Below are 275,296 nucleotides of genomic sequence, written 5' to 3'. Positions count from 1 at the left end.
GTTGTGAGTTTACAGGGAGTACAGTGTTTGGTTGTGAGTTTACAGGGAGTACAGTGGTCGGTTGTGAGTTTACAGGGAGTACAGTGGTCGGTTGTGAGTTTACAGGGAGTACAGTGGTCGGTTGTGAGATTACAGGGAGTACAGTGGTTGGTTGAGGATGCAGCCTCGTGGGACACCAGTGTTGAGGGTTATCAAGGTGAAATGTTGCTGTCTATCCTTTCTGACAGTGGCATCTTTTCACAAAGTCAAGGGTCCAGTTGCAAAGAGAGGCATTGAGTCCCTGGTGGAGTTGAGTTTACTTGCAAATACAGTATTGAAATTGGATCTTTATGCAATAAACAATAGCCTGACAGGCACCTTTACTGTCCAGATGTTCAAGAGATGAATGCTCTGTTCTCATTGCTACCATCTTACTTACTTCCTGCCCATTATGTCACTGGTATGTAGGGCAGCAATGTGGGTCCTCCGTTTCTATCTGTGCATACTATCTCACACAGATTAAGAAGGGTTCTTCATTGCTGTTTCCATAACAATTCTTTTTGACCAGTTAGGGTTGTTAGCTTTGAGCTGAACCCCTGATCCTGGAGGACTGGTGGACCATTCTTAGTCTGGCCTCTATCCTTTGACCTGTTTGGCATGGGTGACCCTACCAAGAGCCAAAGCACAAAGCCCTGACTCCAGCCAGCATCGCTCTCCGGGTCTTTGGGGCACGCCAGCCTCCTAACCCTACAATGAGGTTGAGGTCCACTTGGAAGATTGCTACCATCAGGGAGGAGGTACAGGAGCTTGAAGGAACACACTCAACGACCCAGGAACAGCTTCTTCCCCTCTGCCATCTGATGTCTGAACACTATCTCACTACTTTTTAACATTTTTTACTTTTGCACTACGTATTTAATTTAACCGTTTAATATATATATACTTTCTGTAATTCACAGTTTTTTTCTCTATTATCATGTATTGCATTGTACTGTTGCAGCAAAGACAGGTTTCACAGCCTACGCTGGTGATATTATTAAGGTTATTAAGGGATTGGACACGCTGGAGGCAGGAAGCATGTTCCCGCTGATGGGTGAGTCCAGAACCAGAGGCCACAGTTTAAAAATAAGGAGTAGGCCATTTAGAACAGAGTTGGGGAAAAACTTTTTCACCCAGAGAGTGGTGGATATATGCAATGCTCTGCCCCAGAAGGCTGTGGAGACCAAATCTCTGGATGCTTTCAAGAAAGAGATGGATAGAGCTCTTAAAGATAGCGGAATCAAAGGCTATGGGGATAAGGAGGAACTGGATACTGATTGTGGATGATCAGCCATGATCACAGTGAATGGCGGTGCTGGCTCGAAGGGCCGAATGGCCTACTCCTGCACCTATTGTCTATTGATATTAAAGCAGATGCTTTCTTCTTTCTTTCTGCGGAAAGAAATCGGCTCGGTCGCGGTGTCATCGGCAAAGTCGCAGACGGAGTTACGGCTGAACATCTAAGAACAGAGGTTGAGAACTGTTCCGCTTGACCAACTGCTCTCTGACAGCTGAGAAGCCGTCAGTCCAGATAACCATCACGCAGATCGCGTCGAAGGTTCCCTCAACACTTTTCCTCATCAGGGCGGCCTGGCAAACGGGGTGCGGCAACCTCCGCCCAAGGGGTACGAGGAGATAGGACTTTGCAAACACCTCCGATAGTTTCAACACCACAGCCAAGCGCCAGCTCTGAATCCCCTCCCTGAACCTCTCCACCCCCCACCCCTCTAGAAGTGGGGCACGGCCCCCCCCACCCCTCTAGAAGTGGGGCACGGCCCCCCCCACCCCTCTAGAAGTGGGGCACGGCCCCCCCACCCCTCTAGAAGTGGGGCACGGCCTCCTATCCCTCTAGAAGTGGGGCACGGCCCCCCACCCCTCTAGAAGTGGGGCACGGCCTCCTATCCCTCTAGAGGTGGGGCACGGCCCCCCACCCCTCTAGAAGTGGGGCACGGCCCCCCACCCCTCTAGAGGTGGGGCACGGCCCCCCACCCCTCTAGAGGTGGGGCACGGCCCCCCACCTCTCTAGAAGTGGGGCACGGCCCCCCCACCCCTCTAGAAGTGGGGCACGGCCCCCCCCACCCCTCTAGAAGTGGGGCACGGCCTCCTATCCCTCTAGAGGTGGGGCACGGCCCCCCACCCCTCTAGAAGTGGGGCACGGCCTCCTATCCCTCTAGAGGTGGGGCACGGCCCCCCACCCCTCTAGAAGTGGGGCACGGCCCCCTATCCCTCTAGAGGTGGGGCACGGCCCCCCACCCCTCTAGAAGTGGGGCACGGCCCCCCACCCCTCTAGAGGTGGGGCACGGCCCCCCACCCCTCTAGAAGTGGGGTACGGCCCCCCACCCCTCTAGAAGTGGGGCACGGCCCCCCACCCCTCTGGAGGTGGGGCACGGCCCCCCACCCCTCTGGAGGTGGGGCACGGCCCCTCACCCCTCTAGAAGTGGGGTACGGCTTCGTTTGTGCCACAAGCCCGGCATGTAAGAACCCGCAGCACTTCCTGATGTCCGACTGTTACTGTTCCTGTGAATGCCGTTTATCTGCCGCTCTGAGCTGTGATGCTGCCGAGAGTTCGTGTTTTACTGCACCTGTGCGCACACGGACTTGTGCAATAGGACAATAAACTCGAGCTTGACTTTTGACTTTGAGATGCACTCAGGGAGCGTCATAAAGACAGAAGGCTTGGATTGCAACGGTTCAGAAAAGCGATGAAGCGAGTGATCATTGTAGAGGGTGGAATTTTGAGAGAAGTCCGGAGAGAGTGGGATGGGAGATTGGCAAGATTTCAGAACAGCCTCGACTCTGCGTCCAGTCCCTGGAGTGGGACTTGAACCCGAAACCTCTGGCTCAGAGCCACGAGCGTTACCAGCGGAGCCGAGCCTGAGAGCGAAGGGTAGAGGGAAATGGCTTGTCAAGGGGAGATTGCCTCTCTCTTCACGTTGCAGCTCCTGAATTCACTGGTACTTGGCATGCCCGTCTCGCACAACCGGCTGAATGAAAAGGCAGGCTTGCAGGAGACAACTGTTGAATGTGTATGTTGTTTGGAGAGGGGCTGGGGTTTCTTCAGGTCAGAGGAACAATGGTCAGGATTGTCAGTGCTAGAACAGTACTTGAATAAGCTGCTGATCTCCCTCCCTCTCCCGGCCCCGGCTGTCTAGGGCCGCCTCGCCATTGGTGGAGGAGATGCCAATCAGAAGGCAGCACAGATCACGTGCCGAGCGGGGGTGCCCGAACGGCAGAGTGAGGTGTGGAGTCCGGGCAGGGCGGAGGAACAGGTGGAGAAATGGGACTATACTCATCTCACCACCCCAAGATCGAGAACCTTCCGGAAATCATGCAAGAGACAGGCTGTGAGTGAGCGCAAAATTGTTTGGGGTTATTCCAGCTGTAACTGTGGGTGGAATCTTGTCTTGAGTGTTGTCCGTGTTTAAAAAGGGAATGTCCGCATTTCCAGCCCTTGGTAAAGCACAGAGTCAATAGAAGTTGAATTTGTTACAGAGCAAATAATTCTTGGCAAACTCCCGCTGCTTGCTAATGTCTCTCAATGCTTCTTCATAATCTGGGGCGTGTTCCTTTCCTGAGTAGAAATTGGTGTTTCAGAACGTTGGGTTTGGCTGGCATCGGGCTGAACGGTGCTGGAGCAGGGCGGGTGGGGATGTGGGGACGTCGGCAGCATCTTCCAAACTGGCCTCTTCTGCTTCACAACTATGAAAGCCCCTTTGTGATGTTGGTGCATGAGCAAATAAAATGTGTGGAGAGAGACCGTGGGGAAAGAGCTGTGACTGTGACCTGACAATCCTTTTTACAGTAACATTTGAGACATAAGTGTGTTCGGGGAATTAACTTGGGTATTCTTCAGAACAGCGTAGTGAAGTCCTTCCATTGTGGAAGATCAGACAGTGTCTGGGTTAAAGTTCAAGTTCAAATTCCACCATTCAGCCGTACACATGTATACCGCTAAACGAAACATCGTTCCTCTGGGACCAGGTTTCGTCATTCAACCATAAACATTTCCCACTATTCAGGATATTTACGGAGACAGGTGGGTATAAAAGGCCAGAAGGATCACTGGGGACCCGAGTCACCCCAACCACAAACTGTTCCAGCTGCTACCATCCAGGAAACGGTACCACAGCATTAAAGCCAGGACTAACAGGCTTTGGGACAGCTTCTTCCACCAGGCCATCAGGCTGCTTATGTATTTCTATATTATATTGACTGTCCTGTTCTACATACTATTTATTACAAATTACTACAAATTACACATTGCACCCTTAGATGGAGGCATAACATAAAGATTTTTACTCCTCATGTATGTGAAGGATGTAAGAAATAAAGTCAATTCAGTTCAATAACATGTATACAGCTAAACAAAACATCATTCCTCCAGGACCAGATCAGAATCAGGTTTAATATCACCGTCATATGTTGTGAAATTTGTTGTTTTGTGGCAACAGTACATTGCAATACATTGTATTAGAGAAAAAACTGAGAATTACTGTAAATATATATATATATTTAAATAAGCAGTGCAAAAATTGAGAGGCAGTGTTTATGTTCAATATCTATTCAGAAATCTGATGGCAGAGGGGAAGAAGCTGGTCCTGAATCATTGAGTGAGTGTCTTCAGGCTCCTGTACCTCCTCCCTGATGGTGGCAATGAGAAGAGGACATGTCCTGGGTGATGGGGATCCTTGAAGATAGACACTGCCTTTTTGAGGCATTGCTCCTTGTAGAGGTCCTGGATGCTACAGACGCTGGTGCCCCTGTGGAGGGCAACAAGTTTACAGCTTATTTCAATCCTGTGCTGTAGCCTCTCCCCCCGTACCAGAGGAGGAAAATACAGTACATACAGCACAGAAAATAATATTAACACAACAGAATAATGTAAAAAGTATTCTGTAGATGTACAAGTTTACATAAAGTGCATACACTCTGTGACATATAGTTAAATATACAACAGTACTATGCTGCTGGCACTGTCATAAATAACGTGCACTGGGTGCTAACAGGGTGTTCAGAGGTCCCACAGCCTGGGGGAAGAAGCTGTTCCCCAGCCTAACAATCCCTGTTCTTATGCGAGAGAGGCTCCAGTGGATTTAAATTAGATACGAGTGGGGAGGGGAACCACAGTGTACGAACAGATGTAGGGGAGAAGGAAGAAAAAGAAAATAGTAAAGTTGTTTGCACCATTAGTGATAAACAGAGAGTAAGAGGTGGAAAATCTCTTAAATGCATTTATTTAAATGCTAGGAGCATTATAAGAAAGGTGGATGATCTTAAAGCATGGATTGATACCTGGAAATATGATGTGGTAGCTATTAGTGAAACACGGTTGCAGGAGGGGTGTGATTGGCAACTAAATATTCCTGGATTTCGTTGCTTCAGGTGTGATAGAATCGGAGGGACAAGAGGGGGAGGTGTTGCATTGCTTGTCAGAGAAAATATTACAGCGGTGCTCTGGCAGGATAGATTAGAGGGCTCGTCTAAGGAGGCTATTTGGGTGGAATTGAAGAATGGGAAAGGTGTAGTAACACTTATAGGGGTGTATTATAAACCACCTAATGGGGAGCGAGAAGTGGAGGAGCAAATTTGTAAGGAGATAGATATTTGTAGTAAACACAAGGTTCTGATTGTGGGAGATTTTAATTTTCCACACATAGACTGGGAAGCCCATACTGTAAAAGGGCTGGATGGTTTGGAGTTTGTAAAATGTGTGCAAGGTGGTTTTTTGCAGCAATACATAGAGGTACCAACGAGAGAAGGGGCAGTGTTGGATCTCCTGTTAGGGAATGAGATGGGTCAGGTGACAGAGGTATATGTTGGGGAGCACTTCGGGTCCAGTGATCACAATGCCATTAGTTTCAATATAATTATGGAGAAGGATAGGTCAGAACCCAGGGTTGAGATTTTTGATTGGAGAACGGCTAACTTTGAGGAGATGCGAAAGGATTTAGAAGGAGTGGATTGGGACGAATTGTTTTAAGGGAAGGATGTAATAGAGAAACGGAAGTCATTTAAAGGTGAAATTTTGAGGGTACAGAATCTTAACGTTCCTGTTAGGTTGAAAGGAAAGGTTAAAAGTTTGAGAGAGCCATGGTTTTCAAGGGATATTGGAAACTTGTTTCAGAAAAAGAGAGATATCTACAATAAATATAGACAGCATGGAGTAAATGAGGTGCTCGAGGAATATAAAGAATGTAAAAAGAATCTTAAGAAAGAAATTAGAAAAGCTAAAAGAAGGTACGAGGTTGCTTTGGCAAGTAAGGTGAAAATAAATCCAAAAGGTTTTTACAGTTATATTAATAGCAAAAGGATAGTGAGGGATAAAATTGGTCCCTTAGAGAATCAGAGTGGACAGCTATGTGTGGAACCAAAAGAGATGGGGGAGATTCTGAACAATTTCTTTTCTTTGGTATTCACTAAGGAGAAGGATACTGAATTGTGTAAGGTAAGAAAAACAGGTAGGAAAGTTATGGAAACTATGATGATTAAAGAAGAGGAAGTACTGGCGCTTTTAAGAAATATAAAAGTGGATAAGTCTCTGGGTCCTGACAGGATATTCCCTAGGACCTTGAGGGAAGTTAGTGTAGAAATAGCAGGGGCTCTGACAGAAATATTTCAAATGTCATTAGAAATGGGGATGGTGCCGGAGGATTGGCGTATTGTTCATGTGGTTCCATTGTTTAAAAAAGGTTCTAAAAGTAAACCTAGCAATTGTCGGCCTGTGAGTTTGACGTCAGCGGTGGGTAAATTGATGGAAAGTATTCTTAGAGATAGTATATATAATTATCTGGATAGACAGGGTCTGATTAGGAACAGTCAACATGTATTTGTGTGTGGAAAGTCATGTTTGACAAATCTTATTGAATTTTTTGAAGAGGTTACTAGGAAAGTTGACGAGGGTAAAGTGGTGGATGTTGTCTATATGGACTTCAGTAAGGCCTTTGACAAGGTTCCACATGGAAGGTTAGTTAGGAAGGTTCAGTCGTTAGGTATTAATATTGAAGTAGTAAAATGGATTCAGCAGTGGCTGGATGGGAGATGCCAGAGAGTAGTGGTGGATAACTGTTTGTTAGATTGGAGGCCAGTGACTGGTGGTGTGCCTCAGGGATCTGTACTGGGTCCAATGTTGTTTTAATATATATTAATGATCTGGATGATGGGGTGGTAAATTGGATTAGTAAGTATGCAGATGATACGAAGATAGGTCGCGTTGTGGGTAATAAAGTAGGTTTTCACAGCTTACAGAGAGATTTAGGCCAGTTAGAAGAGTGGGCTGAAAGATGGCAGATGGAGTTTAATGCTGATAAATGTGAGGTGCTACATTTTGGTAGGACTAATCAAAATAGGACATACATGGTAAATGGTAGGGCATTGAAGAATGCTATAGAACAGAGGGATCTAGGAATTATGGTGCATAGTTCCCTGAAGGTGGAATCTCATGTGGATAGGGTGGTAAAGAGAGCTTTTGGTATGCTGGCCTTTATAAATCACAGCATTGAGTATAGGAGTTGGGATGTAATGTTAAAATTGTACAAGGCAGTGGTAAGGCCAAATTTGGAGTATTGTGTACAGTTCTGGTCACCGTATTATAGGAAAGATGTCAACAAAATAGAGTACAGAGAAGATTTACTAGAATGTTACCTGGGTTTCAGCACCTAAGTTACAGAGAAAGGTTGAACAAGTTGGGTCTTTATTCTTTGGAACGTAGAAGGTTGAGGGGGGACTTGAAAGAGGTATTTAAAATTATGAGGGGAATAGATAGAGTTGACGTGGATAGGCTTTTTCCATTGAGAGTAGGGGAGATTCAAACGAGGACATGAGTTGAGAGTTAGGGGGCAAAAGTTTAGGGGTAACATGAAGGGGAACTTCTTTACTCAGAGAGTGGTAGCTGTGTGGAACGAGCTTCCAGCAGAAGTGGTAGAGGCAGGTTTGATATTGTCATTTAGTGTAAAATTGGATAGCTATATGGACAGGAAAGGAATGGAGGGTTATGGGCTGAGTGCAGGTCAGTGGGGCTAAGTGAGAGTAAGAGTTCGGCACGGACTAGAAGGGCCGAGATGGCCTGTTTCCATGCTGTAATTGTTATATGGTTCTATGGTTATAACACAACAATAACAACAACAGCAAAATAACAACAGAGAAACAAGCCCCTTCCCTCCCTTTCTCCCACCCAGTGACCCACGTAGCCAACCACTCATTTACACTCATCCCATTTTGTCTTCCCCACACTCCTATTAACTCCCCACCCCCCCAACCCCCACTCTCAAGGCAAAATACAGCGGTCAATTATCCTTCCGGATTTGGGAGGAAACAGGAGCACTTGGCGGGAAACATGCACGTGCTCAGAGGGAAAACCGCGACAATTCCTCACCGAAGCGCCTGAACTCAGGATCAGTCCTGGGTATCTGGCACCATGAGACAGTGGCGCCACTGTGCACCGAGACACTCCTGCCAGAACCACTGCTCGTTGCCTCTTGTCTCTGAATTAGGGGAATTGCATGCAAACCTGAGGCTGGGATCTAGTCCAAGGTACAGTATAGTTAGAATCAGAATCAAATCCGGTTTAATATCAGTGTATTTGGTGTGAAATTTGTTGTTCTGCGGCAGCAGTAAAGAGAGAGATAGAGAGATAAATATATAGACAGAGAGAGATAGGGAGCGATAAAGAGAGAGGGAGAATGAGAGAGAGAATGAGACAGAATGAAAGAGAGAGAAAGGGAGCGATAGAGAGAGAATGAGAGCAAGAGAGAGTGATTAAGAGAGATAAAAAGGGAGCAGTAAAGAGAGTGAATGAGAGAAAGAGGCAGAGAGAGAGAGAGAAAGAGAGGAGATTGACAGAGTATGGGAAAGAAAGATAGAATGAGAGAGAAAGAGAGGAAGATAGAGAGAATGAGAGAGATAGAGAGATAGAAAAAGAAAAGGAGAGAGAGACATAGAGAAAGAGAGAGAGGGAGAGACAGAAAGAGAGAGAGAGAATCCAGTTTATAATCAGTGAGATACAATATGGTGTGACATGTGTTTGTTCTGTGGCAACAGTACCATGCAAGACACAAAAAACACTATAAATTCTAATCAAAAATAGACAGAAAACAATAAATGCATGTTGCAGGAAGTGAGGAAAAGTAGTGAAGTCGTGTACAGGGACCATTCAGAAATCTGTTGGTGGACAGGAAGAAGCTGTTCCTAAAACATTGAATGTCTGTCTTCAAGTTCTTGTACCTCCTCTCTGACGGTAGCAATAAGAAGAGGGCATGACCTGGGTACCAGGGCCCTTAATGACGGATGCTGCCTTCTAGAAGTATCACCTTTTCAAGTTTCCGGGATGCTGAGGGGGCTAGTGCCCATGGTGGAGCTGGCTGAGTTTGCAACCCCCTGGTACTACCTTTCAGGGATAAAAATAACCCCCTGACCAACAAGACCTGTGATTTAAAATAAGATTAGCTTCATATTATTGTCTTACGATGTGGCCTCCCACTGCGCACAAATCTGGTGAGTCTCCTGAGGTTCTGGGAAATCTCACTTGCCATCTAACCTGCTCCTCAAGAACACCTCTTTAGTCAAGAAAGCACAGCAGCGTCCACTTTCTGAGGAGAGTGAGACAAGTGATCTCTCCACAACCTCCTCCACCCCACAATCTAGCCAAGAGTGTCCTGACCAGCTGCATCACTGTCTGGTATGGGAATTGCAGGGAATCTGACAAGTTCCTACAAAGGATTGTGAGGATTGCTGAGAGGATCAGTGGGTCTCTCTTCCACCCATTGGAAGTATTTGTCAAGAACACTGCATTCAGGTTCCTTAGCTTTGCCAATGATCCCTCGCATCTGTCCAACAAGCTCTCTGACCCTACCATCTGGCAGAAGGTGCTGTTGCATTAGGACAAAGACTGTCAGGATTGGAAACAGCTTCTTCCCCTAGGCTGTGAGATACTGAACTCCCCGTCTCCACCCTGGTCTCATCACATATGAAGTGCCAGTAGCGTCATACAGTTTCCTTTTTTCTTGTGTGGTAAATGCACCTTATTTGTTAATTTATTTGTGATATTACTTTATGTGTTATGTGTGTGAATTACAGTACTGTGCAAAAGTCTTAGGCGCCCTAGATTTTTTATGTAGTGTCAATGGCATGGCCTCCACAGAGCCCTGATCTCCACATCATCAAGGCTGTCTGAGATTACCTGGAGAGACAGACGCAAGACAGCCAAAGTCTGCAGAAGAACTGTGCCAAGTTCTCCAAGATGCTTGGAACAACCTACCAGTCAATTTTCTTATAAAACTGCACCACAATGTACCGAGGAGAACTGGTGTGGTTTTTAAGGCAAAGAATAATCACACCAAATATTGATTTGATTTAATTTTTCACTATTTATGCTCATTATAATGATTCTTTTTGATATTTAGAAACTCTTCATTTCATTATTTTTGAAAGCATCTTCACTTTACAATTTTTTTTTACATGTTGCTAAGACTTTTGCGCAGTACTGTATATGCAGCTTTGTCCAGAGGAACATTGTTTGGTTTGGCGGTGTACATGTGTACAGCTGAATGACCATAAACTGACCTTGAACTTAAACTTGAAATATCAGAAGTGAGCTCCCAGGAGCTAAATAAGGACTGATTGGCACAGCAGAATGGAAAGAAGTGATGTTCAGTGGGAAGGGCAGAGACCTGTGGTGATCTGAAATGGACCGATGTAGGGTGGGAAGAGTGAGACCTGAGGAGATCCAGGAGGGAGTGATGAACCATGGGAAGAGGAGGGACCCGTGGAGATCCGGGAAGGAGTGATGTAGAGTGGGAAGGGCAGGGACCTGTGGAGCTCCAGTTGAATCTGAGAGTAAATGGCCTTTTGTGGATCAGCTGATTCACCAAAATTGTGCAGAAAGAGTGTAGATTCCCCACTATTGGTCCACTGGGGCCAGTGACATGATTAATGGAGGTGCCTTCTTCTTGGGCCCTTAACTTCCAGTGGAGCACAGGGAACTGATGATCTCCCATCTTCATCATCCAAAGTCAATGATATGGTTGGAGTTCGTCAATGTTTCTGCAATCCATTCCATCCACAGTACAGGGAACTGGCTTAGCTGGCCAGCCTTACCCATTTCCATCTCTCGTGATGGGGACATGGTGTTGGACTTTGGGAGGCAATGGAAGTGTGTCTGTGTATTAGGTTGGGATCTAAAGGGATCAGTGGTTTCTTTGCAAGGCTGTGAGTGGCCGGGATATCCCTGTTTAAGACCAGGTTGCTGTTTAGCAGACATGCACCGATTACCTGAGCAACACACACAAAATGTTGGGGGAACTGAGCAAGCCCGGCAGCATCTGTAGAGGGGAATATACTACGTTTCAGACCAAGATCCTAATGCGGGGTCTCAGCCTGAAACGTTGACTGTTTATTCCTCTCCGTAGATGCTGCCTGACCTGCTGAGCTCCACCAGCATCTTTTGTGTGTCTTGTTCGGGATTTCCAGCATCTGCCGAATCTTGTCTGTTTATGAACCTTCCTTCTCTGTTTAGTTTCCAAGTCCCACATCTGCCGTCTGTATGATCGTTTTGAAGCGTTGGACCAGAGCAACACAGGGAAGCTGAGGTAAGCAGACATGAAGCGTGGCTACTGAATACGCTGGTGGCATGCATCCCCCCACCCCCCCCAAAGAAACATTACTGTTTCGCCCAAATCTTAGGGAGCTTTTATTGAACCAACTGTGGCTCAATACTGGGCTAGCACCAAAGGACTGGACCAAAGACCCACAGGCAGGGGTTCAAATCTTATCAAATCAGCTGGCTCTTTAAATTCAAACAATGAAATAACACCTTGAAATAAAAATCCAGTGTCAATAATAAATGGTCATAATGGTGGACAAGTACCCTTTGGAAAATTAAATCCAGTGTTCTTTATACAGTCCAGTCGAAATGTTCTGTTTTGAAACTTCAAAACGTTAAAGTAATTCAAGGAAGACATGGGAGTCTGAAATGCTTCATCCTTACTTGAAGCGAGGCGCGCTCGTATCACATGGTATCACGTATGCCATTCACGTATTTTTACGGAAACCAGTGATGAATTATTTAAACAAACAAGAATACTTAATCAAACAACATATATACATGATTACTCAAATACTATCGAAGTATTAAATGTACAACACTCCTCCCTGCTTACCTAAAAACTCCAACTCAATACAGAATGCAGAGGGTACAGAGAAGATTCACTAGAATGATTCCAGGAATGAGAGGGTTAACATATGAGGAATGTTTGTCCGCTCTTGGACTGTATTCCTTGAAGTTTAGAAGAATGAGGGGGGACCTCATAGAAACATTTTGAATGTTGAAAGGCATGGACAGAGTGGATGTGGCAAAGTTGTTTCCCATGATGGGGGAGTCTAGTACGAGAGGGCATGACTTCAGGATTGAAGGGCGCCCTTTCAGAACAGAAATGCGAAAAAATTTTTTTAGTCAGAGGGTGGTGAATCTATGGAATTTGTTGCCACGGGCAGCAGTGGAGGCCAAGTCATTGGATGTATTTAAGGCAGAGATTGATAGGTATCTGAGTAGCCAGGGCATCAAAGGTTATGGTGAGAAGGCGGGGGAGTGGGACTAAATGGGAGAATGGATCAGCTCATGATAAAATGGCGGAGCAGACTCGATGGGCCGAATGGCTGACTTCTGCTCCTTTGTCTTGTGGTCTTGCATACACAGTGCACTATATAATACAACTACTATGCAGATGTCCACAGCACAGTGAATTTGAAATTGCCCCTTTCAGTCTTAAGGGTTTAATCGCAGTGGAGGATTTCTTACTCTTGTGGGATAATGTCTTTCCTGACGCGGGTGGGCGGTGGGGAAGGGAGGTCACTCTGCTGGGCAGGTGAGACTTGTGGCTGCGAAACAGTCTCAGGTTCTGCGTCTCCTTCATGGTGGTTGTAGGGGTTTGACTCTGCGACTGCGGGTTGTGGCTCTGACAGCAGTAGCCACCTACCCTATCCTTGTCGCCAACGTTATGTCTTGCAACTTCAAAACTTTAAAGTAAGTCGAGGAAGACACGGGAGTCTGAAATACGGGTCTGACTCCAGCTCATGATAAAATGGCAGAGCAGACTCGATGGGCCGAATGGCCGGCTTCTGCTCCTTTGTCTCGTCTTATGGTCTTTACTTGAAGTGAGGCGTGCAGATATCATGTGATAGTGTGATGACTTAAGTATTTAGTGTATCTATATACAAGAGCACTCAAATACTATTGGAATATTAAGTACACAACGCTATAGCTTAGCTTATACCCAGATCAGGATCCACCTTGTACTCCCTTCCAATCATCTTAAACTGATGTCCCTTTGTATGAGCCATTTCTGTCCAAGGTGAAAGTCTCTGGCTGTCGACATGATCTATGCCTCTTATCATCGGTCCATGCTCCCTCCATTTATGGAGTCATACAACATGAAAACAGCCCCTTTGGCCCAGCTTTCATAAGTTGTGAGGAAATATGGTCTGAAGAGGAACTCAGGAGGCAGGACATAGTCCTTCTGTACCTGGCACACTGCACCAAAATGACTTTGACATGAGATGCCACTAAATACCTGTGAAACCATAGCAACTGGCGGCAGAAGTCAATCAGTAACTGGGCTGCAAGAAGCTGATGATCATTTTACAACAGCTCAGGGAGCAGGAATGGGGAACTCTGAGCCCTGCAGCCTCCGGGGACAGGCCCCACTTGTTCACAAGGTAGGGACAGTGTTGCCGCCAATGCCAGCATTTATCATCCCTCCCTCCTTGCCCCTGAGCTAGGGAGGCAGTTAAAGGCCCACCAGGGGTGGGTAGGAGGTTACATTCAGCCTTGTCCAGGGCCATCCATGGAAGACGTCAGTAAAGCCAGTGGAAATCAGAGAAACTGCAGATTCTGGAAATCAGAGAGAAAAGAGCAAATACTGCAGGCACTCGCTGACTTGGGTAGTGTCCATGGAACGAGGAACAGGCAACACTTAAAGTCCAGGACACAGCCAGTTCTGATGAAGGATTCTGCACACCTAAATTGTAAACCGTGTCCTTACCACAGAAGCTGAAGATTTCCAGAACGTTCTTTTTTTGTTGATTTGATGGACACTTCCAGCAGTCTGCTATATTCAAAGTTCAAGCTACATTTATTACCAAAGTATGTATCTTGAGATTTGTCTCCTAACAGGCAGCCACAAAACAAAGAAACCCAATAGACTCCTTAAATCCCCAATGTGCAGAGAAAAAAAAGACAAATCGTGCAAACAGTAAAAGTAAGCGAATAGCAGGGGGCGGCCGCTCCATAATGATATCGTATGAGTTAACTAGGGGGCCGTGCGCAATCCTGATTTGATGGAGACGGACGTGAGAAGCACGGACACAGAGGAACATCTGGAGAAACTTCTGAAATGCCTGCTTCACTGCCGCTGCTGCTGTGCGATCGAGAATCTCCGAAGGGGAAGGCCCCAAACCCTCGGCTTTGCCTATTGCCTGTTGCTGGGGCCGGAATCGAAGCGCCCAGCAGAGATGGTGCTCGGTGTTGGAGGTCTGGTCGGAGGCTCGAAGTTTTCGGACGGACTCGAGAGTCGGCTGTGGTCGGGTGCTTCCAGGATGCTGCATCGGCAAGTTTGCGGCACTGGAAGCTCATGGCAGGAAGAGTTTTTTTTCTTCCTTCTACCGTCTGTGTGAGATGATGGGACTTTTGAGAGTCTTTGAGACTTTTTTTTACCGTGCCCATGGTCTATTCTTCATCAAATTACAGTATTGCTTTGCACTGTTGTAACTATATGTTATAGTTATGTGGTTTTTGTCAGGTTTTCAATTGGTTTGTCTTGTGTTTCTGTGTTATCATTCTGGAGAAACAGTGGATCATTTCTTAATGCATGCATTACTAAATGACAATAAAAGAGGACTGTGTGTCCTCATAATCTAATCTAATAGCATTCAGGACTGAAGTTCACAGTGAGTGGAAAGTGACACATGAAACCAGGCATCACAACAACCCGTTAGTCGCAGGCCACAGCCGGAGTTCAGTTCAGAGATGAGGAAACCTCACAGAGGAGTGAGCTGACTGACCCGTCCCTTAGCTCCGACCCTGACACAACCTTTTCAATCCGGCCCGATCACTGGGTTCTAAAAAATTCCAGATTTATTTAATTATTTGTACTTAAATTTTCCAGCTACCCTGTTGGCATTTGAATTCAGCCTGGTCCAATCCGGTAACTTGCCACCACACTCCCTTACCCATGCGGGAGTGCAGGGATTAAAACAGGCCAGAAATCATTCAACGATACAGAAATATTTCAGATATTTTTGGCAGTGGTAAACCATTGTTGATAAATTGTCTGCCCCACACTGATAACTAAATTTAAATCACTAAAATGAAAATTAGAGTCAAAAAATAAATACTGATCTTAGATATAGAAGGTATCTTATAAAATACTCAAATTGTGTAGAGTTTCAGTGAGGCCTCAGATTTAGCCTTGCTGATTATTTGCAGGGCAGACATTAGGGAACAGATGGGCCATATGGCCTGTTTGCCCAATTTAATTTCCAAGTGTTAGATAAGAGAAGATTGGATAGCTACATGGATGGGAGGGGTATAGAGAGCTATGGTCCCCATGCAGGTCCAAGTGAGTAGGCAGCTTAAATGGTTCAGCAGGGACTAGATGGGCTGAAGGGCCTGTTTCTCTGCTGTGCTTTTCTACGACTCTATAATAGTCACCTGGGCTAGGGCATTGTGAGTGAATGAGCCAAATGCTGCCCCTCCCCTGGGCTGGAGACGGCTCGACCCAGACTCACACTCCCCTTCAGGGCTGGACTGTCAGAAGATGGTTCACCTTGTTATGTGGTGACCATCTATTCAGTCTAAACCACTTTGCTTCCAGTGGAAGACATACCTGGGCTGAAGATGAAGGACATCTCAGTAAATTGAGAAATCGGAGTAGCTGGAATCCGCAGCAACAAAAATATCTGCTAGAGTAACTCAGCAGGCCAAGCAGCATCAGTGGGCGGGGTGGGGGTGGGGGTAATGGTCTGTCAATATTTCATCCTGAGGGCTTCACATTTCATCTGGGATAGTCCACGACAGTTTTTGGCTGTATGAAGCTGATAATTCATTGGTGCTGTGTTTGCTTTTTTTCAGATTATGAGGACACATAGTCCTCTTTTATTGTCATTTAGTAATGCATGCATTAAGAAATGATACAATATTCCTCCGGTGTGATATCACAGAAACACAGGACAGACCAAGACTGAAAAACTGACAAAAACCGCATAATTATAACATATAGTTACAACAGTGCAAAACAATACCGTAACTTGATGAAGAACAGGCCATGGGCACGGTAAAAAAAAGTTCAAAGTCTCTCGAAAGTCCCACATCTCATGCAGACGGGAGAAGGAAGAAAACTCTCCCTGCCATACCCAACCACAGTCCGACTCTGAGTCATCCAAAAACTTTGAGCCTCCGACCAGCCCTCCGACACGGAGCACCGAGCACCACCTCTGCCGAGCGCTTCGACCCCAGCCTCGGCCACCAACAGTAGGCGAAGCCGAAGATCTGAAGATCTGGGGCCTTCCCTCCGGAGATTCTCGATCGCACAATAGAACCGGGCATTTCAGGAGTTTCTCCAGATGTTCCTCCATGCTTCTCATGGCTGTCTCCATCAAATCAGAATTGTGCACAGTACCTTATTTAACAAATACGATATAATTTCACCGGAGAGACTGCGCGCGCTGCGTCGCGCCACCATCTTCTCCTCCTGCCAATTAATACTGATGAGACCTGAAGCCAGGAGATAGGACAAAACCAAAACTCAAAATATTTCTTTATTCAGTAAAAACACGCAACCAAAACTCAATGGATCTGGTGTTGAGAAGGTGAACAGTTTTAAGTTCCTCGGCATAAACAAAACCAAGTACCTCACTTGGTCTGTACACACCAGCTGAGTGGTGTGAAAAGCACAATAGCGCCTCTTTCACCTCAGACGGTTGAAGAAGTTCGACATGAGTCCCCAAGTCCTAAGAACTTTCTACGTGGGCACAATTGAGAGCGTCCTGACCGGCTGCATCACTGCCTGGTATGGGAACTGTACCTCACCCAATCGCAGGACTCTGCAGAGAGTGGTGCGGACAGCCCAGCACATCTGTACTTGTGAACTTCCCACTATTCAGGACATTTACAAAGACAGGTGTGTAAAAAGGGCCCGAAGGATCATTGGGGACCTGAGTCACCCCAACCACAAACTGTTCCAGCTCCTACCATCCGGGAAACGGTACCACAGCATTAAAGCCAGGACCAACAGACTCCGGGACAGCTTCTTCCACCAGGCCATCACACTGATTAATTCACACTGATACAATTGTATTTCTATGTTATATTGACTATCCTGTTGTACATACTATTTATTATAAATTACTATAAATTGCACATTTAGATGGAGATGTAGCGTAAAGATTTTTACTCCTCACAGATACGAAGGATGTAAGAAATGAAGTCAATTCGATTCAATACATCCGACAGCATGACTACTTAAATGGTTTACCCAAGGGGCCTTCAGGGCGTTGATTAGAGGAATGTCCATTTAGTAAAAGTCAGCTTGGGATTGGTTGTCAGCTGACCAATAGTCATGTGGGGGGGCATTAGTTTGCTTGTCAGTCAAAAGCCTCTTCTACCACGCCAGTCATCGATTGGCTGTTCGAAGGATGCCGCAGCTCTTTACCGCCATTCCCTCTGTGTCACAACACCGGTGTGCGGTCTCGGGCACCTCTCCTTTGTCTTCGGGCACTCGTCTGCACACTGAGGTTGCACCCGGAACCATTGGGAACGTATGCTGCAGATGTAGCAGGCCCCACGTGCGTACTTTGCTAAGTGTCTGTTTGTTGAATCTTTGGCTTGTAGCTGTGTAACTTGGGGGGACTTAGATGTTTGGTGAAATGTTTTACTATTTGTAAATAAATGATTAACACACTTATTCATAATCAATGTCTTCTGTCTCACTTGCCAAACCCGTGAACTTATTTCCTCGTAAGGCCAATAGGCATTGGTCGTTTCGGAACAATTGGGACAGAACACCCCCCACAGCTAAGTAGCTTTAGCCATACATACAAACTGCTGGAGGCACTCAACAAACCCAGCAGCATCTATGGAGAAACAGTCGATGTTTCGGGCCGAGACCCTACATCAGGACTCCTGATACGTGGCTCTGGATCGACCAGCATCTGTCGAATCTTCTGGTGTTTATAAGTAGCTGAATAGTGGGCCCAAGAACAATTTGCATTTGGGGTGGCACGGTTAGCGTAACACGATTACAGCGCGAGCTGCCAGATCAGTGTTCAATTCCCGTCACTGTCTGTGAGGAGTCTGTACGTTTTCCCCGTGACCACATGGACTTCCTCCAGGAGCCTCCGGTTTCCCCCCAGTTCCCAAAGATGAATGGTTAGGGTGCTGAGTTTCGGGCATGTTACGTTGGTGCTGGAAGCGTGACGACATTTGTGGGACGCCCCCTGCACAATGCTCAGATTGTGTCGGTTGTTGGTACAAAATGTCTCATTTCACTGTGAGTTTCGGTGAAGGTGCGACAAATAAAGCTAATCGTTGTATGAAAAAATATGAAGTGTTGGTGTTGTGATGTGTTTGTTTAGGGATACAGAGCATTAACAGGCTCTTCCAGTTCAACAACCCCGCGCCACCCAATTACACCCATGTGACCAATGAATCTACTTCTCATCGGACTTTGGACTGTGGGAGGAAACCAGAGCACCTGGAGGAAACCCTGGCATTCCACGGGGAGAACACACAAGCTCGTTATAGACAGTGGTAGGAATCGAACCCGGTTACTGTCACTGCAATAGCATTAACCACTGCGTGACCGTGCCATCACACACCCGTGAGGTGCTCAGACTGCAGATTTACCCCCTCCCTAAAACTTGGCTCCCCAGCTTGTGAGCTGGGTCGTCTCTTTTCCTCCAAAGTCCTACCCCTACAGCCACTCCCAGCCCAGCTTACTCAGAAGAAATTCAATAGATTGGACCTTGGAACCTAGTTCTCTATATTATTTATTTATATATAACTTGCACAATTTGTCCTCCACTGCACATTGCTTGTCTGTCAGTCTTTGTTATTTATAGTTTTTCACATAATCTATTGTATCTCTTGATTTCCCATTAATAACTGCAGGAAAGATAACCTCAGGGTTGAACATTGATAATAAATTTACTTGGAGCTTTGAACATTGTTTGCCACTGCAGTGACTGGTTTAACCACTAGAGGAGCTCCTGTGCTCCCTCCACCCTACACCCAAGATGTTGCAGGAGGGTCTGACGGCTTTGCGTTATTTAATAAAAAGATTTATGATCACGTTCCTATCTTCAATGCGCAACCTTTGTGCTCCACACAAGATAGATGTAGATAGCTTTGGCCGCGGAGGACAGAGTCCATTGTTACAACAAGAAGAACTGAACTCTGGTGGGAGGTGAGGATCCTGGCACCGGATGCATGAACTGCAAGGCAAGTCCAGAGGAAGGGTCTCGACTCGTTATTCCTCTCCGTAGATGCTGCCTGACCTGCTGAGTTCCTCTAACATTTCGTGTGCACGTTCCAACAATACTTTTATGGGTTATATCCTGCCAATTAATGTAGAAGATTAATCAGGATCAGAATCCTGTTTATTAACATTGAAATTTGTTGTTTTGTGGCAATATACAAAATACAGTATAAATTACAATAATAATTATTGTGGGCACATGGCCAAGTGGTTAAGGCATTGGACTAGCGACCTGAAGGTCGTGAGTTCTAGCCCCAGCCGAGGCAACGTGTTGTGTCCTTGAGCAAGGCACTTAATCACACATTGCTCTGCGATGACACTGGTGCCAAGTTGTGTGGGTCCTAATACCCTTCCCTTGGACAACATTGGTGTCGTGGAGAGGGGAGACTTGCAGCATGGGCAACTGCTGGTCTTCCATACAACCTTGCCCAGGCCTGTGCCCTGGAGAGTGAAGACTTTCCAGGGGCAGATCCATGGTCTCGCAAGACTAATGGTTGCCTTTATTATTTTATTATGTAAACATGAGAAGATCTGCAGATAGAAATCCAGAGGAACACAGACAAAATGCTGGAGGAACTCAGCAGGTCAGGCAGCATCTATGGAAATGAATAAACAATTGACATCTTGAGCCGAGACCTTTCCTCAGTATTGGAAAGGAAGCTGGAAGATGCCAAAATAAAAAGAAAAGCAGGGGAAGAGGGGAAGGGAAGGAGGGTAGTACAGTATAATTAAGTAAATAGTTCACAAAGAGAGCAAAAATAGTGAGGTAGTGTTCATGAGCTCTTTGTCAGTTCAGAAATCAGTTGCCGAGGGGAAGAAGCCATTCCTGAAATGGGATTGTGTCCCTTCAGGCTCCTGTACCTTCTCCCTGATGGTAGCAATGACAAAAGGGCACGTCTTGGGTGATGGGGGTCTGTGACAATGGAGGTCACCTTTTGAAGATGTCCTGGATGCTGGGGTGTCCCGTGCTCACGATGGAGCTGGCTGAGTTCACGAACTTCTGCAGTTTTTCCGATCCTGCACAGTGGCCCCTCCACCCCAGATGCTGATGACTGGTGAAAGAAGGCTTAAAGATTGTATTTCTTTGTGCCACCTTTCACAGATCTCTTGCTCTGGACGATGCCAGGGTCCCTCTGACACAGCTCTGAGTTGATGGTACCACAGGGTGCGAGAAAAAGCAATGCTGGGGGACCTCCTTCCCCATGGAGAGGGAGGGATGCCAAGTTACACGGCGCCAAACCAAGACATGAACTATATTCCAGACTAGAAACTCGACCTGAGACTCTAGGGGGCGATGTTGGGGGAGTGCTACACTGGCAGAATTATCAACGGTTCAGGCATTAAATCAGAATGATATCTACTTGTGTTAGACCAATAATAAAGATTCCGCCAGCATTTTGTGTGTATTGCTTCGATTTCCAGCATCTGCAGGTTTTCTCTTGTTTGTGATAAAGATTCCAAATCCCTATTTGTAATAGATTAAGGATCTTTCTGTGCCCTGAGCCACGTTTCAAGTCCAAACACTAGTTGACCACTGCGCTCTGTGACACCTTTGAGCGTGAACCAACCCCCATGGCCGAGGACGCAGCAAAGGTCTGCACTTGGGAGAAGTGAGTAGAGGGTCCGGTGCTTTGCGGATTCCTGCCGGCCGTGATAAGGCGCCACACAAATGCACATCCTGGTTGTTTCTGCTTTCCAGCCGGTCCGACTTCCAGCGCATCGGAGCGCTCGCGGTAAATCCTCTGGGAGAGCGAATCATCAACGCCTTCTTTCCTGATGGGTGAGTGGCTGAGGCTGGGGCTTGTGGAGAAGGGGGATATCGTTCCTACTCTGGTTGAGGGGGGGTGAAGAGAAGGTGAGCAGATGGGTGAAGGATCTGGGAAGTTACTCTAAAGCTTCATAAAACACTGAACTCATCCCAGTAGCGCGGTGTGGCCGACCCCTGGCATCACATATCCGAGAGCACAGGAGGGCTTACTAACACACCCAACCACATTTTCAACCTAGTCTGATATCACAGACCGCAGAGGTCCCAGTTCAGATCCCTGTGGAACAGCACTACTCAGAGAGCTCCAGTCAGAACAGCACCAGGGACCTCTATCTGCTGTCTTGTATGGACAAGCCGATTAGACCAGAAGAGCATGAGATACGGGAGCAGAATTAGGCCATTTGACCCACTGAGTCTGCTCCACCATTTCATCGTGGCTGATCCATTATCCCTCTCAGCCCCAATCTCCTGCCTTCTCCCTGTATCCCTTCATGCCCTGACTGTTCAAGAATCTATCAACTTCTGCCCTAAATATATACAAAGACTTGGCCTCCACAGCTGCCTGTGGCAATGAATTCCACAGATTCACCTCCCTCTGGCTAAAGAAATTCCTCCTCGGCTCTGTTCTAAAAAAAAGGGGCCCCCTATTCTGAGTCTGTGTCCTCTGGTCTTAGACTCTCCCACCATAGGAAACATCCCCTCCACATCCACTCAATCAAGGTCTTTCGCCGTTCAATAGATTTCTTTGAGGTCACCCCTTGTTCTTCTGAATTCCAATTCGAAATCACTGTGGATTTTAACCACCCCAGTGTGGGAAAAAGTGCTGCTTAATATTACAAGTGAGTAAGTCTAGGATCAGAGGACACAGACTGAGAATAGAGGGGCATCCTTTTAAACTGAGATGAGGAGGAATTTCTTTAGCCAGAGCGTGCTGAATCTGCGGAATTCTTTGCCACAGGCAACTGTTGAGGCCAGTTCTTTGGGTATATTTAAAGCAGAGGTTGATAGATTCTTGATTAGTCAGGATGTGAAGGTTGCAAGGAGGAGGCAGGAGATTGGGATTGAGAGGGAAATGATGAAATGGCAGAGCAGATTTGATGGGCTGAATGGCTTAATTCTGTTCCTATATCTGATTGTGTTATAGCCTAATATCTACTCCATCTGTGCCTCTCTAAAGAAATTTGGCACGATTGTCAACTCTTACCAATTTTTCTCCACATTGAAAGCATTCTATTTGATGAAGAACAGCTTATCATGACAAATCCTTTGTTTGTGACCCTTAAGGAATTTGTGGACACAGCTCAGCACATCACAGGATCCAGCCTCCCCTCCATGGACTCTGCCTACACTTCTCACTGCCTCAGTACAGCAGCCTGAATAACCAAAGACCCCACCCTCCCCAGACATTCTGCCTTCTCCCCTCTCCCACTGGGCAGAAGACACAAAAGCCTGAAAGCACGTCCCAAATCAGAATCAGGTTTAATATCACTGGTATGTGTGTTGAAGTGTGTTGCTTTGCTACAGCAGTACATTGCAATACATAATTAAAAATGATAAATGACAATAAGAAATACATATATGAAAAAAAATAGTACAAAAAAATGGTCAGCTAGTGTAGGTGGGTACCACCAGATTCAACCTCACTGATACCAGACTCCTGTATGATAAGATAGTCTCTTGGCTATCTACCTCGTTATGATCTTGTACCTTATTGTTAACGTACACTGCACTTTTTCAGGAGCTGATACACTCTATTCTGCATTCTGTTACTGTTTTACCTTGTTCTACCTCACTGTGTAATGATCTGATCTGTATGAACAGTATGCAAGACAAGCTTTCCACTGTAGTTCTGTACATGTGACAATCATAAACCGATTCTAATGCCCCTCATCCTCCGCTGCTCCAGGGAACACTGTCCCAACCTATCGAATCTCTCCCTGTAACGAAAGCCCTTCGACCCAGGGCAACCTCCTGGTGAATCTCCTCCGCACCCTCTGATTTCTGTCTGCGTTACAGCATCTGTATTTATGCACAATTTATTCCAATTACGTGTGTCAAGCACTAACCTTATTTTATATAATTCTTTACTCTTTATAAGTGTTGAATGTTGTTTTGGTTGCGTGTCCCACTGACTAACACATCACAGCAAATTCCTAATACATGTAAATCTATATGGCGAACAAAATTCAACTGAAGTTCATTGATTCCATTCAGAAATCAATGGAATAATTTTCAAAGAGGGTGACCTGATAGACTTTGGGGCTAAAGCACGTGAATGGGGTCTTGCTTTGTGTGGTTTGGTAATAACTTTTAGAGAGAAGTGCCGTTGCACCATCCCCTCAGCTGCTTTCCCTAACTCACCTTCCTCTATCTTCCCAGTAAGGATACGCTGGACTTCCGTTCATTTGTCTGCATCCTGGCGTGCTTCCGGCCCATCGGAAAGGTCAAGTCATCAGATCCTCAGGCCCCCGAACCAATTAATAGCCGAGACAACAAGCTGCAGTGTGAGTATAGCAAGTAGCACATCTCACCAAACCATCAGGGACAAGCCTGGAACTTCTACTGTGGTGGGACACCAGATTAAGTTCAGAACCTCAGTGGAGAGAACGAGGTTCAACTATCATGGGCTGTTTTTTCACTGTCCTTCCTTCAAACCACAGGACCATAGGAGCAGAATGACGCCACTCGGCCCATCGAGTCTGCTGCACCATTCCATCATGGCTGATTTATTATCTCTCTCAATCCTAATCTCCTGCCTTCTCCCCATAACCTTTGACATCCTGACTAATCAAGAACCTGTCAACCTCCTCTTTAAATATACCCAATAACTTGGCTTCCACTGCAATCAGCAACAATGAATTCCACAGATTTTTTTTTTCTCTGCAGAAGTGGTTTGTTTTTGCCTTCTTCTGGACAGTGTCTTTACCAGACGGGTGACCCCAGCCATTATCGATACTCGTCAGAGATTGCCTAGTGACAGTGGTCACATAACCAGGAGTTGTGATCTGCACCGGCTGCTCGTACGACCGTCCACCACCTGCCCCCATGGCTTCACGTGACCCTGATCAGGGGCTAAGCAGGTGCTACACCTTGTCCAAGGGTGACCTGCAGGCTAGCAGAGGGAAGGAGCACCTTACACCCCCTTTGGTAGAGACATATCTCCACCCCACCACCCAAGACCATAGCTGCTCGAGAGACTTAGTAGATCAAGCAGCAACTGCAGTGGAGAGGGAGGAAGGAATGAGTTGGCAATGTTTCAGGTCAAAACACGACATCGGAACAGAGAGTGGAATGAATAGTGTCGGAGAAAGGGGCATTGGTGAGGCAGGGGGGAGGTGCTATTGGTGGACTGCGGGAGGGTTATCGAAGGATGATCCAGGTAAGGAAGGGAAAGAGGTGCAGCGGTTTAAATCAAAGGTTTAGTGGCGCACAGCCGAGATGATTGACGGCTTTTCTCTTTCGTATTTCAGTTGCCTTTGAGCTGTATGACCAGGACAAGGATGGGAAAATCTCGAGAGACGAACTCTACCAGGTAAACTAGGTACTAGGTACTAGGTACAGAGGAGATGTCAGGGGTAAGTTTGTTACGCAGGGAGTGGTGAGTGTGTGGATGGGCTGACGACGATGGTGGTGGAGGCAGATATGATAGGGTCTTTGAAGAGACTCCTGGATGGCTACATGGAGCTCAGAAATATAGAGGGCTATGGGTAAAGCCTAGGTAGTAAGGTAAGGAAGGTAGGGACATGTTCGGCACAGCTTTGTGGGCCAGAGGGCCTGTACTGCAGACATCCCACCTCTCCTGGAAGATCCGGGAGTCTCCCGCATATTAATAGTGGCTCCCTGATGCCCGCAAATTATATACAATATCACGGAAATCAATTTTTTTGAGAGTGAACGAGCGAGAGCAAGCAAGCGAGACCACGAGAGAGAGAGAGCGAGAGCACGCCATGGCAGAGTGTTCCAGAAAAAAAAGAAAATATAAAACGTACGTCACCCCAGACTACACTAAAGTGTACCCCTGCCTAATAGGGGTCAAAAATAATGGCAGTGTTGCTCGCCGCACTGTTTGCAACAGTGACTTTTCTATTGCCCATGGTGGGTTAAGACTGTAAAAGACATGTTGAGGTGAGTTTAACAGGTGTCATTCGATCATCAGCATAGCTAACGTTATTTAAACTAGTCGGCTAGCTGCTAAGGAGCTACTCTATTGCAGACATCCCACCTCTCCCAGAAGTCTCCCGCAAATTGATGGTGCTAGCTCTCTGAAATCAGTTTTTGCAGGGTGGGATGTCTGTGTATTGTACTGTAGATTTTTTTAATGTTTCTATGTTTAAACATGGGATTGAGAAAATGTGACCTCCAACACTACAGAAAACACCCAGAGCATGGTATCTTAACAAAACATGTCTATTCCAACAATGTCTGTAAAGATTTCAGTGTGTGTGGGACAGAAAGAGAGAGAGAGAAAGAGATTGTCGTTGGTCATGTTGCTCTGTTGACATTGTGAACATGCGACTTTGGCAGTGGAATGTGTGGCAATACTTGCGGGCCGCCCCCAGCACGTCCTGAGGTTGTGTTGGTTGTTAACACACACGACGCATTTCTCTGTATGTTTCGATGTACACCTGATAAATAAAACTGAATCTAAACCAGAATGGGGTTCCTGGGCCAAGATGAAAACCAAGTGTCTGTCCTTCCCCCTCAGGTGCTGTTCATGATGATGGAGGCAGAGGTCACGGAGGACCAACTGGACAGTATCATTGACCGCACCATCCAGGAGGCTGATCTAGACGGTGACGGTGCCATCTCTTTCGAGGAGTTCAGGAAGGTACGCCCACCCTCACTACTCTCTCTCGGTCTCAGTGTGAGGTCAGGCCCACAGTCGGGATCTGGGTGGGTCTTTCCATCGGCACGGCGTGGGTGGGAGGGAGGAGCTCTACCTGCAGGTGTCAGTGGCGACTGAGGTGAGAGATGGTTCGAATCCATCTGCTAATCATGTTCCAGCAAATCCCACTGGATTCGGACTTCCCTATGACACCCTTCCACCCTTCTGGCAGTTCCACTAGTCTGCAGGAGCTCAGTGCGCGGCCTGGAAGAGAGATCACTATAGTGATGAAGAAAAATGGCTCACGTTGGGCCCCGGTAACCAACAGGACTCAATAGATTTGAACTGGCTAAGGCCAGGCTGCATTTGGATTGGCCGAAGTTGGGCTGGTTCAGGATTGGCATCAGCAAAGCCTGGTGTGTCAGGATTGGCTAGGTCTGGGCCAGGCTGGTTCAGGATTCGCCAAGGCTGAGCATGTCCAGGATAGGCCAAGGCCAGGCCAGGTGAGGTTCGGGATTGGCTGGACCTGGGTCGGGAGGGAGCTGGGTTCTAAAGATGAAGTTTTTTAAAGATTAGATTTGTCGCCTGTACATCAAAACATACAGTGAAATATGTTGTTCGCATTAATAACCAACACAGTTCGAGGATGTGCTGGGGAGAACCCACAAGTGTCACCATTCTCTGGTGCCAAATAGTGTGGCCACAGCTTACTGACCCTAATCTATACGTCTTTGAAGCGTGAGAGGAAACCCACGTAGTCACTGGGAGAAGGTATAAACTCCTGGCAGAAAACAGCACACATTCAGCTCTGATCTCCGGCACAGTAAAGTGTAACATGAATCACCACATACTCTACTGTGCCGTTCCTAACTTTACCCCTGAGCAGATCTCCTCCACCCTGAGCCAGTGGTTTGCCATTGCCATCTTCTGGACAGTGTCTTTACAAGACGGGTGACCCCAGCCATTATCAATGCTCTTCAGAGATTGTCTGCCTGGTGTCAGTGGTCACATAACCATAAAAACATAGAAAATAGGTGCAGGAGTAGGCCATTCAGCCCATCGAGCCTGCACTGCCATTCAGTATGATCATGGCTGATCATCCAACTCAGAACCTGTACCAGCCTTCCCTCCATACCCCCTGATCCCTTTAGCCACAAGGGCCATATCTAACTCCCTTTTAAATATAGCCAATGAACTGGCCTCTACTGTTCCCTGTGGCAGAGAATTCCACAGATTCATCACTCTCTGTGTGAAGAAGTTTTTCCTAATCTCGGTCCTAAAAGGCTTCCCCTTTATCCTCAAACTGTGACCCCTCGTTCTGGACTTCCCCAACATCGGGAACAATCTTCCTGCATCTAGCCTGTCCAATCCCTTTAGGATTTTATACGTTTCAATCAGATCCCCCCTCAATCTTCTAAATTCCAACGAGTATAAGCCTAGTTCATCCAGTCTTTCATCATATGAAAGTCCTGCCATCCCAGGAATCAATCTGGTGAACCTTCTTTGTACTCCCTCTATGGCAAGAATGTCTTTCCTCAGATTAGGGGACCAAAACTGCACACAATACTCCAGGTGTGGTCTCACCAAGGCCTTGTACAACTGCAGTAGTACCTCCCTGCTCCTGTACTCAAATCCTCTCGCTATAAATGCCAGCATACCATTCGTCTTTTTCACCGCCTGCTGTACCTGCATGCCCACTTTCAATGACTGGTGTATAATGACACCCAGGTCTCGTTGCACCTCCCCTTTTCCAAATGGGCCAGCATTCAGATAATAATCTGTTTTCCTGTTTTTGCCACCAAAGTGGATAACTTCACATTTATCCACATTAAATTGCATCTGCCATGAATTTGCCCACTCACCTAACCTATCCAAGTCACCCTGCATCCTCTTAACATTCTCCTCAGAGCTAACACTGCCGCCCAGCTTCATGTCATCCGCAAACTTGGAGATGCTGCATTTATTTCCCTCATTCAAGTCATTAATATATATTGTAAACAACTGGGGTCCCAGCACTGAGCCTTGCGGTACCCCACTAGTCACTGCCTGCCATTCTGAAAAGGTCCCGTTTATTCCCACTCTTTGCTTCCTGTCTGCTAACCAATTCTCCATCCACATCAATAACTTACCCCCAATACTGTGTGCTTTAAGTTTGCACACTAATCTCCTGTGTGGGACCTTGTCAAAAAGCCTTTTGAAAATCCAAATATACCACATCCCCACTGGTTCTCCCCTATCCACTCTACTAGTTACATCCTCAAAAAATTCTATGAGATTCGTCAGACATGATTTTCCTTTCACAAATCCATGCTGACTTTGTCCGATGATTTCACCGCTTTCCAAATGTGCTGTTATCACATCTTTGATAACTGACTCCAGCAGTTTCCCCACCACCGATGTTAGGCTAACCGGTCTATAATTCCCTGGTTTCTCTCTCCCTCCTTTTTTAAAAAGTGGGGTTACATTAGCCACCCTCCAATCCTCAGGAACTAGTCCAGAATCTAAAGAGTTTTGAAAAATTATCACTAATGCATCCACTATTTCTTGGGCTACTTCCTTAAGCACTCTAGGATGCAGACCATCTGGCCCTGGGGATTTATCTGCCTTCAATCCCTTCAATTTACCTAACACCACTTCCCTACTAACATGTATTTCCCTCAGTTCCTCCATCTCACTGGACCCTCTGTCCCCTACTATTTCCGGAAGATTATTTATGTCCTCCTTAGTGAAAACAGAATCAAAGTAGTTATTCAATTGGTCTGCCATGTCCTTGCTCCCCATAATCAATTCACGTGTTTCTGTCTGCAGGGGACCTACATTTGTCTGAACCAATCTTTTTCTTTTCACATATCTATAAAAGCTTTTACAGTCAGTTTTTATGTTCCCTGCCAGTTTTCTCTCATAATCTTTTTCCCCTTCCTAATTAAGCCCTTTGTCCTCCTCTGCTGAACTCTGAATTTCTCCCAGTCCTCAGGTGAGCCACTTTCTCTGGCTAATTTGTATGCTTCTTCTTTGGAATTGATACTATCCCTAATTTCTCTTGTCAGCCACGGGTGCACTACCTTCCTTGATTTATTCTTTTGCCAAACTGGGATGAACAACCAGGACTTGTGATCTGCACCGGCTGCTCATACGACCATCCACCACCTGCTCCCATGGCTTCATGTGACCCTGATCTGGGGGGGGGGTGGGGGGAAGCACTGGGGTGGGAGGGTGGATTGCCCAGGAGGTGCTACATCTTGCCCAAGGGTGACCTGCAGGCTAGCGGAGGGAAGAAGTGCCTTACACCTCCTTTGGTAGAGTCGTATCTCCACCCGGCCACCCAGGTATACGAGATGAATAAATGAATCTGTTCTGACCTGATCCTGACTTGGTGCTTCATGGTCTGATACATGAACTTCACCGTACTTGTGCAGATGATAATACATTTGGCTTGACTTCAGTTTCGTTCTGAGCAAACGCCATGACGTCTCTCTGTTTCTGCCTCACAGAGCCTTGAGAATGTTAACGTGGAGCACAAGATGAGCATTCGATTCCTTCGGTGAGATCCAGGGGACTGTGACAAGGAACCCCTGGGAGCTCCTCCTATGATCCACCCACTGGGTTTCGAGTCTGGTTACCGGATTGAAAACATAAACTGTCTGTTCTGCGTGTGATAGCCTTCCTCATCAAAATTTATATCTTAAGGCTCGAGCCATTTCTTCCCCTCACCCTCCACCCTTCCTTCCTTTCCAGGATTTCAAAGTTCAAAGTAAATTTATTATCAAAGTACATACATGTTACCATACACAACCCTGAGATTTGTTCTTCTTTTGCCTTTTCCGAATTAGCAGTTTGGATCTTTCTGTAAACTGAGAAGCCTTCTATTCTGATCACTAGCGTGCCGGCAGAAAGCCATGTCTCACTCTGACATAGAATACAACAATCTCTCATATCCCTCTCATACAGCAATCTCACCCTCAGGTCCTCAGTTTCATTCTCCAGCAACTGCACATTTCCTAACAAGATGCTGGGTGAGGGGGCTTCATTCCTCTGCATTTCAGCCTGGCATGAAGTCGTTCGCCACCATTCCCCCCTGCCTGCTTCCAGCCATGGCGATGAACCTGCATCCGCTTAAAGGGTCCATTGATTGTGAAATCCGTAATTAAGTAGATTTAAAAATACATTGCTTAGAGGGAAACTACATGCCACAGATTGAAGTGAGAGTAATTCAAAAGAGGTATATTTAAAAGTATTGTTTGTAGCGTAGTGAACATTGCCATAGTTCACGGGTGCCATCTTGACCTCAGGACCATTCAGGAGCTGGGAAATTTCTGCCCTGGGGTCGAGGAGGCAAACTTTCTGCTCCCTCTGTCCACTGGTGTTTGGGAGTCCCACATTTAACCACATACACTACCAAGGATCTGCTTCTGTGTGTCTACCAAGGACAGAATCTCACTTCAGCAAGGAGGAAGAATCCACTGGTGTTTGAAAACTCATTAAGTTGGGGCGCCACCAGAGGGTGTCAGAAGGGGAGGGTGATCTCCTGTAGGATCCTGCACCTAATGAACCCACCTCCCTACAATGAAGCCAGTGGAGCTGCAGATGGTTAATCAGTGGGTTACTGGCATCTATAATCCAGGGAGGCCATTCAGCCCATTGATTTTATGCCATCCTGACTAGTCCCACCCTGTAGAGTTCTCCTACCTTTTAAGTGCCTGGGTCTCTCCTAATCCCCCAACGTTTGCTGTGCTTTGAAAAGAAAATCCTCTAATTCTCTCCAACAGATCCACCAACGTTGAAATTGTATAAGATGTCAGGGAGGCCTAATTTGGAGTTTTGTGTGCAGTTTTGGTCACCTGTCTACAGGGTATACAAAATGATGAGAGGTATAGATAGGGTAAATGCAAGCAGGCTTTTTCCACTGAGGCTGGCTGAGACCAGAACTAAAAGTCACGGGTTAAGAGTGTGTAACTCCAATACGTAAATCTAATTGCAAGAAAAAGACGGGTGCCCTGGAGAATGAAACAATTTATTTTTTAACTTAAGATGATGTATGATGTGGTGATGTAATGACGAATGCCATTTACGTGCTTTTACATATAACCCGTAATGAACTATTTAAGCAATAAAGATCGCTTAATCAAACAACATATCTGCAATATTACTCCAATATTACCGAAATAATAAGTACTAAGCAGGGTGGAAAGGTGGAATGTTTAAGGGGAACATGAGGGGGAATTTCTTCACTCAGAGGGTGGTGAGAGTGTAGGACAAGCTGCCAGTGCAGATGGTGGATGCAGGGCCGATTTCAATATTTAAGAGAAATTTGGAGAGGTATGTTGATGGGAGGGGGATGAAGGGCTATGGTCTGGGCGCAGGTCGATGGGACTAGGAAGATTAGTGGTTCAGCACAGACTAGATGGGACATGCTGTAGTGATCTTTGACTCTATGTCTCTATGACTTTACATTGTGCTTGAAAATTTAGAATACTGCAGATTCTGAAATTTCAAGATAAACACTCAGCATGTCAGGCAGTATCTGTGGAGAGAGAGAAACAGAGCTAACTGTGGCTGCCAGTTACTTTCACATATTTCACTTGCTTTCTATCTACCTACTTAGCACTCTCTCTCTCTCTCTCTCTCTCTCTCCCTCCCTCCCCCTCTCCCCCTCCCTCCCCCTCGCTTTCTTTTCTCTCTCCCTTGCGCGCACTCTCTCTCTCCGTCTCCCTCTTTCACTCTCTCCTCCTCTCATTCCTTTCCCTTCTCTACTCAGCTTTACCTTTATCTCCCCCTCTCCCGAACCCCAGCAGGCGTCCCAGAGTTGGCTCCAGAATCCCAGCTGCCTGTTCAGTTTCGGAATCAGATTCAGACCACTGCATATGTCGTTCAAAACAAAATGGTGAGGTAGCGATCACGGGTTCAATGTCCATTCAGAAATCTGATAGTGGAGGGGAAGAAGCCATTCCTGAGTGTGTGCCTTCAGACTCCTGTACCTCCTTCCCGACGGTAGCAATGAGAAGAGGGCACGTCCTGGCTGGCGGGTGATGGGAAATGGATGCTTCCTGCCTCTCGACTTTCCCAGTGAATCTCCCCACCAACAAAGTCTCCAGTTGTCAGGATACCCCTGAATTCTCTGCTGCCTTGGAAGCAACTGGGCACTGAAACACTCCCAAACATCTCAGCACTGAGTCAAGTAAACTTAACGTTTCAGATATTTCTGACTACATTTGTTGTTCAATTCCACACAGCCTGATAGGTTTGTAATAAATGAAACAACTCTTCGGATGGACAGTGATAAATGTACAAACTTCTTACAGAAGATGCTGGAAATGAACTCTGTACTCTGAAGCCCCAAGCTATAATAGTGTTGCGCTAACCTCTACGTTACTGTGGCACCCAATCATGGAATCATAGAGCACAAATAGGCCCTTCGGTCCATCCAGTCTGTGCCAAACCTTTGCAACTGCTTAGTCCCATTGACATGCACCCGCTCCAAAGCCCTCCATACCCTTCCCATCCATGTCGCCTGGGCAAGTATCTGCTGAGAACTTTGTAGTCGGTACAAGCAGCAGAACTCCACCATAGATGGTCCAAGCCCTGGCTGGGAAAGGAGAAGGTTGGACAGGGGGCTAGCAGCCCCATCCTGTGAAAACCCAGGGCTACAGAAACACTAACAGAAGCTCCAACGACCTTATCTCCAGGAGGGGGAAGGAGCTTTGACAATGGGCTCTGCCTGGGGGATAAAGACTGGCGCAGGACAGAGGATTCTGGTGAGCTGCCATCAGAGGCCTATGCCCAGGGAGAAGATGACAGTGATGCAGCCTGTCAGAATGCTCTCCACAGTACATCTATAGAAGTTTTCGAGTGTATTTGTTGACATGCCAAATCTCTTCAAACTCCTAATCAAGTATAGCCTCTGTCTTGCCTTCTTTATAACTGCATCAATATGTTGGGACCAGGTTAGATCCTCAGAGATCTTGACACCCAGGAACTTGAAGCTGCTCACTCTCTCCACTTCTGATCACTCTATGAGGATTGGAATGTGTTCCTTCATCTTACCCTTCCTGAAGTCCACAATCAGCTCTTTCGTCTTACTGACGTTGAGTGCCAGGTTGTTGCTGTGACACCACTCCACTAGTTGGCATATCTCACTCCTGTACACCCTCTCGTCTCCATCTGAGATTCTACCAATAATGGATGTATCATCAGCAAATTTATAGATGGTATTTGAGCTATGCCTAGCCACACAGTCATGCATATATAGAGAGTAGAGCAGTGGGCTAAGCACACACCTCTGAGGTGTGCCAGTATTAATCGTCAGTGAGGAGGAGATGCTATCACCAATCCGCACAGACTGTGGTCTTCTGATTAGGGAGTCAAGGATCCAATTGCAGAGGGAGATACAGAGGCCCAGGTTAGGCAACTTCTCAATCAAGATTGCAGGATTGATGGTATTAAATCCTGAGCTATAGTCGATGAACAGCATCTGTCTGTTGCCAAGTTATCCTGGGTCCATGGCACTTGGAGAACGCGTGTGACTGCCGATGGTGGAACCTGGAGCAACAAACAATATTCTGGAGTAGGGATTTCCAACCTGGGTCCACGGCCCCCTTGCTGAATGGTATTGGACTTCCTGTCAGGTCACCAGCAGGTGGCAAGAGTGGGCTCCCTCACCTCTGCCCCTCTGCCCCTCAACACAGGTGCCCCTCAGGGCTGTGTCCTAAGCCCCCTCCTTTTCTTTCTGTATACCTATGACTGCCTCACCACCCACAACTCCCATCAGCTAATTAATTTTGCTGACAAATAATAACGAAACAGCCTACAGAGAGGAAGTCATCACCCTAACACAGTGGTGTCAAGAAAAGAACCTCTCCCTCAATGTCACAAAAATAAAGGAACTGGTTGTGGATTCAAGGAGGAATGGAGACAAGCTAATTCCTATTGACATCAATGGATCTGGGGTTGAGAGGGTGAACAGCTTTAAGTTCCTTGGCATACACATCACTGAGGATCTCACATGGTCTGTGCGTACTGGCCATGTGGTGAAAAGGACACAACAGCACCTCTTTCACCTCAGACGGTTGAAGAAGTTTGGTGTGGGCCCCCAAATCCTAAGAACTCTCTACAGGGGCACAATTGAGGGCATCCTGACTGGCTGCAGCACTGCCTGGTATGAGAACTGTACTTCCCTCAATCACAGGACTCTGCAGAGAGTGGTGCGGACAGCCCCGCGCATCTGTAGGTGTGAACTTCCCATGATTCAGGACATCTACAAGGACAGGTGTGTAACAAGGGCCCAAAGGATCACTGGGGACCAATGTTCCCTCTAATGTTTCGTAGTCAGTGTGCGCAAAAATCTTATGTTGTGCAAATTTTTTTCCAGTGACAGAAGTATGTGCGCACTGAATGCACACATGACACAATTTATGTAGGTTTACAAAATATTTGACATATAACTTCACAGAATAACATCAAAATAACATACATATTTAAGTCCCTCAGTTATTTTTTCGTTCTCCTGTCTTTGGCATTTACCCATTCTTTGCATTCCCTATCTAGACTAATAGAACTTCCATCCAATTGATAGCTTTTGATTCTCATTAACACATCCAAATGACATTCACCTAAACGGTTTCTCAGCTTGTTTTTGAGTTGATTCATTAGGCTAAAACCTCGCTCACAGTCCGCACTAGATGCAAGAAAGGTTCCCCCAGTGTCCATCAACTGTGCAAGGTTGCAAAGCTGTTCAGTTTGAAGTACAAATGCCACCATTTGAGCAAAGTTTGAAATCAATTTGGATTTAATTTCTTCTTGCACGGAAAATTTGAGATCATCAAACTGTCTAGCTATTACAGTATTTTCAGCTAGAAAATCATGATATTTTAGACATAAGGCATTAACTTGTTCATTGTCAAATGTGAAGTCACAATCTGCAATTGCGGAGAAATCACAAGCTGACTATTCTTGTATCTCATCTTCAGGAAACCTTTTTTCTAAATGAACACAAAGACTATTTATAAAAGTCAACAGTGAACTTGTATCTACTGTGACGTTTCCTTCACGTTGTTGGCTTAGCAAAACTTTAACTTTGTCACTCCACGAAACATTGTCTCCCAGATGCTGCTTTTTTATCTTGTTAATTTTGCCTCGTGCAAAATGAAGTGAATCAATCGGTGTCAGGCCACTGTTTTGCAGAATCTTGCACAATGCAGCCAGTTCATCAAAGACATCACTTAAAACCTGTAAAGCTACTTTGTATGTGATGTTTATCAATTTCTTGTGGCAGTATTTAGCCACAGAGTCATTTGACTGATCTTTTTCAATAAAAAACTTAGTAAGCTATCTACAGGATTTGAAACAGATCTTTGTAAACTTTACGATATGAACACTGTCCGCCAAAGATGGCTGCCGCCGTGATGCAGCTGTACAAACCGAAACAGGAAAGGTGAGGTGACGTAAATTAGTGACGTGCATTGTGGTATTTGACTAACTAGTTAACAGAAACATTTAACTAAAAGATTATTTTCAATAAGTATAATTATTAATTACTACCTTATTTTAGGTAACTAACCTTTTGTGTGCACATTAGTTTCCTTTGAGTGCTAGTTGAAAAATGTGTGCGCGCACACGCACACAGCTTATAGGGAACATAGCTGGGGACCCGAGTCACCCCAACCACAAACTGTTCCAGCTGCTACCGTCTGGGAAATGATACCACAGCATAAAAACCAGGACCAACAGGGTCCGGGACAGCTTTTTCCACCAGGCCGTCAGACTGATTAATTCATGCTAACACAACTGTATTTCTATGTTATATTGACTATCCTGTGGTACATACTATTTATTATAAATTACTACAAATTGCGCATTGCACATTTGGAGATGTAACATGAAGATTTTTACTCCCTATGTATATGAAGGATGAAAGAAATAAAGTCAATTCAGTTCAATTCCTGGGCAGCTGCAGGAATGGGAATGTCCTGCAGGTGGTGCTGCAGAGCAGATGGCAACAAATTCGCCTCAGCAATGCCACCTGCTGGTATATTCTATCACTGCAGCATTTGAGAAGGGATAGAAGTGAAATTAAAAGATGAATTGGTAAATCAGTTTACTATTGCCATACGTACTGTGGTATAGTGACTCTGTTTTGCTTTCTATACATACAGATCACTTCACTACAACATAGCGTTGTGGTAGTACAAGGGAAAGGCAATTGTAATATGCAGATTAAAGTGTCAGGAAAAGGGCAGTGTGAACAGACTGGTAGATCATGGTGTCACGAGTCCATCTTAATGTTCTAGTAAACAAACACCACCCCCCCCCCACACAAGAACCACCAAACCCTTCCTTTATTCCCAGCTTAGGCTTCTTACTTCTCCTCATCTGCTTGTTACTTCCCCCTGGGTCCCCTCCTCCTTCCCTTTCTCCTATAGTCCACTCTCCTCTCCTATCAGATTCTGGCCCTTGACCCTTCCCACCCACCTGGCTTCACCTATCACCTTTCACCTTCCAGCTAGCCTCCTTCCCCTCCACCCACCTTCTCATTCTAGCATCTTCCCACTTCCTTCTCAGTCCCGAAGAAGGGTCTCAGTCCTGAACCATCATTTCCATAGATGCTGCTTGAACTACTGAGCCTCCGGTGTTCTGGTGTCTGTTACTCTGGATTTCCAGCAGCTGCAGAACCTCTTGTCTTTATTAATTTCCATGGATGCTGCCTGGCCTGCTGAGTTCCTCCGGCATTTTGTGTGCATTGCTCTGGCTTTCCAGCGTCTGCAGGCTTCCTTGTGTTTGGGGTTCATTCAACAGACTTGAAACAGCTTCTTCCCCTCCGCCATCAGATTTCCGAATGGACAATGAACCAACCCACGAACAACACTGCCCCAGTATTTTTGCCACTGCTCTACTCTCTCTACACTCCAAATCCCCAGGGCCAGATGGTCTGCATCCCAGAGTGCTTAAGGAAGTAGCCCAAGAAATAGTGGATGCATTAGTGATAATTTTTCAAAACTCGTTAGATTCTGGACTAGTTCCTGAGGATTGGAGGGTGGCTAATGTAACCCCACTTTTTAAAAAAGGAGGGAGAGAGAAACCGGGGAATTATAGACCGGTTAGCCTAACGTCGGTGGTGGGGAAACTGCTAGAGTCAGTTATCAAGGATGTGATAACAGCACATTTGGAAAGCGGTGAAATGATCGGACAAAGTCAGCATGGATTTGTGAAAGGAAAATCATGTCCGACGAATCTCATAGAATTTTTTGAGGATGTAACTAGTAGAGTGGATAGGGGAGAACCAGTGGATGTGGTATATTTGGATTTTCAAAAGGCTTTTGACAAGGTCCCACACAGGAGATTAGTGTGCAAACTTAAAGCACACGGTATTGGGGGTAAGGTATTGGTGTGGGTGGAGAATTGGTTAGCAGACAGGAAGCAAAGAGTGGGAATAAACGGGACCTTTTCAGAATGGCAGGCGGTGACTAGTGGGGTACCGCAAGGCTCAGTGCTGGGACCCCAGTTGTTTACAAAATATATTAATGACTTGGATGAGGGAATTAAATGCAGCATCTCCAAGTTTGCGGATGACACGAAGCTGGGCGGCAGTGTTAGCAGTGAGGAGGATGCTAAGAGGATGCAGGGTGACTTGGATAGGTTGGGTGAGTGGGCAAACTCATGGCAGATGCAATTTAATGTGGATAAATGTGAAGTTATCCACTTTGGTGGCAAAAATAGGAAAACAGATTATTATCTGAATGGTGGCCGATTAGGAAAAGGGGAGGTGCAACGAGACCTGGGTGTCATTATACACCAGTCATTGAAAGTGGGCATGCAGGTACAGCAGGCGGTGAAAAAGACGAATCGTATGCTGGCATTTATAGCAAGAGGATTTGAGTACAGGAGCAGGGAGGTACTACTGCAGTTGTACAAGGCCTTGGTGAGACCATACCTGGAGTATTGTGTGCAGTTTTGGTCCCCTAATCTGAGGAAAGACATCCTTGCCATAGAGGGAGTACAAAGAAGGTTCACCAGATTGATTCCTGGGATGGCAGGACTTTCATATGATGAAAGACTGGATGAACTAGGCTTATACTCGTTGGAATTTAGAAGATTGAGGGGGGATCTGATTGAAACGTATAAGATCCTAAAGGGATTGGACAGGCTAGATGCAGGAAGATTGTTCCCGATGTTGGGGAAGTCCAGAACGAGGGGTCACAGTTTGAGGATAGAGAGGAAGCCTTTTAGGACCGAGATTAGGAAAAACTTCTTCACACAGAGAGTGGTGAATCTGTGGAATTCTCTGCCACAGGAAACTGTTGAAGCCAGTTCATTAGCTATGTTTAAGAGGGAGTTAGATATGGCCCTTGTGGCTGCGGGGATCAGGGGGTATGGAGGGAAGGCTGGGGCGGGGTTCTGAGTTGGATGATCAGCCATGATCATAATAAATGGCGGTGCAGGCTCGAAGGGCCGAATGGCCTACTCCTGCACCTATTTTCTATGTTTCTATGTTTCTATGACTGTGTGGCTAGGCACAGCTCAAACAGCATCTCTAACTTTGCCAACGACAGGATGACTATTGTTGGCAGAACTTCAGATGGTGATGAGAAGGCATACAGGAGCGAGATGGATCAGCTGGTTGCAAGAACAACCTCACACTCAATGAGGAATTGACTGTGCTCTTCAGGAAGGGGAGCCGAGGGAACACACCCCAGTCCTCACCGAGGGGTCGGCAGTGGAAAGGGTGAGCAGTTTCAGGTTCCCGGGTGTCAACATCTCCGATGATCAATCCTGGGCCCAACACATTAATGAAGACACACGCGCAACATTTCAGGAACAGCTTCTTCCATCAGATTTCTGAGTGAACATTGAACCCATAAACACTACCTCACTGTTTTTCCTTCTGTTTTTGCACTACATATTTCATTTAATAATATAAATTTTGTATTTCTATTACAAGACTACAGTATAATACAATATTTCTTATTCTAATTTATAGTTTTTATTATTAAATTGTACTGCTGCCACAACACAGCAAATTTCACAACATATGCCGATGATATTAAACGGATTCTGATTCTGTTTGCACTATTTGTTTAAGTTATATACTGAGTATATCTTGTTGTGCTCCACTGTAAGTGTCAACAGTGGGTGTGCCAGCTGCCTACGTGTAACGCAGGCCAGTACACAAGCCTGGGCAGTACGATTTGGGGAGTAAGCTGTTACACACGTGACAGGCTCCCCCTTGCCACCCCGTTGATGAACCCAAAGGAAGAGCAGAGACCAATACAGTTTGGCACCAGCGGTGTCGCAGGAGTTGCCAGTCAGCGTTGAACTCAACAGAGGAATACATTATGGACTCCAGCTCCAGATATTTCCCTCGAGGTTTACTCCCAAAGCCTTCCCCATGAGTGGGTATTGCCACACGACGGCACAGGTTTGAGATCCGAGTTTTCCTTCTCCTAGATGAGCTGCCAACCACAGCTGATGAGCCCCATCTGCCTGAAGCGACTGGTTTTAAGGCGCCAGTATCCCAACTTTGCCCCTTCTCCTGTCAGTAGGAACGGTTCTGCCGGGCTTAGTAGCTAAACCACACGTGCAGGCCGGGAGCTGGATTTGGTTGTCAGAGGCTATTTGAGACGCACGCCATCGGGAGCATTTAATAGGTAGTGAGAGCATATCCCCATTATCACCCCCAGCTTTAACAACCTGAAGGAGCTCCAGATGGAATATAATGTGGGAAAATATGAAACTGATGGAAGGAAGTAAAGGAGAAGCATAAATAAGGGAAAGAAAGGGAGAGGGTGAGGAGGAGGGGAAGTGGAGTACAAACCGGCAGCTGATAGGTGAGACCAGGTGAGGGGGGAGTTGGGTGGTAGGGGTGGTGGGGTCAGAGTACAGACCGGCAGGTGATAGGTGAGACCAGGTGAGGGGGGAGTTGGGTGGTAGGGGTGGTGGGGTCAGAGTACAGACCGGCAGCTGATAGGTGAGACCAGGTGAGGGGGGAGTTGGGTGGTAGGGGTGGTGGGGTCAGAGTACAGACCGGCAGGTGATAGGTGAGACCAGGTGAGGGGGGAGTTGGGTGGTAGGGGTGATGGGGTCAGAGTACAGACCGGCAGGTGATAGGTGAGACCAGGTGAGGGGGGAGTTGGGTGGTAGGGGTGGTGGGGTCAGAGTACAGACCGGCAGCTGATAGGTGAGACCAGGTGAGGGGGGAGTTGGGTGGTAGGGGTGATGGGGTCAGAGTACAGACCGGCAGGTGATAGGTGAGACCAGGTGAGGGGGGAGTTGGGTGGTAGGGGTGATGGGGTCAGAGTACAGACCGGCAGGTGATAGGTGAGACCAGGTGAGGGGGGAGTTGGGTGGTAGGGGTGGTGGGGTCAGAGTACAGACCGGCAGGTGATAGGTGAGACCAGGTGAGGGGGGAGTTGGGTGGTAGGGGTGGTGGGGTCAGAGTACAGACCGGCAGCTGATAGGTGAGACCAGGTGAGGGGGGAGTTGGGTGGTAGGGGTGGTGGGGTCAGAGTACAGACCGGCAGGTGATAGGTGAGACCAGGTGAGGGGGGAGTTGGGTGGTAGGGGTGGTGGGGTCAGAGTACAGACCGGCAGGTGATAGGTGAGACCAGGTGAGGGGGGAGTTGGGTGGTAGGGGTGGTGGGGTCAGAGTACAGACCGGCAGCTGATAGGTGAGACCAGGTGAGGGGGGAGTTGGGTGGTAGGGGTGGTGGGGTCAGAGTACAAACCGGCAGGTGATAGGTGAGACCAGGTGAGGGGGGAGTTGGGTGGGTGGTGAGAAGCTGGGAGCTGATAGGTGGAAGAAATAAAGGGCTGGAGAAGAAAAACTCTGACAGGAGAGGGGTATGGACCATGAGAGAATGACTTTATAAGGGATTAGTCAGACCACATGTGGATTGTTGTGAGCAATTCTGAGCTCCATATCTAAGAAAATTATGAGAGCTGTGTATAAAGTAGACAGTTTGTCTTACCCTTGGCGTCATACATTCAAGGTGAGAGGTGTCTCGGTGGCTTAGTGGTCAGCACAACGCTTTATAGTACGAGTGACCCGGGGTCAATTCCCACCGCTGACTGTAAAGAGTTTGTATGTTCTCCCCGTGACTGCGTGGGTTTCCTCCGGGTGCTCTGGTTTCCTCCCACAGTCCAAAAACGTACCGGTTGGCAGGTTAATTGTAAAAGACCCTATTCTGTGTTGTTTGGAGGGTATGTTTCAGGTGCAGTTGATGGGATTAGGCAGATTAATAGTTCAGCACAGACTAGATGGGCAGAAGGACCAGTTTCTGTACTGTAGCAGACATCCCACCTCTTCCGGAAGTTCCAGGAGTCTCCCACAAATTAATAGTGGCTCCCTGATGTCCACAAATTATATACAATATCCCGGAAATCAATTTTTTGAGAGCGAGCGAGAGAGCGCGAGAGAGAAAGCAAAAGAAAAAGCACGAGAGAGAGAGCGCATGAGAGAGTGCGAGAGTAACCATGAGAGAGAGAACGAGCGAACGAGAGCACGCCATGGGAGAGTGTTCCAAAAAAAGAAAATATAAAACGTACATCACCCCAGACTACACTAAAGTGTACCCCTGCCTAATAGGGGTCAAAAATAATGACAGTGTTGCTCGCCGCACTGTTTGCAACAGTGACTTTTCTATTGCCCATGGTGGGTTAAGACTGTAAAAGACATGTTGAGGTGAGTTTAACAGGTGTCATTCGATCATCAGCATAGCTAACATTATTTAAACTAGCTGGCCAGCTGCTAAGGAGCTACCCTATTGCAGACATCCCACCTCTCCCGGAAGTTCCGGGAGTCTCCCGCAAATTGATGGTGCTACCTCCCTGAAATGAGTTTTTGCAGGGTGGGATGTCTGGCTGTAGTGTTTTGTGACTCTGTGAATCTACGGGAACCTGTTTCATCCTGTGTTCCGGGAGCAATAACAAACTTATCTAGCTACAGCATTCTTCACACTCTTTTTCAGAACATCTCAGGAACTACATCACAGCTGCTGAAACTGCGATTGTTGAGAAACTGGAAATTTGGCAGTCAGGACTATACAACAACTGCTCCACGCTGTGAACGATAGTGATGCGATAAGAACCATTTCTGTAAGAAGAAAAAAGATTGAGCCAGGAAACAAATTTCAAGAGTTTCTTTAAGTTTGTGTTGGGCATGTGGCCAAGTGGTTAAGGCGTTCGTCTAGTGATCTGAAGGTCGCTAGTTCGAGCCTCAGCTGTGGCAGCGTGTTTATGTCCTTGAGCAAGGCACTTAACCACACATTGCTCTAGTGTCTGTGTGAGGAGTGGTGCCCCACACAGACTTCCAATCTGTACCTTGTAAGGCACGAAAATGCCCGACGCAGGCCTCTCATGGTCTGAGTCGATGTTCCCTCCCCTCCCCCTTTAAGTTCAGGTTCAAGGTTAATTATCATTCAGCCAAATGAAGTAACGTTCCTTCGGGGCCGAGGTGTAGAACACAGTACCAACAACGCACAGCACATATACAGTAGTTACAGAGCTGAAAAAACACACAGTCACAGAAACTACAGGCTCAGGAGCTTGAAGACTTGTATGGCCAGATTTGGGAACAGCTTCTTTCCAACTGTGATAAGACTGCTGAACGGATCCTGACCCGGATCTGGGCCGTACCCTCCAAATATCCAGACCTGCCTCTTGGTTTTTTTGCACTACCTTACTTTCCATTTTTCTATTTTGTATTCATGATCTATAATTTAATTTTTTATATTTACTAATTTTACTATTTTTAATATTTAATATTTGTAATCCAGGGAGCGGGAAGCACAGTATCAAATATCGCTGTGATGATTGTACATTCTAGTATCACTTGTTTGGCGACAATGAAGTATAAAGTACTAAATAATATAGCCAAGTCTCTGAGTGACATGGCCCATAGACTGATGATGCACAGGATATTGTCTTGGCCCAGTCTGTCCTCTGCTGAGCGAATACTGGAGAGCAGCACCAAGAAAGAGGCACACGGTAGAGATACAATCATGTGCTTAAAGTAAAAGCTGAAATGTCACACCTGTTTCTTTATTTGAAACTCATAACTCAAAATAGTCATGCAGGAATGACAACACACACAGTGCAGAAAGTCCATGGAGCAACAGATGGACTACACAAAGCAGATTATAGCAGGACCATGCTGAACTCAACAAATGGTCCGGTCAGTCAATGAGGATAAAAAACAATCGCACAAACACACACAATATTTAGGATAAGGTAGAATGCCAAGCAGTGTCTGTCACATCGGGATAAAAACTCACAACAACCTCATGGAGTTAAATGTAAGGAGTTCAGAATCTCGTACAGCAGCACCATTTGGTGAATACCTGAAGTTCACACTGGTCTGAGGGAGTTCACCCTGGTTCTGGTGGAGATGGCAGTGAACGAGCTTTGCAGCCTATAATGATACACTGAATCACCGACCCAACTGCTGGGATCGCCACACTTACAGCTGTCAGAGAGCTGAGTCGTCAATATCTTCTCGCTCCATCAGGACAGAGTGTCACAGTTAGATTCCTACCTACCTACCTACGTACCTATCACAGCGTTACAATATGGCCCAAGAGCGGAGAGAGAGAGGCACTGAAGCAGGTCGATAGTTCACAGACTTCTATGCTGACAGGATTTCAAGGGAGAGGAAAACAATAACCGCTGGGCCAAACAGGGCCGTTAGCTTCTACCCTCAAATGGAAAGCTAGAAGCCAACACCGCAGCTGAAAGGAATATCTAAGTATAAAAGGGATACCGCTAGTTCTCAGCGTCAGTTGACTCGACAGTCCGATGCAAGCAGGCAGCGTAACGTTGCTGTGCTTTGCTCAAGTCTCAACAAGCGGTACAACAAAAAGAAGGGAGTTAAATACCGCCATGATGAAATAATTAGCTGACACATGCATGTTCATGAGCGCAATTACAGAATCTGCAGTGCAGCTAAGTCCGTGGTTGTAACACTATCTGTTTATTTATTTATCTGTCTCTCTCTCTCTTTCTCTATCTATCTATTGGTCAATCACATATACATCAATCAGTGAAATGTATCATTTTCATTAACAACCAACACAGCCAAGAATGTGCTGGGGGAAGCCCACAAGTACTGTCACTAATTCTGGCCAACATATCACACACACCATTTTCAGCTCCCCAGTATCTGAGTTAGCCGCTCCTGGATCTGCCCTCCCCTGCTGGTCACTCTCCTGATTGGAGCTCTGGGGTGGCAGTCACTCTCCTGATTGGAGCACTGGGGTGGCAGTCACTCTCCTGATTGGAGCTCTGGGGTGGCAGTCACTCTCCTGATTGGAGCTCTGGGTGGCAGTCACTCTCCTGATTGGAGCTCTGGGGTGGCAGTCACTCTCCTACTAGCTGAGGCTTCAGGCAGTGGTCACTTTCCCTAACCGAGCCCTGTGTCAGTCTTTACTCTTTCGGCTGGAGACCGAGGCTGGGTGGTCACTCTTCTGAACCGAGCACATTAAATCCAAGTTTTTTTGTCATAGACAGCTGTGGGGAGGTCTCGGGGATTGTCTGCATTACAGTGGAGGAGGCGTTGGAGGTTGTAAAAGGTATGAGGGTAGACAGATCTCCAAGGATCTCCAGGAAAACTGTGGGAGGCTGGAGAAGAAATTCCAGGAGTCCGTGCTGAGATACCTGCACCACCGTGAATCACGGTTGAGGTCTTCATGGACTGGAGGGTGGCAAATATTGTGCTTTTATTTAAGAAGAGAAAACCTGGGAATTATAAGCATTGGAACTACAAAAAGACAGTAGATTCTGGTCAATTGGGCCATCGGTTAATAGGGGCAGTCATTTATTTGGACCAACAGGTAAAGAACAAAAACTAATCAAAAAAATAGCCAGGATTCCCTTTGTTTGCTTAGGACACTATGCCACTTAATTGGGGCTGGAGACTGCTGCCGCAGAGATTTACCTAGCATCAGTCACATGCACGTCGTGTGGCTGTTAGATGTGAACGCTTTTTAAATAGCATCAGTGTATCTGTTCAAAAAGCAGTGATTTTTGTCACTGATCGTTGGTGGGAAATAAGCAGCAAGACAATTCAGAACGGTTTCGTTCACCGTAGTTTCAAGCATTCACGCCTGATATGCAAGAAACAGTCGGGAGTGAAAATGAAACAACTTTACCACTTCAACAAATTAGGAACTATGAAGAATTTGAAGGAATCGACAACCATCTTGAATAATGAAGATTTGGGGGATGCAGTCATCGATAGCATTGTATGAAGGCAGTTGTCTATCCACCATCTGCACTGACTCTGTTCATTTACAGTCAATCATAAGAACACAACAGCATACACAGGGTGAATTCTACTGTTGATGACTGTTAGGAACTAATACACAGTTGTATAGTACTGTAGGAGTATTGATAATGTTCTAATTTTAAACAGTACTTTGTCTTTTTATATCTTTATAACTATTTTTATGAAAATTCATCTAATTGGGGCAGCTGCTTAATTAGGCCAAAATGTACTGGTCCCAGTGTCTCCCAATTAAACAGAATCCACTGTACTTAAGTCCAACACCTGTGGTTGGTCAGTGAGAAGGAAGTCTATATGGTCTTTGATAAGGTTCCAGATTATAGGCTGATCTGGAAGGTTAGATGGCATGGGATGCAGGAACAGTTGGCTGAATGGATGAGGACACACAATTGGCTTGATGGTAGAGAGCCACGGGTGATGGTGGGAGGTTGTGTCTCAGAATGGGAGTCCATGACTAGTGATGTACCTCAGGCACTGGTGCTGGGCCCATTGCTGCCTATCACCCAGATCAATGATTTGGATAGGAATGTACAAGAGCTGATTAGCAAGTTTGCAGTCGACACTAAAATCAGTAGTACCGTGAACAATCAGTAGAACAGGTTTCAGGTATTGCAAAGTATTCAAGTATTCGCCAAAGAATGGCAAATGGAGTTTAGTACAGATAAGTATGGGGTATTGCATTTTGAAAAGTCAAATCCAGGTCGCACTTTCACAGTGAATAGCAGGACTCTGAGACCCTGAAGTACAAACACTCAGTTCACCAAAAATGTAGTCACAGGATGTGAAGAATGGTAACTATCATCTTCATCATTATGTGCTGTGCTGTATGATACCATCATTATGTGTTGTGTCATATGACATCATCATTATATGCTGTGCTGTATGACACCATGTGCCGTGTCGTATGACATCATTATGTGATGTGCTATATGACAACTTCATTATGCGCCGTGTCGCATGACGCCACCATTATGTGGTGCTGTATGACACCATTATGTGTTGTGTCATATGACATCATCATTATGTGCTGTGCTATGACATCATTATGCGCCGTGTCGCATGACGCCACCATTATGTGATGTACTGTATGACACCATTATATGTTGTGTCATATGACATCATCATGATGTGCTGTGCTATGGGCGATCATGGTCTTCCCTCTGTCTGTAGGCCCCCTTCACACTGTTGTTCTTATTCTTTTGTCTTTCCATGACCATGATTGTGCTTGGCAAATTTTTCCACAGAAGTGGTTTGCCATTGTCTTCTTCTGGGCAGTGTCTTTACAAGACGGGTGACCCCAACCATTATCAATACCCTTCAAGATTGTCTGTCTGGCATCAGTGGTCACATAACCAGGACACCAGCATCACCAGCTGCTCATGACCATCCATCACCTGCTCTCCCGGTTTCACGTGACCCTGATCAGGGTGGGGAGAGGGTGTTAAGCAGGTGCTACACCTTGTCCAAGGGTGACCTACAAGCTAGCAGAGGGAAGGAGTGCCTTACACTTCCTTTGGTAGAGATGCATCTCCACCTGCCACCCAGACTCCACCTACCCAAACTGTAAATGCCATAAAAAGGAGCTTTATAGAGCAGAGGCACTGAATATTTCCATAATGATAAACATAAATTAACATAAATTATGCATCATACATCAAAGTTGAGACCCTTCGTCAGGACTAACTGAAGGAAGAGTGAGTAAGGGATTTGAAAGCTGGAGGGGGAGGGGGAGATCCAAAATGATAGGAGAAGACAGGAGGGGGAGGGATGGAGCGAAGAGCTGGACAGGTGATTGGCAAAAGGGGATACGAGAGGATCATGGGACAGGAGGTCCGGGAAGAAAGACAAGGGGGGGGTAACCCAGAGGATGGGCAAGAGGTATATTCAGAGGGACAGAGGGAGAAAAAGGAGACTGAGAGAAAGAATGTGTGCATAAAAATGAGTAACAGATGGGGTACGAGGGGGAGGTGGGGCCTAGCGGAAGTTAGAGAAGTCGATGTTCATGCCATCAGGTTGGAGGCTACCCTGACGGAATATAAGGTGTTGTTCCTCCAACCTGAGTGTGGCTTCATCTTTAGAGTAGAGGAGGCCGTGGATAGACATGTCAGAATGGGAATGGGATGTGGAATTAAAATGTGTGGCCACTGGGAGATCCTGCTTTCTCTGGCGGACAGAGCATAGATGTTCTGCAAAGCGGTCTCCCAGTCTGCGTCGGGTCTCGCCAATATATAAAAGGCCACATCGGGAGCACCAGACGCAGTATATCACTCCAGTCGACTCTTCAAGTTCATCTTTATTGTCACTTAACCACACAAAGTATACAGTGTAACGCTCCTGGCTCTTCATACGTGATGAGATCTGGGTGGAGACAGGAGTTCAGTATCTCACAGCCTGGGGGAGGAAGCTGTTTCCAATCCTGACAGTTCTTGTCCTGATGCTGTGGTACTTCCTGCTTGATTGTTGTTGTTGTTCATCTCCATGCCCTGTGGCTGCCTGGTCATTTTTTTCTGGTTATTATGAGGCCCAGTTGCTAGCTCAACACTCTGCCCGGCACGGATGACAGTGTGCAAGGAGCTGGCCAGATTCGAACCCGGGACCACTTGCCTCCAAGCCTGGTGCTAATGCCACTACACCACTGGCTGGCAGCCTGATGGTAGGGGTCAAAGAGATTGTTGGATGGACGGGAGGGATCATTGACAATGCCAAGGGCTCTGTGTACGCGGCGCTCCTGATAAATTTCTCGGATGGGTGGAAGAGAGACCCCGATGATTGTGCTCAGATGCCTTGAAATTCCTGTAAGTACAGGAACATATGACAATATACACTGTGCCAAAATAAATTTTAAATATGTGTACAACATTAGTGCACGTTGAAGGAGAGGGAAAAGGAATACAGACCGAGGTGTTGTTTGGGTTTTTCCAACAGCTTGAGAACCTACTGCTGGTGGGAAGAAACTGTGGGTGAACCTTGAGATGTGGGTTTTCGGGCCCCTGTACTTATGGAGGCATTGAGAAGAAGGCATGGCCCGGATGGTAGGGGTCCCTGTTGATGGATGTCACTGTCCTCAGTTCATCAGCTCTTGTAGATGTCCCTGACAGTGGGGGGAGCTGTACCCACGATGGAACTGGCTGCGTCTGCTGCCCTCCGCAGTCTCTGGCATTCCTGTCCACACCAGGCTGTGACGCAACCAGCAGAAGCTTGTGAAAGTCTTCAGCGACATGCACAGTCTCCTCAAGTGTCTGAGGAAGTTGGGACACAGGCGTACCTTTCTGATGGCAGTTGCAACACTTACTGAGCTACTGAACTGCATGCAGTTGAGAACTTCTTCCCTTGCGTTACGTAATTAATAACATCAGTTCCGTAAAATATGAGCAATTCCTTTTGGCTTTACATTGCCCATTGTTACTTTTTAAAATGTTATTTTGTTTAGAGATACAGCATGCTGACAGTCTGTCACGCTTGATGAGCCTGTGCCAACCAATTGCACCCATGCAAGGATGTAACGCTGAGGCTTTGTAAGATACATTATTGGTCAGATCACGCATGGTCTATAATGAACAGTTTCTGGGCCCCGTATCTAAGAAAGGGTTGTGCTGCCATCGGACAGGGTCCAGAAGAGGTTCACAGGAATGGTACTGGGAATGAACAAGTTAACATATGGAGCAGACACGAAATGCTGGAGGAACCACGCAGGCCAGGCAGCATCTACGGAAACAAGTATAGTCAATGCTTCAGGATGAGACCCTTCACTAGGGAGTCCTGATGAAAGGTCTCAGCCTGAAGTGTCGACTGTACTCTTTTCCATGGATGCTGCCCGGCCTGCTGAGTTCCTCCAGCATTCTGAGTGTGTTGCTTGGATTTCCAGCTTCTGCAGATGTTCTCATGCTTGAGGTTAACATTTGAGGAGTGTTTGATGGCTTAGGGCCTGTACTCACTAGGATTTAGAAGAATGAGGGGGGATCTCGTTGAAACCTATTGAAACTTGGAAGGCCTAGATCGAGTGGACATGGAGATGATGCTTCTTATAGCAGGGAAGTCTAGGACCAGATGCCCAGCCTCAGAATACAAGGACATCCCTTTAAAATAGAGATGGGGACCCTTTATCCAAAAGGTGGTGAATCTCTAGAATTCATTTCCACAGACAGCTATGGAGGCCAAGACATTGGGCATATTTAAAGCAGGAGTTGATAGGTTCTTGATTAGTAAGTGTATCAAAGGTTATGGGGAGAAGGCAGGAGAATGGTTAAAAGGGGTAATAAATCAATTATGATGGAAGGGTGGAGCAGACTTGATAGCCCGAATGGCCTAATTCTGTTCCTATGCACCGTTACACTAACGACTATGTCATTACACTAACCGCTATGCCATTACGCTAACCGCTATGTCGTCATGTTAACTGCTATGTCGTTACGCTAACCGCTATGCACAGTTATGCTAACCGCTATGTCGTTACGCTAACTGCTATGCACCATTACGCTAACCACTATGCCGTTACGCTAACCGCTATGTCGTTACGCTAACCGCTATGTCATCATGTTAACTGCTATGTCGTTACGCTAACTGCTATGCACCATTATGCTAACCACTATGTCGTTACGCTAACCGCTATGTCGTTACGCTAACCGCTATGTCATTACGCTAACCGCTATGTCATCATGTTAACTGCTATGTCGTTACGCTAACTGCTATGCACCATTACGCTAACCACTATGTCGTTACGCTAACCGCTATGCACTGTTACGCTAACCGCTACGCTGTTACACTAACTGCTATGTTGTTACGCTAACCACTATGCACCGTTACACTAACCGTTATGTCGTTACGCTAACCACTATGTTGTTACGCTAACCGCTATGCTACTGTGCTACCTCTCAGATTATCGTCAGTGTTTTTGCCTTCTGCAAGCCAGCTCTCTCCTCCTTCAATCTGAAAATCTGAAACAAATTCAGCAAACGCTGGAAGCACTCAGAATGTCAGGTAATATCCGAGGAGGGAGCAACAGCAAAGCACTTCAGATTGGAGATCCTTTGTCAGTTCCGTTGGTTAATCAATGATCAATTGTACTTCCAGCATCTTCAAAACGTAGTCCAGATGGAGGGTCTCGATCGTTTATTTCTCTCCATAGATAAGAGAAATTCTGCAGATGCTACAAATCCAGGGCAACACACTCGAATGTTGGAGGAGCTCAGCAGGCCAGGCAGCATCTGTGGAAATGAATTAACAGTTGACATTTCAGGCTGAGATCCTTCTTCAGGACTGATAAGGAAGGCGGGAAGACGCTACTACGTACCCCATAACTGGTTAAAAGAACCAGCAGAAATGGAACACACCTGGAGTCTGGTTTTGCTGTTAACTAATTCTATTTTATTTGTAACTACGTAATAAAGTAATATAAAACCAGATAAATCAAACAGGTTAGCAGAGCTTATGCATATATAGATGTGGAAATATAAAACCCAAACTTCTTCAAGCTTAGGTGGTAAGTGATACAGTCTTACGATGGAACGTAAACGAAGTCAGTTCAGTTCGTGATTTTGAGTTGAGTAGAGTTGAGGAGAGAGAGAGGTGGCTTGTTGCCCACGTAAGCCGATGCTGTCGATTCTTCCCGTTGTCCTCCGAAACTTCCAAGTTAGCCAAACTTGACCAACGTAAGAGTGCCGTCTTCAAGTGATAATCTACCAACCCACGCAAGGGTTAGACACACTGGTAGACCCCACAGTGTCGCTCTTTCATGCACTAATAATCACAGATCGATTCCTCTCAATCAATCCTCAGTCCCACACTCGTGGGCACCTGAGAGTGTAGTGGTAATTTCACCACACCTTAGTGCGTCTGCGTGTCCTCTGGTCCTGGGTGTCCTGTGAAACAAGCAACCATGCTGGTTTAAATACTGTTGTGCTGAACACCAGCTGTCCATCATGTAGCTCCTCCTCTCTCTCTCTGTAGGAACTCAGAAGCTGGCAGTGTCCTTGCAGAAATCCCAAACAGACTGTGAGCAGTCTTCGCCCCTCTCTCGCTCTGTAATAAGCTATTTGTGCTGTACAGCTTTCTCTCTCATTTCAAAAGCACAGTCCATAATGAATAACTCAGGCTATCGTCACCATGCCAAAATAAAACAGTGGGGTGGGGGTGGGGAATGAGGACTAGCTGGAAGGTGATAGGTGAAGCTGGCTGGGTGGGAAAGGTCAAGGGCAGGAGAGGAAGGAATCTGATAAGAGAGGAGAGTGAACCATAGGAGAAAGGGAAGGAGGAGGGGACCCAGGGGATAGGCAGGTGAGAAGAGGTAAGGGACCGGAGTGGGGGAATAGAAGAAGAGGGGAGGGGAGGGAAAACAATTAGCAGAAGGAGATATTAATATTCATGCCATCAGGTTGGAAGCTATCCAGACAGAATACAGGGTGTTTTTCCTCCACCCTGAGGGTGGCCCCATCGTGGAACAAGATGAGGCCGTGGACCGACATGTCAGAGCCAGAATGGGAATCAGAATTATAATATTTGGCCATCAGAAAGTTCTGCTCTTGGCAAGGTGGGGCAGAGGTGCTCGGCAAAGCAGCCGGATTGGGAGCACCAGACAGCTCCAGCAGATTCAGAAGTGAAATGTTGCCTCACAAAGAGTAAGAGTTCAGCACGGACTAGAAGGGCCGAGATGGCCTGTTTCCGTGCTGTAATGGTTATATGGTTATATGGTTATATGACTCTTTGTCCCCTGAACGGAGGTGAGGGAGGAAATGTATGGGTAGGTGCAGCACTTAAGGCTCCTGCAGGGATAACTGCAGGAGGGGGATTAGTGGGGACGGACGAATGGACAAGGGAATTGCGGAAGGAGTGGAGAAGGGTGTGTATAAATTGTTCCTCTATAGATGCTGCCTGACACACTGTGTTGCTGCAGCTTTTTGTGCCCAAGGGTAAGTGCAAAACACGTGAAGATCAGCAAAATAGTACGTGCCAGCTGGTCCTACCAGCGTACTTCAGAAGCCCATGGCTTTCTTAGTTGTTTGCCTCTGACCGTATCATTGACTGAAAGAAAGGAGATTTTAAACAGTCAGCTGTCAGGTTCCTGTTTAATATCTTCTAGTGGAGGTAGGGCATGTTCTCAGAATTTTAAACAGTGCCCTTTAGCACAATGGAACCGGTTTAATGCGTTAGAGGTCAGAGGCTGAAGGGTTCCAGGGGCCTCTGAGCTGAAACCTGGCTGATCTGCTCCCTGCTGTCAGAAGTTAGAAGACTTCAGTTAAGTAGCCTTTGTAACATAAGGAGACAGATTCACGTCTGTCAGCTTCTCAATGCCCAACAAAGTCCACATCACGAGGCACAACAGTAATGCAGTTAACGTAATGAGTTTAACACAACAGTCACATGTGGCAGTGTAGAACAGAATCATTGAGTCCTACAGCACAGGACAGGCTCCATAGCTGACTACACTTATCGAATTAATCATGGGCAGCCACGGTAGCGTTTCCCTCTTCCCATTATCAGTGCAAATATGAATATCCAAAATAAAACCAAAAATCGTTGTAATTCCCGGCAGGTCAGGCAGCATCCGCGGACAGAGAAACAGAGTCAACGTTGTGAGTTGACGACCCGTGCTCAGATCGTTTCAGTGTTCAACCTGAATCCTGGACCCTGCTTCCCAAACTACAATGGGGGCGCCACGGTAGCACAGAGGTTAGTGGGACGCTGTTACAACTCAGGGTGTCAGAATTCAGAGTTCAAGCCTGGTGTCCTCTGTAAGGAGTTTGTACTTTCACCCCGTGGGATGCTTGGGTTTCCTTCGGGTGCTCCGGTATCCTCCCAGAGTCCAAAGACGTACCAGATAGCAGGTTAATTGATCTTTGTAAATTGTCCCGTGATTAGGCTAGTGTTAAATAGAAGTTGCTGAGTGGCGTGTCTCAGTGGGCCAGAAGGAGCTATTCTGCACTGTATTTCTAAATAACTAAACAAACTCATACCGGCTGACCTGCTGAGCGCTTTCAGCATTCTCTGGAAATAGTGACGGCGTGGCGATTACTAAGGAAACACCCTCATCTCTGAGTCAGGAAGCGGCGGGGGTGGGGTCACTTCTGCTTCACAGAGAGATGAGTTTGTGATGCACGCAGACGCTCCAGAGCAGCGCAACGCTGAGGCGAAGCTCCTCTGCTGTTGGTGCCTCTTCCTGAAGAAAGAAGAGATCCTTTCTGGCAGAAAGAGTCAGCAGAGGGTAAATAATAACCCAGCCTCGCCAAGCTCCTACGCTCCAACCACCACATCTCTCAGTGGCCACCCATTTCAATTCTACTTCCCATTCCCACTCCGACGTGTCTGTCCACGGCCTCCTCTACTGCCGCGATGAGGCCACACTCAGGTTGGAGGAGCAACAGCTTCTATTCTGTCTGGGTAGTCTCCAAGCTGACGGCATGAACATTGATTTCTCGAACTTCTGGTAATTGTCCCCCACCCTTCCCCATTCCCTTTTCCCTCTCTCACCTTACCTCCTTACCTGCCTCTGGTACTCCTCCCCTTCCCTTTCTTTCTTCCATGGCCTTCTGTCCTCTCCTTTCAGATTCCCCCTCCTCTCGCCTTGTATCTCTTTCACCAATCAGCTTCCCAACTCTTTACTTCACCCCCTCCCTCTCTCCTGGTCACACCCGTCACCTACTCACTTGTACATCTTCCTCCCCTCCCCTCACCTTCCTACTCTCACTTCTCACCTCTGTTTTTTCCAGTCCTGATGAAGGGTCTTGGACCGAAATGTCGACTGCTTACTCTTTTCCATCGATGGTGCCTGGCCTTCTGAGTTCCTCCCAGCACTTTTTTGATTTCCAGCATCTGCAGATTTCCTCTCGTTTGTGAAGAACGGATTCCCCGGCTTCCATTTTACAGCTAGCTTGCACTTCGCTCAGTACCCTGGCTTACAACTGTTCCCACACCACCACTTAAAACGGTAACGCAGCGGTCAGCCTGTCCGAGGCGTGCCACCTCGTTGTAGCGGAGAAGCTTGTGAGCTCCTAAGATCCTAAGTACGATGCTGTTGGCTGTTTAGCGGCAAGGCCAATGGGGAGGCTTGAGACAAAGAGTGATCCTACAGAAAACAGTGGAGCTAACGGAAGATGTTGACACATCACATGGTAAATAGGACATACATGGTAAATGGTAGAGCATTGAAGAATGCTGTAGAACAGAGGGATCTAGAAGTAATGGTGCATAGTTCCCTGAAGGTGGAATCTCACGTGGATAGGGTGGTGAAGAAAGCTTTTGGTATGCTGGCCTTTATAAATCAGAGCATTGAGTATAGGAGTTGGGATGTAATGTTGAAATTGTATAGGGCATTGGTAAGGCCAAATTTGGAGTATTGTGTACAGTTCTGGTCACCAAATTGTAGGAAAACTGTCAACAAAATAGAGAGAGTACAGAGAAGATTTACTAGAATGTTGCCTGGGTTTCATCTCCTAAGTTACAGAGAAAGGTTGAACAAGTTGTGTGTTTATTCTTTGGAGTGTAGAAGGTTAAGGGGGGACTTGATAGAGGTATTTAAAATTATGAGGGGGATAGATAGAGTTGACGTGGATAGGCTTTTTCCATTGAGAGTGGGGAAGATTCAAACAAGAGGACATGAGTTGAGAGTTAAAGGGCAAAAGTTTAGGGGTAACATGAGGGGAAACTTCTTTACTCAGAGAGTGGTAGCTGTGTGGAACGAGCTTCCAGCAGGAGTGGTTGAGGCAGGTTCGATGTTGTCGTTTAAAGTTAAATTGGATAGATATATGGACAGGAAAGGAATGGAGGGTTATGGGCTGAGTGCAGGTCGGTGGGACTAAGTGAGAGTAAGAGTTTGGCACGGACTAGAAGGGCCAAGATGGCCTGTTTCCGTGCTGTAATTGTTATACGGTTCTATGGTTATCACGACAGCAGTGAAGACGGAGAAATGCAACAGCAGTTGTCTTGGATGCTGTGGCACTGGACCCCGACACCGGTCGAACAAGGACCACGTGGGGGCACCTTGTGCATCAGCCCCTCCACATTCAACAAACTCACATACAGGTGATTTCCTCTAAGGGAATAACCTCATACTCAACTCGAGTGATCTGTTACATACCCCGTAACTGGGTTGCCAAACCAGCAGAAATGGATCACTCAGTTGGAGTCTGGATTACTAGAACTAATAAAGTTTTATTAAAGAAACAAGCAACACAGTACTCTAATCAAAAGGATAATGAATGCAACAGTTCAGCAATGATAAACACACATGTACACAGAATTAAGCTAACAGGATCAATCAAGCTCTATCATTGTCGAGGGGTAAATGACCGGTTTCAAAGTGACGCAAAGTTCAGTTCAATTTAGTTCAGTTCAGTTCTCAGTAATCGCTGCCGTGGCGATGGACAGTGGCGGGGGGGGGGGGGGGAGGAAAGAGAGAGCAAAACGAATGAATATTCAAAACGGCTTCCACACACAGACCTTCGCAGTCAGCTTTCGGGCGAGTCCTTTGTGATGTCATCTGAGGTCACCGACCGTGACCCCTCCGTTTCCAGATACAAATCGTTTCTCTGCGGTGAACCCGGCACCCAGGCAAGGGTGGACACACACCAGGTTCCCGCCGATTGTGCCTTTCCACCCTGTGTGTCTATGGCCTGGTCTCGTAACCGGCCTTCCAAAACTTCCCACCGACTTGTGAGAGACGCACCGCTTCCAGGGTCTCGTTACCTCGGGTGTCGTGTGTGTTGCCTTAGCGAACCTATCCCTTTTTATCCCCCTGCTGGGGTATCGCCTGTCCATCACTTCAAACAGTTCAGGGTTCAAAGGGGGAGCCGATCTTGACAGCTCTCTCCTTCTGTTACTCTCTCTCCCGTCCCTTCATTACACATCTCCAAATGCTGCTCTGTTGTTCTCCTTATCTCTCTCTCTCCTGAAGACAGGTGGCAGACCAACTGCTGATCCCACTGGTGCCAGCACAGGACAGCTACATCTTAATCTATGTGTATTCTCGTCACAGATCGCACACACACTCACAGACCTCCAACCTCAGAACAAGCCACATAGTCATAGTCATACTTTATTGATCCCGGGGGAAACCGGTTTTCATTACAGTTGCACCATAAATAATAAATAGTCATAGAACCATAAATAGTTAAATAGTAATATGTAAATTATGCCAGGAAATAAGTCCAGGACCAGCCTATTGGCTCAGGGTGTCTGACCCTCCAAGGGAGGAGTTGTAAAGTTTGATGGCCACAGGCAGGAATGACTTCCTATGACGCTCTGTGCTGCATCTCGGTGGAATGAGTCTCTGGCTGAATGTACTCCTGTGCCCACCCAGTACATTATGTAGTGGATGGGAGACATTGTCCAAGATGGCATGCAACTTAGACAGCATCCTCTTTTCAGACACCACCGTCAGAGAGTCCAGTTCCATCCCCACTACATCACTGGCCTTACGAATGAGTTTGTTGATTCTGTTGGTGTCTGCTACCCTCAGCCTGCTGCCCCAGCACACAACAGCAAACATGATAACACTGGCCACCACAGACTCATAGAACATCCTCAGCATCATCCGGCAGATGTTAAAGGACCTCAGTCTCCTCAGGAAATAGAGACGGCTCTGACCCTTTTTGTAGACAGCCTCAGTGTTCTTTGACCAGTCCAGTTTATTGTCAATTTGTATCCCCAGGTATTTGTAATCCTCCACCATGTCCACATTGACCCCCTGGATGGAAACAGGGGTCACCGGTACCTTAGCTCTCCTCAGGTCTACCACCAGCTCCTTAGTCTTTTTCACATTAAGCTGCAGATAATTCTGCTCACACCATGTGACAAAGTTTCCCACCGTAGCCCTGTACTCAGCCTCATCTCCTTTGCTGATGCATCCAACTATGGCAGAGTCATCTGAAAACTTCTGAAGATGACAAGACTCTGTGCAGTAGTTGAAGTCCGAGGTGTAAATGATGAAGAGAAAGGGAGACAAGACAGTCCCCTGTGGAGCCCCAGAACTGCTGATCACTCTGTCGGACACACAGTGTTGCACGCACACGTACTGGTGTGTCCAAGCTCCAGTGGATTTTCAGGCTCATGGACTTGCTAGTTATTGAGGCTTTTTGTGTCTGACTGTGTTAACAGTGGCCATACCCCATGATATGTGATCTGAGGGACATGGCTATTAGGAAAAGGAGCAGACCGTTCTGGGCATTCGACCACCTCCAATGCACTGAATTCACGGCTGAGCTACATTGGTCCTGGTTTCCTGCACTACCCCGTGTCGCTCTCACGACTTCATCTCCACAAAATCAACCTCAAATTTGAATAAAATCAACAACTGAGTCTCTACGGCCTTCGAGGCCGAAGCATTCAAGAGAGTCACCAGCTTCTGAGCGAAGAGATAAGAATTAAATCAGGTTTAATATGTCATGAAGTTTGTTGTCTTTGTGGCAGCAGTACCGTGCAACACATAATAATAGAGAATAAACTGTGAATTACAAAAGTTCAAACGTACATTTAATATCAATGTATGTGAAATTCATCCTCGTCCCAGATAACCCTGAAACAAAGAAACCCCAAAAATCATAGAATCATCTAAGCCCGAAGTCCCCACCCTTCACATAGGCAGCAGCAAAGACATCAACATCTCCTCTCCCACAAAGGAATCAACGCCTCCTCTCCCACAACAGCAGAAGCGCCTGCCTCCCCCAACCCACCATCCAAGCAAAGGCAAAAACCACAAGGTGAGCTTGATCCAGTGTCTGTCCAGAGCAGCACTTCGGTATCTCAGAGAGGCTCTCTCTCCCAGCAAGTTAAAATTTAATTCTAAAATAAATATAAAAAAGTAGTCAGGTAGTATGGGTTTAATGTCCATTCAGGAATCTGATGGCGGAGGGGAAGAAGCTGTTCCTGAATCACTGAGTGTGTGCCTTCACACTTTTGTACTTCCGTCCTGATGGTAGCAATGGGAAGAGGGCATGTCCTGGGTGATGGGGGTCCTTAATGTTGGATGCTGCCTTTTTGAGGCGTTTCTCCTTGAAGATGTCCTGGATGCTGGAGAGACTGGTGCTCATGATGGAGATGACTGAGTTTCAATCCTGTGCAGTAGCCCCCACCCCCCATACCAGACAGTGATGCAGCCTGTTGGAATGCTCTCCAGGGTACATCTGTAGAAATTTGTTAGAGTCTTTGGTGACGTACCAAATCTCCTCATCTGAATTCTAAATGTCCTACCAACTTCATGTGCTATTAACTTGCTGACCAACTTCTTGTGTGGGGCCTCAATGAATACCGCCCAACAATCTGAGTAACCACATTCTCTAGTGTTGCTCCCTGTCGCATCCTCAAAGAACCATAGAATAAACAAACTTGAGCAAACCCTGAGCAACACACACAAGATGCTGGAGGAACTCAGCAGGCCAGGCAGCTTCTGGACGCATGATGAAGGGTCTCAGCCCGAAATGTAACTGTCTACTTGTTCCCACAGATGCTGCCTGACCAGCTCTGTTCCTCCAGCGTTTCGTGTGTGTTACTCTGGATTTCCAGAATGTGAAGATTCTTTTGTCTTTCAGCAAACTTGATTTCCCTTCCATAGATCCAACTTGATTCTACTTCATCCCAATATTTTCTTGCTCTTCATTTATTAGATCCTTAATTAAAGGTTCTAGTATTCTCTCCGCAGCCGATGTTAAGCTAACCGGTCTTCAGTTGCCAGTTCTCTCTCTCCCACCTTTCCCAAACAAAGGGGTCTCAGTCACCATCTTTCAATCCACGAGCGTAATTCAGAACCTGTCGAATGATCAATATATCCAGTATCTCTTGTGTGAACTCCTTTAAATCTCTGGAGTTTCAAAGTTCAAAGTCTAAGGCAAATTTATTATCAAATACATAAAACCATAAGACACAGGAGCAGAATTAGGCCATTCAGTCCACCAAGTCTGCTCCATGGCTGATCCTGGACCCCACTCAACCCCATACACCTGCCTTCTTGCCACATCCTTTGATGCCCAGACTGATCAGGAAAATATCAACATCCGCCTTAAACATACCCACGACTTGGCCTCCACCGCAGTCTGTGGCAGAGCATTCCACAGATTTACTACCCACTGGCTAAAAATATTCCTCCTTACGTCTGTTCTAAAGAGTCGCCCCTCAATTTTGAGGCTGTGTCCTTTAGTTCTGGATACCCCCACCATAGGAAACATCCTCTCCACATCCACCCTATGTAGTCATTTCAACATTCGGTAGGTTTCAATGAGATCCCCCTGCATTCTTCTGAATTCCAGTGAGTACAGGCCCAAAGCTGCCAAACGCTCCTCATATGTTAACCTCTTCATTCCTGGAATCAGCCTTGTGAACTTCCTCTAGACTCTTTCCAATGCCAACACATCCTTTCTGAGATTTGCAGCCCAAAACTGTTGACAATACTCCAAGTGCAGCCTGACTAGTCTCTTATAAAGGCTCAGCATTATCTCCTTGCTTTTATGTTCTATTCCCCTTGAAATAAATACCAACATTGCATTTGGCTTCTTTACCACAGATTCAGCCCACAGAATTAACCTTCTGGGATTCTTGCACGAGGACTCCTAAGTCCCTTTGCACCTCTGATGTTTGAACCTTCTCCCCATTTGGATAATAGTCTACACTATTGTTCCCTTTATAAAAAATGCATTATCATACATTTCTCAACATTGTATTTCATTTGCCACTTTTTGCCCATTCTTCTAATTTGTCCAAGACCTGCAGCAATCACATTGCTTCCTCAGCACTAACTACCCCTCTATCTATCTTCGTATCATCCGCAAACTGGCACAAAACCATGAATTCCATTATCTAACTCATTGACAAACAATGTGAAAAGTAGTCTCCAAGTACCTTGAAACCTCATCCTTAATGATAGACTCCAACACTTTCCCAACCACCGAGGTTAGGCTAATTAGCCTATAATTTCCTTTCTTTTGCCTTCCTCCCTTCTTAAAGGGTGAAGTGACATTTGCAATCTTCCAGTCCTCCAGGTTCATGCCAGAATCAAGTGATTCTTGAAAGATCACGACCAATGACCCCGTTAACTCTTCAGCAACCTCTCTCAGGACTCTGGGATGTAGTCCATCTGGTCCAGGTGACTTATCCACCTTAAGACCTTTGAGTCTGACCAGCACATTTTCCTTTGCAGTGACAATGGCACTCACCCCTGCTCCCTGACACTTACGGACCTCTGGCACACTGCTCATGTCTTCCACAGTGAAGACTGATGCAAAGAACCCATTAAGTTCATCTGCTATTTCTTTGTCCCCCATTACTACCTCACCAGCATCATTTTCCAGAGGTCCAGTATCAACTCTCACCTCCCTTATACTCTTTCTATAACTGAAAAAAACTTTTTGTATCCTGCTTAATATTATTGGCCAGACTGCCCTCATATTTCATCTTTTCTTACATACAATATATATTATCATATACTACCTTGAGATTCATTTTCTTGCAAGCACTTACAGGGAAAAAGGAATACAGTGGAATTTGATGGAAAAAACATAGATGAATAGACAAGTACTGACAATGTGCAAAAGAAAACAAACTGCAAATGAAAATGATATTGAGAACACGAGTCGTAAAGTCCTTGAAAGTGAGTCTGTAGGTTGTAGAATCAGTTCAGTGTGGTGGTGAGTGTGGTTATCCACGCTGCTTCAAGAGCACGATGGTTGAAGGGTGATAACTGTTCCTGAATCGGGTGTCTGTTCCTCCTTCCTGATGGTGTTAGTGAGAAGAGGGCATGGCCTGGATACTGAGGGTGCTTGATGATAGGTGCTGCTTTCTTCTGCCAGCACTCACCATCATTGTGCTCAACGGTGAGAATTTTGCCCGGGACAGGCCTGGCTGTATCCACCACTTTCTGTAGCCTTTTCCATTCCTGGGCATTGGTGTTTCCATACCAGTCCACTGTGCATCTGTAGAAGTCTGTCAAAGCTTTTGGTGACATGCTGAATCTATGTAAACTTCTGAAAAAGCAGAGGTGCTGGCACGTGTGAGTCTGGTTTAAGATGGTGCTGGTGAAACACAACGCCGCCTTACTGGCAGCAAACAAAACTACTATACTAATCATTCTTTTCCTTGACAATGATCACTGCCGTCCATAGCCTGTAACTTCGCTTTCAGAGTTGAGCTTTTGAACCGCATTTCTATGGTGTGATTGAGATCGAGAGTTGCAGGACGGTTGCAGTGTGGCGTGTACAAGCCCAACTCAGGCGTCACGGCCCCGGCCTGCCACCGAGGAATGAACCGACATTTGGCCAATTTAAGTGCCGAGCCAGATTGGAAAGGTCAGGGTGTCAGAGCCGAAGGTGAGGGACAGGCCATTGTCTAGCCCGCTGCTCAGCGAAGTTGTATTCGTTTCTGCGCTGAACTGAGGCCGTGGCGTCCAACTAACGGGATCCTTGTCCAACTGGCTGTGGACTCACTTTTGTGAACTTTAGTTCTGAATGTTATTTGCTTACTTTTATTGTTTGCACAATTTGTTTTTTTTTTACTGCACATTGGGTGTTTGACAGTCTTTTTAATGGGTGTCTTTGTTTTGAGGCTGCCTGTAAGGAGACAAATCTCGAAGTTTTATAATGTATACGTATGTGGATAATAACTGTATCTTAAACTTTCAACTTTGGAATTTGCCAGCTTTCATTCTCACAATCCTTTCTGGTACTAATTATTATACCAATGCTAATTTCATTAAAGGATGGACAGGAGATTAAAGACAGCTGGAAGACTACAATCACCCATGTGATACGACACAGCGCATTATGATTCAAAGATTCAAAATTTGAAACCAGAAGCACATCATAACATGAACTACAGCATCCAATCCATGATAGTGATGGTAATTCCCTTCTGTTCCTCACAGTCATCAGATCCTTGGTTCTTCAGAATGACTGGGAGGATCTTAATGTCTTCTTTGAAGAAGTCATAAGATACATGATAAATTTTTGTTCCATTTCCATAATATCTGGACTTTAACAATGTGCTGGGAGAACTCTGCAGGTGAAACAGCATCTGTGGGAGGAAAGCAATCATTGACGTTTCAGGTTGAGACCCTACATCTGTTTGGTCCTGTTTGTTTTTTGCTCAGGGTTCCAGCATCTGCAGTTTTTTGTATCTCTGCCGCACGTTTAATCCCGTTGACGCTGTCTGTGATGAACCCACATTACCCTTTTATAGGCTTATATTTCGACTGGCATTTCCACACCCGTTTTAAAGTTTTCCCTCAAATTCCTCTCAATCTTTTGGCCCTTCCTTGCTGAATTCTGAAATGTTTCCAATCTTCAGGGATTAATTCTATTTCTGGCAACTATAGAGTCTTTTCATTTGGTTTAATATAATCTTTAATTTCTCCTGCCTGCCCCTCGTAGTTTCAACTGAGCAGTATTCCATTGACTGTAAAATATTTTAAGTATCATGCAAACACAAACATGTTTTATTTAAAGATTAAAAGGTTATCTTTATTACTCGCATACACATCAAAACACAGTAAAATGTGTTGTTTGCATCAAATCAGATCAGTGAGGTTTACGCTGGGCAGCTGCAAGTGTGAGAGAGAGTCCAGGAGGATCCAAGAGGATAAAAGGAAAACAAAGATGTAGAACACTGTTCTTTAACTCTGATAAGAAGAAAGAAACTTGTCTGCTATTTCCGAGGCCCACTGTTGGTCGGGGTCAACTGTGGATGTTGTGGCCTAGCTGTCCATGTGATACACAAGCAGGTCAGTACGGTGGGGAGAGCGAGCTGTTGCCCGTGCAGCAGACTCCCCCTCTCCACACACCGGATAAATCCAAAGGAAGGGCAGAGACTGATAAGTTTGGCACCAGCAGTGTCGCAGGATTTGCCAGTCAGTGTTGAACTCCAGCTCCGGATTTTTCCCTCGGGGTTTGCTCCTGAAGCCTTCCCCACGAGTGGGTATAGCCGCAAGGCAGTGGAAGTTTGAGTTCAGAGCCTCCCTTCTCCTAGACGAGCTGCCCACCATGGCTGACAAGTCCCACCTGCCTGAAGCGACTGGTTTTGAGGTGTCAGTAACCCTCCTTTGCCCATTCTCCTGTCAGTAGCTAGGCCTCACGGGAAGGTCAGAAGCTGGGCTTGTTGTCAGAGGCTATTTGAGACGCATACCATTGGGAGCATTTAATAAGTAGTGGGAGCTTATCCCCATACCAGCCCCAGATGTAACAACCTTAAGGAACCTTGTCTATTACGGAATGTAATAACGTGAATGAAAGCACAACAGTGTGAGATACAAAACATGCAAATTACATGAGCAACTGTAATAAGATCCTATTTGAATGAGAATGATTGTCACCAAGTTTCATCAAGATTTAAAGGGACAATGTTCCATAAACATATCCTCTTTCATTCCAACTTCATCTCCTGGTCCCTTCAGACTCCACACACTACGGCTTCTTCCTGACCTGTCTCTCTGTTTTAAAGCAAATTGCTGGAGGAGCTCAGCAGCTCACACAGTGTCCATGGAAGAGAGTGAACAGTCGACGTTTCGGTCGCTGAGTGTGTGTCTGCAGGCTCCTGTCCCTCCTTCCCGGTGGTAGCAATGAGAGCCAGGCTTGACCTGGGTGATGGGGGCCCTTAACGATGATCCTCAATACATCTGAAGCTACTTTCAACTTTGCAGTTTGGTCCAGTCAGGCATTAGAGGTGGAATGCCACACAGAACATTGAGGATGCATCCCTGTCCTGAAAGGGAAAAAAACACAATGTTAAAAAATGGCTGTGCTCTTTACAAAGGGTTGCACTTTTACAGTGAAGGAACTAGTTGAGACGGGACACATTAAATATTGATGACATGGAGAGAATAGAAAAATTGGATGAAGAAATTTAATATTTGATATTGCATTATCCCTTATTTCTTTACAATATACACTCAGTGTCCACTTTATTAGGTACTTCCTCTGTGCGGCCATTGATTGTACGTTCCTGGTCTTCTGTTGCTGTAGCCAAACCACCTGAAGATGCAATGTGTTGTGCATTCAGAGATGCTCTTCTGCACACCGCTGTTGTAACACATGGTTATTTGAGTTTCTGTTGCCTTCCTGTTCGTTGGAAGCAGTCTGGCCATTCTCCCCTGACCTCTCTCATTAACAAGTTTTTTTCACCCACAGAACTGCCTCATTGTTTTTTTTTTGCTTTCTGCAGCATTCTAGAGAATGATGTGTGTGAAAATCCCCAGTTTCTGATCAGCAGATGGTTACCCCATCTGGCACCAACAAATTCCACAGTTAAAGTCACTGAGCTCACATTTCTTCCCCATTCTGATGTTTGTCTTAACAATAACTGAACTTCTTGACCATGTCTGCATGCTTTTATGCATTGAGTTGCTGCCACCTGATTGGCTGACTAGATATTTGTATTAACGAGCAAATGTACAGGTCTACCTAATAAAGTGGCCACTGAGTGGGTGACAGGGTGGAGATACGTCTCTACCAAAGGAGGTGTAAGGTGCTCCTTCCCTCTGCTAGCCTGCAGGTCACCCTCGGGCAAGGTGTAGCACCTGCTTAGTGGCAACCCCCCCCCCCTGCGATCAGGGTCATGTGAAGCCATTGGAGCAGGTGGTGGATGATCATACGAGCAGCCGGTGCAGATCACAAGTCCTGGTTATGCGACCACTGCCGCCAGGCAGACAATCTCTGACGAGTTTGACAGAGGGGCTTGGCCCAAGCTTGGAGATAATGGCTCCTCTGTATCTTCCTTGGACTAGATGAATTAACTTATTTATTTCATTTATTTGGAGATACAATGCAGAATTCGCCCTTCCAGCCCAGCGAGCAGAGGCGCCCGGCAACCCACCTTTTTAACACTGTCCGTGGAAGGATAGAATGACAAACGAGGAAGTGTTGTGAAAAGCTGGAATGAGAGAGAACTGGTATCATCGCTCAGGAAACGGCTGCTGGAATTCCCGGGATAAGTACTGAGGAGTGTCTAGTGATGGGAAAAATTGTGTTTTATAGTTGTAATTTATTCAGACCTGTTTTCACTCTGACATGAAAGAGTCTTTTCCTGTTGATTACTGTCAAAAAATCCAAATTAAATTCACAGTGATTAAACATTGTAGAACAATAAAACATGAAAGCTTCCGGGGGTGAGGGGGGTGAGTGAATACTTTTGCTAGGCACTGTAATAGCGTCGAGCTAACCGCTATGTTACTGTGGCACACTTTTGAGGGAAGTGTGTGAGGAAATTGTGGGGGTTCTTGCTTGACCATAATATGTGAATGTTCTTTAGATTAGGAGTTGGTACCAGAGGATGTGGAACAGCAAGTATTATCTGTTTGAAAAAGTAAGGATAAATTCAGAAACTACAGACCAATCAGTTTAACCTTGGAGGTAGGAGAGCTTTTGAAAAAATTGATTTGGGACAGAATCAGTACTTACCTGACAGGAAACGAATTCAGATTCAGATTTGAAACATACAGTGACATATGTTATTTGCATTAACAATGTGCTGAGGGCTGCCTGTAAGTGTCACCACACCCTCATGTGACAACATAGCATGCCCAGAACACTCAGCAGAACAAGCTACAACACACATCCCTGGGTCCCCTTCTCCTTCCCACTCTCCTTTCTTATCAGATTCCTCCCTCTCCATCCCTTTATCTTTCCCACCCACCTGGCTTCACCTATCACTCTCAGGCTTGTCACAAAGAGGAGAAACATCTAGAAGCTGGAAGTCCAAGCGACACACACAAAATACCGGAGGAAGGGTCTCAGCCCAAAACGTTGACTGTACTTCTTCCATGGATGCTGCCAGGCCTGCTGACTTCCTCCAGCATTTTGTGTGTGCTGCACTTTCAGGCGTGACCCATTTCCCCTCCCTCCACCTGTTTATTCTAGTGTCTTCCCCCTTCCTTTCCAGTCCTGCAAAAAGGTCTCCACCCAAAAAGTCTACTGTTTAACCATTTGCATAGATGCTGCCTGGCCCACTGCGTTCCTCCAGTATTTTGAATGAGACAAGAATTTTTTTCCCCCAATGTAGTGTGTAGCTGGAATTTGGAATGCCAGTGATGTGGTGGGGACATGCTACATTATGACCCTCCAGGGAAATTGTTACTGTAATTCCAAGCAAATTCATCTCCAAAGTCAAAGCCAAATTTGTTATCAAAGAATGTATATGTTACCATTTACTACCTTGATATTTACTTTCCAGCAGGCATTTACAGAAAAATAAAGAAACAAAATACTTGTGACAATAATAAACTAACTTACCAATTTAAATATATGGCAAGGCCACAGTAAAAGAGCCAGCTGGTGGAACTAATAAGATGTTTCAAATGAAAGCCAGTACAGAAATAATGGGCCAAATGGTCTAGTTCTGTGCTGTAACTGTCCCACACTTCTATAATTCTTCTGAAACTAACACCTGCTTCCCCTCGCCCCACCTTTTTTTAAAATTCTGTCATCTTCCCCCTTTTTTTCCAGTCCCAATGAAGGATCTCAGCCCGAAACATAGACTCTTTATTCATCTCCATGGATGCTGCCTGACCTGCTGAGTTCCTCCAGCACTTTGAGTATGGTATTTAAGGAAAGCAACTTCAGCTTTGCGCCATGGTAGAGAACATACAGTGTTTAACCATTAGAACCAATCCTTCGAGATTCAAATTCAAATCTAAATCCATTCAATGCAAATCCCAAGCAGTGTGCATTCCCCTTTAAGACAGATACCACGTGACTCTGCTTGCCCTCGTGATCCCCCTTGCCACGTTCAAGCATGATGTCAGCGCCCTCCTAGCCCACCACCCTCAACCAAACCTGCTGCGGCGCCGGGCTCGCCCCTTTGCCTCGCACCGATTGGTCGGAGGTGCGCAGCGGCGGGCAGCTGTTGGCCGGCGACGCCGTCCGTCAGGCCGGGCGGGCGTGTGGGTGAAGACAAACTTGAGCCGAGCAGCTGAGCGATCAGCTGGCGAGCCGGAGAGGAGCCGCCATCTTCGATAAATGAGAGGCGAGTGCGGCCGGGTCCAGCAGCCGACGCTACATTCGCGACCCTCGGAGGAAGCCTTGCACCCCTCGCTTTTACTCCCCGTGCAATGTCAGCCATGAACCCCGAGTAGTAAGTAACCGGGGGGAGGGCGGGGAGCGGGTGGCCGGGTTGATGTCTCCCCTCGGCCCAGAGTGGCTCCTTTCATAAACTTGCAATTGGAGGCAGTGCCTGAACATGAAACGTTCGGGGAGGAAAATGATGCATCGTAACTGTTTAAAGTTCGGGGAGGAGGTGGGGGTTAGGGGTTTATTCTTTAAGAAGTTGTATCTGTATTGGTGGAGGTAATGCCAGCTTCCATTCCGGGCTGCTGCACCTAATGTTTTAGTTATAAGCTTTGCCCTGTCAACCTGGGGCTGAGCTGTATCTGGTTTCCGCTCTGATGCAAGCAGGGGGATGGGATTGGCTTTTAATTGTACCGCCTCACACCAGTCCATCGGTGGCTGGGCACGGCTGGGGTGCCATGGTCCGCTCCCCAAAATGGGGCTGTTCGTGGCACTGTTAATCTGCTGGTTTAATGTCGCCTCCCGGAATTTGCTATTCAACCTGTATTGATTAATTGTGTAAATGACCCGGTGATACAGAAAGGCGCACTGGTCAGACTAGAGGCTGTGATCTGTTAACTTAACCACACCCATCATACGGAGAGACTTCAGTTTTTGTTTTCCGTTTTGTATTTTATTATGAAAACTATTTCTTCAGGAACTTGGTCAACCTTCTAAATGCTTTTACATTGTGGGGGAGGATTGTGATAAATGTTCTTGATATGAAATATTGATGTTTTACCTTCCAAGTTGTAACCTGACCTACTGAGTTCCTCCAGGATTTTGTGTGTTTTTCCAGCATCTGTCAGTCCTGAAGAAGGGTCTTGGCCTGAAATTATTTATTTCCATAGATGCTGTCTGACCCTCTGAGTTCCTCCAGAATCTTCGTGTGTGTTGCAGTTTCTTGCAGATAGTCTGCTTGAGTCCTCTAATATATTTGAGCCTGTAGGAACATTGAAGTGTACAACACAGGATCAGGCCCCTTAGCCCACAGTCTTGTGCTGAACCAGCTAAAGAGCAAATCGAACACTATCCCTCCTACCTACACGGTGTCCAAATCCCTCCATCTTACTTGCATCCATGTGCCTATCTATAAAATGTAGAGTTACTCTTGGTAACTGCTGAAAAGTCTTGCCTAAAATGTTAACTGTTTCTTCACTTCCGTAGATGCTGCCTGACCCACTGAATCCCTCCAGGTTTTGTGTGTGTTGCTCTGGATTTCCAGAATCTCTTGTGTTTATATATTTGAACCCTTTTGTTGAGCATATTTTTAAGTTTACATTTGAAATAGATTGGCTGCCCACAACCTATGTTTTTAAAATGGCTTTTATTCTAGGATGTGCCTTCCCTTGTGAATATGAAAATGTTTAATGCAACACTGTTTTGTGTATAGGATAGTTGTTGATTTGAATACAGTACAGAAAACAATTTTTTTTTAAGCCTGTACACGGAAGTGCTGGTTGATATAATTTCCTTTCTACAAGCTACAGTGGGCTTTGATGTAAGCTTAGGCCAGTCTTTATGCCATGCACCAACAGCATGAAGCAAGGGTCCATGGACCCCACATTGGGAACCTGACGAAGGGTCTCGGCCTGAAACGTTGACTGTACCTCTTCCAATAGATGCTGCCTGGCCTGCTGCGTTCCACCAGCATTTTGTGTGTGTTGTTGGGAACCTGTGGTGTAGGTCATCTGGATATTTCCAATTATTCTGCTGTCTCCTGCAGGTTTAATTATCGATTTCCAACAGAATTCCCCTTTGCTGTACCAGGTTGAATTTTTTTGGGGGGATGGGGATGTTAGGGATATAGTATTTGGCATTTCTTGGGCTTTCTGGTATAAATAAACACCAAATCAGACTTGTACAGCAGCTCCTCAGTGGAGTTAGTGTCATATGACATTTGTTCCTTATCAAAGTTGTGTACTTTCAGGTGGGCCTTTTATCTATGTGGGAGTGTTGCTATCAGTGATTTGAATGTGTTAATAAAGTGGAGCAGCCAATAGGTTTATCTGCTGAAGTGCTTTTTACATACAAGCTGCTTTTTGAAATTGGGATCAGATTCTGGTTTTTAAAATTGCATTTCTGCCTTACTGGTGTTTTATATTTTGGGATTATGTTCCTGCATGGAGAACTGGAAAATGTGTATTTTGCACCTCTCACACTCCATCTCTTGTTAACAATGAATACAGTGGAGGTTTCTACTATGGCTGATGATGAAAATTCTTGATATTGCTTAGCTAGGAGCCAGTGTAAGTCTGCCTTGGTGCAAGCTTGATCATGGCCCCCACAGCTTGTAATCAAGTTCCACGTTGGACTGTGGGATGCTCCAAAACAGTCCTGTCTAGGTGTATAGAGGTGGCACAGTGGTGTGGTGGTTCGCACATTGCTTTACACAGCAGCAATCACCAGTTGATGTTCAATTCCTGCCACTGTCTGTGAGCAGTGTGACCATCGGTTTCCTCCCGCATTCCAAAAACGTATGGTTAAGGTTAATCAGTTGTCGACATGCTATGTTAGCAGTGGATGCACGATGATGCTTGCAGGCTGTCCCCAGCACATCCTTGCTCATTCGACACAAATAATTCTAATGTATGTCTTGATATACGTGTGACAAAGCTAATATTTGATTGTTATGGATGAAGGTATTGGCAACAGGTGGGTTGAAGCAGATCTGGAGTTGTGTTGTCGGGGTGGAAATGTGATTGGAAATCCATTTTGGAGTCCAGGGTTATTCTTGTACATTGAAGCAATGCGGTGGAGGTTTGCTAAGTGATTCCTTGGTTGATGAGCTTTGAAGAATGAGAGACCTTATTGAAGATCTGAGTCCTGATGCAGAGTTTCAGCCCAAAACGTCGACTGTGTGCTCTTTTCTCTCTCCCCGCAACCCCCGCCGGCCCCCGTACCTGGCCTGCTGAGTTCCTCCAGCAATGTGTGTGGTGATCTTATTTATGAATGTTCTGTGTGATTTTGGATGGTAGGTGCTGATATTTCCCTAATGGTGTTTCCAGAACTAGAGCACCCAGTTTCAGAAGGGTTGCTAAGATGATGTGAAGCTCTTGGGGTTGTTACCGCTTGGAATTCTCTCCTTGAGCTGTCAAGGTGGATACTGACAGATACTTGGATTAAATGGAGATGAGGAATGTGCAGAACAGTAGTCTATTGAGGTTGAGGTTACAGCTGAACCAGTTGTATTGAATGGCATAACGATATGATGGGCAGATTTGGCACTCTTGTGAGCTTGCAAGTCCTGATGGCCAGGAAGTAGGCATTCTACAATTGATGTGTTAAGAGATGAGATAACATCTCAAAATATCAAACTGACAACAGTAAGAGTCTTGTTGAATAAGCTAAATGATAGGTGTGGGAGAGAAGCAATGTGCACCTGTAGTGGATGTGTTCATTTCACCTACCAATGAATGTTTTGCTTTCCAGTTTGTTACTGTGGAATTAGCACAAAGGTTTAATAAATGATATATTTATGGCCTTTAATCTAACATGCAAGCTGTCAGTGGAGAGCCAGGTTTGTAACTTTTTACTGCTGAAAACCTGAGCCATATTAACAGCTTTAACTTTGGACAAACTGATCAATTGAAGTTTGAAATGGAGAATTCTGAAAATGCTTATGATGGGGATTCATCACCATAAACACTGCGTTGTGCAGGTCAGCTGTGTTGGCACAGACACTAAGAACAGGAGCTGAGTACAGTATGGTTAAAACCACTTCTGACAGTAGTAGGCTGCTGAAACTTGCTTCACAGCCTTTGTGTAATGCTATCTAATGAGCACTTTCACATAACTCGGCACTTAAATATTTTGTCTCCCTGTTGTGCTGGTAGTAATGTATTTTAGAACTGCAGCCAAGGAGATGGAGTCTTTTTTCCTTTGATGGTGGTGTGAAGGGGTCTTGGGTTAAAAATGGTGCTGGTGGATGAAGACGCAACCTTTGGGTGTCAAGAGTTGCTTCCAGCCTCAATGGTTCTTGTAGTAGAATGGCACCTCATGGTCTGTATTTTGTCAGCAAGCCATGGGTTGTGCCAGTTTTGGAGACTGTGAATGGTTGTGCAAAGAGGTGAGAGAAAACACTTGAGAAATCTGAAATGAGTTCTGGAAATACTTGGTACATTAAATGGCTACTGAATAGAACAGTTAAATACCATTGGGTGGCACGGAAGTTGTAGTGGTTAGCACAATGCTTTACAGTACAGGTGACCTGGGTTCAATTCCCACCACTGCCTGTGAGGAGTTTTTGCATTCTCCCCGTGACCAGGCGGGTTTCCTCTGGGTGCTCCTGTTTCTTCCCACGATCAAAGATCTACCAGTTAGTAGGTTTCTTGGTCAATGTAAATTGTCCTGTGATTAGGCTACAATTAAATTAGGGGATTGCTGGGTGTTGTGGTTCGAAGGGCCTATTTTGCTCTGTATCTCAATAAATAAATACTACGGTTATTTCTGACAAGCTGAGGTTTTGAATTTTTGATTGCTGAAGATTTCCTAAACAGAAGATGTGCTGTTCCTTCAAACTGAGCAGGGCTTTACCAGAGATGTATAGGATTTACGGTGGGAAAGGGGTGACGAATAAAACCAATAATTAGAAGCTGAAGGATGCTTTGTAAAGTGGTCACCTTATCTGTATTTAGTCTGGAGGGGATCACAATGAGTACGGAATCCAGACAACACTGGTCTCCACCCAATCTCAGACATGCCCTCTCACTGCCTCCACCCCCTCTGGCATAATCCCTGCAGTCTGGCTTTCCAACTCTGGGTCACTGACCCAAAGATCACTCTTTTCTCCATCGTTACTCTTGAGAGTGTATGTTTTGAATTTCCAGAATCTGCATTTTTCTAACTAAAGGTATTAGTGAAGGTAATTAGACTTGCAGCTTGGCTGTTGAATGAAAGATGTTTATAATGGGACAATTGGCAATTTGACACAGAAGAGACTAAGCATGTAGTGATTTGGAACTGAGGGCAGTTGAATGAAGTGAGTGCATGAAGTAGAAAAGCACGGTGCAACGCGAGGTCCTCAGACCTGGCCTTTCTTACTCTAATGTCTGCTGCCAATAGACTGACTTCGCACCTGAGATGAAGGAATTTTCTTTTGGCTAGAAGTCTAAAACTTGCTGCGCAGCTGAACATTACAGCAGGAAAGTAGATCATAAACACATGACAGTCTGCAGATGCTGGAAATCTGTAACAACACACACAATGCTGGAGGAACTAACTCAGCAGGTCAGACAGATCCATGGAAGTGAACAAGCGGTCTCTGTTTTGGGCTGAGACCCTTCTTTAGGACTGAAAAGTCGGAGGAAGATGCCAGAACAAAAAGGTCGGGGAAGGGGAGGGAGGAGAGCTAGAAGGTGATAGGTGAAGCCAAGTGGGTGGGAAAGGTAAAAGACGGGACAAGGAATCTAATAAAGCTGCCCATTCATCTCCATTCAGGGCTCCAAACAGTCCTTCCAGGTAGGGAAATACTTCGTCTGCAAATCTGTTGGTCCTCTATAGTGTCTAGTGCTCCTGATGCAGCCTCCTGCACATTGGTGAGACCTGTTGTAAATTGGGGGTGAGCTTTGTCGTGCACCACCTCCATCTGCCAAAAGCGGGACTTCCCAGTGGCCATTTTAATTCCCATTCCTCTTCCACCATGTTGGTTTATGGCCTCCTCTTGAGCCAAGATGAGGCTCCCCTCAGGATGGAGGAGCATCATCTTGTATTCCATTTGGATAGCCTCCGATCTCATGGTATGAATATCGATTTCTCTTTCTGGTTTATATAATTTAAAAAAAATCCCTCCCCGCTTCTATTTGCTACTCTGGTGTTTACCTCTTCTCACCTGTCTATCCCTTCCTCCTGGGTTGTCATTGCCCCCCCTTTTTTTTCCTCTTGAGGTCCACTCTCCTTTCCTATCAGATTCCTCCTTCTCTAGCCTTTAACCTTTCCCATCCACTTATCACCTTCTAGCTAGCCTTCTTCCTCTCTCCCCTTCCTCTACCTCTTTCTACTGGCATCTTCATCCTTCCTTTACAGTCCTCAAGAAGGGTCTTGATCCAAAATATCAACTGTTTAATCATTTCCATAGATCCTGCCTGACCTGCTGAGTTCCTCCAGCTTTTTATGAAAGTAAATCCATAGTTTCAGTAACTGAACCAGGTTAACTAGGCTTGAACTCTACCAAGCAATATTACTGTCTAGGAGATTTGCCTCTTAGCATATGGACTTTTAGTATTGAGTAAAGAGGTTTTTGTGAAGGTATGCTGGAAAATTCAACTAGAGAACAGTTACTTGTCATACTTCACTATTTTCCTTTATGCCCAAAACGGGGTTAAGATTACATTTTGATCAGTTTGCAGCACTAGGTAAAGTTCATTAGAAAAGGATGAAAATTTCTAGGTACATTTTGTAGTAGAGTTGGTTTTGAATGTACCAATGCTGATTTAGATTACCTTTCACCCAAATCAGCACTGAGTAGATACAGTAATTTTGGCACGGCTTTTTGTAGCTTTGCTCAGGTGGGACACTGTTGTTCAACTTTGGTTCAAATTCCAGATGTAACAGGATGAAAGGGTTGGGTGTTGTAACTTGGTTTTATCTTTGCCAAATAATTGCTGGGGTTTAAAGACCATTTGAGTTGCATTCTTGGACTGTGAAGCACTTTGCAGGTGATGCAAGGTTGAAAGTAAAATAAAAATGCTAGCTAGAGCAGGGTTCCCAACGTAGGGTCCTACCCCTCATGGTAGGGGTCCATGACATAAAGATTGGGAACTCCTGCAGTGTCATCTCCCTATTGCAGGGTTAAGTGTACAGCTGAGATATTGTGCATCAAATTAATTCTTCAGATATAACCAACGCACATCCTGATGAAGAGTCTTGGCCCAAAATGGCGACTGTTTGTTTCTTGCTGAGTTCCTTCAAATTGGCTTGATATCCTTTTTTTTGAAACTTCAGCACTTGTATTGCAGTACATTTCACAATTTGTGTGATCTGAAAATCACAGCTGAAGCAAGTTCAGGGATGCAATTGTATGACTGAGGAAGCTAGCAATAGTTAAAGCCTTCAGTGCTCTGTTAGAAAGGAAGTCCATGTGACTTGGAGGAAGGGCTGATCTTTCAAGTTAAATGCTGATGGGAGTGAGGGTTGTAGGCGGTGAGCAGTGTCTAGAATATTTGCAGCATTGCCTTTAGTGGTTTTTATGATTAGAATTTTGATTTTCTGGAGGCTGGTTTATGTAAATATGACTGTACATTCTCTTAGAATAGAAAGACTTGTACTGATCCTGTTGTGTAAACTTTGGTCAGAGTTTGATTGCCTGGAATAGTCTTGTTATACCTGTTAGTATTGAGCATGTGTAAGGCCATCTCCAAGTTTAACCACTTTCAATACACAATGGTATTCCCATCAATCTCCTGGGCCACTGAAATCAAACTGTACCAACGGTCTGGAGGGATCATCCTACACAATCAGGAAAGCTCACCAAAGGCACTATCTGAGGCGGCTGAAGAGAGCTGGATCTGTACTCGTGTCCTTGTACAGATGTGCAGTAGAGAGTGTCCGGACATGCTGCATCATTGCAATCTATGGAAAGTTCAATGCAGCAAACAGGAAGTTTCTGCATCAGTTAGTCAAACTGATGTCCTGGATAGTGAGTGTCTTTAGTGATGACTGTTACTACCTTAAGACACCACTTCTGGAAGATTTCCCCTGGTGGGAAGGATTGTACCTGTGTTTCTAGCTGGGTCTGCAACCTAGCAGCCTCTTGCGATCTTGTGCATTGGAGCCTTCATACCACGCTATGACACAACCAGTTAGCATGCTCGCCACTGTATATCTATAGAAATGTCAGTCATTTACGTTGGAGATCCTGAAACTCCTAATAGTGATCTATTGGCATGCCTTGATTGCATCAGTATGTTGGGCACAGAATACAACCTCCGATGTTGCCACCCAGGAACTGGAAGCTTGCTCACTCTTTCCACTGCTGGCTTCTGAATGAAGATTGTGTGCCCTCCCAACTTCCCCTTCCTGAAGGTTGCAATTAATTCCTTCATCTTGCTGACATTCACTGCTGTTTGCATTGTCACTCAGCCAGCTGATCTCACTCCTGTACTCCACTTCGTTGTTGGTAAAATCTCTTAGCAACGGTGTTGGTGATATGAACTTTAGATGGTGTTTGACCAGTGTAGAGTACAGCAGTAGGTTAAACACTGCATTCAAGCTGAAGCTGTTTAATGAAGAAAAAGTTATAGCTGAAGTAATGTGTAACACGACACAAGCCCCACATACCAGTTATTTGCTCTGTTAGTGGGGTTCTGCAGAAGCTTTAATCTTCCTGTATATTAAACTTTTGGTTCAACAGGGAGTTGTCCTGTCAGCAATCTGGACTTCCAGACTAGTGAAACTAAAGCTGCTCACCTGGAGAGTTGGTTTTCAGAGTTTTGACCTCCTGTGCTAGTAGAGATCCCTGAAGCAGATGTGTAGGGCTTACTTTTTCTCTGTAGGAGGCAGAGCTCCTGCTTTCTTGTATTATTAGAATCTTGATGCAAGAGGTAATCTACTTTTAAGTGACTTTGAAAGCAAAGCCTTTGAAGTGTATGGAATAAAGTTCCATGTGAGCTTGACTATCTTTGCAGGAGCTGCAAATTATGCTTCAGTGATTATCTCATCTCATGATTATCACAGCCCGGATATCAAACAGTAAATATCCAACTGAAATGCACAACATTTGAACACTCTGTACTGCAAGTTCAAATCATTTGGATAATATTTCAGCTGAAAATTGGGTTTAAAAAGAAATCAAATCTTCCTGGAAGGTGGAGAGGCTTGGGACAAATCCCAGAGCTTGAGGCTTGGTAGTAGGTATCAAATTTTTACTGTTAGAACTCTTCAAGCCCCCTGCCACCCACAAGGCATACAAATACTGATGCTACTCATTGTACTGCATTGATTGCAGACGCTGTTGTAATGTTGCCACCAATCTCGTAATCTCCATGTGGCAATTGACTTGTGAATAACTGTGCATTTTGTAATTGTGCAATACTGTGGACACTTCATAGATGGAGGTCAGAGATGGCATGCAAGGTCAGGTGGAGGATGTCATTTTTTTAATTTTGTAGTTTCAGATCTAAATATCTTTGAATTTGAAAGCCAAGGTGATCCAAAGTGGTGGCACAGTTGTAATATTAGGCACGGGAACTCCCAGTGAATGGACTAGAGTTCAGTAGTTACAATTGCATGGAATAGGAAACTACAAAAAAAAGTATATTACGCAAACAACAGGAATTTTGCAGATGCTGGAAATTCAAGCAACACACATCAAAGTTGCTGGTGAACGCAGCAGGCCAGGCAGGATCTCTAGGAAGAGGTACAGTCAGTTGGTCCTGACGAAGGGTCTCGGCCTGAAACGTCGACTGTACCTCTTCCTAGAGATGCTGCCTGGCCTGCTGCGTTCACCAGCAACTTTGTGTGTTGCTTTCAAAAAAAAAAGTATATTAACTATTTTGTCAATTCTAGAATGCTTGGGACATATTGTATGTACCTGTGTTTGGGGGTGATGGTAATTGGAGTTAAAATTGTTCACAGCTAACAATTGATAACTGTTGGGAGGAGTTAAATAACCCAGCACTGGGATGGGATATGTTGGAAAGACCTGTGGGAGTCTGTTTAGCTGGAGGTGGATGAGTAGGAACTAGACATCAAATTCTCTTTTCTAATTGAATTGACTTTATTTCTTGCATCCTTCACATACATCAGTAAAATTATTTTGCATTACGTTTCCATCTAAATGTGCAATTTATAGTAGTTTATGATGGTATGTACAACAGGATAGTCAATATAACATAGAAATACAGTTGAGTCAGCATGAATAAAGCAGTGTGGCCTGGTGGAAGAAGCTGTCTCTTAGCCTGTTGGTCCTGGCTTTTATGCTGCAGTACCACTTCCCAGATGGTAGCAGCTGGAACAGTTTGTGGTTGGGGTGATTCAGGTCCCCAATGATCCTTCAGGCCCTTTTTAAAAACACCTCTCTTTGTAAATGTCCTGAATAATGGAAAGTTCACATACAGATGCGCTGGGCTGTCCGCACCACTCCCTGCAGAGCTCTATGATTGAGCTCGATTACCATCGAGTTGAAGCACGAAGATACAACCCATTCCACCAGCAGCTATTCATGTCCATCTGTGAAGTTTGTCCAAAGTCAGGTCTCAAATTGATCCTCTGTGCCTTGAGCTTTCTGGAACATGGCAAATTGGAAACAAAGATGAACTGAATTACTAGCTGAGTGTTCCATTTAAGCAGTCATTGTAAATCAGGGGTTCTCAACTTTGCTTTTAATGGCATGGACCAATACCATTAACTGATGTTCCCCAGGTTGGGAACCCCTGTTCTTTATGTAAAAGTAGCTGAAGCCAGTATATAACTCTTGATCGTGCATCTTGGCTGCACCTCTGGGTTGAAGGTCAAGGATTGAGGGGCTTCAAACCTCTGTCAGAAACCCGTATACAGTCTCTTGTTCTGTATAGTATGGTGATTACTTTCCCTTGCCTACAGCTATCCCTTTTGGGTGCTTAACCATGATTTTATTTCCCCGCTATGTCTTTGTAGGCCTTCTAATCAGCTGCAATCTTTGCTATATTTGGGCTTGTCTTAATGGAGGATCAATTGCCCAAAGAGTTGTGATTGAATATACGTACTCAATTACTTCCTGTGGAGGGGCAAATAGTGCAGTAGGGAATCTGCTTTTAGTGAACAGAAAAGATTTGAAATCCTGCTGTGTTACTGGCAATTGGTTATTCTGACCTTCAGGAATTAATAATGGCCCATTGTATGGATTGGCATCCTTACTGACCTCTATCACAATTTGAGTTGCTGATGTGCTTCAGTGATTTATAATTTGATTTGCTGTAATTTGAGGTGAGCTGATTATACATGTTCTTACTATGTACAAGTCCTAGCGTTTAAATCAAAGAACATAATTGAGTTCCAAGCTGTTTCTCAAAAGTTCACAAGTTATCCTGGGCATCTTTTCAAATGGCAACAAGAAGGGCAGTGTGAAAAGCTGCAGTAAGACTATCTCTTGATTTAATAATGCCAATGTACTTTTGCCTGATGGGCTTTCGTTAATATGACACCTAAATAGGTCATTATGTGCAGGAATCTTTGCTGTAAATAAAATAAAAACTATTTTTACCATGCTGGGAATGCATGAAACAAGCAATATAGAGAAACTAGTAGTCCCAGGACCTTCTCAAAAGCTGGGATTGGAGTTGTCAAATGAGCTTGCAGGAACAATTAATGGCAATAAAGCTATTGGTTTGGTAAAAGCCAGTGAACAGGCGATGGATCTGGAGGCTGTGCATAGGAATATTCTGCTATTTTGGATATGTTTTAAGATGAACTTTCTGCAAAGCCAGCTTGATGTGTGCTTGGCATCCATTTGGAATGGTAGTTCATGGGTTGTCTGAATAGGATGGAGAAGGAGATGGGCATCTTTACACTAACGCTAAAGTAATTTCTTAATCTGTAGTGTATTAAATTGTCAAATAGCAGTTTCATTTAGTGTAAAAAGCGAACTGTTTTGTTGTATGGTTTAGACTCTTGTCTAAACGATGTACGAATTGTTTGAACAGTGCTTTACTCGGTGAATTCTTGCCAACAAGTCAAGGCACCAGATGAGATTGCAGTGTTTTGTGCAAGGTCTGAAGTTCAAATAAATGTTACCAAAGTGCATGTATGTCACCGTATGCTACCCTTTCTTAACTTAACTGGTATTTTCAGTAGATACAATGAAACACATTTAAATCAATGAAAAATGACACAAGATGGACAAATAATCAATCTACAAAAGTGAAAATTAAAAATAGTAATAAGCAAACAATATTGAGAGTTGTAGATTCTGTGAAGCCTATGGTGTTGTGTTGCTTTTTGCTTGATGTTACCCACTGCAGCCAAGGAAGACCCCAGTCTGTGATGCTTGTTCATACCACTGGACCTGGAGTTCTGAGGCTGAGAGGGTGAACTGCCCCAGCGCAATGGTTTTCCATTTCAAAAACACCTGCATAGGTTTCCTGTCATTGTCGGACATGATGGACAATCATCAATACTGACTTGATGACTAAAAGTATCCTTGCTTTACACCTGACTAAAGGCATTGTGAAAGAATGGGAGATGACTCTAAACTTCATATTCCCCCTTAAAGCGCATTCCCTCTTTAAAGCACAATTGATTAGATTTTAATAGGATTGAACAGTTGACTGGAAAGGTGCTTGCCAGTGTTGGAAGTAGGTTTCAATGTGTAGCTGTGGCAATCCTTTGGCAAGACACTAGATGGACTTCTGATTTGTGGAGTTCTGAAACATTATGCAAGATGGAGCTTCTAAAAGACTATCTTTGAAATGTCAATCAGTAAAACAACTGCTCTTTCTAATCTACACCCTGATTAGAGTAGTGGTGATCAAACTTTTAATACCAATCTAGACCTTAATTGCTGTTTATGACCACATCATTGGGACTCAATACTGAACTTGGAGACAACTCCAAATGCCTATGGTGTGCTTTTAACATTGTTATACACCCATCCCACCCTGGACACTCAGTTCAATCTCCTGCCATCTGCTAGGGGACTTGGAAACATCTTGGCCAAGACAGTAAGACTGAAAACAGCTTCTTAAGGGCTGTTCAGATGAATAATGCTACACCTCAGCTTGCCAATATCCTTTGTGTTATGGACCAGCATAGTCACTTGTTGCTTGTAAATATGGAGATGATTTTTTAAATTAAGCTGTATCACTTGCATTGTAAATATCTGATTGCACGGCCTGGAGTAGCTCTGCAATCTCGTTGTCTTGGGCAATGCCAAAGTTCTATCCTTTTCCAGTGGATGAGATGCTGGGATCGGTTAGTGAACATTTATGACATTCGTTATCTTTAGTCATTGTAGCTAGAATAGGTAGGAGGTCAACAGTTTGTTGGTTGAGACATGACCATTCTTGCTGCGTTATCCTGCATTTGGCTGCAAGTGTTTTGGATTATCCTGCGGTATGACAAGATCTGAAGTAATAGTGAAGTGTAGAATTTCTCAGAACAAGTCAATTTGAGGTTGACGACTAGTGAAGGCAGTGGTTTAAATATAGAAATGTCTTGTCAGCTGGAGGGAGAATGGGCAAATTGGTGTAAAATAACTATTGCAGTGTTTGCTGGTAATCTGTTCCTGTCTCTGTCTTTCTAATCACTAAAGTATTACAATTGCATTTGCAAGGCAGTTTTTAGCAACTTGCCACTTCAAACATGCCCAGCAGTTGAGTAAGGTGAATTGTATGGCAGCACCTTGAAGTACTGTGGCCATGTCAACTACGTTTCTGATATCACTAGGAACTTTGGCTCCATTGACTCATCTTGAACAGAGTTGTACTTTGGTATGGACAGCCTTTGGTTCACTTTGTCCTGCCAATAGAAAGATGTATATGTTTTCCACTTGCCATTTTGCAAAACCAGGCACTTCTATCATCAGCAAACAACAGGAATTCTGCAGATGCTGGAAATTCAAGCAACATACATCAAAGTTGCTGGTGAACGCAGCAGGCCAAGCAGCATCTATAGGAAGAGGCGCAGTCGACGTTTCAGGCCGAGACCCTTCGTCAGGACTAACTGAAGGAAGAGTGAGTAAGGGATTTACTCACTCTTCCTTCAGTTAGTCCTGACGAAGGGTCTCGGCCTGAAACGTCGACTGCGCCTCTTCCTATAGATGCTGCTTGGCCTGCTGCGTTCACCAGCAACTTTGATGTATGTTACTTCTATCATCAGCTTGTTTTACAGAAAGTTGTGTAGATATTCTACTTCAGGACAATGTGTCTAGAGTGCTGTAAATTGTACTATCTTCTGGGTACTTGGTCTGTGTAGGCTAAAACTGGCAAGCTTGATTTTTAGATTCTAAATTGTCTGGGGTTGGACTGATGTCAAATCTTGGTAACATTTCACAATTCCATTTGGTAATGTTTGCAATAAGACTTTCTGCAAAACTGCCATTGTGTTGGGTTAAATTACTTTTTGTCGGAAATGTCTCCTATGTTTTTTGTATTTCCCTTCCGAGATGCTTGGACTCACTCAGCCATTCTAATCGGTGAGCAAGTTTTTGGCCTGAGTCTAGGAGAGGATCTGGGTGGTACTGTATGTGGGTATACACTTATAACGTAGCTAAACTAATCCCATTACAGAAAATGGTGCTTGTAAACCAGGTACCGGGTTTAAATCTGCATTGAGTGGAGGAAGTACTTGCTGTCTTCCAGCACATTAAACTTTTGTAAAAGGACATGATCACTGCAATTAAGGTACATGTTAACTCCTAGTAAAAGTATTGCCTCTTGAAATGTGTTCTAACTTGCTCATGGTATTATCTGATGTCCTGGGGTGTTGTATATTGGATATTTTTATCACTCTGTACTTCTGGTACTAATTACTACTTTGATTCACAGTGACTACTTGTTCAAACTGCTTCTGATTGGTGACTCTGGAGTTGGGAAATCTTGTCTGCTGCTCCGGTTTGCTGTAAGTCCACTTATTTTAGCACTGAGCCTTGCCTTAATTGTAAACAATGGCCATTTTAAATTTAGTTATGTCTCAGCTGTATGTTTTTTGTTATTTTGTCCCCACCACAATCTTCCTATGAATATGGTTTGGGTTAATTGGACTGGTTTAATTGTGTTGTATGCTTTAGACTGTAAGACATGAGAGCAGAATTAGGCAATGGCTGATCAATTTCCCTTTCAACCACATTCTGCTGCCTTCTCCCCATAACCTTTCACATCCTGACTAATCAAGAACCTGTCAACCTCTGCCTTAAATGCACCCAGTTTTGAAAAAAGCCAAGGAATTGCAAAAATTCTGCTTGAATTCTGCTGTCTACTGAATTTTCTGCCCAGTGTCATTGTCCTATGCCTTTTTATCACATGCAAGAACCATTGTATGAACCACAGGCTGTGGTGAGTGAATTGGCAGCAGAAGAGGCTGGCACTAATTCTAGCAGAGTGCAGTTCTGTAAGGAATATGGTAATAGTAGTAAGAGAATTAGTCTTGCCAAATTTAAGAATGAAGTTAAAAGCTATGGCAAGAGTCCCCGATAGCAGGCGGCAAAAGGGAGAAACTCCCTGCCATAAACCTCTAGGCACCGTCAACTTGCCGATACCTTGGAAGCAGCTGACCACAGCCAACATTGAGTCCATCCGTCCGAAAACTCTGAGTCTCCGACCAGCCTCTCGGATACAGCCTCCCGAACGCCTTCGACCTCGCCCTGGCCGCTGAAACACACAAAGCTGAGGATTTCGGGGCCTTCAGTTCCGGAGATTCCGGTTACCACACAGTAGCAGCGAAGTGGGCATTTCAGAAGTTTTCCAGATGTTCCGCCGTGCTCTCACGTCCATCTCCATCAAATCAGAATTGTGCACGGTCCCTACTTGACAGATAACAGATATTCATCACCGAAGTGGCCACGTGCGCTGTCGTCGTGCCGCCATCTTCTCCCCACTTAGAATCATACTCAGGTTGATTGTATCTTTTTGTTTTTGCAGTAGAGTGTGGACATAATTTCTGTTTTACAAACTAAATGTTAAAAATAGGTGGTGTTCAGAATCAGCTTTATTATCACCGGCATGTGCTGTGAAATTTGTTAACTTAGCAGCAGTACAATGCCATACATGAGAATATAGAAGGAAAAAATAAGTAAATCGATTATAGTAAGTATATGTATATTAAATTTTAGATTTAAAAAGTGCAAAAAAAAACTGAGGTAGAGTTCATGGGTTTAATGCCCATTTAGGAATTGGATGGCAGGGGGAAGAATCTGTTCCTGAATTGTTGAGAGTGTGTGTGTGTGTGTGTGTGTGTGTGTGTCTTCAGGCTTCTGTATCACCTTGATGGTAACAATGAGAAGAGGGTGTGTCCTTGGTGACCGGGGGGGGGGGGTGGGAGGGGCCTTATAGATGCTGCCTTTCTGAGGTACTGCTCCTTGAAGATATCTAGGATACCACAGAGGCTAGTACCCAAGATGGAGCTGCCTGATTTTACAACTTTCTGTAGCTTTCAGTCCTATGCAGTAGCCTTCTCTCTCAATCCCGCCACCCCCCTCCCCCACCCCAAACCATATACCAAATAGTCATGCAGCCTGCCCGAATGCTCTCCACAGTGCATCTATATAAGTTTTCCTTTGTTTCAGGTGATAAACCAAATCTTTGCAAACTCAAAAAAATGTAGCAGTTGTCTTGCCTTTATAGCTGCATCACTGTTGGGACCAGGTTAGATTCTCAGATCTTAATACCCTGGAACTTGAAATTGCTCTCTCTCCACTTCTGATCCCTTTGAGGATTGGTTCCTCTTCCCTTGTCTCGCCCTTCCTGAAGTCTACAATAAGCTCTTTCGTCTTACTGATGCAAGGTTGTTGTTGTTGCAACACCACTCAACTAGCAGGTATATCTTGCTTCTGTACATCCTCATTTCCATTGAGATTCTAACAACAATTATTGTGTCATCAGCAAGTTTATAGATGGCATTTGAGCTATACCTAGCCGCACAGTCATGGGTATAGAGAATAGAGCAGTGGACTAAGCACACACCCGCGGTGCACCAGCGTTAATCATCTGCAAGGAGATATTACCAATCCGCACAAATTGTGGTCTTCCGGTTAGGAAGTTGGGAATCCATTTGCAGAGGGAGGTACAGAGGCCCAGGTTATGTAACTTATCGATCAGGACTGTGGGAATAGTGAGCTACAGTCAACGAACAGCATCCTGACATAGTTCTTGGACCATTCAGAAATCTAATGGAGAGGAAGACGCTATTCCTAAGTTGCTTGGATCTCGACGATCTGCTACCCCACTGACAATAACAGAAGGGCAATATCCTAGATGATGAGAGTTCTTAATGATGGATAATGCCTCCTGATGCCCTTGATAGGGGGAGAATTGTGCCTGTGATGGAGCTGTCAGAATCTGACTCTCTGCAGCATCTGGTGATCCTGTGCATTGGAGTCTCGCACCACAGTGATGCAACCAGCCTGAATGTTCTCCACTATATGTCATTAGAAATTTGCAAGCCTCTGACACACTAAACCTAAACTATGTGTATGTGTGTTTATGTGCATACACCTTTGTGATTGCAGCAAGATGGGTCATTTGAAATGGATCAGATGGTAGAACATTTGGAAATGTTTGTAAAACATTATATTTTACAGCTTTGATTCTGTAACTGCTTGATGATCTATCTGCGTCAAACTCACTGCCAACTACTTTGGCCACAGGTTGTCATGAGCCCTTTAGCCTAAGTCCCTCCTTCCAGAAATTCCTATCTGCTTTGAGCTTGGACTTTGCCCAGCTTCAGTGGCAGTAATATAAAACATCCTGGGATATTGCAATGGCTCTGACCTACTGAAAGTTCAATCTGGTGTTTACTGAGCTTTGAGTATTGTCTTGTAATGCACATTCTTGGAAGGTGAAACTTCTAAACACAAATGTCAAACAAGGCTTGTATTGTGACTATAGCAAGTAAACTAATCCCACTAGTTATTAAGCATTGTTATAGCTGCCATTGATCACATGCTGGTTATTTCTATGCTGTGCCAAATTTATTTCTGAATAGCCCCTTCTGATCTGTGCTGCCACAGCTGTCCCCGATTCAACTCTAACTTAATTATAGGACAGTTTACAATAACCAATTAACCTACAAACTGTACATATTTGGACTGTGGGAGGAAACCAGAGGACCCGGAGGAAACCAGCACATTCCACAAGAACATACAGATTCCTTACAGATGACATCAGAATTGATCTGAACTGCACCCCAAGCTGTAATAGTGTCATGCTAACTGCTACACAACCATGGCACTCAATTCTCAAAGCCTCTTGAAGATTAAAAATCCAAAAACCATTTAAATCTGCCACAGCATTAAAAATAGCCAGCATGACTTCACAGAGCCAGTCTAATTATATTCAATATTAAATTCATTTAAGTACTTGTCAATGTGCTTTATGCCTCACTAGTTGGGTAGCAAACTCCATTCTTGGTGCATTCAACTTGGGTTTCCTGAATTTTCCCTGTAGTTAGTGGCTTTTAATTTGTGGAAAGTGGTTATTGCATAAATGATATTTTTGTCCACTTGTATGTTATAAACCACGACAGTCAATATCTTGCCCCATCAAATCTTTCATTAGAAAGAATGCACTGGTGGCCAGAATGTTTGCACTAATTAGTCATCTTGTCTCATTGCAGGATGACACATACACAGAAAGCTACATCAGTACGATTGGTGTTGACTTCAAAATCCGAACCATAGAATTAGAGGGAAAAACTATTAAGCTACAAATTGTAAGTACATGTTTTGATCTAAATTCTTCTAAAATCACCCGGCATAAGTTATTGACTCTTGGTTTTGATCTTTTACAATTCAAAAATGGTTGACAAACTTTACCAATTTAACTACGGCAAAGTTTTGCTTGAACTTCAAATCCTTAAATCTTCAGAGAGCCTAAATAGATATGATTTCATAAGCTCCTGTCTTGGTAGTGTAGTGATTTTTGGATTGAGATACAAAATAGCTGAGACCCACTGTAGATGGGTGTTAACTATGACTATCCTGTGTACTAACTAGCACTTGCTGAGGAGTGAAGTTGTGTTTTGACCAGTGTACATGCAGAATGAGATGGTCTTTGAAAGAATTCTTTCCACTGACCATTGAAGGTCTTATCTTTGCAGGAGTTTCTGCTTGGACTTGTGCAGAGAAAAGGGATGAAAATGAGCAGAATTGATGTGGTAAAGGGCAGCCCATTTTGTACTAAGCAGCTTTAGCTGTGGGTATTAATGCAATTCACAAACATTTGCACAGACTTCTGTGCAAATTGCAGCACATTTAAAATGCAGAACAAATATTCTCCCCGGTTCTGACAGTATGTGCTTGCTTTCACACTGGTGTTTGTAATTGAGTCCAGTGCTAGATGGTTGAAGTTCCCACAATTTGTGCATGGGGGAGGGAAATGAGAAGATGCCTTGCAGGGATTAAGGGTGTGGAAGGTGAAGAACAAGTGACAAAGTATTATACTGGAGGGTTTTCCTAACTTGAATTCAGACCTGAGGTTTATTTGCTTTTAAGGTGGTTCAGCTCTGTTTGAAGTTGTCCTGTTTATTGCTGTAATAAACAGGAGCTGAGTTGGGATGCTATACTCACTGTACTGTCTTCAATCTTACTTCAGTGGGACACAGCAGGACAGGAGCGATTCAGAACCATCACTTCCAGTTACTACAGAGGAGCACATGGTATTATTATAGTGTATGATGTTACAGATCAGGTAAGATGTGCCACAAAATATGAATGAAGATCTTGTGATATACTAGCTTAATCTTTCAATAAGAAAACATCTTTGTATTCAAGTTTGTTTTTTGTGATGAAGGTAGTTTTCTGAAATGATACAGGAAGACGTGATGAATCTAAAGTAGGAAAAGTTATAGTAATCAAAATGCTGAAACTCCAAATGGCTGATGGTGCCTTTGGAGAGAAAGGTCATAACTGGGTCAAAGCCTTTTCGGGACTTGAGCTCAAAGTTATTGGCACAAATCTGATGTTCTGTGCACTTTGTTCTATATTTGTCTGGTCTGACTTTTTTTTTACAGAAAGAAGCCTGATATGCTTCCTGGTTGGACTGGGTGGGGAAATTGGTCTGAGACTTTATACCAAATGCTCAAATGTAGTTAATATGGAGTTGTATGAACTATAGGCAGAATAACAAATGCACATGAACTATATGAATACCAAATGTCTTGACCCATTAACACTTGTCCATCTGAGTTAACTTGTTTCTGTCGTGAACACACAAGCTGTCCACAGAAGTACAAAATTAAATTTATTTGGAGATAGAGCGTGGAACAGGCCCTTTACGCCACTCGTAACCCCCAATTTAACCCCAGTCTAATCATGGGACATTTTACGATGACCAATTAACCTACCAACCAGCATGACTTTGGACTGTGGGAGGAAGCCAAAGCACCTGGAGGAAATCCATGCATTCCACAGGGAGGACATGCAAACTCACAGATGGTCTTGGAAATTAACTCCAAACTCCAAACTCCAATGCCCCGGGCTGTAATAATGTCATGCTAACTCTGCTGTAAAATGCTAGATTTGCTGTTCTATAAGATGGCGGAGGTTAATGCAGCTTATTGCTTTAAGACAAAGGAGATGATGGACTTTAGAAAGATTAAGCCTGCAGTGCTCCCTGTTGCCGTTGATGGTGAGAACGTGGATGTGGTCAGGATCTACGAGTGCCGTTGGGGGGGGGGGGTGCGCCTGGATGACGGACTTGGGTGGAGCATCAACGCAGGGCCAGAGTCGCCTCTACTTCCTGAGGAGACTGAGGTTCTTTGGAGTATGCAGGCCTCTGGCACGTGTTCTACCAGTCTGTTGCCAGTATAATCTTCTATGCAGGGGTGTGTTGGAGCAATGGCATCAACACGGGTGGTAAACTGATTAGAAAGGCTGTCTCTGTTATAGGAGTCAAACTGGACACATTGGAGGCTGTGGTAAAACAAAGGACTCCACGAAAAATCCTGGCAATCCAGGACAATGTTTCTCACCCTCAGCATGCCACCTTGGCTGAACAGAGGAGCACTTTTAAAATAGACTGACCACTGCGCTGCTCAAAGGAGTGCTATATGAGGTTATTCTTGCCATTGGCCATTAGGCTCTGGGTTAACCTATAGCTGGGAAAGTGATCCTCCTCCACCCCGTTAGATTATTTGAGAAGTTTTTTTTTTGTTCATTCTTACTTCCCTTTTAATATTTGTATATCTGCACTTGTAATGCTAGTGTGACACTGATTTCCTTTGGGATCAATAAATTATCCATCCATCTTACCCTCGTCATGCTGGTCATTTTCCTATCCCTCTCTTAGCCAGTTAGCTGGAATGCTGCAAGGGTTCCTGTCTTGTTTTTAAAGATGCAGCATTTTTGTCATAAATATTCTGCACTATTGAAGAAGGGAACGATTAAAGACCTGGTCAGAAATCAGTCTTTCCATATATCTTCCGTCCGTGGACTCACTTTACACCACACGCTGTCGGAGCAGTGCTGCCAGGATAATCAAGGACACGACCCACCCAGCCAACACACTTTTCGTCCCTCTTCTCTCCGGGAGAAGGCTCAGGAGCTTGAAGACTCGTACGGCCAGATTTGGGAACAGCTGCTTTCCAACTGTGATAGGACTGCTGAACGGATCCTGACTTGGATCTGGGCCGTACCCTCCAAATATCCGGACCTGCCTCTCAGTTTTTTGCACTACCTTACTTCCCATTTTTCTATTTTATAATTATGATTTATAATTTAAATTAATATTTACTAATTTTAACTATTTTAAATATTTGTAATCCAGCGAGTGTGAAGCGCAGAATCAGATATTGCTGTGATGATTTACATTCTAGTACCAATTGTTTGGCGACAATAAAGTATGAAGTACTTTCTACCATCAAGGAATCTAAAATAAGTATTTAGATTGGCAATGTCATAGAACGCCACAGTAGCGTGACACTGTTTAAGCTCATGGCGTCAGAATTAAATTCTGATGTCAACTGTAGATGGTCTGCGTAGGCTTTCTCTAGGTGCTCCGATTTCCTTCCACAGTCCGTGCTGGTTAATAGGTCATTGTAAATTGCGATTAGGCTAGGGTTAAATGAGATACTAGGCACGCTCATCTCTAAATAGACAAGATTGGGGAAACACTTGGGTTGCTTCCATGTGCAGAAAGACTCCAATACTTGGAGCTTTGGCATCTGGAGCCCTGGGTGAGGGTGCTTTCATGCAAGGGCCCTGGGGGACCATTTCAGTGGTTTGGCATCTGGGTGCTACTGTGCTGGAGCCCAGGATGAGTGTACTGTGTAACACTGCTGTAAGAATATCATCCAGTAACTTAGAAATTCTGCTAGTCCTGCACTACAAACCCTCAGTGCCAAGTTAATGGAGTTTTGCTGTTGCACAAACAGCTGTAAATTTACTATGGATTCCATGTTGAATTATTGCAAGTGTAATGTGGATATAAATTCTTAGTATCTCAATTGACTAATGTGCAGAGGTTACCAAACGATAACTCCAATGATCCAGGAAATTTAACCTGGCATTTGGGATGTGCTATTATGATGCACTAACATTGTCTTCCACACATGCAGGATTCCTTCAATAATGTTAAACAGTGGCTGGAAGAAATAGCTCGCTATGCTAGTGAAAATGTGAACAAATTACTAGTGGGTAATAAATGTGACTTGACCAGTAAGAAGGTGGTGGATTATACCACAGCTAAGGTATGTAAATTCTTTTAGAAAGTCATTTCATCAGCTGATGTAAAACACTGAAATTTTCCAAGCAGTTCAGTCATTTTAATTGAACTGTGATCTCATTTTTGGTGGTATCTTGGAAATGTGTATAATCCTAGAGAATATTTGACTATACTATGCAATGAATTCTCTGTTGATTAACCAGACTTTTCACCCATGCTCTAAGGGGAAAGGTGGAAGAGTTGAAGGTGAGATTGGGCTCCAGGAGTATGATCTTGGTCTCAGTCTCTGTTGTCAAGTTTGTGATGTCTCATCTGCATGACAAGATGCAGGCTGTTGCTTAGATTCGGAAGTCCTGCAGCTTATTGAGCCTGCCTTTCATATTTTGTAACTTGGTGTACTGTGGAGAGCATTGACTGGCTGCATCAGTCTGGTATTGTGGCTGGGGGGGCTGTTGCACAGGATCAAAGTGAGCTGCAGAGAGTTGTAAACTCAGTCAGCTCCATCATGGGCACCAGCCTCCATAGTATCCAGGGCATCTTCACGGAGAGATGCTCCAAAAATGCATCCATCACCCAGCACATGCCCTCTTATTGTTACCATCAGGAAGGAGGTGCGGGAGCCTGAAAGCACACACTCAGTGATTCAGGAACAGCTTCTTCCCCTCTGCCATCTGATTCCTAAATGGACATTAACCCCATGAGCACTACCTCACTATATTTTTATTTCTATTTTTGCACTAGTTTAATTTAACTAATATGTACTTATTGTAATTCAGCTTTTTCTATTGTGTATTATACTGCTACTGCAAAGATGACAAATTGCACAACATGGGGTAGTGATATTTAGCTGATTCTCATTAAATTGGGATGCAAAGTGGTAGTGTCCAGGGAACTCTGTGCAATTCTAGTTTAACTAGTTTGCACACAATTCACTGCTTATTTCAAAAATTTCCTTGCTGAAATCCCACTGGGATCACACTATTCATGCAGTAACAGATCTTAACTACCAATAGAGTTCTTTAATGAAGCAGTCACCCCTGCTTTAAGAAACTTGAGGGTCCTGTGTTGACAAACTAGTAAGCATTCAAGTCTCCATCACTAAAAGGCTGTTCCTGCAGAATTCAATGAGATGGATTTTGAGTAATAGATGGTTATGGCATGAGAAGTGTAAGCCAATTCAGTTGGCATATATGAAATTCTCAGGAGAACAGCCATTGGTATCTATTCCAGGGAGATGTGTAGCTAGGATTCAAAGGAAACAAGTGGGCTGAGTGATACTACAGCTGTGAGGGATTAAATCACAGCATGGTTTTCTCTAACTAGCTGTACCTGTTCTGACTTCAGTTCAATTGGAAACTGCCAGCAAGATATTAGATGTCAATATAATTGATTTTAGCAAAGCATTTATCACTAATACTGAAACCATAAAAAACAAATCCAAGAATTCTGAAATTCATCTTGTAAATGTTCTAAAGTGCAGAGGCTGTAAATCACTTAAAGTGGGGTGAAATCTAGGGGTCAAAACCAGGTTTAATATCACAGACATGTGAAATCTGTTTTATGGCAGCATTACACTGCCTAATAAATGCTATAAATTACAATTTAGGATTTATTTAAATCTTACATCCTCCCCACAATGAGGGAGTGAAAAATCTTTGTTATGACTCCAGTGTATAGACATGTGAATTTAAAAGTCTAATGACTTGTGGAAAGAAGCCTGTCCTGTAGTCTGTTGGTCCTGGCTTTAATGCTAAAGTACTGTTTGCCAGATCGAAGCAGCTGAAATAGCTTATGGTTGGATACTGGTGTCCCCAGTGATCTTCCAGGCCACCTTTCTGCATCTGCTGGTATAACTGCCCTCAATGGAGGGGAATTCACATCCACACCGCTGTCCATATCACTCTCTGCAGTGCCCAGTGATCAAGGTTGGTGTAGTCCCCATACCTGGTGGTGACACAGCCAGTCAGGTTGCTCTCAGTGGTGTCCCTGTATAAGGTCTTGAGGATTTGGGTGCTCATGCCAAACTACTTCAGTCACCTGAGGTAGAAGAGATGCTGTTGTGCTCCTTTTTTTTGTTGCAAATGCATATTTTAAAAAAAACTAATAGTACAAAAAGAGCAGTCTGGTGAGCTATGTTGTTCCTGGAGTATTCAAATGGGTCTTGCTGTACTAATTAAAAGTCAAATATTTCTGTATCTGGAATTTAAAATTATACGTGGTGGGGGGGGGGGGGGAATACAATTTCTGCAGTAGAAAAGGAACTGCCTAACAATTGTCTGTAGGATTTGGCAGTCTGAGTATGCTGGCATCTGACCCAGGAAGGATGTTTGAAAAAGAACAGCAAGCATAGTCAGTTCTTACTATGGTGAAACTAATTTTAAATGTACAGGGTTAAAACCAATGGAGTGTGTCAAGATTCCAAAGTTCAAAGCGTGTGTATATATCATATATCACCATATACCAGAGACTTTTTTGTGGGCATACTGAATAAACCAATAACTGCAGAGAATCAATTGGTGTTTCCATACCTGGCTGTGATGCAGCCAGTCAATATACTTTCCACCACAATCTATAGAAGTTTAAGGTTTAGATGTCATGTTGTACCTTTGCAAACTCCTTAGGAAGTAGAGGTGCTGCCTTGCTTTCTTTGTAATTGCACTTGCATGCTGGGCCCAGACAGGTCCTCTGAGAAGATGAGAGGAATTTAAAGTAGTTTGCCCTCTGATTTCTTCTACCACCAACCCCCCCCCCCCCCCAGTCTGCTGAGGACTGGCTCATGGACCTCAGATTTCCTTCTCCTGAAATCAATAATCAGCTCCTTGGTCTTGACACTGAGTAAGAGGTTGTTATGGCACCATTCGGCCAGATTTTCAGTCTCACTCCTGTATGTTGACTTGTCATTTAGTTAATTACATTGGTTTGACGTAATCGGACATCCAAATTTGCACTTATCCAGAGCCAGAAATGCAGCCAACCAATCAAGTTATGAACTTGTGTGGCTTTTTGATTGTTTGGAGTACATAAAGGTGATAAACTTGTCTCTACTTTTCCTTTTTAAAGGAGTATGCTGACTCGCTTCAAATTCCATTTTTGGAAACCAGTGCAAAAAATGCCACCAATGTTGAACAGGCATTTGTGACGATGGCCGCTGAGATCAAGAATCGGATGGGCACTGGTCCTACACACAATGATGAGAAATCCAATATCCGAATCCAGAGCACTCCCTTGAAGCAAGGCAGTGGAGGAGGTGGCTGCTGCTAAGGGCAGGAAAGCAGAGACAGATCCATTCCTGTTGCACCATATATTACAAACTACAGCATTCGTCTCCTGAGCAGTAATGGTTTTAACGTAATTGCCCATTGATTTGTGCCCATTCTTGGCAGATCCTTTCCGCCCAAATGGACATGAGACCAATTGGAAACTCCAGGAAAACTTTGTCTTACTTGTCTTGAAAGTTCTTGTCTGTTTTGAAACACTTGGATTGTAAGATTTTGTAGTACTGTTTCTTTCTCCCTTTCCACAAGGTTTTCGTTGCACTGGGGTCAAGACTAACTCAATAGCCAGATTCGGGGTTTAGTCATACTCCACCTTTTAGTGCAAAGTTGAGGAACGAAGTGAAGGAAAGTAAAATAAACATTTTTTTTTAACCTGGGAATAAGCCCTTTGCATGTCAATATAATTGCATTGGGAACTATAAAAGTTGGCAGATGTGCAGGATTGACTCATTTGCAGCAAGGTGACTTCCATATTGAATCGCTATCTTCCAGTACTTTAAATCATTTTCAGTAGTTTCTGTCTCTGTTTTAAGTGTTGAATCCACTCCTCCTGGAAGCGTTGCATCACCTTTCTATCACTGCTCACATTAAGCCAAGCCAGGCAGACTGGCTATTATCAAATGTAACATTGGCTCTTTACTAATTAACTTCTATTTGCTCAATCAGCATGGATATTCAACGTATTGATGTTTAGCCTGCCCACTTACATTGCTAATTTGATCACTTTAAGATGTGACATTACTCCTATCCCACAATGTGAAATAATTCACTTGCACATTGAATGTCCAAGTTGTGTTTAAGCTACCAGAATGATGTAATGCTGAATGGACCAAGTACAACTAGCCAGTTTTGGGGGGAAAATACATAAAACACAACAGGAAAATGGTTGGATGTAGCTTGCCCAGATTGGTTTTCATGTTCGCAGTTGGGGGGGGGGGTGGGCGGTAGGAAGAGGAGAACATGGAGGGTGGGAGTGAATCATCAACTTTGAAGATGACAGTGAGAGTAATTCGAAAGGCTGTGGGGAAGCTTTGAAAAGGGCTGTACAACCTGAAAGGCCCTACATTTTTATCATTGGGCCTTGATCCAACTGGTCAGACTTGTTGCACCTGTTCTCCAGCTTCCATTTGTGCTAGTGACCTGGATTGGCATTAACAGTTCTAATTGGATTTGGTCTGTCATGGGGGTTTATTGTAAAACATTGACAATGGCTGACTTTTGTCAGTGCTGGAACAAACCAACCGGCTTGACTTCTGATCGCTGCTTTCTGCTGGAGCCCCTACTCCTGGCACCACACTTCTAGTCCAGAGGTAAATGGAGGCAAAGCTAGTTTGCCACCAAGATATTGTGATTTCTTTGTGGTGCAGCACTTTCTGGTACAAATTGTTTCAATGCAAAACATAACAGTTCACCTGTACCACAGATGTGTTCTTGAGCATAACATCCCTCCAGATCTACGTATTCGGTTTCAATGGGAACGACTGTTAAGCAGTCTTTCCTATGACATTGACTCTGGTTTTTAAATAAACAAAACTGGACCAAGTAGGTAGTTATAAGCATTAGCACATCTTGATGTGGATGTCTGGTATGTTGAGCAGTAATCTTTGTTCAAGCCTGTACTTTCCTCATGGTCCTGGAATGTCTTTAGTTGAAGTTCATGCACAGCAGTGCCACTTTATTCAGTAGTTTGCAAATTGGGCTTTAAACTGCCTGTGTAACAAACCACAGAGCAGTGTTTGGCCAGTAACTCTGAGTCTGCTATTTATCATTTTAGGTTAAAGGCTCAACATTTATTTTCCCAGATCCTGATGTGCCTTTTTGAATTGCTGTTTTGGATTTGCATTACTCATCATGTTTCAATTGAATTTGATCCTGCAATTCACATTTCAAATTGTGGCAACAAACTGCCATTTGAGTTGGTGCGTGTATGCTGGCTGGGGTGTGATGTCTTACTTTGCATGGGATCTATTTTCTTTGATATTTAATACCTTCCAGCTGTACCTGAACTTCTTCACTATTCTAGAAGCACTGGATTTTGCATTTTTCTCTGGTTTGCAAATGCACCCATTGAATGTAATTATACCCAGGATTTCTGGGGGCTTTTTGGTCTGCGACTGTTCCTAGGGGACAATTAGCATATGTACTGAGACTGAGTCTTGTGCATATATTAACATGCAAGACTGGGCTTGGCCATAGCCCTGACAACTTTGTTTAATTTCACTATTGCACTCCATTATGACCTATGGCCATCTTGAAACTTCGAAACAATTTCACACATGCAACTGGTCTTGATTGACTATTTATGAATAAGTTTATTAGCATTTTAAAGTTTTAACTACAGTTCCAGGTTGTGATTTATTTTTTTTTTTTTTTTTTAAACTGTGGTTTGTCACGGCCCCTCATTTCAGTAAGCCCAAGGCCAGGTGTATGTTCTGTGGTGTTAAACTCCATTTGTGTATGTATCTAAATGGACTACATTTAAATGCTGTTTTGATCACGTTGCAAAATTTGTTAGCTGCAACAAATGGTTCCTGTATCTTGTTTGCTTTTTGACCCTTGCTTTCCTCCTGGTTTTTTAAAAAAAATAATAATATATACTCACTGCATTTGGTATTAAATAGATCACAAAGATAATACGTAGGCAATGTTTTATTGAGCAGATAATGTGATTGGTTGATTAATACCAATTTCCTGCCATTCTGCACTAGAATACCACTATTTGTTCTGTGTGTTCCAGTCTCTTATGGACTCCAGTGTTGGGAATGATACCATAAACTATCCAGTTCTTGGCTGACTGATGCTCGAAGTCCTAGTATTAAACTGTCCAATCTCCTTCATCCAGCATGTACAAGCATCTAAGCCAACACCCCCCCCACCCCCACCCTTGTAATGTGCCTGTTTCCCCTCTCAACTGCAAAGGTTTCTTAAGGAAGTAGTAATCTTACCTGGAGCTTTCTGTTTTAATTCCTTGCTTTGAAGCCCATCAATGTTGATATCTAAAGTACCTTGAGCATTGTTATCTAAGTGGATGCTGAACATTTGGGGAAAGGAATGTCATTTGTGGACTTATCAAGTTGCTTTGACCAGGTGTCGCTTTAAAATTAATCATCCCAGAGATGTGCACTGAATTAAATATCAAATGCTGCAGCTAAGATTTAAAGGTGGAACTAATGTCATGACTGTTGTACCAGCCATGTCTGCGAGATAGTTGAATTGTTGTAGCCATGTATCAACCACCAAGTTACCAAATTAGAATTCTAATAGTTGACTGATGATGGGCTCCATTGGTAGTTTTGGTATTGCACACCAGGTTAATAGTTTGCCACCGGGCTTTACCAGAATCTGATTTTCCTTGCATCCTACTGCAAGTTAAATTTCTTAAATTAGATGTACATTGGACATGTATCTGTGGATTTCTTTCCACTTTAAGTTAATCTGTGTTGTCTGTGGCTATTCTTTGCATAATCTGTGAAAATGACTTGTCCTTAAATTTTGATGATGGAGACCACCTTTCTTGGATTTCTTGTTGATGCGGCTGTCTGTGGAGATTGAAATAAAGTCTACTTCTCTCTTGCTGTCTGTTCATTTTTCAATCTAGAAACCTGATGCCATTTTCCCTATGCTGTAAATGCTGAATACTTTCCATTGTATGTGGAACAAGCCAGGATTGTACCACCCTTGCTATTTAATTAAAATGCCAAGAAAACTTTTTAATGTTTCAGCAGTACATTAGGTAGTCTAATATTGCTGATTTAAACAATGCACAGTAGAGCTTGGGGCATTAAAAACTTGATTTGGTATTGTTAAAAGTTCCAAGTAAATTTATTAAAGGCACACTATAATAGAATATAATAGGCACATTTTCTTACAGGCACACTATAATAGAATCATTGAAAGACTGTACCCAACAGGCTGTGATGGGGATAAGTGAAGTTATCCCCTCTGCTGCTGGAGCCTGATGGTTGAGGGGTAATGTGTTCCTGAACCTGGTGGTGGGGATCCTGGGTCTCCTATACCACCTTCCTGATGGTAGTAGTGCGAAGAAAGCATAGCCTGGGTGCTGCGGGTCCCTGATGATTGATGCTGATTTCCTGGGATAGTATTCCATATAGCTGTGCTCGATGGTGAAGGCTTTGCCCATGATGGACTGGGCAGTATCCACAACTTGTAGAAAAATGTCTGATGTTTCCATATGAGGCCATAAAGTGGCCAGTCAATATACCCTCCATCAATTTAGTGTTAAAGCTGGCCATTAGTGTAGTGGCATCAGCACCAGGTTTCAAGGCAAATGGTCCCAAGCTTGCATCCAGCCAACGCCTTGTATGCTTTCCGTCAGTGCGGGTTTAAGTGTCGAGTTAGCTCAAGAACATTTATGTTTAACACCTCCATGGAAGTTGTGCATTGTGCTGCAAACTTGGTTCAGTGCTTTTGGTTTCATATGAGATTCATAAATATTGGTGCTGTAATTGAAGCAATCTTCCAGAAAGATCTGAATATCTCCATTCCACAAGCTTCAAGTAGTACAAATGCAAACAATTTGGAGGATTTTGATGCCGGAGAGAACAGAAGTAGAACCCTTCTCTGCAGCAGTCTCGGTTTGATTTAAATCTGGCATGAAAGGATAAAGACCAAGTGCAAAAATAAATGGGGACTCTAAGCCAGGCTGAAATGCCCAAACCCAGCATCTTCTTAACATATATGCAGTCACTGGAGAACAAAACTGAGGGCCTAAATGCTGTACTGGAGGGAAATGAGAGATTGTTGTATTTCATGTGCCATGTTTCCAGGCATACTAGATAAGGCAATAATGAAAATTCTCAATTCAAAAGATGCACAAACTGCTAGTTTAGGAAAGACAAAAGTTGGAGGTGTATAGTTCATCATAAACCCTCAGCTGATGTGGTTGTTTTGTCAGACTCGCGTTCTTCTCTCTTCCCCCCCCCCACCCAAACCTTGAACATCTAACAATATCAAATGTTGTTGTTCATCCATTGTTGACTAAAGATACCATAAGTGAGGGAGAGTCTTCCCCATTCCCATCTGGGTCCAGTGGCAAGACGGAGTCTAGATGGCTGGAGATGGGACTAGGTGCAGTGGATGACCAGGATAACAATATCAAATACTGTCCATTCTATTTACCTAGCAAGTTAATCCTAACCAGTTTATATACCCCCAGTGGCCAACTATAATCATGTGCTTGACCTGCTGCATGAAATCAACTCCAAACAAGACACAGATCAACCTGCCATATTTCAAATCATAGTTGGGGACTTTAACTCTTCTTGTTGGAAGAAAACACTTACCAATTACCATCAGCATAGAAACTAGCACCAGCGGTCCCAATTCACTACACTGCTGTTCTTCACTGCCAAGAAAAAGTTTGTGAATTCTTTGCATTTACCTGGTTTTCTGCATTAATCACTCATAATGTGTTCTGATCTTTATTTAAGTCATAATAATAGACAAATACAATCACCCTAAATACATGAAATTGTACTTTTCACATTTTTATTGTTTAATTATTCACAGTCCAGACTGGAAAAGATGATTTAATAACTAGTAGAACTACCTGTAGCAGGGCTTGAATATTATCATTATAAAATTCAATCATAGATGAGCTCAATGCCTTGTCATCATGATCTCCCTGTAGCCGCTGCTGTCCTTAAGGCCGATGTGTGATAAGCCTCCAGGAGGTTTGAACCCATGTGAAGCACCCAGCTCAGGTGGGGTATGTGGCCAAGTGCTAAAGACCTGTACCGATCAACTGGCTGGATTGTTTACCAAGATGTTTAATATCTTGCTTTGGCGGTCGGTGGTTCCCACCTGCTTCAAGCGGACTAAATGCAAATCAGAAGAATGTAGTAAACTTCCATAAAGACTACTGTCTAATAGCACAACAATGTTCTGAGTGGTTGGTGATGAAACATACCAACTCCTGCCCGAGAAGCAACTTGGGTCTGCTCTAAGTTGCATACAGGTCCACAGCAAATCCCATCTCATTGGCTCTTCACACAACCCGGCAACATAGAAAACCTACAGCACAATACAGGTCCTTTGGCCCACAAAGCTGTGCCAAACATGTCCTTACCTTAGAAATTACTTAAGGTTACCCATAACCCCTCTATTTTTCTAAGCTCCATGTACCTATCCAGAAGTCTCTTAAAAGACCCTATCTTTTTCGCCTCCTCCACCACCGCTGCTGGCAGCCCATTCCACGCACTCACCACTCAAGATAAAAAAAAACAACCCTGACATCTCCTCTGTGCCTACTTCCAAGCACCTTAAAACTATGCCCTCTCATCCTCCATTGCTCTAAGGAGAAAAGGCTGTATTCACTCAACCTATTCTCACAAGGCATGCTCCCCCAATCCAGGCAACATCCTTGTAAATCTCCTCTGCACCCTTTCTATGGTTTCCATGTCCTTCCTGTAGTGAAGTGACCAGAATTGAGCAAAGTACTCCAAGTGAGGTCTGACCAGGATCCCATATGGATGCAACATTATCTCTCGGCTCTTAAACTCAATCCCACGATTGATGAAGGCCAATGTGCCGTATGCCTGCTTAATGACAGAGTCAACCTGCACAACAGCTTTGAGCATCCTATGGACTTGGACCCCAAGATCCATCTAATCCTCCGCATTGCCAAGAGTCTTACCATTAATACTATATTCTGCCATCATATTAGACCTACTAAAATGAACCACCTCACACTTATCTGGGTTGAACTCCATCTGCCACTCTCAGCCCAGTTCTGCATCCTATCAATGTCCCACTGTAACCTCTGAGAACCCTCCACACTATCCACAACACCTCCAACCTTTTGGTCATCAGCAAATTTACTAACCCATCCCTTCAGTTCCTCATCCAAGTCATTTATAAAAATCACTGACCTCCATGTAGAATATAACCTGTCTACAACCGCTCTTTGCCATCTGTGGGCAAGCCAGTTCTGGATCCACAACAGCTGGGCAGTGAAGATGTATACATCAGGATGTCTTTATTGAATGCCAAGCTGTAGTCAAAATATTCAATAAGCTTCAAGATCTTGCACAATTGGATCCTGGAATTCCTCACTTGCAGACCCCAGTCAGTTTGGATTGACAACATCTCCTCCACAATCTCCATCAGCACAGATAACACGAGACTCTATGCTTAGCACCCCCCTCCCCCCGCTCTACTCACTTTACACTTATAACTGTGTGGCTAAGCAAGTCTCTAACATTATATTGAAGTTTGCTGATGTCACCACTAAAGGCCAGATCAAAGATGGTGATGAATCAGCAGAGAGGTTGGAGATTGAGAATCTGACGTCAGCAGGAAGAAGCTGGAGGTTTATGAGCCGGTCTTCAGCAGGGGAAAGGAGGTGGAGAGGGTTGACAACTTTAAATTTCCTTGGTTTGTTATTTCAAAGGATTTGTCCTGGGTCCAGCCACAAAAGTGCAATTAAGAAAGCACTGCACAGCTTCTGCTTAGGAGTTTGCAAAGATTTGGCATGACATCTAAAACTTTGACAAACTTCGACAGAGGTCTGGTATTGACCAGCTGCATTATAGCCTGGCATGTAAACACCTATGTCCTTGAACAGAAAAACTTCCAAAAAGTAGTGAATACGGCTCAGTCCATCACGGGTACAGCCCTTCCCCACTATTGAGCACGTCTAAATCTCAGGAAAGCAGCATCCATCATCATCGTCCCCCACTACTCAGGACATGCTGTCTTCTCACTAATGCCATTAGGAAGAAAGTACAGGGGTCACAGGGTTCACATCACCAAGTTCAGGAACAGTTATTGCCCCTCAACCAGCAGGCTCTTGAACCAGAGGGAACAACTTCACTTGCCCATACTCTAAATATTTCAAAGTTGAAAATGAATCCCAGGGTTGTATATGTACTTGTATAATCAATTTACTACAACTTTGATGCAGAAAGACTACTTCAAGTCTGTACATTAACCTGCCTTGCACAAACTGGGTAATCTTCACCACTCTCATCAAATGTCTCATTAATGTCTCAGCTGTGTCTCAGTCAAAGTCTATGATGGCTTATCAAACAAATACAAGGCATAATATCATTTCAGAAGCTCTGGCATAGGTGAGGCAAGAGAATTGTAATACATAAAATGCTGGAAATGAATAAATGGTTGATACTTTGGGCCAAGACTGGAAAGGAAGGGGTAAGATACCGGAGTAAAATAGTGGGCAGAGGGGAAGGAGGATTAGCTAGAAGGTGCTCGGAGAAGCCATTAGACCATAAGATATAGGAATAGAAGTAGGCCATTCGGCCCATCGAGTATGCTCTGACATTCAATTATGGCTGATCCAATTCTTCCAGTCATCCCAACTCCCATGCCTTCTGCCCATACCCTTTGGTACGCTGGCTAATCATAAAGGCATCAGTTAGTCTTGCGAGAGCATGGATTTGCACCTGGAAAGTCTTTACTCTCCAGGGCGCAGGCCTGGGCAAGGTTGTATGGAAGACCAGCAGTTGCCCATGCTGCAAGTCTCCCCTTTCCACACCACTGATGTTGTCCAAGGGAAGGGCATTAAGACCCATACAGCTTGGCACCAGTGTTGTCGCAGAGCAATGTGTGATTAAATGCCTTGCTCAAGGACACAACACGTTGCCTCGGCTGGGGCTCAAACTTACGACCTTCAAGTCACTAGTCCAATGCCTTAACCACTTGGCCACGTGCCCACCTGGCTAATCAAGAACCTATCTATCTCTGCCTTAACTGCACCCAATGACTTGGCCTCCACTGCTGCTCATGGCAACAAATTCTACAGAGATACCACCCTCTGACTTAAGTAATTTCTCCGCAGATGCACGGGGAAGTCAAAGGGCTGGTGAAGAAAGAATCTGATGGGAGAGTGAGCCAGGGGAAAGAGGGAAGAGGAAGGGCACTGGGTGGGGGGGGGGAGGTGATAGACAGATGAGGAGAAGAGTTAAGAGGTCAGTTTTCCTTCTCCTAGATCAGCTGTCAATCATAACTGACGGGTCCCATTTGCCCAAAGCAACCTTTGTTCCTTCTCCTGTCAGTAGAAACGGTTCTGCTGGACTTAGTAGCTAAGCCAAACGTGAAGGCCAGGAGTTGGACTTGGTTGGCAGAAGCTGTTTGAGATAGATGCCATTGGGAGTGCAAGCTTATATCCACTACTACCACCACCACCTTAATAATGCGTATGTTAGCTTCTTATTATTCAATGCTTTACCCATTTGTTTCCACCAAAGTGTAAAGTGTTCCTTCCCTCCTCTAGCCTGTAGCACCTGATCAGGGTCACGTGAAGCCATGGGAGCAGCCGGTGTGGATCACAGGTCCTGGTTATGCAACCACTGACACCAGGCAGACAATCTCCGAAGAGTATTGATAATGGCTGGGGTCACCTGTCTTGTAACAACACTGCCCAGAAGGCAATGGCAAACCACTTCTGTAGAAAAATAAATGGAGGAATGGATTGGACAAGAACTTTCTGCTGAGTGGCAAGAAACCAAGCTTAATTTCTAGAATTCCAGTGTACGCCTATTTGAGAGGCTGTTTCTTGATAGTATTTGTCTGAGTTGCGATGGATTTGTGCACATCTCCCCTTCCACCGGGTAATGAAGAGACAGGTGGGGAATGATAGGGAGTGAAGCTGACATCTTGATTCCGCAGATTAGCACTTAGTTACGAGAGGCAGTCCCTTGTTTAATTTACTGTTGATAAACAGGTTAAGTTATATAACTCTACAAACAGTCATAGAACTTTAATCATTTCCTTTTATCAAGCACTCTCAGCACCTGTCCCAATGAATTATGAATAGTTCATTGTTAAATTATTGAATAAATAATGAGATATTCCATTAGGTCTGAGGTTTCTGTTTAACCTACCTCTCAATGCAATACGATTCAATCTACAAGAGCCTGAGCACGGCAGTACATCTTCAACCAAATTATCATACATTTCAAAAGCTCTTGAATCTATATAAATGCAAAGTGCTGGAAGAACTCTATACTTCCAGCAGCATTATGTGTGTGTGTGAGTTATGTTGTATTTCCAGCATCTGCAGAACGTCTCGTGTTTATGAACCTATAATGATTTCAGACAAGGTGAGTGCACGTAATGGTTGTCTCAAGCTTTAACATACCCCAACTAGGTACGCAGAACATATCCAGTACAAATCCCCAGGAGCTGCATGGGCACTAACCACGAGAAATACATGAAATGTCACTTGAATATCTTAAAGAACTTAACTGTGGTAAGTATCTTAATACAGGCAGAGGCTGTAACCCTGATTCCACTCACTCCACCTCCCAGTCAGGCAATCACAGGAACACAGATTGCTGCTCCATCGATGTGCTGGGAAAGGAAAGTTGGCAACACGCGGTTTGAACATATGTACAGTGATCGTGCGTCCTCTCTGTGTGTGGGGAAAATGAAGAGCAGCTGTACCATCAGCAGCAACAGTGGGGTTCAAATGATCTGTCATCCAGTGCCCTTGGAAACAGACTCCAGACATTCATTAGCCTCAGAAGTAATGCCTGTTTTTTTTTAAATGACTATCCCCTTATTCTGTAACAACGTCCCCTTGTTCATGCCTCTCCCAGTAGTGCAAATATCTCAACATCTACCCTGTCAACATACACACAAAATGACAAGTTAAGGCCACCCTCAAGGTGGAGGAGCAACATCTTATATTCGACCTGAGGAGCCTCCAACCTGGTGGCATGAATATTGATAACTCCTTCTGGTAAAAATATTCCCCCCCCCACTTCTATTCCCCATTCTCACCTCTTACCTCTTCTCACTTGCCTATCACCTCCCCCTGTACCCCTCCTCCTTCCCTTTCTCCTATGGTCCACTCTCCTCCCCTATCAGATTCCTTCCTCTCCAGCCTTTTCCTACCCACCCGGCTTCACCTATCCTCTTTCCCCTCCCACCTTTTCATTCTGGGGTACCTTTCCAGTCCAGAAGGGTCTCAGCCCAATACGATGACTCTTCATTTTCATAGACGCTGCTTGACTCATTGAGTTCGTCCAGCATTTTGTGTGTAACGCTTGTGCAGGCTGTCTCGTGATTTAGGTTAACTTCTCACTGTGTAGACATTCTACTGGAAGATCTTAAGGAGTCCTTGTCATTTTCTTCCTCACTTTTGTCACTGTCCTTCGTAACCCTGCCCTAAGAAAATGACCCCAGTAATTAGTGTTTCTTCCCTGTGGGTAAATCATCATTGAATTTGGGAGCCTGTTTGAACGACTAAATCATAAAGCAATTCTGCAGATGCTGGTCATCCAAACTTCCCCGTCACCTATTAACTACCAACTTGTACTCATTCCCTAACTTCTACCTTATTTATTCTGGCTCCTTTCCTCCTTCCTTCCCAGTCCTGAGGAAGGCTCCTGGGCTGAAACGTTGACTGTTTATTCCTTTCCATAGATGCTGCCTGACCTGCTGAGTCCCTCCAGCATTTCAAAATTCAAAGTAAATCTTCAGACTACATACATGTTACCACATACAACCCTGAGATCCTTTTTTCCATACGGGCACACTCAGCAAATGCCCAGAATAGTAGCTATAACAGGATCAATGAAAGGTCAAGTAGAGCATAGAAGACAACAAACTGCAAATGCAAATATAAATAAATAGGAATAAATAACAAGAGCATGAAAAAATGATAGAGTCCTTAAAGTAAGATCATTGGTTGTAGGAACATCTCAATAAATGGATCTAATTATCCTCTTTTGTTCAAGAGCCTGGTGGTTGAGGGGTTGTAACTGTTCTTGAACCTGGTGGTGCAAGTGCTGAGACCCTTGTGCCTTTTACCTGATGGCAGCAGTGAGAAAAGAGCATGGCCCGGGTGGTGAGGATCTTTGATGATGGATGCTGCTTTTCTATGACACTGTTTCATATAGATGCGTTCAATGGTTGGGAGGGTTTTACCTGTGATATACTGGGCTGAATCCAGTACCTTTTGTGGGATTTTACGCTCAAAGGGATTGATGTTCCCGTACCAGTGATGCTGTCAGTTAAAACACTCTCCAATACACAGCTACAGAAGTTTGTCAGTTTTTAATGTGATGCCGAATCTCTGCAGACTAATGGAGTAGAGGCGTTGTTGTGCTTTCTAATTACATATAATGTACACGATGGCTCCAGGACAGGTCCTCTGAGATAGTAACACTCAGGAATTTAAAGTTACTGACCCTCTCCACCTCTGATCCTCCAGTGAGGACTGGCTCATGAACCTCTGGTTTCCCTCTCCTGAAGTCTACAATCAGTTCCTTGGGCTTGCTGACATTGAGTGAGAGGTTGTTGTTATGACACCACTCAGCCAAATTTTCAGTATCCCTCCTGAATGCTGATTCCTCACCACCTTTGATATGGCCCATATCAGTCGTGTCATTAGCAAACTTGAATATGGTGCTGGAGCTGCACTTAGCCACACAGTCATAAATACACCAATGACTTGGCCTCCACTGCCGCCCGTGGCAACAAATTCCATAGATTCACCATCCTCTGGCTAAAAAATATTTGTAAAGTGCGTAGAGCAGGAGGCTAAGCACCCAGCCCTGTGATGTACCTGTGCTGATGGAGATTGTGGGGATATTTTTGCCAACCCAAACTGACTGGGGTCTGCAAGTGAGGAAATCTACGATCCAGCTGTACAAGGAGGTACTGAGGCCCAGGTCTTGGAATTTACTGATTAGTTTTTGAGGAGATGATGGTATTAAATTCTGAGCTGTAATCAATAAAGAGCATCCTGATGTATACATCTTTGCTTTCTAGATGTTCCATGTTGCGTTAAGAGCCGATGAGATAGCATCTGCCATGGACATGTTGCTCCGCGAGGCAAACTAGAGCAGATCTAAGTCGCCACTCAGACAGGAGCTGATCGGCTTCATCACGAGCATCTCAAAGCACTTCATCACTGTGGATGTAAGTGCAACTGAGCGATAGTCATTGAGGCAGATCACCATGCTCTTGAAGTAGGTGGGTTCCACTCAGCTGAAGCGAGAGGTGAAGATATCTGTAAGCACACCAGCCAGCTGGTCAGCACAGGCCTTTTGTACTAGGCCAGCTACCCCATCCGGACTGGGTGCTTTCCTTGGATTCACTCTCCTGAAGGCAGCCCACACATCATCTTCGGCTACTGAGTCCAAAGGATCATTAGGAGATGTAGAGATTTGCAAAGGTTCCTCCATGTTCTGACAGTCAAAGTGAGTACTGAAGGCATTGAGTTCATCTGGAAGTGAAGCCCTACTGTTCCCCATGTCACTTGCTTTAACTTGGTGGGAAATTATAGCATTGAAACCCTGCCACAACTTCACCTGTGAGATGGCTTTCTGGGGATCATACTTGTAACTCTTCTTGCATTCCCGATCTCCAGATTTGAGTGCCTCTGATCTGGCCCTCAGCAAATTCCGGCTTTAATGATTCATCCAGGGCTTCTGATTGGGTCAAACCCTGAACGATTTCACAGGGACACACTCATCTACAGCAGTTTCAATGGTCCATTACAACCCAGGTGTATTCGTTCAGAACTCCAGATGAACAGTCCATTCCACTCACTCAAAGCAACCCCTGTAACCATTCCTCAGCTTCCCGCGACTGTCCTAATCTGAAGAGCCTTGTGCTTTAGGCCCAAGGATGTAGTAGGAGGACATGTTGTGTGCACTGAACAACTAAATGGCTCATTCTTGTTCCTCTGTTTCTGACTTGCACTAACGCTGGTGCATTTCATGTCACCATTCAGATAATTGCCAGCAATGACAACAGAGGCGTGTGTAAAACTTGAACCAACAACAGAGCAGGTGAGAGAATAAACTATTTACAAAGTAGTACAGCACTTCATAGTTTCCTGAAATGGTATTTTAATATCATAACTGAAACAAAAACCAAATGGCTAGTTATTTAAAAGATAATTCTCACTCATTTCACAAAAAGAGTAGAGCATGATCCAAACAAAAAACTTGAGAATCACGTGAAATTTTAAATAACATTTTTGCTGGAAATACATGCTGCCTGGCCTGTTGACTGGAGATTATTTCCAGCTTTTAACTTCAGAATGATCTTTAAACAAAAAACAAAAAAGAAGTTATTTTATATCCGAATGAACTCTATTTGCTGAAGTTGTCAACGAAGTGTTTCTGTGGCCATGGACCTGCTCCAGTGAATCGGAAGTGATATTTCATGATGTCCTTGGCTTGTTGGTATCTTTTCGCTCTCATCTGAAATGATTATGCAAAACCAGGCTATTATTTCACATATAGAGATGTGGATAATATTCACATTTTTATATCTGAAATTAGCTAAATGATTGCAGGCATAATTCAACTGCAAACTGCAGGATCAGGTCGGCTTAGACATTACAAAGAATTGGTTTGAGAATTTGCAAATTTCAAGTCGTTTGCAAGTTTATTATTATTCTTTCTTTCTTTCTGTATTTACATAGTTAACTACTGCACTCCGGTTAAATGCACAAGTTGGTGCAGTCTTTCATTGATTCTGTTATGGTTATTATTCTACGGATGGATTGAGTCTGTCTGCAAGACAATGAATCTCAGGATTGTATATGGTGACATGAGGACTAGAACACAAAAGCAAGGATGTAATGTTGAGGCTTTATAAGGCACAGGTGAAACCTCATGGACAATTGTGAGCATATTTGGGTCCCTTATCTAAGGAAGGACGTGCTGACATTGGAGAGGGTTCAAAAGAGGCTCACAAAAATGATTCCAGGATTGAAAGGCTTATATGAGTAGTCTTTGATGGCTCAGGACCCGTACTCACTGGAATTCAGATTAATGTGGGATGGCGTCACTGAAACCTATCGAATGTTGAAAGGCCTTGATAGAGTGGATGTGGAGAGGATGTTTCCTATGGTGGGGGTGTCTAAGACCAGAGGACACAGCCTCAGAATAAAGCAGCATCCTTTTAGAATGGAGATAAGGAGGAATTTCTTTAGCTAGAGACTGGTGAATCTGTGGAATTCATTGCCACAGACAGCTGTGGAGGCCAGGTCAGAATCCGGTTTAACATTACCGGCATATGCCATGAAATTTGTTAATCGGCAGAAGCATTCATCACAAATACAGAATAAATAAATCAATTACAGTAAGAATATATGTATATTAAATAGTTCAATGAAAAATTTTGCAAAAACAGAAAAAAGTGAGGTAGTCCATTCAGGAATCAGATGGCAGAGGGGAAAAAGCTGGTCCTGAATCGCTGAGTGTGTGCCTTCAGGCTTCTGTATCTCCTTCCTGACAGCAAGGAAGAGAAGATCTGTTCTGGGACCCTTACTCTTCGTGATTTTTATAAATGACCTGGATGAGGGACTGGAGGGATGAGTTAGTAAGTTTGCTGATGACACAAAGGTTGGAGGTGTTGTGGATAGTGTGGAGGGCTGTCAGAGGTTACAGCGGGGCATTGACAGGATGCAAAACTGGGCTGAGAAGTGGCATATGGAGTTCAACCCAGATAAGTGTGAGGTGGTTCATTTTGGTAGGTCAAATACGATGGCAGAATATAGTATTAATGGTAAGACTCTTGGCAGTGTGGAGGATCAGAGAGATCTTGGGGTCTGAGTCCATAGGACGCTCGAAGCTGCTGCGCAGGTTGACTCTGTGGTTAACAAGGCATATGGTGTATTGGCCTTCATTAATCGTGAAATTGAATTTAGGAGCCAAGAGGTAATGTTGCAGCTATATAGGACCCTGGTCAGACCCCACTTGGAGTACTGTGCTCAGTTCTGGTTGCCTCACTACAGGAAGGATGTAAACCCATAGAAAGAGTGCAGAGGTGATTTACAAGGATGTTGCCTGGATTGGGGAGCATGCCTTATGAGAATAGGTTGAGTGAACTCGGCCTTTTCTCCTTGGAGCGACAGAGGATGAGAGGTGACTTGATAGAGGTGTATAAGATGATGAGAGGCATTGATCGTGTGGATAGTCAGAGGCTTTTTCCCACAAGAGGACACAAGTTTAAGGTGCTGGGGAGTAGGTACAGAGGACATGTCAGGGGTAAGTTTTTTTACGCAGACAGTGGAGAGTGCATGGAATGGGCTGCCAGCAATGGTGGTGGAGGCGGATATGATAGGGTCTTTTAAGAGAATTTTGGATAGGTACAGGGAGCTTAGTAAAATAGAGGGCTATGGGTAGGCCTAGTAATTTCTAAGGTAGGGACATGTTCGGCACAACTTTGTGGGCCGAAGAGCCTGTATTGTGCTGTAGGTTTTCCATGTTTCTAAGAGAGCATGTCCTGGGTGGATGAGGGTATATTCAGTGGGTATATTTAAGCAAGAGGATGATAAATTCTTGATTAAGTCAGGGCATGAAGGGACAAGGGGAGAAGGCAGCAGATTGGGGTTGAGAGGAGAATGGATCAGCCAAGACAAAATGGCGGAACAGACTTGATAGGCCAAATGGCCTAACCCTGCTCCTATAACTTATGGTTTTATATATGTACTTTGATAATAAATTTACCTAAAACTACAGAACTCCTGGGAAGTTAATTGATTCGATCAGTAAATTTGCAGATCAATGATTCAAAGACACCGTTGGCTGTTGCAGGTGCCAAGAACTCAGTCCATTTACCAATGCAGACAATGGCATGGAATCTGGCCACCCATTTGTATTTGTCAATAGTCTCTGACTGCAAGTTTCAAAACTATACTCAGGAAATGTTCTCTGCACAGCTGAGGCAAGGGGAGTAGTCACATGTGGGAGATTTGAGAAAAATGAAGCTTTAACAGAAAGGAAATTGACTTTTCACACAAATGGGAGGCTGGTGCAGAATATGAGTTGAACTTGGTGCAGTTTTGGTTACTGAATTACCCTGCCAAGCTGAACTGGAAATTAATCAGAAATCCTGAGGAAGATTTTTGTAAATTAATTGCTGCAAAAAGGTGATTACCTCAAAGACTCCTGTTCTTCCTGTCACTGTAGATACAAGAAATTAAAATGTTGTGGTCATGTTGTGTTCAAACAGAACTTTCCTACAGATAGCTCGATCTTATGGAGACCCATGGCTGAGTTTAGAAAAGGTTATATCACTTTGGGAAAAATCTCAAAACATTTAAAATCTTATTCTTGTAGCCACATAAAAAATATTGATAAAACTCTGGTTAAACCACATCTGGGGTATTGCATACAGTTCTGGTCGCTCCACTATAGGCAGGATGTCAAGACTTTGGAGAGGGTGCAGGTTTACCAGGATGCTGTCTGGATTAGAAGGCATATGCTATCAGAACAGACTGGATTAACTCGGGTTGTCTTGTCTGGAGTGGCAGAGGCTGAGGAGAGATCTGATAGTGGTTTATAAGATTATGGGAAGCATAGACAGAAAGTATCACTTTCCCAGGATTGAATTGTCTAATACCAGAGGGCATGCATGTAAGACAAAGGAGATGTGAGGGGCAAGGTTTTTTCCCCCACTCAGGAGAGTGGTGGGTGCCTGGAATGCACTGCCTGGGGTGCTGGTACAGACAAATATATTAGAGACTTCTAAGGGGCGTTTAGATAGGTCACATAAATGTGAGGATATGCACACTGTGTGGGCACAAGGGGAGTTAGTTGGCCATTTGATTAATAATTTAATTGGTTCAGCACAGCACTGTGGGCTGAAGGGCCTGTTCCTCGCTGCACTCTTCTATGTTCCACTTAATGATGAGAGATATCTACAGCAATGGGCTGCCGGGGGTAGTGGAAGGAAGCTGTTACAATAGTGGTGTTTAAAAGGCTTTTAGACAAGACACGTGAATGGAGGGACATACATCACGTGCGGGCAGAAGCAATTTAATTTAATTTGGCATCATGTTCGGCACAGACGTTGTGACCCAAAGGACCTGATCCTCTACCTTACTGTTCTAAACAACCGATTACAGCCCGGGCCGGCACTGATCCAAGCTGCAGGAATAGCCAAAGACAACACTTCCATGGAGTACTTGCAACTTTCATAGTTTGGCCATTGCTAGGGCAGATTCGAGGTGAGGTGAGCGAAGGCAATGCAGGGGCATGGGCCTGCGAGCAAGGAAAGACCCGAGGTTTGATCAATTTAGGTGCCGGGATCTGGAAAGATTGGCGGGGCCTGGGCTTGACAGCATATCGAAGCGGCAAGGCCCAGGTTCATGAGCTGATGTACGTGCCGGGCCAGACTGAATAGGTCAGGGTGTCAGGGCCGAAGGAGAGGGCCCTGCTCCTCGAGGTTTACTCGTCTCCGCACTGAACTGATGCTGTGGTCTGAGATGAATGGGCTCCTGAACTGGCAACAGTGGTGACTGGCTGCCTGGCTGCGGGCTCACTTCTCTGAACTTCAGGAATAAATCTTATTTGCTTACTTTTATTGTTTGCACAATTCCTTTCGTGCACACTGGGTGTTTGATGGTCATTTTTTTTAATAGGCTCTATTGGAATTCTTTGCTTTGTGGCTGCCTGCAAGGAGATGAAGCTCAAGGTTGTATACGTTGATAATGAAAGTACTCTGAACTTTGAGCGTGGTGTCGGGAATGCACAGGCCAGTCAGGTGTGCCAATTCCAAAAATTTCCCCAATACAGATGTCAACATATTGCACCGAGATACAACACTGGGCGGCACGGGAGGTCGTTCCTGCCTGTGGCCATCGAACATGCAGCTCCTCCTGTGGAGGGTCAGACACCCTGAGCCAATAGACCGGTCCTGGACTTATTTTCCATCTGGCATAATTTGCATTTTGTTGTTTGATTGTTTGTGGTTTTCGTATTGCTAGATTTATGCTCTATTCTTGGTTGGTGCGGCTGTAACGAAAACCAATTTCCCTTGGGATCAATAAAGTATATCTATCTATCTAACACTGAAGGCTGGAAGATATCCTATCCCCAAATCAATAAAGAAAAATTTGATGACATTTTAAGGATAAAATTTGTCACTGAATAAATTAGCAGACAAATCATTATAAATTTTAACAATACTGTATTGGGCAAGGTTGTCAGAAATGAGTAATTTTGGTGTATGGTGTATACTTTGGTGTATTACTTTATTCAATGAAAATGCTGAAGTTAGATATAACTCAAATCCTAACTTGTTACTAGATAAGTGGAACAAAATGCTTGCTTTTACGGCTTAAGTGACAAAGAAGGAAAAACACATTCCTTTGAATTTTCTAGGTTCTGTAACTTTTTAAAAACTCAAACCTTTGCTGACATCACTGCCTGAGCAACGTGCTTGAAATGGCTGAAGTAACAATCTCAAACTCGAGTTTTAAAGCAAAGACAGTAGGTTGCAGGATCTTTGTCAAGGTGGGAAACACGACCTTGCAGACAGATTAAATGGCGTATTGATATTCTTAAGAGCAAACTTCTCTTTCAGTTCTAGGCTTACAAAGAGAGGAAACAGTAAATCAGAAAGAGTAGTTTAAGGAATCTCACGCTTTGTTTTTGGAAGCCTAGAGCCTAAAATGACTTTACTACAGATTCACTCTGCGTGGTGTGGTTGGCCTGAAAGGGCCTGTTCCACGCTGTATCTCTAAATAATTATAAAAATAGAATACACAATAAAAATTAATCAAAGATTTTCCAGACTAGTAGGATGTGTGTTGAACTTGTAAAGTTGCAGGAAATATTACTCTGCATTGAGATAATTTGGGCTCAATGACTTCAGATTTTTTTTCATTTCTAATTCCTTCACTTTTGATAATATTAGCTAATTACCTTTGGTTTAAACAAATAAATGTACAATATCTTAACCATTTTACGTCAACACACAGACTGATTTACCTTGGCTTCGTGATATGTTGACCATTTCAGGAGCTCCAATCTCTCCATTTCTCTTGCTAAATGTTGAAAGGAACAGAACATGGCAGCCTTGCATAAACGACTGGCAGTGTTGATTCCATTCTTAAAGGGGGAACTAAAATAGCAAGGTTAAAAAGAAATAATTAAAGTCAAACTCACCCAGTAATTAGTGAAACATACCCTAAATTTCAACATAATCAAAGTATTCTTCTGAACCTTGCATCATATTTTTGCCACTTTCTTGAAAACGAAGTTATTAAAAGTGTAACATATTTATTATTTCAGTAATATTTGAGTTATGTTGTAAACATATTCTTTGAATAAGCATTTTTTGTTGTTTACATAATGCAATGCTGGTTATATGTAAAAGTAAGTGAATGGCATACGTCATCATGCCATCACATCATATGTAACTGCCTTGCTAAAATAAAAAATGAATCTAAGAATGAACACAAGTTATTCTTGACTCTGTGTTTCCTTTCAATTAGTTTTATGTTTTGGAGGTACAAACATCACAAAACGTAACACACAAGATACCAACTGTCCTGATGAAGGGTTTCGGCCAGAAAGTTGACTCTTTATTCCTCTCCATAGATGCTGCCTGACCTGCCGAGTCTTCCTACATTTCGTATGTGTTAAATTTCCAGCATCTGCAGAATCTTTTGTGTATAAATTCATTAAAATATGCTTTCCAGATATACACTAATTACAGATGAGTTCTTTAAATTTCAGCAGTTCTCCACTGTATGAACTTTTCTTTCTTTTCAAATCTTATTATTATCCAAAACTTACAAGAGTACATCGAAGTAAGCAACACTTACAATGTCTCAAGAAAAAAAAATTATTTTAAAGATTGAAAAAATTTTGGTGATTAAAAGAGGGAAAAAACTCTAAGCAAGAGAAAGTGAGAAAAAAAAACCTATTAGGTGTTCAACCCCGGAGCCATGCGTCATACAAAAAGCTTCTAAAAATAAACAGCAAACTGCCAGCAAGAAAAAAAAAGTACCAAAAATTTACAATTAGATCGTGGAGGAAATCTATCAATTAACTCAAATGATAATAATGAGCAAATGTACCCCATCTTTTCTCAAAATCAAATATAGGTTCAAAGGTTCAACTCCTAATATTCTCCAAACTAAGACATAGCATCACTTGAGAGAACCATTGTGACAAAGTGGGAGCCGGTGTATCCTTCCACTTCAACAAAATGGCCCTCCTAGCTATCAACGTAACAAATGCAATAACACGTTGGTCAGACAAAGAGATACCGCGGATATTTTGAGGAATTATTCCAAAAAGTACAGTTAATTTATTAGGTTGTAAATTAATTTAAAGTGCTTTAGAAATTGTCAAAAAAACTGACTTCCGGAACTGTTCTAGTATAGAACAAGACCAAAACGTGTCACAGTTTTACATCTATCACAGTAACTATCAACATTAGGGAATATTTTAGACAATCTCTCCTTCGTCAACTGGTAACGATGTACAATTTTAAATTGAATCAGTGAATGACTAGCACAGATCGAAGAAGAGTTAACCAGCTTCAGAATCTACGTCCAATGCTCCGTCATAAAAGTCAAATTAAGTTCCTTTTCCCAATCTTGTTTAATCTTAAATAAAGGACACTTATCCCATTGTAATAGTAGATTATAAATTCTTCCAGTGGAACCCTTTATCAAAGGGTTCATATTCATAATAGATCTAAGAGGTCAGCATCCAATATGTAAGGAAAATTACTTAAATATTTTTGAAGAAATGTCTAACTTGAAGGTATTGTAAAAAGTGTATGAAAGAGAATATTTACCAACTAATTGTTCAAAAGACATCAGTCTATTGTCTTTAAATAAATCCAAAAAAGAATTAATACCTTTATTTTTCCAAAGCAAAAAAATTGGATCAAAGAAGGCTTAAAAAAGTAATTTAGATAAGTTAAACCACAAAGTTTATATTTTTTAAGATTAAAAAAATTGCGGAACTGGAGCCAAGTATAAACTTTTCAAAATGATTGCGCAGATGGCCTTACAAGAAGTCATCTTAATACTGCATCATGTTTAATTACTGTGAAATCCAGTGAATGTCACACCTCCGTACTAAAGTTTTATACCATTCTTCCATGTACGTAAGTATCAAACAGTGAAAAAGGCCATTCAGCCCATTGACTGTGCTAACCATGAAGCTTCCATGGACACCAATTGTAAATTCCATTTCAATTCAACCCACATTTTATCAACAGCGTCCAGATTCACTCAGTTACCTGCATACTAGGGACAAATTTGCCAACTAACCCACATACCTATGGGATACAGGAGGAAATTGGAGCAGATGAGGGAAACTTCACAGTGATAGGGGGTGTCTGCCAACTCCATACAGATGGCACTGGGGGTCAGTGTTGAACGTGGATCACTGGTGCTGTGAGTCAGTGGCTCCACAAGAAGCATCACATTATTCATCCCTTTTCTCTTGAGTTAACGTACTGGGAGTTCTTTAAGTTTGTCATACCTGGGGGTGGTAGTGGGGACAAGCTCCCACCCTGTATTAAGTGCTCCCAATGGCATGAGTTCAAATAACCTCCGACAACCTGTAGTCCAGTTCCTGGTCTTCACGTGTGGTTTAGCTACTAAGCCCCGTGGAACCATTTCTACTGACAGGAGAAGGGGCAAAAGTGGGCAACTGGCACCTTAAAACCAGTCGCTTCAGGCAGATGGGGCTTGTCAGCCGTGGTGGCAGTTCATCTCGGAGAAGGAAACCTCTGATTTCAAACCTCCGCTGGCTTGTGGTTATACCCACTCATGGGAAGGCTTCGGGAGTGAACCCTGAGGAGAAATCCGGTTCTGGAGTCCCTGACGCAGTTCTACATTGAGTTCAGTGCTGACTGGCAATTCCAGGGATGCCGCTGGCACCAAGTACCGAACTCTGCCGTCCCTTTGGATTCATCAGCTGCGTGTAGAGGGGGAGCTTGCTGCAGGGGCAACAGCTGACTCTTCATAACGTACTGCCTCAGCTTGTGTATCAGACAGCTGGAATGCTTGACCCCAACCCACAAATGGCTTCAAAGTGTATTGAGAATTAAGTCATTATCACAAGTTATGCCTTAAACTAAGATTTATTGGTATATGGTTTATTTTATTCAACCTAATGTATTTTTATTTGGAGATACAGCATGGAACAGATCCTTCCAGCTCAGTGAGCGGCACTGCCCAGGAACCCAGCTATTTAACCCTATTGTAATCACAGGACAATTTACAAGACCAATTAACCTACTGACCGGTATGTCTTTGGAGTGTAGGAGGAAACAGCAGCACCTGGTGATGACAGAAGGTACAAACTCCTTACAGAGGGCACCAGAACTGAACTCCAGCACCCCAAGCTGTAGCAGTGTGGCACGAACCATTACATTACTGTGGCACCTTTCCATATTATCATTAAGAGAGGTGAACTGGGAATAAATGGGTCAACTCTTCAACCATCTGTTCCCAGTTTACCTGCCTTAGTAATAATAATATGGGAGGGACACCGGGACGTCCATTTTCCAGATTAGATTACCTTTATGAGTCTCGTGCAGAGTGAAATGTGTTATTTGCATCAGTAGTCACCCCAGTCTACAGGCAGCACAGTAGCAAACACTGTCACAGTGCTGGCGACCCGGGTTCAATTCCCGCTGCCAGCTGTAAAGAGACTGTACCCCTGACTGTGTGAAGTTTCCTCCAGGTGCTCTGGTTTCCTCCATTATTCCAAAGATGGGTTGATTGGTCATTTGTGTGTAATTGTGAGGTGTGGGCTTGTTGTGCCAGAAGAGCCTGTAGATAAAGTCTGAGAACGCACTTTGATCAGCCTGCCTGTGTCGTTATACATTAAAGCACCAACATAACATGCCCACAACCTAGTCATAGTCATACTTTTTTGATCCTGGGGAAAATTGGTTAAACCTAACCCATAACGTCTTTGGAATGTAGGAGGAAACCCACGTAGTCATGGGGAAGACTACAAGCTCCTTACAAACGGCAGGGGGAAACAGCTCAGGTCGCTGGCGCTGTAAAGCTTTACGCTAGCCGCTATGTTACCGTGCTATCCCAATATCACAAAGTGTGCAATTTCTAGTAGTAGTTTTATTAAAAGTGTCTTTACCTTCTAACTTCTAATTGACATCTAAAGGTAACTGACAATCCACATTAATACCATGTGAAAACCATGTATAGAATGGTATTTATAAAAGTGTGCACATCCCAACATAACCTAACAATTAAAACAATACCCAGCAACAGACACAAAATGCTGGAGGAACTCAGCAGGTCAGGCAGCATCCATGAAAATGAATAAACTGTTGACATTTTGGGCCAAGACCCTTCTTCAGGTCTGGAAAGGAATAAAAGAGTAAGGGGTGGGGAAGGAGGGCTAGCTGGAAGGTGACAGGTGAAGCAAGGTGGGTGGGAAAGAGCAGGGATGTGATGCTGGGGCTTTATGAGGCACTGGTGAAGCCTCACCTTGAGTAATGTGAACAGTTTTGGGCTCCTCGTCTAAGAAAAGATGTGCTGGCATTGGAGAGGGTTCGGAGGAGGTTCGCATGCATGATTCTGGGAATGAAAGGGTTATCAACTGAGGAACACTTGATGGCTCTGGGTCTGTACCCGCTAAAATTTAGAAGGATAAGGGAAGATCTCATTGAAACCTTTTAAATATTGAAAGGCCAAGACAGAGCAGATGTGGAAGGATGTTTCCCACGGTGGGGAGTTGAGGAGAAGAGAGCACAGCCTCAGGATTGAGGGGCATCCATTCAAAACAGAGATGCAAAGAAATTTCTTGAACCAGAGGGTAGTGAATTTGTGGAATCTGTTATCACAGGCGGATGTACAGGCTAGGTCGCTGGGTGTATTTAAGGTGGAGATTGATTAGGTTCTTGACTGGCCATGGCATCAAAGGATATGGGGTGAAGGCCGGGGAGTGGGGCTGATGAGGGGAAAAAAGAATCAGCATGGTGGAGCAGACTCTATGGGCCAAACGGCCTAACTCTGCTCCTGTGTCTTCGGAAAAGGTAAAGGGCCGGAGAGGAGAGCGGATCATAGGAGAAAGGGAAGAAGGAAGGGCACCAGTGGGAGATGATGGGCAGGTGAGAAGGAGAGGTAAGAGGCCATAGTGGGGAACAGAAGTGAAGGGAAGGGAAGGAGAAAGGAAAAAAAGAGAGAAAAAAATAAATGACTGGAAGCTCAAATCGGTGCACGTTATCAGGTTGGAGGTTCCCAGATGGAATATGAGGAGTTGCTCCTCCAGTCTGAGAGTGGCCTCATTGTGGCAGAAGAGGCCATGGATCCTCATGTCAGAACAGGAATGGAGATAGGAATTAAAATGTTTGGCCACTGGGAAGTTCCATTTTTGGCAGATGAAGCAGAGGTACTCGATACAGTTTACTTTTATGTATTTACTTCAGGTTGAAGACAACTCTTATGGCTGAGGACTTACTATTCTGTGATTTTTCCTGTTGCTCCGTCCACTATTTCCACAGTCTTATCCCCCTGACACCAGTTAATGCTCAGCTCTTTGTGAAGTGGGTTAACTTCCTCTGCTCCTTCCTCAATACAGTGGAAGAAATGTACCTGCTGAGCTGCGAATGGGGCAGGGAGTTTCTCGTTCAAAGACTCGTCCACACGTTGATTGACTGCTTTTCTGATGGCATGCAATGCATGTAACTGGTCAGCTGCATTGAAAATACAGAAAAGTATTCATGTTCAATTGGCAAAGTTCTTTGTTTTTTCTAGCAGTACAGTGTGGAGTAGGCCGCTCTGTCTCTTGGCACCACACCACCCAACAACCCTGATCAACCCTAATCACAGGACAATTTACAATGAGCAGTTAACCTACCCGGTATGTCCTTGGACTGTGGGAGGAAACCAGAGCACGCGGGGAAACCCACACATTCCATGCAGAGGACGTACAGAGACTCCTTACAGAAGGGTGCCAGAATTGAGTTCTGAACTCCAGAAAGCCCCAAGCTGCAACAGCATTGTGCCAGCTGCGACACTTGTTGATCTGCCTCTCTACCAGAGGACTTTAGGTTCAGACCCAGGGAATAATTTTCAAACACAATTTACTTAAAATTACGCACTGTTTATTAGCAAGCTTGCGTCGCTCAGTTGACAAAACAGAGTCCCAGCTCATAGAGCCCGGTAAAGTCCGCTATCAAGCGAGCCCCGAGTACTGTCTGGGGCTGCTTGTTAAACATTCGTTATCACATACGTACTCTGATAAGGGTACACAGAGCAGCTTTCTCATGCAAAAAACACTCCTTTGTCCTTACATTATTCTCACAGTTAGCAGATTAGTTATAGAAACATAGAATAGTACAGCACAGTACAGGCCCTTCAGCCCACAATATTGTGCCGACCCTCAAACCCTGCCTCCCATATAACCCCTCACCTTAAATTCCTCCATATACCTGTCTAGTAGTCTCTTAAACTTCACCAGTGTATCTGCCTCCACCACTGACTCAGGCAGTGCATTCTACACACCAACCACTCTCTGAGTAAAAAACCTTCCTCTAATATCCCCCTTGAACTCCCCACCCCTTACCTTAAAGCCATGTCCTCTTGTATTGAGCAGTGGTGCTTGGGGAAGAGGCGCTGGCTATCCACTCCATCTATTCCTCTTATTATCTTGTACACCTCTATCATGTCTCCTCTCATCCTCCTTCTTTCCAAAGAGTTCCCTTAATCTCTGATCATAATGCATACTCTCCAAACCAGGCAGCATCCTGGTAAATCTCCTCTGTACCCTTTCCAATGCTTCCACATCCTTCCTATAGTGAGGCGACCAGAACTGGACATAGTACTCCAAGTGTGGCCTAACCAGAATTTTATACAGCTGCATCATTACATCGCGACTCTTAAACTCTATCCCTCGACTTATGAAAGCTAACAGCCAATAAGCTTCCTTAACTACCCGATCCACCTGTGAGGCAACTTTCAGGGATCTGTGGACATGTACCCCCAGATCCCTCTGCTCCTCCACACTACCAAGTATCCTGCCATTTACTTTGTACTCTGCCTTGGAGTTTGTCCTTCCAAAGTGTACCACCTCACACTTCTCCGGGTTGAAATCCATCTGCCACTTCTCAGTCCACTTCTGCATCCTATCAATGTTTTGCTGCAATCTTCGACAATCCTCTACAGTATCTATAACACCACTAACCTTTGTGTCGTCTGCAAACTTGCCAACCCACCCTTCTATCCCAACATCCAGGTCGTTAATAAAAATCACTAGAAGTACAGGTCCCAGAACAGATCCTTGTGGGACACCCCTAGTCACAATCCTCCAATCCAAATGTACTCCCTCCACCACCACCCTCTGCCTTCTGCAGGCAAGCCAATTCTGAATCCACCTGGCCAAACTTCCCTGGATCCCATGCCTTCTGACTTTCTGAATAAGCCTACCATGTGGAACCTTGTCAAATGCCTTACTAAAATCCATATAGATCACATCCACTGCACTACCTTCATCTATATGCCTGGTACCTCCTCAAAGAACTCTATCAGGCTTGTTAGACACGATCTGCCCTTCACAAAGCCATGCTGACTGTCCCTAATAAGACTATGATTCTCTAAATGCCCATAAATCCTATCTCTAAGAATCTTTTCCAACAGCTTTCCCACCACAGATGTAAGGCTCACTGGTCTATAATTACCCAGACTATCCCTACTACCTTTTTAGAACAAGGGGACAACATTCACCTCCCTCCAATCCTCCGGTACCATTCCCGTGGACAACGAGGACATAAACATCCTAGCCATAGGCTCAACAATCTCTTCCCTCACCTCGTGGAGCAGCCTGGGGAATATTCCATCAGGCCCCGGGGACTTATCCATCCTAATATATTTTAACAACTCCAACACCTCCTCTCCCTTAATATCAACATGTTCCAGAACATCAACCTCACTCACATTGTCCTCACCTTCATCAAGTTCCCTCTCATTGATGAATACAGAAGAGAAGTATTCATTGAGGACCTTGCTCACTTCCACAGCCTCCAGGCACATCTTCCCACCTTTATCTCTAATCGGTCCTACCTTCACTCCTGTCATCCTTTTGTTCTTCACATAATTGAAGAATGCCTTGGGGTTTTCCTTTGCCCCACTCATCAAGGCCTTCTCACGCCCCCTTCTTGCTTTTCTCAGCCCCTTCTTTAGCTCCTTTCTTGCTTCCCTATATTCCTCAATAGACCCATCTGATCCTTGCTTCCTAAACCTCATGTATGCTGTCTTCTTCCACCTGACTAGATTTTCCACCTCACTCGTCACCCATGGTTCCTTCACCCCACCATGCTTTATCTTCCTCACCAGGACAAATTTATCCCTAACATCCTGCAAGAGATCTCTAAACATCGACCACATGTCCATAGTACATTTCCCTGCAAAAACATCATCCCAATTCACACCCGCAAGTTCTAGCCTTATAGTCTCATAATTTGCCCTTCCCCAATTAAAAATTTTCCTGTCCTCTCTGATTCTATCCTTTTCCATGATCATGCTAAAGGCCAGGGAGCGGTGGTCACTGTCTCCCAGATGCTCACCCACTGAGAGATCTGTGACCTGACGTGGTTCGTTACCTAGTACTAGATCTAGTATGGCATTCCCCCTAGTCGGCCTGCCCACATACTGTGACAGGAATCCATTCTGGACACACGTAACAAACTCTACCCCATCCAAACCCTTGGAACTAGTCAGGTGCCAATCAATATTAGGGAAGTTAAAGTCACCCATGATAACAACCCTGTTATTTTTGCACCTTTCCAAAATCTGCCTCCCAATCTGCTCCTCTGTATCTCTGCTGCTACCAGAGGGCCTATAGAATACTCCCAATAGAGTAACTGCTCCCTTCCTGTTCCTGACTTCCACCCATACTGACTCAAAAGAGGATCCTGCTACATTACCCACTCTTTCTGTAGCTGTAATAGTATCCCTGACCAGTAATGCCACCCCTCCTCCCCTTTTGTCGCCCTCTCTATCCCTTTTAAAGCACTGAAATCCAGGAATATTGAGAATCCATTCCTGCCCTGGTGCCAGCCAAGTCTCTGTAATGGCCACTACATCATAATTCCATGTATGTATCCAAGCTCTCAGTTCATCACCTTTGTTCCTGATGCTTCTTGCATTGAGGTACACACATTTCAGCCCTTCTACCTTACTGTCTTTACACCGTTTATTCTGCTTCTCTTTCCTCAAAGCCTCTCTACATGTTAGATCTGGCTTTACTCCATGCACTTCTTTCACTGCTCTATCGCTCCGGGTCCCATCCCCCTTGAAAATTAGTTTAAACCCTCCCGAACCATGCTAGCAAACCTACCTGCAAGGATATTGCTCCCCCTCGAGTTCAGGTGCAACCCATCCAATCTGTACAGGTCCCACCTTCTCCAGAAGAGATCCCAATGGCCCAAAAATCTAAAACCCTGCTCCGTTCACCAACTCCTCAGCCTCGTATTCAACTGCCACCTCCTCCAATTCTTACCATTACTGTCATGTAGCACTGGCAGCAATCCTGAGAACACCACCCTTGAGGTCCTGTTCTTCAGCCTTCTGCCTAGTTCCCGAAACTCACACTTCAGAACCTCATCCCTCTTCCTGCCTATGTCGTTGGTCCCAACATGTATCACGACTTCTGGATTGTTTTCCCTCTCGTACCAGGATGTCTTGCACCCAGTCAGAGACATCCGGGACCCTGGCACCCGGGAGGCAACAAACCATGCGGGTGTCCTTCTCATGTCCACAAAATCTCCTGTCTGCTCCCCTGACTATAGAGTCTGCAATGACAACAGCTCTCCTTTTCTCCGTCCCACGCCTTCTGCACCACCGGGTCAGACTCAGTGCTGGAGGCCCTGCCACCGTGGCTCACACCTGGTTGGTGCAACATTATTAGCCAAGCTGCAAATAAAGTCAGTTAGGTTTTAGCCCTTTTAATTCTGCATATAATTCCTCATGCTAACCGCAGCACCCACAGTTTCCTTTCTTAATCTGGTATTCATTCACTTCCATGCTGGTGTTTGATTTAGAAAATGCATTTGCAACTAGGATTTGCCCTTGAAGTAATCTGGCTGCACAGGGACTTAGTTGATGCCAGACTAACAGATTGTGAAAATTTACTGGATTAGTACATCAACACATTTTTATTTTGAGATGTTACATAACAATAAATACGAGGAAGTCTGCTGTTGCTGGAAATCCAAAGCAACACACACAAAATGCTGGAGGAACTCAGCAGGTCAGGCAACAACTATAGAAAAGAATAAACAGTTCTGGGCCGAAACCCCTCTTCAGGACTGAAGAATTCTAACAATATGTTTTCTAGTGAGTCAGGTGAGTGAGTAGGGAGCATGGGAAGTGGGAAGAGATTTATAAAGAATGAGATAATAGATTATCCAAGTTTTACTGTTTTTGGTCTTTCAGATAGTCTTCGATAAATTACCCTATTAAACAGAATTAGAAATAAATAGGCTGAAGATGAACTAACAGACAGAAATGTACAGATCAGTTGTGGGTTACAGGGCATGACTAATGGAGGATTGCACGGATTTGTGCTGGGCCCCAATTCTTCACTCTCTATCAATGATTTAGATTAGGGGAAATTGTTTTTAAATGAGCTGACGATCCAAGGTCCGGTGACAGTGTCATTTGTATGGAGAATGCACACAGAGGTGGGGGGTGGAAAGCTGCCACTCAGAGAGAATGGGTGAGGGCATAGCAGATGAAATGCTATCTGGATACAAGTAAAATCATCCACTTTGATTGGAAAAAACAGAATCCTTTTTGTTCTTAAATGGTGAGGGATTGAAAGATATTTGTGACGAGAGGTACTTGGATTTTCTTGCACAAAAATCATTGAAAGCTGTCATATAGGTATAACAGGTAAGAGGTTTTGAATACTGAACTAAAATTACAATAAATTAGATCTTGGGTGAGTTTGCACTTGGAATAACCAGTTCAGATCTGGTCTCCCTATCAAAGGGAAGATGTACAGATGGAGTGCATCAAAGGCTCACTCTCTAAATACCCAGGATTTGGGATGGTGGGGGGAATTGTTTTAATGAGGAGACGTGGAGCAGATTAGGAAAGGAGTTTAGAAGAGGAGATCTCTTTTGAATGCAAGTGTCTACAAGTAGGCATCGTGGTCTCAACACATGAGGTTAACCAATCAGAACTGAAATGGAAGAAATTTTTTCACCCTGCTGTTGAACATTTGAAATTCTCTACCCAAGATGACTGTGAAGGCTTAACTGTGCTGTCGATTCAAGACAGAGATTGTCGAAACATGACAAGCTGCAGATACTGGAAGCTGGAATTCAGTGGTGAGTCAAGGGATGGGAAGGGATTGTCCACATTTTAGGCTGACACTCTGCAGCAAGACCCAGACTGAAACAGTTTTTTGGAAGTTGAGAGAATCAAGACAGACACAGTTGGTGCAGGAAAGTGGTACTGGGCTTAAAACTAAGCCAAAATTTTATTGAATGGTGCAGTAGGCACCTTAAGGTGCTTTCAAGATGGTGCGGGAGAACAACAGAGACGCTTTGCAGGCAGTTTACAACATCTCTGAATATACTTCTTCAAAACTACTCTCAATGCAATCTGCAGCTTATAATTTCCCTTTAAGTAACGTACTTTTGAACCATCTTAATGAACTAGAAATTTCACAATCTTCTGAATGACTTAGCAGACTTAACTCTCAAGTATGCACGTACAGCATCTTTAAGCGGACAAAGTTACATCGCCATGACTGGCAGAGAGGGAGGAGTGGAGGACTCCAAGCCAGAATAAAATGTCCAGGTATGAGACTTTCTCTATCCCATATCTTGTTAACAAATGCACCGTCGCTGGAGAACAAGAATGAGACGTATCAGAGGGAAATGAGGGATTGCTGCATTCTGTGTTTCACAGAGCTGTGACTAACTCAAGGTATGTCGATGATTAGACTCGAGGGCTTCTTGATACACTGGATAGACTGGACTGCTGATTTGGAGAAGGCAAAGGGTCAGTGGGGGGGAGGGGATCTGTATTTTATACAAACTCCTTGTGGAGTTTTGTTGCATTCTTGTTCCCCCGACCTGGAACACAGACTGCCTTATTTACTAAGAAGTTCTTCTCCATGATCTTGGCCACAATTTACATACCGTCGAAGGCCAGTGTTAAGTAGGCACTCCAGATATTGAGTGCCGTGAGCAGCAAAGAGGAAACAGTCTACTCCAGTGCCTTTCCAATCATTGTTGGGACTTCTGTGAGGCTTCTATGAAGAATCAAGCTTGTGCGTGTTGCTCTGTTTGAAGAAATCATCATCAACATATCACCTGCAGCACCAGGGGTCCCAACATACTCGACCACTGCTATGCTATTATAAGGAATGCCTACCTTTCGTTCCCTAGACCACATTTATGGAAATTTGATCACCTGCTGTGCTCCTTCTACCTGCATACAGGCAGAAGCCAAAGAGCAAGGTCCCAGAACTAAGGACAACAAAGAGGTGGTCACTGGAGGCAGACGAGCATCTACAGGATTACTTCGAGTCAGTGGACTGGGCAGTGTTCAAAGACACATCCTAGATCTGAACACGTCGGGCGACCAAGTAAAATACAAGAGGCCCAGGTATGATCTCCAGAAAGCCATCTCATGGGCGAAGTGGCGATTCACTGAAGGATGCTCAACTGCTGTGACAGGGCCAGAATGCAACATAGGTGACAACAAGGTTTTGTTCCCAGATCAGCTCCAGGTCTCTTATGCTCACTTTGACCATCAAAACACGGAGGCACCTTCACAAAAGCCAACGGCCCTCAATGATCCTGTGATTTGAGTTTCTGAGGCATCTTTCAGGAGGACGAACCCACAAACAGCATCCCACCCAGTCAGGGTACGTGGCTAAGTATTAGAGCCCTGTGCTGATCAGCATTCACTGAGATCTTTAACATCTCGCTTTGGCAGCCTGAGTTACCCACCTGCTTCAAGTGGAAGAATGTGTTAACCTGCTTCAAAAACTATTTTCCAGTAGCACTTACATCGAGTGATGAATCACTTATTTATGTTTGCTGAACACCGCTGTTGTCGGTCAAAACAAAGGTCGTAACGAATCCTATAGGAGGGCGATTGAAAATCAAGCTCTCATTCAATATCAGCAAGACCAAGGAGCTTATTACTGACTTCAGGAGTAGGAAACCGGAGGTCCATGAGACAGTTCTCAACAGGGGTATCAGAGGTGGAGAGGATCAACAACTTTAAATTTCTCAGTGTTTTGTTTCAGAGATTATGTTCTGGGCCCAGCATGTAAGGGTCATCACGAAGAAAGCATGGCAATGCCTCTACTTCCTTAGAGATTTGCAAAGATTTGGCACGGCATCTAAACCTTGACAAACTTCTATGGATGTGTGGTGGAGAGTATAATGGCTGGCTGCATCACAGCCTAGTATAGAAACACCAGTGCCCTTCAATGGAAAATCCTACAAGATCCTACAAAAAGTCATGGATACAGCCCAGACCATCACAGGTACAGCCGTCCACACCACTGAGCACCTCTACCTTGAGTGCTTTTGCAGGAAAGCAGCATCCATCATCAAGGATCCCCATTACCCACGACATGCTCTCTTCACGCAGCTGCCATCAGGATGATGATACAGGAGCCTCAGGATACATAGAAATCTACAGCACATTACAGGCTCTTCAACCCACTATGTTGTGCTAACCATGTAACCTACTCTAGAAATTGCCTAGAATTTCCCCACCGCATAGTCCTCTATTTTTCTAAGTTCAATGTACCTATCTAAGAGTTTCTTAAAAGACCCTATTAAGAAACTACCACTTTCAGGCTATTGAAGGCTACCACCTTCAACAGCAGTACATTCCATTCACCCAACACTCTGTGTGGAAAAACTTACCCCTGACATCCTATCTGTACCTACACCAAAGCATCTTAAAATTATGCCCCCTCGTATTAGCCATTTCAGTCCTGGGGGGAAAACCTCTAGCTATCCACACAATCAATGCCTCTCATCATCTTATACGGCTCTGTCAAATCACCTCTCACCCTCTGTCGCTCCAAAGGAAAAAGACCAAGTTCACTAAACCTATTCTCATAAGGCACGCTCTACAATCCAGGCAGCATCTTTGTAAATCTCTGCACTCTGTCTATAGCATCCATATCCTCCCTGTAATAAGGTGACCAGACCGAACACAGTACTCCAAGTGGGGTCTAACTAAGGTCTTGTATAGCTGTAACATTACCTCACAGCTCTTGAACTCAATCCCACAGTTGATGAATGCCAACACATCATATATCTTCTTAACAACACTGTCAACCTGTGCAGCAGCTTTTAGGTTCCTATGGACATGGCCCCCAAGATCTCGTTGATCCTCCATATTGCCAATTGTCTTACCATTAATATTACATTCTGTCTTCAAATTTGACCCACCAAAATGCACTACGTCACACTTATCTGGGTTGAACTCCATCTGCCACTTCTCAGCCCAGTTCTACATTCTATCAATGTCCTGCTGGACTCAGACCACCAGGTTCAGGTACAGGTAATACCCCTCAACCATCAGGATAACTTCACTCAACTCCACTCACTCCACCAGTGAACAGGCATACAGATGTACCTAATGAAGTGGCCACTGAGTGTAGTTTAAACATTTTTCTCTCCCCAACCTCAAATGGCTACTCCTCCAGACGAACCCTGCTGTACTTACAAAGAACAATGCTGGTGATATACAGAGGGTTGATGAAGTGGCTGAGGAGGGCTCCTTGGACTCCAAGCACCATCCATCTGCTCAGCTTGTCGCTGGCAGACATGCAGCAGACGTGGGTTGCAGTCACACTCGGGGGGCAGCTTACCGCTGGTATGAGACAACCTTTTGAATGTATGTGAAGTGTCATCTTGGGATTTCGGTACGGAACAGTGTCCCTGCAGAACAACATCCAAGGAGAAGGATATTGACAGCGCACCTCTGATAATACATACAGTTGTTGCTATTACCATCATTATGGATTCTCAACAGTCAGTGCATGCCATTTTCTCAGTTACCATCAGGGAGGAGATACAGAAGCCTGAAGGCACACACTTAAGCTTCTTCCCCTCTGCCATCCGATTCCTAAATGGACATCGATCCCGTGAACACTACCTCACTTTTTAAAAATACATTATTTCTGTTTCTGTACGACTTTTAATCTATTCAGTATACGTACACTGTAATTTATTTAAATATTTATTTTTATTATTTTTCTTCTTCTATACTGCACTGAACTGCTGCTGCTAAGTTAACAAATTTCACCACACATGCCAGTGATAACAAACCTGATTCTGATCTTTGCTCCAGGTACAACTTGGGCACAGTGGACTTCAGTTAATTGGGACACACCGGCACCAGTACATTTTGACCCAGTTAAGCAACTGCCCCAATTAGCTGACGTTTCTTGGAAATAGTTTAAAAAGGTCTAACAAAGACGAACCGGGTAACAAATAATGTTTAAATGCAATACAGAACAAATTAGAAGACTACCAATGCTACTCGTGGTGGTTGTCCATCGTGCCCGACAATGACAAGAAACCTGTGCGGGTTTAAAGTGGAAAAGCCTTTGCACGGGAGTTGTTCCACTCTCTCAACCTCGGAAGTTTAAGTCCAGTGGTACGAACAAGCATCACAAACTGGGGTCTTCCTTAGTTGAGTGGAAGACCATGACATACCTGGTCACGCCCTTTGCTGTTTTCCTGGCCGTTGGATCTCATCCGCCCCGTCCACTGAGCTGACTTTGCACACTAGGAAAGGCATGATCCTGTTTCACTGGGGTTTGAAGCAGTGTGGCCACTGTTTCACGTAATCAGCTACCTGGAGCCACAGGTGAGAGCTGAGTGTCTGGTGGGGACCAAAGGTGAGTGAGCTATCCTGGAATGGACATGACAAGCCCCTTCACTAGAGATGCTGCCCCACCCTGGACACCTCAAACACTCCACCAATGCTACTAATTCTGAATACTTATCAATGGAGGAATTACACCGCTGTGAATAGGGTGTCCAAGGAGGGGTAATGAAGGGGCTTGTCGTGTCCATTCTGGGATAGCTCACTCACCTTTTGTGCCTACTGGACACTCAACTCTCAGCTGTGGCTCCAAGTAGCTGTTGGCATGTGACAGTGGCCACACCCGCAGCCACATGCTAACGACTTTGACAGGTGAGGGGAGCCAACAGCTTCATATCCCGGTGAGATATGGACATGCCTGTCCAAGCATATAAAGTCAGCTTGGGCGGACTGGGCAGATGAGATCTACAGTGAGATCCGACAGCCAAGACGGCAGCTCTGCCAAGCTTTGTGGAGAGTGAAGAGCATGACAAGGCACAGAAGTAGTCATGGTTACCCACGGCAAACAAGGAGGAGCCGAATTTGTAATGAACGTCTGTACCTCTAGACCCGGACTTCCAAGTTTGAAAAGAGTAGAAATGCCCCAGTGCAATAGCTTTCCCATTTTAAAAACCCTCCCCCACAGGTTTCACCGCCATCGTCATACACAAACGAATAACTAACACAATGCCGAGTTCTTCTGATTGGCAGCAAATGAACAAAATTAATGTAGACACCTAGTGCAGATAACAGACTGCCTTCAAGAAGTGTTTTTGATAATTGCATCGTCCAGATCTTCATTTTCATTGTAACATTCACGATGACTGTCGGTACTTTCAAATACTTTGTAGTTCCTAACTTGTTAAAGTAGTGAAATTGTTGCAGTTTCACCTCCGGCTGTTTCTGGCATCTCCAATTCTGAATTCTTGAAACCGCAGAGAGCAAAACAATTCCAAATTGTCTTACTGCTTAAATCTCGCCATCAGTGCCAGAAATCATTGCTTTTAGAAAACACATACATGCAAAATGACGCTATTTAAAAACTGTTTGCTCTGTCACAATGCAGTGTCCAACTGCCACGAATATGTACGCAACTGATGCTAGTTAGAATTTGTTCAGCAACAGTTTCCTGTCCCAGTTAAGCGGGAATAGTGTCCTTTCATAAACAAAGGAAATCCCAGCAATTTTCTCGATTTTTTTTGTTCAATAGCTGCTGCAAATAAGTGGCTGCCCCAATTACCTGATGGCCCAATTAACCACAATCCACTGTGTTATTTTCAAATATGCGTGAACATTTTCTTGTTTAATATTGCCTACTAGTTCTCATTACACTCAAAATGAAAAATGAAAGATTATGACAAACGTGGCATTGCCCTGTAGCAATTAAGGGATCAGCCATTTCTCAAAGAAATTCATCAATAAAACTGGCAGATTAAGTTATCGTTGAGGTACAAGTATATATATGCAAGAAGTGTCTAAAACTATTGGCATGTTCATGAAGCTTGCAAATGTCTCAGAAGATATATATTGGTATCTACCATTCAAATGGAAACAAAGCATTATTCAGCAATCATAGTAGAAATGCAAAAATGTATTTACACTTACATAAAGATGCTTTGAGCTGCCCCCTTTGGGGCATTGCTGAGATAGAGGTGGAAAAATATATTCTGCCTAAGAGAGAGGAAATCATTTTCCGAAGACTTGCAGAAGATGCACTTTTCTAACCCCACAGGATCACTGCTGCAGAACAGAAGGAGCTGCTTATACAAATATCTGCAAAATGAGAAAGAAATTGCTGGTTATGAAGAAACTGCCACAATGCAGCAATACAAGCAAAAATCATTTATCCAAAAATATATCTCACAGCTGCTGCAAATCTAAAACAAAATCCTGAAAACACAGAGAATCTTGACAAACACACCCAGCATCTTGATTAAAACACCCAGTGACCTGATGGAAACACACGTCTTGATAAAAACACCCAGGACCTTGATGAAAACACTCAGCATCTTGAGGAAAACGCTCAGCGCCTTGAGAAAGTGCCCAGGGCCTTAAGGAAAACACTCAACGCCTTGAGAAAAACACTGTACAACTTGATGAAAACATCTATCATGTTGATGAAAACACTTAGCATCTTGATGGAAACACTGATCATCTTGGTGTCAGTCTCAGGGTCTGCTCAATTTTGGTGGCTGGCAGTGACATTCACTATGTTTAATCCTTTACTGGTGGCCTTGATGGTTTCTACAGACGTTTCTTTTTTAGTAAGTGGTGCAAAGGGACTTGGGAGTCCTCACGCATGATTCCCTAAAGGCTAACTTGGTGGTAAGGAAGGCAAATGCGATCGTAGCATTCATTCATCTAGAATACAAATGTAAAGATGTAATGCTGAGGCTTTATAAGGCACTGGTCAGACTGCATATGGTGTATTGTGAGCAGTTTTGGGCCCCCATCTATGAAAAGATGTACTGGCATTGGAGAGGATACAGAGGAGGCTCACAAGAATAATCTTAGGAATAGAAAAGTTAATATACAAGGGGCATTCGATGGCTCTGAGCCTGTACTCACTGGAGTTTAAAAGAATGAGGGGGGATCTCATTAAAACCTATCATATATTGAAAGACCTAGATAGAGCAGATTTGTAGAGATTGTTCCCTACAGCGGGTGAGTCTAGGATCAGAGGGCACAGCCTCAGAATAGAGGGGCGTCCATTCAAAACGGAGATGAGCAGGTATTTAGCCAGAGGGTGGTGAATCTGTGGAATTCATTGTCACAGTTGGCATGCGCAGGCCAAGTCATTGAGTACATTTAAAGCGGAGGGTGATAGGGTCCTGATTAGTCAGGGCGTCAAAGGTTATGGGGAGAAGGCATGAGAATAGGATTGAGAGAAATAATAAATCAGATGATGGAATGGTGGAGCAGACACTACAGGCTAAATAGCCTAATTCTGCTCTTATGTTTTATGGTCTAAGCTACTTGATCACACCCTATCATGGACAGCAAAGCCAATGAGAGATGGATATTCAGAAAAGTTCTTGAAACATGTGGGCTTAGATGGCATCATGTGAAAAACAGCTAACACTTTATATCTCCACATGCGCCCTGACCTAGGTATTTCTAGCAATGTTTTATAAACATCTCCACAATGGAAGGTGGCCTCGAAGAGGAAGTCAAGCTTCAGGTTGATGCAGTGAGCTGTGAAAGTTAAGTGTATAGACCAGACATAACCTAATGCTGATGTCTGGTTTGAATTGTTAGTTGATATTTGAAAAGCTCATGAGGCCAAGACAGAAAGCTCAAACCTTCACTCTTTACGCAAGCCCAGTAACCCTTGCAGAAATTGTATGTAACTGCCATCTGCAGGAAGGATCATACTTGACCAGTCAGCCCTATATCCATCAATTACTGCCTTAGTGAAAATAAAAGGAAGGTGCCTCCTTGCCTGTCTCTCTCTCTGTGGAGTTTTTATTTATGTATTGAGATACAGTGCAGAATAGGCCCTCCCAGCTCTTCAAGCCATGCCGCCCAGCAACCCCAACCCCCCCCCCACGCCCCCCAACGACTTAACCCCAGCCTAATCACGGGACAATTTACAATGACCAATTAACCTACTTCCCAATATGTCTTTGGACCGTCTTTTGGTGTAAGGTGCCGCTTCTGAATGTCCTATGTTCTACTGTGGCGCCCACGTCCCCGCCAACTATGGCGGGGGGGGGGTGGTAAAACAGAAACACCAAACAGTAATATCAATTTGTACAACAACATTGGGTACTGTATGAGAGGCAGGCATAATACAGTAAAGCAAAGGCAAAACAAGAGGGTGAAAGTGCACAGAGAGGAGGGCAGCTTCTATATCACATTGATACAAGTACTGTTGCCATTTCATGTTTTCTACCTTGTGATTTATATAAAAAAAAAGGGGGAGAAACTGAATGATGTGACTCAGCCACTCTAAACACCATGGAAATTTTCAATCAGGACAGCACAACTGTTAGATCCCACTTAGCTATCCGGAAACCTTGTGGCAGTTTCAAAGTTTCACAAGACGATAGACGTTTTCTCTGTAACTATCTTCATTGTTCAATGGGCCAACAGCCTCACAGCCATGATCAATAAACAGAATCCATATATTTTGTGCCTTGGCAAATAGACTGGAGGTTTTTTGCTAACATCCTGTGCCACTCCGGAAATGGGCCAGACAAAGTGCACTGGGACGTACTGATAACATGCGTTGGTGCATGTGAGCTTGGTTTCGACGTTTGGATAGGTACGTGGACGCAAGGGGTATGGAGGGGCTTTGGTCCGGGTCAGGTTGATGGGAGTAAGCAGTTTAAGTAGTTCGGCACTGATGGGCCAAAGGGCCTGTTTCTGTGCTGTACTTTCACTTTTGTTTTCATCTGACGATGAAGAATAGGTGAAAAGCCTCACAAAGTCACTGAATGATTGAAATATGCAATGTTGAAGTGTCGATGCTGCCAGTCAGCACCGATGATGCAGCAATTGCAGGCAGATTGTTGGCAGGTTTAAGTTATGCCTGTATTTATTGAGTAGGTTGTCAAGTTTCAGACTTGGAGGTTTAGGAGATCAATGCTCATAAGTAAAGCAGGCAAGCAAATCAATAAGAGTAACACACACAAAATGCTGCAGGAAATCAGCAGACCAAGCAGCATCTATGGAAAGGAATAAAGAACAAATGTTTTGGGCTGAGATCCTTCATCAGGACTGACCGTATAAAGGGTCACGGCCCTAAAAGTTTATCCCTATTTTATCATGTGCCTCCAAATACCGAGACCTCATCCTTAATAATCCACTCCAACATCTCCCCAACCACTGATGTCAGACTAACTGCCCGATCATCTCCTTTCTCCTGCTTCTCTCCTTTCTTGAAGAGTGGAGTGACATTTGCAATTTTTCAGTCTTCCAGAACCATTCCAGAATCTAGTGATTATTGAAAGATCATTACCAATGCTTCCAAAATCTCTTCAGCCACCTCTTTCAGAACTTTGGGGTGTATACCATTTGTCCAGGTATCTTATCTACCTTTCAGTTTCCCCAAGAACCTTCTCTGTAGAAATGGTAACTTCACAAACTTCATGACACCTGGAACTCCTACCACACTGCTAATTGTAATGTATGGATCTATTTCTTTCAGAGCAGTGACTCTCCTTAGCACTACTTATGCACTGAAAACTTACCTGTGTGCTTTGATCTGTTGTCTACACCTGTGCTCTCTCTCTCTCCCTGTAATGTGAATACACCAGTTAAGGTGCCACACATGAGGCTGCTTAACAAGATAAAATCCTATGGTGTTATAGGAAAGATACTGGCATGGATAGAGGAATGGCTGACAGGCAGGAGGCAGTGAGTGGGTATAAAGGGTGCCTTTTCTGGTTGACTGCCCAGTGACTAGTGGTGTTCCTTAGGGATTAGTATTGGGACCGCTACTTTTCACATTGTTTGTCAATGATTTAGATAATGGAATTGAAGGCTTTGTGGCAAAGTTTGCGGATGATACGAAGATAGGTGGAGAGGTAGGTAGAGAGTGTTTGCAAATCAGGCAAGAAACACAATTAAAGAGAAAAACCAAACAGAGTGAAAAGTTTCAAACAGAAAACTAAACAAATGCATAAAGTGACCGAATGTGAAACAGAATCAGACAACACAGAGTCAGACAAGGGTGAGCTGCAATGCCTAGAACTGCACAGTATAACTGAAGCAGATCACAAAATCATCTGGATCACAATAGATGTGTCTGCTATAGAACTGGATACAGGGTCAGCTTTGTCTATAATTTCAGAGGCTGACTACAATAGACTGCTCTCTAAGCTAACATTAGAAAAGATCTCAGTGGTGCTAAAGACTTATACAGGTGAAAAAGTGTCTCCAAGAGCAAACTGAAAGTAAATGTGATGTACAGAGGCAGAACACAGCAGTTAGAGCTGTATGTGTTGAGAAGTGGGGAGGAGGGGCACTGCCTTTTGAACAAGAATGGCTGAAAAAAATCCAACTAGACTGGCACACATTAAAAGCTCTCAATGTGTCAAAAGGCAACTGCTGCCCAAATGGTAGCACTAACCACAGACTGCCAGATTTGCTTAATGTTAATGAGAAGGTATTTGAGAAGGGGATTGGTAAACCCCAAAGCATGAAGGCCAAAACTGAAATGGATGAAGCAGCAACAACACCAAGATTCCATAAAGCGCGTCCAGTGCCTTACGCACAATGTCCTGAAGTGGATGCTGAACTTCAGAGCTTAGAGGTTTCTGGCACTCTCTCTAAGATTGAGTGTAATGAGTGTAATGCCCATTGTCCAGGTGATCGAGAAAGGAAAGGTCAGAGCTGTTCTCATACGCGGAGATGTCAAGGCGAGCATCAACCCTGTGCTGCATACTGTGCAATATCCCCTGCTTTGAATAGAATACATTTTTGCATCTTTGGAAGGCAGGAAGTGGTTCTCAAAGATAGACTTGTCACAAGCCTATATGCAAATGCAGATTGAGGAGTCAAGCAGGAAGTTAATCACAATCAACACTCACAAGGGACTGTTCCAGTAAAATCATTTCACCTTTGGTGCTGCACCAGCTCCAGCAGTTTGGCAAAGAGCAAGCGACCTACTGATCCAAGATATCCCAGGAACACAATGACTAACATTGTGACTAACAAGAATGATGAAGAGCACCTCCAGAAAGTTGGCTGAGTTCTGCATGCAAAGAGAGAAATGTAAGTTTTTCAAGAATGAAATCCCATATTGTGGACATGTCACTGACAAGCATGGCTTACATAAGTCACAAAAGAAGACGGAAGCAGTGCTGCAGGCACCCAAACCAGAAAATATATCACAACTCAGGTCATGCTTGCAACACACACTAAATGCTGGAGGAACTCAGCAGACCAGGCAGCGTCTATGGAAAAGAGTACAGTCGACATTTTGGGCTCGAATCCTTCATCAGGACGGTCTGAGATCTTGCATAGACCTCCTGAAACCAAATCTACAGAGGGAAGTGCAGAATAAACAGTTTAACCAGCTGCCAAGTGAAGTAGCAAGGAGCTTCAAGGTTGGACAGGAAGTCCTAGCGTCTGATTACCAAGAAGACAAATAGACATCTGGTGGGATAGCTACTAGAACTGGACCACTGATGTACACAGTGGATGTTGGAGATCAGACATGGAAACGTCATGCATGCTCAGCTAAAGAACACAGCTGAGTCGACTGCATCCAACAAGACGGACACATTACAGCCACCGGAATTACCATTCAGTGATGATCATGTCACTGACAGCAACGTAACAGCTGCAACAGAGGAAGTTGCTGTTGACAAGACACCAGCCAAACCTGACGCCACTCCACAGGTCCAAAGATGTTATCCTGAAAGAAACGGAGCGCCATTCAAAAGACTGAATCTTTAGTATAGTGAAATTAGTTATGGACTGTTGTTATGAAAGCACATTTATTTGAATATGGAATTGAATGTTTTGTTACATATACAGTTTTATGTTACATTAATCTAAAGGGGAGGAAGAGTAATGTATGGACTTATTTCTATTAAAGCAATACGTATGGACTGATAACTTAGCCACACATACTGATCTGTTGTCTACGCATGCGCAGTGATAATCTCTTGCTCTCTCCCCCTGCAATGTGAATACACCAGTTAACCTCACTTCCCGTGTACATGCTTTTATTTAATTTATATGTAGTTGTAGACACAACACTAATGTCTTCCACAGTGAAAACTGATGCAAAGCACTTGGTTTTGAATTATTTTTTAAAAAAATAACTATTTTGACATACTAATGTGCCTGTTCCAATCCAGCCCGTTAGCTCCAGTCTCCCCTCAATTCTGTTCAAAAGGATCAGCCTCATTTCCTCTTTATTACAGTGCCTCTAGAATGCAAATGTTTGCACTGTCTCTTTGCACTTGGAAGAACTACTTAGAAACACATACTCCACTGAGTATATTAAGGATGAGAGACAGGAGGTCTCATGATATAGATTTAAACCAACTTTCTGCGTCATTACCTTTGCAATGCTCTTCTGGCGACCACTACAGCATGACAGTCATGGAGTAAACGGCCATCGAAACATATCCAACCGCTGTAACAAGTCTCTCCTGTTCCTATGGCAACAACTTCGTACTTTTCACCAGCGTTGTCACTGCAGTCTTCTATCACTGTGGAGCCAAAGTCAATGGTGGTAAAGGGCATCGTTTTGAAGCAGGGATTGAAACATTCTTGCTGAAGCAGAATGAAAGATGTTGTATTTTTTATTATCAATGGCTTGGGACTGCTTGATATAGGCAATGGAAGCTAAAGTTATTCCGGAACTGCTGTACATTCATTAGTGCAATACACTGTGTTGAAGTTTGCACAATCATGTAAACTGGAAAAAGGGAAGGTGAATGGGGGAGCGAGCGGAAGTTAGAGGTAAAAAAAAAGAGGATTTTCTCTGTAACTTAGTAAACAAAATCAAATTGGTTATTTTTAAACTCACACTGTTGATACTTATGCTGCACCAATCCTCAACCCCATCCCTGCATCTTCAACTTCTACTCTGAAATTTTCCTCAAGTCTGCAGAGATTTAGCATGGCATCTAGAACTTTGACAAACTTCTATAAGTGTGTAGTGGAGAGTATATTGACTGGCTGCATCATGGCCTGGTATGGGAGAACCAATGCCTTTGAATGGTAAGTCCTACAAAAAGTAGTAGATACGGCCCAGTCCATCACAGGTACAGCCCTCCCCACCACTGAGCACATCTACATGAAACACTGTCGCAGGAAAGCGCAATCCTCATCAGAGACCCCCACCCAGGATATGCTTTCTTCTAGCTGCTGCCTTCAGGAAGAACGTACAAGAGCCTCAGGACTCTCAAGAACAGTTATTACCTCTTAACAATCAGGCTCTTGAACCAACAGGGATAACTTCATGCAACTTCGCTTGTCCCAGCACTAAAGTGTTCCCATAAATTATGGGCTTACTTTCAAGGACACTTCGTCTCAATATTAATTGCTTATTTATATTATTGTTTCTTCACTCTGCATTTGCAGTTTGTTGCCTTCTGCACTCTGGATGAACGCCCAAGTTGGGCAGTCTTTCATTGATCTATCAGTTACAATTCTACAGATTTGTTGAGTATGCCCATATGAAAATGAATCTCAGGGTTATATGTGCAACATATACTTTGTTAATAAATTTACTTTGTACTTAAAAATATAGAATTTTAACTGAAAGAATCCTGGGATCTGCAGACAATGCATAATTAAAAACTAGATTTCTTCCTAAATTTTTACAAAGAATCCCCAAAATGTCTTGTTTTCCGACCAATCATCTGGAGTTGAGTTGCACTAGGATTCAAACCAAGGAACTTGGATAACAGCTTGAAAATTATAAATCTAGAAAATACAAGCAATAATCAAAATACAGAACTCATACCAAGCTGATTATTCTGAACAGACTGGAAGGTTACTTGCTTGAGAACTCCACATGGGTGAACTGCTTCTTCAAACTTTAGCAGCCAAAATGCACTCACATAGTCTCAAGTTATAGGCTGAAAGAGGAAAGCTGACACCTCACTTGTGGGTGTTCCAGAAATAATCTGTTTAAACCTAGTTAATATCCCAACTCAGTCATCCACGTCTCGGCTAACAATTGCTGTTCCAAGTCGGAATTAACCCACTGCTTCTTGCATGCAATCGCAGTTTCACAGGACAGAATATCTAAAAAGATTGTTGTGAATCCTGCTTTTGCTATTACCAGACTGATGCAATTTTCTTCTCTGTAAACTAAATATGTGCTTTAAGAAAGAGCTTCTTTGTATCAATCACATTTCAATTAAATGCTTCAAATGGAACTCTCCATCAACAGCAAGGTAACACGGTAGTGTAATAATTAGCACACTGCTTCACAGCGACAGAAAACACTGGTCGAGGTTCAATTCTTGGCACTCTCTGAATAGTATGCTTCCCCCCCACCCCCACCCGGTGACTGCGTAAGTTTCCTCACTTTCCGAAGACGTCTGGGTTAGGGTTAGGGTTAAGGTTAATGAGTTGTGGGCATTCTACGTTGCCACTGGAACCGTGGTGACACTAACGGGCAGCCCAGTACAATCCTTGGCCTGTGTTGGTCAATGACACAAAATGACACATTTCGCTGTATGTTTCAAAGTTCAAAGTAAAAGACAATAAAGAGTCCTTAAAGTGAAATCATTGGTTGTGAGAACATCTCAATGGATGGGCAAGTGAGTGTAGTTATCCCCTTTTGTTCAACAGCTTGATGGCTGAAGGGTAGTAACTCTTCTTGAACCTAGTGGTGTGAGTCCTGAAGCTCTTTTACCTTCTGTCTGATGACACCAGCAGGAAAAGAGCATGTCTGTATGATAGGGATCTCTGACGAGGGATGCTGCTTTCCTACAATCGCTTTTCATATAGATGTGCTTAATGGTTGGGAGGGATTTACCCATGATGTACTGGGGCAAATCCCCTAACTTTTGGCATTGAGTTCAAAAGTCAAGAGGTTCTGTTGCAACTTTATAAAACTCTGGTTAGGCCACATCGAGCGTATTGCATACAGTTCTGGTCGCCGCACTACAAGAAGGATGTAGAGGCTTTGGAGAGGGTGCAGAAGAGGTTTCCCAGGATAGTGCCTGGTTTAGAGGGTATTTGCTATCAAGAGAGGCTGGACAAACTTGGGTTGTTTTCTCTGGAACGATGGAGGCTGAGGGGAGACCTGAGAGAGGTTTACAAGATTATGAGAGGCATAGATAGAGTGGACAGAGAGTTATCTGTCTCCCAGCGTTGAAGAGTCTAATAACAGAGGGCATGCATTAAAGGTGAGGGGGGTAGGTTCAAAGGGGTTGTGAGGGGTGAGCTTTTTGCTCAGTGAGTGGTGGATGCCTGGAATGCACTGGCTGGTAGAGGCTTTTTAGAGAGTTTAGATAGGTACATGACTATGAGGAAGATAGAGGGATATGGGTGTTGTGTAGGTAGGAGGGATCAGTTTTTGGGAGTTTTTTTAAATTTACTTTTTAGCTGATTCAGTAAAACATTGTGGGCCAAAGGGCCTATTCCTGTTCTGTGCTGTTCTATGTTCTTGTTGATTATTTCTGGCTTCCTTGTCCTCATTCAGGATTCTAATCCAAAATGTTAACAGTTCCTTTTCTATACAGATTCCCCTCAATCTACTGAGTTCCTCCAGCAGATTGTTGCTCCAAATTCTAGCACAGACAATCTCTATATCTTCAAACTGTCTACAAGTAAATTATTTCCAAAGCTTTAGGACACCATAAATGATGTGGAACTTCCTGTTGGAAAGCTGACAATGATGTGGGCATGCGTGGGAATCCTGTACTCAAACTAGAGACTGACATCATAATCTGGTGCAAAGAGAAAGTTTCTCTCTTTGCATATTTTCTACATTGGATATTAAATTTAATGGTCGATTACTTTAAAAGATTAAGAAGCAGCAAAAAATCTTATTTACTTTCCAGTTCAAACTACAGATTTCCCTTGCAATGAAGTGGCACATCAAGGGTGACTAACTTACCTTTCTCTACTATGAAGGCAGCCAGTGTCTTTGTGGAGCTCTGAACATTTGGGTGGCATTTCAAGAGCATCTTCAATACGCAATTGCTAACTGCTGCACATCGGATAGGATGAATAACCAAATTTTCTGAAATACATCAAGAGAGATGATATTCAAATAATAAATGCAGAAGATTCAGCAGATGCTTGAAATCCAGAGCAACACACAGAAAAAGCTGGAGGAACTTAGGTCAGGCGGCATCTATGGGGATGAATAAACCATAGAACCATGGAACACTACAGCACAGAAAACAGGCCATTCGACCCTTCTAGTCTGTGCCGGAACTTTATTCCGCTAGTCCCATTGACCTGCACCCAGTCCACAACCCTCCAGACCTCTCCCATCCATGTAGCTATCCAATTTATTCTTAAAACTTAAGAGTGAGCCCACATTTACCACGTCAGATGGCAGCTCGTTCCACACTCCCACCACTCTCTGAGTGAAGAAGTTCCCCCTAATATTCCCCCTAAACCTTTCCTCTTTCACCCTAAAGCCATGTCCTCTCATATTTATCTCTCCTAATCTAAGTGGAAAGAGCCTACTCATATTTACTGTCTATACCCCTCATAATTTTGTAAACCTCTATCAAGTCCCCCCCGTTCTTCTACACGCCAAGGAATAAAGTCCTAATCTGTTCAATCTTTCCCTGTAACTCAACTCCTGAAGACCCAGCAACATCCTAGTAAATCTTCTCTGCACTCTTTCAATCTTACTGATATCCTTCCTATAGTTAGGTGACCAGAACTGCACACAATACTCCAAATTTGGCCTCTCCAATGTCTTATACAACCTCACCAAAACATCCCAACTCCTATACTCAATACTTGGATTTATGAATGCCAGGATACCAAAACCCTTCTTTACAACCCTGCCTACCTGTGACGCCACTTTCAGGGGATTGTGTATCTGAACTCCCAGATCCCTTTGTTCCTCCGCACTCCTCAGTACCCTACCATTTACTGTGTATGTCCTACCTTGATTTGTCCTTCCAAAATGCAACACCTCACACTTGTCTGCATTAAATTCCCTCTGCCATTTTCTGGCCCATTTTTTCCAGTTGATTCAGATCCCTCTGCAAGCTTTGAAAGCCTTCCTCACTGTCCACAACGCCTCCAATCTTAGTGTCATCAGCAAACTTGCTGATCCAATTTCCCACATTATCATCTAGATCATTGATATAGACAACAAACAACAATGGTCCCAGCACAGATCCCAGAGGCACACCACTAATCACAGGCCTCCAGTCTGAGAAGCAATCATCCACTACCACTCTCTGTCTTCTCCCACACAGCCAATTTCAAATCCAGTTTACAACCTCTCCATGGATACCTAATGTCTGAACCTTCTGAACTAACCTCCCATGTGGGACCTTGTCAAAGGTCTTACTAAAGTCCATGTAGACAACATCCACAGTCTTTCCTTCATCTACTTTCTTGGTAACCTCCTTGAAAAACTCTACAAGATTCGTTAAACACAATCTACCACACACAAAGCCATGCTGACTATCCTTAATCAGCCCTTGGCTGTCCAAATACTTGTATATCCGATCTCTCAGAACACCTTCCAATAATTTTCCTACTACTGGTGTAAGGCTCACTGGTTTGTAATTACCTGGTTTACTTTTGGAGCCTTTTTAAACAACAGAACGACATGAGCTACCCTCCAATCCTCCGGCACCACACCCCTGGCTAAGGACATTTTAAATATTTCTGCCAGGGCCCCTGCAATTTCTACACTAGTCTCCCTCAAGGTCCGAGGAAATATCATGTCAGGGGGATTTATCTACCCTTATTCGCTGTAAGGCAGCAAACACTTCCTCCTCTTTAATCTCTATGACACTACTGCTTGTTTCCCTTCCTTCCTTCCATATACGCTATGCCAGTTTCCTGAGTAAATACTGATGCAAAAAAACTGTTTAAGATCTCCCCCATCTCGTGAGGCTCTGCACATAAACGACCACTCTGGTCCTCCAGGGGACCAATTCTGTCCCTTACTATCTTTTTACTCTTAATACACTTGCAGAAACCCTTCGGGGTTACCTTCACATTATCTGCCAAAGCAACATCATGTCTTCTTTTTGCCTTTCTGATTTCCTTCTTTAGTATTTTCTTACATTTTCTATACTCTTCAAGTACCTCATTTGTTCCTTGTTGCCTATACCCGTTATACACCCTCTCTTTTTCCTAACCAGATCGCCAATATCCCTCGAAAACCAAGGTTCCCTATGCCTGTTAACTTTGCCTTTAATCCTGGCAGGAACATGCAAACTCTGCACTCTCAAAATTTTGCCTTTGAAGGCCTTCCACTTACTGAACACATCCTTGCCAGAAAACAACTCATCCCAATCCACTCTTCCTAGATCCCTTCTCATTTCCACAAAATTGGCCCTTCTCCAATTTAGAACCTCAACTCAGGGACCAGACCTATCCTTATCCATAATTAACTTTAAACTAATGACATTGTGATCATTGGACCCAAAATGTTCGTCTACACATACTTCTGTCACCTGACCTGTCTGTTTCCCTAACAGGAGATCAAGCATTGCATCCTCTCTCGCAGGTACCTCTATATATTGATTTAGAAAACCTTCCCGAACACATTTGAGAAACTCCAAGCCATCTCGCTCAGTGGTCCCCAACCACCAGGCTGCAAAGATGTGCTACTGTGACTGACTATTGGAAGTGAAACATTAGGATAATGGGCTGTAGAGTCTCTTTCTGTACGGCCGTGTCGGTGACAGACCCTATTGAGACGGGAAGAAACATCCATCTGTCTGAAACACTGGTACAGGAGGAAACGATATGATTTGGAGATATGAAACGATATGAGTCAGCTGCACCGTTCCTCATTCCCTGTCATGCACTGTTGAACTTGAACACCCCCCTCCCCCCCATCGGTGGCTCCACAAGAATGTTGTCAATATTAAACCGGTCCGCGGTGCGAGGAAGGTTGGGGACCCCTGATCTAGCCCTTTCACAATGTGGGAGTCCCAGTCAATATGTGGAAAGTTAAAATCTCCTACTACTACAACTTCTGATTCTTACATCGGTCTGCTATCTCTCTACAGATTTGCTCCTCCAATTCTCTCTGACTACTGGGCGGTCTATAATACAACTCTATTAGTGTGATCACACCTTTCCCGTTCCTCAGCTCCACCCATATGGCCTTTGTAGACAAGCCCACCAGGCTGTCCTGTCTACGCACAGCTGTGATATTTTCCCTGACTAGTAATGCCACTCTTCCCCCTTTCATCCTTCCCCCTCTGTCACCTTTGAAACAACGGAACCCCAGAACATTAGACTGCCAGTCCTGCCCCTCCTGCAACCAAGTCTCACTAATAGCAATAACATGCCAATCCATGCCCTAAACTCATCTGCCTTACCTACAATACTCCTTGTTGATGTTTCGGGCAAAGAACCTTCAACAGGACTGAAAAGGAAGTGGGAAGATGCCCAATTAAAAAAGGTGGGCTGGCAGGTGATCGGTGATGCCAGGTGGGTGGGAAAGGTCAAGTACTGAAAAAGGGGGAAACTGATTGGAGGGAAGAATGGTCCATAGGAGAATGGGAAGGAGGAGGGGAACCCAGGGGGAGGTGACGGGCAGCTGAGAAGAGGTAAGAGGCCAGAGTGGGGAACAGAAGAAGGGGTGAGGGGGAGGGAATTTTTTTTAACCAGGAGAGATCGATATTCTTGCCGTCAGTTTGAAGGTATTCAAATAATCAGATTCAGTCAGAACATAATGAACAGCATCTTAAAAAAGAATTTCATTTAAATTGTTTGAAACTCCCAGTAAGTTATCCCTTCTCAACTTCCCAGAAAGACCAGCGATTCGCAGATCAGTGAAAAAATACTTTGACTCTGCACTGTTACCATATTCAGAATTGTGGCAGCATCCTCACCTTCAGCCAGAAATTTGAATTCAAATCCACTTGAGACTTGAGGAAATAATCTGGGCTCTACTGGGATATTGCACTGAGAACACATTAGATTGCTGAAGACACTCTTCTCTGGACAAGGAACAAAACTCAAGCCTGTTCACTTCTTCAACTGAATGCAGAAGACCGCACAGCATCACTTTAAAGACAAAGGTGCACTGTATGACTCCGCGACTTAACCACAGTAATGTAATGGTTAGCGCAATGCTATTACATCACAGGGTATTGGAGTTCAACGTTCAGTCCAGGCATCCTCTGTAAGGAGCCTTTGTACATCCTCCCCTTGGAAGCGTGGGCTTCCTCCCACAGTCTGAAGACATAGAAGTTAGTAGATTAATTTCTCATCGTAAATTCTCCCGTGATTAGGTTAGGGATTGAAATCAGGGGTAGTTGGGTGGTGCAGTTCGAAGGACCAGAAGGTCGTATTCCGCACTGTATCTTGAAATAAATAAACAAACTTCTTCTCAGTGAGGAGACAAACACCTCTGCAAACAGACTACTAGATAGGTATATGGAGGAATTTAAGGTGGGGGCTTATATGGGAGGCAGGGTTTGAGGGTCAGCACAACATTGTGGGCTGAAGGGCCTGTACTGTGCTGTACTATTCTATGTTCTAACTATAAATGTAATGTAACTGCTGAGGGATCTGGCTGCGCACAAACTGGTTGCTACATTTCCTGCTGAAGGGTTTCAGCCCAATACATCCACTGTACTCTTTTCCATAGGTGCTGCCTGGCCTGCCGAGTTCCTCCAGCATTTTGTGTGTGTTGCCTACGTTGCTACAACACAGTGAATTTATGAGTGGAACAGCACTGAATCCTTTGGCCTGTACGAAGGTTGTAAAGGGTGTAGGTACACCCTCTCTTCGACATTTGCAGTTTAATGTTTAAACTGTGGAGTGGAAAAAGTGAAGGGACGTGCGCATGTGTGGATGCTAATACTTATCTATAGTTTCTAAATATCATTTGGCCTATAGAGTCTACGCTGACCTGTAGTTTCTAAATAGCATTTGACCTATTACGTCTACCCTGATATGAGTCTACGCTGACCTGTAGTTTCTAAATAGCATTTGACATATTGAGTCTACCCTGATTTGAATCTATGTTGATCTATAGTTTCTAAATAACATTTGACCTATTGAGTCTACGCTGACCTGTAGTTTCCAAATAGCATTTGACCTATTGAGCCTACACTGAGTTGCTGAGCAATCCCATTCACCCACTAATGTTCCCTGTGAGCTACTTTGATATTCTTATTCAGCTTATCTCTCATCTACACAGCAGAGTTGATTCACAATGCCCAATTAACCTCGCCATCAGCATGTTTTTTTTTGGTTCAAGTTTTCTATTACAGCATAGAACAGTACAGCAGAGGAGAAGGCCCCTTGGGCCACCAACTCTATGCTGAGCACCATGCCAAATTTAAGTAACCCCTCTGCCTACACATGGCCCACATCCCCCCATTTCCCACAAATTCATGTACCTAATTAAACACCTCTTGAAAGCCACTATTGCAGCTGCTTCCAGCACCATCCCTAGCAGCCTGTTCCAAGCACCTACAAATCTCTAAAAAAAACTTACCTTTCTCATCCCCGTCACCCTACAGATATGCTTAGAATAAAGACAAAAGATTCTGCAGAGGCTGGAAATCCAGAGCCCAATGCTGGAGAGTCACAGCAGGTCAGGCAGCATCTATGGAGGGAAATAAACAGTTGACATTTCGGGCCGAGACCCTTCACCAGGACTCACAACGATGAATGTTTATTCCTCTCTGTAGGTGCTGCCTGACCTGCTGAGTTGCCCCAGTGTTCTGTAAGTGTTGCTTTCTACTGTTTGACTTCCCCACCCTTGGATTAAAGGTTTGGCTGTCCATCCTATCTATGCCTCTCTTCTATCAGGTCTCTCTCCCTTGGCCTCTGACACACCAGGAAAAAAGAACCCAAGCTCACCAACCTCTCGTTAAAGCTAACACCATCTATTCTATTTGTATAGTCCAGCATGCTGGTTTGGTCCACAACCTTGCATGTTACACAAAGTAGAATCATCTGCCAGTAAGCGCACAGTAACTCATTTGGACTCACTATCGGAAGTATCTCCTTTGTCCTAGCCATCCTATGCCCAGGCTCAAGGGTATCAAAGCGGCAGGGCCCGGGTGCGAGAGCGAGGAACAGCCCAAGGTTTGGACAGTTTAAGTGTTGGGCCAGATTGAAAAGGTCAGGGTGTTGGGGCTGGAGACAAGAGATGGGGTGGTGTTCAGCTCACTGCTTGGCCAGGTTTACTTGTCTCTGCACTAAACTGAGGCTGCAGAAATGACTGGCTTACTGGCCGTGGACTCCCTTTCAGGAACTTCAGTTCTGAATGTTATTTGCTGAATTTTATCATTTGCAAAATTTGTTTTTCTGCACATTGGGTGTCTGATGATCTTTTTCACAGGTTCTATTAGAATTCTTTGTTTTGTGGCTGCCTGTAAGGAGATGAAGCTCAAGACTGTAAAAAGTACAAGTACTTGGATAATAAATGAACTTTGTACTTTCTCCACCTTCTCCCCAACCAGTTCTGATGGCAGGTTCCCGACCTGGAGCATTAAATTTCCTCCTTCCACAGACCTGCAGAATGTTACCAGCGTTTTGTGTTTTCATTCCAGATTTCCAGCACTTTCAGTTTTTAACACAAGCTAAGCCTGAGATAATGACACATCTGAACCTCTGAGTGCACCTGGTACTTAGCGACCAGCAAATAAAAACTTTCACAGATAGAAAAGCAATGATCACATCTTAATAGAACATGGAGGATGGAATTATTAACAAACTCTTTACTTGCTCTGTTCAAAATGAAATTTCTCTCTAAATTTACAATTGTGGCTACTTTATCACAAACCTCCTGTACCTAGTAAGGTGGTCACTGAGTGTATGTTTGTGGTCTTCTGCTGCTGTAGCCAAGGGGTTCCCAACCTTTTTCGCACCACGGACCAGTTTAATATTCTTGCAGACCGGCCGATCGGGGGGGGGGGGGTGTTCAAAGTAGGGTTAAACTCACCTCAACATGTCTTTTACAGTTAGGGTTGCCAACTTTCTCACTCCCAAATAAGGGACAAAAGTAGCAGTCAAATCCTGGGATACTTTACCCCAAAGAGACAACCATGACCATGAAGCCTTCCGCGAGCACCTGTGTATGCATGTGATGTGCGCATACGCGTACGTGCTGATTCCCCCTCCCCCACAAATCGCTTTTGCCTTCATCTTCCCAACTATACTGTATATACATTATTTCTACTTTATATAGGCTGTGTATTTATCATATCATTCCTGCTTTTACTATATGTTAGTGTTATTTATTTTCAGTTTTATGTTATTTGGTAGGTTATTTTTTGGGTCTGGGAACGCTCAAAAATTTTTCCCATATAAGTTAATGGTAATTGCTTCTTTGCTTCATGCCATTTCGGCACGAAAGGTTTCATAGGAACCTTAGTGGGGGAAATACGGGACAAGGGCAGTCCCATATGGGACAAACCAATTTGGCCCAAAATACGGGATGTCCCGGGAAATACGGGGCAGTTGGCAACCCTAGGTTCAAGTTCAACAGTGCATGACAGGGAATGAGGAAAGGTGCAGCTGACTCATATCGTTTCCTCGGGGCCCAGTAGCACATGCTTTGCAGCCCAGTGGTTGGGGACCGCTGCTGTAACTCACCCACATCAGGGTTCAATGTATTGTGCATTCAGAGATGCTCTTCTGCACACCACTGTTTTAACACACAGTTACTTGAGCTACTGTCACCTTCCTGTCAGCTTGAACCAGCCTGGCCATTCTGCTCCGACCCCTCTCATTAATAAGGTGGTGTTTTCATCACAGACCTGCCACTGACTGGCTGTTTTTTTTTTGTTTTTTGCACCATTCTCTGTAAGCCCTAGAAACTATTGTGCATGAAAATCCCAGACGATCAGCAGTTTTTGAGATAATCAAACAACCCCATCTGTCACCAAAAATTATTTTATTCAAATCAAATTTCTAACCAATTCTGATGTTTGGTCTGAACAACAACGGAACCTCCTGATCACGTCTGCATGCTTTCATGCGTTTTGTTGCTGCTACATGATTGGCTGACTAGATATCTGCATTAATAAGGTGCACGGGTATACCTCAAAGTGATGACTAAGTGCATATTAGAAACTTTGATTTTAGGTCGTTGAGCTCTCACCAGCAATCTCGGACCTTTAGGAAGGATCTATGAAGGACAAAGAAAGATCTATCTTCACTGTCGCACAGATACAACCGTTATGGCTGGGAAACACCGCACTGGCCCCCCAGTCTCCCAAGAATGGCAATGGACGACGTGGCTTAATATCTGTTTCAAAGCTGATGACCATCTATAAATGCCAGTAAACCCTTGGAATTTCCTAAGCAGGATTGTTGTGAAGAGTTCTCACTGAGCACAATCAAGATAGATTCTTTAAGATATTAAGGGATTAGTGCAGGAAGGTGGCAGTGAGGTAAAATTGTCAGCCATTATCTTGTTGGATGCTGAAGCTAGCACAAGTGGCTGAAGGGCTCACTCCAGCTTCTAACGTTTTCCTGTGCGGACAGCTGGAATGAGTTGATGTGAACATATTGGTGCCAGGTTTTCATGAGTGCCCCCCACAGGTCAAATCTAACTAGTATCAAAAGCAAACTTTCTCATTAAAAATAAATAATGGTTAGATCAATGCATTTTTTTTTATAAATACAAGACATGTCACTAAATCTGTTTAAGACCTATAAGGTACCCTGCATCAGAGGGTATTTTATATGTGCAGCAGTTCTGTTGCTAACAAGAGGAAAGTTAGGGTGGTGGTTGGCCGCTGTGCTGGTGATGGCACGAGACCTGTGCAGGAGAGTTTTTAAAACCCTAGAGTGCCAGGCTGCCAAATCCCTTTGCTTCTGCCGTGGCATTGTAAATGGAGCAGCGCAATATAGACAGCCAGATATTGAGGTGACAGATCAAGTGGTTCAATTTAATATCAGATGTTTGCAGTAACCATCGTGAAATTCTTACTCTTTACAGATATCCACAAAACAAGAAAGCCCAAAGAATGATTGCCGGAAACATCGGAACCCCCAAGCCCTCCCTCCCCACCCACGTACAAGCAGCAGTCAAAGCATCGGCCCTCCCCCTCGTCCTCCCCTCCCTCAAAGAGTAGAGAAATGGCAGCCAGATGGGGTTTGCTCTCCAAAGAACAAACCCTGCAGCAGGAAATGAAACCACAGCCAGAGAAAAGAAGATTAGTGGGGGTGGGGGGGGGGCGGGGAGCCGGGCAAACTGGGGACAAGACTCTTTGGGTCCAGACCTAATTAATTCTGCATTTCTGGACCTAGCACTGAGTGCCCTCAGGAAGGAGGATTACACTGATGGCAGGAAAATCTGTCAGGAAAGGGGTGGCTAATGCTGTTCAAACAGGGAGATAAACTGCACCCATGTAAATCCCCACCAATCTGCTGATTGGAAGAACTTAGCCCCTCATCTAATGCACAATTCAAGGGAAATCTCTACAAATAGGAGGAATATGTTTATATTTTTATACCATTCAGTTTACTGAGCATTCTGGCAGCAATCTCCCACTCTTTTTTTTAAAAAGAAAATAACTTACAACTTAAAAATATTTTCCCGATAGATATTCTTACCAGTTGGGACTCGTGGGGTTTTCATGGATAAAACTTGAGCCCTTGCACCTGAGTTTGTAACTTCTGGAGTTTGAGCTGTTGCAATTAAGAAAGATAAATTATTGCTGGTATGACATTTGGGGGCAGGGGGTCACTTTATATTTACAGAAGGTTCTTTGCAAGAGGGAGATCATCAGTACTCAGTTGCATTCATACTACTGACAGGTCTGAGGTGTTGATTTTCAAATATACGGTTAAAATCAATCACATCAAATTCAAGTTTAATTAACATTCAACCATCCATAAACACAGCTGAATGAAACAGAATTCCTCTGGGATCAAGGTGCAAAACATACACAGCACATTCAAAACAGCGAGCGAAAAACATGAGTCACACAAAAAAAACACACACTCGCACACCTATACATATAGCCCAAGTCCCTGAGCGACATGTCCTGCAAATTGATGATACAGTTCCCGATAGTGCGCAGACGCACGCAATCCAGCCTGTCTTTCCACCGATTGAGCACTGGAGAGCAGCACTGACAGCAAAGGCCAGTCCCCACACACACCCCCACCACCCAACAAGCATGAACACCACCTCCAGCGGAATTGGTTTGTATAATCCTAAACATTGGCAATTGCACTTCATAAGGAACGAGCCATAATCAGAATTCATTATAATTAAACCATTCACACTTTGTTTCTCACCCCTCTCCTTCTCAAACCACGTCATAGCTTTTAAAATCTAACCACAGGAGCTTACTACTTAAGACATTCGTCTTTAATGATGTTCAAAAGTATTTTTGTTAAATCCAACCTAAACAAGAATTCAGTGGCAATAACTTAGCTTCGATACCTAAAAGCGGATAGAAGGATTCTACCAATTAATTTTTCATCAGTGCCTGATAACATGCTATTCTTTCCCCCCACAAAACAGCATGACAGCTTCTGACAGCACTGATGAAAATAATTTCTTTGAATAACACAGTAGGTGGCTTGTATCAGGAAACTTTAAAGGGACTGCTATCTTGGTGCTATTTGGAAATACAGTGAAATAGTCATAGTCATACTTCATTGATCCCGGGGGAAGATGCTTTTCGTTACAGTTGCACCATAAATAATAAATAGTGATAGAACCATAATAGTTAAATAGTAATATGTAAATTATGCCAGGAAATAAGTCCAGGACCAGCCTATCGGCTCAGGGTGTCTGACCCTCCAAGGGAGGAGTTGTAAAGTTTGATGGCCACAGACAGGAATGACTTCCTATGACGCTCTGTGCTGCATCTCGGTGGAATGAGTCTCTGGCTGAATGTACTCCTGTGCCTACCCAGTACATTATGTAGTGGATGGGAGACATTGACCAAGATGGCATGTAACTTAGACAGCATCCTCTTTTCAGACACCACCGTGAGAGAGTCCAGTTCCATCCCCACAACATCACTGGCCTTACGGATGAGTTTGTTGATTCTGTTGGTGTCTGCTACCCTCAGCCTGCTGCCCCAGCACACAACAGCAAACATGATAGCACTGGCCACCACAGACTCATAGAACATCCTCAGCATCATCTGGCAGATGTTAAAGGACCTCAGTCTCCTCAGGAAATAGAGACGGCTCTGACCCTTCTTGTAGACAGCCTCAGTGTTCTTTGACCAGTCCAGTTTATTGTCAATTTGTATCCCCAGGTATTTGTAATCCTCCACCATGTCCACACTGACCCCCTGGATGGAAACAGGGGTCACCGGTACCTTAGCTCTCCTCAGGTCCACCACCAGCTCCTTAGTCTTTTTCACATTACGCTGCAGATAATTCTGCTCACACCATGTGACAAGGTTTCCTATCGTAGCCCTGTACTCAGCCTCATCTCCCTTGCTGGTGCATCCAACTATGGCAGAGTCATCCGAAAACTTCTGAAGATGACAAGACTCTGTGCAGTAGTTGAAGTCTGAGGTGTAAATGGTGAAGAGAAAGGGAGACAAGACAGTCCCCTGTGGAGCCCCAATGCTGCTGATCACTCTGTCAAGAAAAGAAGTGTTCGTGATTGATGGGGGTAGAGGATTATAGTGAGGTTGGAAAATGGAGGTCAGAGTGGACCGTGATGTTGTTCAATATGTAACAAAATGTCAGACAGCATTTTAGTTAGCACAGCCAAGGCAACAAGCATGGTGACAGATATCCGCCATCTCTTTCTTTCCTTGGGGTTGGTGTGAAAAAAATGTTCACTTTAAGCCATCGGCTTCCAACAACCCCCTCCCTGGCAGCAGAATAATCTCTATCTTTCCAGGTACCCACCACTGGTGCAACAAGTGTTCCTGTTAGGACATCCCATGCCCCTCGTCGTCCAAAGCTAAAGCCTCTTCAAGTGGCAGCACAGCAAACACCATCTCAACCCAAAATGAGCCAAAGGGAAAACCAAATCTTTTAATGGGTTGCAAAAAGCTAACAGAGGGACATTTGAAGAGGCACATTAAACAGTCCTGAAGAAGCGTCCCAGCCCGAAACATTGACTGTTTACTCTTTCCAAAGCATAAAGCCCTAACTTATTCAGTCTTCCTTCATAACTCGCGTCCTCCACCCCGGCAACATCTTTGTTAGTTTTCTCTGTACTCTTTCAACCTTGTTCACATCTTTCCTGTAGGAAGGTGACCAAAACTGCACACAATACTCCAAATTAGGCCTCACCAACATCTAATACAACATCCCATCTCCTGTACTCAATCATGAGGAATTCTGCAGATGCTGGAAATTCAAGCAACACACATCAAAGTTGCTGGTGAACGCAGCAGGCCAGGCAGCATCTCTAGGAAGAGGTACAGTCGACGTTTCAGGCCGAGACTCTTCGTCAGGACTGGCGAAGGGTCTCAGCCCGAAACGTCGACTGTACCTCTTCCTAGAGATGCTGCCTGGCCTGCTGCGTTCACCAGCAACTTTGGTGTTCCTGTACTCGATACACATTCTTCCACGGGAAATCACAGCAAAACTATATTTCCAGGATCTGCATGTGTCATTAGATCACAACAAGTTTAATTGTCACTGAACCATACACGAATACCCATGAATACAACCAAACCAAACAGCGTTACACTGGGGCCGTGATGCTAACTACTTTGTTTTTCTGGGAATCTGTGAGATTTTAAACTAAGTAGGACAGTAGCAGAGCAGACAAAAATGCATACTGACCCCAGTTTGTATATTAGAACATACCTGAATGTAAAAAAAAATCACAAAATTCAACAATGATAATGGCAAGGTAGCCCTTTGAATCCCTGCCAGCTCTTAGCATGAATATTGTTGTCAACTCTCTGCTGAGTTTTAAAACATTGATTCAAAACCACAACTGAATTTGTCTTTGCTGACCTGTTTGGCTAATCATTGCTAAAAGATTTTGTCTTATGCTAATCACTATGAATCCGGCGTCCTGTGGCTCTCTGCCACCTACAGGAGTAGCTGCTTTTCTGCCTGCATCCCTTCTAATTTTGAGTATCTCAGTTACAAATCTTGTCAACCATGGTTCCGGGGCCAACATAACATTTCCACAACTTGCTAACCTTTACTGATCCGTATGCCTTTTGAACGTGGGAGGAAACTGGAGAACTCGGAGAATACTGACATAGTCATGGGAAGAATTACAACCTCCTTAGAGACAGCGACAGGAATTGAACTTCGATCGCCAGTACTATATATATAGCTAGCTAGGGTGCCCAAGACGTTTGCACAGTGCTGTAGTAATTTTATGTATTGTACTATATAGCTGCCACAAAAAAAAACAAAATTTCATGACATTTATGTGAGTGATGATAAACCTGATTCTGATCTGGGTCTCTATTGTGGACTGAGAGTGGGAAGGGGACAGGGAGAGGGGAATCATGGTTGGGAAAAGGGGAAGGGAGAGGGGAGGGAGTGGGAAGCACCAGAGAGACATTCTGTAATGATTAATAAACCAATTGTTTGGAATCAAATTACCTTGCCTGGTGTCTCAGGGCTGGGTGTGTTTGCACCCGCCCTTGGCATTGCCACATGTCCCACACCCCTCCCGCGGCGCTCCACCCTCACCATTCACAACATCCTTTGTTCCCGACAGATTTACAAACTTGTTCTCTGCTCGACTTTAACAAGCATAGTTCTGTGCAAAGCTCTTAGGCACTTTAGCTATACAAATGTGCCTAAGACATTTGTGCAGTACTGTACCTGCAAGATCCCTAAGTCAACACCATCACTATTTGGGAATATACTGCCTTTGCTTCAAGACATTGGCTCAAAATCGAGATGTCTGTATGCATCGGTGCTCTGGGAGTATCAGAATCAGGTTTAATAGCACCAGCACACGTCGTCAAATTTGTTAACTGTGGCAGCAATACACGACGAGAGAAAAACATAGAAACATAGAAAATAGGTGCAGGAGTAGGCCATTCGGCCCTTCGAGCCTGCACCGCCATTCAGTATGATCATGGCTGATCATCCAACTCCGAACCCTGTACCAGTCTTCCCCCCCCATACCCCCTGATCCCTTTAGCCACAAGGGCCGTATCTAACTCCCTCTTAAATATAGCCAATGAACTGGCTTCAACTGTTTCCTGAGGTAGAGAATTCCACAGATTCACCACTCTCTGTGTGAAGAAGCTTTTCCCTAATCTCGGTCCTAAAAGGCTTCCCCTTTATCCTCAAACTGTGACCCATCGTTCTGGACTTCCCCAACATCGGGAACAATCTTCCTGCATCTAGCCTGTCCATCTCTTTAGGATTTTATATGTTTCTATAAGATCCCCCCTCAATCTTCTAAATTCCAACGAGTATAAGCCTAGTCAATTCAGTCTTTCATCGTATGAAAGTCCTGCCATCCCAGGAATCAATCTGGTGAACCTTCTTTGTACTCCCTCTATGGCAAGGATGTCTTTCCTCAGATTAGGGGACCAAAACTGCACACAATACTCCAGGTGTGGTCTCACCAAGGCCTTGTACAACTGCAGTAGTACCTCCCTGCTCCTGTACTCGAATCCTCTCGCTATAAATGCCAGCATACCATTCGCCTTTTTCACCGCCTGCTGTACCTGCATGCCCATTTTCAATGACTGGTGTATAGTGACACTCAGGTCTCGTTGCACCTCCCATTTTCCTAATCGGCCACCATTCAGATAATAATCTGTTTTCCTGTTTTTGCCACCAAAGTGGATAACCTCACATTTATCCACATTAAATTGCATCTGCCATGAATTTGCCCACTCACCTAACCTATCCAGGTCACCCTGCGTCCTCTTAGCATCCTCCTCACAGCTAACACTGCCGCCCAGCTTCATGTCATCCGCAAACTTGGAGATGCTGCATTTAATTCCCTCATCTAAGTCATTAATATATATTGTAAACAACTGAGGTCCCAGCACTGAGCCTTGCAGTACCCCACTAGTCACTGCCTGCCATTCTGAAAAGGTCCAGTTTATTCCCACTCTTTGTTTCCTGTCTGCCAACCAATTCTCTATCCATATCAATACCTTACCCCCAATACCGTGTGCTTTAAGTTTGCACACTAATCTCCAGTGTGGGACCTTGCCAAGCCTTTTGAAGATCCAAATATATCACATCCACTGGTTCTCCCCTATCCACTCTACTAGTTACATCCTCAAAAAATTCTATGAGATTCGTCAGACATGATTTTGCTTTCACCGAAACACTGAATTACATTAAGTATATGTATATTGAATAGTTACATTAAATAACTAGTGCAAAAACAGAAATTAAAAAAGTAGTGAAGTAGTGTTCATGGGTTCATTCTGACATAGATTCAGAAATCGGATGGCAGAGGGGAATCATTCAATGTGTGCCTTCAGGCTCCTGTACCTCCTCCCTGATGGTAGCAATGAGAATAGGGCATGTCCTGGGTGGTGAGGGCCCTTAATTATGGACACTGCCTTTTTGAGGCATCACTCCTTGAAGATGTCCTGGGTACTACGGAGCCTGGTACCCATGATGGAGCCGATTAATTTTACAACACTCTGCAGCTTACTTCACACCAGTAGACCCCTCGCCCACACCAGATGGTGAAGCAGTCAATTAGAACACTCTCCACAATACATCTGTAGAAATTTGGGAGTGTTTCAAGTTCAAGCTTAAAGTACATTTATTATCAAAGAATGTATAAATTATACAACCTTGAGATTTGCTTGTTCTCAGGTGGCCACAAAGCAAGAAACCTGAAAGAACCAAATTAAAAAAATAAAAAGACCAACACTTGACGCGCAAGAGAGGGAAGATAATACAAAACATGTAAATAACTAAAGCAAACAACAACATTCTGAACGGAATTAAGTCCTCAGAGCTGAACCTGGAGTAGGCCCAATGCCTTGCTAATCAGTTCATCATATTAGCGGCTACAGAGCACATCAACCAGGGCAGTCTTCATAGCCTCAGCGCTATAGAAAGAGGAGGGACCATCATGGAGAACAAGCGAAATCGGCTCGTGCCCGGATCCTGACACTCTGTCTTTTCAGTCTATCTGGACCGATGTTTAAATTCACCAAACAAAGGAACAGCAAAAGGCTCCAGCACCCTGGAGAGGGGAGTGAAGATCGCGGAGTGAGGAAAATTGGCTCTCACCTGTGATCTGAGCCTGCGTTTAAATTGACTAATCAACAAATCATGCCTTGCACTGGGACCTGGCTACTGCCAAGTGCATGGGGCCTAGACCATGCCACCCAGTGATTCGCTCTGGGCCATCCAGCCCATAGTGCACACCAAATCTCCTCAGACTCTAATGAAATAGAGCCACTGTTGTGCCTTCTTTGTAACTGCATTGTGTCCAGGTTAGGTCCTTAGAGACATTGACGCCCAGGAGCCTGAAATTGTTCACTCTCTCCACTTCAGATTCCTCTATGAGGACGGGTGTGTGTCTCCTCATCTTACCCTTCCTGAAGTCCACAATCAATTCCTTGGTCTTACTGACGTTGAGTACAAAGTTGTTGCAGTGACACCACTCAATCAGCCGGTCTTTCTCACTCCTGAACACCATCTGAAATTCTGCCAACGATGGTTGTATCTTCAGCAAATTTCAGATGGCATTTGAACTGTGCCTAAAGAACAAGGCTGCAATTCCTTAAAGTTATGATTTGTAACTACTGAGTGAGATTGAGAGGGCCAATAACTGCCAACCTTATTACTTCCTGGAAATAAGAATATTAAGAACATTGAAGCAATGACACTTGGTCTATATTGGTCACAATCTAAGCACAATGGCCCATTTAAATAGACTGTGTACATACATCTATTGATGCTTCTGGACACATCTTCAGTGATGTTCCTGGAATCATTGGGTGTTTCGGGTCTTTCAACATGATACACCCTCCTCCAGGTGACCCAGCTGGGGCTGATCAGACCCCAGCTTGTGTCCAGATGGCTAGCTACTTATGACTCCATGGCTCCCCTCTATTGAGCCACAGCCATCTTGAGGCCCTCTCTGCTGCATCGGTGGCACTGCGGATGGCTCTCCTCTTCCTCTCTCCCTCGATGCCCAAAATGCTGAAGGCTAACTAAAGAACGGGCTACGAATCCCCTACAACCAGCCTCCACTGGGAGACACCTCGCTCTCCATCCAGCCTGCTGACAGTTGCTGACCAGTCCTGCGTACTTGGAGAGCTTCCTTTCAAAGGCCTCTTCCAAGCTATCTTCCCATGGGACTGTCAGCTCCAGCAGCACCACTTGCTTAGTAGACTCAAACACTAGGACAATGTCTGGTCACAGGGTGGTGGCTGCGATATGGTTGGGGAACTTCAGCCGCTGTTCGAGGTCCACCAACAGCTGCCATAGTTAAGTTGACTATTTGAAGAGCTGTACTACCATCATGTTACAGTAGGTGGCACTATTGAGTTATTACAGTGATTATTTCTCCAGAGAAAATGTGGTATTGCATACATTATTATCAGATTGACAAAGACATGATGCTTCTCTGAAAATTGAAGTCTTTAAAATTAGTCAAGACTCTTAACCAGCCAAGTCTATATATACATTTTCAGTTATTTCAAGGAAAGTGAAAGGGCATATTCTGGATTTACAGTATATAACAAATACTAATTTCAACAGCAGCCTGTCTTCAGACCTGAACATGGAGTGCAGATCGAAATTAAAAATGCAGCTTTCAACAATGATCTTCCTGAGCTGCTTTTTGGGGTTGATTGCAAACAAAGAAATACTCCACCTGACCTCAGATCCCTGCATACAGTGGCATGCAAAAGTTTGGGCACCCCTGGTCAAAATTTCTGTTACTGTGAATAGCTAAGCGAGTAAAAGATGACCTGATTTCCAAAAGGCATAAAGTTAAAGATGACACATTTCTTTAATATTTGAAGATTACTTTTTTATTTCCATCTTTTACAGTTTCAAAATAACAAAAAAGGAAAAGGGCCTGAAGCAAAAGTTTGGGCACCCTGCATGGTCAGTACTTAGAAACACCCCCTTTGGCAAGTATCACAGCTTGTAAACGCTTTCTGTAGCCAGTTACGAGTCTTTCAATTGTTGTTTGGGGGATTTTCACCCATCCTTCCTTGCAAAAGGCTTCTAGTTCTGTGAGGTTCTTGGGCCATCTTACACGCACTGCTCTTTTAAGGTCTATCCACAGATTCTCGATGATGTTTAGGTCGGGGGACTGTGAGGGCCATGGCAAAACCTTCAGCTTGCGCCTCTTGAGGTAGTTCATTGTGGATTTTGAGGTGTGTTTAGTATCATTTTCCTGTTGTAGAAGCCATCCTCTTTTCATCTTCTGCTTTTTTAGAGACGGTGTGACGTTTGCTTCCAGAATTTGCTGGTATTTCATTGAATTCATTCTTCCCTCTACCAGTGAAATGTTCCCCGTGCCACTGGCTGTAACACAAGCCCAAAGCATGATTAATCCACCCCCATGCTTAATAATTCGAGAGGTGTTCTTTTTATGAAATTCTGCACCTTTTTCTCTCTGAACATACCTTTGCTCATTGCGGCCAAAAAGTTCTATTTTAACTTCATCAGTCCACAGGACTTGTTTCCAAAATGCATCAGGCTTGTTTAGATGTTCCTGTGCAAACTTCTGACACTGAATTTTGTGATGAGGACGCAGGAAAGGTTTTCTTCTGATGACTCTTCCACGAAGGTCATATTTGTGCAGGTGTTGCTGCACAGTAGAACAGTGCACTACCACTCCAGAGTCTGCTAAATCTTCCTCAAGGTCCTTTGCAGTCAAACAGGGATTTTGATTTGCCTATCTAGCAACCCTACGAGCAGATCTCTCGGAAAGTTTTCTTGGTCTTCCAGACCTTAACTTGACCTCCACCGTTCCTGTTAACGGCCATTTCTTAATTACATTACGAACTGAGGAAACGGCTACCTGAAAACACTTTGCTATCTTCTTATAGCCTTCTCCTGCTTTGTGGGCATCATTTATTTAAATTTTCAGAGTGCTAGGCAGCTGCTTAGAGAAGCCCATGGCTGCTGATTGTTGGGACAAGGCTTGAGGAGTCAGGGTATTTATAAAGCTTTGAAGTTTGCATCACCTGGCCTTTCCTAACGATGACTGTGAACAAGCCATAGCCCTAACAAGCTAATTAAGGTCTGAGACCTTGGTAAAAGTTATCTGAGAGCTCAAATCTCTTGGGGTGCCCAAACTTTTGTATGCCACTGTATGCATGAACACAACCCCAGAGTCAGTGGGAATTAACATTTATTTTGGGTGTCTGGAGTGTGGGGGTGAAGGTGAGGGGTTTGAAAATTACATATAATTCAAAGGAAGCTTTATAGATACATTGCAACAAGAGAATTGTCCTGCTGTTACCTTTCATTATTAGCATATAAAAATGTCATTTAACATTGGGTCAGACAGGCCTCTTCTTCCAAGTGTCTCGAATATGATGCCTGCTACACATTTTGGTAAATAAATATTGTATATGCACCAGCTTCAGTTTCTCTGGTGACTTTGTTCATGGTCACAACAGAAAGTATACGGTGATAGAAATTTCTAAGGTAACAAAAATAAGGAGAACTTAAAAGTGAAGGCAATCAGACCAGACAGCTTCTATGAATGGAAAATAAGAAAGGGTCAAATGACCTCAACTGAAAGGTTAAGCCAGCTTTCACTTGTTTGTCATATGCCATCATATGACGTGGGTGATCATGGCCTTTCCATGACCATTGCCTTCTTCTGGGCAGTATCCTTACAAGGCGGTCGATCCCAGCCATTATCAATACTCTTCAGAGATTGTCTGCCTGGTGTCAGTGGTAGCATAACCAGAACTTGTGACCTTCACTGGCTGCTCATACGACCATCCACCACCTGCTCCCGTGGGTTCACGTGACCCCAAGCAGGGGGGCTAAGCAGGTACTACACCTTGTCCAAGGGTGACTTGCAGGCTAGCAGAGGGACAGAGCACCTTGCACCTCCTTTGGTAGAGACATATCTCCACCCCACCACCCATTAATGTTCTTGATCGCAGAATGTTGATTTGCTGTTGTCTTAACTCTTGCCCCTCTATTTTTCAAACCTTACTAGAATATATATTTGTCCCAGTTATGATAAAGTCTTTCCCAAAAATATTAACCAGTCCTTTATTGGAGGAATTATTGTTTCTACTGTCTTCATTCACTCCTATAGAAAAGCAGACTTTTGAGATGCTGACTAACACAACATTACCATGGATTACTTCCAATTTCTAACATCTTCATTTCTTTACTCCCTATTCCACAAAGGAAATGATAAACTGTTATAATGACAAGAACTAAGTAACAGTGCACTAGTCCTTCAGACATTTCACAAAACCACTTCTTTCACGTTTTCTTTTTCTTTCAAATATGGTTCTGCTACTGATGAAGCTTATGATATCAAAGTAACACACACTATGTACTGCATACAGGAGCCCCTCAGGGCTGTGTACTGAGTCCTCACCTTTACTCCCCGTATACCCATGACTATATCGCCAGCCACAGCTCCAATCTGCTAATTAAATTTGCTGACGACACTACACTGATTGGCCTTATCTCAAACAATAACAAGGTGGCCTACAGGGAAGTAGTCATCTCTCTGACACAGTGGTGTCAAGAAAACAACCTCTCCCTCAATGTTGCAAAGAAAAAGGAGCTGGTTGTGGATTACAGGAGGAATGGAGACGGGCTAACTCCTATTGACATCAATGGATCTGGGGCTGAGAAGGTAAACAGCTTCAAGTTCCTCAGCATCCACATCACCAAGGACCTGACATGGTCTGTACATACCAGCTGTGTGGTGAAAAAGGCACAACAGCGCCTCTTTCACCTCTTACGGTTAAAGAAGTTTGGTATGGGCCCCCAGACCCTAAGAACTTTCTACATGGGCAAAATTGAGAGCATCCTGACTGGCTGCATTACTGCCCGGTATGGGAACTGTACCTCCCTCAATCGCAGGATTCTGCAGAGAGTGGTGTGGACAGCCTAGCGCATCTGTAGTTGTGAACTTCCCATGATTCAGGACATTTACAAAGACAGGTGTGTAAAAAGGGCTCGTAGGATCATTGGGGACCAAGCTATCCCAATCACAAACTGCTCCAGCTGCTACCAACCGGGAAGCAGTACCGCAGCATAAAAGCCAGGACCAACAGGCTCTGGGACAACTTCTTCCACCAGGCCATCAGACTGATGAACTCATGCTGACTTGAGTGTACTCTATATTATATTGACTGTTCTATTTATTATTATTATAAATTACTATGATTGCACATTGCACATTTAGATGAAGACATAATGTAACGATTTTTTACTCATGTATGTGAAGGATGTAAGAAATAAAGTCAATTCAATATTAAACTGACAATTTAACTTCTATAATACTCTTGAGTACTGCACCCAACTTTGGGAACCATACTGTAGAAAGGATATAAAGACTTGGAGGAAGTATTGACCAGCTGTAACAGTGCTCGAGTTGAGGGATTTAAATTACATGGAGAGACAAGAGAAGCTGATATGATCAATGGGAAATCTGATGGAAGTGTTCAATATTATGGTGGCATGCGTAAATAGAAAAAAAAACTTGTCTGAAATGACACAGTGGCAAGTAGCAAGCAGACAGGTTTAAACTGGAAGAGCCCGGGTGAGATGATATTTAAAACATAGGAGATGCAATTTTGAATAGATGGGTAAGAACGTTAAAAACAATAACTTTTTCTGGGGCTATTGAATCAATACTTGAAAAAGAAAGCACTTTCAGCATCATGGGAAGAGTAGTGGAACTAATGAATTAAGTCATGAGCAAACACAGGGAAGATGGACCAGCCTTTCCTTGCACTGCATGCCTTTATGAAACTCGTGGCAGCTTTAGAGAGGTCTCAGAGAATTGTGTTGGTGAATATTTTATGACTGGATATTATAGTAATCCAATTAAGCCAATGTTACAGATTTATGCTCCAAAATAATTAACTGAATTGCAGAACATTGCAGGTAATTGCTAACTTACCATGCCTTTTGACCCCTATTTCACCTGAATCGCAACACAAATTTGGCATTGGTAATACAAACGTTTGTAGAATTAAACTGTATTGAATTTTTAAACTTATACAAATACACGTATATATCTTGGTTTAGTTGCACCTATGAAATAATCAGACTCACCACCACCGACAATAAAACTGCACTAATCAAACATTTCATTACTTTGAAATCAAAAGAGATAAACTTGGAAACTTTTCTCCACTTATATTATCAGAAGTAACAAGCCTGGGTATTATCCTTGATTCAGATTTTAATTTTAATTCCACAAAGCAGTATTTCTACACTTAAGAAATAATGCAGTTATGCCTGTTTCTGTCACATAATGATGCTGAGAAACTAATTTACACCTTAATACTGAATAGACTAGGTCACTGCAATGCACTTTTTTTTTTTACTGACTATCCAAAGCAATCTATTGGCAAACTTCAAGTCACCCAGAACACCACTCCCTCTAAACTTAGCGAGGATCAGATCTCCCATAAACTGGCTGAGATCTCAGATCCTGTGTTCCAATAGTCTGGCTGAGATCTTGGATCCCGTGTTCCCATAAACTGGCTGAGATCCCAGATTCCGGATCCCATAAACTGGCTGAGATCTCGGATCCCGTGTTCCCATAAACTGGCTGAGATCTCGGATCCCGTGTTCCCATAAACTGGCTGAGATCTTGGATCCCGTGTTCCCATAAACTGGCTGAGATCCCGGATCCCATAAACTGGCTGAGATCCCGGATCCCGGATCCCATAAACTGGCTGAGATCCCGTGCTCCTATAAACTGGTTGAGATCCTAGATCCCGTGTTCCCATAAGCTGGCTGAGATCTTGGATCCCGTGTTCCTATAAACTAGCTGAGGTCCCATGTTCCCATAAACTGGCTGAGATCCCAGATCCCAGATCCCAAAAACTGGCTGAGGTCCCGTGTTACCATAAACTGGCTGAGATCCCGGACCCCGTGTTCCCATAAACTGGCTGAGATCTCGGATCCCGTGTTCCCATAAGCTGGTTGAGATCCCGGATCCCATAAACTGGCTGAGATCCCATGCTCCCATAAACTGGCTGAGATCCCAGATCCTGTGTTCCCATAAACTGGCTGAGGTCCCGTGTTCCCATAAACTGGCTGAGATCCCATGTTTCCATAAGTTGGCTGAGATCCCGGATCCCATAAACTGGCTGAGATCCCGGATCCCATAAACTGGCTGAGATCCCGTGCTCCTATAAACTGGCTGAGATCCTAGATCCTGTGTTCCCATAAGCTGGCTGAGATCTTGGATCCCGTGTTCCTATAAACTAGCTGAGGTCCCATGTTCCCATAAACTGGCTGAGATCCCAGATCCCAGATCCCAAAAACTGGCTGAGGTCCCGTGTTACCATAAACTGGCTGAGATCCCGGACCCCGTGTTCCCATAAACTGGCTGAGATCTCGGATCCCGTGTTCCCATAAGCTGGTTGAGATCCCGGATCCCATAAACTGGCTGAGATCCCATGCTCCCATAAACTGGCTGAGATCCCAGATCCTGTGTTCCCATAAACTGGCTGAGGTCCCGTGTTCCCATAAACTGGCTGAGATCCCATGTTTCCATAAGTTGGCTGAGATCCCGGATCCCATAAACTGGCTGAGATCCCGGATCCCATAAACTGGCTGAGATCCCGTGCTCCTATAAACTGGCTGAGATCCTAGATCCTGTGTTCCCATAAGCTGGCTGAGATCTTGGATCCCGTGTTCCTATAAACTAGCTGAGGTCCCATGTTCCCATAAACTGGCTGAGATCCCAGATCCCAGATCCCAAAAACTGGCTGAGGTCCCGTGTTACCATAAACTGGCTGAGATCCCGGACCCCGTGTTCCCATAAACTGGCTGAGATCTCGGATCCCGTGTTCCCATAAGCTGGTTGAGATCCCGGATCCCATAAACTGGCTGAGATCCCATGCTCCCATAAACTGGCTGAGATCCCAGATCCTGTGTTCCCATAAACTGGCTGAGGTCCCGTGTTCCCATAAACTGGCTGAGATCCCATGTTTCCATAAGTTGGCTGAGATCCCGGATCCCAAAAACTGGCTGAGGTCCCATGTTCCCATAAACTGGCTGAGGTCCCGTGTTCCCATAAACTGGCTGAGGTCCCATGTTCCTATAAACTGGCTGAGATACCGGATCCCAAAAACTGGCTGAGATCCCGTGCTCCCACAAACTGGCTGAGATCCCAGATCCCGTGTTCCCATAAACTGGCTGAGATCCCGTGTTCCCTAAAACTGGCTGAGATCCCGGATCCCGTGTTTCCATAAACTGGCTGAGATCCCGTGTTCCCTAAAACTGGCTGAGATCCCGGATCCCGTGTTCCCATAAACTGGCTGAGATCCCGGATCGCGTTTTCCCATAAATTGGCTGAGATCCTGGAGCCTGTGTTCTCATAAACTGGTTGAGATCCCGGATCCCATAAACCAGCTGAGGTCCCGTGTTCCCATAAACTGGCTGGGATCCTGGATCAGATATTATTAATTTTTTTATTTACTCAGAGATACAACATGGAATGGGCCCTTCTGATCCTATGAGCCGAGCTTCCAGCACCCCCGATTAACCCTAATCCAATCACAGGACAATTCACCTATAAGTAATGTACGTCCTTGGACAATGGGAGAGAACTAGAGCAGCCGGGGAAAACTGGGATACAGGCTCCTTACAGAGAACGTTGGGATTGGACTCAGAACTTCGATGCCTCGAGCTGTAATACCGTGGCGCCCCAACATACTTCTAATTTGCTGATTTTAGGTGTTTACTTGGCAACATGTAAAATAAGCAAATTAAAATTATATTGAGGGTATGGGTAAGTTTTATCTTCAATAGTCTAGGAAATTTTCCAGCCTGCCACCAAAGTCACCAGATCACCGCTGTAGCAAGAAGGGATCAGCTTCATTTGCCTGCATTGTCCAGTACAAGTAGCTTCAGTACCAGATCCAAAAAGCTCACCACCATTGCCAGCGGCACTATGCATTGTAAAGCAAAATATTCCAGGTACTGCAAATCAGACAGTAGAATAGACGATGCTGGAAATAGAAACAGGAGAAGTTCTGCTGAAGCTGGAAATCCAGAACAACACACACAAAATGCTGCAGGAGCTCAGGAGGTCAGGCAGCGTCTACAGAAAAGAGCAAACAGTGGACGTTTTGCGCTGAAACCCTGCATCAGGACTAAAAAGGAAGGAGGAAGAATAAAAACATGTGGGGGTGGGGAGGAAGCTAGCTGGAAGGTGACAGGTGAAGGGGAAAATGCCAGAATAAAATGATGGGGAAGAGGAGGAGGAGGAGGAGGTTAACTAGAAGATGGTAAGTGGGGGGGGGGCGGGGAAGATGCCTGGATAAAAAGGTGGGGGGAGGGCAGAATAGAGATCCATCAGGTCAGAGCAGCAATAGAAGCAGCAGCCGCCTGTTTCTCTCTCCACACATTTTGACCAACACTGAGTGTTTCTAGCATTATCTTGGTGCATTATGTTACGTACTGCAGCAACTCTCTTGAATTTTCCCGTACGTGCACAACCTGCAGTGTCTATAGGCTCACATATCACAGGTGTACAGGAGTACTGACATCTAGATCCTTTCTGCTGTTTCACTTACGGTACTAAACTGGACATCGATTTTGTTCCTTCATCATTGCTGGGTCAAATGTTTAAAGCACAGCAGCACTTTCACCGTACCGACTGTGGTGATACAGGGTAACAGCCCTCAACATCTTCAAAACAGTAATCGACCATCAGCCTTGCTTGCATGCAGAAAATTTTTAATGATTTTGGGAAGAAATTTCTTTGTACCTGAAAATCACTTAACATGCTGATTTTTTTTTTCTCTGTGGATGGGTTAAATATGCACTTCCATTGAACAAAATACTGGCTTCAGTCAAATTATTTCGACTGGACATAAATCCTGCCTCCTCACATCATTGATTCTATTGTGTTCCTTCTATTTGCTGTGAATAACCACAGGAAAATGAATCTCAGGGCTGTATATGGCGACACATATGTACTTGATAAAGTTTAAGGGAATGTGGGATTCTCAAGACTCCTGTAAACAATGGAATCAGAACTGACTATGTCTGTGACTGCAGTGTGTTTCAATAATGTCTCACAGCTGCTTTCTTTGGAGCAAGATAAGGGTTAAAGTTCGCTCAGATCCACATAAGATGTCTCTGGGCTTTTCATACCTTTTGATTTTGACAAAAAAGCAGTACCTGATGGAAATTAGACAGAACATTCCTTTCTTAATTAAAGCACAAATTTAATGGATGTTCTTATCTTTGTAATTAAGTTGTGGCTCCAGCAAACCAGGTAGGACATTCCTTTCTTTAATTAAGGTGCCTGGAGTGTCTAACAAATTGATTGTACTTTTGTATCAATAGTCCATTGACTTGGCCAGAATAGTTATCAAACTGCTTGTTCTCTGTATCAATAGTCCATTGACTTGACCCAAATAGTTACCAAACTGATTGTTCTCTGTATCAACAGTCCATTGACTTGACCGGAATGGTTATCAAACTGATTGTTCTTTATAACTTTGGCCTTATAACTTCTGACAGTTCTGACATCGGGCAGTGAACTTGTAGAACGGCCGGGGAGATGAGAAAGGATCTCTCCCTGATGTTGGGTCCAAGTTCACTCACCGGCTGAGCTCGAAGAAATAAACGGCTTAAAAGATAAGTAGCAATCTTTTTGTGTTGTCGTTATTTGATCCAGCAAAGTTACGTTTACATACTTAGATAATAAATTTACTTTGAACTTTGATCTGAGGGCTGGTCTCAGATTAATGGATCTCTATATGATCACTAACTGTGTGCCTCCTATATCTGATAAAGTGGCCACTGAGTGAATGTTTGTGGTGTTCTGCTGCTGTAACCCACCAAAGTGTGATGTGTTACGTATGCAAAGATGCACTTCTGCATACCGCTGTTGTAACACATGGTTATCTGAGTTCCTGTCAGTTTGAACCAGTCTGGCCATTCTCCTCTGACCTCTCTCATGAACAAGGCATTTTTGCTCTCAGAACTGCTGCTCACTGGATGTTTTCCATTTCTCACACCACTCTCCAGAGCAGGGGTTCCAAACGTTTTTTACGTCATAAACACTTCCCATTAACTGAGGAGTCAGTGGACCCCGAATTGGGAGCCCCTGCTCTAGTGACTGTTGGATGCGAAAATCCCAGAAGACCAGCAGTTTCTGAGATATTCCACCCCATCCGGAACCAACAATCATTCCATGGTCAAAGTCACTTAGATCACATTTCTTCCCCATTCTGATGTTTGATCCGAACAGCAACTGAATCTCTTGACCATGCCTGCTTGCTTTTGTGCCTTGAGTTGCTGCTACGTGATTGGCTGATTAGATATTTAATTAATAAGGTGTATCAACGGTCACTTTAGAGTGTGTGTGTGTGTGTGTGTGTGTGTGTGCGCGCGCGTTATTATTGCAAATTTATAAAAAGGAATCTTAAAAAAATTCCATATCTAGTTTGCTTGCATCCATCTGAGTGCATTTATACAAGACAATAATCTGCAAATTTAAACAGTTTTCACTCTGATCACATAAGTTAATGGTTCTTTTAGGACATTGCAATTTATAGGCTTAGTATTGTCTTCTTTCTCTGTAAATCATCCCCCTCAATTTGACTTTGATTTCCCCAACAATAAACTTCTGAAATTCTGTAGTTTTTACCTAAAATGAAACCATCACTTTAATTATATAGATCCGTATCACTGCTACACGTTCATCAGCCACAGCAAATTGAGAGAGAAAACTTTCAGTGGCGGTCCCGGGACTAAAATGGCCCACATGAGCCATCTGTTGTCGGCCCCCAACCAACACATATTCCACTCTCCCCTCCTACCCCTCCTCACAGTCCCCCATCCTGCTCTCATGATTATACCCCTCCCCCACACGAAACCACCACGGTGGGCTTCACAGCTGAACAGGTGAGAAGACAGCTGAAACGTCTCAACCCAAGCAAGGCTGCAGGACCAGATGGTGTCAGTACCAGGGTGCTCAAAGCCTGTGCCCCTCAGCTATGTGGAGTACTTCGCCATGTATTCAACATGAGCCTGAGGCTCCGGAGGGTTCCTGTACTATGGAAGACGTCCTGCCTCGTCCCTGTGCCGAAGACGCCGCACCCCAGCGGCCTCAATGACTACAGACCGGTGGCATTGACCTCCCACATCATGAAGACCCTGGAGAGACTTGTTCTGGAGCTGCTCCGGCCTATGGTCAGGCCACACTTAGATCCCCTCCAGTTCGCCTACCAGCTCCGACTAGGAGTTGACGATGCCATCATCTACCTGCTGAACCATGTCTATGCCCACCTGGACAAGCCAGCGAGCACTGTGAGGGTCATGTTTTTTGACTTCTCCAGTGCGTTCAACACCATCCGCCCTGCTCTGCTGGGGGAGAAGCTGACAGCGATGCAGGTGGATGCTTCCCTGGTATCATGGATTCTTGATTACCTGACTGGCAGACCACAGTACGTGTGCTTGCAACACTGTGTGTCCGACAGAGTGATCAGCAGCACTGGGGCTCCACAGGGGACTGTCTTGTCTCCCTTTCTCTTCACCATTTACACCTCGGACTTCAACTACTGCACAGAGTCTTGTCATCTTCAGAAGTTTTCGGATGACTCTGCCATAGTTGGATGCATCAGCAAGGGAGATGAGGTTGAGTACAGGGCTACGGTAGGGAACTTTGTCACATGGTGTGAGCAGAATTATCTGCAGCTTAATGTGAAAAAGACTAAGGAGCTGGTGTGGACCTGAGGAGAGCTAAGGTACCAGTGACCCCTGTTTCCATCCAGGGGGTCAGTGTGGACATGGTGGAGGATTACAAATACCTGGGGATACGAATTGACAATAAACAGGACTGGTCTAAGAAAACTGAGGCTGTCTACAAGAAGGGTCAGAGCCGTCTCTATTTCCTGAGGAGACTGAGGTCCTTTAACATCTGCCGGACGATGCTGAGGATGTTCTACGAGTCTGTGGTTGCCAGTGCTATCATGTTTGCTGTTGTGTGCTGGGGCAGCAGGCTGAGGGTAGCAGACACTAACAGAATCAACAAACTCATTCGTAAGGCAAGTGATGTTGTAGGGATGGAACTGGACTCTCTGACGGTGGTGTCTGAAAAGAGGATGCTGTCTAAGTTGAATGCCATCTTGGTCAATGTCTCCCATCCACTACATAATGTACTGGGTGGGCACAGGAGTACATTCAGCCAGAGACTCATTCCACTGAGATGCAGCACAGAGCGTCATAGGAAGTCATTCCTGCCTGTGGCCATCAAACTTTACAACTCCTCCCTTGGAGGGTCAGACACCCTGAGCCGATAGGCTGGTCCTGGACTTATTTCATAATTTATTGGCATAATTTACATATTACTATTTAACTATTTATGGTTCTATTACTATTTATTATTTATGGTGCAACTGTAACGAAAACCAATTTCCCCCGGGATCAATAAAGTATTACTATGACTATGAAAAGTAGCTGGAATCTGAAATAAAAATAGAAAATACTGCAAACACTTGGCAGGCCAGGCATCATCTGTGAAGAAAAGAAATAGTTAATGTTTCAGATACTTCAACTATTGCACACTCCCAAAAAACATTTCCAGGAGCAGAGATCTAACTTAATAGGGAGCAGCCACAGGGAAAGAGAAGTTACCAAGTATAGGTGACTTTTAAATATACAGATCACGCTGATTCTGTCAATGGAAATGAGATTCATCAATTATGACTGACTGGTACTTCCTTCTCAAGTTTGACATCCCTAAATCTCATGCCTGCCAAACCTAACTTCACACTTAAATTAAGGCTGAAGAATCCTGTAGTTAATTGATCCAAATTTAAAGTTTAAGTCCACAGCATAAAAAGGATATTTCACCTTTGAAAAAAAACTGATAGAATCCTTCATTTAACAAGTCGATCCATGGACTCCTCTTGTGCCATGATGAGGCCATCCTCAGGGTGGAGGAGCAACACCTTATATTCCATCTGGGTAGCCTCCAATACTGATTGCATGAGTATTGATTTCTCCTTCCGGTAACCATACAAATATATAACAATTACAGTATGGAAACAGGCCATCTCGGCCCTTCTAGTCCGTGCCGAACTCTTATTCTCACCTAGTCCCACCAACCTGCACTCAGCCCATAACCCTCCATTCCTTTCCTGTCCATATATCCACCCAATTTAACTTTAAATGACAACATCAAACCTGCCTCAACCACTTCTGCTGGAACATCGTTCCACACAGCTACCACTCTCTGAGTAAAGAAGTTCCCCCTCATGTTATCCCTAAACTTTTGCCCTTTAACTCTCAACTCATGTCCTCTTGTTTGAAGCTCCTCTACTCTCAATGGAAAAAGCCTATCCATATCAACTCTATCTATCCCCCTCAAAATTTTAAATACCTCTATCAAGTCCCCCCTCAACCTTCTACGTTCCAAAGAATAAAGACCCAACTTATTCAACCTATCTCTGTAACTTAGGAGATGAAACCCAGGTAACATTCTAGTAAACCTTCTCCGTACTCTCTCAATTTTGTTGACATCTTTCCTATAATTCGGTGACCAGAACTGCACACAGTACTCCAAATTTGGCCTCACCAATGCCTTGTACAATTTCAGCATTACATCCCAACTCCTATACTCAATGCTCTGATTTATAAAGGCCAGCATACCAAACGATCTCTTCACCACCCTATCCACATGAGATTCCACCTTCAGGGAACTATGCACCATTATTCCTAGATCCCTCTGTTCTACTGCATTCTTCAATGCCCTACCATTTACCATGTGTGTCCTATTTTGATTAGTCCTACCAAAATGTAGCACCTCACACTTATCAGCATTAAGCTCCATCTGCCATCTTTCAGCCCACTCTTCTAACTGGCCTAAATCTCTCTGCAAGCTTTGAAAACTTACTTCATTATCCACAACTCCACCTATCTTAGTATCATCTGCATACTTACTCATCCAATTTACCACCCCATCATCCAGATCGTTAATATATATGACAAACAACATTGGACCCAGTACAGATTCCTGAGGCACACCGCTACACACCGTCCTCCAATCTGACACACAGTTATCCACCACTACTCTCTGGCATCTCCCATTCAGCCACTGCTGAATCCATTTTACTACTTCAATATTAATACCTAATGATTGAACCTTCCTAACTAAGCTTCCCTGTGGAACCTTGTCAAAGGCCTTACTGAAGTCCTTACAGACAACATCCACCGCTTTACCTGCGTCAACTTTCCTAGAAACCTCTTCAAAAAATTCAATAAGATTTGTCAAACATGACTTTCCACGCACAAATCCATGTTGGCTGTTCCTAGTCAGATCCTATCTATCCAGATAATTATATATACCATCTCTAAGAATACTTTCCATCAATTTACCCACCACTGACGTCAAACTCACAGGCCGATAATTGCAAGGTTTACTCTTAGAACCCTTTTTAAACAATGGAACAACATGAGCAATATGCCAATCCTCCGGCACCATCCCCATTTCTAATCACATTCGAAGTATTTCTCTCAGAGCCCCTGCTATTTCTACACTAACTTCCCTCAAGGTCTAGGGAATATCCTGTCAGGACCCAGAGACTTATCCACTTTTATATTCCTTAAAAGCGCCAGTACATCCTCTTCTTTAATCATCATATTTTCTATAACTACCCTACTTGTTTCCCTTACCTTATACAATTCAATATCTTTCTCCTTAGCGAAGACCGAAGAAATTGTTCAAAATCACCCCCGTCTCTTATGGCTCCGCACATAGCCAACCACTCTGATTCTCTAAGGGACCAATTTTATCCCTCACTATCCTTTTGCTATAAATATAACTGTAGAACCCCTTTGGATTTATTTTCACCTTACTTACCAAAGTAGCCTCATATCTTCTTTTAGCTTTTCTAATTTCTTTAAGATTCTTTTTACATTCTTTATATTCCTCGAGCACCTCATTTGCTCCAAGTTGCCTATATTTATTGTAGATCTCTCTCTTTTTCCGAATCAAGTTTCCAATATCCCTTGAAAACCATGGCTCTCTCAAACTTTTAACCTTTTCTTTCAACCTAACAGGAACATAAAGATTCTGTACCCTCAAAATTTCACCTTTAAAAGACCTCCATTTCTCTATTACATCCTTCCTATAAAACAAACTGTCCCAATCCACTCCTTCTAAATCCTTTCGCATCTCCTCAAAGTTAGCCTTTCCCCAATCAAAAATCTCAACCCTGCATCCAGTCCTATCCTTCTCTATAATTATATCGAAACTAATGGCATTGTGATCACTGGACCCGAAGTGCTCCCCAACACATACCTCTGTCACCTGCCCTATCTCATTCCCTAACAGGAGATCCAACACCGCCCCTTCTCTAGTTGGTATCTCTATGTTTTGCTACAAAAAAAACTATCTTGCACATATTTTACAAACTCCAAACCATCCAACCCTTTTACAGAATGGGTTTCCTAGTCTATGTGTGGAAAATTAAAATCTCCCACAATCAGAACCTTGTGCTTACTACAAATATCTGCTATCTCCTTACAAATTTGCTCCTCCAATTCTCGCTCCCCATTAGGTGGTCTATAATACACCCCTAGAAGCATTACTACACCTTTCCCATTCCTCAATTCCACCCAATAGCCTCCCTAGACAAGTCCTCTAATCTATCCTGCCAGAGCACCGCTGTAATATTTTCTCTGACAAGCAATACAACACTTCCCCTTTTTGCCCCTCCGATTCTATCACACCTGAAGCAACGAAATCCAGGAATATTTAGTTGCCAATCACACCCCTCCTGCAACCATGTTTCATTAATAGCTACAACATCGTATTTCCAGGTATCAATCTATGCTCTCAGCTCATACACCTTTCTTACAATGCTCCTAGCATTAACATAGATGCATTTAAGAAACTCTCCACCTCTTACTCTCTGTTTATCCCTGATGGTGCAAACAATTTTGTTATCTTTTTCTTCCTTCTCCCCTACATCTTCAGTCTGAGTTCTCCCGTTCTCTGTCCCCTGCCCACCCTCCCTCACACACCGTCCACCAGCTCTCTCCATCTGTGAATCAACCTCCTCCCTCCTAGTCTCTTCAATTTGATTCCCACCTCTCAACCATTCTAGTTTAAAGTCTCTCCAGTCGCCTTCGCAAATCTCCCCACCATGATATTGGTCCCCCTAGGATTCAAGGGCAACCCGTCCTTTTTGTACCCATCACACCTGCGCCAGAAGAGGTCCCAATGATCCAGAAATTTAAAAAAAACCCTCCCCTCTTCTTCTATTCCCCACTCTGGCCTTTTACCTCTTCCACCTGTCTATCACTTCTTCCTGGGTCCCTCTCCTCCTTCCCTTCCTCCTATGGCTCACTCTCCTCTCCTATCAGATTTCTTCCTGTCCAGCCATTGACCTTTCCCACCCACCTGGCTTCACCCATCATCTTCCAGCTATCTCCTTCCCCTCCATCCACCTCCTTATTCTGGCATCTTCCCCCTTCCTTTTCACTTCTAAAGAAGGGTTTCAGCCCGAAACATTCACTGTTTATTCATTTCCATAGATGCTGCCTGGCCTGCTGAGTTCCTCCAGCATTGTATACCTGTTGCTCTGGATTTCCAGCACTTGCAGAATCTCATATTTATTTCTACTTCCTATTTACAAGCAATCAACTTCATTCACAAACACGTGCCACAATCCAGATAGTTTACACTGTCACTTTCTCCATTTTAAAGACATCTGTTAGCATTTTGAATATACATGAGTTTGCCACACTACAAAGAACTGTCAATTGGCATGCTTTAAATACATATGCTCCATGTCACTAGCTGGATGACTGTGAAACAAGGGAGAGATCTAACAACCACCAGTCTGCTTCAAATCTACTTCATCATTCAGGCAGAAAAACTCCTGCAAATTTCTATTGCAGTCCGGTGCATTCTGACTGGTTGCATCACATCTTGATATGGAGTTTCCAATGCACAAGATCATGGACAGCCTGCAAGCATTTGTAGACTCATTCAGCTTCATCAAGGGCACAGAGCTCCCCACCACAGAGGAAATCTTCAAGAGGCAATACCTCAAGAATGACTCTCAACATCTGAGACATGCCCTCTCATTGATGATTGTACGCTCTAGTATCAATTGTTTGGCGACAATGAAGTATTGCTAATACCAGGCAGGACGTATAGGAGCCTGAAGACCCCACTCAACAATTTTGCAACAGTTTCTTCTGCTCTGCTATCAAATTTCTAATCAGTTCATGAACACTGTCATTACTCCTTTCTTTTGTGGTATTTACCAATGATAAATGATGTCGTATCTGTTAAATAGGGGCCGTGAACAATTCTGATTTGATGGAGAATGGACATGAAAGCACAGAAGAACATCCAGAGAAATTTCTGAAACGCCCGTCCACTGCTGTCATTACTGTGTGGTCGGGAATCTTTCAGAGGGTAGGCCTCAAAATCCCCGGCCTTGCCTGCTCTTGGTGACCGAGAAGGAGGTCGAATCGTTCGGCAGAGATGCCGCTCAGCACTCGATGTCGGAGAGCTGATCAGAGCTCGAAGTTTTCGGATGACTCAGAGTCGGATTGTGGTCGGCATGGCAGGGAGAGTTTTTCTTCCTTCTCCCGTTTGCATGAGATGTGGGACATTTGAGAAACTTTGAACTTTACTGTGCTCATGGACTTCTTCATCAAGTTATGGGATTGTGCACTGTTTGTAACTATATGTATAATTATGTGGTTTTGTAGTTTTTTCAGCCTTGGTTTGTCCTGTGTTTTGTGATATCACACCGGAGGAAATAATGTATCATTTCTTAATGCATGCATTACTAAATGACAATAAAAGGGGACTACGTGTCTTCATAATCTAATTTACTGTGAAATTTATTGCAATGTTATGTTTTTGCACTGTACCACTGCCATAAAACAGTAAATTTCACTTTGTATAAGACTGTGATAAGATACCTGATTCTGATGTTCAAATTTTGTATGCAGTGCAGTGGGTTAGAGAGAAAGAGAATGCAGAAAGCTTAACCAGTACAGTACAATGTAAAACAGTACTGTGATCAAATACAAGACTGAATAGGACCCTGTAGTGTTTCCTGTTCCAGTTCCTCAGTTCCAAGAGGTGCATTAAGTAATGGGGGAAAAATTCAGAAGGAACATTACCTTGGACATATCTTGTCCAAGATATAAAGTGTCACATTAGATTCAGAATGCTGGACCTTGAAAACAAACTGGAGGTCTGCCGAAGAGTTTCCGCCTGAAATGTCGACTGTACTTTTTTCCGTAGATGCTGCCTGACCTGCTGAGTTCCTCCAGCATTTTGTGGATTTCCAGCATCTGCAGATTTTCTCTTGTTTGGAGGCAATGACAAGAGTTTAACACATTTCAAGTAACAAGATGATGGGACAGAGTGGACATAGAAAGCCAGAAATCTAAGAAAATTTGGAGGAAACCATCTAATTTAAACATACTGCTGCTATAAAACAAATGTCTCGGGATCTCTGACCTCACCCACTTTATAGGCTGGATAATGAGAAGCTGGACAGGTGGTAGGAGTTTGATATTCTACAGCACAAAGTTAAATCAAATGTTGGGGAATCTCCCTTTCATCTTTTTCAGTAACTGAAGATGAATTCCAAGAAATCAATTTCATTCAAGATGATTTTTTAAAATCTTTCCTTGGAGTTGTATTGTTGCAGAGGAGTGAGTAATAACTTGAGCCCGAGCAGATTTTCCTGACAAAATAGAAGCAACCACTGCTGGCAGCTTTTTCACCATCTTACTGCAAGTTCAGTTTATGACAGAGAGGAAAAATAGGTCAAACAGTTTGCTATCAACCTCCTGAAATCAATGCTAACATTGCATTTGCCTTTCTCACCACAGATTCAACCTGCAAATTAACTTTTAGAGAATCCTACACAAGGACTCCCAAGTCCTTTTGCACCTCAGTTTTTTGTATTTTCTCTCCATTTAGAAATTAGCCAACCCTTTTATTTCTTCTACTGAAGTGCATGACCATACATTTCCCGACACTGTATTCCATCCGCCATGCTTTCAGAACCCAGGAGTGTACACCATCTGGACCAGGTGACTTATCTACCTTCAGACCTTTCAGTTTCCAAAGAACCTTCTCTCTAGTAATGGTAACTTTACACACCTCATGACTCCTGACACCTGAAACTTCCACCATACTGCTAGTGTCTTCCAACAGTGAACATTGATGCAAAATACTTATTCAGTTCGTCCGCCATTTCCTTCTCCCCATTACTACCTCTTCAGCATTATTTTCTCATATAAGTATTGAAAACCATGTAGGATGGAAATACTGGACTAGAAACAAGAGAGATACAGCACAAAAATACAGGATCCACATCCCACACCAACCTTCATGCCTAATTTTAAATTAGCCCCACACCTGGACCCATTTTATTCCTCCACAGTCTCAACAACTCACTCCAAATTCTAATACTCACTGACAAATCAGAGCAAATTGCAGTATTCTATTGCACCAATTTGTAAAATTTTGGCATGTGCAATCGTGGGGAGAACCTGCAGACAGAAAACAAGACCAGGACAGAACCTCGGTTGGAGATGTGAGGCAAGATCCCTACTTGCATTCTGTGGTTGTACAAAAGTAACTCAAAGGGAAAGAAAATTAATTTTAATCTCATGTACAGGATGACCAAATGGCACAAATACTGATTGGGGCAAGATTAATTTGAACTCAAGTCAGCTGCTAAGCATTGTGATGAGATCTCTGAACTAGGTTGAATTCAATATTCTGTACAATGCCTCCTGAGGCAGGGAGAGATGGGAGGAGGGCAAGTTTGTGAGCCTCCCATTCCCCCTACTCTACAAAATACAAACATTATTACAAATGCATAAAAGATTATTTCCTCATGAAGCTTACTAAGGGCAGCATGTCAGCATGGAGGGGCAGCATGGTAGGGTAGTAGTTGGCATAACACTATTACAACAATGGGTTCAATTCCTGTCGGTCAGTGAAAAATGTGTACATTCTCTCCATGGGCTCCCTCCCACGTTTTGAAGATGTGCGGGTTGGTAGGTTAATTGATCACATGGATGAACTGGGCAGTACAGGCTTGTTAGGCCAGAATCTTCCTTCACAGACTGTACAATGATCAAATATCATATGCAGTGTTCTTTAAAGAAGATGCTGAATCAAGTGGGAACACAGCCAATGCGAGAGACTGCTACAGCATTTAAAGGTTGTAGCTGCAGGATCCTTTTCCTGTTCCATTATTCATTGGAGTTATTTTAACGATACATATTCCACATACGAAGGACAGTGACACGATTTTATAAGCTGAGCTAAGTTAACCCAATAGAGATAGCACCCTTACCCCCCGATACAATTTTGCTATTATTGTTGATGGAGTTGTTTCAATGCAATTTGAGCATAGCTGTATTTGGCCTGCTTTTAGCTTTTCCTTCTTCAAACTCAAATACATCTACAACTGCACGAAAGGCATAACCAGATATAGAAATCACTGACAGAAGAGAACAGAGAAGATGGTCAGCTTATGGAAAGCACAAGCTATTTTAGAAATGGCAAAATAAGGAAAAGCAGGCCATTCAACCCTTCAAACTTACTCCATTAGACATTTTGATCTTTGTTGATCTGCATTTCAAATGCACTTTCTTGATTTTGTGTTAATATTAAAAATTCTCAATAAAAATTTACTGACTTCAATCCCTGAAAAATTCAGTAGACACACTGTGTACATTTATTTGACAAGTTACATCATTGCACAGTATGGAAACTGCACTGTGGCAGATAGGAAGGCTCTATAATGAGCAGCTAAAACTGCCCAATGCATCACCCGTACCAGCCTACCCACCATCAAGGACACGTACAGAAAGTATCCTGCAAAGGCAAACTGAAAGCGAAGGTATGGAGGTCAAGTACGACAGACAGAGCTTTATGTGTTGGAAAGTGAAGGGCCAGCACTTCTTGGACATGAAAGTTTGAGCAAAATCCAACTAGACCAGCACACAATCAAAGCTCTCAATGTGGCGTCAACAGGCAACTGCAGCCCAAATAACAGTACTAACCAGAGACTTGCACAGCTGCTTAATGCTAATAAGAAAGTGTTTGAGAAGGGAATAAATAAACAGATTGAAAAGCTGGCCAAAAGCTGTTCGGGATGCCAGAAAGTTCAAAATACATCCCCACAGGCACCATTACACCCATTGGAGTGGCCGTCGTCACCATGGCAAAGAGTACATATTGACTTTGCTCGCTCATTCATGGACTCCACGTTTCTGATTGCTGTGGATGCTCACTCGAAATGGCTGGAGGTCATACCAATGAAGTCAACCACTGTCTCACCCTGAGGATTATCTTGAAAGTAAAAGTGAACCTACTGAAGTCATACAATATTAGAACACAGGTTTTGAATTTAGAATATAAAATCTTAACTAACAGGGCACAGAATTTGCAACTTATATAAATACTGCAATCAAAACTGAGCAGACTTTAAAAAAGCAGCTGGAAGTGGGTTAAGTATGCAAGTTCTTTCAAGGAGACAACCAAGAAGAAATGGGTTGAAAGACCTGTTACAATCTGTCATAACAAGTTACAAACTTCACCCTGATCTTGGACTTTTTAGTTGCTCTAAGATAATCTAAATCAATTCAATGAACATGTAGAAAAAAGAACCAGCAAAAAGGGAGCAATTTTTTGTTTTCCATTTATGACTTTATTAAAAATGTCATAAAAGAAAGTTGAAACTCTGTGAAGATTGTGGGAAAAGTAATCTATTCTCTACAATATTTAAGCAATGTACACCAATTTTGGTCCCTTCTGACTATGGGACCACCTCTCTCCCTCACATGTCAAAAAACAACTGCAAGCTGGAAACAGACTCTATGACTTTTTTATATAGGCATCCATTAGTCTCGTGTGACCATGGATTTGCGCCTTGAAAGGTTTCCAGGGCGCAGGCCTGGGCAAGGTTGTATGGAAGACCAGCAGTTGCCCATGCTGCAAGTCTCCCCTCTCCATGCCACCGATGTTGTCCAGGGAAAGGGCAGTGGGGCCCACACAGCTTAGCACCAGTGTATTCACAGAGCAAAATGTGGTTCTATGACTCCATGAATTCCAAATTCAGTGGAGAAACGACATAGAGAGTGAACAACAGGAATTCTGCAGATGCTGGAAATTCAAGCAACACACATCAAAGTTGCTGGTGAACACAGCAGGCCAGGCAGCATCTGTAGGAAGAGGTGCAGTCGACATTTCAGGCCAAGACCCTTCGTCAGGACTAACTGAAGGAAGAGTGAGTAAGGGATTTGAAAGTTGGAGGGGGAGGGGGAGATCCAAAATGATAGGAGAAGACAGGAGGGGAAGGGATAGAGCCAAGAGCTGGACAGGTGATAGGCAAAAGGGGATACGAGAGGATCATGGGACAGGAGGTCCGGGAAGAAAGACAAGGGGGGGGACCCAGAGGATGGGCAAGAGATATATTCAGAGGGACAGAGGGAGAAAAAGGAGAGTGAGAGAAAGAATGTGTGCATAAAAATAAGTAACAGATGGGGTATGAGGGGGAGGTGGGGCCTCAGCGGAAGTTAGAGAAGTCGATGTTCATGCCATCAGGTTGGAGGCTACCCAGACGGAATATAAGGTGTTGTTCCTCCAACCTGAGTGTGGCTTCATCTTTACAGTAGAGGAGGCCGTGGACAGACATGTCAGAATGGGAATGGGATATGGAATTAAAATGTGTGGCCACTGGGAGATCCTGCTTTCTCTGGCGGGCAGAGCGTAGATGTTCAGCAAAGCGGTCTCCCAGAATAATTTCTCCTTTGGCACCACTCTGCTCCGTCTAGCGGAATTAGTCCTTACTCTTAATAATTTCTCCTTTGGCTCCTCCCACTTTCTTCAAACTAAAGATGTAGCTATGGGCACCCGTATGGGTCCTAGCTATGCCTGCCTTTTTGTTGGGTTTGTGGAACAATCTATGTTCCGTGCCTATTCTGGTATCTGTCCCCCACTTTTCCTTCGCTACATCAACGACTGCATTGGCGCTGCTTCCTGCATGCATGCAGAACTCGTTGACTTTATTAACTTTGCCTCCAACTTTCACCCCGCCCTCAAGTTTACCTGGTCCATTTCCAACACCTCCCTCCCCTTTCTAGATCTTTCTGTCTCCGTCTCTGGAGACAGCTTATCCACTGATGTCTACTATAAACCTACTGACTCTCACAGCTATCTGGACTATTCCTCTTCCCACCCTGCCTCTTGCAAAAACGCCATCCCCTTCTCGCAATTCCTCCGTCTCCGCCGCATCTGCTCTCAGGATGAGGCTTTTCATTCTAGGACGAGGGAGATGTCTTCCTTTTTTAAAGAAAGGGGCTTCCCTTCCTCCACTATCAACTCTGCTCTTAAACGCATCTCCCCCATTTCACGTACATCTGCTCTCACTCCATCCTCCTGCCACCCCACTAGGAATAGGGTTCCCCTGGTCCTCACCTACCACCCCACCAGCCTCCGGGTTCAACATATTATTCTCCGTAACTTCTGCCACCTCCAACGGGATCCCACCACTAAGCACATCTTTCCCTCCCCCCCTGCTTTCCGCAGGGATCGCTCCCTACGCGACTCCCTTGTCCATTCGTCCCCCCCATCCCTCCCCACTGATCTCCCTCCTGGCACTTATCCGTGTAAGCGGAACAAGTGCTACACATGCCCTTACACTTCCTCCCTTACCACCATTCAGGGCCCCAAACAGTCCTTCCAGGTGAGGCAACACTTCACCTGTGAGTCGACTGGGGTGATATACTGCGTCCGGTGCTCCCAATGTGGCCTTTTATATATTGGCGAGACCCGACGCAGACTGGGAGACCGCTTTGCTGAACATCTACGCTCTGTCCGCCAGAGAAAGCAGGATCTCCCAGTGGCCACACATTTTAATTCCACATCCCATTCCCATTCTGACATGTCTATCCACGGCCTCCTCTACTGTAAAGATGAAGCCACACTCAGGTTGGAGAAACAACACCTTATATTCCGTCTGGATAGCCTCCAACCTGATGGCATGAACATCGACTTCTCTAACTTCCGCTAAGGCCCCACCTCCCCCTCGTACCCCATCTGTTACTTAGCTTTATGTACACATTCTTTCTCTCACTCTCCTTTTTCTCCCTCTGTCCCTCTGAATATACCTCTTGCCCATCCTCTGGGTCCCCCCCCCCCGTGTTTCTTCCCAGACCTCCTGTCCCATGATTCTCTTGTATCCCCTTTTGCCTATCACCTGTCCAGCTCTTGGCTCTATCCCTTCCCCTCCTGTCTTCTCCTATCATTTTGGATCTCCCTCTCCCCCTCCAACTTTCAAACCCCTTACTCACTCTTCCTTCAGTTAGTCCTGACGAAGGGTCTCGGCCTAAAACGTCGACTGCACCTCTTCCTACAGATGCTGCCTGGCCTGCTGCGTTCACCAGCAACTTTGATAGATAGAGTGAGTTATGTGATAAGAGTCATGAAGTCATAGAAAAGGACAGATAGAAACAGGCCCTTCAGCCCATCCAGTCCATGCCAAACCATTTAAACTGCCTACTCCTAACAACCTACACCAGGACCACAGCTTTCCATACCCTATCATCCATTTACCTATCTAAACTTCTCTTAAACGTTGCAATCAAGCTTGCATGCACCACTTGTACTGGGAGCTCTTTCCACACTCTCACAACCCTCTGAGTGAAGAAGTTTCCCCTCACGTTCCCTTAAACTTTTCACCTTTCACCCTTACCCCATGACCTCTGGTTGTAGTCCCACCCAATCCCAGTGGAAAATATCTGCTTGCATATACCCTATCTATACCCTTCAGAATTTTGTATACCTCTATCAAATCTCTTCACAATCTTCTGTGTTCTAAGGAATACAGTTCTAACCTATTCAATCTTTCCTTATAACTCAGGTCCTCCAGACCCAGCAACATCATTGTAAATTTTCTCTACCTCTGATCTGGGCGGCATCTAGTTAATTAGCTTGTTTATTTTGGCTTTTTTCTTAAAGATGTACTGGATGCATTCTGGCTACTGCTGTACCACTGCATTCTTCGCGGCCTGGAGGTTGGGGACCACTGAATTATAAGTCACTTATAAGTCAACAGCATCATAACATTTTAAGTAACATTTGGATATTAAACATACCGCATATTTTCCTCGTATGAACATATAAAATCATTGCAACACACCAATATCACTGAATAAGTGGGAACCCTGGGCTTGTTTTCCTTTAACAAGATGGTCCCATCGAGGGGTGATGGGAGACAGCGATACTTGAAGGGGGTTCCTAATGTCCAGTCTATTCCGCAGTTTAGTTTTCGTTGCATTCACTGCTGAAAACTCCACTTCGCAGAGATATGATGTTGGAAATGGAAGCAATGTTTTCCCTGCTTTCGTGGCTATCTCAGGATATTCAGCCATGACTTTGATCCAGAATGCCAGCAGAGATGTTATGTCAAACATACTTTTCAGCCCACCGTCATTTGCAAGCTCGAGGAGTTGATCTTTTTCCCGCGCTGACATGGAAGATTCACCGGAAACATTCACAAATGGGTCACGGACCCATTCCTTAGCACGACTTGGGTCACTGATGAACTCACATGGGTTGAAGTTCAACAGTGCGCGTGACAGGGAATGACTCGTATCGTTTCATATCGCCAAATCATATTGTTTCCTTGCAGCCCGGTAGCAGATGTTTTGCGGCCCGGTGATTGGGGACCACTGGCTTATAGGACAACAAAATTAATCTCAGATCATCATAATTTATATCCAAGGATGCTATCTGTAGCCAATGACTGTGATATGTACACTCAGTGGCCATTTTATCAGGTACACCCATACAACTGCTCATTAATGCAAATATCTAACCAGCCAATCATATGACAGCAAACCAATGCATAAAAGCATGCAGACATGGTTAGAGGTTCAGTTGTTGTTCAGACCAAAGATCAGAATGGGGAAGAATGTGATCTAAGTGACTCTGACTGTGGAATGATTGCCGGTGCCAGACGGGGTGGTTTGAGTATCCTAGAAACTGCTGATATCCTGGGATTTTCACACACAAAAATCTTTACAGCACAGATTCCCAATCTGGGGTCCACTGACCCCTTGCTTAATGGTAGGGGTCTATGGCATAAAATAGATTGGGAATCCTGCTCTAGAGTTTTAGAGAATGGTGCAAAAAAAGAAAAAAAAAATCACCCAGTTCTGTGGGTTTCAGGCCATAAGATATAGAAGTAGGCCATTCAGCCCATCGAGTCTGCTCCACCATTCACGCATGGGCTGATCTAATTCTTCCAGTCATCCCCACTCCCCTGCCTTCTTCCCATACTCTTTGATGCCCTGGCTAATCAAGAACTTATCTATCCCTGCCTTAAATATACCTAATGCCTTGGCCTCCACAAATGGCAACAAATTCTAGATTTACCACCCTCTGACTAAAGTAATTTCCCTGCATCTCTGTTCTAAATGGATGTCCTTAAATCCTGAAGTTATGCCCTCTTGTCCTAGACTCACCTACTGTGGGAAATAACTTTCTCATATCTAGTCTGCTTAAGCCTTTTAACATTTGGAATGTTTCTATGAGATCTGCCCCCATTCTCCTGAACTCCAGGGAATAAAGCCCAAGAGCTGCCAGACGTTCCTCATACGGTAACTCTTTCATTCCTGGAGTCATTCTTGTGAATCTTCTCTGAACCCTCTCCGATATCAGCACATCCTTTTGAAAATAAGGAGCCCAAAACTGCATACAATACTCCAAGTGTGTTCTCACGAGTGCCTTATAGAGCCTCAACATCATGTCCCTGCTGTTATATTCTAAACCTCGAGAAATCAACCCCAATATTGCATTCGCCTTCTTCACCACTGACTCAGTCTGGAGGTTAACCTTTAGGGTATCCTGCACAAGGACTCCCAAGTCACTTTGCATCTCTGCCTTTCGAATTCTCTCCCCATCTAAATAATAGTCTGCCTGTTTATTTCTTCTACCAAAGTGCATGACCATACACTTTCCAACCTTGTATTTCATTTGCCACTTCTTTGCCCATTCCCCCAAACCAGTGGTCTCCAACCACCAGGCCACGAGCATGTGCTACTGGGCCACGCGGAAACGATATGATTTGGCGATATGAAACAATATGAGTCAGCTGCACCGTTCATCATTCCCTGTCATGCACTGTTGAATTTGAACACCCCCCCCCCGCCTCCAGTTGGCCGGTCCGCAAGAATATCGTCAATATTAAACGGGTCCACGATGCCCAAAAGGTTGGGGACCCCTGCCCTAAACTATCTAAGTCTCTGCAGGCTCTCCGTTCCCTCAACACTACCTGCTCCTCCACCTATCTTTGTATCATCAGCAAATTTAGCACAAATCCATTAATCCCAAAGTCCAAATCATTGACATACATCATAAAGAGCAGCGGTTCCCAACACCAACCTCAATGGAACTCTATTGGTAACCAGCAGCCAGCCAGAATAGGATCCCTTTATTCCCACTCTCTGTTTTCTGCCGATCAGCCAATGCTCCACCCACGCTAGTAACTTCCCTGTAATTCCATGGGCTCTTATCTTGCTAAGCAGCCTCATGTGCAGCACCTTGTCAAAGGCCTTCTGAAAATCCAAGTACACCACATCCACTGCCTCTCCCTTGCCTACCCTGCTTGTAATTTCCTCAAAAAATATATAAACACCTTGTTAATGAGAGAGGTCAGAAGAGAATGGCCAGACTGATTCAAGCTGACAGGAAGGTGACAGGAACTCAAGTAACACAAAAACTTGAAGTGGACGGGCTACAGCCGCAGAAGACCATATGGCTAGCCACAGAAAGTTTACAACCTAATTAACCAAGTAGTACTGTGGCAGCCCGCACACACGGGACTCAAACTGCCATCGGGAGCCGTGGGCAGACACTCAGTAGCGAGTTTGTAACTACCCGCTTGGGGCGGACCTTCCGGGGACAGTCTGACGTCACGTCCACCCTGCGGGTCGCAGGGGCCCATGGGAGGGGAGATTTAAGCGCGCGTTTTTGATTTAGTAAAGGCATTCTGAGTTCAGCTCTCTCTGCCTCCGTGTGTTTCAGTACCGCGTTTGCGCACGACTACACTGGTGACCCTGACAACGTGCCCAAGACAGCCCTCATCACCCCGTTCGGCTTGTTCGAATTCCTGAGGATGCCTTTCGGTCTCAAGAATGCAGCCCAAACTTTCCAAAGGCTCATGGACTCGGTGGGACACTGCCTGGATTTTGTTTTCATTTACTTGGACAATATCCTGGTGGCCAGCAGTTCGCACCACGAGCGCATGGCACATTTGCGCCAGCTCTGCCAATGCCTGAGCGACCACGGACTGGCAATCAATCCGGTGAAGTGCCAGTTCGGGCTGAATGAGATCGACTTCTTGGGCCACAGAGTCAACCGACATGGCGCAGTTCCTCTACTGGACAAGGTCCAGGCCATCTGCCAGTTCTCTAAGCCCAGCACGGTCAAGGGCCTGCAGGAGTTCGTAGGGATGGTCAACTTTTATCATAAGACCCTTGTTCAGCCTGATGGCCGGCAAGGCCAAGGAAGTGGCATGGGACATGGAGTCCACGGAGGCGTTCGAACAGGCCAAGGAGGCGCTGACAAAGGCGGCCCCCCTAGTGCACCCGAGAGTCGATGTACCCACGGCACTCACAGTCGATGCTTCTGACACGGCAGTCGGTGGAGTCCTGGAGCAGCTCGTTGAGGACCAGTGGCGACCACTCGCTTTCTTCATCCGGCACCTAAGGCCACCAGAGGTGAAGTACAGTGCTTTCAACACAGAGTTGCTAACGTTCTACCTGGCTGTCCGGCATTTCTGGTACTTCCTCGAGGGAAGGGAGTTCACCGTGTATACGGACCACAAGCCCCTCATCTTCACACTGGCCAAGGTATTGGACCCATGGTCGGCTCGGCAGCAGAGGCACCTGTCCTTTATATCAGAATTCACCACAGACGTCCGCCACATCGCAGGGAAGAACAACGTTGTCGCCAACACACTGTCTCGCCCCTGCCTCCACTCAGTAGGCAATTCATCCTCAGGAACAGACTACACAGCACTGGCGGAAGCACGACGGTCGGACACTGAGATCCCGGCTTACCGCACTGCCGTTTCGGGGCTCCAGTTGGAGGATGTCTCCATCGGCCCGGCAGCGGATCGACTCCTGTGCGACATGTCTACCGGCAAACCCCGACCCATGGTACCAGCAGCATGGAGGCGCCGGGTGTTCGACATGCTGCACGACCTGGCCCACCCGTCCGTCCGGGTGTCCATCAAGCTAGTAGTGGACAGAATCCTCCGGCACGGTTTGCGCAAGCAGGTCGGACACTGGGCCAGGACGTACGTACACTGCCAGACCGCCAAAGTCCAGCGGCAGGAGAAGGCTCCCCTCCAGCAGTTCCAGCCGACGCACAGGAGGTTCCAACACATCCACGTGGACATCGTCGGCCCCCTGCCAGTCTCGCAGGTATACCTTTACCATGGTAGACAGGTTCACCAGATGGCTGGAAGCCGTACCGTTCGCAGACACGTCCACTGAGTCCTGCACCAGGACGCTCATTGCAAACTGGATCGCCAGGTTTGGCCTCCCAACAGACATCACCTCCGAAAGAGGGTCGCAGTTCACGTCTAGTTTGTGGATAGCACTGGCGCAGCTCCTGGGCACCCAGCTGCATCACACCACAGTGTACCATCCCCAGTCCAACGGTTTGGTACAGCGATTCCACCGGCATCTCGTCGGCCCTGATGGCGTGCCTCAGCGGCCCCAACTGGACAGATGAGCTTCCCTGGGTCCTATTGGACATCCGCACAGCCCCCAAGGAGGAGCTGGACACCTCCTCGGCGGAATTGGTCTACGGTGCCCCCTGACGGCCCCAGGCGAGTTCATACCAGAGGCCCGAGGTTTGGAAGAAACTCTAGCAGCGGTGCTAACGAGGCTGCGGGACAAGGTAGGGACCCTGGCACCGGTCCTGACCCCAGGCATGGTCCCACACCATGCTTCACCCCTAAAGACCTCCAAGACTGTGAGTATGTTTTTATTCACAGAGGCATGCACAGGTCACCTCTACAGCGGCCGTACGAGGGACCCTTCAAGGTGATCCGGCACAACGGAGCCACGTGTGTCGTGGAGGTGGGTGGCCGGGAAGAGACTTTTACAGTGGACCACCTCAAACTGGCACACTTGGACATTGAGCAACCAGTGAGGGTACCCATACCACACCGTGAGGCCGGCCACCCAGGCAAGCCACACAGACTGGGGGCTCCACTCCCCCAATGGACGTTTCTGGGGGTGGTGGTGTGGCAGCCCGCACAAGCGGGGCTCCAACCGCCATCAGGAGCCGCGGGCAGACACGCGGTAGCGCGTTTGGAACTACCCGCTCGGGGCGGACCTTCCGGGGACAGTCTGACATCACGGGTCAAAGGGGCCCATGGGGGGGGAGGGAGATTTAAGCGCGCGTTTTTGGATCAGTAAAGGCATTCTGAGTTCAGCTCTCTCTGCCTCCGTGTTTCTTTAGTAGCGCATTTGCATGCGACTACAGTACCAATAACTAAAATGAAGAGCCAATACATAACTCTTAAACTTGTTTAGATCTGATTACCTCAATCCTATCACCTTAGTCCATGAACAACAGGAATTCTGCAGATGCTGGAAATTCAAGCAACACACATCAAAGTTGCTGGTGAACACAGCAGGCCAGGCAGCATCTCTAGGAAGAGGTACAGTCGACGTTTCAGGCTGAGACCCCCGTCAGGACTCCTGACGAAGGGTCTCGGCCTGAAATGTCGACTGTACCTCTTCTTAGAGATGCTGCCTGGCCTGCCGCGTTCACCAGCAACTTTGATGTGTGTTACCTTATTCCGTGATCAGACTTTTAGGTTTTTAACCTAACCAAACAGAGTTATTGCAATTATATTATTAAAATCATGAAGCTCAAACTTAAATAGAATGTACTTTACTAGACTTTTCAGTGTCGAACCAATCATAACTTGACTTTGTGCTATTATTAATTTCTTCTAAGGTTCTGAAGGACACTGGGGCTATTAATCCTGTCAGATAAGCAACTGGATCAACTGCATTACCGTGCCGTTGTTAGTGAGCAGCGAAAGAGGAAACAATGCAGAAAAATTACTGCTTGCACTGTGGTAATCCAGAATAGCTCAAACTAATGCCACAGCCCAGCCAGAGAGTATTAGCAAGTGGCAAGGAATTTACCAGGTCAGAAAAAGACAAAAAAAAGCGGGATAAGTACTTGTTTGCTCTCAAAATGAAATTTTTTCATTTTCTTCAGCTTTCTCAGAATATTCCACCTTCTTCCAGCCACATTCTGTATCTTTCCTTTCTGTTCTGTGTTACATGCTGTTTAATATTGCAGAGGCAACACAGTACATTTGTAATTTTTTCAGAACTTCAGGTGAGAATAAAATCCAAGATTCATGATCAAAAATCAAAGATATTTGGAGTAATATATAATTTCATCAGCCCCTTCTAAACTAGTTCAAATTGGTACAGGAGCCTTAGGTCCTGCACCACCAGGTTCAGGAACAGTTATTATCCTTCAACCATCAGGTTCCTGAACCAGTGTGGATAACTTCACTCACCTCAACTCTGAACTGACTCACAATCAAGGACTCTACAGCTCATATTCTCAGTATTAGTATCACTATTGGAGATTTTTGTCCTATTTGCAGAGTTTGTCTTCTTTAGGTCATTCATCCGCACTTGTGTGCAGTCTTTCACTGATTCTGTTCTATTTCTTTGTACTACTGTGAATGCCTTCAAGAAATCGAATCGCAGGGAAGTATATGGTGACAGTTCAGGAGAAAGAAAGACCACAAGGGAGAAAATCCTGGAACTGCCACAGCTAATAGTTTTAAAGCCACTAGCCTTTCACACAGAGGTCTACCAACAGATCCAAACTGCACCCACATGTTTGACTAATAAATAACATTGTTGAACTGGCAAAGCAAAGGACTGTGTACCAGCGAAGTCACGTTAGGCTGAGTTGCTTGCTTCTGTATATAAACTAATCAAGTACCTAACCCAATCAGAGACCGTACCTGGATTGTCCACATCAACACATTCATCGCTCTCCAACTGCTCTGAGAGAAGTTCTAATGAATCGGAAGCAGTTGCATCGCAGTCCAGTTCCACTCCAGAAGCAGCTTCCTCTGATTCTTCATTTGCAGTAACACTCGGTGGACTTTCCACTAAGCTCTCGTCTTGTACTGATGGGGCACATGGGACACTCCATGAAAATGAGGCAGCCAAGCGAGGGATTCTTCTTCTTCCTCCTTTGTCTCCCTTTTACTCATGCTTCTGAAATTTCATAAAAGAGGAAATTAGCTTCTGCTGCTCGTAAGCATGAAGGTATGTATCTATAGTTCTGTGCAAAAGTCTGAGGTATGTATATATAAGATGTCTCTGATTTTTGCACAGTAGTATATTTGTCAACATGGAGCGAAGAGTGTGTAAATCTGGCGGGAACAAAGGATGTTGGGATTAGCGAGGGTGAAGCACCAGGGCAGGGGTGTGGGACAGGTGGCAGAGAAGGTGTGTTGGGGCAGGGGATGCTACAGATGTAGACACACCCAGCTCTGAGACACCAGGCAAGGTAATTTGATTCCAAACAATTGGTTTATTGACCATTACAGAATGTATCTCTGATGCTTCCCTCTCCCTCCTCCTTTTCCCAACCAGGATTCCCCTCTCCCTGCCCCCTTCTCACTCTCAGTCAACAGTGGAGACTCGTATCAGAATCAGGTTTATCATCATAACAATACACACAAAATGCTGGAGGAACTCAGCAGGTAAGGCAGCATCTATGGAAAAAAGTACAGTCAACGTTTCAGGCCGAGACCCATTGGCAGGACTGGAGAAAAAAGGATGAGTCCAGTCCTGCCAAAGGGTCTCGGCCCAAAACGCAGTCTGTACTTTTTCCATAGATGCTGCCTGGCCTGCTGGGTTCCGCCAGCATTTATCTGCGTTACTTCGACTTACAGCAGCTGCAGATTTGATCAAGTTTAACATCACTCACATGTCATGAAATGTATTTTTTTGTGGCAGCAGTACAGTGCAATACATAAAATCTCTACAGTACTGTGCAGAAGTCTTACAGCAACCTAGTTATGTATATATGTGCTCAAGACTTTTTCAGAGTACTGCAGGTGGGGCTTTTAAGTTTAGTTAGTATAATGGGAACTTGTATGTACATAACTCAAACATTCTCTTACCAGGGTAGCTTGTATGAAAAAAATGACTTGTAATAATGGTGTATCTTTGTGTTCATTAAATTACATGTAATTTGATGAACTACATTCCAAATTAATCTAAATGCTAATACACTGTATAACACGAATTACTAATCAAAGCATTATATCAGACAGCAAGCAAGAAATCTCTAGGTATATTTTTCGGGAGCATGGATAATTAATTGGGGTCATATACCAAAGATATAACATGCCAAATGGATCTCAGAAAACAAGTTCATTTTGGGAGTTGCTACATCAACAGTATTGACTGAACTTCTGTGCACTTTCAAAATGCAACTGACGATGATTATTAATGTTTAAGGAACACACGCACACACATCCCTACACAGATAATGTCTCACACACAGACGTACTTTTTGACGCTAAATGGTTTTAATAAAGTACGTTGCAAATGATTTGCACAATCCTGTTCACATCCGCTATCCAACCACAAGCTTTGTAAACAATCCCATCCGAGTTAAATATGAATTGGCAAAGGGATGGCTGGCATTGGGCTGTCTGTAAGCAAAACGCACCGACGTTGTCCTAACATTCACTATTTTCCCATTCATGTGTTTTGAAACCGAATACATCAGAATAAATACTGCATAGTTGGTTTTATAATCGACGCCCGCTGCAAACGAAGTCCGGCGCACCAACTCACCTGAACCACACCCTCGCAAAACCCCGCCAACAGGAAGTTACCCAAACCCCACCTTCCGATGCAGTCTAGCCAATCAGCGGCGAGCCTTCTGATTGACGTGGCCACGTGACGGCAGTCCATGCGGTGAGGCGTCACCGGTGCGAAGGTAAGTTCCTCAACCATCTCCTCAAGGAGGATTATCGGACATTTAAATCATTTTCGTTTTCTTCATGCAGACATTACATGGTGATCTCATAAGGATATTTTATATAACTGCCCACCAGCATTATGAATATAATTCTTGCACTGATTTTCCTAAAATTACTGTTAATAGTGACTATCCAGTCCATTTGGAGATACAACAGGCATCAGCAACACACCAAGATGCTAGACTCATCGGGCCAGGCAGCTCCCGAGGAGGGAAAAGATCAAGATCCGCCCTCAGCTTCATCATGGTCATTAGCCTCTCCAATCTCCGGAACATCTTCAAAAGGCGTGCCTCAACAATGCAGTATCCATCATTAAGGACCCCCATCACCCAGGACATGCCCTCTTCTCATTACTACCATTGGGAAGGAGGTGCAGAATCCTGAAGGTACACACACTCAGCCATTCAGGAACAGCTTCTTCCCCTCTGCCGTCCAGTTTCTGCATGGACATTGAACCCATGAACACTATCTTGCTATTTTTATTTTTTTGCACTACTTATTGAATTAACTACTTAATATATACAACTTACTGTAATTCGCATTATTCTCTCTATTGGTATGCATTGCATTGTATTGCTGCCGCAAAGACAATAAATTTCACGACATGCCGGTGATATTAAACCTGATTTTGGTTCAGATTCTGACTCCGAAGATGATCTGCTGAAACTGGAGAGAGTTCAAAGAAGGCTCATAAAAATGATTTCGGGATTGAAATGACATCATATGAAGAGCATTTGAAGGCTCTGGGCCTGTATTCATTGGAATTCAGATGAATGAGGGGTGACCTCATTGAAACCTATCAAATGGTGAAAGGCCTTGATAGAGTGGATGTGGAGAGGATGTTTCCTATGGTGGGAGAGTCTAAGACCAGAGGGCACAGCCTCAGAATAGGGGGGCGTCCTTTTAGAAAGGAGATGAAGGGGAATTTCTTTAGCCACGAAGTGGTGAATCTGTGGAATTCTTTGCCATAGGCAGCTGTGGAGGCTGTCTTTATGTATATTAAGGCAGAGGTTGGTAGATTCTAGATCGGTCAGAGCATGAAGCGATACGGGGAGAAGGCAGGAGATTGGGGCTGAGTGGAAAATGGATCAGCCATGATGAAATGGACGATGGACCAAATTGCCTAATTCTGTTCCTATGTCTTTTGGTCTGATGGTCTTTAGGAGCATTGATGCATAGCGAAGATCTCAGGGTGAAAATAGCTCCCTGTAAGTGGCAACACAAGTAGATAAGCTGGTAAAGAAGGTGTATGGCATGCTTTCTTTCAATGGTCAAGGCAGTGAGTATAAAAATTGGCCTCATGAGGTATGCTTCAAATATTTGAAGTGTTGCATGCAATTTTCGTTACCACACTATACCTCTTCTTCCTATAGTTTAGCAAACAGAACTGCACATAATACTTCAAATACCTGGTTTGATTACTCTGGGCCTGTACTCACTGGAGTTTAGAAGAATGAGGGGGATCTCATTGAAACATCTTGAATATTGAAAGGCCTAGATAGAGTGGACATGCAGAAGATATTTCCTATAGTGAGTGAGTCTGGGACCAGAGGGCACGGCCTCAGAATAGAAGGACGTCCCATTAGAACAGAGATGAGAAGGAACTTCTTTAGCCAGAGGGTGATGAATCTGTGGAATTCTTTGCTGTGGAGGCCAAGTCATTGGGTATATTTAAAGCAGAGGTTGATAAGTTCTTGATTTATTCGGGCATCAAAATGTACATGGTGTATTTCCATACTTATTGATTGGTAAAGGTGCCAAAGGTTACAGGGAGATGCGGTTGAGAGAAATTAGAAATCATGTAAAGATTTGTGAAGCCAATTTTTTCACCAAGTTTATAATGCCTGGAATGCTGTGCCAGGTGAGGTAATAGAAGCAAACACAATATCAATGTTTTAAGAGACATTTTATTCAAGCACATCAATAGATGGAATCGAGGGAGACAGACCATATGCAGGAACATGTAATTAGTTCAATTGGCTTCCTGGTTGGTGCAGACAAGGAACTTCCAACTTCCATCCCCTAAAGTAATTCTCCATATTCCCACAAGACTCTCTTTCAAGGACTCTTCATCTCATGTTCTTGATATCAGAATCAGAATCCTTTATTATCGCTAAGTATGTGGACACATACAGGGAATTTGATGCCGGTTTCCTTGAGCTCTCGCTGTACAGAATCAAAAAGCAAACAAAACAATAGTGCAAATAATCGTGAACTATATACAATGAGGTCTACCTGTGTATGTACAGGTGGACTTGGTTTATAATAGACTAAAATTCAAGTGTTCATAAGACTGATGGCATACAGAAAGAAACTATTCTTGTACCTATTTGTCCTGGCATACAGTGATCTAAAGCGCCTACCAGAAGGAAGGAGTTGGAACAGGTGATGTCCAGGGTGTGATGGGTCTACAATGATGCTGCTTGCTCGCTTCCTGACTCTAGATGCATATAAGTCCTGGATCGAGGGCAGCTTCACACCAATAATCCTTCCCGCAGCCCTGACGGTTCTTTGGAGCCTATTCTTGTCTTGTTTGGTAGCTGATCCAAACCAGACAGTGATGGACGAACAGAGAACGGACTGGATTATTCCCGAATAGAATTGAATCAGCAGCTTCTGAGGCAGGTTGTACTTCCTGAGTTGACGTAGGAAATACAACCTCTGCTGAGCCTTTTTCTTTCTTTCTTTTTAAATCTTTTTATTGAGTAAGTATACAAAAAAGGTAAGCCATATAAACATTAATACAATGTTAAAGTATAATAAAATTCCAAAAGATAACAATACCAAAAAGAAAATACTACAAACAATGTAATTTAAGCATAAGAAACCAAGATAACATAATAGTATACTAGATTTTATATATATCAATGGAAAAAAAGAAAAAAAAACCCCAAAAAAAAACCCACCGTGCAACTAACTAAAAGCAAAGCAAAGCAATGGGCTAACTTGAAACCAAACAGAGTTAAACTTAAAATCACGTCCTCAATCCCGACCTCCATTAAAACAGTGAAAAAAAAACAAGAAGGGTAAATATTACATTAAATGAAAATATCGAATAAAAGGTCCCCAAATCTGTTCAAATTTAAATGAAGAATCATAAAGGTTACTTCTAATTTTCTCCAGATTCAAACATAAAATCGTCTGAGAAAACCAAAAAAAGGTAGTTGGAGCATTAAGCTCTTTCCAATGTTGTAAAATACATCTTTTCGCCATTAAAGTAAGAAATGCAATCATTCTACGGGCTGAAGGGGAAAGATTACTAGAAATTTTAGGTAGTCCAAAGATAGCAGTAATAGGGTGAGGAGAGATATCTATATTTAATACCTTAGAAATAATATTGAAAATATCTCTCCAAAAAGTTTCCAAAGTAGGGCAAGACCAAAACATATGAGTTAAAGAGGCTATCTGCCCCGAACATCTATCACAGAAAGGATTAATATGCGAGTAAAAACGCGCTAACTTATCTTTGGACATATGTGCTCTATGCACCACTTTAAATTGAATTAGGGAATGTTTAGCACAAATAGAGGAAGTATTAACTAATTGTAAAATCTGCCCCCAATCATCCACAGAAATGGTAAGCCCCAATTCCTGTTCCCAATCTACCCTAATCTTATCAAATGGAGCTTTCCTAAGTTTCATAATAATATTATAAATCATAGCCGATGCACCTTTCTGACATGGATTAAGGTTAATTATCGAATCTAAAATATATATAGGAGGAAGCATTGGAAAGGAAGAAAGTATAGTACTTAGGAAATTTCTAACTTGTAAATATCTAAAAAAATGTATTCTTGATAAGTTATATTTATTAGATAATTGTTCAAAAGACATAAGGGAACCATCTAAAAATAAATCCAAAAACCGTAAAATACCCTTAGTCTTCCAAGTTTGAAAAGCGCGATCCGTAAAAGAGGGAGGAAAAAATATGTTACCTAAAATAGGAATCGCTAACCCGAATTGATTAAGATCAAAAAATTTTCTGAATTGAAACCAAATATGCAAAGCATATTTAACAATCGGGTTAGAGACCTGCTTAAGGCGTTTCGAATCAAAAGGAAGAGATGAACCTAAAATAGAACCAAGTGTATAACCCTGAACAGATTGTAATTCCAATGCTACCCATTTAGGAATAGATAGTATATCCCGGTCAAGTAACCAAAATTTCATATGTCGAATATTAATAGCCCAATAATAAAATCTAAAGTTAGGTAATGCTAAACCTCCATCTCTCTTAGCTTTCTGTAAATGTATTTTACCCAGTCTCGGATTCTTATTCTGCCAAATAAATGAAGAAATTTTAGAGTCGACTTTATCAAAAAAAGATTTAGGAACGAAGCTGAGCCTTTTTGATAAGAGTCCGCGTTGGGTGTCCACTTCAGGTCCTGGGAGATGGTGACAGCCAGAAACCTGAAGGTCTCCACAGCAGACACAACACAGTTGAGTATAGTGAGTGGGGGGAGTATTGGGGGGCTCCTCCTGAAGTCCACTTTATGTATTTATTCTTATTATTTTTTTCTTTTGTATTTATGCAGTTTGTTGTCATTTGCACTCTGGTTGAATGCTCAAGTTGGGAAGTTGGGCAGTCTTTCACTGATTTTGTTTTTATTATTATTCTGTAGATTTATTGACTATGCCCACAAGAAAATGAATCTCAAAGTTGTATATGGTGACATATATGCACTCTGATAATCAATTTACTTTGAACTTTGAATTTTGTTAGGTACAACTCAAAAAGGTCTAACACTTACCAAGTATGATTTCTGTTTCGTAAATCCATGTTGACTCTATCTTGCTATGTGGCTTGTTAACACTCCTTATTAATATATTCTAGTATTGATTTCCGACTGACTGATACTAGTTTTCGCTTTCTGCACTTCCTTCAATAGTGCGATTGTATTTGCCACCTTCCATTCTTGGAAGCATTCTATAATCTATGAAACTTTAGAAGATTAAAAAATCAATACATTTGGTATCTTAAAAGCCACAAAGTCCTGGGGATTTATTGAATTTTCATTCCATTAATTTCTCCAGAACTTTCTTTTAATTTTGATGCTAATTTCAAAATTCTTTTCACCTTTAGAACTTTTCTTCATTATTTCAGAATCAGAATCGGGTTTTAAAATCACCAGCATGTGTCGTGAAATTTGTTATCTCAGCAGCAGCAGAACAATGCAGTGCATGCAGTAAATATAGAGAAAAATAAATCAATTACAGTAAGTATATTAAATTGTTAAATTAAAAATAGTGAGGTCTCAGTGTCCACTTAGAAACTGGATGGCAGAGGGGAAGAAGCTGTTCCTGAATCGCTGAGTGTGTGCCTTCAGGCTTCTGTACCTCCTTCTTGATAGTAACAATGAGAAGAGGGCATGTCCTGCGTGATGGGGGTCCTTAATAACGACGGTCCTTTCTAAGGCACCACTCCTTGAAGATATCTTGAATACTACAGAGGCTAGTACTCTTGATGGAGCTGACTAACTTTACAATTTTCTGTAGTTTCTTACGATCCTGTGCAGCGATACCCCCGCACTCCTAGACAGTGATGAAGCCTGTCAGAATGCAATCTATGGTACATCTATAGAAGTTGTCGAGTGTTTTAGGAGACACACCAAATCTCCTCAATCTCCTAATGAAATATAGCTGCTATCTTGCCTTCTTTATAGCTGCATCGATATATTGGGTCCAGATTAGGTCCTCAGAGATATTGACACACAGGCACTTGAAATTGCTTACTGTCTTCACTTCTGATCCTTCTATGAGGATTGGTTCATGTTTCCTTGTCTTACCCTTCTTGAAGTCCACAATCAGCTCTTTGGTCTTACTGACGTTGAGTGCTAGGTTGTTGCCGCAATACCACTCAACCACAAAATAATCTGCAGATGCTAGGGTCAAAGCAACACTCACAACACGCTAGAGGAACTCAGCAGGTCAGGCAGCATCCGTGGAAACGATCAGTCAACGTTTCGGGCCAGAACCCTTCGTCAGGACATCACTCAACCAGCTGGTATATCTTGCTCCTATAGGCCCTCTCATCACCACCTGAGATTCTACCAACAGTAGTTGTATCATCAGCAAACTTATAGATGGTATTTGAGCTATGCCTAGCCACACAGTCATGTGTATATAGAGAGTAGAGCAGTGGGCTAAGCACACACCCCTGAGCTACACCAGTGTTGATCATCTGCGAGGAGGATATGCTATCACCAATCCGCACAGGTTGTGGTCTTCCGGTTAGGAAGTCGAGGATCCAATTGCAGAGTGAGGTAGAGAGGCTCAGGTTCTGTAGCTTTTCGATCAGGACTGTGGGAATGATGGTGTAAAACGCTGAGCTATAGTCAATGAACATCATCTTGACATATTGGTATTGGTATTGTCCAGGTGGTCTAAGGCCATGTGGAGGACAATGACATAGCGTCTGCCGTAGATCTATTGTGGCAATAGGCAAATTGCAGTGGGTCCAGGTCCTTTTTGAGGCAGCAGTTGATTCTAGTCATGACCAACCTCTAAAAGCACTCATCACTGTAGATGTGAGTCATTAAGGTAGCTCACACTGTTCTTCTTGGGCACTGGTATAGTTGTTGCCCTTTTGAACCAGGTGGGAATTTCCAACCATAGCAGTGAGAGGTTGAAAATGTTTTTGAATACATATGCCAGTTGGTTGGCACAAGTTTTCAGAGCCTTATCAGGTACTCCAACAGGGCCTGTGGCCTTGCAAGAGTTCTCCCTCTTGATAGCTAGCCTGATGTTGGCCTCCAAGACAGAGATCACAGGGTTACCGGGTGCTGCAGGGATCCTCATAGCTGTGGTTTTATTCTCCCTTTCAAAGCGAGCATAAAAGGTGTTCCGATCATCTGGGAGTGAAGCATCACTGCCATTCATGGTGTTGGGTTTCACTTCATAGGAAGTAATGTCCTACAAGCCCTTCCAGAGCTCTTGTGCATCTGACCTTTCATGGAATTGATTCTTTGCTCTTGAAATAGCCCTCTGTATGGCATTCCTGGTTTCCTTGTTCAGGTATTTCTGGAAGTCACTCTTTCACGTCTTTCTTTTGAAGATGCACACACAAAAACGGCAATTTAATATCTCTGTTGCTACCTGTCTGATCCATAAGGAGTCACCTAAATCTGCCAGTCTTTTCTATTGATATAAAAGAAAGCTTTAACAGTCAGTCTTTATCACTCTCATCAGTTCATTCCTGTCTTCTGTTTTCAATTTCCGTAGTATATGTCCTGGTCTTTTTTCACTGTCTTTTGAAATCTTCCTAGTCCTCACACTTACTGTTCTCTTTGGCAACATTATAAGTATTTTGATTATTGAATACCATTTTTAAATACTCTTGTTAGCATTTAGATCATTTATCCTATTGGCTTTTGTCTCTTAATGTGATAGATCTGAGTGGCAACTTTATTAGGTATCTCCTGGATGAAACCGGGGTGGCAGGGTGAATATACATCTCTACCAAAGGAGGTGTAAGGCGCTCCTTCCCTCCGCTAGCCTGCAGGTCACCCTTGGGCAAGGTGTAGCACCTGCTTAGCCCCCCCGATTAGGGTAATATGAACAGGTGGTGGATGGTTGTATGAGCAGCTGGTGCATATCACAAGTCCTGGTTATGTGACCTCTGACGTCAGGCAGATAACCACTGAAGAATACTGATAATGGCTGGGCTCACACGTATTGTAAAGATACTGCCCAGATGAAGGCAATGGCAAACTACTTCTGTAGAGACATTTGCCAAGGACCATGATTGCCCACATCACATAACACAGCACATAGCAAACGAACATACGAAGTGGTCACTGAGTGTATGTTTGTGGTCTTCTGCTGCTGCAGCCCATTTGAGGTTCGATGTGTTGTGCGTTCAGAGATGCTCTTCTGCACACCACTGTTGTAACGTGTGGTTATTTGAGTTACTGTAGCCTCCCTGTCAGCTTGAACCAGTCTGGCCATTTTCTTCTGACCTCTTTCAATTAAGAGACATTTTTGCCTATGGAACTGCCCTCACTGGGTGTTTTTTTTTGTTTTTCACACCATTCTCTGTAAACGCTAGAGACCGTTGTGCTAAAAGTCCCAGGAGATCAGCAGTTTTTGAGGTACTCAAACCACCCCATCTGGCACTTACAATCATTCCACAGTAAAAGTTACTTAGATCACTTTTCTTCCCCATTCTGATGATTGGCCTCAACCACATCTGAATCTCTTGACCATGTCTGCATGTTTTTATGCATTGAGCTGCTCACGTGTGATTGGTTGATATTTGCATTACCGAGCAGGTGTACCAGTGTACCTAGTAAAGTGGCCACTGAGTGTATTGTGGTAAACTATATATCAGTTAATTGAACATTGGCAATTTCTTGTCTGCTGCGTAATCTTCTATACCCAATTCTTGCCACATACCTTCTTAGTTAGTTTCATTTAGATCACCAAACATGGTTTCAGATTGGACTGAATGTATTTCTACCTTTATATAAAATATTCTAATGTATTATGACTACTCTTTCAAAAGGTCCCTAACTTTTAAAATTATTTACATCTGTTCTCATTTCCACAATTAACTTATTACTCAAATTAATCACTCAGCATATTCTTCTAGATAACTATTTTGAACACACCATCCACGCGTTAGTGTTAATTTGGTTTGCACAGTCTCTACAGGGGTGTGCGGGGTGCCCAGGGAGGGGTAGCACCTCTGATGAAAGACCTGCTGAGTCCATTCTGGGAGCAGATGACTCACCTTTGGCACCAAGTAGCTGTTTGCATGTGAGAGCAGCCACACCCCGGTACGTCACTTCGACAGGCGGGCTAAACCAGGGGAGGGTAGCCAACAGCCTCATACCCTGATGAGTTAGGGACTTGCCTGTCCCAGCATTCAAAGTCAGTTCCAGTGAATTGGGCAGATGACATTTAGAGTGAGATCTAACAGCCAGGAAGGCGGTTCTGCAATGCGCCACGGAGAGCGAAAGGCATGACTAGGCTCAGAAGACGTTACGGTCATCCACTGCAACCAAGGAAGACCCCAGTTTGTGATGCTTGTTAGTACCACTGGACTTGAATTTCCGAGGTCAAGAGAGTGGAACTGCCCCAGTGAAACTGCAGAAGATCGTGAACACGGCGCAGCACATCACACAAACCAATCTACCGTCCTTGGACTCACTTTACACCGCACGCTGTCAGAGCAGTGCTGCCAGGATAATCAAGGACATGACCCACCCAGCCAGCACACTTTTCGTCCCTCTTCCCTCCGGGAGAAGGCTCAAGAGCTTGAAGACTCGTACGGCCAGATTTGGGAACAGCTTCTTTCCAACTGTGAAAAGGCTGCTGAACGGATCCTGACCCGGATCTGGGCCGTACCCTCCAAATATCCGGACCTGCCTGTTGGTTTTTTTTGCACTACCTTACTTTCCATTTTTCTATTTTCTATTTATGATTTATAATTTAAATTTTTAATATTTACTAATTTTTACTATTTTAAATATTTAATATTTGTGATCCGGGGAGTGGAAAGCGCAGAATCAAATATCGCTGTGATGATTATACGTTCTAGTATCAATTGTTTGGTGACAATGAAGTATAAAGTATTTCCACTTTAAAAACTCTGCTGCACAGGTTTCCTGTCACTGTTGGACACAACAGACAGCTACCATCAGTCTCTACATAAAGTTGACTGTGACTGTTGTACTATACTTGTTAGAGTAACTTTAATTTCTTGATATATACTCTACACTGGATTCCAATTACTCTTTGGGAGCCTGCACTGGAGTCCCACCAATGTGTTCTGGGATTGTTATTTCAGTTTTAACTAAACTAACTCTACTTTTGAAACTTATAAACTAAAATGCTTTTTTATCTGCAGGCTTCATTGAATCCTTTATTATTAGGGCGACTACCACTGCGGCCCCTCATTAGTTGGGGTCAACCATAGATGCTGTCTATGAGATACACAGCCTGGCAGTACAATATGGAAAGCAAGCTGTTGTCCATGTAGTAGGCTCCCCATCTCCATGCCAGTTACCCACCTTTGCCCCTTCTCTTGTCAGTAGAAACGGTTTTGCCTGGCTTAGTAGCTAAGCCACATGTGAATGCCAGGAGGTGGGCTTGGTTGTCAGAGGCCATTAGAGACACACTCCATTGGGAGAGTTCATTGGTAGTGGGAGTTTAACCCAATTACTATGCCCAGCTATAAGAACCATAAGGAACCTAATTCTACTTCTACTAATATTACTCTTACATTTTGCCTCACTTTTCTAAAAGTTAAGTATCTTTGAATACTTAACTCCCAACCATGATCACTTTGAATGTAGCCTCATCTCCATGACGATGCATAGATCAGATCCATCTATTTCCATTTGTGGCTTGAATTGGTTTACTTTGTTTTTGAATGCCACGTGTACTGTATTCACATGAAGAGCCTCTGAGTTTGACTTTTTAATCAATTTACCCCTGCCCCTACGTCTTTTGGAGGTGTAGGATCTGTGGAAATCTCTGCCCGTGGAAGCAGTAGAAACTACCTTCTTAAATGTATTTAAGGCACAGTTGGAAAGATTTATGGACAGCAGGGGAATTATGCAGAAAAGGCAGGTAGGTGGAACTGAGTCCATAGCCAGATCAGCCATGATGTTATTGAATGGCAGCTCAGGCTCAACAGGCCAGATGGCCGACTCCTGCTCCTATGTTCTTATGCATACTCTTAAATTGTATGCTCTTTTCCTTCTTTATACATTCTGGGTACTCTTATCGATTTTGCTGTCCTTCATTATTTACCTTGACCGTTCACTATCTCTCCTTTGCCTGTTACGCTGCTGGCATTTTGGGCAGCAATGAAGGTCCTCCATCTTTGGTGGTTTTCATCGTGTCAGTAACTTCTTCTTGGTAACACACACAAAAAATGATGGTGAATGCAGCAGGCCAGGCAGCATCTATAGGAAGAGGTACAGTTGACGTTTCCGGCCGGGACCCTTCTTCTTGGTGTTCACCACTGTCAATCACAGAATTCCCGTGCGGAGACTTGGGAATGTCCTTTCACTCTACCTTTCTTAATTCCTTTTCATCTAAAACCACACCCCCTGCACTTTTTCACATCCCTGCCTATTTAGTATTAAGACAACTACAGGACAGTTTACTCTGTGTAGAGATTTCCTGAGCTGCAGACACTTACTGGAGGAGTTTTGTTATAAATCTGTTTATGTTTTCAGCTCCCACACACTACACTTCCACCTACTGCACTTCCTGTGTTCTGTCACAGCTATCAGAATTCAATTTATTCATTTGAACATTTTAATCAGGTATTTGAACTTACGGAATTGTTTAAATATAGTACGACACCCCTGCCTCACTGCAGCCCATTGGTGTCCACACTACACTGAGAGTGCACTCAGTGGGACCTGCACTTTGTGTTAAAAACACTGTACTTTGCTCCAACCCATCGACTCAAGTCCTCTCTTCAGTTGTCCATCAAAATCTGATGACAACGTCCACTCCTTTAACGGTGAGATCTTTGATGACTATACAGTCCTATCCTAGACCCACAAGCTCTATTGCAGGTGGGACATGTATATGTGGTAGTGGTGGCAACCATGGCTGCATTTCTCCTGGCTTTCTTCTGCTGTCTTCTGGTTGCTCTTTCCATCTCCAGAATACGAACCCCGTCCCTACACAGCTGTCGCCAAGTGGTACGGTCAGCAGCAACCTCCCCCAGGTCCTCAGGTCTGATCTTGCACGTCATTAAAGCATTCTTCATCTGATCCTTATAGCGCTTCTTCGGCCCTCCAGCTGAGTGTCAACCATGATGTAGCTGGCCGTATAACACTCGGCGGGGTAGCTGACATGGGGGCATGCTTATCAGGTGCCCCAGCCACTGCAGCTGACGCTGGGTGATCATAGCCTCAATACTTCTGCAGTTGGTCTTTACAAGTATTTCAGTGTGAGGCACCCACTCATACCAGGTAATTCCCAGGAAGCGCTGGAAGCAGCTTATGTGGAAGCGCTCCAAGGACATGATGTGACACAAATCCAAAATAAACACAAAAATAAACAGGATTCACTTTCATAGATGATTTATTGGTGTTAAACATTTGTAAATTGCAAAGCATATTTAGTGAAGGAATTGTTACATCAACCTTTTGAGAAAGAATTACAAGAGAGTCTTAAAACATCAAACCATGTATTAGATTGAAGATAGGATCTTCAACAGGTTTTCCACCGACAGGTAGGAGATAAAGCTATGATATTCAGCTTCAATAAATGCTTTAATTACATGCATTGCTGGTTTCTATAAAGTCATTAGAAAAGCAATAGATGGCACAGCAACTCTGTAGGTAGCGCAGAAATCTCACATCTCCAGGGATCCTGGTTCAGTTCTCGCCTCCAGAGCTGTATGTATGGAGTTTGCACATTCTCCCTGTGACTGCTCTCTCCACCCCCGTCCATGATCCAGTTTCTTCCCACATCCCAAAGCCACTCCAGTTGCCAGATGAATTGGCTGTTGTAAAATATCCCTAGTGTGGATAGCTGATGGGAAAATTAAGGCTGTTCATAGGCATATGGGGAAGAATAGTTAGCAGGAACTAAGTGGGTGACTGGGGGCGGATGGGATTGTTGTGATAACCACCACTGACTCAGTGAGCTGACTGGCTTCCTTCTACGTTGTAAGGAATTATAGGAAATACATGTTGAGAGAAAATATCAGTAATCCACAATTCAAAACCCATAAATGCAGAGAATGTGGAAGTTAAGAAACAAATACGACAATATGAGAAAGAATGGACAATCTTATTTTATATAAAAGGCCTTTTTTAAAGAATATTGAGTAATTTCAGCTCAATGAAATCTCTTGATTCAGTTGTGGGGCAGACAACACTTGAGCTATTGGCAAGAGAATTGACAGATGTGCCAATTTATTTCAATAGACAAACCATAAACATGAGGAAGTCTGTAGATGCTGGAAATTCAGAGCAACACACACAAAATGCTGGAGGAACTCAGCAGGTCAGGCAGCATCAGTGGAAAAGAGTAAACAGTGAACATCTTGGGTTGAGACCCATTCTTGATGAAGGGTCTCGGCCTAAAACGTCCACTGTGCACTCTTTTCTATAGAAGCTGCCTGACCTGCTGAGTCCCTACAGCATTTTGTGTGTGTGTGTGTTGCTGTTAACAGGCAAACAAAAGTTTAATTCTTTCCCTCTCTCCCAAATGATGGAGATTGTGCAAAGACCATGTTCCACACAAAAGTGTGAACACTTATAGAGATTGAATATTTAATATAAATCTTTTACAATTGAAATAGAATACTGTTAAAACCAAAACATCCAAGAGGTTAAACTTAATTACATTTTTGAATACAAGGCAAATGATAAAGAGCCAGGCACAGCCATCCTTCAAAATAATGATACTGTTGTCCTACCCTTCACCCAGAAGCATTAGGGTTTGGCCTGCAAGTGAACACCAAAAGGTAAGGCATCTAATACATTTCAATCAAAAGTACCTTTCCTGAAAACAGCCAGGATGTAAAGAGAAGATTCCTTTAGGGACAAGGATTATGTGAATGATTCGTGAGGGGATAGTAATATATTTCAGACTTGTTTTTGCAGGGATAATAATATGATTTATTAAAATTGTCTTCAGTAGTCTTGCAGCCAATGGAAAAGTCCTTACTTAGGGAAATTTTGACTTGCATGAGTATCTGCCGTTCCTAAACAAACATAGAGAGGAAAGAGCATTAGAGAAAGCCGCAGTGTTAACATTGTTGTAAATTGTTATCCTTTACCTCAGACTTCAAGGTTATAGGTGATTGACCATTCAAAATAAGTACAGAACGTACCAGTCTGCTGGGGTCATCTGTTGTATCTGCAGCCTCCCCTACATTGGTAAGACCCAATGTAAATTGGGGGATCGCTTTGACTAGCACCTTTGCTCCGTTTGCCATGGTAGCTAACCATTTTAATTCCTATCCCCATTCCCGTTCTGATGTTTCAGTCCAGGGCATCCTTTTTCTGCCATAGGTCACTGTCTGGGTGGAGGAGCAACACCTCTTATTCCATCTAGGTAGACTTCAACTGGATGACATGAATATTTATTTCTCCTTCCAGTAACTTTTCCCCTCCCTTCCCTCATCTTATATTCCCCAATCTGGCCTCTTACTTTTTCTCCTCACCTGCCTATCACTCCCTCCTGGTGACCCTCCTTCTTCCCTTTTTCCTATCATCCAGTCTCCTCTTCTATCAGATTTCTTCTTCTCCAGCCCTTTGACTTTCTCACCCACCTGGCTTCACCTATCACCTTCTAGTTAGCCCTCCTTCCCCTCCCCCTACTTTTTTGTATTCTGGCAACTTCCTTCCCCCTTCATTTCCAGTCCTGATGAAGGGGCTTGGCTCAAAACATCAACTGCTTATTCATTTTCATAGATGTTGCCTGGCCTGCTGAGTTCTTCCAACATTTTGTGTGTGCTGCTCTGGATTTTCACATCTGCAGAACCTCTTGTCTTTATGCGCAGGGTAGGTCTGTCAACAAATGAAATAAGGTAGGCTAACTAAAATTTGACATTTAAATTAATCTTTTTTTCAAAGAAAAATTGAGTCCTTGTAGCTCTTTGGATTCATTAAATGTACATGAGTACCATCGTCAAGGTTGATACTTGCAGATGATGGAGTCCTAGTGTTGTGTAACACAGAAATAGGCCCTTTGGCCCAACTCATCCAAACTGATCATAATGCCGATCTACACAAATTCCATTTGTTCAGATTAGGCCTTTCAGGCATTGTAATCTGCTTCTACTACTTCCTCTGGCAGTTCATTCCGTATAATCACCACCCTGTGTCCCTCAGATCTCCTTCAAGCTTCTTAGAAACATAGAAAATAGGTGCAGGAGTAGGCCATTCGGCCCTTCGAGCCTGCACCGCCATTTATTATGATCATGGCTGATCATCCAACTCAGAACCCCGCCCCAGCCTTCCCTCCATACCCCCTGACCCCCGTAGCCACAAGGGCCATATCTAACTCCCTCTTAAATATAGCCAATGAACTGGCCTCAACTGTTTCCTGTGGCAGAGAATTCCACAGATTCACCACTCTCTGTGTGAAAAAGTTTTTCCTAATCTCGGTCCTAAAAGGCTTCCCCTTTATCCTCAAACTGTGACCCCTCATTCTGGACTTCCCCAACAGCGGGAACAATCTTCCTGCATCTAGCCTGTCCAATCCCTTTAGGATCTTATACGTTTCAATCAGATCCCCCCTCAATCTTCTAAATTCCAACGAGTACAAGCCCAGTTCATCCAGTCTTTCTTCATATGAAAGTCCTGCCATCCCAGGAATCAATCTGGTGAACCTTCTTTGTACTCCCTCTATGGCAAAGATGTCTTTCCTCAGATTAGGGGACCAAAACTGCACACAATACTCCAGGTGTGGTCTCACCAAGGCCTTGTACAACTGCAGTAGTACCTCCCTGCTCCTGTACTCGAATCCTCTCGCTATAAATGCCAGCATACCATTCGCCTTTTTCACCGCCTGCTGTACCTGCATGCCCACTTTCAATGACTGGTGTATAATGACACCCAGGTCTCGTTGCACCTCCCCTTTTCCTAATCGGCCACCATTCAGATAATAATCTGTTTTCCTATTTTTGCCACCAAAGTGGATAACTTCACATTTATCCACATTAAATTGCATCTGCCATGAATTTGCCCACTCACCCAACCTATCCAAGTCACCCTGCATCCTCTTAGCATCCTCCTCACTGCTAACACTGCCACCCAGCTTTGTGTCATCCGCAAACTTGGAGATGCTGCATTTAATTCCCTCATCCAAGTCATTAATATATATTGTAAATAACTGGGGTCCCAGCACTGAGCCTTGCGGTACCCCACTAGTCACCGCCTGCCATTCTGAAAAGGTCCCGTTTATTCCCACTCTTTGCTTCCTGTCTGCTAACCAATTCTCCACCCACACCAATACCTTACCCCCAATACCGTGTGCTTTAAGTTTGCACACTAATCTCCTGTGTGGGACCTTGTCAAAAGCCTTTTGAAAATCCAAATATACCACATCCACTGGTTCTCCCTTATCCACTCTACTAGTTACATCCTCAAAAAATTCTATGAGATTCGTCAGACATGATTTTCCTTTCACAAATCCATGCTGACTTTGTCCGATATTTCACCGCTTTCCAAATGTGCTGTTATCACATCCTTGATAACTGACTCCAGCAGTTTCCCCACCTCCGACGTTAGGCTAACCGGTCTATAATTCCCCGGTTTCTCTCTCCCTCCTTTTTTAAAAAGTGGGGTTACATTAGCCACCCTCCAATCCTCAGGAACTAGTCCAGAATCTAACGAGTTTTGAAAAATTATTACTAATGCATCCACTATTTCTTGGGCTACTTCCTTAAGCACTCTAGGATGCAGACCATCTGGCCCTGGGGATTTATCTGCCTTCAATCCCTTCAATTTACCTAACACCACTTCCCTACTAACATGTATTTCGCTCAGTTCCTCCATCTCACTGGACCCTCTGTCCCTTACTATTTCTGGAAGATTATTTATGTCCTCCTTAGTGAAGACAGAACCAAAGTAATTATTCAATTGGTCTTTCTTCTTGTCACTTTAGAGATGTACCTTCTAGAGTCACACAGTCATAGAAGAGTACAGCACAGAAACAGGCCTTTCAAACCATCTAGCCTGTGCCCAAACCATTTAAACTGCAGCTTAGTCCCATTGACCTGCACCCCAATCATGTACCTATCTAAACTTCACTTAAACATTGAAATTGAGCTCACATGGACCACTTGTGCTGGCGACTTTTTCCACACTCTCATAACCCTCTGAGTGAAGAATTTTCCTCACATGTTCCCTATGACGAAGGCCCGTCACTGATTACAGACAGCACATGGCGGACTCATCCCTAGCAGTAATAGTGACTGGGTTTGAAACAGAGCTACTACATGGAGCTGTCTCATATAGAGGCAGCAGCTACCTGCACAGATGTGCTGATGGTGGAGAATACCATCTTTAATTGGATAATTGAGTTAATTAGCTTTTGGTTGGTCTAGTGGGAGGGGCTTAGCAGTTAGAAGCCTCAGGTTACCAAGGCTTCAGGGTTAGTTTTCTTCTGTGTTTAGTCTGAGGGTGGCTATATATATTGTTTTGTTCAGTTCTTGTCTTGTTTTGAGGTAAATAAAAGCACCTCAATCTAGTTTTGCAACTCAAGCCATCTTGTTATTTTTCTTAAACAATTGACCCACAGTTTTTGTGACATTCCCCTTTCAGCCTTACCCATGCTCTGTAGTTCTAGTTTCACCCAACCTCAGTGAAAAAGCCTGCTTGTATTTACCCTATCTATGCTCCTCATCATTTTGTATACCTCTATCAAATCTCCCTTCTGTCTTCTGCATTCCAACGAATAAAATCCTAACCTATTTGATCTTTCCTTATAACTCAGGTCCTCCAGACCCAGCAACACCCTTGTAAATTTTCTCTGTACTCTTTCAATTTTATTTACATCTCTCCTGTATGTAGGTGACCAAAACTGCACACTGTACTCCACAGGCCTCACCAATGTCTCATTCAACTTCAACATAACATCCCATCTCCTGTACTCAGTACTTTGATTTATGAGGGCCAATGTGCCAAAAGCTTTCTTTATGACCCTACCTATGGCACCACTTTCAATGAATTACAGACCTGTACTCCCAGATCCCTTTGTTCTACCACACTTCTCAGTGCCCCACTGTTCACTTTGAAAGGCCTATCCTGGTTGGTCCTACCAAAGTGCAAAACCTTGTACTTGTCTGCATTAAATTGCATCTGCTATTTTTCTGCCCATTTTTTTCAGCTGATTAAATAATGTCAACATAACATCCCAAATTCTCTACATAATATTTTCATTTATGAAGGCAAATGTGCCAAAAGCTTTCTTTATGACCCTGTCTACCTGTGACACCACTTTTAATGAATTATAGACCTATATTCCTAGATCATTTTGTTCAAGTTTTAGAGACACCACCCTAGGAAATAGACTGATTATCTGCCTTATCTATATCATGCATAATTTTATAAACCTCTATAACAGGGGTTCCAAATCTGGGGTCCACGGACTCCTCGGTTAGTGGTAGGAGTCCACGGCATAAAAAGGTTGGGAACCCCCGCTCTATAAGGTCACTCCTTAGCCTCTGATGTTCCAGTGAGAATAAACTCAGCCTATCCGATCTCTCCTTTTAAGTGAAGTCTTCTATTCAGGCAATATACTGGTGAATCTCTTCCGCACTCTCTCTCATGCTACCACAGCCTTCCTTCAGTGAGGTGCACAATTCTCCGAGTGTGGCCTTTCAGTTGCTACTCAGTGTGTCAACCCAAAGGACTTCTCAGTTATATCACCTGGGCATAGAAGCCAAGTGCTGTTAGGTGGGATTAATATCAGATGGGTCCCCAGTGGCTAGCATGGATTTGATGGGCCGAATGAGTGGTATGGATTGGTACTTGAAGAAGGGGAGTTGAATGAGATGGGAGGGTGGACCAGGGGGAATAGCTCCTTCATTCCATCACGGCAGATTTATTATCTCTCTCAACCTCATTCTCCTGCCTTCTCCCCATAACCTTTGCTGCCTTACTAATCAAGAACCTATCAACTTCCAATTTCAATGTACCCAATGACCTGGCCTCCATAGTCATCCATGGCAATGACTTGCCAACAAGCCATCGTAGTTGTCAGAGACCTCACCATTTTCTGCACTGAGGCCCATTCCTCTTAACCAGTGTGGTAAACCATATATATGTTGTAACTGGTTAACTGTCTGGACGCCCCTCTGCTGACTGCCCCTGTGGCTCCTCCCGCAGACCCCTGAATAAAGGAGATTTCGCCTTGCCCCTCCCCCTCAGTCCGGGGGCAGACACTCACCATGGAAGTCGTATTTTACTACGAATAAAAGCCTTTCAGTATTTACCCTATTTCGGTCTTTTGGAATTATTGAAGGTGCTTCAACCAGATCACAGGAGGGTTCTCTTAATCCTCGCCTTCCACCCCTCCGCCTCCACGTCTAATCCATGGTATGCTAACGCAGTGACGTGCAGATGGTCCTCACTACAGTTACGCTACACGGTGCTTCACAGAATTAATGCTCTCTACTTGTAGTCTTTTTGTTTCTTTAATAGCTCCTGCTCTTGGCTGTTACAAGATAATGCAGATCTCAAAAGACCACAAACAGAGATGCAGAGGACCTGGAAAATACTGTTGACACTACGGTCAGGTTATTGCTTAATCAATAATGGATTCAAATTCAATTATAGGATTTTCTGCATGGAAGGTTCAAGATCTCTAACTTATTTATAGTAAGTGCACAATGTCGTTTGGATGCTTTTCCAGGAGAAATACAATAACATCAGAGGAAGCAGAACTTCCTGGTGGCCCAGCATTTTAATTCTGATTCCCATTCCCATTCCCATTCCGACATGTTGGTCCATGGCCTCCTTTTGTGCCACGATAAGGCCACCATCAGGGTGGAGGAGGGACACCTTATATTCTGTCTGGGTAGAATGATGGCATGAACATTGATTTCTCCTTCTAGTATTAAAATTCACCACCCTCCCCTCTTCTTCTATTCCCCAGTCTGACATTTCCCCTCTTCTCACCAACCTTTCACCTTCCCTTGGGTCCCCTCCTTCTTCCCTTTCTCCTATGGTCCACTCTCCTCTCCTGTCAGATTCCTTCTTCTCCAGCCCTTTACCTTTTCCACCTGCCTGGCTTCACCCATCACCTTCTAGCTAACCACCTTCCCCTCCACCACGCACCCCCCCAACTTTTTATTCTGGTGTCTTCCCCCATCCTTTTTGGTTCTGAACAAGGGTCTCAGACCAAAGCATCGACTGTTTATTCATTTCCGTAGACATTGCCTGACCTGCTGAGTTCCTCCGGGATTTGGTGTGTGTGTTGCAGGGGAAGAATCATCTTGTACTGTGGGCATATGGGCATCTAAATTGATTTGCACTCCAAAAGCACACTGAAGGGAAATGCTGGTTCAATGCTTTATAAGGCCAAGGTTTGATCCAAGTGAAAGGACCTGCTCCAGGAGGGCCAGAAGTACCTAATAGTTTCATTAGTATTCATGTCTTATTGTACTCTAAATCAGGATTAATATCAGTTGCATATGTTGTTAAGTTTGTTGTTTTGTGATACAGTACATTGCAGAATGTGGTAAACCATATATATGTTGTAATGGGGTTAACTGTCTGGACGCCCCTCTGCTGACTGCCCCTGTGGCTCCTCCCACAGACCCCTGAATAAAGGCGTTTTCGCCTTGCCCCTCCCCCTCAGTCCGGAGGCTGACACTCAGCATGGAGGTGGTATTGTACAGCGAATAAAAGCCTTTCAGTATTTACCCAACTTCAGTTATTGAAGGAGCTTCACAGTACATAATAAGAACATAAGAAATAGGAGCAGGAGCAGGCCATCCGGCCCATCGAGCCTGCCCCAACATTCAATAAGGTCATGGCTGATCTGTCCGTAAATTCAGGTCCATCTACATGCATTTTCCCCATAACCCTTAATTCCCCTACTATGTAAAAATCTAGCGAACTGTATCTTAAATATATTTAGTGAAGAAGCCTCAACTGCTTCCCTGGGCAGAGAATTCCACAGATTCACCACTCTCTGGGAAAAACAGTTTCTCCTCATCTCCATCCTAAATCTTTTCCTCTGAATCTTGAGGCAATGTCCCTTAGTTCTAGTCTCACCTACCAATGGAAACAACTTTCCTACTTCTATCTTATCTATCCCCTTCAAAATTTTGTATGTTTCTATAAGATCCCCTCTCATTCTTCTCAATTCCTGACAGTATAGTCCCAGGCGACTCAATCTCTCCTCATAGGTTAACCCCTTCATCTCTGGAATCAACCTGGTGAACCTCCTCTGCACTGCACTAAATAAAAAAATTATAAATTACAATAGGTTTGTATGTAAGAGAAAACCCAAACAAGTAGTGCAAAAAGAGAGGGAAAGTAGTGAGGTCATGTCCAAGGGTTCAAAGTCCATTCAGAAATCTGATGGCAGAGGGGAAGAAGCTGTTCCTGAAATGTTGAGTGTGTGCCTTCAGGATCCTGTACCTCCATTGAAAAGAGGGTATGTGCTGGGTGGTGGGGTCAGCCCTCTCGCCGTTCACTTTCTTGTAGCCATTATATTCTCCCCCTGTAGTGCATCCCACCCAAACATACTTCAACTACTGCACAGAGTCTTGTCATCTTCAGAAGTTTTCGGATGACTGTGCCATAGTTGGATGCATCAGCAAGGGAGATGAGGTTGAGTTACAGGGCTACGGTAGGAAACTTTGTCACATGGTGTGAGCAGAATTATCTGCAGCTTAATGTGAAAAAGACTAAGGAGCTGATGGTAGACCTGAGGAGAGCTAAGGTACCGGTGACCCCTGTTTCCATCCAGGGGGTCAGTGTGGACATGGTGGAGGATTACAAATACCTGGGGATATGAATTGACAATAAACTGGACTGGTAAAAGAACACTGAGGCTGTCTATAAGAAGGGTCAGAGCCGTCTCTATTTCCTGAGGAGACTGAGGTCCTTTAATATCTGTCGGACGATGCTGAGGATGTTCTACGAGTCTGTGGTGGCCAGTGCTATCATATTTGCTGTTGTGTGCTGGGGCAGCAGGCTGAGGGTAGCAGACACCAACAGAATCAACAAACTCATTCGTAAGGCCAGTGATGTTGTGGGGATGGAACTGGACTCTCTCACAGTAGTGTCTGAAAAGAGGATGCTGTCCAAGTTGCATGCCATCTTGGTCAATGTCTCCCATCCACTACATAATGTACTGGGTGGGCACAGGAGTACATTCAGCCAGAGACTCATTCCACCGAGATGCAACACAGAGCGTCATAGGAAATCATTCCTGCCTATGGCCATCAAACTTTACAACTCCTCCCTTGGAGGGTCAGACACCCTGAGCCAATAGGCTGGTCCTGGACTTATTTCATAATTTCCTGGCATAATTTACATATTTCTATTTAACTATTTATGGTTCTATTACTATTTATTATTTGTGGTGCAACTGTAATGAAAACCAATTTCCCCCGGGATCAATAAAGTATCACTATGACTATATTATCTCCTTTTGGACAAGCCCTCCTCTCCAGTTCTCTTCCCGACTGCTCTGACCCTCATCATCTCAGCTCGAAGGTCAAACCTGTAGTCGTCGTCCTGGGACTGAACTCCAAAGTTGGAGGTCTGGAGGCCGCCTGCCGAGTGGTGTGTGGGTGAGAGGATGGGAGGGATAGGAAATGGGTTTGTTTTATTACTGTTGATACTGTTTGTGTTGTTCAGTGGAACATTGCGGACGTGCTACGTTGGAGCCGGAACGTGTGTGGACACTTGCAGGCTGCCCCCAGCACAATCTTAGGTTGTATTGGTTGTTAATGCAGACGTTGCATTTCACTGTGTGTTTCTATGTACGTGTGCTAAAAAAATGAATCTGAATCTTCCCAAAATTGCTTTCCCCAACCTTCCTTGTTCTCCTCTGGTCATTTTGCCTTTGCTTCAGCCTAGGGAAATTGCTCAGGGGACTGCTTTCTTGTGCACTTGCCTATAACCCCCTTGGATTGTGCGCTAGAATACTGAAGCGTCAACACTCATAGAAAACTGACACGAGATCTCCACAGTCTGTATAGAAGAGTTTGGGGACCACTTTGAAATCGGTAACTGCAAATCATGTGAACTTGCAAATTAATGAAAATCTTACCTTAGATTTGTAACACTGGAGGCTAACGTGAGTGCCAAAATCCATCAGCGCCATGTGGAAGTGTTTCAACTGCAAATAGATGCAAAAGCAGATCTGATTTAATTAGGGGAGGGGGGAATGGATTATGAAGCAAGAGAAGATATTGAAGCCCATTATAAAAACAAAGGATCACATTTAGATGAGGTATAGAGGGCAATGAATTACTTTCTTCAGTTTAAAATTACAGATAAATGTACTGTGTAGAACAACAGTGGCAGATAACTTCTGGTTAATTGATGCCAATATCCTACTTTTAATTGAAGGAATTTGATAATGCTTTATGTATAGAAATACAATATTTAAACCATTGCAAAATTTAAACATATGTTAACAACAATGTAGAAGATTGAGAGGAGATTTGATAGAGGTATACAAAATTATGAGGGGTATAGGTAGTGTATATGCAAGCAGGCTTTCTCCACTGAGGCTGGATAGGACTACAACTAGAGGTCATGGGTTAAGAGTGAAAGATGAAAAGTTTCAGGGGAACATGAGAGGGAATTTCTTCACTCAGAGGGTTGTGAGAGTGCTGCACGCAAGCTCAGTTTCAACATTTAAGAGAAGTTTGGATAGGTACATAGTTGGGAGATGTATGGAGGGTTATGTTGCTATGGTTTTGGGAGGTTGATGGGAATAGGCAGTTTAAATGGTTCAGCATGGACTAGATGGGTCAAAGGATCTGTTTCTGTGCTGTATGTTTCTATGACAATGTACATTCTGATAAATTTGTCATATTATAGGAATGCTGGTTCTTTAAGGTTGTTAAAGCCAGGGCTGGTAATGGGAACAAGCTCTCATGTTCCCAATGGCGTCTGTCTCAAACAGCCTCTGACAACCAAGTCCAGCTCCTGGCCTGCATGGGTGGCTTAGATACTTAGCCTGGCAGAATCATTTCTACTGACTGAAGAAGGGGCAAAGGTGGGTTACTGGCGCCTTAAAACCAGTCGCTTCGGGCTGATGGGACGTCGACTGTAGTTGGCAGCTCATCTAGGGGAAGAAAAACTCGGATCTCAAACCTCCGCTGCCTTGTGGCTATATCCACTCATGGGGAAAGCTTTGAGAGTAGGCCCCAACTGAAAAATCTGGAACTGGAGTCTTTAAGGCAGACCTATGTTGAGTTCAACTCCGACTAGAAACTTCTGTGATGCTACTGATGCCAAACTGTATCAGTCTCTGCTGTTTCTTTGGGATCATCAGCTGCGTGGAGAGGGGGAGCTTGTTACAAGGACAACAGCTTGCTCTCCGTATCGTACTGCCCAGGCTTGCACATGTACTTTATACTTTATACTTTATTGTCGCCAAACAGTTGGTACTAGAACGTGCAATCATCATAGCGATATTTGATTCTGCGCTTCCCGCTCCCTGGATTACAAATATTAAATATTAAAAATAGTTAAAATTAGTAAATATTAAAAATTTAAATTATAAATCATAAATAGAAAATAGAAAAATGGGAAGTAAGGCAGTGCAAAAAAACCAAGAGGCAGATCCGGGTCAGGATCTGTTCAGCAGTCTTATCACAGTTGGAAAGAAGCTGTTCCCAAATCTGGCTGTACAAGTCTTAAAGCTCCTGAGCCTTCTCCCGGAGGGAAGAGGGACAAAAAGTGTGTTGGCTGAGTGGGTCGTGTCCTTGATTATCCTGGCAGCACTGCTCCGACTGCTTGCGGTGTAAGTTGAATCCAACTAATGCAGGCAACTAAGACGCAACATGCATGGTCAATGGAGGCTTCATAGTAATGATATAATTCTCGAGGTGTCAGAGTTCGGAAATCAATTTCGGCATTCTCTGCAATGAGTCCTTCCTATGGAATTTGTGGGCTTTCTCCAGGTTCTCCGGTTACCTCCCACAGTCCAAAGATGACCCAGGTAGACTAATTGATCATTGTAAGTTGTCCTGTGATTAGTTTAGGGTTGAAAAAGCAAACACATCCATCATCAATGACCTCCACCATCCAAGCTATGTTCCCTTCTCACTACTGCTATTAGTGAGGAGATACAGGAGTCTTCGGTCCTGCTCCGCCAGGTTCAGGAACAATTATTATTCTATGCCAGTTGAGCTCCTGAACCAGCACGGATGACTTCACCCAGCACAACTCTGCAATGCGTCTACAACCTGCAGACTCACTTAAAGGTCTCATTGCAACTTGTGTTCACAGTCGCTAGGGTGACATGGCTGGAAGGGCCTACTCCGAGCTGTATCACGAAATAAAATAAATAAATGCATCTTAGATCGTTAGCATGCATTACATATAGAGCATCGATGATGATTCAGCTGGCAATTTGTGCTGTTTGAGAAGACCATGGCTTGGAAGGTTATTACATTGAAAGCTGCTTGGCTCCTTTTTTACCTCATCCTCGCCAAACAGTTTCAGTTGCTTTGGGGCTTTGGTGAGACGATGTTATTGGTGCATGTTCTTGCCAACATCTGCAATAATAACTAAAAGTCAACCTATGGAGTTAGTTTTTAACTCAGTGCTTTGTTGAGTCCATTAGTAGTTAAAATTATGTTGTTTACTCATCCATCTGGGAGCAGACAGTTCACAGTGACTGTAAATCTTCACTGAAGTAACTTTCTAAATCATGTCTTTCGCCTTCCTCTGAGGTGGTAGCAGGGTCACTGCTGCCCCAAAGCTTGCAGAGTTGTTCCGTCAATGCACTCGTTGTGCCTCAAGTGAATGATTGTGTCACACTTTTAACTGAGTGGTGAGCTACAGTGAGCTTGCTCCACCAGGCCTTAGAAAAGAAGATGGGCCCAGAAGACCCCAGAACTTTGTAACAGGAGGAACAGAATCAGTTTTCCAGGCTCCCCTCTTGTAAACTCTGACCACTCTTTTCTCAACTCTCTCCCAGGCAATGACTCTGCATAGCTAATCTTGCACTACCTGATCTTATAAAAAGATTTTCACCAATGTCCTCATCATTTTGCAATCAAATTGATTTGGAAGCTTTAAAGAGATTGCAGAGGAGATTTACCAGGATTAGCGAGCATGTCTTATGAGGATAGGCTGAGCAAGGCTTACCTCTTTGGAGCAAAGGAGGATGAGAAGTGACTTGATAGAGGCGTACAGTACAAGATAATAAGAGGAATAGATCAAGTGGACAGCTAGAGACATTTTCCCAGGGCACGATTGGAAAAAAAAGTACAGGGGGTGTTAGAGGTAGAACTTTAACACGGAGCAGTGAGTATGTGGAATATTCTCCCAGGGTGATGGTAGAGGCAGATCCATAGGGGCATTTGATAAACTTTTAGATAGGCACATGGATGACAGGAAAATTGGAAAGCTATGTAAAAGGGGGGAGTTAGATTGATCTCAGAGTAGGTGAAAAGCTCAGCACAGCATCATGAGCTGAAGTGCTCTGTAGAGTTTATTTACAAATACAGCATGGAACAGGCCCTTCAGACCCAATGAGGAACACCGCTAGCAATCCACTGATTTAACCCTATCCTATTTACAATGACCAATTAACCAGCACCCGGTACGTCTTGGGATTGAGGGAGGAAACCGGAGCACCCGGAGGAAACCCGCACGGTTCACCAGGAGAACATACAAACTTCTTACAGACAGTAACTCCCAGCACCAGAGTGCCCCGAGCTGCAATAGTGTTGCACTAACCACGACGCTACCCTGCTGCCTTTATATATATATAATATATTGAGCACCATTTCAGGAGAATTTCCCATTTATGCCATTAAACACAGAAAAGCAGAAAACTATTTACACGCACTGCAGTCATATTGCACATGTCACTTGTCCAAAAATAGATCCAGGGAAAGATTTACAATCTAAAGATATCTGATTGAACTTAAATCTTATCCATCCAGATATCTTGATTCTTCCCATATTTGTAAAACAATTCAAAGAGTGGTCATAAACATAGAGGAGGATTGAAAAGAAAATTATTTTACGTAATTGTTATTAAACCTTTAACTTAATAAAGTTGGTGTAGGATATATTATTCCTAGCGTTAGTACTGAAAAACATAAAGAGCCATTTAGTGCAATAGAATTTGGGACAATTCTATTTCATCCATCTCAATAAAATAGATTCTGCAAGATACCAATTACACTGATCCTTTGAGAATCTGTTTTCTAGGCCAGGCTGTGAAGTTAACACCTTCCATTCCTGGAGTGAAGGATTTACAGTGATGTGGGTAGACTGGAGAAAATAGCCTAGATTATTTTTTTTTACTCTCAACTGTGATTTAAAAGTTAATTTATTAAAATATTAAATAGAGCTTTAGGTGGAATTTATAAATAGAGGTGGCTTCCTAGACCTGAAGGGGCAATAAATAGAAGGCACAGGTTTAAGGTGGTTAACTAAGAACAAATACAGCTGATAAACACAAGGCATTCTGTAGAAGCTGGAAATCCGAGCAACACACATAAAATGCTGGAGGAACTCAGCAGGTCAGGCAGCATCTATGGACAAGAGTACAGTTGTTGTTTTGGGCCAAGACCCTTCAGCAGGAAGGTGATAGGTGAAGTCAGGTGAGGCAGGGGTGGGGGGGGGCGGTGGGTAGGGGAGGTGGATGAAGTGAGAAGGTGATAGGTGAAAAAGGTAAAGGGCTGAAGAATGAGGACTCTGATAGGACTGGAGAGTGGACCATGGGAGAAAGAAAAGTTGAAGTTGTAAACTCATAAATCAAGGCTGATGTTCTTATACAATGTGATGAGCGGTCTGTCTCCAGAGGCACTGTGTAATATGTACAAGCGTCACTTCCTGTTCATAAGCTGCTTTTTTTAACATCATTTCCTGCACAGGTTAATTTGAATTTTGACTCGAAGCACACATGGTAGAAAGATATTAATCTCCATCCACTCTTTATTTGCCCTTGAAAGAGCAATATCTTTTCACAAAGTTTTCTCATGAAAAGCCCTGAAGAAAGCTTTCGGCTCGGGTGATTCTTGAGAGGGTGTTTAACTCCCTGACTAGTTTTGCACACAATGCACCGGGGGTGGTGGGGGGCAGCAGAGTGAGAGTGTCCTCATGTAATGAGGCAGTAATCCCAGGCCTAAAGTCCTCTCTCAGGTGGATCCAAGACATTTCTTGGAGTTATTTTAAAAACAGCAGGAACGGTGTTGCTGTTCTGGCCAATACTCATCCCAGGTCATGATCACCTTGTTGCTTTGGATGTGTGCTAGGTACAAATTGTCTGCCATGCCTCACCTCCTGCACTGCAGCAGTGAAAACCTCATTGATTGAGACTCACTGCGAGATGTCATGAAAAACTATAAAGTTTTTTGTTTTGTCCTGATGAGGCAAGGTGCCTGAAGGCATTTCAAAGAAGCTTTAGCAAATAAAAGGACAGCATGGTAGCTTAGCTTATTGCACAATTGCTTTACAGCGTCAGCAATCACTGGTCTCCTCCAGGAGGATCACAACATCCTAGGGTTTGGGGGGCTTGCGTGCCTCAATGACCCAGGGAGCTATGCTGGCTGAAGTCAGGGCTTTGTGCTTTGCCTCTTGGTAGGGTCACCCATACCAGACAGGTCAAAGGGGAGAGGCCAGACCAAGAGTGGCCCACTGGTCCACCAGGTTTATCTCAAGGCTGACAACTCTGACTGGTCAACAAAACAGTTATAGACACATCAATGAAGAATCCTTCTACATCCGAGTGTGACAGTATTCCTGAGTCTCCACCCAAGACGTACATGATTAATAGCAGTGAAAACCAGGCAACTGACATGATGACGGAAGCCCAGAAATGAAGGACCTTCATTGCTGCCCTAAGTCCCAGCGGCATAACGGGTGGTAGAATCACTGGTTGGGGGTTTGATTCCCACTGCTGTCTGTACATTCTCCATGTGGCTACATGGGTTTTCTCCAGGTGCTCTAGTTTCCTCCCACATTCCAAAGATAAATGGTTAAATTGTGACATGCTATGTTGGTGCCAGAAGCATGGCAACACTTGCAGGCTGCCCCCAGTACAAGCCTCAGTGACTTTATTTGACACAAACGACACATTTCACGATATGTTTGGATATTTTGATATACACATGACAAATAGAGCTAATCCTTTTCTTTATTTGTTAATATGGAGACAGAGAGCGGATTGAAATCCCATCAGGAAATACAGGGTACTCGCCCTCCCATGTCTAGGTCTGCAAAATTCAGACCCTGTTGTCTCAGTGGATTAACTGGCGTCAGTGGGAAATCCAGAATGTTTATTGCTGAGTAGCTGGATGTTGCCTGTATTCCACCTCTTAGCTCTGTGCCTATCACATAAGACCATAAGACAAAGGAGCAGAAGTTGGGCATTCGGCCCATCGAGTCTGCTCCGCCATTTTATCACGAACTGATCCATTCTCCCATTTAGTCCCACACCCCCACCTTCTCACCATAACCTTTGATGCCCTGGCTACTCAGATACCTATCAATCTCTGCCTTAAATACACCCAATGACTTGTCCTCCACTGCCACCCGTGGCAACAAACTCCACAGATTCACCACCCTCTGGCTAAAAAAATTTCTTCGCATCTCTGTTCTGAATGGGCGCCCTTCAATCCTTAAGTCATGCCCTCTCGTACTAGACTCCCCCATCATGGGAAACAACTTTGCCACATCCACTCTGTCCATGCCTTTTAACATTCGAAATGTTTCTATGAGGTCTCCCCTCATTCTTCTAAACTCCAAGGAATACAGTCCAAGAGTGGACAAACGTTCCTCATATGTTAACTCTCCAGTTAACATGCCAGTGGTCATGCCTTTAAGGTTAAAGGGATGAAGTTTAAAGGCAGCATGAAAGGCAAGTTTTTATACAGAGAGTGGTAGGTGACTGGAATGAGTTTTTGGAGTGGAAAGACAATGTGGAGGCTTTTATTTATGTTTTTATTTATTGAGATACAGCGCAGAATAGGCCCTTGGAGCCATGCTGCCCAACAATCCCCCGATTTAATCCTAACCTAATGACAGGTTATTTATAATAACTAATTAAACTACCAAACGGTTCATCTTTGGACTGTGGGAGGAAACCGGAGTGCCCAGAGGAAATGCACACAGTCACAGAGAGAACGTACAAACTCCTTACAGTCAGTGGCGGGAATTGAACCCAGGTCGCTGGTGCTGTAAAGCGTTGTGCTAACCACTACACTACAGTGCCACCCTAGACAGAGGTGTGTATGTGAAGGGAAATGGAGGAAGATATTGTGAAATGTGCACTTTGCATGAACGACTAACACAGTCTTAGGACAGCCTTGATGACAGTCTTAACCCTCTTCTTATTGCTGCCATCAGGAAGGTGCAGGGGTCTGAAGACACACACTCAACGATTCAGGAGCAGCTTCTTCCCCTCTGCCATCAGATTTCTGAATGGACAGTGAACCCACTGTTTTTTCTCCCCTCTTTTAGCACTGCTTATTTAACTTGTTAAAGAAATGCTCCTTACTGTAATTTACACATAACAACAAATTTCATGGCATATGCTGGTGCTATTAAACCTGATTCTGATTCTTGATTATACTGGGGACAGCCCGCAAACATTGCCAAGCTTCTGGTGCCAAATGAGCATGATCAAATTCAGCAACCCTTACTATCCTGTACACCTTTGGAATGTGGGAAGATGCAAAAACCCACAGGGAGAATGTACAAACTCCTTACAGACTGTGGCAGAATTGAACCCAGGTTGCTGAACCTGTACTAGTGTTATGTTACTGTTCTGTCCGCAAGAGAGCCACCTCAGACCTGCCGAAGTGTTCCCCTTTCTCTGGTGGTGCATCTACAGCAGGGGTTCCCAACCTTGGTTATGCCATGAAACCCTCCCATTAACCAAGCCGTCTGTGGACCCCAGGCTGGAAAACCCTGATCTACAGTATGTCCAATCAGCGATGTAATTGGGACTCGGTGAAGAAGAGATAAAAAGTAAGGAAATCTTTACATTTTATTTGGGATAGCTGTGACTAACCAATCTTGTTAGTCATGCCTAGCCAATCTTACAGAGTTTTACGAGGAAGTTATGAAGAAAGTGGATGAAGGCAAGGCAGCGGATGTTGTCTACATAAATTTTAGTAAGGCATTTGACAACGTCCCGCATGGGAGGCTGGTCAAGAAGGGTCAGTGGCTTAGCATTCAGGATAAGGTAGTAAACTGGATTAGATGTTGTCCTTGTGGGAGAAGCCAGAGAGTGATCGTAGATGACAAACGAGAATATCTGCAGATGCTGGAAATCTGAGCAACACACCCACAAAATGCTGGAGGAACTCAGCAGGCCAGGCAGCATCTATGGAAAAAATTACAGTCAGCATTTCGGGCCGAAACCCTTTGGTGGGACAGGAGACAAAAAGCTATGGGGTAGTGGCAGTGGATGGTTGCCTCCCTGACAGGAGGCCTGTGACTAGAGGTGAGCTGCAGGGATTGTTGCTGGGTCCTTGGTTGTTTGTCATCTATATCAATGATCTGGATGATGATGTGGTTAAGTGAGGAACACTGTCATGGCTTGCAGAGAGATCTGCACCAGCTGGAAAAACAAGCTGAAGTATGGCAGATGGAACTTAATGCTACAAGAGCGAGGTTTTGCACTTCAGTAGGACCAACCAGGGTAGGTCTTACACAGTGAACGGTAGGGCACTGAGGAGTGTGGTAGAACAAAGGGATCTGGGAATACAGGTCCATAATTCATTGAAAGTGGTGTCACAGGTAGATTGGGTCGTAAAGAAAGCTTTTGGCACATTGACCTTCATAAATCAAGGTATTGAGTACAGGGTTAGTGTACTCAAGTGGAGTATTGTGTGCAGTTTTAGCCACCTACCTACAGGAAAGATGTTAACAAGGTTGAAAGAGTACAGAGAAAGTTTACAAGGACGTTGTTGGGTTTGGAGAACTTGAGTTATAAGAGAAGATTGAGTAGATTAAGATGATATTCCTTCAAACATAGAAGATTGAGAGGAGGTTTGATGGAGATATACAGAATTATGAGGGGTATAGATAGGGTAAATGCAAGCGGGCTTTTTCCACTGAGTTGGGTGGGACTACAACCGGAGGTCATGGGTTAAGGATGAAAGGTGAGAAGTTTAAGGGGAAAACAAGGAGAAAGTTCTTCACTCAGAGGGTCGTGAGTGTGTGGATTGAGCTGCCAGTGCAAGTGGTACATGCAAGCTTGATTTCAACATTTAAGCGAAGTTTGGATAGGTACATGGATGGTTAGGGGTATGGAATTCTATGGTCCCTGTGTGGTTCATTGGGAACAGGCAGCTTACTAGATGGCCTGAAGGGCCTGTTTCTATGCTGTACTGTACTTCTGTATGACTAGATCTTACCGTGTAGCCCTTATCACATGATGGGGTGATACCAGCAGCAACGAAGGCCCTGGAATATAAAGAGAAATTCACAATTAATCCAGATTAAATTAAGATAAAACCTACAATTGGATTCTGCTTTCTTTGTGCCCTAAAGCAGTGTAACATATAGTTTGTTTGTTCGCTATTTACCATGTTGTATGACGTGGGGGATTGTGGTCTTTCCATCATTATGAATACTCTTGGCAAATTTTTTGACCAACCTGGTTTGCCATTGCCTTCTCCTGGGCAGTATCTTTATAAGATGAGTGACCCCAGGCATTATCAATACTCTTCAGAGATTGTCTGCCTGGTGTCAGTGGTCTCATAACCAGGACTTGTGATCTGCACCGGCTGCTCATACGACCATCCACCACCTGCTCCCATGGTTTCACCCTGAACAGGGAGGAGGGCGCTAGGCACCTGGCCTAAGGGAGACCTGAAGGCTAGCGGAGGGAAGGAGTGCCTTACACCTTCTTCAACTTATCTCCCCCTCACCACCAAAGGCATTTAGTACAAATGACAACATGAGTCACAAGCTTATGAAATTGGTCAAGAAGAGGTTAGAAACAAAACAAAAGTGGTTTCTATCCAGAAGGAAGTGGCACATGTGGAGTTTCCAGCATATCATACTCAACTGAATACAGCTGTAGAAGTTCTGGTGGAGCAGACTAACTTTGTCTCATTTCCGTGGAAACCAGGCACCTGCAGAATGCTCCGCGTCTGCTGTTTAGAAGAGTTCAGCTCCAGGAGAGAGGGGAGGGAGATCCACAATATTCAGAAAAGGACATTGATGTACTTAAAAATTAACTAAACGCAAAAATGGGCATTTTATGGCGTCAGGGAGCCAGAAGACTGCTGGTGTCAGTGTAAGAAAAGCTGGGCAGCGAGTGGTTTCAATGATCTCAAACAGGAATGAGATTGGCTGCACGATGAAGTGAAACCACAATACATTTCATACCTTACAAGATATGTCAAAGTGATTGGTACATCACTCAAAACACCGATCTCTCTCCCTCTTTCTGTTATGTCTCTCCCCTGTTTGTATGTGCATGCAAACATATATATATGTGTGTGTGTGTGTGTGTATGTATATGTGTGTGTGTGTATATATATATATATATATATATATATATACACACACACACACACACACACACACACACACACACACGTGCGCACTCTCACACACAGACGCACATACAACACAGAAGCAGAGCATCATGTCAACTGAACCTGCACTGACCATCATGACGGAGCTTACCCTGATCCCATTAAAATTCTCTCCATGTTCCCCTCAGATTCCACCACTCCTTGTATCTTAAAGGCCATTTACCACAGCCAATTAATTATCAAGCTGTGTATTTCTGAGATGTGGGAGGAAACACACACTCATTTTCTCTCTCTCTCTCCTCCCTCCCTCTCTGTCACCCCTCACCCCCTCTCTCCTCTTCACTCTCTCTCTCCCCCTCTCCCTCACCCCTCCTCACTTCCTCTCTCTCGCCCCCTCTCTTTCCCTTCTCACTCTTTCTCTCACTGCCTCTCTCTCCTCTTCACTCTCTCTCTCTCTCTCACACACACACACACACACACACACACACACACACACACACACACACACACATTAAGTTCATCTACAGACCACTTCACCTCTTCAATACAAACTCTAGGCAAATACATTATGGACATTTAAGGACTCAGGCACATCGATGATAGAGAAATGAAATAGGAGGGAAGGGTGAAATTGATCTTAGATTAGGTTAAAAGGTCAGCACAAGATTGTGGGCTGAAGGGCCTGTACAGTGCTGTAATATTCTATGTTCTGTATTCATTCAGAATCTTTCATTGTGGCTACTACGTGTGCTTTCAATGGATGCTCTTCTCCATGACTGGCTAGTAGACGTCTTAATTGCCATGTCAAAGTTCAAAGTCAGTTTGTTATCGAAGTACACATATGTGTCACCATGTACAACCTTGAAGTTCATTTTCTTGCAGGCGTACTTAGTAAATGCAAGAAATACAAGAGAATCAATGACAGACCACACACAACAGGATGGACAAGCAATCGAGGTGCAAAAGACAACAATCTGTGCAAGTAATGTGGGACGATGAATCTCAGGGTTGTATACTGCATACATACTTTGATAATAAACGTTCTTTGACTTTGATTTGAAATACAGAAGGAAAGAAAAAAAAATGAGGGATAAATATCGAAAACATGGAGTGAAGAGTCCTAGAAAGTGAGTCCATAGATTGTGGGAACAGTTCAGTGTTGTGGCAAGTGAAGTTGAGTGAAGTTATCCCCCGGTTCAAGAGCTTGATGGTTGAGGGTTAACAACTGTTTCTGAACCTGGTGGTGTGAGTCCTGAGGCTCCTGTAGCTTCTTCCTGCTGACAGCAGCAAAAAAAAAAGAGCATGGCTTGGATGGCCAGTTTTCTCCTCCTGAAATCAATAATCAGCTGTTTGGTCATACTGTGCTGCCAGGAAGGATTTTTAAGTGCAGCTTCTAAATGCAACTTTGTTCTGTTTTGTCTTTGGAGGGTATGCAGAGAGACCCAATGTATCCTGTTCACCACAACATCAGGACAGAGAGCAGGTGAAACGGGAGTTACAAGTGGAGATAGGGAAAAGGACAACAGGCTGATGAACATGAGGACCACATTATACCTAACACACCCAACAGAACCTCTTTGGAGATTTGGTGCCACAAAGACTGAGAAAGGGAAGCTCGAAGGATTTGTGTCACGGGCCAACCCAATCCATCACTTGGTGCCGGGCATGGGAATGGGAAATCTGGTATGGTGTTCACCAGAACTGTTAACCATTGAACCTATCTGCCCCAGAATAGTTAGATCAGGATGAAGATTGTGATGTGTTGTAAGTTATTTCCCGTCAGTCACCTTATGTATAGCCTAGAATTACTTTATGGACAGACAATCAATCTATCTATATATATAATCTATCTTATGTTTATTGTCTGTGTTTTATTGTGTGCTATCACGAGAGGCTGGACAAATCTGGGTTGTTTTCTCTGGAGCGTCAGAGGCTGAGGGGAGATCTGAGAGAGGTTTACAAGATTATGAGAGGCATAATGAGAGACAGGGAGCATCAGTTTCCCAGGGTTGAAATGTCTAACACGAGAGGGCATGCATTGAAGGTGAGAGGGGGTAGGTTCAAGGGGGATGTGAGGGGTACATTTTTTACCCAGAGGGTGGTGGATGCCTGGAATGTGCTGCTTGGTTTGGTGGTAGAGGCAAATAATTTAGAGGCTTTTAAGAGACATTTAGATAGGCACACGGATGTGAGGAAGGTGGAGGGATATGAACATTGTGTAGGTAGGAGGGATTAGTGTTTGGGTGTTTTTGATTTGCTTTTTATCTGGTTCAGCACAACATTGTGGGCTGAATGGCCTGTTCCTGTGCTGTACTCTCTTATGTTCTATGTTTTAGTATTATTAGTGTGTTCTTTCTCTTATTGTGTGTTTTTTTGTGCTGCATTGGATCCTGAGCAACTATTTAGATCTCTTTTCACTTGTGTACTGGAACCGACATTAAACAATCTCGAATCTCGATGGCAAAGCCTTTGTAGATGCACAATATGATGGTCGCCAATTGGCAGACCTTTCTAGCTAAACGCAAGAGATTACACGGAAGGTGAAGGTTGTGTGCAGCTCTGTCAGACACACCTTGTGAGGTCTCAGTTCTGACCCAATCTCACCATGCTCCTGGATCAGACGCAGCACAGTCAGACAATGCAAACTCTTATCACTTCTCTGTGATTACCTCCTGCCTATAAAAAGTATTCACCCCCCCCCGGAAGTTTTCATGTTTTATTGTTTTCCAACATTTAATCACAGTGGATTTAATTTGGCCTTTTTTTCACACTGTTCAACAGAAAATTACTCTCCTGAAAACAGATCTCGACAAAGTGATCTAAATTAATTACAAATATAAAACACAAAATAATTGATTGCATAAGTATTCTCCCTCTTTAATATGACACACCAAATCAACACTGGTGCAGCCAATTGATTTCCCTGCATAACGCTGCTGCAGTCCAGTCACAGATGAACTAAGCACTGTGTCCGCTGCATGACTAGAATTGTGGGGATTATTTCCGATCAATGGCATTGAGACCGTGATCACTGGGTTTATGCTCGGAATGTAACAAAAACAGAGAGAGAATTTTGTCTCATAATTCAGTCTCAGCTGCCTTTATTAGAAACAGGAGAAATGAAGAGGACTGAAAACCATAAATCCACAGCACCTGAAAGCATGCAGCCCAAGGAAAACCTCTACACACTTTCAAAACACTCGCACATTTCTACAGATGTACCCTGCAAAACATTCTAACTGGTTACATCACTATTTGCTATGGAGGGGCCACTGCACAGGATCAGAAAAAGCTGGAAAAGTTGCAAATTCACCCAGCTCCCGGAATGAGTGGCAGGGTGGAGCTATGTCTCTACCAAAGGAGGTGTAAGGTGCTCTGTCCCTCTGCTAGCCTGCAATTCACCCTTGGGCAAGGTGTAGCACCTGCCTAGCCCCCGATCAGGGTCACGTGAATCCACGGGAGCAGGTGGTGGATGGTCGTATGAGCAGCTGGTGCAGATCACAAGTCCTGGTTATGCGACCACTGACGCCAGGCAGACAAAATCTGAAGAATATTGAAAATGGCTGGGGTCACCTGTCTTGTAATGACACTGCCCAGAAGAAGGCAATGGCAAACCACTTCTGTGGAAGAATTTACCAAGAACAACCATAGTCCTGGAAAGACCACGATCGCCCACATCATCTGACACGGCGCATAATGATGATCACCCAGGACATGCCCTCTTTTCATTGCCATCATCAGGGAGGAGGTACAGGAGCCTAAAGAGACACACTCAATATTTCTGGAACAGCTTCTTCCCCTCCACCTTCCGATTCCTGAATGAACAATGAACCCATGAACTCTGCCTCATGGTTTTTCCCTTTTATTTGCTGCTTTCTTAATTAAAAGAAATATGTATAAATTACAATAAGTGTTTGTGTGTGTATGTCTCTGTGTGTGTGTGTATGTATATATATATATAGTTTTTATCATTATATGTTGCAATGTACTGCTGCCACAAAATAACTCATTTAACGAGAGATGCCAGTGACATTGGACCCGACTCTGAAGTTTTGAAAGAGGTGCCTGTGAAGGTAGGGAATGCTTCAGTTGTCATTTTCCATAATATTATATAAAGGAAATAGTGTTTTTTGATAGGTTTGCTCAGGTTCTTTGAGGATGTAGCAAACAGGATGGAGAAAGGGGAACCAGTGGATATCATGTATGTGAATTTCCATGACGAGTTCAATAAAGTAAAAGGTGTTGGAATGCGGTATCGTATTGTTATTTTTCCTGTAGTTTAACTTTCCTGTGCTTCAAGATTCAAAATTGTTTATTGCTATTCTTCAGTACATGAGTAAAAATGATTGTTACTCCGGATCCCATGCAGCATTAAAAACACAATAAATATAAATACATAACATCAGGTTACATACATAGACTGATTGCATGTACATACATAAATTGATGCAAGGTACAGGAGTATCTGACAGGAAATGATAAAGCAGTGCTTGCCTGTTCAATCACCTATTTACACTCAGTGGCCAAGTTACTAAGTACACCTGCTCATTAATGCAGATATCTAATCAGCCAATCATGTGACCGCAACTCAATGCATAAAAGCATGCCGACATGGTCAAGAGGTTCAGTTGTATTCAGACCAAACATCAGAATGGGGAAGAAATGTGATCTAAGTGACTTTGACTATGGAACGATTGTTGGTGCCAGATGGGGTGGTTTGAGTATCTCAGAAACTGCTGGTCTCCTGGGATTTCATAGAGAATGGTGAGAAATTCAAAGGAAAATGCAGTGAGTGTCAGTTCTGTGGGTGAAAACACCTTGCTAATGAGAGAGGTCAAAGGAGAATGGCCAGGCTGGTTCAAGCCGACAGGAAGGTGACAGTAACAGAAATATTCACATATTACAGTTGTGGCATGCACAAGAGCATCTCTGAACACGTAACATGTCAAAACTTGAAGTGGATGGCCATAGCATTGGAAGACCACACTGGATTTCACTCCTGTACCTAATAAAATGGACTTGGATTATATGTATAATAGTTCAATTAATTTTTCCAGTAATTACTGTGCAGTTTCTGTATCTTTCTAGAAACTTCTCAGTTTTCTGTAGAAGGTGTCACATCACTTGAATCTGGCTATTTTACAGGTTAATTGTTATCACTGGATTTTTGTTATCTCTGGTGTGAGTATGAGATGACCATGACTAATTTGTCCTTCATTCATGTACCACTTAATCAAACTGCCAGCAATGAGCTTTATGCCTCATTCTTGACTTTCAAAGAACTTCTGGATCACAAAACCATCAGGATCCAGTGGTGAGAAAGGCAAATGTGATGTTCGAATTCATTTCAAGAGGACTTGAATATAAAAGCAAGTGTGTAATGTTGCAAGTAGCGTGGGCACGTGGTTAAGGCATTGGACTAGCGACCTGAAGATCGTGAGTTCGAGCCCCACCCAAGGGAACGTGTTGTGTCCTTGAGCAAGGCACTTAATCACACATTGCACTGCGACGACACTGGTGCCAAGCTGTATGGGTCCTAATGCCCTTCCCTTGGACAACATTGGTGTCGTGGAGAGGGGAGACTTGCAGCATGGGCAACTGCTGGTCTTCCATACAACTTTGCCCAGGCCTGCGCCCTGGAGAGTGAAGACTTTCCAGGCGCAGATCCATGGTCTCGCAAGACTAATGGATGCCTTAATTTTGCAAGTTTATAAAGCACTGGTGAGGCCTCACTTGGAGTATTGTGAGCAGTTTTGAGCCCCTCATCTCAGAAAGGATGTGGGTGAAACTGGAGGGGGTTCAAAGAAGATTCACGAAAATGATTCTGGTAATGAAAGGGTTACCATATGAAGACCGATTGAGGGCTCTGGGACTGTAATCACTGGAATTCAGAAGAATGATGGGGGTGGTTCTCATTGAAACTTATTGAATATCGAAAGGCCTCAGTAGAGTGGATGTGGAGAGGATGTTTCTATGGCCAGAGGGTGCAACCTCAGAAAAGCAGGATGCCCCTTTACAACAGAGATGAGGATGAATTTCTTTAGCCAGAGTGTGGTGAATCTCTGAAGCTTGTTGCCGCAGGTGGCTATGGGGGCCAAGTCATTGGGTATAGTTAAGGCAGAGGCTGATAGATTCTTGATTAGTCAGGGCATTAAGGAAGGCAGGAGATGGGGCTGAGAGGGAAATGGATCCGCCATGATGAAATGGCGGAGCAGACTCCACGGGCCAAATGACCTATATTTTATGGTCATGATATATTTATATTAGTGGTTCACTCACCAAGCAGAATCAGTAGGATAGTTTTTAAGATAAAGGGACTGATATACAGAGAAAAGGCTGAGCAGTTTGTTCTGTTACAAGAAAGGATAAGCTGAGTGGCTCTATACCATCTTGTATTGAGAAGAATGAGAGGTTTCCTATTGAAACATACTAAATTCTAATGGGCCTTAATATAGATACGGAGGTGGTATTTTCTTTGCCTTGCTTTGCCTTCAGCCAGGTGTTGTGGTCTCAGACCGAGTTGCCGGATATTTCAGTCTGAAGTGAGATGCAGCTTCTTTATATGGGTAAGATACTTCAATCAGGAAATTTTAGATTTTGATGCTAGTGATATACTAGCACCACACACAATTCAACGCTAATCAAATTATTTCCAGTATATTGTATCTTGCCTCAGGGCTTGTGAGACGAAACAATGTCAGCTTCCTGCTAAATCAAGGCTTCCCAACCCTTTTTTTTTAATGCCATGGACCCCTACCATTAACTGAGGAGTCCTTGGACCCCAGATTGGGAGCCCCTGTGTAAAGAGTGAAAAGGCAGTAAATAGCATTAAATGGTTTGGTTCTGATATATCCAAATATTCTGCATGTGCATGAAATCTGCTTTTTCAAACCAGCTGCAGGTCCTCCCTGCATTACAATTGCCTGATTTATCAACAGCTGTGCATAAGAACAAGTTCCCTTTAGGTTTTATTGAGTTCAAATGAGAACCAGTTTTACAGAAAAAAAAAGCCACATACACAAAATGCTGGAGGAACTCAGCAGGCCAGGCAGCATCTGTGGAAACAAGTAAACAGTTGATGGTTTGGGCTGAAACCTTCATTAGGACTTCCTCAAGGTCGGAGTAAGAAGGTGGGGTGAGGGGGAGGGGGAGGGGAGGAAGGAACACAAGGAGATAGGTGAAACTGGGTGGGGTAGGGGATGGAAGTGAAGAGCTGGAAAGTCGATTGGTGAAGGAGATACAGGGCAAGGGAAGGGGGCGTCTGAGAGGAGAAGACAGAAGGCCATGGAAGAAAGGGATGGGGGTGGAGCACCAGAGGGAGGTGATGGGTAGATCAGGAGATAAAGTGCGAGAGGGAAATGTGAATGGGGAATGGTGAAGGAGATGAGGAGACGGGCCATTACAAGAAGTTTGAGGAATCAATGTTTTTCTGCCATCAGGTTGGAGGCTACCCAGGTGTTGTTCCTCCAACCTGAGTGTGGCCTCATTGCGATAGTAAAGAAGGCCATGGATAAGCATGTCAGAATGGGAATGGGAAGTAAAATGAAAATGAGCGGCCACCGGGAGATCACACTTTTTCTACGCTCTTTCCGCCAGGTGCTCGGCAATGCGGTCTTGTAATCTACGTTGGGTCTCACTGATATACAGGAGGCCACACCGGGAGCACTGGACACAGTATATGACCCCAATGGTCTCACTGGCGAAGTGTTGCCTCACCTATAAGGACCGTTTGGGGCCCTGAATGGTAGTGAGGGAGGAGGTGTAGGGGCAGGTGTAGCACTTGATCCATTTGCAAGGATAAGTGCCAGGAGGGAGATCAGTGGGTAGGAACAAATGGACAATGGAGTGGCATAGAAAGAGATCCCTGTGGGAAGTGGGGTGAGTGGGGTGGGGGAGATGGAAAGATGGACTTGGTAGTGGTATCCCATTGGAGAATGTGGAAGTTATGCAGAATGATGTGCTGGCTGCTTATCTATTTATTATTATTTCCTCTTTTTGTATTTGCACAGTTTGCTCTCTTCTGCACTCTGGTTGAACTCCCTAGTTGGGTGATCTTTGATTCACTCTGTTATGGTTGTTATTCTATAGATTTACTGAGTGTGCCTGCAAGAAAATGAATTTCAGGGTTGTATTATGGTGACATATATGCACTTTGATGTAAAATTTACTTTAAACTTTGAACTTTGAAGTTGCTTTGGAAATTGACAAGCGATTGTTTCTGGTAATCCTTGTGCAACGATAGGGTGTTACGCAATTTAACAACCACTGATACTTCAAGCCCATCAAAACCAGCCGCTGAGCATGAAATATCCTGATCTTGTACCATTCTAGTTGGGCACCGGAAGACAATCCATAGACGTTCGACACAAGAGATTCTGCAGATGCTGGAAATCCAGAGTAATACACACAAAACGCTACAGGAACTCAGCAGATCAGGCAGCATTTCAGAATCAGGTTTGATATCGCTGGCACACGTCGTGAAATTCAGAAAACGTGTAGCTTGGGTGGTTGATGGTTGCATAGAGTTGTTCTCTAAACTTGGCAATTTACTTGAAAATGTTTCGTCACCATGCCAAGAGACAGCATCAGTGCGCTGTTGGTGGTGGCGTCTCCTCTGAGTGCTTGGCCTTCATATAATTCTCAATCGAGTAAATTGCCAAGTCTGGAGGACAACTCAGCTCAACCATATAGATATATATGAAGTTAAACAAAGTAAGTAGTGCAAAAAAAGTAGAGGGCTCACGGGTTCAATGTCCACCCAGAAATCTGAGAGCAGAGGGGAAGAAGCTGTTCCTGAATCGCTGAGTGTGTGTCTTCAGGCTTCTGTACCTCCTTCTTGATGGTAGCAATGAGACGAAAGCATGTCCAGGGTGAAGGGGTCCTAAATGATGGACACCGCCTTTTTGAGGCTTTCTACAGAAAGGAATAAAGAGTCGATGAAATGTAAACTCTTTATTCCTTTCCGTAGGTGCTGTCTGACCTGCTGAGTTCCTCCTACATTTTGTGCGTGTTACAATAAACGTTCATGTTACTTGGCCCTGATCAACATTATTCATTATGTTACTTTGGCAGTATGAGTGATATATTGAGTGATTTTTTTTTTGTATTTTCTGACCTGGACAAATTCAGATCGTGCACAAAAGGAAGGACATTCTTGCTATTGAGGGAGTGCAGCGTAGGTTCACAAGGTTAATTCCCGGGATGGAGGGACTGTCATATGTCGAAAGATTGGAGCGACTGGGCTTGTATACTCTGGAATTTAGAAGGCTGAGAAGGGGATCTTATTGAAACATATAAGATTATTAAGGGATTGGATACGCTGGAGGCAGGAAGCATGTTCCCACTGATGGGTGAGTCCAGAACCAGAGGCCACAGTTTAAGAATAAGGAGTAGGCCATTTAGAACGGAGTTGAGGAAAAACTTTTTCACCCAGAGAGTGGTGGATATATGGAATGCTCTGCCCCAGAAGGCTGTAGAGGCCAAGTCTCTGGATGATTTCAAGAAAGAGATGGATAGAGCTCTTAAAGATAGTGGAATCAAAGGTTATGGGGATAAGGCAGGAACTGGATACTGATTGTGGATGATCAGCTATGATCACAGTGAATAGCGGTGCTGGCTCGAAGGGCTGAATGGCCTACTCCTGCACCTATTGTCTATTATTTATTATGTTACTTTGGCAGTATGGTTACCATATTGAGTGATTTTTTTTGTATTTTCTGACCTGGACAAATTCAGCTTGTGCGCAAAAGGAACCCATTCATGACCTGGGGATGGCCTGTATTGTGTACTACTTGTTAAAATGAGAAAATAACTCACTTATTGATGGTAAACTTCATCCGGAGCTGGAGTGCACGGCTGAAGTATTTGTGTGGAGTGGACATGCTGTCAGCACAAGCTGCACAGGTACCATGCTTGCTCCATTCGTTTGCCCTGTAACATGTGAGAAAAATCAATGCACCATAACAAGAACCACTGTGAATAGAAACAAAACAAAAATCAGCACATCCAACATTGAGAAAAGGAACAAATCCGGTACGTCTGTATCCGATCAAACAGCTTTGATTGTCTCTGCTGTTCTTTTACAGTTACGGGTGAAGGTGAACATGGGAGCACCGTGCTTAGCGCAAAGCTATTACAGCTCAGCTGTTACAGTTAGAGCTCTGGGTTCAATTCCTCTGTCAACTGTGAGGAGTTTTACGTCCTCCCCGTGGAATGAGCGGGTTTTCTCTGGGTGCTCAGTTTACTCTCACAGTCCAAAGATGTACCGTTTAGTAGGTTATCGGTCCTTGTAAATTGTCCTCTGCTTAGGTCAGGATTAAATCGAGGGTTGCTGGGCAGCGTGGCTTAAAGTGCTGGAAGGTCCCATTCTTGGGAAATAAATCTTTACAATTTACTGGTGGAATGAAGGGTTCCATCATTGCTTGGGTTTTTTTTTCAAATTGTATTGCAGATTTAATTTTAAGTTTAACCTTGGATTAGTATAGACAAGTAATTTCAGCAGGGAGCAGAAACTCTACACCATCCTGCAGTATCAGGTACCCATCTAACATGAGATAAATTACACACAATATTGATCTGATACACCATTGAAGGCAATCAATTGCACAGACTTTGCCGCACAGGGACAGTTCATTCAAACTAATCAGGTGTTTCTGCTCTAAATGGGCCTCCTCCCAGTCTCCCTGGTCAAGTCTAACAGCAAGGCCCTCCTTACACTTCAGTCCTTTGTTCATATCTAGTTACTTATCAAACATTTTCATAGCATTTACCTCAGCTATTCCCCAGGGCAGCAAGTTCTACACTCTTGCTCCTTTAGATAAAGAAGCTCCTTCCGAAACGAAAGGGATGTTTCTCCTTCTGAAATGAGGGGTGGGGGGGGGCCGGGAGAAGGTGTCACGGTAGTGAAGTGGGTAACGTAACACTATCACAGCACCAGCCATTCAGATCCAATTCCGGCCACTGACTATAATGAGTTCATACATTCTCCCTGTGACCGTGTGGGTTTCCTCCAGACGTCCTTGGTGGCTCCCATACTCCAAAGACGTACGGCTTAGGAGGTTAATTGGTCACATGGGTGTGATTGGGCAGCGTGGGCTCGTTGGGCCAGAGAGACACGTTAGCACTCTGTATCTCTAAATATAAATTTTTAAAAACAGAATATTTTGTACTTACATCACAGAAATGGCTTAATCACAGAGCATAAGGCAGTTCCCATAACAGACCTATTCTCCAATTTTTGGCCGTCCTAAAGCCAGGATTTTCCAAAAGCCTGACATTTCTGGAAACTCAGATAGTTAACTTCTCTATATCTGCTGTTTTATTTATGCTCTGTGTAAGGCTCAGTTCCTGTGCGACGAGCCAAACCAATATGGTCCAGCTTTACTTTAGAAGCAGATTACAGGAAAATATGTCTAAGTACAAAATAATTTATTTAGTTTTCAAACTTTGTGATTGTCTTATCCAAAATTAAGGGCAACGCAAAATGTAACATAGTCTTGAGCATGCTAGGATTTTTCTCCTCAGTCTTGCAAACAAGAGGAATCCGATCATAGGAGAAGTTGCTGAGAATTGTATGGACACACAATGGGCTGAGATGTCTTTCCCACTGGGTAATGTGTCCAAGTAGTACTCTGCAGAGGATGGCATGCCCCAGATTTCTTTCAGGCCCTTCAATAGTGAGATTCTAGTCAAAGGACCTAGGAGGTGATCAATAGGTCAGAGATTTCTGGTGTAGTAGTTGATAAGTGGGAAGAATAGAAGATGTGTAGAGATATGGAAGCCAAGGTTTGAGGGGATTTGTGAAAATAGACATGAGGTGATCATCGTCATCATCATCATCATATAACCAGATAACCATATAGCAATTACAGCACGGAAACAGGCCATCTTGCCCCTTCTAGTCCATGCCGAACTCTTACTCTCCCTGGCATGTGGCATGTCGTACAATGTGGGCAATCATAGTCTTTCCATGACCATGATTTTTTCTTGGCAAATTTTTCTATAGAAGTGGTTTGCCATCGCCTTTTTCTGGGAAGTGTCTTTACAAAATGGGTGAACCCCCCCCCCCCCGCCAGCCATTATCAATACTCTTCGGAGATTGCCTGCCTGGTGTCAGAGGTCACATAACCAGGACTGGTGATCTGCACCGGCTGCTCATACGGCCATCCACCACCACCTGCTCCCACGGCTCCACGTGACCCTGATTGGGGGGGGGGTGCTAAGCAGCTGCTACTCCTTGCCCGAAGGTGACCTGCAGGATAGCAGAGGGAAGTAGTTTTTGCTGCTGCTTGCGCATGGGAGGGGGTGGGGGGCTTTGGGGTTCTAACATTTTTCTGTCATTCATTGTTTGGGTTTTTTCTCTCTCTCTTTCGTGGTTGTCTGTGAGGAGTAAGAATTTCGGGTTGTACACAGTACACATTCTCTGGTATCAAATGAAACCATTGAACCTCCACCCCGCCACCCCAGTGGGGATATAGAGTACTAAACTGTGGAACAACTTAAGGAAGGTAGAATGGAACTTATCGCAAGATGACCAACACCTAACCAATGGCTGAAGCTGGTTACCTTAAACCACTACAGTTCCCAAATAAAGCTTATGATGTGAGTAGTATGTGCCTTTGTTTAGCCAAGCCTAGAATGTGTGAAAGGATGAAAACGTGTGACATGAAAACGTGTGTGTGTGTGCACGTCCACATTATGGAGGACCTGGGAGGACTCTAAACCTATATGCATTCCAAGGACCCTATTTGCATTCATCAGTCTGCTTTTCAATATTATTCAGTTGCAACATTTACAGCTGTGTTCAAGAATTTCCTGCTGAATGGTGAACATTAATTTATTGGAAACAACAATAATCAGATCAGACTTGTGGAGTGCTGGAGTTGTTTGTCATCTATATCAATGACCTGGATGATAATGTGGTTATCTGGATCAGCAAATTTGCGGATGACACCAAGATTGGGGGTGTAGTGGACAGTAAGGAAGGCTATCATGGCTTGCAGAGGGATCAGAATCAGCTGGGAAAATGGGCTGAAAAATAGCAGATGGAATTTAATGCGGAAAAATATGAGGTTTTGCACTTCAGTAGGACCAACCAAGGTAGGTCTTACACAGTGAATGGTAGGGCATTGAGGAGTATAGTAGACAAAGGGATCTGGGAATACAGGTCCATAATATGTTGATAGTGGCATCACAGGTAGATAGAGTTGTAAAGAAAGCTTTTGGCACATTGGCCTTCATAAATCAAAGTACTGAGTGCAGGAGATGGGATGTTATGTTAAAGTTATATAAGATGTTGGTGAGGCCTAATTTGGAGTATTGTCTGCAGTTTTGTTCATCTACATATAGGAAAGATGGAAACAAGGTTGGAAGAGTACGGAGGAAATTTACAAGGATGTTGCCAGGTCTGGAGCAGCAAGTTATAAGAAAAGATTGAATTGGTTTGGATTTTATTACTTAGAACATGGAAGACTGAGAGGAGATTTAATACAGGTATGCAAAATTATGAGGGGTATAGATAGGGTTAATGCAAGCAGGTGCTTTCCACTGAGGTTGGCTGGGACTACAACCAGAGGTCATGGATTAAGGATGAAAGGTGAAATATTTAAGGGGAACATGAGGGGAAACTTCTTCACTCAGAGGGCATGAGATTGTGGAACAAGTGGTGCATGCAAGCTTGATTTCAACATTTAAGTGAAGCTTGGATAGGTACATTGATGGTAGGCATATAGAGGGCAATGGTCCTGATGCAGCTCGATGGGAGTAGGTGGTTTAAATGGTTCACCAAATACTAGATGGCCTGAAGGGCCTGTTTCTGTGCTGTACTTCTTTATGACCTTATAAGAACCTCAAAGACAAGGAACAAACATTCAGCACAAAACTCATTATAAGACTAAGTTTAGCTATATAGGGCAAATATTATCTTTAACCCCATAACTCCTTCAGCACCATATCTGACAAATAGTTTTTTGAAAAATAGTTGGTCTAGGGAGATTTGAATTTGCCTGAATCTACCTCAGTTAATATTTAGGTATAGTAATACAAGAGATGGGTGGTGGGGTGGAGCTACATCTCTACCAAAAGAGGTATAAGGTGCTCTTTACCTCTGCTAGCCTGTAGGTCACTCTTGGACAAGGTGTAGCACCTATTTAGCCCCCGATCAGGGTCATGTGAAGACAGGGGAGCCGGTGGTGGATAGTCGTATGAGCAGCTGGTGCATATCACAAGTCCTGGTTATGTGACCACTGACACCAGGCAGACGATCTCTGAAGAGTATTGATAATGGCTGGGGTCACCTGTCTTGTAAAGACACTGCCCAGAAGAAGGCAATGGCAAACCACTTCTGCAGAAAAACTTGTAGAAGCAGAATTATTTGGAAAGACCAGGATCGCAGACGTCATATGACACGACACATAACAAACAAACAAAAACAGGAGTAACAGCTCACACACAACAGGGTGATTAATTCTGAAACCATGATTTTTATTTTCCCAAAAATCTATTGGCTCTCATCCCATAACAGAAACACATATCTGATAAATTATCAGTCAGAACTATGACATTTTATTTATCATTTACAATGTTTTACCTTTTCCTGCTGTTTATTATATCACACAACAGTTGAAACTCATGAGGTTTACAGTGTCAGAGTTACTTTGTAATCAGTCCCCAAATGATATGTTAAGAAGATCAAAGGCTTCCATTTTCCTAATATTCCATCCAAGATCCTAATTCCATAAGACCATAAGGTGTTGGAGTAGAATTAGGCCATTCAGCCCATCTAGTCTGATTTATCTTCCCTCTCAACCCCATTCTCCTGCCTTCTCCCTGTAACCTTCGATGCCCTGATTAATCAAGGATCTATCGACCTCCACTTTAAATCGACTCAATGACTTGACCTCCAAAGCCATCTGCGGCAATGAATTCCATAGATTCACCACCTGCTGGCTAAAGAAATTCCTTCTCAGCTCTGTTCTAAATGGATGTCCATTAGTCCCATGACTGTCTTCTTGACAAATGGTAAAAGTAGGACCGAAGATCCTTCCAAAAAAAGCCTTAAGGAATACGACTGGGAAATCACCAACTTAGAATCAGATTGTCTAATTCCGCGCTACTTACCAAAACTTGAAAGTCTTATAGTTGGTTAGACTTGGCCAATAATGGGACAAGTTGTCAGTAAGGTCCTGTTACAGAAGACAAAAGAAATGAAAAATTTAAATTAAAAAAACACAGCAGCAGATTTATTTTAAATACTTAATATTTTCATTGCACTTGTTGAAGCTGTGGCACTTAACTGTCAATAATCTGGTAAAATGTTCCTCAAGGTTATCAAGAATTTCAAGGATTTTGGTCTAAAGATACAAAGTAGGAGTGGGTAAAATAAACTTGGGCTTTTGAAATAGGACCTGGTGTTGAATTTTGCTGTACAGTTGAGTAGAGCCAGAATTACTGTAAGGGAACATTATTACAAGCATAAAGGATTGCATATTACAAGAAAAGCTTTGTCTGAATCTACTTCCTGCAAAATGGTTCCTTTCTTGTAAGAGTGATTAAAAAGTGATTTGTGAACGCCTGCCAAGTCAGTGCAGGGAGCCCAGTGGCACCTTTATAGGTTCAAGTCAAACTCCAACCCTGTCATCAAACACAAGGGATTCTGCAGATGCTGGAAATCCAGAGCAACACACACGGAATGCTGAGGGAACTCAGCAGGTCAGGCAGCAAATATGGAAAGTGATGCTGGTCTTTGGTTAGCTCTGCTACTGTCCCATGCGATTAAAAATTGGCTCTCACAGCCACTATACCTTAAGAATCTTATCAGCCGAAGGCATTACTGTAATATTTCCTCGGGGCAGGGCCATGACTACATCAACTTCAGCTGCTACATTAATCACATTCCTTCCATTATAATGTCAGGCGCAAGGCTGATTTACATCTTTTTGGGTACCAAACACTTCACCATCTAATGTAACTAGACATGCAAACCATTCAAGAAGACAGCTCTCATTATCATCTTCTCAAGGGTGGGCATTAAGAGCTGGTGTTCCAATAATGCTTGCATTGCCTTCATGAATTATAAAACCATACATGTGCAAAATGCAAGAACATGTTTATGCACTGAATTCTATGACGTTCAGATGATAAAGGAGAGAGAATCTGTTCATTCAAGCAACTTTTATTTCCTCAAATGTAGAAGAAAGGCTTTAGTACTTGGGAAGGAAAAAAGAAAGGATGATATCTTCTGACTGGGGTTTATGATCTTTTCTTGCTCTTTGTTCCTATCTAATTGTGTTCTTTCTCACTGCTAGTGAAGCTTGTTGTGAAGGATTTTATCACCTTCTCATTGACCATCAGGGAGGAGGCACACGAGGCTGAAGACACATACTCAGTGTTTTAGGAACAACCTTTTCCCCTCTGTCATCAGATTTCTGAACAGTCCATGAATCCATGAACACAACCTTACTGTTTAAGGTTGAAAGGAAGAGGTGGTAATGGAGACAAGCTCCCACTACCTATTAAGTGCTCCAATGGGTGTGTGCCTCAAACAGCCTCTGGCAGCCAAGTGCAGCTCCTGGCCTTCACATGTGGCTTAGCTACCACATCTGGCAGAACCGTTTCTACTGACCGGAGAGGGGGCAAAGGCAGGTTACTGGTACCTTAAACCCAGTCGCTTTGGGCAGATGGGGCTTATCAGCCGTAGTCGGCAGCTCATCTAGAAGAAGGAGTGAAATGATAGTAAGGAACAGAATTAGTCCTCTGGAGGATCGGAGTGTAATCTACGCTGGAGCCAGAAGAGACGGGGGTGGGGGGGGGATCTTAAGTGGATTTTTTTACAGCTGTATTTGCTCAGGAGCTGGACACAGAGTCTATCGAGTGAGACAAAGCTGTAGTAGGATCATGGACCCTGTACAGATTACAGAGGAGGAGGTGCTTAATGCCTTGAGGCAAATTAGGGTGGATAAACCCCCAGGGCCTGACATGGTGTTCTCTCAGACCCTGAGGGAGGCTGGCACAGAAGTTGCAGGGGCCCTAGCGCAGATATTTAAAACATCCTTCGCCACGGGTGAGACGCCAGAGGATGTGGTAAGTCATGTCTAACCAATCTTATAGAGCTTTTTGAGTAAGTTACAGGAAAATTGATAAAGGGAAGGCAGTGGATGTTGTCTACATGGACTTCAGTAAGACATTTGGCAGGGTCCCGCATGGGAGGTTTGTCAAGAAAGTTCAGTCACTAGGCGTTCAGGATGAGGTAGTAAATTGGATTAGACATTGACTTTAAGGAAGAAGCCAGAGCGTGGTTGCAGATAGTTGCCTCTCTGACTGGAGGGCTGTGGCTAGCCGTGTGTCACAGGGATCAGTGCTGGGCCCATTGTTGTTTGTCATATATATCAACGACCTGGATGATAATGTGGTAAAGTGGATCAGAAAATTTGTGTATGACACCAAGGTTGGAGGACAGCAAGGAAGACTGTCAAAGCTTGAAGCAGGATCTGAGTGAGCTGGAAAATTAGCCTGAAAAATGGCAGATGGAATTTAATGCAGACAAGTGTGAAGTGTTGCACTTTGGGAGGACCAACCAGGGTAGGTCTTACACAGTGAACGGTAGGGAACTGAGGAGTGTGGTAGAACAGAGTCATAATTTCTTCAAAGTGGCATCACAGGTAGATAGGGTTGTAAAGAAAGCTTTTGACTCCTTGACCTTCATAAATCAATGTATTGAGTACAGGAGTTGAGATATTATATTGAAGTTGTGAGGCTTGATTTGGAGTATTGTGTGCATTTGCGGTCACCTACCTACAGGAAAGATATTAATAAGTTTGAAAGAGTACAGAGAAAATTTACAAGGATGTTACAGGACTTGAGGACCTGAGTTATAGGGGAAGTTTGAATAGGTTCGAACTTTATTGCCTAGAATATTGAATATTGAGGGGAGACTTGATAGAGGATTACAAAATTATGAAGGGTATAGATGGGGTAAAGTAAGCAGGCTTTTTCCACTGAGGTTGGATGCGACTACAATTAGAGGTCATGTGTTAAGGATGAAAAATGAAAAATTTGAGGGGAACCTTAGGGGAAGCTTCTTCACTCAAGGAAGGTGAGAGTATGGAATGAGCTGGCAGCACATGTGGTGGACATGAAGTCGATTTCAACATGGGATAAGAGAAGTTTGGATTCAGGTGCAGGGTGATGGGATGAGGCAGATTAATGGTTCAGCACAGTCTAGATGGGCAGAAGGGACTGTTTCTGTGCTGTAGTGTTCTATGTCTCTATGACTCTGTATAGCTGCTAGATGTCTTGTATCCTTCCTATGTGCAATGCAAATTTTAAATACCACAGAAACATCGAGTACACTTACATCATACAGAATCAAAAAAAAGTAAATGTACCGAAAGATGTTAGATATAAAGCTATTGATGAGACCATGAGACAAAGGAGCAGAATTAGGCTATTTGGCCCATTGACTCTGCTCCGCCCTTTCATCGTGGCTGATCCATTTCTCTTTCAGCCCCAATCTCCTGCTTTCTTCCTGTAACCCTTCATGACCTGACTAATCAAGACCTTACCAGCCTCCATCTGAAATGCACCCAATGACTTGGCCTCCACAGCCACCTTTGGCAATGAATGGCACAGATTCACCATCCTCTGGCTAAAGAAATTCCTCCTCATCTCCATTCTAAATGGACGGCCCGCTATTCTGATTTATAATTTATTTATACAGTGATGTAATTTATAACAAAAAATATCCATGGAAAGATTTCCAAATTTTTCCTAGTGGTAACATTGAGAAATTTACGTATTAAGATTACACATTAAGCATCAATTTCAGCACACTTCTGGAAAAAGGTTGTGTAAGTATAAAAGACATTAATTTTCTCTTTCGAAACATAAAAAACTGAAAATTCTGAAATACAAACAGAAAATGTTGGATACATTCAATGGGTCAGGCAGTGCCTGTAGAAAAGGAATCAAAAATGATGCTTTACATTGAATACCCTTTGCCAGTTTTGGTGAAGGACCTTTGACCTTAAATGTTGACACTATTACTCTTTCCATGGACGCTGCTTGACCTGCTGGGTGATTCCAGCCATTTATTTTCATTTCTTAGCCTGTAAGCTTGTCTGCGCCGCTGAATATTTCCAGTCTGTACAAGATAGCAGCCATTTAATCTTCAGCATGCCATCATGTTGCATATATATATATTCCAATGGTTATTTGGGTATTATTACACCTGTTTTCAGCTAATATCCTCACCACACATGGAAGGTGTCCATATGTGATAGACAGACTATTCCTGAGTGGGGTAGGTAGGTGCTGTGACAAAGCAAGGGTTAAAATGGTGTGCTAACGGAGCGAGACGCAGACACTTTGCACACAGCCTTTCCATGTGTGAATGTTCACTAAGGCAACAGTTAAGATGATAGTGATGGAGAGCATAGTGCAGTCACCCAGTCTGAACACGGTCCTTAAATGCCGATCTCTTGTACAGCCTTTTTGTTCAAGTCTGGGATCCAAGGTCACCAAGTATACCAAGACAAGATAAAGATGCAAATAAGGAATTCCTGGGCAACACTTACTATTGGACAGTTATTTTACTAATTCTCAAGTATTATTGGCCTTTAACACGCAGTTTTTATTTGTCAATAGCACCTGAAATTTTGATTATGATTGGCACTTAAATATAATACAGTACTGTGGAAAGTCGTAGATACACACACACACACACACACACACACACAAACATATATATATATACACACACACACATACAGCTAGGGTGTCTGTATGCATGGTTCTGTATTTGCCAATGTGGACAGGAGAGCGAGTTTGTATAACTGGTGGGAGCAAAGGATACTGGGAATGGAGAGGGTGGAGTGCCACGGGAGGGATGTGGGACAGGTGGCAGGGAAGGAATGCCAGAAGTTGGAGGGAGAATGGTGGGGGTGTAGACACACCCAGCCCTGAGACACCAGGCAAGGTCTTTTGATTACAAACAATTGCTTTATTGATCATTACAGAATGTCTCTCTGGTGCTTTCTGCTCCCTCCCCTTTTCCCAACCATGATTCCCCTCTTCCTGCTCCCTTCCCACTCTCAGTCCACAACAGAGACCCAGATCAGAATCAGGTTTATCATCATTCACATATGATATGAAATTTGTTTTTTTTTTGGGCAACAGGAGTACAGTGCAATGCATAAAATTATTACACCACAGTGCAAAACTCTTAGGCACCCGAGATTATATATATGCACCTGAGACTTTTGCACAATACTGTACATATTTAACAAATATAGTAAACAATTAAAAGACCTGATCCAACTACTACCCATAGCCATCTCTTACTCCTGCACCAGAATATGTGGATCCCAGATCAGCTTCAACAGCCACTTGAGGATCCACCAATAGACAAACCCTTAGGAGAACATCAGACTCAACTTGAGTTATTGCATTGCCACTATGCAAATTTTGGGATTCAGAAATGCACAGAGTTTCTAATGGATCAGTATTTGTATACAACCAGTTCATTTCTGTATAAAAATGTTATTTCTTTGTTCAAACTTCAGTGCTGTTTGTTAACAGGACACAAGTAAGTAGAGTGATTGGGGAACGAATGCAAGTTGTCAGAGTCAATGTGGGTACAGTAAGCAAGTGACAGAAAGTGAATCAAGGACATTAACAGTAAAAAGTTTTGGTGTTACTGTAGCACTGTAAATATTATGGCAGGGAAGCTCCTCAGAAATTACCTGTAGTTATACAGGTAGCAAAGTATCACCATTTTTCCTGCTAAATTGCAACTCAAGAGTGGAAACAGCCTTGAAACTTTTCAATCACTTCTATCACATCTGAAGGACTTCATTTAAAAGAGTACCTGCATGAACTCCTGATATCCCAGAAAGGACACTGGGTCACTTTGGTTCACTTACATAAGAGGACATATAAATGGGCACCCCTCACATCGTGGTAGTACAGGTGAATGGGACGATAGATGGAGAATTGGTCTGACAGATCTTTGACCCAGTTAATTCAGTTCAATTTATACCCATTTAGTCAAAGAATTCAACTGGAAAATTGAGATTATGGTGTGAATGAAGTGATGCCGAGACTGATTACTTTTCTGGAACTATTGATAGATATTAAATCTAATATATTATTAACACACCAGATAGCTTAGTTATTCTATAGCTTTCTTTCAGACATTGTCCACAGTTAATATGTATTTATGGTGATATTTCTTGTATAATGAACATTTAAAACTGTTTAGGTTATCTCTGCAGTTCCATTGTTTGATCATCATCGTCGTCATTATGTGCCGTGTTGTATGACGTGGGCGATCGTGGTCTTTCCATATCCATGATTGTTCCTGGCAAATTTTTCAAAAGAAACTATCTGCCATTGCCTTCTTCTGGGCAGTGTCTTTACCAGACAGGTGACTCCAGCCATTATCAATACTCTTCAGAGATTGTCCGCCTGGCGAGAGTGGTCACATAACCAACACTTGTGATATGCACCAACTGCTCGTACGACCAGCCACCACCCAGTCCCATTCCCATGGCCTCACGTGACCCTGGTCGAAGTCTAAGCAGGTGCTACACTTTGCCCAATGGTGACCTGCAGGCTAGCAGAGGGAAGGTGCATCCTACACCTACTTTGGTAGAGACAGACCTCCCACCCAACACACATATTGTTTGATACTGATTTATATAAAACTTAGAAAAGTAGTACAAATGGGAGCAAAAATAGTGAGGTAGCGTTTATGGATTGGTTCATTGTCCATTCAGCATACATGTGAATGATGTGTCCTGCTGATTAGAACCAATTTAATGTAATCAGGACCCCAGGGACTGGGATGTTGATCTGGGAAAGGATACTGATATTCCGTCTCTTTTCCTACTGGGTGACTTTTGGGTGATTTGTGAAGACAGTGTTTGCATTTACTCAGTTCTTTGAGGTGCCGACTGTAGGTCGTCGACCTATGATACACAGACAACACAGTGCTGGTTGCTAATTCTAAAGAGAAGTCCCAAGAAATACCAGATAAAGTTATAAAGTACAAAGAGAGGAGTGACCATCAACTGCAGGATGACCGAATGTCGTGGATGTCACAAAGAAGAAAGAAATACAGAAATGAGAAGCTGAACATGGACAAGGAAACAATTCAGCCAACGTGGAAGTTCAGTTACTTCGGGAGCATGATAACCTCCGATAGTGTGGCTGATGTTGAAATTAGGAGGAGGATTGGGATTGCTAAATGCACGTTCGAGAGTTTGAGCAAGATGCTAAAAAATAACATCATTTCTATGGGTACCAATCTCAGTGTTGTGGTGCTACGTTCATTCCACGCTAACATATGGAAGTGAATGTTGGACAATATCAGAGCAAAATTAAGAGACTCTTGGATAGGTACATGGAGCTTAGAAAAATAAGAGGGCTATGGGTAACTTTAGGTAATTTCTAAAGTAAGTACATGTTTGGCACAGTATTGTGGGCTGAAGGGCCTGTATTGTGCTGTAGGTTTTCTGTGTTTCAAAATGAATTTGCAGAAATGTGGTTTTTGAGAGGAATGATGAAAATAGCATGGAAGGACAGAGTAACAAACGAGGAAGTGTTGTGAAAGGCTGGAATGAGCTGAGAGCTGATATCATCAATCAGGAAACGGTAGCTGTAATTTCAGGGACATGAACTGAGAAAAGGGAAACTCAAACAGCTTGCGGTGATGGGAAAAATGGATGGATGAAAAAATTGTGATCGCCAGCGTGTAACATGCAAGGGACATACCGGCAAAAGTTTTGAAGAGCTCATTAGAACTTCTCAGACTAAAGACAGATGGAAAACCATAATTTCTCAGAACTTCTCAGATTAAAGACAGATGGAAAACTGAATTGACTTTATTACTTACATCCTTCATTTACATGAGGATTAAAAATCTTTATGTTAAGTCTCTGTATGAATGTGCAATGTGCAATTTATAGTAATTTGTAATAAATAGTATGTACAACAGGACAGTCAGTATAACATAGAAATACAGTTGTGTCAGCATGAATTAATCAGTCTGATGGCCTGGTGGAAGAAGCTGTCCCGGAGCCTGTTGGTCCTGGCTTTTATGCTGCAGTACTGTTTCTCAGAAGGTAGCAGCTGGAACAGTTTGTGGTTGGGGTGACTCAGGTCTCCAATGATCCTTCGGGCCCTTTTCACACACCTGTCTTTGTAAATGTCCTGAATAGTGGGAAGTTCACCTCTATAGATGCACTGGGCTGTCCGCACCACTCTCTGCAGAGTCCTACAATTGATGGAAGTACAGTTCCCGTACCAGGCAGTGATGCAGCTGGTCAGGATGCTCTCAATTGTGCCCATGTAGAAAGTTCTTAGAATTTGGGGGGTCATGCCAAACTTCTTCAACCATCTGAGGTGAAAAAGGTACTCTTGTGCCCTTTTCACCACAGAGCCGGTATGTACAGACCACGTGAGATCCTCGGTGATGTTTATGCCGAGGACCTTAAAGCTGTCCACCCTCTCAACTCCAGATCCATTGATGTCAATAGGGGTTGGCCTGTCTCCATTCCTCCTGTAGTTCACAACCAGCTCCTTTGTTTTTGCGACATTGAGGGAGAGGTTGTTTTCTTGACACCACTGTGTCAGGGTGATGACTATTTAATTAGCAAATTGGAGCTGTGGGTGGTGACATGGTCATGGTTATACAGAGAGTTAAGGAGGGGGCTTAGTACATAGCCCTGAGGGGCACCTGTGATGAAGATCAGAGGGACAGAGGTGAGGGAGCCTGCTCTTACCACCTGCCAGCGATCTGACCGGAAGTCCAGGATCCAGCTGCATAAGGCAGGGTCAAGGCCGAGGTCTCTGAGCTTCTTGTTGAGCTTGGAGAGAATTATGGTGTTGAATGCTGAATTGTAGTCTAAGAACAGCATTCTCACATAAGCATTCTTCTTCCCCAGTTGTCAATAGATGAGTGTGGCTATCCTCTTTGGTTCAAGAGTCTGATGGTTGGGGGGTGGTAACTGTACTTGAACCCGGTGGTGCTACTGACACAACCAAACGACAGACGACGCAATAGCCACTGCTCTGCATACTGGCCTTACACATCTGGAGAAGAAGGATGCTTAGGTGAGAATGCTGTTCTTGGACTACAGTTCAGCATTCAACACCATAGTTCTATGCAGGCTTGACAAGAAGCTCAGAGACCTCGGCCTTGATCCTGCCTCGTGCAGCTGGATCCTGGACTTCCTGTCAGATCGCTGGCAGGTGGTAAGAGTGGGCTCCCTCACTTCCACCCCTCTGACTCTCAACACTGGAGCCCCTCAGGGCTGTGTACTTAGACCCCTCCTTTATTCCCTGTATACCCATGACTGTGTTGCTACCCACAGCTCTAATCTGCTTATTAAATTTGCCAACAACATTACATTATCTCAAACAATAATGAGGTGGCCTACAGGGAAGAAGTCATCTCTCTGACACAGTGGTGTCAAGAAAACAACCCCTCCCTCAATGTCACAGAAACAAAGGAGCTGGTTGTTGATTACAGGAGGAATGGAGATGGGCTAACCCCTATTGATATCAATGGATCTGGGGTTGAGAGGGTACACAGCTTTAAGTTCCTCAGCATCCACATCCCCGAGGATCTCACGTGGTCTGTACACACCAGCTGTGTGGTGAAAAAGGCACAACAGCACCTCTTTCACCTCAGACGGTTGAAGTTTGGTATGGGCCCCCAAATCCTAAGAACTTTCCACAGGGGGCACAATAGAGAGCATCCTAACTGGCTGCATCACTGCCTGGTATGGGAACTGTACCTCCCTTAACAGCAGAACTCTGCAGAGAGTGGTGTGGACAGCCCCGCACATTTATAGTTGTGAACATCCCATGATTCAGGACATTTACAAGGACAGGTGTATAACAAGGGCCCGAAGGATCATTGGGGACCCGAGTCATCCCAACCACAAACTGTTCCAGCTGCTACCATCCAGGAAATGGTACCGCAGCATAGAAGCAAGGACCAACAGGCTCCAAGACAGCTTCTTCCGCCAGGCCATCAGACTCTGATTTGAGTGTACTCTATATTACATTGACTGTTCTATTTGTTATAAATTACTATGATTTCACATTGCATATTTAGACGGAGACATAACATAAAGATTTTTACTCCTCATGTATGTGAAAGATGTAAGAAATAAAGTCCATTCAATTCAATTCAATTCCTGAGACTCTGACGAAGTTAGTCCTGACGAAGGGTGTTGGCCCGAAACGTCGACTGTACCTCTTCCTAGAGATGCTGCCTGGCCTGCTGCGTTCACCAGCAACTTTGATGTGTGTTTCCTGAGACTCTTGTACCTTCTGCCTAAGGAAGCTTGTCTCAAGAGCCAAGCTACTAGTAAGGCAGCCAACAAAAGCAATGTGGTGTACAGGATTATCTATGGAGATTGTACCAAGAACGATGTCAGCTGGACTGGACGTAAGCTCTCAAACTGTTGGTATGAAGCCATGATCCATTGTCACTGATCTGGGTACATGAAGATTGAGAAGGACCCACTTTAACAAGGACCCTGTGGAGGTTCTGGTGCAGGCAAACATGAAGCAGGCACAAGGATTTTTAGAAGCTTTGTTCTCTTCTGATAACTCTGTAAACAAACATATTGAAATTGATGCCAAACACGAACCCCTAGGAGCCAAAGAAACATGAGCCAGCAGACTTCAAAAGTCAACTGAAGGGGCATTCAGTCAGGATCAAGGCAAGTGAAGAGGGGCCTATACAAATGCGAGCACTCCCAGAGAGAAACAGAACAACTGAGGATGTCACCTTGACTGGTGTTGAACCATCTGCAAGCTAATTGCCAAGCTCAGCGAACACCACAATGTCAAGTTTTAACAGTTCCCTGCAATCTGACAATCTACGTTCATGACAATTCCTTTGACTCCTTACCATCAGGGAAGAGGTACGGCAGCATTAGGACAAGAACTGTTAGGAAGGGAACCAGCTTCTTCCCCCAGGCTGTGAGATGGCCGAACTCTCTGTCACCACCCAGGTCTCATCACGTGTGAAATGCCAGTAGCATAAGACTGTTTACTTTTTGACTTGTAAGTGCACATTATGCTAAATGTCAATCTTCTGCAAAATATTTTATGATCTGTTAATTTATTTATGGTCATCTGTGTTGTGTGTGAGTTACAGGTACTGTGTTGTGCACCTTGGTCCAGAGGAACGTTATTTCATCTGGCTGTCTACATCTATACGGTTGAATGACAATAAACCTGAGCTGGAACTATTAGTTTAACTCTTACAGAAAGCATTTGAGGTGATTTACAGAATTGTGGCAGAAACGATAGAGAAGGTTGTTGGGACACTGATGCAGCCTTGACAACATTCTGCTCTGAAATGTGATTTCTTGTCAGCCTGTTAGCTTAGATCAGGCATTGCATGCCATCGTGTAGCAGATGTAAGGAGCAGGTGAATTTCTGCAGGCAGTGAAATTTGATTGATGGAGGCCAAGGATTTTGTCAGCTCCAAACAGGCCATACAGATGCTGCTCCCTGCAATTTTCCTGGAATGAATGTGCAGTGAAGATTATGTCATTGTGCCAATAACTCGATGGAATGTGTACTGCCATCTATGGAGCAGATCTGTCTCCCCCTCCCTCTCGTCCTCCCCCTCTCTCTAAGTGATGTGCAGACTGTAATATCGAAACAGTGAGCTGTTGGTGTCCCATCTCACCATGGCAGGAGCAATCTCTCTCTCTCCCTTGTTAGAGAGAGAGAGAGGGGGGGGGAGGGGGGGAGAGAGAGAGAGAGGGGGGGGAGAGAGAGAGAGAGAGAGAGAGAGAGAGAGAGCGAGCGAGCCAGTGGGATGTTGAGCTGTCAGGATGGACAGTAGTTTTGGATGGTCTATAGATCATGGTCTCTGTGTGGGTTTGCTGTAGCTTGCATGGAGGTGGTGGGTTGATGCTTTCTGCTGGAACGAGTGGGATGGGGGGAGGGTTGATGCTTTCTGTTGGAACAAGTGGAATGAGGGGGAGGGGTGATGCTTTCTGTTGGAACAAGTGGGATGAGGTGGGCTGATGCTTTCTGCTGGAACGAGTGGGATGGGGGGAGGGTTGATGCTTTTTGCTGGAACAAGTGGGATGGGGAGGATTGATGCTTTCTGCTGGAACAAGTGGGATGGGGGGAGGGTTGATGCTTTCTGCTGGAACGAGTGGGATGGGGGGAGGGTTGATGCTTTCTGCTGGAACAAGTGGGATGGGGGGAGGATTGATGCTTTCTGCTGGAACAAGTGGGATGGGGGGAGGGTTGATGCTTTCTGCTGGAACGAGTGGGATGGGGGAGGGTTGATGCTTTCTGCTGGAACAAGTGGGATGTGGGGAGGGTTGATGCTTTCTGCTGGAACAAGTGGGATGGGGGGAGGATTGATGCTTTCTGCTGCTTCTGTGTGGGAGGGGGAGGGGCCTTTCAGGTTCTAACAATTTTCTGTAATTCGCGCTTTGGGTGTTTTTTCTGTTTTGTGGATGTCTGTGGAGAGTAAGGATTTTAGGGTGTGTACTGTCTACATCCTCTGATGTTAAATTGAATATTGAACCTTTGAGAGCCCCTGCAGTTAACAGAAACACCTTTGTCTCCTTGAAGATGGTTGCAGTTAAAACACCTTTGAAGTTGCCTCATATGTCCCCTTCCTTGATGTGGCAGGTAAGATTGTGAATTTGTGTCTAAAATTCTTCTCCACCAGTTTTTGAAACAGGAAACTATCTGGTGCTTAGCCTTATTGCTTTTCAGTCAGCAGATGTCTTTTTCAACTTTTATTGGGCTGGGTTGTGAGCAAATCTGGACTGGATAGTTTGCTGTGCGATGGAGTCAGAAATACTCATGTCAGGACAGAGTCAAAGCTAAGCTTTCTTTTAGATCTTCCTTTTTGAGTTATGGTGGAGATAAAATGGGCTAATGTAGGATTAGAGTAAGTGTTTAGTGTAGGCCTATTATATACTCTGAACAGCAAACACTCAATTGCCACTTTTAGATACACCTGTGCACTTGCTCATGAATGAAAATATCTAATCAGCCAATCACATGAATGCAACTCAATGCATAAAAGCATGCAGACGTGGTCAGGAGGTTCAGTTGTTGTTCAGACCAAACATCAGAATGGGGAAGAAATGTGAGTTTAGTGACTTTGACTGTGGAATGATTGTTGGTGCCAGACAGGGTGGTTTGAGTATCCCAGAAACTACTGAACTCTACTGCAATTTTCATGCACAACAGTCCCTGGAGTTTTCCGAGAATGATGTGAAAAATATAAGACATCCAGTGAGTAGCAGTTCTGTGGATGAAAATGCCTTGTTAGTGAGAGAGGTCAGAGGAGAATGGCCAGAGTATAGATTGTAAGCAATATACAATTAGCCTGCAATATATTAAAAATAAGCTCGTTGTGTTTAAGATTAATTCACTCCTGAATCTCTTGTTTGTTCTCACCAACCTCTGTCCCCCATCAGGAAGGTCTTTAAGCCTGCTGTTTCCTTCTGCAACAGATACCTAACCGATTCCCCCCACCAATACTCACATCCACTTGGCTGAATGTGTTCTCAGATTGGACAACTTCTCCTATGACTCCTCTGATTTCTCACAAGTCAAAGACGTAGCTACATCTGTCAGTTTTTGGGTCTATGTGCAATGGGCCCTGTTCCAACCCTCCTGCGATACCACTCGCCAACTCTTTTCCATTAGATTGACGTTGTACTTTGGGGTCAGTCTGATGAAGGGAACAGCTCAGATTAGGTTGCAGTCAGTTCAATAATCATTGTCACCAGTGATGCAAACATCCGTGCAAACTTTTTCTCAGAGCATAACGTAATCTAACAGTACCAGTATCTGCACTTAGACCAATGCCCTAAGTCCTACAACCGTCTGTCTCTGAGGAGCAGAGTTTAGACTGAACACTCAGGTTGGTGTGGTCTTTCGTTCATCCTGGAATGGTTACTATTCTGTAAATTTATTGAATATGCCGGCAAGAAAATTAACCTTTGAACCTTTGATATTGAAGTCACCCCCGGGGTTTGATCAGCCTCTCTCTGAGTTGGGAGCCCAGTTTTCCAAGGTCAGAAGAGGAATCCTCAGCTCCCAAAGTCGGGTTGTCTGTGATGGTGACCAGAGCATCAGGGCGAACTGGAGGAAAATGAGACCTCCATATCCCAGGGTGGTTGATGCTAGGCTAACTCAGACCTGTTGTCATAGCTCACCCAGTAAAAACAGTGATGCTCTTTTGATTTGTTCTTTCTAAGGAAGCTGCTCCTATTGCCTTGTTCTTTGTGGAAGTCTGAGAGGAGATGACAAATTGATGCTGCAGAGTCACTGCCTGTCTCCAGGGGAGAGTGACCCAAGAACTCCTGAAATCTCCTGGAGGTCTGATTGCTGGCTTGCTGTGACGCTGTTAATGCTCAGTCACAGAAGGACACAGCACAAAAACAGGCTCTGTGGTCCTCTGAGTCAACTCTGACTGTTAAGTTCAAAGTAAACTTATCATCAAAATCCATACGCTTAGTGGCCACTTTCGAGATCCTGAAGCAAGGACTTGACCCAGAACATCGACAATGCCTATCCTCCCACAGATGCTGTACAGCATGTTGAGATCCTCCAGAAGATTTTATGTAGCTGCAGCCTCCAGCATCTGAAAATCTGTGTACCACTCACGCCAAGACCATCCATGGCTTCCAGACATAATCCCCTTTGTGATATGTAGACAAGTCTTAATCAGCAGTAGCTATAAAATTCATGTTTTTATTTTAGAAAGGACACACTGACATTGGAGAGGGTTCAGAGAAGATTCAGGAGAATGATTCCAGGAATGAAAGGGTTACCGTATGAGGAACATCTGGCAGCTGTTGGGCTGTATTCCCTGGAATTCAGGAGAATGAGGGGGGATCTCATAGAAACATTCCAAATGTTAAAAGGCCGGAACAGATTAGATATAGCAAAGTTATTTCCCATGGTAGGGGAGTCTGGTACAAGAGGGCATGACTTCAGGATTGAAGGATGTCCATTTAGAACAGAGATATGGAGAAATTAGTCAGAGGGTGGTAAATCTGTGGAATTTGTTGCCATGAGCGACTGTGGAGGCCAAGTCATTGGGTGTATTTAAGGCAGAGATGGATAGGCTCTTGATTAGCCAGGGCATCAAAGGGTATGGAGAGAAGGCAGGGGAGTGGGGATGACTGGAAGAATGAGACCAGCCCATGACTGAATGGCAGAGCAGACTCGATGGACCGAATGGCCTACTTCCACTCCTATATCTTATGGTCCTATGTTAGCCATTCCTGCGGTGAAGGGTGACTCAGTAGCATAGTGGTGAGCAACGACATGGTTTCAACTCCCGTGGCTGCCTGTAAGGAGTTTGTATGTTTTCCCCGTGAACACGTGGGTTTCCTCTGGGTGCTGCGGTTTCCTCCCACAGTCCAAAGATGTACCAGTTGGTACATTAATTGGCCATTATAAATTGTTCTGTGTTTAGGTTTGGACTAATTAGGGAATCGCCAGGCTGCGCGGCTCAAAGGCCCTGTTCCGCGGTGTATCTCAATAAGTAGGTAGAGACAGTAGACGGATAAATAAACAAACATGCTGCAATTAGCAATCCAGTTACCACTGGCAAATCATTAAAATCCTAGTGATGATCAGAAAGTATGATATGTGGTAGAATCATTACTAAATTTTTGGACCACTAAAAATGATTTTCAACCGATTAAAATATGGCTCACGTTTTCAAGCATCTACCAAATTAAGACCTCTAAATTCATAAAGCTCTAGGAAAGTAGGGTGGCTTAACAGTTCGTGTAATGCTATTACGTTGCCAGCGACCCTGGTTCAGTTCCCGCTTCTGTCTGTAAGGCGTGTGGACATTCTTCCCCTGACCATGTGGGTTTCCACCAGGTACTCCGCTTTCTTCCCACTGTCCAAAGGTGTACGGGTTAGTCGGTTAACTTGTCACATGAGTGTGATTGGGCCAAAGGGTCTGTTGCCATAATGTTTCTTTAAGTAAAATAAATGTATTTTCTATTCCATAATTAAATCAATTTGGAAGTTAGTATGAGCTGTCTCTATCTCTCTATCTCTTGTGGAGGTACACGTCCCTTTGATTCTATTTCCTATTTCTGGTTAACTGAGCGTTACCAAATATTATTATATAATTTCAATAATTAATTTTGTTTTCAGCAGCTCGCCATATTACATATACAAAATATTGCCATATACAAAATATCTATAGTGTTTTCTTTTTTTCCTTACATCAATGTCCTTCTTTGTCAAGTGCCAAGACTTATTGCAGCGTTCGCGCCCATTTGGCCTGAAATGAAATACAAATAACATTATTTGACTCTGACAGTTTAACAAACACAGTCTAACAATTGAGTTCTACCATTTAGTTCCATAGAATCCATTTAATCTGTCTAGGATCATTGGGGACCCAAGTCACCCCAACCACAATCTATTCCAGCTGCTACCATCTGGGAAATGATATCGCAGCATAAAAGCTAGGACCAACAGGTTCCAGGACAGCTTCTTCCACCAGGCCATCAGACTGATGAACTCACGCTGATTTGAGTGAATTTCTATGTTACATTGACTGTTCTATTTATTATAAATTATAATAAATTACTATTATTGCACATTTAGATGGAAACATAATGTTGAGATTTTTACTCCTCATGTATGTTAAGGATGTAAGAAATAGTCAATTCAATTCAATTAATACATCTAATCAAATTTTGTGTCCAGTTATGGTAGTTGACCATTCCAAGGAAAGTCAAAGAAAACTAATTGGTTATTAAGTTATTCTATCCAAATTAAAATGTTTTACATATTGTTTAAAAAATACAGCAACTTTTCTTCTGTTCTTTTTAAAATAAAAATTCAATGGATTCCAGTTAACTGGGACACATCAGGACCAGTACATTTTGACCCAATTAAGCGGCTGCCCCCATTTGCCAAAGTTTCATGGAAATAGTTAAAAAGGTGTAAAAAGGAGAAATTGAGTAACAAATTATGTATTTAAGTGAAATACAGAATAAATTAAAACACCACCATTGGTACAACAGTGCAATAAAACTGTGTATTAGTTCATAATAGTTATCAACAGAGGAATTCATCTGCGCTACATTCTTTTGACTGTAAATGAACAAAATCAGCACAGACACCTAGTGTAGTTGATGGACTCCCTTTATACAATACTATCAATTATTTCATCCTCTAAATCTTCATTTTCATTGTAACATTCAAGATGATTGTCGATACCTTCAAATTCTTCATAGTGCTTAACTTGTTGATGTAATGAAATAATTTCATTTCACCCCTGCCCATTTCTGTCATCTCCAAGCCTTGATGCGTGAAACAGTAGTGAGCAAAACAGTTCTGAATTGTCTTACTGCTTATTTCTTGCCAACATCAGTGACAAAAATCAGTGATTTTTGAACAGAAACACACGCAACTGATGTTATTTAAAAACTGTTCACTCAGAGCATGGTTTAACAAACGCACACATCTGATGCTAGTTAGAAATTGTTCAGCAACAGTCTCCTGCCCCAGTTAAGTGGCAGAGTCTCCCAAATTAACTAAGGGAATCCCAGCTATTTTCTGGATTAGTTTTTGTTCTTTATCAGTTGTCCCAAATAAGTGGCTGACCCAATTAACTTAAATGTTCCCAATGTATCTGTGTCTACCACCAGCCCTGGCAGGATATTACACACACCCACCATTCTGAGTGTAAAAAACCCTTCCTCTGACACACTCACTATACTTTCCTCCAATCAGCTTAAAATTATGCCCCCGGTACTTGGAGTAGTGTGCTCAATTCTGGTCGCCTCACTACAGGAAAGACGTGAAAACCACAGAAAAGGTGCAGAGGAGATTTACAAGGATGTTGCCTGGATTGGGGAGCATGCCTTGTGAGAATAGGCTGAGTGAACTTGGAGGTGTATAAGATAATGAGAGGCATTGATCATGTGGATAGTCAGAGGCTTTTTTCCCAGGTCTGAAATGGCTAGCACGAGAGGGCATAGGGGGCAAGGTGCTTGGAAGTAGGTACAGAGGAGATGTCGGGTAAGTTTTTTTACACAGAGACTGGTGAGTGTATGGAATGGGCTGCCGGTGGCGGAAACGATAGGGTCTTTAAAGAGACTCCTGAATGGATACATGGAGCTCAGAAAAATAGTGGGCTATGGGTAAGCCTAGGTAGTTCTAAGGTAAGGACATGTTCAGCACAGCTTTGTGGGCTGAAGGGCCTGTATTGTGCTGTAGGTTTTCTATGTTTCTATGGTATTCAACCATTTCTACTTTGGGAAAAAGTACCTAGCTGTCCACTCAATCTCATCTTGTACGCTTCAATCAAGTCACCTCTCTTACCCCTTTGCTCCAAAGAGAAAAGCCCCAATTCACTCAACCTATCCTCATAAGGCACGCTCTCTAATCCAGGCAGCATCCTGGTAAATCTCCTCTGCACCCTCTCTAAAGCTTCCACATCCTTCCTATAAACAGCCAACCAGAACTGAACACAATACACCAAGTCTGGTCCAACCAGAGCTTTATAGTGCTACAACATGACCTCACATCCCTTGAACTCAATCCCCCACCCACCCCAAGTAATAAAGGCTAACACACCATAAACCTTCTAATGAAATCTTCCCAACTTTATGAGGATTATTATTGATGACTAAAAGCACTAGATCCTTTTTCACTTTCATTGATGTCTATGACTTTCTTAACTCTTTGTTTCATACTGATTGTGGAAGGTATCATTTCATCAATCCCTTAAGGGAACTGGGAAGAAGTGTGGAAAAGCACCAGGAAAAGACAGGGAGAATCCGGCTGTCTTCCCCTCTTAATATTTTCCCTTATTTACACACAAGATGTGTATGAATGTGTGTCACTGGTAAGGTAAACATTGTAACAATTTTAGTGATATAGCAATTGATTCTGGAGAAGATGAATCTGAGTTATATACTGTATACATACTTTGATAATTAATGAACCTTTGAACCTTTGACCCATTGAAGTTCAGCCAGAACAGTGAATCAATAAAATGGACTTCAGTGTATGCTGGTCCCTTTGAGAAAGACTTCCTGGTCACACATCGGTTTAACGGGAGCAAAGAGGAATTGTCTGGATTCAGTTCCCTAATTTGGCTGTGAATTTTTATCAGGTTTATTTGCTTATTTATTGAGATACAGCGCGGAATTGGTCCTTCTGGCCCTTTGTGCTACGCGCCCCAGCAATTCCCCCAACTTAACACTAGCCTAATTATGGGACAATTTACAATCACCAAATAACCCACTAACCGATTTGTCTTTAGGCTGTGGGCGGAGACCGTACCACCTGGAGAAAGCTCACGCATTCCACAGGGAGGAAGCACCCATTCCTTAGCGGTTAAGGTAGAGCTTTACAACGGCAGCGTTTGGAATATCGGAGCTCAATTCCTGCCGTTGTCGGAAAGGAGTTTGTAAGTTCTCGCTGTGACTGTGTGAGCTTCCTCCGGGTGCTCCAGTTTCCTCGCAGATTCCAAAATCTCATCTATGTTGGTGCCAGAAGCGTGGGGACACTTGCGGACTGACCCCAGCGCGTCACAAACGACATATTTCACTCTATGTTGCAACGTTCATGTGACAAATATGGCTAATCTTTCTTTTCTTTCTTCATAGACATTATTTCTGGGACAAACTGGATGGACCAGTGTGTCATACTCAGTCTGTGACTTTCCTACATTCATGAGGGAAATGCAAGATTAGAACCTGCCTGGTTATCCCTAAATTTGCTGTGCAGTATATTAAGTTGAAGGTCAAGACAAGGTTAGAGTTAAATCGGGATTGTCAGGGGTTGCTGAGTGTCATGGTTTGAAGGGCTGACTCTGCACTGTATCTCTAAATAAATACTGTAAAGAAAGTGAAAGTTAATTGAAAGCATCAGTTTCATCCAGCTTCACAGTAACCACGGAAACCTTTCCATAATCCTGTTGCAGAACTGATTTAGATTGCACTGTATTCCCCCCCCCACCCCCGAAAAATAACCATACCATTGGAACAATGCTCATATATCCAAACTTACCAAATATGAAAAAGAATTCTATTAGTGAGTGATGTACTCTCAATGGCAATTTTATTGTGTACATCCTGTACATAAGAAAATACAAAATAGGAGCAGGAGTCGACCATCTGGCCTGTCAAGCCTGCTCCAACATTCAATAAGATCATGGCTGATCTGACCATGGACTCGTCTCCACCTACCTGCCTTTTCCCCATAGCTCTTAATTCCCCTACTATGCAAAAATATATCCAACCTTGTCTTAAGTATATTTACTAAGTAGCTTCCACTGCTTCATTGGGTAGAGAATTCCACAGACTCACCACTCTCTGGTCATAAATTCTATCCCTCTAGCAATGAAGGGCAACATTCCATTTGCCTGTTTGAGAGCCTGCTGCACCTGCAAACCAACCTTTCGTGATTCATGCACAATCACTTTCAAATATCTAATAAAGTGGCCTCTAAGTGTATGTTCGTGGTCTTCTGTTGCCGTAGCCAATCTGCTTCAAGGCTCAACATGGTCTGCATTCACAGATGTTCTTCTGCACACCATTGTTGTAACATGTGATTATTTGATTTCTTGTCACTTGAGCCAGTCTGGCCACTCTCTTCTGACCTCTCTCATTAACAAGGTGTTTTCACCCACAGAACTGCCGCTCACCAGATGCTTATCTCACCATTCTCTGTAAACTCTACAGACTGTTGTGTGTGAAAACTTCCTGGAACTCAGCAGTTTCTGAGACACTCAAACCACCCCATTTGACGCCAACAATCATTCCAGGGTCAGAGTTACTTAGATTACATTTCTTCCCCATTCTGATGTTTGGTCTGAACAACAACTGAACCTCTTGACCATGTCTGCGTGCTTTTATGCACTGAGTTGCTGCCACATGATTAGCAGATTAGGTATTTGCATTAATGAGCAAGTGTACCTCATGAAGAAGATGGAAGGGAGTTTGTCATTGAAACGTTGGTTATAATTGATACCTATACCCAGGCAGAAGCCAAGAAGAGTTTATTCGAAAATAGTATTGTTCAAAGGTTCAAACGTTCATTTATTAACAAGGCGTGTATCTATATATAACTCTGTAACACGTCTTCTCCAGATAGCCACAAAACAAAGAAAGAATGTGGAAGTCATTCAGAGAGAAACATTACACCCATGCCCCCACACACAAAAAAGAACAGCAACCTGATCATCAATCCCCAACCACAACCCCCCACACACACCACACACAAAATGGAACAGGAACATTGACTCCCAAAAAACAACTTCTCACCTGCACAAAAAACTAAAAGAACATCAACCCCCAGACGCCCTCCCTCACACAACAAAACAGAAAAGGAATGGGCGATAAAAAACACAGAATATAAAAAACCATGTTTGAAAATGTCTGCCAAAGATATTGTGAAAATATCTTTTGTATATTCTGCAGACTGCCTTCTGCAGCTGATACCTACAGGTTCCAGAGATATGATAACACTCTAGCCCAATACAGGCTGAATACAGACAGTTAATAAGTTCTTCTTAGTTACCAGAGTCCATGTATAGTCCAATCATTCACTTGATCTGGAATCTTGCAGCGTTTTTCTTGAAAACTCTAAAGAAACAGGAATAAGTTTTGTTTCAATTTTCCTTCAAATTTTTGTTGTTATATCGATGTTATCTGAACTGAATTGGTGGAATATCTGTGGAGTTCATTGCCACATTTGGCTGTGGAAGGTGCAGCACCTGCTTAGCACCCCCTCCCACCGACCTGACCCCCACCCCCCCATCAGGGTCATGTGAAGCCATGGGGGCAGGTGGTGGATGGTCGTATGAGCAGCCGGTGCAGAGCACAAGTCCTGGTTATGTGACCACTGATGCCAGGCAGACAGTCTCTGAAGAGGGTTGATAATGGCTGGGGGTGGGTCACCCGTCTTCTAAAGACACTGCCCAGAAGAAGGCAATGGCAAATCACTTCTGTAGAAAAATTTGCCAAGAACAATCATGGTCATGGAAAGACAATGATCGCCTGCATTGTACAACACAGCACCTAAAGAATGAACGATTTTGCATTTAAATTCACAACTATCTAGCACTCAGCTTACCTTTACTTTGCTCCCAATCTGCTGAAACATACAAGGTCGTAACACCGTAAAATGTAGGAGCAAATTTAGGCCATTCAGCCCATCGAGTCTGCTCTGCCATTCCATCATATCTGATTTATTATCCCTCCCAACTCTATTCTCCTGTCTTCTTCACATAACCTTTGACATCCTGATTAATCAAGAGCCTATCAACCTCTGCTTTAAATATACTCATTGACTTAGACCATAAGACAGTAAGATATAGGATCAGAATTAGTCCGCTCTGCCATTTCATCATGGCTGATCCAATTTTCCTCAGCCCCAATTTTCTGCCTTCTCCCTATATCCCTTCATGACCTGACCAATCAAGGATCTATCAACCTCCGCCTTAAATACACTTAAAGACTTGGCCTCCACAGTTGCCTGTGGCAAGTAATTCCACAGATTCACTGCTCCCTGGCTAAAGAAATTCCTCCTCTTCACCATTCTAAAAGGATGCCCCTCTATTCTAAGACGGTGTCCTCTGGTCTTAGACTCTCCCATCATAGGAAACATCCTCTCCACATCCACTCTATCAAGGCCTTTCACCATTCAAGAGGTTTCAATGAGGTCACCACTCATTCTTTAGAATTCTGGTGAATACAGGCCCAGAGCCATTACATGTTCTTCATATGACAAGCCACTCAATGCTGGACTCATTTTTGTGAACCTCCTTTGAACCCTCTACAGTTTCAGCATGTTCTTTCTAAAGGGCCCAGAATTGCTCACAATACTGTAAGTGAGGCCTCACCAGTGCTTTACAGACTCTCAACATTACACCTTTGCTTTTATACTCTAGTCCTCTTGAAATGAATTCTAACATTGCATTTGCCTTCCTCACCACCGACTCAGCCTTCAAATTGGTTTTTAGGGAATTCTGCACAAGGACTCCCAAGTCCCTTTGCACCTCAGTTTTTGTATTTTCTCTCCATTTAGAGAATAGTCAACTCTTCCATTCCTTCTACCAAAGTGTATGACCATACACTTCTCGACACTGTATCCCATCTGCCATTTCTTTGTCCATTCTCTTAATCTGTCTAAGTCCTTCTGTAGCCTGTCTACTTCCTCAAAACTACCTGCCCCTTCACCTACCTTCATATCATCTGCAAGCTTTGCAACAAAGTCATCAATTCCATCATCCAAATCATTCTTAGCCCCCACAGCTGGATGTTTTGCTCCAATTAAAGCTATTGCTGTCTTTCAGCTTCTTAGATTCCTATCATTTACCCTCATCTCTATTTCAAACTTCAAAGTTCAAAGCACGCTTTTCCTCAATCCGAAGTGATTGACGTAATTTGACAATCGAATGGTTTGAAACATTTGTTTTATCACATCTATTGTGTATTTAATACTTCAGTAATATTTGTGTAATCTTGTAAATGTAGTGCTTGATTGTGCAATTTTTGTTGTTCAGATAATTCATTATGTTTATGTGTAAAAAGGCAGGAGCTGCATACTTAATGATGGTAGCAAGCAACTCGTTTAAAGTAAACATGAAGCTAGACTCACACTTCAGACTCCTGTGTCTTCCTTTGAGTTAGTTTAATGTTTCGAAGTTACAAAACCATTGAGAAACTTATCGTCTTAACTACCCATCCTGTTTCCTCTACTTTCAGAGTTACTTCTTCCATGGTAGCCTAGCAGTTAGCTCGACACTATTACAGCTCGAGTCCAACTCCAGTGTCATCTGTAACGAGTCCGTATGTCCTACCCGTGGAATGCATGGGATTCCTCCGGGTGCTCCGATTTCCTCTCACAGTCCAAAGACGTACTGGTTAGTAGGTTAATTGATTTTTGTAAATTGTTCTGTGATTAGGCTAGGATTAAATGGGGGGGGTGGTTACGGGGCAGTGCGGCTCAAAGGGTCAGTACGGCCTGTTCCAAGCCACGGCACCATCTTTACAGCTTTCTCTGATCTACAGAGACAAACATTCTCTAATGTTGTCTGCTGATCACTGCATTTTTTAAACTTTCTGGTTTTGGACCTTGAAGTGCATTTTTCCTAGATTGTCTCGTCTACAAGATCCACCTCCTGTTACCCAGATCTCGTTCCAACCAGAAGGTTGATCACCATTCTACCTTTCCCGAGCAGTTATTTGAATTGTAGATGGCCACCTCTTCTTAGTTACCTCCACGTCGCACCCCTCCCAAAACATGTCCTCCCGACCAACAGACTACCATCAGAGAGGAGGTACAGGAGCTGGAAGACCCACACTCAATGATTCAGAAACAACTTCCTGCCATCTGCCATCAGATTTCTGAAAGATCCATCAACACTACCTTGATATTCTTCTCCTTTGCAATATCCTATAATAGTAGTTGTGCTGTACTGCTGCTCAAAGCAGCAAATGTTATGCCATATAAATCAGTGAGATAATAATTCCTCTCTCTCCTGTTTTGAACCATGTCTCTTGGCACCAGTACAATGCCTCCATCTAGTTTTGTATTGGATATGGAGTACCAACAAAATAACGGATATTGTTCCAACTAACAGTATCCCGAGACTCCTGAAGCTTGCAAAATCAACCATTTAAAGTTAGCTTTACAGAGAAAACTATTAGTGTAGCACTTAGTCACAAAATTCTTACCATGCAAAACGATCCTGGCCACAGTTGAGCAAATGTCAGGCATTTCCACTTGCAGCTTCAAAACAAAGTTCATAAAATGAAGAGATGTGAATTTCAGTTTTCCAAGAATAAAAATGTGAGCCTGAGCTTTTGCTGCCTCCGTGAGGACCACAACCTTGTTGTGATTTGGAGGCTTGCGTGCCTCAGTGACCCGGAGAGCGATGTTGGCTGGAGTCAGGGCCTTGTACTTTGGCTCTTGGTAGGGTCACCCATGCCAAACAGGTCAAAGGGTAGAGTGGCCCCCCAGTCCTCAAGCTCAGGGCTGACAACCCCGAATGGTCAAACAAAATTGCTACGGAAACAGCAGTGAAGAATCTTTCTACATCTGTGTGCGATGGTATGGACAAATAGAGATGGAGGACCTTCACTGCTGCCCGAAACACCAGTGGCTTAACAGGCAGTAAGTTAAGAGCCTTTGCGAGGTTTTCTCGTTGTAACTCTGATTGCAACCCATTGGAACTTCTCTGAAGGAGATGGGTGAAACGGGTCATTGTCTTCTTCAGTACTCGCATTCCCATTAGATCAGAAGAATGTGCAGAACTCTGGGGCTTGTCTTTTAAGTTTGATGATTGACTGTTGTGCATGGGGATTTTCACTAGAGATCCAATGGGAAACTATGACACTGTGCAAAAGTCTTAGACACATATAAATGGCAAGGGTGCCTGAAACTTTTGCACAGTACTGTAGTAATTTTATGTACTGCACTGTATTGCTGTGACAAAATAAAACAAATTTCATGACAGATGTGAGTGATGATAAACCTGATTCTGATATGGGTCTCTATTGTGGACTGAGAGTGGGAAGGGGACAGTGAGAGGGGAATCATAGTTGGGAAAAGGGGAAGGGAGAGGGGAGGGAGCGGGAAGCACCAGAGAGACATTCTGTAATGATCAATAAACCAATTGTTTGGAATCAAATAACTTTACCTGGTGTTGCAGGGCTGGATGTGTCTACCCTCACCTTAGTTACCCCTTCTCTGCCACTTGTCCCCCACCCCTCCCGCAGCACCTCCCCCACACCATTCCCAATATCCTTTGCTGCTGCCAGATTTACAAACTCGCTTTCTGTTCCATGTTCACAAATACAGTCCTGTGCTAAAGTCTTAGACACCCTATCTATATATAAGACCATAAGATACAGGAGCAGAATTAGGCCATTTGGCCCATCGAGTCTGATCCACCATTTCATCATGGCTGATCTATTTTCCTCTCAGTCCCAATCTCCTGCCTTCTCCCCGTATTCCGTCATGCCCTGACTAATCAAGAATCTATCAACTGCTTGTGGCAAAGAATTCCACAGACTCACCACTCTCTGGCCCAAGAAATTCCTCCTCGTCTCTGTTCTAAAAGGACACCTCTCTATCCTGAGACTGTGTCCCTGGTCTTAGACTTTCCCATCATTGGAAACATCCTCTTCACATCCACACTATTGTGGCCTATCACGATTCGATAGGTTTCAGTGACTTCATCTTCATTCTTCTGAATTCTCATGAATATAGGCCCAGAGCCATCAAACACTCTTCATATGACAAGCTATTTAATCCAGGAATTATTTTCATCAACCTCCTTTGAATCCTCCTCAGTGTCAGCACATACTTTCTCAGATAAGGGACCCAAAACTGCTCACAACACTCCAAGTGAGGCCTCACCAGTGCTTTATAAAGTCTCAATATTACATCCTTGCTTTTATATCCTAGTCCTCTTGAAATTAATGCTAACATTGCATTTGCCTTCCTCATCACTGACTCAACCTGCAAATCAACCTTTAGGGAGTCCTGCACAAGAACTCCCAAGTACATTTCCACCTCAGATTTTTGTATTTTCTCTCCGCTTAGTATATGACCTTACACTTCCAGACACTGTATTCCATCTGCTATTTCTTTGCCCATTCTCCTCATCTGTCTAAGTAACTTCTGTAGCCTCTCTATTATCTCAAAACTAGCTGCCCCTCCACCTACCTTTGTATCATCTGCCAACCTTGCATCAAAGCCATCGATTCCTCATCCAAATCATTGACATATCACGTAACAAGAACTGGTCCCAGCACTCCTGTGAAATACCACTAGTCACTGGCAGCCAACCTGAAAAGGCTCCCTTTATTCCCACTCTTTGTCTCCTATCTCCAATCAGTCACTGCTTTATCTTTCCTGTAAAGGCATAGGCTTGTAGCTTGTGTCTCTTGTGTGGCACCTCGTCATAGGCCCTCTGAAAATCAAAGTACACAACCAATTCTCTTTCATCTATCCTGATTGTTGTTTCTTCAAAGAATTCCAACAGGTTTGTCAGGTTTTGAAAAATGCAAACATGAGGAAATCTACAGATGCTGGAAATTCAAGCAACACACAACAAAGTTGCTGGTGAACGCAGCAGGCCAGGCAGCATCTCTAGGAAGAGGTACAGTTGACGTTTCGGGCCATGACTTTGTCCTGATGAAGGGTCTCGGCCTGAAACGTCGACTGTACCTCTTCCTAGAGATGCTGCCTGGCCTGCTGCGTTCGCCAGCAACTTTGTTGTGTGAGGTTTGTCAGGTAAAGCTTTGCCCTTAGAAAATAAATGTGGCAAGACTTTTGCACAGTACTGACTGCGTTGTGCATGTGATACTGAACTGCTCCCCATAGATGCTGCCAGACCTGCTCAGTTCATCCAGCAATTTGTGTGTGTGCTTCAACATTATCAGTAGCTACAGATTCTACTTTAGTTTTGTCTAGTTAGTTAATGACCAGTTTGTTAAAGAGCTCAGGGTGGGGATTGGGAAAACGCAGTAAAACTTCGTTCCTCTCATGTGTTCAGAACCTTGGTGAAGGATTGACTTTTTTGTTGACTTTTGGTTATTCCAATCAGTACTCCAGTTTTTAAAATGTGCACTTTTTTAAGTGTTATGCATTACAGGAGTGTAATAAGGGAATATGGTGTTTCTGGCTGCTCCATTTTCTATTGCTATTTTGGGTGATTTTGATCGAGACGGTCTGAGATAATGAACTGAGCTGAACTGAATATGCCTGGACTTGTTTAACTTTGTGTGTTTATATTAATATTTCTTTGTTCTCATTTGCACAATTAGCTTTCTTTGTGCGGGTGGGTTGATATTTTTCTTTTAATGGGTTCCATGGTGTTTCTTTGCTCTGAGACTGTCTGTGGGGAGATGAGTTTTTAGGTTTGTACATTTTGAATCTTTGAGCATAGTAGATAAGGCCCTTGTGAGTTTAAAGGAAGCTTTGGAAAACAAAACCAACTGAGTTTCAAAGGAAACAGAGCCTTAGTGGGTTTAAGAAAGAGTGACAAACAGAATGAATGGGTTTCAAAAGTTGCAAGAAACAGGGCCCTGGTGAACTTAAAGAGAGTATGAAGACTAGGCCTTTGGTTGAAAGGGAATCCAGTGAGCCAGACATGGGGGTTCTGAACAATCAAATGGTGGGTTATCAGACTTTTATTATAAAACAAGCATGGAAAGTACTTCCTATAGGTGTGCATGGTCGCCTATCAGATTCCTTCCTCTCCAGCCCTTTACTTTTCCCACCCACCTGGCTTTACCTATCACCTTCTAACTTGTCCTTTCCCCCCCCCACCTTTTTATTCTGATGTTTCCCCCTTCCTTTCCGGTGCTCGCAACAGAAGCTGCCCGACCTGCGGACTTCCTCCAGCTTTTGTGTGCACAGCTGTTCGCTTTCTGGATACAAGGTGAAAGATTACTTTGTAAGAGAGAGGCATTGAAGTAGAGGATTCAGTAATATTTTTAGGAACTAAATCTATAGTGTCAGCTTCAGCGGAGAGTAGTGTACCAAACCTACCTGTCGTAGAAATCAGTCCGTATTTCTGTGGTATCTATCAGACCACAAAGCACAGCCAGACATATCACAGTGTACAAGGACATGACTGAAACAAATTCTCTGTTTCCCTGTGAAAAGACAGAACACGTCATTGAATTATACCTTGTGAATTGTTTGTGAGATTTGCTAAATCTTGGTTGAAAAATTAACAATTATTAGTTTTAAAATAACATATATATTATGCCATGACAAGAGGGCATACAGGAGTGAGATATGCCAACTAGTGGAGTGGTGCCGCAGCAACAACCTGGCACTCAACGTCAGTAAGATGAAAGAACTGATTGTGAACTTCAGGAAGGGTAAGACGAAGGAACACATACCAATCCTCATAGAGTGATCAGAAGTGGAAAGAGTGGGCAGCTTCAAGTTCCTGGGTGTCAAGATCTCTGTGGATCTAACCTGGTCCCAACATATTGATGTAGTTACAAAGAAGGCAAGACAGTGGCTATACTTTATTAGGAGTTTGAAGAGATTTGGTGTGTCAACAAATACACTCAAAAACTTCTATATATGTACCATGGAGAGCATTCTGACAGGCTGCATCACTGTCTGGTATGGAGGGGCTACTGCACAGGACCGAAAGAAGCTGCAGAAGGTTGTAAGTTTAGTCAGCTCCATCTTGGGTACTAGCCTACAAAGTACCCAGGACATCTTCAGGGAGCGGTGTCTCAGAAAGGCAGCGTCCATTATTAAGGACCTCCAGCACCCACGGCATGCCCTTTTCTCACTGTTACCATCAGGAGGTACAGAAACCTAAAGGCACATACTCAGTGATTCAGGAACAGCTTCTTCCCCTCTGCCATCTAATTCCTAAATGGACATTGAATCTTTGGACACCACCTCACTTTTTTTTAAATATACAGTATTTCTGTTTTTGCATGTTTTTTAAAAAATCTATTCAATATACGCAATTCATTTACTTGTTTATTTCTTAGTATTATTATTTTTATTTTATTTATTATTTTTCTCTCTCTGCTATATTATGTATTGCATTGAACTGCTGCTGCTAAGTTAACAAATTTCACGTCACATGCCAGTGATAATAAACCTGATTCTGATTCATTGCATATTTCCCGGCTGTTTTCTGGCCTCCCAATCTTTTTGAGTTATTGATGAAGTTTCACATGTTTTTTTTTTCCACAGAGTGTGAGGATTTAATTCCTCTTTTTCCTTTTTGACCTTCTTCTCGCTCACTCATGATCCAGTCTTTCTCCATATCTTCTGTTTCTAGTTGGCTTGCAATTCGCCCGCCATTGCACCTCAGCCTTTAAGTTGCATCTTTCAAAGGTACCATGCTGCCACTCTGTTTTCCTGTCCGACATTTATAAAGTACTGGCGAGGCTTCACTTCGAATATTGTGAGCATTTTTGGGCCCCTTATTTCAGAAGGGATGTGCTGACATCGGAGAGGGTTCAAAGGAGGTTCACAAAAATGATTCTGGGATAGAAAGGCTTGTCATATGAATAATATTTGATGGCTCTGGACTTCCACTCACTGAAATTCAGAAGAATGAGGGGTGACCTATTGAGTGGTGAAAGTCCTTGATAGAGTAGCTGTGAAGAGGATGTTCCCTATGGTGGGGGAGTCTAAGACTAGAGGACACAGCCTCAGAATAGAGGGGTGGCTTTTAGAATGGAGATAAGGATGAATTTCTTTAGTCAGAGAGTTGTGAATCTGTGGAATTTGTTGCCATGGGTGGCTCTGGAGACCAAGTCTTTATGTCAGGAAATGTCTAGCCATACACTTTGGTGGAAGAAATGAAAGGGTTGACTATTTTCTAAATGGTGAGAAAATACAAACATCTGAGGTACAAAGGGTGTGGGGAGTCCTTGTGCAGGATTCCCTAAAGGTTAATTTGTAGTTGAGTCGGTGGTGAGGAAGGTAAATGCAATGTTGACATTTATTTCAAAACGACTAGAATATAGGAGCAAAGATGTAATGTTGAGACTTTATATAGCACTGGTGAGGCCTCACTTGGAGTATTGTGAGCAGTTTTAGGCCCCTTAGCTTAGAAAGGATGTGCTGAAACTGGAGAGGGTTCTAAAGAGGTTCACAAAAAGATTTCAGGATTGAATGGCTTGTCATATGAAGTGTTTGATGGCTCTGGGCCTGTATTCACCAGAATTCTAAAGAATGAGGGGTGACCTCATCGAAACCTCTTGACTGGTGAAATGCCTTGATAGAGTGGATGTGGAGAGGATGTTTCCGAGGATGGGAGAGTCTAAGACCAGAGGACACAGACTCAGAAAAGGGGGGCATCCTTTTAGAATGGTGAAAAGAAGGAATTTCTTTAGCCAGAGAGTGGTGAATCTGTGGAATTCATTGCCAGGGGCAGCTGTGGAGAGCAAGCCTTTAGGCATATTTAATGCAGACATTGTCAGATTCTTGGCTGGTCAGAGTATGAAAAGAGGAGGGGAGAAGGCAGGAGTGGGGCTGAGAGGAAAATTGGGTCAGCCCTGATGAGATGACGGAGCAGACTCGATGGGCCAAATGGCCTAATTCTGCTCCTATATCTTATGGTCTTATCCTTTGTACATTTACTCTGCCCTGTTAGAACTTTGTTGAATCAAATGTCATCTCACCCCATTCTTCCACACTCTGATGGATATAAATTTCTCCTCAAACATCAGGCCCACCATCTCATGAAATGACTGGAGCTGTGACAGAAGACAATGAACTCACACCAGTCAGTCTATTTTACTCTACAGTGCACTTCTGCATCCACTGGTGACAGCATGCATGTCATTTGAAGGGGATTTGACCCCCTTTTGTTGACAGAAGAGCTTTAAAGATAAATGCACTTTAAAACCAATTGGCCACAGTTAATTCCCTTGGACAGAGGCAGGCTGAAGAGTCTTGGCCTGAAACGTCAATTGTACCTCTTCCTAGAGATGCTGCCTGGCCTGCTGCGTTCACTAGCAACTTTGATGTGTGGTGAAAGCAGAGTGTTAGGTCCTGATGTCAGATCCAGCTTTTATGGATTGAAGAATGGCCTTGCGTCTCAGAAGAGATTGACTCCAGGAGCATGGCGCCCCTGTGATTTGATCATACATGCTTCCTGCTCCAAGTTCATGGACAAAACCTTGTGGTTTCAGAGTACTTTACCTTTCCCACATAGTTCAGTGAAACAAGCTCATGTTCAGTCGGTGTCACTTGGATGCATGGTGAGAACCACAGGCTTTTCTTTTTCATCAACAACAAGTTTGAGAGATGGAGAGGGTCAGCAGTTGTAAATTCTTCAGTGCTATCATTTCAGGGGACCTGTCCTGGGCCCTGCATGTAGTGCAATTACTGAGAAAGCACAGCAGCACCTCTACTTCCTTAGGAGTTTGCTAAGATTTGGCATAACATCGAAACCTTTGAAAAACTTTTATAGATGCGTAATGGAGAGTATATTGACTGGCTGCATCACAGCCTGGTATGGAAACACCAATGCCCTTGAATAGAAAATCCTACAAAGTACTGGATATGGCCCAGTCTATTGCCGGTAAAGCCCTCCCCACCATTGAGCACAGCTACATGGAGCACTGACGCAGGAAAACAGCATTCGTCATCAGGGACCCCCATCATCCAGGCCATGCTTTCTTCTCTTTGCTGCTATCTGGGGCAGCAGGCTGAGGGTAGCAGACACCAACAGAATCAACAAACTCATTCGTCAGGCCAGTGATGTTGTGGGGATGGAACTGGACTCTCTGACGGTGGTGTCTGAAAAGAGGATGCTGTCCAAGTTGCATGCCATCTTGGTCAATGTCTCCCATCCACTACATAATGTACTGGTTGGGCACAGGAGTACATTCAGCCAGAGACTCATTCCTCCGAGATGCAACACAGAGCGTCATAGGAAGTCATTCCTGCCTGTGGCCATCAAACTTTACAACTCCTCCCTTGGAGGGTCAGACACCCTGAGCCAATAGGCTGGTCCTGGACTTATTTTATAATTTACTGGCATAATTTACATATTACTATTTAACTATTTATGGTTCTATTACTATTTAATTATTTATGGTGCAACTGTAACGAAAACCAGTTTCCCCGGGGATCAATAAAGTATGACTATGACTATGAAGAAGGTAAAAGAGCCTCAGGACTCACACCACCAGGTTCCGCAACAGTTACTACCCCTCAAACATCAGATTCTTGAACCAACCTCACTTGCCCCATCATTGAAATGTTCCCATAAACTATGGGAATTTGTTATTATTATTTTTTTCTTTTCATTTTTGCAGTTTGTTGTCTTTTGCACACTGGTTGTCTGCCCTGTTGGTATAGTCCTTCTCTGATTCCGTTTTAGTTACTGGATTTATTGAGTGTACCAAGAAAATAAATCTCTGGCTTGTAGATGGTGGCATATACGTACTTTGATAATAAATTTGTTTTTAACTTTGGAGTTTATGTCGGATGAAAATAGAAAATATCATTTCTTCAAACTGGATGATATGCAAAGTTTACTCAATCATATTTAATCAATTTTTTAAGGCTTTTATGCACGTAATCATTTCCAAGCATCAAAGCCTTTGCACAGGCACAGTCTGAGGAATTAAAAGTAGTAAAAGATGTAAAGAATTATACACTGGGGTAAATTCATTCTGTGATACTTTTTAATATAAATTAAAACCCCACAGTTCAAAATGAATTAGTCCCAGATGCAATCTGTAATTCATAAGTACTAGCAATAAATGTTCCCTTTTGTACACAGATTTATTAGTGTCTGCAACTCTGTTACATAATTCTTTTAAAGCGTGATTATCCACTACTTTTTGATTTTAATTAAGTGATTAACTCACCTTTCCATTTGGGGGAGTAAACACGTATTGCCCTTGCCTCTCGAGCTCTGTTTTATTAATTATAGAATTCATAATATCATAGGGACGACATCTACAATTTCCTGAAACAAGTATCTGAATAGCTGGGGTCCCTGCAGAGGGCATTCATTTGCAAAAAATTAGCTTTGTAGATTAAATGCACCTTGTTACTGATTAAATGTCTCTGTTAAGTAAACCTCCTCCAAGTGGATCACCAGCTTGTTCTTGGGTTTGAAGGTTTGCGTGCCTCAATGAGCCAGAGAGCTATGTTGGCTGGGTCAGGGCTTTATGCTTTGGCTCTTGGTAGGGTCACCCATGCCAAATAGGTCAAAGGGTGGAGGCCAGACTAAGAATGGTCCACTGGTCCTCCAGGTTCGGGGATTCAGCTCAGGGCTAACAACCCTGACTGGTAAAACAAAATTGTTACAGAGACAGCAATGAAGGATCGTTCTACATCTGTATGCGACGGTAATCCTGAAGCCACCTGGGACTTGCATGAGTGACAGTAGTGAAAACCGAAGGATGCTACTAACACGATGAAAGAAGCCTTGAACACCATCAGAGATGGAGGATCATCATTACTGCCCTAGACATCAGTGGCATAACGGGCAGTAAGTTAAGTAAACCAAGTGTATAATACAGATGGGGATGTTCAGGAAAGGACAAAATCAAAATGTCAACCACACAAATCACACCAAACACAACAAGGCCACTTACCAATTATTTTCTGATTGCAGCTGCCTTGACAAGCTCTTCAGTGAGTCACTTAAGATTATCAATATGTTTCGAACTACTGATGGTTTAAAAATGAACAGTAACCCGAAAGAGGAAGTTGTCTATTTTGGTATGAGTGCTGGAGTATGACAGCAGAACAGAAAGTAAGTTTGCAGAACCTTCCTCAATAGATTAGCCATCTCAGCTAAAGTTCACAGTTAACGGACTTCTATTTCTAGAAAGAATGGGCCTTCTGCTTCAATGATCTACTCCAAGTCTCAGCTTTCTTGTCTTTTATTCATCTCAATCTACCTGTGCAATAAGCAGCACATTTTGATTGACTTGAATGATAGGCATCCGTTAGTCTCATGAGACCATGGATTTGCGCCTTGGAAAGTTTCCAGAGCGCAGGCCTGGGCAAGGTTGTATGGAAGACCGGCAGTTGCTCATGCTGCAAATCTCCCCTCTCCACGACACTGATGCTGTCCAAGGGAAGGGCATTAGGGCCGATACAGCTTGGCACTGGTGTCGTCGCAGAGAAATGTGTGGTTAAGTGCCTCGCTCAAGGACGCAACACGCTGCCTCAGCTGAGGCTCAAACTAGCGACCTTTGACCACTAGACCGACACCTTAACCACTTGGCCACGTGCCAATGATAACACTCACCCTAAAGATAGCTTTTGACACATGACCTTAATAAATCAAAAGTATTGAGTACAGAAACAAGAAAAAACCTGCAGATGCTGGAAATCCAAGCAACACACACAAAATGCTGCCTGGTCTGCTGAGTTCCTCCAGCATTTTGTGTGTGTTATTGAGTACAGAAGATGGGATGCTATGTTGAAGTTGTACAAGACATGGTGAGGCCTCACTTGGAATATTATGTTCGGTATTGGTCAGCTACTTGCAGGAAAGATGTAAATGATACAGAGAAAATTTACAAGGATGTTGTGGGTCTGGAGGACCCGACCACTCGAAAACTTCTGCAAATGTATCGTGGAAAGTGTTCTGCTGACTGGCTGCATCACCAATCTGGTATAGCGGGGTGGGGGAGGCGAGCACTGCACAAGTTTGAAATAAGTTGCAGAAACTTGTAAAATCAGTCAGCTCCATCATGGGTACCAGCCTCCGTAGTATCCAAGTCATCTTCAAGGAGCTTTAGGAAGGTGGTATCCATCATTAAGGATGTCTACCACCCAGGACATGCCCTCTTTTCATTGTTACCATAGGGAAGGAGGTACAGAAGCCTGAACTTCTATAGGTGTACCATGGAGAGCATTATGACAGGCTGCATCACTGTCTGGTATGCGGGGGGGAGGGGTGCTATTGCACAGGACCGAAAGATGCTGCAGAGGGTTAAGTTTAGTCAGCTCTATCCTGTGTACTCACCTACAAAGTACCCAGGACATCTTCAAGGAGCAGTGTCTCAGAAAGGCAGCGTCCATTATTAAGGACTCCCAGCAGCCAGGGCATGCCCCTTTCTTACTGTTACCATCAGGGTGGAGGTACAGAAGCCTGAAGGCACACACTCAGCGATTCAGGAACAGCTTCTTCCCATCTGCCATCCGATTCCTAAATGAACATTCAACCCATGAACACCACCTCACTACATTTTTAATTTGTTTTATTTTGCACTAGTTGTTTTAACTTAACTATTTAATAGACAAATATATA

The 275,296-nt window shown here is 43.9% G+C and overlaps 4 protein-coding genes across 9 annotated transcripts; 2 read left to right on the top strand and 2 right to left on the bottom strand.

The window, feature by feature from the left end:
* The first annotated feature begins 3,204 nt into the window (after nt 1-3,204).
* chp2 (calcineurin-like EF-hand protein 2) lies at nt 3,205-31,288 on the top strand. 2 transcript variants are annotated; one of them, XM_063059878.1, is made up of 7 exons: nt 3,205-3,362; nt 11,528-11,600; nt 21,241-21,321; nt 23,689-23,813; nt 24,780-24,841; nt 26,015-26,137; nt 29,626-31,286. In XM_063059878.1, exons 1-7 carry the CDS (start codon nt 3,296-3,298, stop codon nt 29,677-29,679), a joined length of 585 nt encoding a protein of 194 aa, XP_062915948.1. In that variant the 5' UTR covers nt 3,205-3,295; the 3' UTR covers nt 29,680-31,286. The 2 variants fall into 2 exon arrangements, with proteins under 2 accessions (XP_062915948.1, XP_062915949.1); XM_063059879.1 differs by lacking the exon at nt 21,241-21,321 and having other exon boundaries at nt 29,626-31,288.
* A 35,940-nt stretch (nt 31,289-67,228) lies between these two features.
* LOC134352599 (ras-related protein ORAB-1-like) lies at nt 67,229-93,950 on the top strand. Its single transcript, XM_063059877.1, has 6 exons — nt 67,229-67,436; nt 81,868-81,940; nt 85,652-85,747; nt 86,629-86,724; nt 89,591-89,722; nt 92,758-93,950. The coding sequence occupies exons 1-6, from the start codon at nt 67,414-67,416 to the stop codon at nt 92,956-92,958; spliced, it is 621 nt and encodes a 206-aa protein (XP_062915947.1). The 5' UTR covers nt 67,229-67,413; the 3' UTR covers nt 92,959-93,950.
* A 12,859-nt stretch (nt 93,951-106,809) lies between these two features.
* LOC134353213 (adenosine deaminase domain-containing protein 1-like) lies at nt 106,810-191,205 on the bottom strand. 4 transcript variants are annotated; one of them, XM_063061231.1, is made up of 11 exons: nt 191,170-191,205; nt 189,315-189,573; nt 149,737-149,811; nt 140,108-140,233; nt 136,586-136,736; nt 135,131-135,265; nt 130,171-130,338; nt 127,420-127,634; nt 118,169-118,403; nt 112,697-112,829; nt 106,810-107,173 (listed from the first exon to the last, which is right to left on the bottom strand). In XM_063061231.1, the coding sequence occupies exons 3-11, from the start codon at nt 149,759-149,761 to the stop codon at nt 107,063-107,065; spliced, it is 1,299 nt and encodes a 432-aa protein (XP_062917301.1). In that variant the 5' UTR covers nt 149,762-149,811; nt 189,315-189,573; nt 191,170-191,205; the 3' UTR covers nt 106,810-107,062. The 4 variants fall into 4 exon arrangements, with proteins under 4 accessions (XP_062917301.1, XP_062917304.1, XP_062917303.1 ...); XM_063061234.1 differs by lacking the exon at nt 135,131-135,265; XM_063061233.1 differs by lacking the exon at nt 140,108-140,233.
* Nucleotides 191,206-203,398: 12,193 nt separating this feature from the next.
* Nucleotides 203,399-273,689, bottom strand: rnaset2l (ribonuclease T2, like). Of its 2 annotated transcripts, XM_063061228.1 has the most exons (10): nt 273,627-273,689; nt 268,069-268,175; nt 264,243-264,297; nt 261,082-261,146; nt 255,763-255,820; nt 239,620-239,684; nt 234,319-234,432; nt 223,372-223,420; nt 214,080-214,148; nt 203,399-205,041 (listed from the first exon to the last, which is right to left on the bottom strand). In XM_063061228.1, the coding sequence occupies exons 2-10, from the start codon at nt 268,149-268,151 to the stop codon at nt 204,874-204,876; spliced, it is 726 nt and encodes a 241-aa protein (XP_062917298.1). In that variant the 5' UTR covers nt 268,152-268,175; nt 273,627-273,689; the 3' UTR covers nt 203,399-204,873. The 2 variants fall into 2 exon arrangements, with proteins under 2 accessions (XP_062917298.1, XP_062917299.1); XM_063061229.1 differs by lacking the exons at nt 268,069-268,175; nt 273,627-273,689 and adding an exon at nt 266,239-266,367.
* Nucleotides 273,690-275,296: the final 1,607 nt, after the last annotated feature.

This window comes from Mobula hypostoma, chromosome 10 (assembly GCF_963921235.1).
Source record: "Mobula hypostoma chromosome 10, sMobHyp1.1, whole genome shotgun sequence".
NCBI classification, from domain to species: domain Eukaryota; kingdom Metazoa; phylum Chordata; class Chondrichthyes; order Myliobatiformes; family Myliobatidae; genus Mobula; species Mobula hypostoma.
This window is presented reverse-complemented; position numbering and strand designations above follow the sequence as displayed.

Bases quoted from the DNA above. Each gene is read 5' to 3' on its own strand.
- rnaset2l (XM_063061228.1), bottom strand. From the start codon at position 268,151: ATGTCCTTGTACACTGTGATATGTCTGGCTGTGCTTTGTGGTCTGATA. The intron at 261,147-264,242 runs GTAAGAATTTTG...CTGTTTCTTTAG, and splicing joins GGCCAGGATCGTTTTGCATG to AGTTTTCAAGAAAAACGCTG. The intron at 223,421-234,318 runs GTGAGTTATTTT...TTTATATTCCAG, and splicing joins ATGAAGTTTACCATCAATAA to GGCCTTCGTTGCTGCTGGTA.
- LOC134352599 (XM_063059877.1), top strand. From the start codon at position 67,414: ATGTCAGCCATGAACCCCGAGTA. The intron at 85,748-86,628 runs GTAAGTACATGT...ATCTTACTTCAG, and splicing joins AAACTATTAAGCTACAAATT to TGGGACACAGCAGGACAGGA. The intron at 89,723-92,757 runs GTATGTAAATTC...TCCTTTTTAAAG, and splicing joins TGGATTATACCACAGCTAAG to GAGTATGCTGACTCGCTTCA.
- LOC134353213 (XM_063061231.1), bottom strand. From the start codon at position 149,761: ATGAAAACCCCACGAGTCCCAACTG. The intron at 127,635-130,170 runs GTAAGTGTAAAT...GTTGTTCTGCAG, and splicing joins GCAGCTCAAAGCATCTTTAT to GGACACTGTTCCGTACCGAA. The intron at 112,830-118,168 runs GTAAGTCCTCAG...TTGCTATTTTAG, and splicing joins ACAGGAAAAATCACAGAATA to TTCCCCCTTTAAGAATGGAA.
- chp2 (XM_063059878.1), top strand. From the start codon at position 3,296: ATGGGACTATACTCATCTCACCACCCCAAGATCGAGAACCTTCCGGAA. The intron at 11,601-21,240 runs GTAAGCAGACAT...TCTGCTTTCCAG, and splicing joins AGCAACACAGGGAAGCTGAG to CCGGTCCGACTTCCAGCGCA. The intron at 23,814-24,779 runs GTGAGTATAGCA...TTCGTATTTCAG, and splicing joins CCGAGACAACAAGCTGCAGT to TTGCCTTTGAGCTGTATGAC.